The sequence below is a fragment of the Oncorhynchus clarkii genome, chromosome 4, assembly GCF_045791955.1.
Source record: "Oncorhynchus clarkii lewisi isolate Uvic-CL-2024 chromosome 4, UVic_Ocla_1.0, whole genome shotgun sequence".
Lineage (NCBI taxonomy): Eukaryota > Metazoa > Chordata > Actinopteri > Salmoniformes > Salmonidae > Oncorhynchus > Oncorhynchus clarkii.
In genome coordinates, this window is record NC_092150.1 from 43,607,980 (window position 1) to 43,887,925 (window position 279,946).

At 42.7% G+C, this 279,946-nt stretch overlaps 1 protein-coding gene and 1 pseudogene across 3 annotated transcripts; one reads left to right on the top strand and one right to left on the bottom strand.

Annotated features, from left to right (window-relative positions):
• The first annotated feature begins 17,685 nt into the window (after window positions 1–17,685).
• LOC139407510 (discs large homolog 1-like protein) lies at window positions 17,686–202,789 on the top strand (annotated as a pseudogene).
• A 44,762-nt stretch (window positions 202,790–247,551) lies between these two features.
• On the bottom strand, window positions 247,552–267,889 carry LOC139406835 (sentrin-specific protease 5-like). Of its 3 annotated transcripts, XM_071149908.1 has the most exons (11): window positions 267,784–267,870; window positions 262,034–262,158; window positions 259,821–261,040; window positions 259,634–259,739; window positions 259,346–259,493; window positions 259,137–259,184; window positions 258,914–258,991; window positions 252,300–252,437; window positions 250,224–250,307; window positions 250,087–250,137; window positions 247,552–249,995 (listed from the first exon to the last, which is right to left on the bottom strand). In XM_071149908.1, exons 3-11 carry the CDS (start codon window positions 260,725–260,727, stop codon window positions 249,885–249,887), a joined length of 1,671 nt encoding a protein of 556 aa, XP_071006009.1. In that variant the 5' UTR covers window positions 260,728–261,040; window positions 262,034–262,158; window positions 267,784–267,870; the 3' UTR covers window positions 247,552–249,884. The 3 variants fall into 3 exon arrangements, with proteins under 3 accessions (XP_071006009.1, XP_071006008.1, XP_071006010.1); XM_071149907.1 differs by lacking the exon at window positions 262,034–262,158 and having other exon boundaries at window positions 247,642–249,995; window positions 267,784–267,889; XM_071149909.1 differs by lacking the exon at window positions 262,034–262,158 and having other exon boundaries at window positions 247,655–249,995; window positions 267,779–267,889.
• Between the last annotated feature and the right edge of the window lie 12,057 nt (window positions 267,890–279,946).

Genomic DNA, 279,946 nt, shown 5'->3' on the forward strand with positions numbered 1-279,946 from the left:
ATGTGTTGTGGGCTGTTGGGTCAGTAAGCTTACAGTGCCTGCTGATCTTAGATTCCCCCAAAGCACACTTCACTGTAAGTAGCTCAGTGTCAAAGAGCACTGCCTGAGAGAGACCACTTTATCTGACATTCTATAGTGACACACGTGTGTGCGCACGCACACACAAACACACACTAAAGGCTTTGGATTAGATTACTTTATACAACTGTCTCATTGTAAATGCATGGGGAAGTTTGGAACTGTAGGATTATAGGTTAATCCTTTATTGTCTGTTCCCCAATCCCATCACCTTCTCTTCCTCTCTGCCATCTGATTACTCTAATAGCTCTATAATAAGCTCTAAATAAAGCTTTGTGATGGTGAATAATAGTGGTCTAATTCCCTTCACTATATGTATTTTCACTTCACCACATGGCTTTGTGTTTGTGCTTCTCTCAGAGGAAGCGGAGGTGTTGTAGTTGGCTGGTTCTCCTCTCTGCTCTGCTCTCTCAGTGGTTATAAGGCTGTGTTGTAAAGGCTGATATTGTTCTGACTAGAGGTCAACCGATTATGATTTTTCAAAGCCGATACCGATGCCGATTATTGGAGGGCCAAAAAAGCCGATACCGATTAATCGGACGATTTAATGTTTTTTTATTTGTAATTGTAATGATTGTCATTGGGAGAAGGAGAAGAGGACCAAAGGGCAGCGTTGTACGTATTCATGATGATTTTAATAAAGATGAATACTGGAACAAAAACAACAAACTGACAAACGAACAGTTCTGCAAGGTGCAACAAAAACACTAAACAGAAAATAACTACCCACAAATCATAGTGGGAAAACAGGCTGCCTAAGTATGGTTCTCAATCAGAGACAACGATAAACAGCTGCCTCTGATTGGGAACCATACCAGGCCAAACACAGAAATACAAAAACATAGAACAACACATAGAATGCCCACCCCAACTCACGCCCTGACCAAACTAAAATAGAGACATATAAAAGGAACTAAGGTCAGGACGTGACAGTAACCCCTCCCCAATTCGAGACCTCGAGTGCGCCTCCACGGCCTGGTCTATCCTGTGCCTCCTCCGAGGACCAGGCTGTCTCTCTGTCTCCTCCCTCCAGGTTCTCCCGCCTGTCCGGCGCTTCCAGAGTCTCCCTCCAGCTGCCGGAGCCGCCCGTCAGTCAGGAGCTGCCAGAGCCGCCCGTCAGTCAGGAGCTGCCGAAGCCGCCCTTCATTCCGGCGTTGCCGGAGTCGCCCTTCATTCCGGCGCTGCCGGAGTCTCCCGTCTATTCGGGGCCTGCTGCGAGGGTCCCCAGTTCGAGGTCGGCTTCGAGGGTCGCCGCTCCAAAGGAGCCACTTAAGTGGGCCAAGACTATGGTGAGGTGGGGTCCATGTCCCGCACCAGAGCTGCCACCGCGGACAGATGCCCACCCAGACCCTCCCCAGACCCTCCCCTATGGGTTTAGGTTTTGCGGCCCCTCGAGGACCCTCGAAACCTAAACCCATAGGGAAGGGTCTGGGTGGGCATCTGTCCGCGGTGGCAGCACTTTTTTAAAGTTAATATAATACATAAATAAAATCAATTTAGCCTCAAATAAATAATGAAACATGTTCAATTTGGTTTAAATAATGCAAAAACAAAGTGTTGGAGAAGAAAGTAAAAGTGCAATATGTGCCATGTAAGAAAGCTAACGTTTAAGTTCCTTGCTCAGAACATGAGAACATATGAAAGCTGGTGGTTCCTTTTAACATGAGTCTTCAATATTCCCAGGTAAGAAGTTTTAGGTTGTAGTTATTATAGGAATTATAGGACTATTTCTCTCTATACGATTTGTATATCATGTACCTTTGACTATTGGATGTTCTTATAGGCACTTTAGTATTGCCAGTGTAACAGTATAGCTTCCATCCCCCTCCTCGCACCTACTTGGGCTCAAACCAGGAACACATCGACAACAGCCACCCTCGAAGCAGCGGTACTCATACAGAGCAAGGGGAACAACTACTCCAGAGCGAGTGACGTTTGAAACGTTATTAGCGCACACCCCGCAAACTAGCTAGCCATTTCACATCGGTTACACCAGCCTAATCTCAGGAGTTGATACTGTAAGCTTGAAGTCATAAACAGCACAATGCTTGAAGCATTGTGAAGAGCTGCTGGCAAAACGCACGAAAGTGCTGTTTGAATGAATGCTTACTAGCCTGCTGCTGCCTACCATCGCTCAGTCAGACTGCTCTATCATATTGTAGACTTAATTATAACATAATAACACGCAGAAATACGAGCCTTTGGTTCATTAATATGGTCTATTCCAGGAAACTATCATCTCGAAAACAAAACTATTATCCTTTCAGTGAAATACGGAACTGTTCCGTAATTTATCTAACGGGTGGCATCCATAAGTCTAAATATTCCTGTTACATTGCACAGCCTTCAATGTTATGTCATAATTACGTAAAATTCCGGCAAATTAGTTCGCAATGAGCCAGGCTGCCCAAACTGTTGCATATACCCTGACTCTACGTGCAATGAACGCAAGAGAAGTTACACAATTTCACCTGGTTAACTTCTTGATGCACCCATCCCGTTAGCGGGATTATTTTCGTCAACATCTGCTGAATTGCAGAGCGCCAAATTCAAATTAAATTACAAAAAATATTTAATTTTCATGAAATCACAAGTGCAATATAGCAAAACACAGTTTAGCTTGTTGTTAATGCACCTGACGTGTCAGATTTCAAAAAAGCTTTTCGGTGAAAGAATACCAAGCGTTTATGTAAGAACATCTCTCTCAGCAGACAAAACATTACAAACAGCTAGCAGCCAAGTAGATTGGTCACGAAAGTCAGAAAAGCAATAAAATGAATCGCTTACCTTTGAAGATCTTCGGATGTTTGCACTCCCGAGACTCCCAGTTACACAATAAATGTTCTTTTTGGAACAAAATATTATTTTTATATCCAAAATACCTCCATTTGGTTGACGCGTTATGTTCAGAAATCCATAGCCTTGAGCGGTCACGACCGGGCAGACGAAAATTCCAAATAGTATCCGTAAAGTTCGTAGAAACACGTCAAATGTTTTTTTTTAAATCAATCCTCAGGTTGTTTTTACAATATATAATCGATAATATTTCAACGGGACGATAGCTTCTTCAATAGGAGAGAGAGAAAATGTCTGCTCCACTCTGTTGGCGCATGCAAAACGCTGATGGCACCCAGGTTTCCAATGACGCGATGTGATCTTTCTCGCTCATTTTTCGAAATAAAAGCCTGAAACTATGTCTAAAGACTGTTCACAACATATGGAAGCCATAGGAAAAGGAATCTGGTTGATATCCCTTTAAATAGAGCGAAGTCAGGCAATGGAACAGAGAGCTTTCAGGAAAAACAGCATTCTGGGCCTGAGAAATAGGCAGTTTAATTTGGGTAAGTTTTTCATCCAAACATCAAAATACTGCCCCCTACACTCAACAGGTTAATATTGCCCGCTAACCTGAATTTCTTTTAGCTAAATATGCAGGTTTAAAAATATATACTTAAAAAAAAAAATGTTTTATTTTTTAAGTTTACACCCTTTTTTCTCCCCAATTTCATGGTATCCAATTGTTAGTAGTTACAATCTTGTCTCATCGCTCAACTCCCATACCGGCTTGGGAGAGACGGAGGTCGAAAGCCATGCATCCTCTGAAACACAACCCAACAAAAACCGTAAGGTTGCAAGATTGAATCTCTGAGCTGACAAGGTAAAAATCTGTCGTTCTGCCCCTAAACAAGGCAGTTAACCCACCGTTCCTAGGCCGTCATTAAAAATAAGAATGTGTTCTTAACTGACTTGCCAAGTTAAAAACAAAAAATTTAATCGCCGTCCAAAAATACTGATTTCTGATTGTTTTGAAAACTTGAAATCGGCCCTAATAGGCCATTCCGATTAATTGGTCGACCTCTAGTTCTGACTGTCAAGTAGCACCCACCAGCAACACTACTGTGTGTTTTAGACCTTGACTACAGTGTTAGTGTGTGTGTGCACGTGCATGCATGTGTGTGTGTGTGTGCTTGGAAATGAGTGTGCTCTTTCCCACCCTCTTGTAAGCCCAGCACTGTGGCCATAGAGTCCTCGGAGGGATTGAGTGCTGCTGTGTCTGTTGATTGGAGCCTTCTAGACTGTGCATTAGGGTGGGATGGGAACAAAAGACACAAGCGCGGATCAGAACAAGGTGGAGCCATTCACCAGGCTATTACCACATCATAAATGATTCATTTACATCATCATGTAAGTCAGTGATTCTCAACTGGGGGGTCGTGACGCCCATGGGGGTCTCGGGAGGATTTTATTTGGTCGCTGGACTTATTTTGAAAGGATACAGCTGCACTGCTTATTGTTGCTGACTTTACATGTGCAGTGCGTCCGCATTGGTGAAATTTCAGACTCCAAGGCTTTTCGCGCTTCACTCACTCACTGACCAATACAATAACGTTCTCGCCCCCCGCCTCCCCCTCATGTAAGTTTTTAAAATGTGCAGCTCCCTCTTCATCTACTGCTGTTTCCAATGTCAACAACAAGGCAGACAACTCGGTCCCTGTCAAGTAGAAAAAATACGACCCTCACTTCATCAAATATGGTTTTACATAGGCTCGTTCGTAAATTGAAAAAGGATGAATTTATGAATTTGTGAACTAGTTTTGGCCATTTAATATTAAACATCCAGAATCTGTGTTAACTGGATGAAAACTAGAATCTGTGTGAACTAGTTAAAACCATTTATGATATAGTATAAGACAGTAAGGTGCACCTGTAATTGTTTTAAACCTGTACCCCATTTTATAAGTATTGAAATAAGTAAATGTATGAGTTGGATTATCCTAGGAACTAACCATGAGATAGAAATTAGAAAATATTCCTGCAGGTTAAAATATGATTGAAAAACAACTTTTAACATTGTGTGTCTGTGATATGAGAGTTGCGTGAATGTGAAATTGAGTCTTAATCTGAAGTTTGGATAGTAACATATAGAAATATGCTTAATCAGATGATTGAAATTTGGATAATAAGCTTTGATATAACGTTATCTTGGGGTTCCATTCCTTCACTGCCCATCATAGAATATCACAGGGTGGTAATGAGAGCAGGATGATATTTTAGAAAGCAGCGGAAGGAAGGTCTATAGTTCCTGAGAGGCTTGAATTTTGCCGTGGTCTCTGGGAGGTTAGAGAACCATTGAAGATCCCATGATCCAGCTGGGAGTATGTTTGGAGAGCTGCTTCGTAGCTGTGAAGTCCTTGAAAAAACAAATGGAATGGTTGTCGTTAGTACCTAAGGATTTCTTATGTTTTATGTGGATTCTGTGAAGATATGAAAATATGACGAATTGTATGTGTGTATAATCAATTACTAGAGATTTGATAAAGTAATATTGGGAATATAATTAGATACAATTTAAACCACCCATACGTAGCCGTACGTAGGTTTTGAGTTGGTATCTTTAATGGATAATTTTTTATAAAGGTGAGGTTTAAGCAACCCCTCACTCATGCTGCCAAACATACCCTCGTAAAACTGACTATCCTGACGATTCTTGACTTCGGCGATGTCATTTATAAAATAGCCTCCAACACTCGACTTAGCAAATTGGATGTAGTCTATCACAGTGCCATCCGTTTTGTCACCAGAGCCCCATATACTACCCACCATTGCGACCTGTATGCTCTCGTTGGCTGGCCTTCGCACATATTCGTCGCCAAACCCACTGGCTCCAGGTCATCTATAAGTATTTTCTAGGTAAAGCACCGCCTTATCTCAGCTCACTGATCCCCATAGCAACACCCACCCGTAGCACACACTCCAGCAGGTATATTTCACTGGTCATCCCCAAAGCCAACACCGCTTTGGCCGCCTTTCCTACCAGTTCTCAGCTGCCAATGACTGGAACGAATTGCAAAAATCGCTGAAGTTGGAGACATTCTGAACCTTGTTTGAAGTCAGCAGGTCACATGACCAAATGTGTGAGATGAAAATGGACAAACTAAAGGGTGTGCAATATAGATGGGTATTCAGTGGACATTCTGAACCTTGTTTGAAGTCAGTAGGTCACATGACCAATGAGCTATTGAAATGTTTAATTTTGAAAAATTAATGTAAAATTGAGTGAGATGAAAATGGACAAACTAAAGGATGTGCAATGTCTAGGCCCACTGAGTGGACATTCTGAAATGTGTTTGAAGTCAGTAGGTCATATGACCAAAGAGCTTTCAAATTCAAAAATGTAAATAAATAGTTTAAAATAGTGTGAGATGTAAATCGACAAAAAAAAATGTGTGCAATATGTGTCTATAACATCGGGTTAGCCTCAACCAGTTTTGAAAGTTTTAGGAGTAATTGTTAAAGAGCAGGACAAGCCGAGCAGGACAACTTCCTGTGAAACTGGAGAGCGCGCAATTCAAATAAACAATCATAAAAATTATGGATATTAAACATTTAGGTACATATACAGTATATCACAAAAGTGAGTACACCCCTCACATTTTTGTAAATATTTGAGTATATCTTTTCATGTGACAACACTGAAGAAAGGACACTTTGCTACAATATAAAGTAGTGAGTGTACAGCTTGTATAACAGCGTAAATTTGCTGTCCCCTCAAAATAACTCAACACACAGCCATTAATGTCTAAACCGCTGGCATTTACAGTAGCTATTACAATGAAAACATGCCATGCGATTGTTTGAGGACGGCACCCCACATAATAATATTTTTCCACCAGCACAGGTTTTTATAAATTCACAAATAGCGATTAAATATTAGATTATTTTTTGAAAATCTAAAACTGATATTTCTTAATCATTTTGTTAGTTGCATGCCTGAAACCTTGAAAATAGACTGCTGACACCCTGTGGACGCCATAGGAATTGCATCCTGGGAGTATGCCCTTATACTTGCCTTGCCTTGACCTTTGCATGGTCTCTCCCCAAAAATAATTCTGGTTGGTTTTTCTTTGGATTTTCTCCTACCATATCTATTGTGTTATATTCTCCTACATTTTAATTGTTTTCTTTCCAATGGCCAATGGTACCAATTACAGTGGGGCAAAAAAGTATTTAGTCAGCCACCAATTGTGCAAGTTCTCCTACTTAAAAAGATGAGAGAGGCCTGTAATTTTCATCATAGGTACACTTCAACTATGACAGACAAAATGAGAAAAAAAAACAGAAAATCACATTGTAGGATTTTTAATGAATTTATTAGCAAATTATGGTGGAAAATAAGTATTTGGTCACCTACAAACAAGCAAGATGTCTGGCTCTCACAGACCTGTAACTTCTTCTTTAAGAGGGTCCTCTGTCCTCCACCTGTATTAATGGCACCTGTTTGAACTTGCTATCAGTATAAAAGACACCTGTCCACAACCTTAAACAGTCACACTCCAAACTCCACTATGGCCAAGACCAAAGAGCTGTCAAAGGACACCAGAAACAAAATTGTAGACCTGCACCAGGCTGGGAAGACTGAATCTGCAATAGGTACGCAGCTTGGTTTGAAGAAATCAACTGTGGGAGCAATTATTAGGAAATGGAAGACATACAAGACCACTGATAATCTCCCTCGATCTGGGGCTCCACGCAAGATCTCACCACGTGGGGTCAAAATGATCACAAGAACGGTGAGCAAAAATCCCAGAACCACCTAGTGAATGACCTGCAGAGAGCAGGGACCACACTAACAAAGCCTACCATCAGTAACACACTATGCCGCCAGGGACTCAAATCTTGCAGTGCCAGACGTGTCCCCCTGCTTAAGCCAGTACATGTCCAGGCCCGTCTGAAGTTTGCTAGAGAGCATTTGGATTATCCAGAAGAAGATTGGGAGAATGTCATATGGTCAGATGAAACCAAAATATAACCTTTTGGTAAAAACTCAACTCGTCGTGTTTGGAGGACAAAGAATGCTGAGTTTCATCCAAAGAACACCATACCTACTGTGAAGCGTGGGGGTGGAAACATCATGCTTTGGGGCTGTTATTCTGCAAAGGGACCAGGACGACTGATCCGTGTAAAGGAAAGAATGAATGGGGCCATGTATCGTGAGATTTTGAGTGAAAACCTCCTTCCATCAGCAAGGGCATTGAAGATGAAACGTGGCTGGGTCTTTCAGCATGACAATGATCCCAAACACACCGCCCGGGCAACGAATGAGTGGCTTCGTAAGAAGCATTTCAAGGTCCTGGAGTGGCCTAGCCAGTCTCCAGATCTCAACCCCATAGAAAATCTTTGGAGGGAGTTGAAAGTCCGTGTTGCCCAGAAAAAGCCCCAAAACATCACTGCTCTAGAGGAGATCTGCATGGAGGAATGGGCCAAAATAGCAACAGTGTGTGAAAACCTTGTGAAGACTTACAGAAAACGTTTGACCTCTGTCATGGCCAACAAAGGGTATATAACAAAGTATTGAGATAAACTTTTGTTATTGACCAAATACTTATTTTCCACCATAATTTGCAAATAAATTCATTAAAAATCCTGGGAATGTGATGAAAGAAATAAAGAAATAAAAGCTGAAATAAATAATTCTCTCAACTATTATTCTGACATTTCACATTCTCAAAATAAAGTGGTGATCCTAACTGACCTAAGACAGGGAATTGTTACTTTGATTAAATGTCAGGAATTGTGAAAAACTGAGTTTAAATGTATTTGGCTGAGGTGTATGTAAACTTTCAACTTCAACTGAATAATCAACCTCCTCCATATCCTGTAGTTTGAAGAAACTAAATTGAATTAAATAATATCCTAAAAATGCTCACCCAGCTGTCACTATTCATGTCAATCTCAATCTATCCAACAATGTCACCAACTCACCAAGATTCTGAATCCCACATGCGTTGTATTAGGTTCATTCTCTGATCCTTTGATGTCAGTTCATATTGCAAAAGCTTTGATTGGTTGGAGAACGTCCTCTGGAAGTCACCACAATTACATTGTAGGTTTATGGAAGGGGGTGAGGAGCACGAGCCTCCTAAGCTTTGTATTGAAGTCAATGTAGTCAGAGGATGGGAAAATTGCTGTCCTCCCGCTATACCGTGGTGATACCCTAGAGGTGCTGTTGAGACTACTGTAGAACATTGCTAAACAGTGTGTTTTAATCAGGTTTTTGGTGATGTGAATATATTTTGCATAGTTTTATCTAAAAAGGATAACTTTTTAAATGTTTTTTATTATTTTTTTATTTTTCTGAAATTCATTGAGTAGGATGGTCCTCCACTTCCTTCTCTGAGGCTTCCACTGACCAACCACACACAGACACCACACTCACTCACAGCAGTAAATGGATAGGAGAGTGATCTAGAATGACTTCTCATTCACTCAGTCACTCACCCACTGAGGGAGGGGAGATAAGAGGGAAAGGAAGCGGCAGAGAGAAGAGAAGAAAATGATAGAAGAAAAGAGAGGGAATGAGAGGTCTTTGTTACACCCATTTCTCTTCCACTGGGTAATTCATAATTCAATGCTATGTAGGATAATACTGCATAATTTAAAATAATTATATATATTCAAGTCTTCACAATACAGCCATAGAAAGGCAATGATCAAAGTTCTGCTTGATGAACTTACACGCTAAATGTATGGAACTCTTGACTAATGTGTGGCTTTTTCACTAAACCATTTAGTACTCAACATTTTATAGATTTGTCAAAGTGAAGCATGTCCTTCGTTTATATGGAATTTTACAGCCAGGCTTTAAGCAACCTTGACAAACTTTCTGTCCATCCTTTGCTCTCCTTCTGCATGTGGAAATAGACAAACTTCACAAGGGACATTTCTGCTGAGTAAGAAGATTATAAACCCTGTGAGGTACAGGAGAGGAAGTTGTGCTGAGATGGACTGAACTAACTCCTTCCTATTTTTCTGAGATGGTGGAAGATTTCTCTGAGATGTATCTCTTTGATATGTTATTTCTCCTTCTCTCTCTCTAATTTTATATATATTTCTCTCTATTTCTCTCTCTCTCTCCCTGGCTGTGTATCTGTGGTGGCATCAATGTGGCTCAGCACTCTGTGATCTAGATAGAAGCTGATTGGTTGACAGGCCCAGAGCAGCGATTGGGATCTCCCCACACCTGCTTCCTATCTTCTAACACTGTCATCAGAAAGAGGAGGACTGTATACTGTGTATGCCTGTCATTTTTTTAAAGTGCTGAATACACAAACACACACACACACACACACACCCCTCTGAATATAGCTTTGCCTTGTAACTTTCATTTCCCCCTCACTCAATATCCAAACTTATACATACAAACAACAACTTGTGTGCCAGCACACAAGTTGTGTGCCAGCATTATTGTTTTCCACTTTTTGCCCATGGTATTTCAATAAGAAAGCATTAGATTGTTCCATTGTGTTAATGATGCCTGATTCATTGATTTCCACGTTTTTAGTTTATGCTTTGTCATGACGTGGCCCTTTTTGGGTATAGCTAGTGGCTTCCCCCTCCCCCCCTCTCTCCTACACCCAGGTTCTGTTATCTCAGGTCATCTCATACATTCCTGGAGGAGACTCTCTCCCCCTGGCCATGCAGAAAGAGACACATAGAGAGAACAAAGGATTTCTAATTTGAACTCCACTATCACCAAAATAATTATTTGATACTCTATGTCCACTCATGAGAAGGTGGGAATGGTCTGTGGACACTTAAGGGACAGGGTATGATAAGTGTGTTTCCTTTGTTGACCTCAGAGAGGACAGGAAACACACATGACTATATCGCTGAATATGAACATTTCTCAATTAGGGGTTTGCATCTACTTGTATAAAATGAATGAGTAAAGATAAAACTATTTGTGAAATGATGTTACATCATGGAAATGATCTAGCATCATGGAACAGCCCTTTTCTACTGTTACAAATAAAAAACCCTCCTGAAGAAATCCTCTTCAGAACATGCTTACTTCGGTCAGCTAAGGGGGCAAAGGTTTGAGTAGAGACCAAAAAAACCTCAGTGTCTGCTAAGGTTACCATGGTTGTTGAATTCCTAACCATACCATGTGGCGCATTGGCTACACAGGTGGAAATGGTTAAACTCTGAGACTATCATTCAGAGCAAATCTTAGATACTTATTACTAGTTTGCAGCTAGAAATTATGTCAACCTGGGATGCGAAGACCAACAACCGCCGAAACAACTATTTTATGAGAACATTTCTGAATGATACTCTGAAGGATACATTCTAACCACCTATGACTTCAGGGAAGCAGCGAGAGAGACGCTCTGATGAACGGACTCTCCGCAGACTGCCAATTCCAACAGAGATCACGACGACACACTGAGCATAAATATATATTGATTGCAGTTATTCCCGAATGAGTGAGCGTTCATGTGCAAAGGATTAGCATTTCAATAATAGAATTATCAACTGTGTAGTGACTCCTTTTGTCTTTCCCGCCCTTTTCAGTCCACACCCACTTCTCTTTTGTCCGCCAAGCCGTCATATCGGTTTAGCCCACTAGGGAACCTCCCCTATCATTTCCTTGTAATCATATCTACTGTGTTGTTTGTTTATGCATTTCTGTGATTATTTAGTTAGTTAGTAAATAAATGATTAAGACAAAGGGTGTATGGATGATTCATAGTAAAGGCTGGGTTCGTGCAGATAACCAAGATAATCAAGATGAGTGATGAGAAGAGAATCGTCCAGCCCATTCGATATCACCCCCATATGCCTTGAAATATGCATTGAGATGGATTAAAAGTAAGTTTACATTATAATACTTCTAACAGCCAACGCTCTAGCTCCGCCCACAACTTCTGGAGTTTATAGCATTCCCAGAAAGCGTGGATTATTGAGTCATTATTCGTTTTACAATAAAGACAAGACATACCGTTGTATTGTATGATTTGTGGATTTTTTCTCTTCTATACATTAGTTTATCCTGGACTAAACATACATTTTTTTTCACTGTAATTTCGTTAGTTATGCTCCAACTTTTCCTCCATCTTTTGCCAACCTCAGTCATTTTTAAGTCTTTGTTCTAATAGTTAATATTTTTTTCTAAGAGATTGTGAGTTGGATATGCTCTCAACAAGGTTTTGTACAGTTGAAGTCGGAAGTTTACATACACTTAGGTTGGAGTCATTAAAACTCGTTTTTCAACCACTCCACAAATTTCTTGTCAACAAACTATAGATTTGGCAAGTCGGTTAGGACATCTACTTTGTGCATGACACAAGTCATTTTTCCAACAATTGTTTACAGACAGATTATTTCACTTATAATTCACTGTATCACAATTCCAGTGGGTCAGAAGTTTACATACACTAAGTTGACTGTGCCTTTAAACAGCTTGGAAAATGATGATTAAATGTCAGGAATTGTGAAAAACTGAGTTTAAATGTATTTGGCTAAGGTGTATGTAAACTTCCGACTTCAACTGTATGTTCTCATTTAAAAAATGATGCAATTAGACAATGTACATGAAGCTAATCATTATACTAGATGTTGTACATGCTGACATTACATGTTTGGGTGCAAATCCCACCCTTGTAATCTAGGGGGTGAAATGTCTGAAAGCGGGAGATGGGATACTTAGCTTAAACGTCTTTGGGACTTGGGGGCAGTATTGAGTAGCTTGGATGAATAAGGTGCCCAGGGTAAACTGCCTGCTACTCAGGACCAGTTTCTATATATATGCATATTATTAGTAGATGTGGATAGAAAACACTCTGAAGTTTCTAAAACTGTTTGAATGATGTCTGTGAGTATAACATAACTCATATGGCAGGCAAAAACCTGAGAAAAAATCCAACCAGGAATTGGGAAATCTGAGGTTTTAGTTTTCAAATCATTGCCTATCGAATATACAGTGTCTATGGGGTCTGGCTTCCACCAGATGTCAACAGTCTTTAGAACGTTGTTTGAGGCTTCTACTGTGAAGTGGGGGCTAATGACAGCTGAATGAGTCAGAGGTCTGGCAGAGTGGCATGTGCTGATCATGCGCGCTCACGTGAGAGTTAGCTGCGTTCCATCGCATTTCTACAGACAAAGGAATTCTCCGGTTTAAACATTATTGAAGATTTATGATAAAAACATCCCAAAGATTGATTCTATACTCCATTTGACATGTTTCTATAAAATGTAATATTACTTTTTGTCTGAACTTTCGCCTGGATTGCCCGCGCGTCGTGAGTTTGGATTGTGTACTAAACACGCAAACAAAAAGGAGGTATTTGGACATAAATTATGGACTTTCTCGAACAAATCCAACATTTATTTTCGAACTGGGATTCCTTGGAGTGCATTCTGATGAAGATTATCAAAGGTAAGTGAATATTTACAATGCTATTTCTGACCTCTGTTGACTCCACAGCATGGCGGGTATCTGTATGGCTTGTTTTTGTGTCCGAGCGCTGTACTCGGATTATTGCATGGTGTGCTTTTTCCGTTAAAGTTTAAAAAAAATCTGACACAGCAGTTGCATTAAGGAAAAGTGGATCTAAAATTCCATGCATAACAGTTGTGTCTTTTATCAATGTTTTATTTTGAGTATTTCTGCAAAATCACCGGATGTTTTGGATCTACTGAACATAACGCGCCAATGTAAACTGAGATTTTTGGATATAAATATGAACTTTATCGAACAAAGCATACATGTATTGTGTAACATGAAGTCCTATGAGTGCCATCTGATGAAGATCATCAAAGGTTAGTGATTCATTTTATCTCTATTTCTGCTTTTTGTGACCCTTCTCTTTGGCTGGAAAAATGGCTGTGTTTTTCTGTGACTAGGTACTGACCTAACATAATCGTATGGTGTGCTTTCGTCGTAAAACCTTTTTGAAATCGGACACTGTGGCTGGAATAACAACAAATTGATCTTTAAAATGGTGTAAAATACTTGTATGTTTGAGGAATTTTAATTATGGGATTTCTGTTGTTTTGAATTTGGCGCCCTGCAATATCCCAGAGAGATTAAAACATACTATTGCCAAGTTCAATGCCAGATACTTTTCTCCAAGAGGGTCTGAGTGGCACTTGGAGGTGCCAATGTGAAAATGAAGATGGTTTGCCTAAGACTGCCACAACAATTACATTGCCTATGCTAAATGTGTTTAAAATAGTTGGGCTGTAAGAAATAAGTTTTATTTAATGGGGCTAGGGAAAGCAGAATGACAATATACTTCTCATTTCACCCATACAACAATATGGCTTATTTTTCAAGTACAGTATGTTTACAATATCGTAAACAATAGTCTTTACACGTTCCAAATGACATTTTATATATTCATACGGTTTAAGGGGACACTTTTGTCATGATGACAAGGTGAAGATGCTCTACACAAATGGCACAACAGAATCGTTCAGATTGACCGCTGCACAGCATATAGCAACCATCTCATATAATTGAGGGATGGTCTCCATTCACATCTGGAAAAGGACAAAGTAGTAAAGGAGAAACAGGTGCTGCTGCAGCATTGCTTCTCTTCATAGTGGGAATCCAGTTGACATGAGTGTCTTGATAAGAGGTCAGCTGGTGAACCTACAGTAGTTCATAAACAAATGAAAAGCAAACCTGATGTTAGAATATCACTTCTTCAGGTCACCTATACCATCAGGGCTCTTAATTATTTGGTTCTGTTTAGTTCATTCAGGTGTCATGTAAAGATTACATCTATTGCTGGGGTTGAACAACCAACACAGCAGGTTGTCATATCCCATCGAGACCTTTTTCCTATGCTGTAATGTCCATACATAACTTTACTCATAAGAGCAGGGAAAATGTATCATTTGGTTATCAATGATAATTAGGGTTTCCTGAAATGCACAAAACCTTATGAATATATGATAACCACTGGAGTTTTTGGGGAAAATAATGTCCTCCAGGCTACCTGGACATCACATTGTACCATTTGCGTCTCCCCTGTCATGGTCATGGCTAGAAGCGATCCAGCTTTTGTCAAGTTAACGTCATATTTGACATTTCGTAGCAGATTAGGAGAATTTAGGCAGCAGGTTAGGAGAATTAGGTTATGGTTAGGAAAAGGGTTAGGGTCAGCTAAAATGCACAAAAATTACTTTTAATAATTTGACAAACGCTGGATACCTTTTAGCCAGGAACCCTTTTTCAAGGTCATTTTTATTGATCTGTTGTCAGTGTCAGTAGAGTAGGCCTAGGCTACCATCTTATTAAAAAAGATTCTGCTAATTTCTCCGGTCATATAAAGTGTAGGTAGAATTGCATGAAATGTTTATCTCACGCCACATTTTTCCAGTGCAAAGGAGACGTCCCTGATATAGCCTATAAACCTATGCCACCAAGCACTTACTAATAGCCTAAATTATCACTATCCAATCTACTCATAACATTAGGAATAGTATGATTACATTTGTCTGCAATTGTGATAATAGAGGCGTGCAATCCTTTGCTATTAAGACTAATTTATATGGTGAAATCATAGCTTCCCCAAAACTTTAAACTCACGCGACACATGCTAATTGCTAGACTACAAGCTATGGGTCATTTTGGCTATCGTAGTGTTGTTATTAACACCTGGTTAACTTAAGAGCTAAACTAAACTCGAAATCGATCAGACTTAACTTACCAGTGATGAAATGATCGTAGCAGACCCGTTACTGACAGCTGTCAGGGTTCAGGACTTGACAGGCAAAAAGGTTTATTCGCTTTTCTGACAGTTCTTGAGTCTTATCTTGATGTCACCAATGATGTTTCATGATTGAGGGTAATCTGTACACATCTTGTTTTTCGGTTGTCTTTCCTGCATTGTTAAAGCAGCCAATTACTCTACAGAAAATGACTGTGGTGATGAACCAACTAGTTTTAGGCACTGTTGTCATGCAGTTTGGGGTAGCCACTTGGTTGCTGTTGTCAGAAGAATTAATGTGGTGGTCTTCCAACATGGCCACCAGGACGCGTTGTACGTCAACTGCATGCCCTCGATTCCGCTTTGATTTAGAAGATACTATTGCACAAACAACATGAAGATTTAAGTCTACACCATCACTGGTATTACCAGGCTGTTAGCCAGGTAACTAGCGATTAGCATTAGTGGCTAACCTAGATTTAGGCCAAACTTTCTAAGAAAAGAGAAACTAGCTGTTTGCAGGTGTAAGAGAAACACAAACGAATTATGTAATTATAGAACACTAGGGGATTTATATTAAGAAGCAAAGTGAAAACAGCATCATTGTTATCAACATTGTTGCATGTGCTGCATTGACCATGGAGACTGGACTCAAGTGTCTCGTGGTTGAGGAACAACAATACCAGTATATCGTCAATACCAGTATATCGTAAAATACGGTATATCGCCCAGCCCAATGTAGAAATAAAAATGTTCAGCCTCTTTGGCAGGCTCCTTAAGTCTTGTAACTTTCTGCAGGGTTTAACTCCAAGGTGCTCTGCTGGCATGTACTTGCACATTTCCGTAACTTGAGTTATTCTGGCTAAGGCTAGGTCTAGGTTTAGCTCCCTAGGGGTAGCTGAACATGTTTAACTACACCAAAGTGCACAATTTGTTTGGGTCTACTATATCTTTGCAGTCCTCTCCCTCTCCCTCTCCATCCTTCTCTTTCTCCTTTCTACTCTTCGGGCTTCCAGTGTGCGCTATAGGGAGAGGTTCATTTCACTATGAGTGTGCTGCTTTGATATGCTCTTGGGCAGCAGCGGGTTGTAGAGTGGATAGGTTTCTCTTGACTGCTGAGATCACATCTCCCTTTCCTGGGTAACTTTCTCCTCTCCTCTCTTGTTCAGTTTGTTTGTTTGGTCAGTCCTGTCCACTGGTCTGTGTAATGAGCCCCTTCCCCTCGTTTACCCTCTCTCCTCTCCTCTCCTCTCCTCTCTGTTCCTCTCCTCTGTTGTTCAGTGTGTTTGTTTGGTCAGTCCTGTCCACTGGGCTGTGTAATAAGCCCCTCGCCCTCATATACAGTCTCTCTCTCTATCTCTCTCTTTGCTTGCTGCCCATGTTTGTGTTTTTGTGTGTGTGTGTGTGTGTGTGTGTGTGTGTGTGTGTGTGTGTGTGTGTGTGTGTGTGTGTGTGTGTGTGTGTGTGTGTGTGTGTGTGTGTGAGTGCACAAGTCATGGCAGAGCCTCCACTGCAGCAGGTGGAGAGGTAGTGATGGAATGAGTGGAAACGCAGGATGAGCGAGAACACACACGGTCCCCCCCACCTCCTTCCACATCCATCCCCCCGGCCCAGGGCTCTCTTTCGCTCTCCCTCTCTCCGCCACCATGGTTCTTCCCTCTCTCTCTCTCTCTGAGCTCATTGATCTGACTGCCTCAACGCAAAGCGCGAGTCAGCCAAGCAGAGAGCGAGGGAACGAGAGAGAAGTAGAGTGAGAGGCACAGACACAGCCTTTGATAGCTGAGCTGTGAGCTGGGCTCACAGAGAGAGAACTGGGACTGCTGTGCTGTGTACTAAGTAAGGAGCGAGACGGGGGAGACGGAAGGACAGAGACTGACGGAGGGAGGGAGAGGACGAGAGACTGCCTCTACCTTTGACTGCCTACAAGGATTATGAGGATGGTGGTTGTGATGAAGAAGAGACAGGGGGAGCAGGCTGGAGGCAGGAAGAGCCAGGACTGACAGACCGAAAGAGTGACAGACTGACAGTTGTACAGAGGGTTCCTGGCTCGGGGGGTGGGGTGGGTGGGGGTGGGGGGTGGGGGTATGCAGAGAGAGAGAGAGAGAGAGAGAGAAACCATGATGGAGGTGCCCAGGCACTGACAACACTATGACACCCAGCATCAAGCACTCGGATTGTTTTACACCAATGTTGTGCCACTGTAAAGTAGCATGCACCAACAGCACCATCTCGCTTATGTTCGGATGCAAGGTAGGAGACAAGCACACACACACACACACACACACACACACACACACACACACACACACACACACACACTGTCTGAATACTCTCAGTGATGTAGGGAAGCATGAATGAATGGTGGTCAGTATTTGTTTACATGTGTGTGTGAGTAAGAGCGAGTCTCTGTGTAATGTACTGTAATAGTCAGCCAGATGGGATCTGTGTGTAATATTTGCCATGTGTGTAAAAGAGAAGAGAGAACGAGATAAAAGAAGCGAGAGAAAGGGAAAGAGAGAGAGGGAGAAAAAGATGGTGTGACAGAGGGAGAAAGAGAAATGGAGGAAGAGTTGACCCAAACAGAGCTGTGTTAACCCAAACAGAGCTGACGCACATGCTCCAACAGCTCTCGTTAGGCTGCTCAGTCTGTGAGCAGAAGGAATCACTGTGTGTGTGTGTGTGTGTCTGTGTGTGCATGTATGTGTGTGTGTGTGTGTGTTAAGACCCTCATAGCTTTTAAGATCACATCAAGCATAAATAATGTTTGTATTTCCTCTCTGTGCCTTCACACACGCACACACTAGTGATGTGCTCACTTTAAGAAGCTCAAATTGTTAATCTGGTTGGAGTTTAGTCATGTTTTTCTGGCCACGCTAGACTGAAGCTGAATCCTGACACACTGACATATGACAGCCTCTGTGTGTGTGTGTGTGTGTGTGTGTGTGTGTGTGTGTGTGTGTGTGTGTGTGTGTGTGTGTGTGTGTGTGTGTGTGTGTGTGTGTGTGTGTGTGTGTGTGTGTGTGTGTGATTAGCTGTTTTTGAGTCTGCTGCATCAAGTCAAGCAGACACAGAGAATGTATCACTCCCAATGTCCTCGCCAAACCAAGTACGCATGTACTGTAGGATGCTTGCTGCATCATAATTAACATGTCATAATATTGATGCACATAAAGCATGCTACCATGTCCTCAGTAGCGCCTCTTAAAATCATCCAAAACAATTATTCTCCATCTTATATGTTTTGCTGCCTTCCTATCGTTCTGTCTGTCTCCTATTTCTGTACATGTTTGTGCTTTTGTGTGTGTGTTCTCCCTGTGTTGTCATCCGCTTTAGAAAACTCACACAGTAAACCAAACAGCTACTTCAGCTGATTACGCAACAACCTCTCGCTCTGTTCCTCTCCTCTGGGGGGTTCCCTGCCTCCCCCATCCCTCCTCCTCACCCCTCTCACTGTCTTATGTCATAACACTCCAGCTAAAGCACTCTGGCTAAAGGCATCAGCATGGTTCAGTTCGGCTGGCGCCTAGCCGAACTTGGCTAGGCGACCCAAACGTGTGCTCACATACTCCCTTAAAAGACCTTTGCTTGAGAAATGAGAAAAAGCAGCAGTAGTACTGTTTGTCCATTTTGAGATGCTGTTGCCAGTATACACTTCCTTAAAAGAGTCAGAAATAATCAAAGATAACTCAAGAAATCGGTCATTAACCTGTTGAGTGTAGGGGGCAGTATTTTGATGTTTGGATGAAACACATACCCAAATGAAACTGCCTATTTCTCAGGCCCAGAATCTAGAATATGCATATAATTGTCAGATTAGGATAGAAAACACTCTAAAGTTTCCAAAACTGTCAAAATATTGTCTGTGAGTATAACAGAACTGATATTGCAGGCAAAAACATGAGGAAAATCCAACCAGGAAGTGCCTAAGAGAAACAAATCTCCCTGTTCCATTGCATGCCTTCCCTCTATTTAAAGGGATATCAACCAGATTCCTTTCCCTATGGCTTCCACATGGTGTGAACAGTCTTTAGACATAGTTTCAGGCTTTTATTCTGAAAAATGAGCGAGAACGATCACATCGCGTCAGTGGATGGTTGGGTGCCAGCAGAGTTTTGCATGCGCAACAGCTTGGAGCAGACATTTTCTCTCTCTCTCCTATTGAAAAAGCTACAGTCCGGTTGAAATATTATCAACCTGAGGTTTGATTATAAAAAACGTTTGACATGTTTCTACGAACTTTACGGATACTATTTGGAATTTTCGTCTGCCCCGTCGTGACCGCTCGAGCCTGTGGATTTCTGAACATAACGCGCCAACCAAATGGACGTATTTTGGATATAAAATAATCTTTATGGAACAAAAGGAACATTTATTGTGTAACTGAGAGTCTCGTGAGTGCAAACATCCGAAGATGATCATAGGTATTCAATTCATTCTTTTGCTTTTCTGACTTTCGTGACCAATCTACTTTGCTGCTAGCTGTTTGTAATGTTTTGTCTACATAAACGCTTGGTATGCTTTTGCCGAAAAGCTTTTTTGAAATCTGACACGCCAGGTGGATTAACAACAAGCTAAGCTGTGTTTTGCTATATTGCACTTGTGATTTCATGAAATTTCTTTTTTTTTGTAATTGAATTTGAATTTGGCGCTCTGCAATTCAGCAGATGTTGACTAAAATGATGGGTGTGCCAAGATGTTAATTTGGACTTTTTGCCAAGGAGATCTTAGTTGCGTAATTTTACATCCAACTAAGATTGTTGGTGCAGTATTTGTCATTGAAAAAAATTGCATGAAAACGAGTTGTCTCTCGTTGAACGACAACAAAGACTTTATTGACGAATCCCTACTATTGACCAATCACAGACGAAGGGGAACAGACCTTTGCTATTGACTTCAGCTTGTCTCAAATAAATGTGCCCGGACTATCGAAAAAACCCTTACTGAAGTCCAAAACAAACAAAAAACATCACAATGTGGTCATAATATATGCACAAACTCTTCTGAACTGTTTCTGCTGGGAAGCATGTGGATGCCTTAATTAACACACTCGCCTCGCTCTACACTGGAGAAAATTATCTCTCAGAAGTGTTAGTAGGAAGGCAGGCCAGTACAGTGGACTGGTGGTTTTATTTATGTGAGTCTAACTCTTTGTTTCCCAACTGTTTCAGTGAAGACAGGACCTCCCATAGCAGAGTGACTACCAGAGCTGTGTGGTTAGGATCAATTCAGTGTTAGTCTTGGTCTCTGAAATCTAACTGGTAGGGTAGAGCTGAGCAAGGCAGTGTAGTGCAGACCAGAGTACATGTTCATGTAATGCTCTGTACGTAATTGGCTGCTGGGTTGGCGTATGTATATGGGAAGGCTCAGGCTGGGTTGGTGTATAAGGGAAGGCTCAGGATGGGAGTTTGTCTTTTAGAGGAAAGTCAGCCATGGGAGAGGGAGAGACTGTTAGCGGCTGCAGTTCACCTGAATATGGAATTGCTGAAGACAAGTAACTTAATTAATAGATGACCCGAGAGACGAAACTCTTCTGTCTGGGTGTCCTCTGTCTGCTGCTGGAGGTTTCTAAATATGCAGGTTTACTCTTCCCTCTTCCTCCTCCTCCCGTCTCAGTGCTGTCAGTGTGTAGAGAGATTGGGAGGGGAGTTACTGCTCAGAGCGAACAGAGCTGGAGATGAAGAACAGCGCAGAGAGACGAGACAGTTCGATCCATTGCCCATTTCTTCCGTTCCTGGGGTGTATGCAGAAAAAAGCTGTGTGTGCCTGTGTCCGTGCGTATGTGTGTGCGTACACATGTATCTACAGAACGTGCATATGCATGTACAGTTGAAGTCGGAAGTCTACATACACCTTAGCCAAATGCACTTAAACTCAGTATTTCACAATTCCTGACATTTAATCCTAGTAAAAATCTTAGCGCTAGTTGGGATCACCACTTTATTTTAAGAATGTGAAATGTCAGAATAATAGTATAGAGAATTATTTATTTCAGCTTTTATTTCATCACGTTCCCAGTGGGTTAGAATTTGACATACACTCAATTAGTATGTGGTAGCATTGCCTTTAAATTGTTTCATTTGGGTGAAACGTTTATGTTAGCCTTCCACAAGCTTCCCACAATAAGTTGGTTGAATATTGGCCCATTCCTCCCGACAGAGCTGGTGTAACTGAGTCAGGTTTGTAGGCCTCCTTGCTCGCACACGCTTTTCCAGTTCTGCCCACACATTTTCTATAGGATTGAGGTCAGGGCCACTTAAGGATCGAACCCTTTTTTTCAATTTTCACCTAAAATGACATACCCACATCTAACTGCCTGTAGCTCAGGACCTGAAGCAAGGATATGCATATTCTTGATACCATTTGAAAGGAAACACTTTGAAGTTTGTGGAAATGTGAAATTAATGTAGGAGAATATTATACATGATATCTGGTAAGAGATAATACAAAGAAAAAAACAACTGTTGCTTTTTTTGTTCCATCATCTTTGAAATGCAAGAGAAAGGCAATTATCTGATTTAGGACTAGGCACAATTTAGATGTTGGCCACTAGGTGACAGCAGTGTATGTGCAAAGTTTTAGACTGATCCAATGAACCATTGTATTTCTGTTCAAGATGTTGTATCAAGTCTTTTTTTTTCTTCACCTTTATTTAACTAGGCAAGTCAGTTAAGAACAAATTCTTATTTTCAATGACAGCCTAGGAACAGTGGGTTAACTGCCTGTTCAGGGGCAGAACACTTTGTACCTTGTCAGCTCGGGGATATGAACTTGCAACCTTTCGGTTACTAGTCCAACGCTCTAACCACTAGGCTACCCTGCCACCCCAGTCTGCCCAAATATGCCTAATTAATGTTTCAAGTACATAAATGAGCACTCTCCTCAAACAATAGGATGGCATGTTTTCACTGTAATAGCTATTGTAAATTGGACAGTGCAGTTAGATTAACAAAAATGTAAGCTTTCTAGGAACATGTCCTAGGAATGTCCTAGGAAATGTTCTTCTTACTTACAACGTCATGCTAATCATATTAGCGCACATTAGCTCAATCGTCCTGAAGGTGGGACACCGATCTGTAGAGATCTTTAAGAGCTTGAGGCCATTCTACTGCCAATGTTTGTCTATGAAGATTGCATGGCTGTATGCTCGATTTTATACACCTGTCAGCAACGGGTGTGGCTGAAATAGCCGAATTTGAAGGAGTGTATAGTGTAGCTGCCATCTGATGGGCCTACCTACCGTACTGTACAGATCCCCCAGCATGCGTGTGCAATGGCAGAGTGGTACAACCTGCCATGTGGCATCCTGTCAAACAGCTAACCACCCACTCAGATGCTCTCAGGTTGTAGCTATAGCAAACCATGATACAAACTGAGCAGGCTACAAACAGACGTACACTTTCTATTCTGTCCTTTGTGAGTCTAGCTGGGCTTGTTATGCCAGGCTATGTGACTGTGTGTGAGAGGCGGGGGCAGAAATAGGCAGGGTTTGCACGTGTGTGTGTGTGTGTGTGTGTGTGTGTGTTTGTGTGTGTGTGTGTGTGTGTGTGTGTATGAGAGAGAGCTGAGGGGGGCATCCCATAGCCAGAAGGGTACTGAAGGCCTCTCTCTCCTCTCCCTCAATCTCCAGTCACGCAGCCCAAACAAGCCCTGGCACAATGACTCAAAACCTCACACATCATGTCTGCTCCAGTCCTTACACTCTACTGCATGACACTAATTTACATAAGAGCCTGAGCCTCCCACTCAAACATAGGTATATTTATGGCTTGTTTCCCCGGTCCTCGAGTGAGAGAAACCCGGAAAGAGGAGTGAAAGGAGAGGAGGAAAAGTGAAAATGGATAGAGAAGGAGAAGATAAGAGAATGAGATGATTAGCAGCATCTGATGTGAGGCTCATTAAGGAAGCCAAGAGACAAGGGGTTTTGCTCGCCTGAGATAGAGTATCTCATGATAAGCTGTAGATCACACTATTCACCAACAGTTTTCATCTTTATTTTTTGTAACTGTCGTCATATTACCACAAATGGATGCTGGCACTAAGACCGCACTCAATGAGCTTCATATGGCCATAAGCAAACAGGAAAATGCTCATCCAGAGGTTGGCGCTCCTAGTGGTCAGGGACTTTAATGCAGGGAAACTCAAATCTGTTTTACATAATTTCTACCAGCATGTTAAATGTGCAATCAGAAGGAAGAACAACTCTAGACCACTTTTACTCCACACACAGAGACATGTACAAAGCTCTCCCTCGCCCTCCATTTGGCATATCTGACCATACAGTAGTTCTATATTCCTGATTCCTGCTTACAAAGAAAACCGAAAGCATGAAGCACCAGTGACTTGGTCAATAAGAAAGTGGTCAGATGAAGCAGATGCTAAGCTACAGGACTCTTTTGCTAGCACAGACTGGAATATGTTCTGGGATTCATCCGATGACATTGAGGAGTACATCACATCACTCACTGGCTTCATCAATAAGTGCATTGATGATGTCATCCCCACAGTCACCGTACGTACCCCAACCAGAAGCCATGGATTACAGACAACATCTGTACTGAGCTAAAGGGTAGAGCTGCCACTTTCAAGGAGTGGGACTCTAACCAAGTAGCTTATAAGAAATCCTGCTATGCCCTCTGACGAACCATTAAACAGGAAAAGGGTCAATACAGGACTAAGATCGAATCGTACTACACCGACTCCGACGCTCATCGGATGTAGCAGGGCTTGCAAACTATTACAGACTACAAATGGAGGCACAGCCGCAAGCTGCTCAGTGACACGAGCCTACCAGACGAGATAAACTACTTCTATGCTCGCTTCGAGGCATTTAAAACTGAAGCATGCATGAGAGCATCAGCAGTTATGGACGACTGTGTGATCACGCTCTCCGTAGACGATGTGAGTAAGAACTTTAAACAGGTCAACATTCATAAGGTCGCAGGGCCAGACGGATTACCAGGACGTGTACTCTGAGCATGCGCTGACCAACCGGCACGTGTCTTCACTGATATTTTCAAACTGTCCCTGAGTCTGTAATACCAACATGTTTCAAACAGACCACCATAGTCACTGTTGCCGATGACACAACAGCCTGATCACCAACAATGATGAGACAGACTATAGCAGGGGTGTGCAACTCCAGTCCTCGGGGGACTGATTGGTGTCACACTTTTCTCCATCCATAGCAAACACAGCTGATTAATCAAATTGCATTTTAAACTGAAGATAATGATTAGGTGATTATTGGAGTCAGGTGTGTGTTAGCTGGGGTTGGGGTAAAACTGTGAAACCAATCGGGCCCCAGAGGACTGGAATTGCCCACCCCTGGCCTATAGGGAGGAGGTCAGAGACCTGGCTGTGAGGTGCCAGGACAACAACCTCTCCCTCAACATGATCCAGACAAAGGAGATGATTGTGGAAAAGGAGATGATACAGGAAAAGGAGGACCGAGCACGCCCCATTCTCATCGACGGGGCAGCAGTGAAGCAGGTTGAGAACTTCAAGTTCCTTGGTGTCCACATCACCAACAAACTATCATGTCGTGAAGAGTCGTGAAGAGGGCACGACAAAGCCTATTCCCCCTCAGGAGACTGAAAAGATTTGGCATGGGTCCTCAGATCCGCAAAAGGTTCTACAGCTGCACCATCGAGAGCATCCTGATGGGTTGTGTCAGTGCCTGGTATGGCAACTGCTCGGCCTCCAACCGCGAGGCACTACAGAGGGTAGTGCATATGGCCCAGTACATCACTGGGGACAAGCTTCCTGCCATCCAGGACCTCTATTCCAGGCGGTGTCAGAGGAAGGCCCTAAAAATTGTCAAAGACCCCAGCCGCCCTAGTCATAGACTGTTCTCTCTGCTATCGTACGGCAAGCGGTACCGGAGTGCCAAGTCTAGGCTTCTTAACAGCTTCTACCCCATACGACTCTTGAACTGCTAATCAAAAGGCTACCCAGACCACTCTTATATGCTGTTGCTACTCTCTGTTTATTATCTATGCATGGTCACTTTAACTCTACCTACATGTACATATTACCTCAATTACCTCGACTAACTGGTGCCCTCGCACATTGACTCTGTACTGGTACCCCCAATATATAGCCTCTTATTTTGTTTTTTTTAACTTATACATTTTTTACTTAACATGTTTTTCTTCTTAACTTCTTAGCATTGTTGGTTAAGGGCTTGTAAATAAGCATTTCACTGTATGGTGTTATATGTGACAAATAACATTTGATTTGATTTGACAAATTACATTCTAGACGATTCTGTGCTCCCAACTTTGTGGCAATAGTTTGGGGAAGGCCCTTTCCTGTTTCAGCATGACAATCGCCCCATGCAGAAAGCGAGGTCCATACAGAAATGGTTTGTCGAGATCGGTGACCTCACCCCATTGAACACCTTTGGGATGAATTGGAACGCCTACTGCGAGCCATGTCTAATAGCCCAACATACAAGTGGTCTGAGGTTTTGAAACTGAGTGTACTTCCCTAAATTCTCTAAAATGATGTTGGAGGAGACTTATGGAAGATAAATGAACATTCAATTGTCTGGCAACAGCTCTGGTCGACATTCCTGCAGTCAGCATGCCAATTGCATGCTCCCTCAACTTGAGACATCTGTGGCATTGTGTTGTGTGACAAAACTGCACAATTTTGAGTGTCCTTTTATTGTCCCCAGCACAAGGTGCACCTTTTTAATGATCATTATTGTTTAATCAGCTTCTTGATATGCAACACCTGTCAGTTGGATGGATTATCTTTGCAAATGATAAATGCTCATTTAACATCTTGACACACCCATCCCGTTAAGCGGGATCATTTTCATCAACATCCGCTGAATTGCAGGGCTCCAAATTCAAATTGAATTACTAAAAATATTTAATTGTCATGAAATCACAAGTGCAATATAGCAAAACACAGCTTAGCTTGTTGTTAATCCACCGGGCGTGTCAGATTTCAAAATAGCTTTTCGGCGAAAGCATACCAAGCGTTTATGTAAGGACATCTCTCTCAGCAGACAAAACATTACAAACAGCTAGCAGCAAAGTAGATTGGTCACGAAATTCAGAAAAGCAATAAAATTAATTGCTTACCTTTGATGATCTTCGGATGTTTGCACTCACGAGACTCCCAGTTACACAATAAATGTTCCTTTTGTTCCATAAAGATTATTTTATATCCAATTGGTCCATTTGGTTGGCGCGTTATGTTCAGAAATCCACAGCTCGAGCGGTCACGACGGGAAAGACAAAAATTCCAAATAGTATCCGTAAAATTCGTAGAAACATGTAAAATGTTTTTTTATAATCAATTCTCAGGTTGTTTTTACAATATATAATCAATAATATTTCAACCGGACTGTAGCTTCTTCAATAGGAGAGAGAGAGAAAATGTCTGCTCCACTCTGTTGGCGCATGCAAAACGCTGCTGGCACCCAGCCATCCAATGACGCGATGTGATCTTTCTCGCTCATTTTTCAGAATAAAAGCCTGAAACTATGTCTAAAGACTTCACACCATGAGGAAGCCATAGGAAAAGGAATCTGGTTGATATCCCTTTAAAGGAGGGAAAGCATGCAATGGAACAGAGAGCTTTCAGGAAAAATAGCACTTCCTGGTTGGATTTTCCTCAGGTTTTTGCCTGCAATATCAGTTCTGTTATACTCAGAGACAATATTTTGACAGTTTTGGAAACTTTAGAGTGTTTTCTATCCTAATCTGACAATTATATGCATATTCTAGATTATGGCCTGAGAAATAGGCAGTTTCATTTGGGTACGATTTTCATCAAAACATCAAAATACTGCCCCCTACACTCAACAAGTTAACAGGGATTCAAGCAAATTTGCGCACAACATTTGAGATAAATAAGCTTTTGATGCATATGGACCATTTCTAGGATCTTTTATTTCAGCTCATGAAACATGGGACCAACACTTTACTTGTTAAGTTTATATTTTGGTTCAGTATATATATTTCTGAACGACTCTTCAGGTTTGTTTGAGTGCCTTGTCAATGAAGTCTCTCTTTTCTCTCTTGTTCTTCGAGCACATATTCATTAGGCCTAGTTGATAAGTGAGCGTAGTTTGCGACCAATGTTTTATATTAATACACTAGATGACTAACAGGGGGTGCTGTTTTTAAACCCCCATGCTTCCATCTTGGGACTCTCCCACCATTGTAAATAACTATTTTGTAAGCTATAGAAATGTATTTATTAAAGGGATACTTTGGGATTTTGGCAATTAAGCCCTTTATCTAATTCCATAGAGTCAATGAACTCATGGATACCATTTTTATGTCTGCATCCAGTATGAAGGAAGTTATAGGTAGTTTCGCAAGCCAATGCTAATTAGCATTCGCGCAATGACTGGAAGTCTATGGTATCTACTAGCATGCTAGCAGTTACCATAGACTTCCAATCTTTGCACTAATGCTATATATGTATATAGAAAAACATTTTCTTTAAAGTATAGTTTTTTAAAAGTTCTAACATTACTGTCCCCACTACAACAACAAAATGTTTAAATACATGTAATTTTTATTTAATTGAAGTACTGTATAATTCCATTAATTCCTATGGAGGACTGCTCCTTCTGAGGAGTGCCAATACGTCCGACCAGTGGCTTCAAAGCCTCTCATTGGCAAATACATAGCATCAGCAAGCCAGGGTTCGTGTACATCATTGTTTGCAACTCATCAATTAATTAATTAATTCAGTCATGAGAATGCATGTTTAGGCCTATGTCAGGCAGTGTGATAGCTTAATAAATCAACTCCAGCACCCCTGATGAATAGAAGCGTGAGAACTTCCCATTCCATTCTCTCTCATCTAATCCTTAAGGCATCCGCATGCTTTCCATCTTCCCATCGGTCTTCGGCAGAGGGTTTTTTCGGCTGTTCGTGCACATTTTTCTTTCTTGAAGCAAGTCAAAGTTCGGTAGCTGGAGTCTTTGCCCATTTGTCGGTGATTGGTCAACTGTAGGAATTCTTCAATTAAGTGTTTATTGTCATTCAACGAGAGATCGTTTTCATGCATATTTTTCACTTGAGTAATACTGATGTAAAATTGCGCGACTAAGATCTCCTCTTCAAAAAAATCTAAAATTTACGACAGATTTCTTAAGTTATCTTTGACTAATTTGGACTATTTTGAGGAAGTGTATACCAGCTACGACGTCTGACGATGGACAAACAGCACTATTTTGTCTCGTTTTTCAAGTGAAGATATTTTAAGGAAGTATGTGAGCACACTCGATCGGTTCGGGCTAGGTGCCAGCCAAACTGAAGCATGCTGAAGGGTTTAGTCTGGCTAACACGTAATGCTCAGCTTCTGGCTCAGCTCCTGACTTCAGTCTGCAATGAGTCGGCACAATGCATCGATAATGAAGGGGGCTGTGCTTTTACTGTTTGGCTCTCCGCTGTCATTCTCACTCAAACACCCACAGCAACACACAGCCCCTGAGCCCCACCCCTTTACATTACAACGGTTGAATTTTCAAATCCAAAAATGACATTTTTTTTCAGCTAGGTTATGCACACACTCTTTCACACACAGATGTACAGTCTAACACAGTGGTATTTCCACTTTTTCAGCGTGGACACACCACCCCATATCTCTTCCACACAACCACACATTTTTACATCAACAAATAATCTTCAATTAATTACATTTTCATCTCTCTATTCAAAATGAAGAGAACCAATGAATACATTTACTCAATAGCATTTTATTTTTCAATGTTTTTTGATATATATATTTTTTTTATGTGCAGAACCCACTCCAACTTTGAATGCCGCTGCTCTAACAATGGAATCAACATTATCTCACAAAGCTACAGTATCAGGAGCACCAGTCTGCTTGTGATAATGATGAAGCAGAATGTAAACAGCTCAACTGAGCATACACATTCCCATTCGAACATCAAGTAATTTAGCAGTAGTACACATCCCAGACCTAATGTACTGTATCTTTGTGGGGTGTGTGAATATACCAGGGCATATTACTGCTGTTTGGGCCCTCTGCTCTAAACCGGATTAGTACTGTGAGCTCACTGAGTCTTATTTTTAGGTGATTGACAGGGCTGGGAGGAGGGGAGAAGAGGAAACTGGAATGGGTTGACCCAGGAAGCAAATACAATACTTCTACTTACATCTTCTACCATTTGTATATGCTTTTCCTTAATGGCATGCTACATAAGTGTATTTTTAAATGTTTTGGGATGGCCATGTTCCCGTTCATTTTGAATGTTCTCACAATCAAATGGGAGCTAGCCCAAATGGTTCTGATTGGGTTGTTTCTTATTAGCTGGCATAGCTAATCTGCATAGTAAATTGCATGTCTTTTCTCCATCTAAGCACAAATGGTGTAGTCTTTGGTTAGAGTGCCTTCTATTGACACCATGAAGCCAGAGTAGCCTTCTGAGTGGTCAGTTGGTTAAAGGTCAGACAGAGTGGATAAATTGCAGTATGGCTAGAGGAGAGGGATGGGATGGCACATACTTCCTGAGGCTGGCAGCTGAGTTGACACCGCAGCCGTAAACGGACTGCATTAAGAGTGTGTTTGAGTGTGTATGTTAGGGCATTTTAAATCATTTCCTAAGACGTTTTGGGATATTCGGATAGTCCATAGCGTGTTTTTTGTAACTGTGATTATACTTGGACACTTGTTTGATGCGCAGCCTGCGCAACTCGAGAGAGACGGTGTGCGCTCCAGAATGATGGGGGATGGGCAGGGGGCAGTGGTGTGTGTGACACTGGAGGGAGAGAGAGAAAAAGTAGCCACTGACTTCCGCTACAAACTTGTAAATGCAACAGGTTATCTCCACTACATGACCAACAGTATGTGTACACCTGCGTATCGAACATCCCATTCATTTTGCTATAACAGCCTCCACTCTTCTGGGAAGACTTTCCACTAGATGTTGGAACATTGCTGCGTGGGCTTGCTTTCATTCAGCCACCAGAGCACTGGTGAGGTCGGGAACTGATGTTGGGCGATTAGGCCTGGATTGCAGTCGGCATTCCAATTCATCCCAAAGGTGTTCAACGGGGTTGAGGTCAGGGCTCTGTTCAAGCCAGTCAAGTTATTCCACACTGATCTCGACAAACCATTTCTCTATGGACCTCACTTTGTGCACACTGGCATTGTCATGCTGAACGGGCCTTCCCCAAACTGTTACTACAAGTTGGAAGCAGAGAATCGTCTAGAATGTCATTGTAAAACCCTTGAATGAATGAGTAGGTGTCCAAACTGTTGACCGTTACTGTTGATAATTGTATTTAATTGAGACAAAGCCTTTTCATTGTAAAAAAAAACATTTCTCAAATGAATACTATCTCAAGTATTCGCATACTAACGTCCGTTCAGATATTCAAATATTAGAATAACCGTGCCCATCCCTAGCATGTGCGTGTGACTGTGTGTCAAGAATTGCTGATTTTGTTATTGTTCCTGGAATGTGCTTGCTAAAAACAAGCACCTTATAGTTGAAGGTTATTTTCTTGAGTCCTAAAAGTGCATTGAAAATATTTTGTAACTGTGCATACTTTGGAGAGATGTGTGAATCCCTGGAGACACCAGTTAGACCCCTTATTGACAAATGCTGCGAAAATAATGTTTGGATGATTTGGATGATGAACTGTTGCGTCCTCACCTTTTGTTCTGATAATTTCCCCATAATCTCAAAAGTGCTCCCTTTCAATTGCCACCATGGTTATGCATATGCTTCTCATATTTCTTCTGTTTGAAGCATTTCAATTTGACCCTGTTCACATATGCCAATTCTCAAGAGTGTAAAGGGTTAAAAAATCGCAATACTGCTGATTTCCATTTCTCCCTGGTCGTTAATTCATTGGCCAATCACTGGTCACTGATTGCCCAGAGAGTCCAAATAACTGGTGTTTTTTTTTCTACCTGTCTGGTAGCGGCCCAGATTGACAAAGTCCTGTAGCGGTGCTGTGTTGGTTGATTGGGTGGGTATGTGCTGTCCCAGTGAGAGGCAGTGGTCAAAGTGAAAGGGAAGGGTTTTAGATGTGATCATGCTGTGTATTTTCTCAGCAACATTATTTTATTATTATTTGTTATGGCTATATCATCATGGAACAATGGGAAACACTCCTAAAGCTATTAGCGCCACACTGGTCCTACACCTGGGCTGCCCTACAGATAAAAACATATACAAACGCGCGCACACACACACACACACACACACACACACACACACACACACACACACACACACACACACACACACACACACACACACACACACACACACACACACACACACACACACACACACACCTCACACAGCATGTATGCTCAGCGTGATGGAACAAAGTCTGTTTGATCTTCATACAGTTCTAGCTGAGTGACATTAAGCCCATTTAGAAGTGCTTAGTCCTCTTCCACTGTGACCTGAAAACTAACAGAAACCTGTCCCTCTCCCCTCTTTCCCCTTCACTTCTCTATTTTATCTATGCCTCTCACTCCCTTTTTATCTCTTCCTTTCCTCTCACTATCCCATCTCTTGCCCTCTTCTCTCTGTCTCCCCCCTCTCTCCCCCCCTCAACTACCACTCTGCAGAAGTACAGGATTCAGGATGAAGATAGTTCAACCCCCCAGCAGGACCAAGGTCAGTCCCAGGCCTGTCCTCAGCACCCCTACCCTGGCTTGGAGGGCAGAGAGAGGGAGCTGCCGGGTAGCCACCACGGGACCCTCCGCAGCCACCATGGAACCCTGGACAGGCACCACCACAACAGGGGGGAGAGAGAGGGCACGGAGGGCAGGGGAGAGGGACTGCCAGAGCTGGCCCAGGTAGCAGAGAAGAAACTGTCCCAAATAGAGAACGTTCACGGATACGTCTCCCATGCACACATCTCCCCTACGAAGGTAGGACACAGCTATGTACTGTACATGTGTGAATTGTTAACACAGAGAAACATGCAATACATTATAGCATGCAACATGAAAGTGAAACGTAGCCTTTGTTGATGTACTGTATGACCCTGCTCCCCCTTCGTCCTCTTCTTCTTTCTCTTTATCTGGTCTTCACTTTCCTATTTACACACACTGTACCTTATCCCACACTCTTAGCACACACTCATACACAATATCATAATGGAATCCCCCTGCAGTGCTTGCATCAACACACAAAGCATAAGAGGAATGAGAAATGTTTGCATAGACTCCCCCCAGCAAACTGGGAACATTCCCAGAACATTAGCTAAGATTATAGTTAAGGTTTTATCAGATAATGGTTTTGACAACAATATATTTTTTATGTTTTAATTTAAATATTCTCTTTTTTTGTTGTTGAATTTTACCCCTTTTTCTCCCCAATTTCGTGGTATCCAATTGTTTTAGTAGCTACTATCTTGTCTCATCGCTACAACTTCCGTACAGGCTCGGGAGAGACGAAGGTTGAAAGTCATGCGTCCTCTGATACACAACCCAACCAAGCCGCACTGCTTCTTAACACAGCGCGCATCCAACCAGCCGCACCAATGTGTCGGAGGAAACACCGTGCACCTGGCAACCTTGGTTAGCGCGCACTGTGCCCGGCCCACCACAGGAGTCGCTGGTGCGCGATGAGACAAGGACATCCCTACCGGCCAAGCCCTCCCTAACCTGGACGACGCTAGGCCAATTGTGCATCGCCCCACGGACCTCCCGGTCGCGGCCGGTTATGACAGAGCCTGGGCGCGAACCCAGAGTCTCTGATGGCACAGCTGGCGCTGCAGTACCCTTAACCCTTAACCACTGCGCCACCCGGGAGGCCCCCTAATTTAAATATTCTCTATAACAACCACCACAGAATATTCGAAAAAAAGTTAATTAGGTTTCCAGGTAATGTAATAGCACAATGTACCAGTAATGTTTTCCCAGCAAACCAAAATTGGTTCTGTGAAAGCTCCCACATTTTGTCATATCACAAAAACTGTCCAGTTGTGCTGATGATAATACAATGTTTGTATAACACATTTGCGTGATGTTTCAGAATGTTCCCAGACACGTTTAGCCTGTTCTGTAATGGTTCCCAGAATGTTTCATTGGGTTGTGGGAACAGTCTGGTGTGAACATTGTGGGGACATCACAAAAGATATGTCCCCAAAATACCAATTACTGTCCAGTTGTGCGGCTGATTTATACAATGTTTATTCTAGGGTGCTAAAAACATTCACCTGTGCTGGCATTCCGATAATGTTTGTATCAGAGTGCAAAAAAACATTCATTTTACAGTGCCTTGCGAAAGTATTCGGCCCCCTTGAACTTTGCGACCTTTTGCCACATTTCAGGCTTGAAACATAAAGATATAAAACTGTATTTTTTTTGTGAAGAATCAACAACAAGTGGGACACAATCATGAAGTGGAACGACATTTATTGGATATTTCAAACTTTTTTAACATATCAAAAACTGAAAGATTGGGCGTGCAAAATTATTCAGCCCCTTTACTTTCAGTGCAGCAAACTCTCTCCAGAAGTTAAGTGAGGATCTCTGAATGATCCAATGTTGACCTAAATGACTAATGATGATAAATACAATCCACCTGTGTGTAATCAAGTCTCCGTATAAATGCACCTGCACTGTGATAGTCTCAGAGGTCCGTTAAAAGCGCAGAGAGCATCATGAAGAACAAGGAACACACCAGGCAGGTCCGAGATACTGTTGTGAAGAAGTTTAAAGCCGGATTTGGATACAAAAAGATTTCCCAAGCTTTAAACATCCCAAGGAGCACTGTGCAAGCAATAATATTGAAATGGAAGGAGTATCAGACCACTGCAAATCTACCAAGCCCTGGCCGTCCCTCTAAACTTTCAGCTCATACAAGGAGAAAACTGATCAGAGATGCAGCCAAGAGGCCCATGATCACTCTGGATGAACTGCAGAGATCTACAGCTGAGGTGGGAGACTCTGTCCATAGGACAACAATCAGTCGTATATTGCACAAATCTGGCCTTTATGGAAGAGTGGCAAGAAGAAAGCCATTTCTTAAAGATATCCATAAAAAGTGTTGTTTAAAGTTTGCCACAAGCCACCTGGGAGACACACCAAACATGTGGAAGAAGGTGCTCTGGTCAGATGAAACCAAAATTGAACTTTTTGGCAACAATGCAAAACGTTATGTTTGGCGTAAAAGCAACACAGCTGAACACACCATCCCCACTGTCAAACATGGTGGTGGCAGCATCATGGTTTGGGGCTGCTTTTCTTCAGCAGGGACAGGGAAGATGGTTAAAATTGATGGGAAGATGGATGGAGCCAAATACAGGACCATTCTGGAAGAAAACCTGGAGTCTGCAAAAGACCTGAGACTGGGACGGAGATTTGTCTTCCAACAAGACAATGATCCAAAACATAAAGCAAAATCTACAATGGAATGGTTCAAAAATAAACATATCCAGGTGTTAGAATGGCCAAGTCAAAGTCCAGACCTGAATCCAATCGAGAATCTGTGGAAAGAACTGAAAACTGCTGTTCACAAATGCTCTCCATCCAAGCTCACTGAGCTCGAGCTGTTTTGCAAGGAGGAATGGGAAAAAATGTCAGTCTCTCGATGTGCAAAACTGATAGAGACATACCCCAAGCGACTTACAGCTGTAATCGCAGCAAAAGGTGGCGCTACAAAGTATTAACTTAAGGGGGCTGAATAATTTTGCACGCCCAATTTTTCAGTTTTTGATTTATTCAAAAAGTTTGAAATATCCAATAAATGTCGTTCCACTTCATGATTGTGTCCCACTTGTTGTTGATTCTTCACAAAAAATTACAGTTTTATATCTTTATGTTTGAAGCCTGAAATGTGGCAAAAGGTCGCAAAGTTCAAGGGGGCCGAATACTTTCGCAAGGCACTGTATGTTGCAAGAATGTTGACAGAACAGCCTTTCAGAGTTCTTTAAATGTTCCCAGAACAAGAATTAGATTGTGGGAATAGTATGAGAGATTGGTTCCGAAAACACAAAATATGCTCAGTTACATTCATACAATGTTTAAGTTAGCTTGCACAGGACATTCCCTTAATGTTGCAATAATATTAGTGGGATATTGAGACAGGTTGCACAAAACATTCCCACAATGTTGCATACTGTTCCACAATTTCCAAATAAGTACGTTTTTATGACATTCATATAATTTTTGTTTTAGGTTTAACATAATATTCCATTGATGTTCACGCTATATACATTTTACTTGTCTTGGAGGTCCTCCAAACATTTCTAGAACATTTAGAAAATGTTTTATCTAACATTCTCAGCATGCAAATTTGTAACTCCTTAAAGCAGATTGGAATACATCCCCATTGTGTTTCTCTCCAGATTGAATGGCAATTCACATTTGAGGACTGTATATTGAAGTCCCACTACAAGGTGTGAAAGATACACATGGCATTTTTATTTCATTCATATGATACTGAAAAGCATTTAATCACACAAACACAAGTTTTACCATTCATTTGTTGACAAACTGCACATTATTTCATGGTCCTTTGGGCCTCTGTACGCCTATTTAGGCATTCCAGAAAAAAATCGGACATTTCCAGGTACAGTAGTAATTTACAACATTAACAATGTCTACACTGTATTTCTGATCAATTTGATGTTATTTTAATGGACAAATAAAAAGCTTTTCTTTCAAAAACAAGGACATTTTTCTAAGTGACCCCAAACTTTTGATTGGTAGTGTACACGGCAAGGCTGCCTTTCACCTGGCCTCTTTGCAAATTTTTACCAGACCACCCAAAAATTGGGGAGTAGTAGTTCACAAATCGATTTTATCGTGCAGAAAAAACATGAAGATGACAAAATTTAAATTAAATAAAGTGCAGATTGTCAACATATGTGTAAAAAAATATGGTTGTGCTTGTGTGATTAAATGCTGTTCAAATGTCCTATGAATGCGAATTGCCATTAAATCTGGAGAGAAACATAATAGGGATGTATTCCAACCTGCCTTGCTATGCTTTAAGGATTTGCATGCTGAGAATGTTGTCGTAATATTTGGTAAAACGTATGTTCTTGCAATGTTCTGATGACCTCCAAGACAAAGTAAAATGTATTTGCGTGAACATCAATCAAATATGCTATGAACATCATAAAAACTGAGTTTTTTGGAAATTGTGCAACATTGTGGGAATGTTCTGTGCAACGATGTGAATGTCACAATAATATTCTTGCAACATCCCAGACAACTCCCATAACTTAATTAACCTTAACCTTTAAAGAACCTAGACCAGGTGTTATGTCAACATTCTTACAGCATTATAGGAATGTCCTGTGCAACATAACTTAAACATTTTATGAACGTCATCACAACTGAGCATATTTTGTTTCGTGAACCTATCTCTTGTAATATACCCACACTGTTCCCACAACCAAATTACATGATATGGGAACATTTAAAAAAAACTCAGTAAGGCTGTTCTGTCAACATTCTTGTTGGGTGAATGAAATACGGGGAACGGAGGTAGCTGGAAGGCCGCTAGTCACCCTTTTGGTTTCTATGTAGCTGGAACCAAAAAGGGTTCTTCAAAGGGTTCTCCTATGGGGACGGCCAGAGAACCTATTTAGGTTCTAGATAGCACCTTTCTTTCTAAGAGTGTAGTGTTGTGTGAGGTTCATTGTCAATAATGGATTCCTTCTCCCACCTAGTGGATCATTCCCATCACTGCAGCTGTGTGGACAATACTTCTATGCAAGTGAAATACTTCACTGAATCCCATATCGACCACTAGCACCTTGGCGCATGTAGTAGCTCGGTCAAGGTTGGATAGGTAAAATAAATATAATAATAGCTCCACCTGGCATTTTGAATTCTGGTTATATTTATTAAACTATTGACACAGACACTAAACATTGAAGTTCTGTACTAGATTTTAGCCATAAAGCTAATTTAGTAAACATACTGTCAGTGTTTTTATCAAGTAAACTATTCAATGATGCCTTTGACTCGTTTTAAAGATTCATTGTGACTAGTGTTTTGTTCAGTCTGTGGTCTGTGTGTCTCTCTGTGTGGTTATTTTGGTGGGGCCGCAGCTGGTGTGTTTGTGTTTGTGTGTCACAGTATCATCACAGTGGTCTGCTTGGCTCTGTAGGCTCTAACAGATGGAGCAGCCATCTTGTTTCTCTCCAGGACTCTGGTACTGCAGGGCTCTGGACCCAAATGTACCTCACGTACTGGCCAACACAACACACACACAGAGAAGCATAGGAACAACTCTGTCATTTGGGACACACATTTTGCTACGGGGGTCAGGGGACATACCCCCCAATTTTAAATGCTAATTTCTAGTGACTTTTAAGAAAAGGATACAGACAAAATATTAACTTACAAATGGGCAAATTTACAAGGCTAAGGGTGGCATTGCAGAGGGTCACTTACTCTGGTACAGCCCAATCAGTCTTAGGGCCATGGCCATTCATATTGTACTGAATATCAGTGTGACTGTGAATGTGGATATATTCAATTAACCTTTTCACATGTGAGTTCCAAATACACTACCATTCAAAAGTTTGGGGTCACTTAGAAATGTCCTTGCTTTTGAAAGAAAAAAAAAATTGTCCTTTAATATATCATTAATAACATGGAATTGTTTGGTTAGATTACTCGTTGGTTATGACTGCATTGTCGGAACTAGAAGCACAAGCATTTCACTACACTCGCATTAACATCTGCTACCCATGTGTATGTGACAAATAACATTTGATTTGATTTATATTTGAGGCATGCTATGCTAATGTAAGGCGAGGATTAGCTAGATGAGCCAGACAAATGTCTCTCTTCGATGAGAGCCCAAGGTCAAGTAAGCAGACATTTGCGCATCTCCAGTCAGAACAGAACCTGGCCAAAGATTTTCCCTCTGGCATATTTTCCAGGTGGTGCCCACATTGCCTTCATTGTTGTTTTCCTTACTAATAATTACTTTGGACTTGTGTGCGTTCCTATCAAAGTAAGCGCCTTATTACATAATAATATTTGTTTCTGTGTTGTCGTTTCTACTGTAGCACACGGTATGTATCTATTTTTGGAGCATAATGTATTGTACACTCCTTTACAGTTTTACTGAAGGAACAAACAGCAAGAAAAGACATGCCTATATGTGGTTGTCTATTTTATTGAATTAGTAATAGTGGTTGAGCAACAAAAACAAGTTTTACTAGAGAAAAGAAAACAGCAAAAAAAGTCTGACAACTTATAAATATGCATAACCCATATTTCAATATGTAATGATTAAACAACAAAAACTAAATTCCCACCCCTTAAGGCATTTGCATCATGGCAGGTCACCTGTCAAGTCTGTCAGTCAGTAATTGCTGCAGATGTGCTCAATAGTGCTTGAGCATATGGTACTCCCCAAAGCATGGCGAAACACACACGGGTGTGTCATAAGCTAAACACCTGTACTTTGGCAACCTCCTCTGCTTCCTTCTCCTGGTGCTGGATAGGCAGACTTTGCAGTGCCTCCGTGTGTGATTGCTTTGAGTAGCAGTTTGAGGGACTTCTGAGGGAAAATGCTGTGCATTGAGGTGTAGGGGATTGTCCGCAGCAGGACTGCCCCCAGTGGATGGACGCCGAGGGGTGTGGTGCTCCTCCAGCAGCTCTCTCATGAGCTTCTCTCTGTACATTTGGTAAGTAATCACCTCACCTATGGGGGAGAGGGGAGAATGAGGGAGTGGTAAGGATGATGAGGGAGTGGTTTAGGTGGGTAAGATATTGTCAATATAAATGCATAATGGAACTGTAAGTGATTTGTATGTGAACTGTATGTCCAATTTAAAAAAAACATTGTTCAGTAATCATCTCACCTATTAGCTGGCAGTGGTGAACTATGTGGCCATTGAGGACAGCAGTGTCGATCACATGGGGGAAAAAATCTTATACCAGTTGTGTGGGCGCATTCCACAAAACTGTTTATCATGTCCACCTTATTCACTGCCCCCATTTGGAGTTTATAGTCAAGCACAAAGTCCGGTTTGATCTTTCTCTCTCGTCAGGTGGTTCACCTTCCATGTGACCAACATGGTTGCTGTATGGACAGTGGAGAAGATATGGACATCTAGTTTGTTATGCCACCTACTGCCAGCTGTTGACCATTCTCCTTGAACTCTACCTCCCCGCTCTGTATCTTCTTGCTTCCAAATTCTAGCATCCCATTCCTTTTTCAGCTAGACTGTGCCACAGGCCCCTGTGCTCTTGGAGAGCAGATGCTGGAAAAGTGTGGGACTGCTGTACCAATTGTCCACGTACAAAGTGTGTCCCTTCGCAAGACGAGGAGCCAGTAAGCTCATCACCAAGCCCCTCATAATGTTGGATGTCAGTGGTGGACCCTGTGTAGACTAGACTATAATGACCTGGACAGATCCTGTTTTCACAAGACACATAACAAAGAACTAACAAACCTGTGCCTTTTGGAGGGAATGTATAGATGGAACTCCAGCAAACCCTTCCATAACATGAGGGACTTGTCAATGAATAGGTATAGCACAAAGGGGCGGAAGCGTAGTCTAGTGGTTAGAGTGTTGGACTAGTAACCGGAAGGTTGCAAGTTCAAACCCCTGAGCTGACAAGGTACAAATCTGTCGTTCTGCCCATGAACAGGCAGTTAACCCACTGTTCCTAGGCTGTCATTGAAAATAAGAATTAGTTCTTAACTGACTTGCCTAGTTTAATAAAGGTAAAAAAGACCCGACCAAATGCTCTCCATGAGAAGGACTGTTACCAGGAAGTTATACATTTTGCTGATTGTGGTTGTCACCCATTTAGCAAGCTTCCCCCTCATTCCAGACTCTCTCTTCTCCTGTAGCTACAAGGCATAGCGATTGGTCTCCTCCACTATGTCTCCCACCAGCTCCTCTGTCAAAAACAGTTTGAAGCACTCTGCCTCAACTGGCGATGGCAAGGGGTTTGCACTCCAGACTGGGACTCCTCAAAGCCAACAGCAGGGCCAGGAGGGGTGAAATGACTAGCGGCCTTCCAGCTACCTCCGTTCCCCGTATTTCACCCACTGTTGGTCTGCCTCCATCACCAGCATCTTCAGAGAGACCTGGGACTTTGTTGGTGGGCAAGGGGTCCTCCGATTCAGGGTTCTCAATGGCCACAAGGTTTTGGGGGTGGCAGTTCTTCATTGTCACTGTCAGAATCTGATTCCTGACTTTCATACCCAGAATTTCAGCATTTATGAGTTGTCTCCTTTTGAAAAACATTGCTAATGATACAGCTTAGCCCATTAGCTACATACATAAAACAACAACACTCGCGTAACCTCTGACACTCACTCGGAGCCATTCAGTGTTGTTGTTTTATGTATGTAGCTAATGGGCTAAGCTGTATCATTGACTTCCGGCTAACGTGCTAATTGTATCAATAAATGATCAGAAAATGGTTTGTGTGGTAATCATTTATTTATTTACTGTTTTATTCACATGTTTTCAAGTACTGGTGTTGACAAATAATGCATTCTGATTCTTGCACAGATTGTAATGGACACATACTGTATGATGTGTGTAAAACATTTTTTTTTAAGGTTGTACTGATTATGATGAGTTACTGCTAAGGTAATTGCCAACTATATGTGGAGCCATGTTTGTTGACATTATACAAAGATGTTATAGCAAAACGAGGTGAAGGGAAGGTTCACTCGTCTTTTGAGTAAGAAGTGAATGATTCCACAAGTGAATGATTGTACACGACACACCCCCTTCAACATGCATACTGCAAACAGACCCAACTCATTTTGTCGCCTCTTCTTTGGTTGAAGCGGAAAAAATAACAAGGCGGATCGCACAAACTCTGGGATTACTTTAGACTTTTAGAAAGTGTTTTACTCAATTATTTTGTTCACTGGTGAGCTCACCCGTAATGTGATGAATTGTAAATAGTCATTGCTATTAGCGAATTCATATTATGGTTTCTGTCAGTAGAGAGTTAGCTAACTATGACCGCTTGTGTTATCGCACTCTTTCCTCAGTTAGCACTTGGGCTAATGTAGCCTGCATTTTCCGATTTGGATGAGAATTGTGTTAAGCTGGTCCAACTTCTGTGAATGTCTGAACATTGTATCCCAAAATAAACTGATCACATTGAGGACATATAGTTGTAAGGACTGTGTTTGTGCAAATTGTTTCTGTGAAAATAAAGTGTGGCCAGCTCGAACGCTGACCATTGCGTCAATCGTATTGAGTAAATTGTTCTAATCACACCGGTTTGAGCATATGGCGCAGCGACCACCGTAGAATGCTCAAACCCTGTGCTCATATCTGCCAAAGGGTTCAACAACCACTTTGTACTCTCTCTGCTACTGTTTGATTAATTTCCTAGTATTTTTATCACTTCCCCCATATCAGGTTGTTACTACTACTGCTGCTCTACATACCGTATGGTTTAAAACTTATACTATTTTCAACTTATAATACAGTTATTATACTGTAATAATAACTAGCAACATACACAGTGAAAAACAGTTGTGCGGGCCACAAAAAAAATCTGATCTCATCATGAGGGACCGCAGTGGCTCTCCGGTCTGGGTACAGTACCCACATCCATAGGGCGTAGAGAAAATGTTGCAGATATAAATCAAGTTTGCTGCAATTTCTACACATTTTGCCATGTGGTGGAGAGAAACGTGCAGTTTTACAGCTAATTTCCTGCAATTCTACACATTTTGACATGGGTTGGAGTAAAATGTTTAATATATCTGAGTGAGAGTGACTAACAAAATCAATGGACCCCACCTCCCTCCAAGAAATGTTATTTGAGAGTATTGAAGTCTCTCTGCTAATTTCATAGTTGATATGTCTCTTAAAATATATATAAAATAAAATTATAACATATTTGCAGGAAGTGGTTGTGTAAATTGTAAAGGCTGTGTGGATACTCTGAGTGCATTTCCATTGGGATGCATCGTGCACATACATATCACACTTCATATTCCTGGTGGCTCACACACATTTCTCATTCAACAAACGTTTCAGTTGGTTTAAAGCTCTCTCCATCTCAGGACTTGCACTCACTTTCATACCTGCTTGAGTGCCTACATGCTTTCGATTTCATACCTATGGCCTGGAAATGCTTTTTCCATTCACCATCACATTGTCTCTGTTCATCTTGCACACTCGATTCAATCTAAGTGTATTTTTGCATGGAGATCAGTCAGTGTGTGTGTGTGTGTGTGTGTGTGCGTGTGTGGTGTGTGTGGTGTGTGTGGAGTTCATATGGTATCTTTGAGCTTGGTGTTCTACACAAGGGAGAAAATCTGTCTTCTCTCAGTGCTGTGTTCATAGTATTGTCTTCAGCAGGCCTGGGCAAAGGACGGCCCGGGGGCCGTAAGCGTCCCGTGACCTGATTCGATACGGGCCCGCGGTCTCATGCTCAGATCACAAAGAATTTGCGATAGTAAAGTTTTGAAAAACATATCTGTTATTCAAATTAAAAGCCCAATGAATACCTGCCTTTGCGTAATGATTTAACACCCACCGCTTGTGGAACATTTATTTTGAAGTCACGTATAAATAACAACTGCACAAGGACAGACAGTGACTGACAGGCTGACACACACATCACAGGTACAAATAGTAGCTAGCTAGAAATGGGCAAAAATCAGTTTTTCAAAGATTTCAAAGAAAAGGAAAGTAGACAATTAATGTCGGGTGTTCCAGCAAGAGTGGACATTTCTTTATTGAGGTATCAGGGAAAGTTGGGTGCTTAGTGTGCAAAGAGAGCATCGCTGTCTTGAAAGACAACAATTTGTCCTGACACTTCTAGACGAAGCATGCAAAGAAACATAGGAATATGTCTTCTGAGCAGAGGGCAAGTGCATCGAAAGAGTTGCTTTCTCAGTTGCAAAAGCAGCAAGGACTTTTCACAAAACTTCATTCAGCAAACGACAGAATTGCAGCAGCTAGCTATGCACTGTCCCACAAAATTGCTAAACATAGCAAGTCATTCGCTGAGGGTGAATTCATTGAAGAATGTTTAATTGACTCTGTAGCAAAACTTTGCCCCGACAAGAAAGATCTGTTTGAAAACGTATCCCTGTCAAGACGAACAGTTACACAGGGTGTTGAGGACATCGCAAAGAATATGGAACAACAGAAAGACAAGGTGAAGGATTTCACCTATTTCTCCTTGGCACTGGATGAGAGCAGTGATGCACATGACACGGCGCAGTTGGTGATATTCTTACGAAGCATAACCCCAGACTTTGAAATTACAGAGGAGCTTGCACCAGCGTGAGAAGTATACATCACTGCTGCGTGCTTTGAACGGATTTCAAAGTGCTTTTTGAGGATTTCAAAGTGTTGGAAAATGACATGCTGTTGGTTTCCTCTCCTTTCACCTACAATGTGGATAACGCTCCCACTGACCTGCAACTTGAGCTTATCGATCTTCAGTCGGATGCAGTGTTTGGAGAACTATTCAAAACAATGTCACCTCTGAGGTTCTATGTATCTCTCGATGAACAAAACTGAGTCATGATCAGAAGATGTTTATACTGTTTGGGTCAACCTATGTAAACTCAGAAAAAAAAGAAACGTCCTCTCACTTAACATGTGTAAGTATTTGTATGAACATAACAAGATTCAACAACTGAGACATAACTGAACAGGTTCCACAGACATGTGACTAACATAAATTTTATAATATGTCCCTGAACAAAGGGGGAGGGTCAAAATCAAAAGTAACAGTCAATGCAGCTGGTGGCCACACCAGATACTAAGTACTGCAGTGCATCACCTCCTCATGGACTGCACCAGATTTGCCAGTTCTTGCTGTGAGCTGTTACTCCACTCTTCCACCAAGGCACAGGCAAGTTCCTGGACATTTCTGGGGGGAATGGCCCTGGCCCTCACGCTCCGGTACAACAGGTCCCAGACGTGCTCAATAGGATTGAGATCTGGCTCTTCGCTGGCCATGGCAGAACACTGGACATTCCTGCCTTGCAGGAAATCATGCACAGAATGAGCAGTATGGCTGGTGGCATTGTCATGCTGGAGGGTCATGTCAGGATGAGCCTGCAGGAAGGGTACCACATGAGGGAGGAGGACGTCTTCCCAGTAACGCACAGTGTTGAGATTGGCTGCAATGACAACAAGCTCAGTCCGATGATGCTGTGACACACCGCCCCAGACCATGATGGACTATTCCCGCTCCAGAGTACAGGCCTTGGTGTAATGCTCATTACTTCGACGACAAACACGAATCTGACCATCACCCTTTGTGAGACAAAACCGCTCGTCAGTGAAGGGCACTTTTTGCCAGTCCTGTCTGGTCCAGCGACGGTGGGTTTGTGCCCACAGGCGACATTGTGCCGGTGATGTCGGGTGAGAACCTGCTTTACATCAGGCCTACAACCCCTCAGTCCAGCCTCTCTCAGCCTATTGCGGACAGTCTGAGCACTGATGGAGGGATTGTGCATTCCTGGTGTAACTCAGGTAGTTGTTGTTGCCATCCTGTACCTGTCCACAGGTGTGATGTTCGGATGTACCGATGCTGTGCAGGCGTTGTTACATGTGGTCTGCCACTACGAGGACGATCAGCTGTCCATCCTGTCTCCCTGTAGTGTTGGCTTGGGCGTCTCACAGTACGGACATTGCAATTTATTGCCCTGGCCACATCTGCAGTCCTCATGCCTCCTTGCAGCATGCCTAAGGCACATTCATGTAGATGCGCAGGGACCCTGGGCATCTTTCTTTTGGTGTTTTTCAGAGTCAGTAGAAAGGCCTCTTTAGTGTCCTAAGTTTCCATAACTGTGACCTTAATTGCCTACCGTCTGTAAGCTGTTAGTGTCTTAATGAACGTGCACCTGTGGAACGGTTGTTAATTGTTTATGGTTCATTGAACAAGCATGGGAAACAGTGTTTAAACGCTTTACAATGAAGATCTGTGAAATTATTTGGATTTTTCTTTTTTTGCTGAGTTTATGTTAACAGACATGTTCAGTGATGAAATATAACATGTCAAGGCACAGATCAAATCTTACTGACTCTCACCTCTCAGCAATCCTGCGCATAGCAACGTCAGGAACTATACCTGACTTCTCTGCTCTAGTCAATGCCCATCAGAGACTTCACTCCTCACACTGATTGAGTAGTTTTAAATGTAATATTGAACTCTCTCTTTCTTGTGTTTTTGTGCATACCTGTTTAACAAGAGTTCTGTCCACGGTGCTGAATGCACAGTGTACTTTTCCCTCTGTGTAGTTCATTGCATGTTTAATAATGAAAATACCTACCAAAAGGAGAACATGGATGTGGTTTATTTCTGTGCATGTTAAAAAAAGTTAAATAAGTAGCATATATGGACATGATTTGCAGTAGATATATCTGTCAACATAGTCATACACATGATGTATAATCCTGTAATATGATTCTGGCCCGCAATGGCAAAAATATACTCTTTAGTGGCCCTCCATGGAAAATAATTGCCCAGGCATGGCCTACAGTATCCATCTGAGCAATGATCTCAAAGCAGAGCAGGCAGCATCCTGGCTGGTGTCGATTTCATCTCATCATACTGATCTTCATACTGGCTGGCTGCTCTATGCATGTGGCCCTCTTTCAGTTGTCTCCGTATGTATGTGTAGACTCATTGCAGTAACAGGTTGAGTCCCTGTCCTCTGTACTGTAGGTAGTGTCGTTGGAGTGTGTCTTCGACGCTGGGTCACCTGTAGGCTATGAGGTGGTCCCTTTTCCTGACTTCTCTACACTACCAACCACGCCCTTCTACAGGTAACACCCACCGACCAACCACACTGTTAGTTCGCCCCGGAATGATAGCATCACTGTCAATTCTGCTTCTCCATTTTGCTTTGTTTTTCTATTCAGTTTGTTCTTTCATTCGTTAATGGTGACATTTCTACTGTAGCTCTTCTATTCTCAGTATTCCTGCAAAATGTTGCTGTAACATTTTGAAAGCTCTAGGTGGCACGGTTGCCATAGAGAGTTTGCCAGCTTTCAGATAGATAGAGCAATGTTATTTCTGTTTACATGGATGTTCTGGCTTTGGATTGCTCATTTGTGTGGCTTTGTCATCATGTAGCTGGCTGTGCTGTCAGCTACATCCCGCCACAAGGAGTCACTAGAGCGCGATGAGCAGGTAAAGCCGCCCCCGGCCAAACCTTCCCCTAACCCAGACGACGCTGGGCCAATGGTGTGCCGCCCTATGGTACTCCCGGTCAAGGCCAGTTGTGACACAGCCTGGGATCAAAACTCGGGCCTGTATTGATGCAGTGCTTTAGACTGCTGCCCCACTTGGGAGGCCTTCAACGTCATTTTCATCCAGGAAGTAGCCTAAGCTTTGTGTCATGAAAAATGTCCTCCTTGGAAATAGACTGATGAGCTGTTTGGCTGATGGTGATGGTTTCAGCGAACCGGTCATTTTTTGTACAATTTGTATTGCATGTTCCCTTCCCCTACCCATCAGTAGCCATCTCCTGTCCAGTGAGCCTAGTATATGTAATAGTAGAGGAGTCAGAGCTGTGATAATAGGACTGATGGCTCGTTCAGGTCAATAAGTACATTAATTCTCTTCAACTGCTCCATGTAATGCAGACTGGTGGAGGACACATTTCAGCAGCGCACCACCCTGAATTCCAACGAATTGCCTCCTATTCAACAGCCCTCTCTCTCTCTCTCTCATTATATGTTGTATTGTGCTGTGCTCTGGGTCTGAGCCTATTAGGAGATGGTCCTGATGGGCTGGGTGCTATGCAGAGTACAGAGAGAGCACTTAGTGATCCCAGCACCTCTCTCTGTGTCATTAAGCTAAGCTATTAGGAACGCCAAAAAGATGGGCCGGTGCCTAATCAAGACCATAAGGAGAACCAAGGGACTGCAGTGGACCTTACTGGTAGGTAGGGAGGATGTATCTACTGTTTTATTGGTAGGTAAGGAGTGTGTCTGTGTCGTAGTGAGACTAACAGCTTGTCATTGACTGACACTCTTAGCTGATGAACTGTCCAGTGTTCACTGCCCACTTACTCTATATACATGCAGTGAACACGTGGTTTCCAGGCCCGACCTCTTTGGGTTTTTTTTTAACCACTGTGAATGAGCAAACCACAGTGGTGTTTGTAGCTGGGTTTGTTGACCGCTGTATGGAGGTTTGTTGAGTGTTTATGTGCTAGAACTGCTTTTAAAAGTCTGTTTTCTGCACTAAAAGACTACTTCTATGAAGCAGGCATGTTTAGTTTTGGAAACCACATTGTTATATTCTTATAGGAATGGTCATACCTTTGCTAAATGTAAAGCAGATTTGTTTTGGCGTCATGACGATGCATTGGTTTAGCTCCCTGTCCTGCTCTCACAACATGAGAACGCTCTCTCTGCTTTTCTAACAACACACACCCACACTATACGCCAGGAGTACCACACACACACACACACACACACATCCCAATCCTTCCACAGGAACACAATGTTCCCATAGCACAAAGACCTCAGCCCACTACCGTGGGTGTGATGCTGCTGCTGGACAGACAGACCGAGACAGATAGACAGAGCTGTGCTGCAATGCTACGTGAGCTGAGCTGCAGTAAGTAAGTAGCCCTCTGAATGAATTCTAGAGAGCTAAATAAAGCCAGTTTAGTGTGCCTATCTGTCTCTGAGGTATGCATGTTGATGGTGAAGAACCAGTAATAGCAGCAGGAAGTGAGGCTTGACTGGGTGATGGATACTGTTCCCGTGCTTCAGTGGCGATGACGTGATGCTTCAGCTAGTGATTGATTAGAAGTGAGAGAGAGAGAGAGATATAGATGTTATAGAGCCACTATTTTTTACATGCTCAATTTACACTGAGTGTACAAAACTTTAGGAATACCTGCTCTTTCCATGACGTAGCGCAGGGGAATCCAGGTGAAAGCTATGTTCCCTTATTAATGTCACTTGTTAAATCCACTTCAATCTGTGTAGATGAAAGAGAGGAGACAGGTTAAAGAATGATTTTTTTTTAGAAGGATCTTGAGATATGGAATGTGTATGTGTGCCATTCAGACGGTGAATGGGCAAGACAAAAGATGTGTGCCTTTGAACGGGGTATGGTAGTAGGTGCCATGTGCACAGGTTTGTGTGTTAAGAGATGCAACGCTGCTGGGTTTTTCACGCTCAATAGTTGTTTCCCGTGTGCATAAAGAATGGTCCACCACCCAGAGTATATTTACGGTATTATTGTTTTCACTCATAGAATTCCAACATTTTATTCACACTCCAAGTATTTGTATTCATTCAAATGTACTTGCTTCATTAAAATGAGAGCTTTGTCTTGAAGCGAAACCATTTCAGCACTCTGCTATCAGTGAATAAGTGCATGGTATTTCCATGAACCCATAAATCCTTCCATGAACCCATAAATCATTATTAATACGGTAATCCCACCACCATAGCATGGACCCAAGGCTTTTCCCAAGTCATCTAACTGAGCATCCACCTTTGATTTATATTAATGTTTGTGAGGTGAGAGACAAATGATTGGTGTGATCAAGAGCTCTGATGTTGACTGACATTAGCTAATAAGGTGACAACGATGTATGCTGGGTATAGCGGAGTAGCGGTTATGATAAGGTTAGGCTTGGAAAGGTTTTTTCACCTGGTCAGACAGCTGTCGTGTACTGAAGTCCACAAGTGAAGGGAAAAGATGACTGGAGGAGACTGCGTAGATGCGAGAAGGAATTATACAACTAAAGTGATGATGCTGTTTTTATGTGGCTGCTATGAAAGTGAACTGTGTGTGCGGGTGATCAGAGGTGTATTTATTCCGCTGATTCTGTTTCTTATACGTTTCTTAAATGAAAGCAAACAGGGCTAAACCTACCTGAATCTGTTTAATAGAAACTCTTGTTTGCAAATCTTTGGACTAATAATTACACGCTAGATGAGCTAGATGTAAGTAAGAGTGTTCAAGGCAGTGTTGAATGTGTCACTGTCTGCCACCTTGATTACTCCAATTTGTCTCTCGACCTGAGCACCTACTTCATAAACTAGAATTCAGAGGCTAGGTTGTAGCAACCTCATGATGAGTAAAGCGAAAATGTTAGTATCATGTAGTATCCTAAACCTATCAATGTTACATTGAGCTGGGTGAATGGAATATAAGAGACAGTCACCCAATATGCTGTAATAGAAACGAGGCCATGCTCATAAAAAACTAATTGTCCTCCCTAATCTTAAACAACCCCGACTGCCACTGCTCTCGAGGAAGGCTCATCTCCGGGGGTCGCGGTCGAGACGTAAGCAATGTGGACATTTACATTACAGTGATGTCACTCGTGAATATCTTGTGAATCTCCTTAACACTCGTCAATGTGAAAAGAGCCTAAGGCTGTAGACTGTTGAGCAGACAATTCACCAGGCAGGCTGTATTGCAGTGTTGGGCTGGGTTACATGGAACAGGAGATTGGAAGGTTCAACCTTACTGGTGTACTGTACCGGAGTACACGTTTCTCTGTTGGGATCACCTTGGAAATCTGACCAATTCGTATGCTAAAGCAATTGGTTACAGTCAAAACATGTTCATTTAATTATGTTGCACCTCCTTGGTTGCGCAGATACAATGTAGTTACACAGTTTACGTGGGGTACTTACACCGTGAACATAATTTGGCCAGCTTCCTTATTATTGTGCTGTATCTGCAACATGGATCAACTCAAAAAACGTTCTGGAAAATGTGCATGATGTAAGATCTTAATTTAAACCAGTTTGCTATGGTGGGAAAAAAAATCCTGCAGTAACAGGAAATATTAATTATTAGTGGATTATAATTAATGGATATTTTTGTAGCGGTTGATACATGTCAAGTATGACATGTCCAAAGTGGAAATTCCAAAAATCAGAAGCCTTTTTAACATGTACTAACACACAGGCGTGATCTTTCTACAGTAGCCCCTGCACCGTACGCTCAAACCGGTGTGAATAGAACGCTTATTTAGAATGTCCAGTTTCGATTGACGCAACAGTCCGCGTTTGAGCTGGCAACACAGAAACATTTTGCACAAACACAGTCCTTACAACATTGTGTCCTGAATGTGACCAGTTTATTTTTGGATGTTCAGACATTCACAGAAGTGGTGACAGCATAACACAATTCGAAATAATTCTGCCGATGGGTAGTTTGTGCAATGTTTATTTTTTGGGGTCAATCAAGGATAAGTAAATAAATAAAATTAAATAAAAATGTTATTGGTCACATACATATGTTTAGCCAATGTTAATAAACAAACTAGGCACATTTGGGCAGTCAAGATACAACATTTTGAACCCGAAATACAATGGTTCATTGGATCAGTCTAAACTATGAACATGCACTGATGTCATCTAGTGACCAAAATCTAAATTGCACCTGGGCTGGAATAATACATTACATCCTTTCTCTTGGATTTCAAACATGGTACAAAAAAAATACAAAAGAACGCTTTTTCTTTTTATATGATCTTTTACCAGTTCTAGTGTGTTATATTCTACTAGATTCCTTTCACATTTCCATAAAGTTCAAAGTGTTTCCTTTCAAATGGTACCAAGAATATGCATATCCTTGCTTCAGTGCCTGAGCTACTGGGAGTTCGATATGGATATGTCATTTTAGGCAAGAATTGAAAAAAAGGGCTAATCCTTAAGATGTTTTAATGTGAGCTTAGCTAAATGCCTGTGCTTCTAGTTCCTGACAGTGCAGTAATATCTAACAATTCCCCAACAACTACCTAATACACACAAATCTATAGGGATGGAATAAGAATATGTACATAAATATATGGATGAGCGGCATAGGCAAGTTGCAATAGATGGTATATTGATATGAGATGAGAAAATGTAAGAGATGTTAACATTATTAAAGTGGCATTATGTAAAGTGACTAGTGATCCATTTATTAAAAAGTGGCCAGTAATTTGAGTTTCTGTAGACAGAAGCTTCTCTGAGTTAGTGATTTGTGTTTAGCAGTCTGATGGCCTTGAGATAGCTGTTTTTCAGTCTCTCTGTCCCAGCTTTGATGCACCTCGCCTTCTGGATGGTGGAGGGGTGAAAAGGAAGTGGCTCAGGGGTTTGTTGCCCTTGATGATCTTACTCAAAAGATGAGTGAATCATCCCTCACCTCATTTTGCTATAACATCTTTGGTCTGACAGACGTTTTCAGTCAGAATGCATTGTAAAATGTCAACAAACATGGTGCCACACATAGCTGGCAAATAGTTTAGCATTAGCTCATCATAATCAGTACATACAACCTTCAAAAAAGTATTTTACACAGATAATGTGTGTCCATTCCAATCAGTGCAAGAATCAGAATGCATAATTTGTCACAAGCACTTGAAAACGTGAATGAAACAATTAAAAAATATATGCTGCATACGTACGGTATGCTACAGGAGAAACGACCACACGATATACAGAAATAAGGCACTTACTTTTGATTGGAACACACACATGTCCAAAGTTGCCAGGGGGAAAATGTTTGTGCTAGACTGCGCAAATATCTGCATACTTGATCTGGGAAAACACTGGGGAGGTGCTTAGGCTCTCATCGAAGAGAGAAGTTTGTATGGTTTAGTAAAGCCTCTAACATAAATTGTTTGCAACAGTGAAATGGGCTACTTCTATGTGAATTAATGAGGAGGTGCAACACACCTCAATTCAAACTGTTGTTAGAAAATAGAACTTGTTAGAAAATCATTTCAAAACGACAAGTTGAAATATAGCCTATAGATAATTAGCAGGGAGCGTTTTGGATTGAGGGCAGCATGGGTTAACTGTCCTGTTGAGTAACAATCACATTTTGGAACAATCACATTCTGCAACAGGGAGATACAATTTTACTTTGCATAGACACTGAGTATACCAAACAATAGGAACACCTTCCTGATATTGAGTTGTAAATACCTGCATTTTGCCACAAGAACAACCTCAATTTGTCGTGGCATGGAATCTACAAGGTGCCGAAAGCATTCGTCAGGGATGCTGGCCCATGTTGACTCCAATGCTTCCCACAGTTGTCAAGTTGGCTGGATGTCCTTTGGGTGATGGACCATTCTTGATACACACGGGAAACTGCTGAGCTTGAAAAACCCAGCAGCTTTGCAATTCTTGACAGAAACCGGTGCGCCTGGCACCTACTACCATACCCCGTTCAAAGGCACTTACATTTTGTTGTCTTGCCCATTCACACTCTGAATGGCACACATACACAATCCATGTCTCAAGGCTTAACAATCATTCTTTAACCCGTCTCCTCCCCTTCATCTACACCTGATTGAAGTGGATTTAACAAGTGACATCAATAAGGGATCATAGCTTTCACCTGGCCAGTCTATGTCTTAATGTTTTGTATACTCAGTGTATATCTCTGTCAGTGCTCACAGTGGAGAGCTGAGCTAAGATAAATACTTTTTACTAAGTCGGAAACACTCAGTGGTCTACAGCATCACTCTCATCAAATAAACATGCCCTGTGTACTTATTTAATTGGCAACGCATTATCTAACAGCTCCAATGTTTATAAGGTCAAGTAAGGAGGATGCAGAGACAGACTGTGTGTCAGAGTTTTGACAGCTGCGCTGTCTGCCTGAGTACAGTATGTAACTGATCATTTAGGTACAGGAAAGTGTAACGGCTTGTATGCCTGTGTGTCATTCACGTGTATTGTGTACTGGGCACAGATGGTCATGCATACTGTGTGTAAAAGGTCTCAAGAAAAGCCTCCTGTAATCATAGCGGGAAGGACTGGGAGGTAGACTCCAATGACACCACCTGTAGCTGTGGTTATCAATGTGCTAGTAACATTCTTCGAGGACACATTCATCTAGCAACATTTTACCTCATATCCATGTACTGTAGCAGTGTATGGACCCAATCAGTGGCGATTTTAGCATGTCAATAAACCCCCCCACTAAACAATGCATTGGTAAAAGAAATAAAAAAATAAAAATGGTACCCACAAACTGTTAGGGCCTACATAAACCTGTCCCAACACCTTACCACTGCTACACCTGGCCATCAGCTAAGCCTTGTCTGACAGCGAAACAGTTATTTCAGCCTCATTTGCTGCCTTTGAAAAAATCATAGCTGATATGGCTGACTTGCTTAAACAAATGTGGTTTAAACTGACAATTGAGATGTACAAACAATGGCATAAAGGGAAGACGAGCTTTAGATTAAGACATTAATGAGCGAATTAGGACGGACGTAGTCAATATCTCTATTTGATCAGCACATTTGAAATGTACAGCGACAGAATTCAGAACATGGGTCATTCTTATGGTATTCTCCCTGTACACCCAAGTCAGAACCATAGTATATATAAAGCGGACATATACAGTGCATTCGGAAACTATTCAAACCCCTGGATTTTTCCACATTTTGTTATGTTACAGTCTTATTCTATAATGGATTAAATTATTATTTTTCCTCATCAATCTACACACAATACCCCATAATGACAAAGTTAAAAAATCATTTTTACAAATCTATTAAAAAAATAAAAAATGTAATGGATATATTGGAATTAGTGGAACAAGCTTAAATATCCTGACCAAGTGAGATATATACAGTGGGGCAAAAATGTATTTAGTCAGCCACCAATTGTGCAAGTTCTCCCACTTAAAAAGATGAGAGAGGACTGTAATTTTCATCATAGGTACACTTCAACTATGACAGAAAAAAATTAGAGAAAAAAATCCAGAAAATCACATTGAAGGATTTTTTATGAATTTATTTGCAAATTATTAGTAGTTTTTTCTTTTTCTTCTAATCTCTTTTCAAAAATCGAATGGGGTTTTCAAGTAAACATTTTGTAATGGGTTTTTCGAACTTCTGAATCTGGTGGGTAAATGCTGCCAGTAGATGCCGATGTTTCAAATAGGCCTAGCTTGTGCATCACTATCACTATCTACCAGGGAAGAAATCTGAGGGCGAGCACAGAGCGGGACTGGGCCAAGCTAGAACAGCTTGTGAAGTTCCTAGTGCCATTTGCAATCCATACCGACCAACTTGCTGACCAGTGACTGGACCAAGCTAGAGCAGCTTGTGAAGTTGCTGGAGCCGTTCGCAATCCACACCGGACTTCAAACTGACAGCCAGTCACTGTCTGATGTGGTACCGTGCCTTCTCAACTTTGAGGCACACTTACAGTCAATTACCGTTGCAAAACAGTTGGCACAGGTCCTCCTGAAGTCACTGCGTGAGCACTTTGCATGTATACTGAATCCTCTGGCAGCCACTTTCAATCCAACCCCTGCATCAGCTTGCCTGATGGATCCAAGTGTGTCTCTGGCACTTCGCTGAACAGAGATGGAGCCACTGATGAGGGAAGCAAATCAGAGAGTACATACGTGAAACAGCAGGACCCCTGGAAGATGCCAACGCGATGAATCCAGCAAGCATCTCGATCACAGTGCTTCAGAAATATAGTTCTTGCATCGAAGATTGTGTCCCTCCGGTCAACCTGGCGGTGCCCTGTGTGAGCTACAGACATTTCTGGAAGAGGTAGAGGGGGGCATGGTTACAGCGTCACCTCTCCTGTTCTGGCAGGCAAAGATAGCTGTTTATTCAAAGCTGTGCCCTGTGTCACTGGATATGGTTTCTGCCCTTGTATCCCAAGTGTTTGTGGAGAGAATATTCTCTGTCGGTGGGCAACTCTCATCATGCTTGAGAAATTGAATGACCACCCCTCTGGAAGCAGAGTTTTCTTGCAGATCAAACAAGATGTTCTGGTTTGGTTATTAAACAGATTTCTTGTGTATTTATTAACCCTATTTGAAGGGGTTAGTCAGTGATACAAAATATTACATAACATGTCAAATGTGCCATGACTTCATTTGTTGTTTCCTCTTTTTCTGTCAGATAAAAGTAAATGTACTTGATTCTTCCTCCATCTACTACTAAAGTTAAAAAGCATTGGATTGGTGTAAACATGGGCAAGAGAGTTTCCTTCCACCATATTTGTTGCACCCGTTTAGGGACTTGTACTTTAAATCAAAGTCATATTTGGACTGATTTGTAATTTAAACCTAACCAAACTATGTCCTGGCCACCTTTAGTGGCCAAAAGCCTGTGTTAGCATAGGCAGTGCCATTGAGGACTTTTGCCATTTTGATTTAGCCAATGGGCAGGACTTCCAACTTCATGGCTGATCCTGGCCCGTCACCATATGTATTACTGGCCCCCAGTGGCAAGAAGTGACATCCCCCCCAAAATAACTATAGGCCTACAACCCAGGCTACTTTCTGTCCCTAACACTAAAACTAAAACTAAAACTAAATAATATAAAAACAAAATATACATGTTTTTATCAAACTGAAACTAAATAAAAACGAGTAAATCTAGTCTGAAAACTAACTTAAACTAAACTGATTTTCAAATAAAAATCTAAAAACGAATAGAAATAAAAACAAATATTGAATCATATTATCATCCTACCCACAATCCATAGGAATATAAAGAAATATGTAGGACATGACCTGCAGGACATTTTGCCATATTCAACATAAAAAACTCCACACACAGGCCAATTATGTGTCTAAAGGCAAGTCTGTTTGTGACACCCCTTTCACAGACTTTCTTTTACAACCAGACAACCTACACAGAACTGTATAAATTGAAATTGATCACCCCACAACCCCAATACCCCACCAGTCATACAGGAAGGATAATGACATTATCTCTGCAACTTGCCCAGAATGACCAGTTAGCTGTGCAAACTGGTCAGGCCCCAGAACTACAACCACCAGTCTCCTCACCCTGTTAAGATACACTAATTTCCCGGTCACCTCAAATACTTATAATCAACATTGCACACTTAGTTTTAGTGCGGAGAAGAGGGCTGTACATACAGTATACACTCCTAGAGAAGCAGACTGTTGTATTACGGTTGCTTTCCTATAACTTGGTTACGCTACTGTGTGATTGTGTTGTAAGAGGCATGTTATTATATTTTGTGGAATTGCCCGTTGTTGATAAGTGTGTGAATGAGATTAAAACATGAACACACATTGAAAAGCTAGTTGGCTTAGGCAATTCAAACACAACAGAGGCATGGCAGTGCAACGTCCTAGATATACCAAGAATCTTATGAAACCCTTTTAAATACAGAATAACACAATACAAAATGAACATGGGCTACTTATATGCAGGCAAAGGTGTTTGAGTGTAATCATGTTGGCCATATTGGATTCAGAATACAATTGATTTACGCTAAAAGTCTTTATAGGCATGAGTGTTTTACACAATTCATTTTTACAAGTGATTTAACCTCCATCAAATGTTATTATGGTAGCCGTATTGGATTTGAGACCGTATTGGATTTTAGGCTAAATATAAAGATAATTTGCCCCCTGACTTAATTGCAAGACTAGGGTCTAAATATACAAAATCATTTAAAGAACCTTGGACCACTAACATTTGTATTTCGATGCTGGAGCCCACTTGTTTTTCTTAGAGTGTATTACAATAGCCACAACATTAAAAAAAATTGTAACTGTATGCATTTTTGTCAGGCAAAATGCATCAACAGCACTGAATGAGAGTTGTCTATTGAACGGTAACCAAAAACAAAAGTTAACATTCATCATAGATATTCATAGTTGATATTTCAGTCAATTGTATGTGTTTACAAGTCTATATATTACAAAAAATGCAATATTAGATTTTAGCAATACCAGAGCTTGCAATATTGGCTTATATTAGTTTATGAAGGCTCTTACAATATTCAATGATTACATTTCTCTAACACAGGTTACATGCCTGCACCACCAAGTTAGAACAGTAGGTGAAATAAAGAGGTGAAAATAGACCAAATTATTAGGGTGAGGCAGATTAACGCCGTTTGGGTCTTTGCGTGTCAAAAAAGATACACGTCATATAACACTATTTGACGCGTTAAATAAGCTTTTCATTTGACACGTCAAAAACACAGATCTATTATAGAATGTTGTGTGTTGAATTTGCACGTGCAAGCCAAGCGCCAACGCTACTATCAGTAGCACTGTCTTGTGAAGGTGGCGCGGCGGTCCTTTGTGGGAACATTTTGTCATCAAAGTCTGGCATTCTCTGGATTTATGGTGGGGACAAAAAAACCACACAGCCACTCCATTGAATAGCAGGCTAACGTTAGTGGTTGCTTTGCAATGATTTCAGTTAGCCACTGATTCCTTCCAAACGACTCATTTTTGAATTTGTAGTGTAATATTTATGTCCAATGGCCGATGAGCACCGATAAGTTTTATCTATAATTTATCTTAATTATTTATCTTCATATGGCAAGGATTAAAAAGGATTTACCAGTAGATTGTCGACTTGATTCATGATGACAGCTAGCTAGGACTTTGAAGTAAAATGTTGACATGATCAGTCCAATCAAAGCTACTGTACATACAACGCGATTTGACATAATTTTATCTGTGGCCAATGACCTTGAGTCTTCTTGGAAGGGCTCTTGTAATATAACTCTATGGCATGACCCAAAGGGCCGACATTTTTTATGTCTACCCTTACTAAGGACTTAAACTTGGCGATGATGTACTGTCCCCATGAGTGACAAAACACTGAGTCGTTCACGGCTCAATGCTCCTATTTTCTACTGGCTCGTCCCACCACCACAGAAAGCACTGAGCTAGGCATAAACACCTGCATTTTGGAGCTGCCTTACTCAAGAAAACAAAAAAGAGACCATGTGTGTTTGCAGCTTTATTAGCTTAATGATATATATATATTTCTTTACATTGTTTGCAAACTGATATGTGAAACATATTAATGTCAAAATAACATGCAAATGTAATCAGGTAGTAACCAAAAAACTGTTAAACAAATCTTAATACAGTATATTTTATATTTGATATTCTTCAAATAGCCACCTTTTGCCTTGATGACAGCTTTGCACACTTTTGGCATTCTCTGAACTAGCTTCACCTGGAATGCTCTTCCAACAGTCTTGAAAGAGTTCCTACATATGCTGAGCACTTGTTGGCTGCTTTTCCATCCAAAACATCTCAATTTGGTTGAACTCGGAGGATTGTGGTGGCCAGGTCATCTGATACAGAACTCAATCACTTCCCTTCTTGGTAAAATAGCCCTTACACAGCCTGGAGGTGTGTTGGGTCATTGTCCTGTTGAAAATGATAGTCCCACTAAGCCCAAACCAGATGGGATGGCGTATCGCTGCAGAATGCTGTGGTTAAGTGTGCCTTAATGTAAATAAATCACAGACAGTGTCACCAGCAAAGCACCCCTACACCATGCTTAAGGTGGGAAATACACATGTCTCACAAAGACACGGCAGTTGGAACCAAAAATCTCAGATTTGGACTCCTGATTAAAGAAATAATTCCACCGTTCTAATGTCCATTGCTCGTGTTTCTTGGCCCAAGCAAGTCTCTTCTTCTTATTGGTGTCCTTTAGTAGTGGTTTCTTTGCAGCAATTTGACCACGAAGGCCTGATTCATGCAGTCTCTTCTGAACAGTTGATGTTGAGATGTGTCTGTTACTTGAACTGTGAAGCATTTATTTGGGCTGCAATTTCTGAGGCTTGTAACTCTAATGAACTTGTCCTCTGCAGCAGAGGTAACTCTGGGTCTACCATTCCTGTGGCAGTCCTCATGAGAGCCAGTTTCATTATAGCGCTTGATGGTTTTTGTGACTGCACTTGAAGAAACTTTCAAAGTTCTTGAAATGTTCCATATTGACTGACCTTCATGTCTTAAACTAATGAGGGACTGTCATTTCTATTTTCTTATTTAAGCTGTTCTTGCCATAAAATGGACTTGGCGTTTTACCAAATAGGGCTATCTTCTGTTTACCCCCCTACCTTTTCACAACACAACTGATTTGCTCAAACGCATTAAGAAGGAAAAAAGTTCCACAAATGAACTTTTAAGATGGCACACCTGTTAATTTAAATGCATTCCGGATGACTACCTCATGAAGCTGGTTGGAAAATGCCAAGAGTGTGCAAAGCTGTTATCAAGGCAAAGGGTGGCTATTTGAAGGATCTCAAATGTAAAATATATTTTGATTTGTTTAACACTTCTTTGGTTACTACCTGATTCCACATGTGTTATTTCACTATTTCACTACTCCATATGTGTTGTGTCTTCACTATTATTCTACAATGTAGAAAATCGTAAAAATAAACAAAAACCCTTGAATGAGTAGGTGTTCTAAAACTTTTGACCGGTAGTGTATATATTTCAGTGTTCTGTAACTCATGGGGACAGTACGTCCACGCCAAGTTTAAGTCCTTAGTAAGGGTAGAAATAAAAAATGTCAGCCCTTTGGCTTATGCCATAGAGTTATATTATAAGTGCCCTTTCAAGAAGGCTCAATGTCATTGGCCACAGATAAAATGACGTCAAATCACATTATACTGTAGCTTTGATTGGACTGATCATTATCCTTTTTTGGGGGGGGGGGGGCTAAAACTGTGGGTCTCAAAACAGGTGGGTCTCTGCCCCACCTGCCCTGAATGACGGGTAGCCACTGTGCTTTCTTCTGCCTCGGGTAGGGGTATCTCAAAAGTTTGGGAGACTTGCCACTATCATAAAGTAACTCCCATGCTGTCAAGATCTCCCCTGGAAACATGATATTTTAGCCTTACAAATAGATAAACATGTCTTAGTTAGCTAGCTACATTGATATGAAATTGCCCATTTTAGCCATTTGATCCCTGGTTAATTGAATGAGGGAATTATTTTAGAAAGACATAAGTATTTGGTTATTATTGTAATATTGCAGGGTGCCAACCTTCCTCTAGGAGAGCTACTTGGTGTACAGGCTTTTGCTCCATAGTATTTTACTTTGTGGGGGGTTAAGTGCCTTGCTCAATGCCACAATGGCAGGATATATAATACATGGGATCAGCAGCAGCTTTCCATTGTCAATACCAGTGATAATAATGCATTTTATTTTGAAGTGTTTCCTTGCATCATACAACACAATTTTCAGTAACTTTTTTGACTTATGGTGTTACAGACCATTGTTAATTTTTGGACAAGTGACTTGAGCTATGTCCTAAGAACAAGTGGCTAAAAAAGTTAATGTCAAACCCTGAGATGCATGTATTTCTCCTAGTTACAGTACAGCTACAGCGAGGCTGATCTGATAATCCAGACCTGACTGTAGGTGTCTGTACATGTGAATACAGACAGCACAGTGTTATGTGGAAGAGGAGTCCTATTTATACTCTCTCCCCCTCTTTGCTGTGCTCTGGCTAATACATTTAGAGCAGGAGGAGCAGGAAAGGAGGCAGGGAGGAGGCAGGAGCTTTGTTGGTGAGGTTGCGGCTCTATTTGATGTGAAAGCTGATTTGCCATGGAGCTGGTCCCCAGGGAGTAGGAGCACAAGCTGTGACAATAGCTCTTACCACATTTGACACCTGTGGCGCAGGCTCCGGCTCTGAATGGAGAAGCAGAAGGATGCTTCTACTAATTCAGTGTGAGAAGAGTAAGAGGAGAAGAAGATAGGGAATCAACAGGCTTTCGCACAGACGTGGATCGTGAGTGTGTCTCTCCTTTTTCTATCTCATATTGGCACAGACTGTTGTTTTTCCATTCTGGATCGACGGCAGCAGTGTGTGTGTGTGGGAGACCAGGGAGCCGCAGTGTCTGAAAACACCTAGACTCACCATCACGCAGGACCAAAAGTCAACGTTTACCACACTGGACTGGCTAACGGCTTATACTTCCTTCCTGAATGAAACACACTCACCTGGAAAGTGTCCGCGGCATCCTACTGACTCTCTTCTTCTTCTTCTCTTCTCCATCTGTGTCTCCCTTCTGGACCTGCTAGCATGTTTAGAAAGAGGTGTTGGGTTTCAGCGTTATGCAATTGGTCTGCTGGCAGGGGCGTCAACAGCTTCCGTAATCATGTCTGGTGAAGCGAGGCTTGGTTTCTACGCCTGGACAATGGACCTGGAGTGGGCCCAATCAATGACTGCTCTCTGTGAAAGCTTTCCTTTGGCCACAAAGGTTTCGGATGAGTTGTAATACAGTTAAACTCTTCTGGGACTAAGTTAGGGGAAGGAGGGTGGTGAGTAGAGGAGGAAGAGGAGAGGAGTAGAAAACCCAGCCTTCAGATCAGAGCTCGGGATGGATCTCTCTGTCTCTCTCTCTTCCCTCCCTCTATCTATATTTAATGTAAGTGTGTAGGTTTAGAGGGGGGAGTTTCAGAGATGTTCTTCTGCTCCTAAGGAGGTGCTGTGATTGAGTCCTGGTCATTTGACTGCACTTTACTGGAGGTCCACTTACAACCAGGAAGCAAGGGAGAGGGAAGGAAATAGAGCGAGAGGAAGAAATACAGAGAGAGCTCCCTACTCTGTCTCCAAGACTTGTGAGGTAATCAAGCCTATTTCCTGACTTTTCGACCGGCCCACTCTCTTGTGCTGTCATTCTTGAAAGGGAAGAAGACTCTATTTCTGGGGAGTTTTTGGGGGGTGCGATCTGTCTTTTTCGGTCCAAACTGCCTTCCCAGCTATTGACAATGTGGCGTCTGGTGTGTCCCCCTGTTTAGGGAAAGAAAGATGCCAACGGGGCTGTTTGTCTGTCTGTAGGTTGCAAACTAATGGATTACCCTTTGGACTTTTACTCTCTCTTATTGCTCAATAGGATGCAGTGAGTAATCTTATCCTTGCCTTCACAGCCCCCCACCTCCTCCTCCTCTTGTTCTTTCTCTCCTCTCCTCTGTGGCTGCCGGTTCAATCGCTCCATAGGCCAGCTGTTCTCTTGTTCCTGGCCCTGAGGGAAGAAAAGAAAAGAGGGGATTGTTATTCCTCTTCTTCCTTCCCTCCTCTGCTCGCTCACTCCAAAGATGAATTTCATCTTCGGTAACAACACTCAGTTCCCGCGGGGTGGGCGAAGCAGTGGGGGCGGGGGCCAGGAAGGTCCCAAGAAACAGAAGCAGGGGCCCAAGAGATGCTCCTCAGAAGAACTGCACTCAGAACACAATACGGGCTCACCTTCCTCCTCCTCCTTTTCCTCATCTCGCTGGCAGCAGCTCATCACCTTCATCTCAAAGAGAAACGCCTTCAGTGAATGCATCACGGCTGGAGGCACACAGGTAATACCAGCTCACATACCTGTACATGTACACCTGTAGTACCAACAGTGATACTGTAAATGTGATCGCAATGTGGAATCCCTGCTTTTGTTGACTGGTAATACTCAGTGTTAAGGCAAGGGACGATTCTGGTGTGTTCAATTGTTTGGGCTTGATATTTGCTGTGTAGACTGTGGTCTTTGCTACTTGTGTGGCAAACAATGTGTCTATTTCTAGTAGATGTAGTAGAGCTGTCAGTGCTGGGAGCAGTGGCGAGAGCCCCACCCTTGATTGTCCACAAGGGTTCCAACAAGTCTTCTACTGTTGTTCTCCTCTGCCATTGTTCGGTATCCGGTGACTTGTCATGCAGTCCTGAACAGAACTACAGAGTTGATTTTCCTTTCATTCGCTCTGGAAGATGCCTCTTTGAAGATAGGCTAGCCAGCCGTGTCCATGGTTCCCAGTTGTGTGATGAGAATAGCATAATACGATGGTTTGAGTAGAGTAGTAGAACGGCTAATCAGCCATACCAGTGATTGTCCGGGAGGTGAGTTTGTCTCTACCTCATGTTGAGAGTCAGAGGTCAGACCACTTTAAATGTATTTTCCGGTCTTATATGCTCATTGTTAACCCATCATTTTATACAGTTTGTTGAAAAGGGCGGTTCCGTCAGGCTAACACTCTCTCTTACCTCACTCAGGGGCGTGACTTGTCAGTGTGCAACGTTAATGTAAAACAATGATCTTTTATGGCTTTTAAAATCATGTCCCTCTATTAACAAAAACACTTTAATCATTTTTCATACTTCATGCACAACGCATAGGATGGACACTTCATACATGTCGTTATACTTTCCAAGTTACAGTTGTCATGTCTCCAGTATCATTAAATTAGATGGCATTCTATTTTATCAAATCGATTACCTAACGTTTAATTGATTACGCGGTTGAATTAAACCATGCAACAATTAAACCATTAATAACCTGATGCACCACAGAAGCATTAGTTTATATACAGTGCCTTGCGAAAGTATTCGGCCCCCTTGAACTTTGCGACCTTTTGCCACATTTCAGGCTTCAAACATAAAGATATAAAACTGTATTTTTTTTGTGAAGAATCAACAACAAGTGGGACACAATCATGAAGTGGAACGACATTTATTGGATATTTCAAACTTTTTTAACAAATCAAAAACAAAAAAATTGGGCGTGCAAAATTATTCAGCCCCCTTAAGTTAATACTTTGTAGCTCCACCTTTTGCTGCGATTACAGCTGTAAGTCGCTTGGGGTATGTCTCTATCAGTTTTGCACATCGAGAGACTGAAATTTTTTCCCATTCCTCCTTGCAAAACAGCTCGAGCTCAGTGAGGTTGGATGGAGAGCATTTGTGAACAGCAGTTTTCAGTTCTTTCCACAGATTCTCGATTGGATTCAGGTCTGGACTTTGACTTGGCCATTCTAACACCTGGATATGTTTATTTTTGAACCATTCCATTGTAGATTTTGCTTTATGTTTTGGATCATTGTCTTGTTGGAAGACAAATCTCTGTCCCAGTCTCAGGTCTTTTGCAGACTCCATCAGGTTTTCTTCCAGAATGGTCCTGTATTTGGCTCCATCCATCTTCCCATCAATTTTAACCATCTTCCCTGTCCCTGCTGAAGAAAAGCAGGCCCAAACCATGATGCTGCCACCACCATGTTTGACAGTGGGGATGGTGTGTTCAAGGTGTTGAGCTGTGTTGCTTTTACGCCAAAAATAACGTCTTGCATTGTTGCCAAAAAGTTCAATTTTGGTTTCATTTGACTAGAGCACCTTCTGTTGTGCAGGTGAGTGAGGACCCAAAAGTGGTTTAACAAAAATAGAGTCTTTTAATGTAAACACAGGGAAGACATAGATCCTCTTCAGATGTAGATAATGGAAAAATAGACAACCCGCAGAGAGGGCGACAAATGAAACAAAAAGTCCTTCTGATAATTACAAAAGAGCATCCTTCTTAGCAGCAGAGGAGAATAGCTGGGTTAGCGGCGACAGGCTGCAGGTCTCTCTGGGTAGGCGCGGGTCGTAGAGGAACAGTGGTACCTGATCTCACGTAGCATCAGATGAACTGGACACAGTACAAACGACAAGACAGTTAGCTGAGTACAGGATGCACTTGCCAGGCGGATTCCGACAGGACGGGACAGGACAAGGGTGAAGCAAACGAGACGATAGTTTGTTTCTGGCATGAGAAACTCAAACGAGAATCTGACGAAGAAAGAAGCAGGAACTGAGAGAGAAATAGAGACCTAATCAGAGGGAAAAAGGGAACAGGTGGGAAGAGGGTGAACGAGGTAGTTAGAGGAGATGAGGAACAGCTGGAGGAGGAGAGAAAGAGAAGGTAACCTAATACGACCAGCAGAGGGAGACAGAGTGAAGAGAAAGAACAGGAACAAGACATAACATGACAAGACATGACAGTAACTCCCCCTCAACGAGCGCCCCCTGGCGCACTCGAGGAGGAAACCTGGCGGCAACGGAGGAAATCATCGATCAGCGAACGGTCCAGCACGTCCCGAGAGGGAACCCAACTCCTTTCCTCAGGACCGTACCCCTCCCAATCCACTAGGAACTGATGACCACGGCCCCGAGGACGCATGTCCAAAATCTTACGGACCCTGTAGATAGGTGCGCCTTCGTCAAGGATGGGGGGGGGGGGGGGGGGGGGGCGAGCGGGGGCGCGAAGAACGGGCTTAACACAAGAGACATGGAAGACCGGGTGGACGCGACAAAGATATCGCGGGAGAAGAAGTCGCACCGCGACAGGATTAATGATCTGAGAAATACGGAACGGACCAATGAACCGCGGTGTCAACTTGCGAGAAGCTGTCTTAAGGGGAAGGTTTTGAGTGGAGAGCCATACTCTCTGACCGCGACAATATCTAGGACTCTTAGTTCTACGCTTATTAGCGGCTCTCACAGTCTGCGCCCTATAACGGCAAAGTGCAGACCTGACCCCCTTCCAGGTGCGCTCACAACGTTGGACAAAAGCCTGAGCGGAGGGGACGCAGGACTCGGCGAGCTGAGACGAGAACAGCGGAGGTTGGTACCCGAGGCTACTCTGAAAAGGAGATAGACCGGTCGCAGACGAAGGAAGCGAGTTGTGGGCGTATTCTGCCCAGGGGAGCTGTTCTGACCAAGACGCAGGGTTACGAAAAGAAAGGCTGCGTAAGATGCGACCAACAGTCTGATTGGCCCGTTCGGCTTGACCGTTAGACTGAGGGTGGAAGCCGGACGAGAGACTGACGGAAGCCCCAATCAAACGGCAAAACTCCCTCCAAAATTGAGACGTGAACTGCGGGCCCCTGTCCGAAACGACGACTGACGGAAGGCCATGAATTCTGAAAACATTCTCGATGATGATTTGTGCCGTTTCTTTAGCAGAAGGGAGCTTAGCGAGGGGAATAAAATGAGCCGCCTTAGAGAACCTATCGACAACCGTAAGAATAACTGTCTTCCCCGCTGACGAAGGCAGTCCGGTGATAAAGTCTAAGGCGATGTGAGACCACGGTCGAGAGGGAATGGGAAGCGGTCTGAGACAGCCAGCAGGAGGGGAGTTCCCGGACTTAGTCTGCGCGCAGACCGAACAAGCAGCCACGAAACGACGCGTGTCACGTTCCCGAGTGGGCCACCAAAAACGCTGACGAATGGAAGCAAGCGTACCCCGAACGCCGGGGTGGCCGGCTAACTTGGCAGAGTGAGCCCACTGAAGAACGGCCAGACGAGTAGGAACGGGAACGAAAAGAAGGTTCCTAGGGCAAGCGCGCGGCGACGGAGTGTGAGTGAGTGCTCGCTTTACCTGCCTCTCAATTCCCCAGACAGTCAACCCGACAACACGCCCCTCAGGGAGAATCCCCTCGGGGTCGGTGGAGACTACTGAAGAACTGAAGAGACGAGATAAAGCATCAGGCTTGGTGTTCTTAGAGCCCGGACGATAAGAAATTACGAACTCGAAACGAGCGAAAAACAGAGCCCAACGAGCCTGACGCGCATTAAGTCGTTTGGCAGAACGGATGTACTCAAGGTTCCTATGGTCAGTCCAAACGACAAAAGGAACGGTCGCCCCCTCCAACCACTGTCGCCATTCGCCTAGGGCTAAGCGGATGGCGAGCAGTTCGCGGTTTCCCACATCATAGTTACGTTCCGACGGCGACAGGCGATGAGAAAAATACGCGCAAGGGTGGACCTTGTTGTCAGAGAGGGAGCGCTGAGAAAGAATGGCTCCCACGCCCACCTCTGACGCGTCAACCTCGACAACGAACTGTCTAGAGATGTCAGGTGTAACAAGGATAGGTGCGGATGTAAAACGATTCTTGAGAAGATCAAAAGCTCCCTGGGCGGAAACGGACCACTTAAAGCACGTCTTGACAGAAGTAAGGGCTGTGAGGGGAGCTGCCACCTGACCGAAATTACGGATGAAACGACGATAGAAATTCGTGAAGCCGAGAAAGCGCTGCAGCTCGACGCGTGATTTAGGAACGGGCCAATTAATGACAGCTTGGACCTTAGCGGGATCCATCTTAATGCCTTCAGCGGAAATAACAGAACCGAGAAATGTGACGGAGGAGGCATGAAAAGTGCACTTCTCAGCCTTCACATAAAGACAATTCTCTAAAAGGCGCTGGAGGACACGTCGAACGTGCTGAACATGAATCTGGAGTGACGGTGAAAAAATCAGGATATCGTCAATGTAAACGAAAACAAAGATGTTCAGCATGTCTCTCAGGACGTCATTTACTAATGCCTGAAAGACAGCTGGAGCGTTTACGAGGCCGAAAGGAAGAACCCGGTATTCAAAGTGCCCTAACGGAGTGTTAAACGCCGTTTTCCACTCGTCCCCCTCCCTGATGCGCACGAGATGGTAAGCGTTACGAAGGTCCAACATAGTGAAAAACCTGGCTCCCTGCAGGATCTCGAAGGCTGAAGACATAAGAGGGAGCGGATAACGATTCTTAACTGTTATGTCATTCAGCCCTCGATAATCTATGCAGGGGCGCAGGGACCCGTCCTTCTTCTGAACAAAAAAAAACCCCGCTCCGGCGGGAGAGGAGGAGGGGACTATGGTACCGGCGTCGAGAGCTACAGACAAATAATCTTCGAGTGCCTTACGTTCGGGAGCCGACAGAGAGTATAGTCTACCCCGGGGGGGGGGAGTGGTTCCCGGAAGGAGATCAATACTACAATCATACGACCGGTGCGGAGGAAGAGAGGTGGCCCTGGACCGACTGAACACCGTGCGCAGATCGTGATATTCCTCCGGCACCCCCGTCAAATCACCAGGCTCCTCCTGTGAAGAGACAGAGGAAACAGGAGGGATATCAGACATTAAACATTTCACATGACAAGAGACGTTCCAGGAGAGGATAGAATTACTAGACCAATTAATAGAAGGATTATGACGAACTAGCCAGGGATGGCCCAAAACAACAGGTGTAAAAGGTGAACGAAAAATTTTAAAAGAAATGGTTTCGCTATGATTACCATATTAAACTTATGGGTGGGTTTCTAATCAGCTGCGGACTCTCCAGATTTTTCTGGTTTTAATATAACTGAAATAATAGTTTGATACATGGAACTAGGAAGTACTGAATTGAGTGACGTGTGTTGTCATGTATGTAAATAGGGGGGCTACTTTGCCATGAAATAAAAGATCCTAGAAATTTGTGACCCAATTAATGAAACTAGGCGTATGTCGCAGCAGAGCCGTTTGAACATGAAACATTTGTTTTTATCAAAATGTGTTTTTTTGGCAGAAATGCCTTCTCGAAAATGTGCACTTTCATGTGCTTTAATAACAAACTTGTATGCTATCTGTAAATGCAAATAAAGTTGTTAAGCCACAGAAAAAGCGAGCAACCTTCCCACTAGACATGATTGGCTGAGATAATGAGTGGGCTGGACATGCCGAGAGATGAGTTCGGATTGGTCTGCCATATAGAATTCAACTGATTCAACATTATACATGTCAGCATAGCTAGTTAAATGACTGCAGCCCTAAACAAAGAGCGGATGTCAGTTTTGGAATGGGTGGCTGGTGATAAACCGGTCTTGAACATATCTAAAACTAAAAGCATTGTATTTGGTACAAATCATTCTCTAAATTCTAGACCTCAGCTGAATCTGTTAAGGAATCATGTGGCTGTTGAGAAAGTTGAGGAGAATAAACTTCTTGGTGTCACCTTAGACTGTAAATTGACATGGTCAAGGCATATTGATTCAATTGTTGTAAAGATGGGGAGAGGTAAAAATATGCTCAGAGCATTTTAAACATCACATTAGACCAAACAAATCCTGCAGGCTGTAGTTTTATTTAAAACTTGACTATTGCCCGGTGACATGGTCAAGTGCTGCAAAGAAGGACCTAGAAAAGCTGCGGCAGGCCCAGAACAGAGCAGCACATCTTGCCCTACAATGCACATAGAGGGTTAGAGTAGAAATTGACTGCATCAATTCTTGTTTTTGTGAGAAATATTATTCTGTTAAATTCTAAAATTGTCTGTACAATCAGCTTACAAATAGGTCTGATGGACATATCCCACCAGACATGCCATCAGGGGTCTCTTTACAGTCCCAAAGTCTATAATGAATTCAAGGCAATATAAATAATTATATAGAACCATGATCACATGGAACTCCCTTCCATCTCAAATTAATCAAATGAACAGCAACATTTGTTTAAAAAAAACAAGAAAACAACACAATGCCTCGTCCCTATATGGCCTAGTCAACCTAGTTAAGGCATATGTATACATATGTATTAGGATCTTAATTTGAGCCAATTTGATACAGCAGGGAAATAATCCTGCAGCAACAGAAAATGTGATATGTGGATTATAATTAATGGCATTTTTTGTAGGGGTTGAATACATTTTTTATTAGGGAAAATCAAGTCTGACATTTAGAAGCCTTTTTGAACCTTGAATATTTTTGAACATTAATAGACAAGAACAACTCAAGGACAGAATTACATATACATTTTTTTAAAGGCACACGTAGCCTAAATGTCAATGCATACACACAAACTATCTAGGTCAAATAGGGGAGAAGCGTTGTGCCATGATGTGTTGCTTTATCTGTTTTTTTAAAACCAGGTTTACTGTTTGTTTGAGCAATATGAGATGGATGGAGTTCCATGCAATAATGGCTCTATGTAAAACTGTACATTTTCTTGAATTAGTTCTGGATTTGGGGACTGTGAAAATACCCCTGGTGTGGGGGGAAGCTTGCACTTCCCGCTGTGCAGGAAAATTCTCAGCAACAAAATAGTGATCAAATTAATATCCGACATCTGTATGTAGTAAGGTATGTATGTGTCTAAGTCTGTAATGTTTAGGGTAGTGTTTGTAAAATGTATGTAAAGTATTTTTGTCAGTAATGTATTTTTCATTATATGTTGGAGCCCAGAAGACTAGCTGTCGCCATTGCCGTCGCCTAACAGGGATCCCAATAAAATCTACATTTTCTTCCATTACACACTGATGGACAGAGATTCTCTTCATTACACACAGATAGCAGATGAATTGACTGAATGTTTGCGTTGACTTTTCACCTGGACAAGACAAGACCAGGAGTAACTACAAGCTTGATTTTTCTTTTAATGTTTCGGCAAACTCATTGTCATCAAGATCTGTTGAGCAAAATGTTGGTGTAAAGATGCTTGAGGATGTTCAAGAATAGGCCTACTAGTGAGCTGAAGGGGCTGCTGCCTGTGTGCTGATGTACTGATGCACAGGGCCTGCTGTCTGTATGCTGATTTCCTGATGCCACAGCCTGCTGTCTGTGCGTGTGGTAGTCAGTGCTAGCAGCACTCAGTGCTCTTTTATCCTCTGAGAAAAGCTGTAATCTTAATGGACTGGGCCTGGTGCTTCTTCCCAAGGTGTTATACAGGGCACTTAGCATAAACATAAATTCATCCTCACAGTCTTTTACTGAGGGAGGAAAGATGGAGAGGGATGGATAGAGACCTTTGAGAGAGGGAAGGATGGAGAAGGGTACAGGGAAGAAGAGTTTACTGTAGTGCTCACGTGTGTGTCTGTGTGTGTGTGTGCAGGTTGGTGCATGCAGTGTGTGAGTGTGTGTGTGTCTGCATGGAGCATGCTCTATACTTCTAGATCTCCTGTAAATCAATTATTTGTACAGGACTACATAATGTACAGAGCTGTATGGTCATGCAGTATTGAATGATATGTCCATTGTGTAGAAAACTTGAAACGATAGTACTTTTTAATGTAATATTTAGTGCATCTCTTCTAGTGTGGTCGGGTGTTCGAAAGCTTTCTCAGGTAACGTGGACTGTTGTGTTGGAGATTTATGTCTCTCTATAAATGGTGGACTGGAGTGGAGTAATGGTAAATAGCAGAGAGGTAAATGGCTCTCTGTATCATGGTTGGGCACTGTAATAATGCGTGAGGGCATGAACATCTCTGGGGAGGAAACTTGTACACAAACTACAGAGTGTTTCTTAACAGACTATCGTGTAAAATGGAGGGAAAACACAGGCAAATTGCTTTGGTGGATCCTTCCCCAAACATAGAAGGGTCTTGAATATTAGGGATATAGGGATCCTTTCATATGAACCTGGTGGAGAGAATGTAGTTTATTCTAGTGAAACTCTCCTCTCTCTCTATCCCAGAAGGAATCCCCTTTACACCCCTGTATCTGTCTCAGGCGATGGGTCTAGTGTGTAGCCTACCTGAGGGAATATATTACCTTCTGTGTGCACGTGTGCACACTTGGGTGTGTTGGAGTTTGTGTATAAGCATTAGCATCTCTAGCTACTGTTCATGACCATATCTCTCCACTGTCAGGGCTAGTGTATTTCCAGAGGCCCTGTGAATGGTGGCAGCTAATTTATAAGTCATTTGTAGTTTTAAAAGAGCAAAGCTTAGTCTTTGTGAGCTCCTTTCAGCAACACGTCCATTATACTCAAATGACAGCACCTCATGCTCTAGTTACAACAGCTCTTTATCACTCTATCACTCAGGTTCATATTCAAGGATCCAGTGGTTGGAACCGGTTCAGGGAACAGAAATGGAACCTGGAAAAAAAGCAATCCATACTGTTCCGGAACAGAACCATTATTTTAAAAGCATGGGAACTGCGTAATAACATTATTTTACGTTCCAGACATTTTTCTAGTCCCACAAAAAAATACAACAAAGCTCCTATGCAAAGCACTGACTCAGTCAAGTTAGCTAGAGAAAAATGGTTAAGCTTTTTCGCTATCTAGCTCAAAGGACATTAAATGTTCCTCCATAGAAGCCGCTACTCCGAGGTATAATTCTGTGGACCTAATTCAGATAATGCATGTCATAACAAGATGCCCAGTGCTTTAAGCTTCCTCAACCCTCTCTATCTCTCTCCCCACTCGCAAAATGTCAGTCGCATCTTGCGCCATAGGCTACACTTGTCTGTCCATCACGCATGTAAAAACTAGCTTGCCTGCTCTATCTGCACTAATTTGTGAAGTAATTGAATGAGCAAAATGTAACTGTTGATTTCACAGGTTACAAAAGGAACAGAAAGGAACCATATAAACCTGGAAATAATTGTGGTTCTGTTCAGAATTTTGGTTCCAACCCATGTCCCTCACAGACCTTCTTTCTCGCTCTTTCTTCCTCCTTTCTCAATTGGCCAATTTGTCTGTGTAATCAAATCAAATCAAAGAGAATCCCAGTGGAAAGAGGGGAACCGGCCAGGCAGTGACAGCAAGGGCAGTTCGTTGCTACAGAGCCTTTCCGTTCACCTTCACACTCCTGGGCCAGACTACAGTCAATCATATGACCCACTGAAGAGATGAGTCTTCAGTAAAGACTTAAAGGTTGAGACCGAGTTTGCGTCTCTCACATGAGTAGGCAGACCATTACATAAAAATAGAGCTCTATAGGAGAAAGCCCTGCCTCCAGCTGTTTGCTTAGAAATTCTAGGGACAATTAGGAGGCCTGCGTCTTGTGACCGTAGCGTACGTGCAGGTATGTACGGCAGGACCAAATCAGAGAGATAGGTAGGAGCAAGCCCATGTAATGATTTGTAGGCTAGCAGTAAAACCTTGAAATAAGACCCTTGCCTTGACAGGATGCCAGTGTAGGGAGGCTAGCACTGGAGTAATATGATCAAATGTTTTGGTTCTAGTCAGGATTCTAGTATTTAGCCGTAAGGCGATCGTTCTCCTGTATATTATGAGTACAGTGACTGCAATTAGAAGGCATCATGTTAATGTTACTACTTAGCTTCGGCTGTTGGAGGTCCTGACGAATCATGTCCAGATAAAGCGTCCGGAGTGAAAAAGTTGAATGAAAAAAAAAAGTTGAGGGAAAAACCAAAAATATAAACGGTAATTAAAAAGTAAAAAAAGTAAAGTTGTCAGGTAGCAAAGTAACACGTAAACAAGTCTGCAAGTTGTGACCGGAAATGGCCTCAAAATCAGCTCAAAATCAGAGAACATGCAGTACAGAGTACAGTAATCCTCTATGGTTTTAGTCTTTGACAGAGTAGCGCTAGCCCCCAGAGACCACACATAACCAACCGTACATTGTAATCATCATCAGACAAGAAGGTCTCTCTGGTCCTCTTCTCTCCTCCAATATGCCGGCTTTGTATATTGCCATCGTTGCGTTGCCATGGTGATCATCAAACGAAGCAAGGCAGATTTTTTTTACCGTCACGTGTTATTATTTGTTTATTTATTTTGACTCCACTAGCTGTGGGTGGTGCGTGTTGGGCACGCGTGTTTACACACACATACACATGGTGGTGCATTTTCGATGGCTACCAGAAGTACACCAGGCAGCTCACCTTAATCAAACAATAAACCTCCTCTGCTCTCCCTTCTCCCTATCAGCCATCTGCTCTGTATGATGCACACACACAAACACACACACACACACACACACACACACACACACACACACACACACACTTAGACGCATCACACACTTAGACAAACATGAATTCAGACAGATGCACACACACACACAGAAGTGCCACCTGTTGTATTATTTTGTGTTATTTTGTTACAGTCTTGGCTCCAATCAAATCAAGGTTTATTCGTCATATTCACAGTATAGAGCGGGGTGTAAACAGCACATTGTTTACTTGCGAGCTCTCCTCTTGACAGTGCAGTGAAAATATCAACAACAACTAAAAAGGGAGGAAGGGTCAGTGCAAAACGGACAGTTTGTGGTTGTATCACTGTGTCACTCTCACTGTGTGGGACGGAGACCCACTCTACCTCGCACATCAACTCTCCCACACGCACCACATACACATACTCTCTCTCTTTCCCACATAATCTCCTTTAATTCTCAGTACCAAGTTATTTCCACCAAGGCATTGCCATACTCTCAGAGAACTACCTCATGCCCTTACCTAGGCAGGCCTAGATACCGTTGCCTCCAGTTTACTGTACATTGGATATATTACATTTACTGTGCCAGCACAATCCTACTCTGTGCAAACCTAGAACCCTGAGCAGAATTGAGTTACAGTTGGCTCTCGATAAAGTTACAATATCACTTCTCCCAGTCAGTCGGGGCAATGGGACTGGAGTAAGTGATGTATATGAAAGCTCTTTAGATTATGTGGAGATTCTCCTGGATCTATCAAAGGCTGATAACGAAAGTCATCAGGTAGCAGAAGTGGCCTAGCCCTAATTGATCGTCTTGACTCAGATGGTAATGTACCTGTAATGTAATATTGTAGTAATCTCATTCATTTCCATATACACTGAAACAGGGAGGGGGGAGAAAGAGGGGGGCGGCAGGTAGCCTAGTGGTTAGAGCGTTAGGCTGGGAACCGAAAGGTTGCTAGATTGAATCCCCGAGCTGACAAGGTAAAGAATCTGTCGTTCTGCCCCTGAACAAGGCAGTTAACCCACTGTTCCTAGGCTGTCATTGTAAATAAGAATTTGCTCTTAACTGACCTTTTGGTTACTAGCCCACTGTTCAACCTTTTGGTTACTAGCCCAACGCTCTAACCACTAGGCTACCTGCCGCACACACTGGGTAGAAGTTGCCTATAGGCATAGATCTAGGATTAGTTTAGCCTTTCTGAATCTTGATCTTAACCATTCGGCAAGGGAAGCACAAAACTGATCTTAGATCAGTGTCTCTGAGAAGCTTCATCCTTATAGGCTAGTGTGAGTGCCGGTCCTTGTGGGCCTGAAGAGCCCCCTGGTGTTTAGTCTTGGTATGCTTTCTCCAGTGACTGCTAATGGGAAAGCCATTACTACAGTGGTTCGTTCCTAAAGAGAGAGTCCCAGCACATACAGCGTAATGCTACATTGTGGGCAGTAATATTGGGTTGGTCACAAGACAATCTGAAAGGCCTCAGATGGTTCACAGTGCATGGAAGTTTGAAACCCCTAAACCATACAACCCCCCTGTACATGACGTCACATAAAGTGCTACAGAAACCATCCAGCGGGGGTGGTTGTGTTGGGTTATCCCAATACTTTACAAGGTGCTTTGAGACCTTGGGTGAAAATGCTGTGTAAATGCAGTCCATTATTTGTTATTACCCATTCCTGTAGTAAGTGTATCTCTCCCTCGCATGCCGTGCCTTTGTGTTAGGTTAATAATTACACATTTTACACATTTTGTCAATTTCTTTCTCTTACCACCCCCCCCCCCCCCCCCCCCCCCCTTTCTTTTTAATGCAATTACTGGTCTTTCAGGGCTGTCCTTTGTCAGAGTGGTGTTTTTAGCGGTGAGATGCTAAGCTATTCTTCGTAGCCACTTTAACTGGCAGAATAAAATAGCCTATAGGGTTAGTGCTTCACATACAGTAGAGACCTCTTGCTCTTCCCCTTCTCTCTCTCTCTTACCCTGATTTGCAGTCCTCCCCTTTGTCTCTCTGTTTCACTCACTCTCATCTCTCTTTCTTACTCTGGGTTTACAGTCCTCATTTCTTTCTCCGTGCCCTCAGCACTAGTGTTAGCTCTTTATAAAGACTCATGTACTAGCCTGTCTATGTGTCTCTCTGTGCATTACAATGGAACAAGTGAACAGTTCAAATTGCTCTGGTGAGGGCTAGCCATGATACACATTAATGCCACCTGCCTTGGAGCCCTATAGTGGCTTGCGAAAGTATTCACCCCATTGGAATTTTGTTGCCTTTACAACCTGGAAATACACATTTTGCAGCAATTACAGCTGCATGTATCTTGGGGAATGTCTTCATAAGCTTGGCACATCTGGCCACTGGGATTTTTGCCCATTCTTCAAGGCAAAACTGCTCCAGCTCCTTCAAGTTTGATGGGTTCCGCTGGTATACAGCAATCTTTAAGTCATACCACAGATTCTCAATTGGATTGAGGTTTGGGCTTTGACTAGGCCATTCCAAGACATTTAAATGTTTCCCCTTAAACCACTCGAGTGTTGCTTTAGCAGTATGCTTAGGGTCATTGTCCTGCTGGAAGGTGAACCTCCATCCCAGTCTCAAATCTCTGGAAGACTGTGAAAAAGGTTTCCCTCAAGAATTTCCCTGTATTTAGCGCCATCCATCATTCCTTCAATTCTGACCAGTTTCCCAGTCCCTGACGATGAAAAACATCCCCACAGCATGATGCTGCCACCACCATGATGCTGCCACCACCATACTTTTGGGGATGGTGTTCTATGGTTTGTGCCAGACATAGCGTTTTCCTTGATGGCCAAAAAAGTCAATTTTAGTCTCATCTGACCAGAGTACCTTCTTCCATATGCTTGGGAACTCTCCCACATGCCTTTTGTCGAACACCAAACGTGTTTGCTTATTTTGTTCTTTAAGCAATGTCTTTTTTATGGCCAGTCTTCTGTAAATCACAGCTCTGTGGAGTGCACTGCTTAAAGTGGTCCTATGGACAGATACACAAATCTCCGCTGTGGAGCTTTGCAGCTCCTTCAGGGTCATCTTTGGTCTCTTTGATGCCTCTCTGATTAATGCCCTCCTTGCCTCGTCCGTGAGTTTTGGTGGGTGGCATTCTCTTGGCAGGTTTGTTGTGGTGCCATATTCTTTCCATTTTTTAATAATGGATTTAATGGTGCTAAGTGGTATGTTCAAAGTTTTGGATATTTTTTTATAACCCAGCCCTGATCTTTACTTCTCCACAACTTTGTCCCTGACCTGTTTGGAGAGCTCCTTGATCTTCATGGTGCCGCTTGCTTGGTGGTGTTGCAGACTATGGGGCCTTTCAGAAAAGGTGTATATGTACTGAGATCATGTAACACTTAAATAAAGTCCACCTGTGTGCAATCTAACTAATTATGTGACTTCTGATGGTAATTGGTTGCACCAGATCTTATGTAGGGGCTTCATAGCAAAGGGGTGAATATGCACGCATAACTTTTCAGTGTTTTATTTCTTTTGATTTTTTTTAAAACTTTTTTTTTTCATTTCACTTCAACAATTTGGAATATTTTGTGCATGTCCATTACATGAACTCCAAAGAAAGAAAGAAAGAAATTACAGGTTGTAATGCAACAAAAGAGGAAAAACACCAAGGGGGATGAATACTTTTGCAAGGCAATGTAGAGTTTTAGTATAAGACTGCTAGAAGGGCACAGTGCTATATATCATTTTAATAAACATGAATACCAAGTCTTTGCTTTGGTCATATGACCTGAGGTATTGTTTGTCCCATAGATGCTTGTGATTTACAAATATTAAACGCACATTGAGGAAATGTACCACCGTGTATCTAATGTTTCTCTATATCGAATGGTGTACCCTTTAGAGATATGTGACCCAATATATGCAGAATTAGTACAGAGTGTAGGTTAGGAATAACTTATAGAGTTTCATTCTCTGTACAGTATGTACAGTACCACATCCATGATGACACACTTCTGTGCTCTTAGCGCCCGCTGTAGCGTGTTGTCTCTGTGTCGTCATACAGGGTAGACCCACAGCTGGTCATGACTGGTCACCTGTTGCCTTCCCATCCTGTTAAACACTATGGTATCTAGCTAAATAAACCTCTCTCTTAAGGATGGACGTCAGGAGGACAGACACACTGGAGAAACTGTGGGCTCTTCTTCTTCACACACATCCAAAATGTGTGGCCAATAGTGCAGTCTCCACTGCTTCAAAATGAATATAGGGGAAACACTGCTAATGCTTTCATGAAAAGATAAACAAAAGCCTGTGAATGTAGATGTGAGCTTGACAGGTAACTATCACAGGGAGGGTCAGCCACTGTCCACCGACGAGTCCTGATCCCCATATCACAGTCCCGGCTCCACATTGATTATTCATGCCTGTGTGCTGTCATGTGCAGTGCCCACTGGATCTCATTAATTGGTGAGAGAGGGAGAGGGAAAGAGGGGTGAGAGGCAGGGAGATAGAGCAAAAGAGATGGAGAGGCAGAGATGCTGAGCGATCTGAGAGGGAAGCAGTGCAGAAGAGAGAGAGAGTGAGTGAGAGAGAGAGAGAGAGTGGAGAGAGGGGGCTGTAGCCAGAAGATAAGACTGTAGACTGGATATATCTGTGCTGTAGCCAGAGGATAAGACTGGAGACTGGATATCTCTGCTGTGCTGCTGTGCTGTGGTCTCTCTCACCGGTAGCACGCTATACACCGCTAGCTAGCCTGCTACGTGAGACCGAAGAGGAAGACCAGGCTTTCACCTGTACCTACTCCTCATCTCCATCTCCAACTCTACCATTGCTACATCTTTTCTTGGACCTACCTTGGACCTTCGTCTAAGCCCCAGCCATGACCACCTACTATCATAATCACGAGTACTGCTGCGGAAGCCCTGAGGGTTGCAGTCCCAGCCCAGGAAAGGTGGTCTCTGGGCGGGGCAGGTCGCCTGGGAACCAGGCCCTGGGGAACCAGAACCAGCCCCGGGTCCAACACACCCAACAGAGGCTCCAGCAGACCCAGAGCCAGCTGGGTCTAATCCACAGACAGCAACAACACCTCCAACAACAGCAGATCCTGCTCCAACAGCAGCTCCAACAACCACAGATGCAGATTCAACACCTCCAACAGCTTCAGCACCAACAACAGCCACAGATTCATCACCACCAGCAGCTCCAACAGCAGGCACTACAACACGACCAACAACAACAACAACAGATACACCACCATCAACTACAACAACAACAGCAGCAGCTACAGCGTCAGCAGCATCATTATCAACACTACCACCATCATCGTCACCAGATGGAGCAGACGCCCAAACGCCCTCCGTTGAACCTCCACCCACTGCTCTTGCAACCGCTCCCCCTACAGAGCCCCCAGAGAAACTATAGCTCCTGCACGCTGCCCGCCTCCATGTCTAAGAGCCGGGGCAAGTTCACCAACCTGAGGGACAGCGTAAGGAAGAGTCCTACCAAGAGCACGGCCAAGGTCCGGGCCACACACAGGCAGAGTGGCTGGTGGTCCGATGACACCCCATGGGCCACACTGTCACTAGAGAAACCACCCCAGGTATGTGTGTGTGCACAGGGGACCAACGTGGGAGAAGCCCTGTAGGTACACTACCGTTCAGAAGTTTGGGGTTACTTAGAAATGTCCTTGTTTTTAAAAGAAAAGCTAATTTTTTTGTCCATTAAAATAACATCAAATTGATCAGAAATACAGTGCAAACATTGTTAATGTTGAAAATGACTATCGTAGCTGGAAATGGCTGATTTTTTAATGGAATATCTACATAGGCGTACAGAGGCCATTATCAGCAACCATCACTCCTGTATTCCAATGAAACGCTGTGTTAGCTAATCCAAGTTTATCACTTTAAAAGGCTAATTGATCATTGGAAAACCCTTTTGTCCCTCTTTAGACTAGTTGAGTATCTGGAGCATCAGCATTTGTGGGTTCGATTACAGGCTCAAAATGGCCAGAAACAAATAACTTTCTTCTGAAACTCGGCAGTCTATTCTTGTTCAGAGAAATTAAGACTATTCTATGCGAGAAATTGCCAAGAAATGGAAGATCTCGCACAACGCTGTGTACTACTCCCTTCACAGAACAGCGCAAACTGGCTCTAACCAGAATAGGAAGAGGAGAGGGAGGGCCCGGTGCACAACTGAGCAAGAGGACAAGTACATTAGTTGAGAAACAGAAGCCTCACAACTGGCAGCTTCATTAAATAGTACCTGCAAAACACCAGTCTCAACGTCAACAGTGAAGAGGCGACTCCGGGATGCTGGCCTTCTAGGCAGAGTTGCAAAGAAATAGCCATATCTCAGACTGGCCAATAAAAATATAATATTAAGATGGGCAAAATAACACAGACACTGGGCAGAGGAACGCTCCTCAGATCAGCCTCCATTTGCCGGGGCAAGGACTACACAGGGATGATGGCCCACGTTGACTCCAATGCTTTCCACAATTGTGTTAAGTTCGTTGGGTGTCCTTTTGGTGGTGAACACAAACCGGTGCGCATGGCACCTACTACTATACCCCGTTCATAGGCACTTACATTTTATGTCTTGCCCATTCACCCTCTGAATGGCACACATACACAATCCATGTCTCAATTGTCTCAAGGCTTAAAAACATTCTTTAACCTGTCTCCTCCCCTTCATCTACATCTGATGGAAATGGATTTACCAAGTGACATCAATAAGGGATCATAGCTTTCACCTAGAGTCACCTGGTTAGTCTATGTCAAATGTTTCGTATACTCAGCATTTGTGCTAGAAGTTTCCTTCAATTACAGATCTAGGGTGGGTGGAGGGTGGGGGGATATCCTACTGTGTCAGTATCAGGGGCAACCTCTGTCTATCCCAGTTTAAGCGTTACTGAAGGCCTTCCAGTCTGTAAACCAGATCTTGAATGGAAGTTAATAATGGAGATTAATGGAACATCAGCTAGGTTTGTGTTCTCGTCCAAGGCACTTAAATGTGAAGTTCAGTTCAACTTGTTTGGGATATTGAGACAGTAGTAAGAGCTGCAGGCTCTATTTCTGGACTGGGCTCCCTGATCAAAGATAACGATCCATGCTCATTTTTGTGCTGTCCTGCCGGCTAGGCAATGTTGTAACAATACAGCTCCATAACTAAAGTGTTATGTAGCGACCTCACCGTGAGGCGTGTGTCAGGGGGCGTGTCAGGGGGGATCAGAGGGCTTTCATCTAGGAGGGCTGACACAGTGGCCTCCAGCCACAGGAAGTTAAGTGTGGCCTCAACCTGGCTCAGCCCAGTCCAGCTCAACTTAGCTCAGCACAGCGTGTGTGTTTAAAGTGCCTCCACCCTTTTCTCTCAGGGGGCCCTGGGCTCTCAGCATTAGGAATCTGCTGAGCAATAGTAAAAGAGTAATGCTGAGTGTGTGCGCATGTGACGTGTGTGTGTGTACTGTACTGTATGTGTTTGTGTGTGTGTCTGTCTACAAATCAAATCAAATTTCATTTGTCACAACCACATGGTTAGCAGATGTTAATGCGAGTGTAGCGAAATGCTTGTGCTTCTAGTCCCGACCTTGCAGTAATATCTAACAAGTAATCTAACCATTTCACAACATCTACCTTATACACACAAGTGTAAAGGAATGAATAAGAATATGTACATAAAAATAGATGGCTGAGCGATGGCCAAACGGCATAGGCAAGATGCAGTAGATGGTATAGAGTACAGTATATACATATGAGAGGAGTAATGTAGGGTATGTAAACATTATATAAAGTGGCATTGTTTAAAGTGGCTAGTGTTACATATATTACAGCCAATTTTGTATTATTAAAGTGGCTAGAGATTTGAGTCAGTATGTTGGCAGCAGTCACTCAATGTTAGTGATGGCCGTTTAATTCTCCCGGATCCACTAATTAGCATAGCGCAACAGTCAAAAAATATTACTAGAAAATATTCATATTCATGAAATCACCCTGTCATCTCAGATTTTGAAATTATGCTTTACAGCCAAAGCAAGACAAGCGTTTGTGCAAGTTTATCGATAGCCTAGCATAGCATTATGTCCAGCTAGCAGCAGGATGCTTGGTCACGAAAATCAGAAAAGCAATCAAATGAATAGTTTACCTTTGATGATCTTCGGATGTTTTCACTCACGAGACTCCCAGTTAGACAGCAAATGTTCCTTTTGTTCAATAAAGATTATTTTTATACTCAAAATACCTAGGTTTGTTGGTCACATTATATTGAGAAATCCACCGGAAATTGCAGTCACAACAACGCCGAAAAAAAATCCAAATTATATACATAATATCGACAGAAACATGGCAAATGTTTATTATAATCAATCCTCAAGGTGTTTTTCAAATATCTATTCGATAATATATCAACCGAGACAATTGACTTTTCAGTAGGAGCGAGAGGAAAAATGACTACCTCTGTCTTTTACGCAAGAATCACTCTGAGAGCCCTCAGCTGGCCACTTACGCAATGTAGTCGTTTACGCTCATTCTTCAACATAAAGACGTGAAACTATGTCAAAATGCTGTAGACACCTTAGGGAATACGTAGAAAAGAATCTGGTTGATATCCCTTTCAATGGCCAATAGAGGTGCATAGGAACACAACGGTTTCAAAATAAGAGGCACTTCCTGATTGGATTTTCCTCAGGGTTTCGCCTGCAATATCAGTTCTGTTATACTCACAGACAATATTTTGACAGTTTTGGAAACTTTAAAGTGTTTTCTATCCTAAGCTGTCAATTATATGTATATTCTAGCATCTGGTCCTGAGAAATAGGCGGTTTACTTTGGGAACGTTATTTTTCCAAAAATAAAAATAGTGCCCCCTAGTTTCAAGAGGTTAACAGTCTGAGGGCCTTGAGATATAAGCTGTTTTTCAGTATCTCAGTCCCAGCTTTGATGCACCTGTACTGACCTCACCTTCTGGATGATAGCGAGGTGAACAGGCAGTGGCTAGGGGTGGTTGATGTCCTTGATGATCTTTTTGGCTTTCCTGTGACATCGGGGGTATATGTATCCTGGAGGGCATGTAGTTGGCCCCGGTGATGCGTTGTGCAGACCTCACTACCCTCTGGAGAGCCTTACGGTTGTGGGCGGAGCAGTTGCCATACCAGGCGGTGATACAGCCCGACAGGATGCTCTCGATTGTGCATCTGTAAAAGTCTGTGTGTTTTTGGTGACCAGCCAAATTTCTTCAGCCTCCTGAGGTTGAAGAGGCGCTGCTGCGCCTTCTTCACCACTCCATCTGCGTGGGTTGACCATTTCAGTTTGTTCGTGATGTGTACGCCGAGGAACTTAAAACTTTCCACCTTCCCCACTACTGTTCCGTCGATGTGGATAGGGGGATGCTCCCTCTACTGTTTCCTGAAGTCCACGATCATCTCCTTTGTTTTGTTGACATTGAGTGTGAGTGTGAAGTTATTTTCCTGACACCACACTCCGAGGGCCCTCACCTCCTCCCTGTAGGCCGTCTCGTAGTTGTAGGTAATCAAGCCTACCACTGTTGTGTCGTCTGCAAACTTGATGATTGAGTTGGAGGCGTGCATGGCCACGCAGTCATGGGTGAACAGGGCTGTACAGGAGAGGGCTGAGAACACACCCTTGTGGGGCCCCAGTGTTGAGGATCAGCGGGGTGGAGATGATGTTTCCTACCCTCACCACCTGGGGGCGGCCTGTCACGAAGTCCAAGACCCAGTTGCACAGGGAGGGGTCGAGACCCAGGGCTTAATGACAAGTTTGGAGGGTACTTTGGTGTTAAATGCTGAGCTGTAGTTGATGAACAGCATTCTTACATAGGTATTGTCCAGATGGGTTAGGGCAGTGTGCAGTGTGATTGTGATTGCCCTATTGGGGCGGTGAGCAAATTGGAATGGGTCTAGGGTGTCAAGTAGGGTGGAGGTGATATGGTCTCCCAAAGGACTTCATGAAGACGGAAGTGTGTGTGTGTGTGTGTGTGGGACACTACTAAGCTCCACTCATCATCATCATCATCATTATATACCGCAGTCATGCTGGGTTACAGCTAGAGCATGGTCACTTTTGTCAATGGAGCCAACTGGCAGATCAAATGAACTTGTTATGGCTGCAATCCCCTTATCGGGATAAGTGTCATCAACTACCGCTGAATAGCATAGCGCTACATTCAATAAATATTACTACAAATATTTATATTCATGAAATCACAAGTGCAATATAGGAAAACACAGCTTAGCCTTTTGTTAATCCACCTGTCATGTCAGATTTTGAAATTATGTTTTACAGCAAAAGCAATCCAAGCGTTTGTGTAAATTTATCGATCGTACGACAAAACATTAAGTACACTTAGCATCAGGAAGCTTGGTCACGAAAATCAGAAAAGCAATCAAATTAATAATTTACCTTTGGATGTTTTCACTCACGAGACTCCCAGTTACACAACAAATGTTCCTTTTGTTCCATAAAGATTATTTTTATATCCAAAATACCTCCGTTTGTTTGTCGCGTTATGTTCAGAAATCCACAGGAAAGATGGGTCACGACAACGCAGACAAAAATTCCAAATAGTTTCCATAATGTCCACAGAAACATGTCAAACGTTTTTTATAATCAATCCTCGGGTTTTTAAAATATATAATCGATAATATATCAACCGCAAATGTCTTTCACAGTAGGAGAGGGAAAAGCAATACCTATCCAAACTCTGTTACGCGAGCAAAACTCATGTGACCACTTGACGCGATGTTATCGTTCTGGCTCATTTTTCAAAATAAAAGCCTGAAACTATGTCTGAAGACTGTTGACACATTGAGGAAGCGATAGGAAAAGGAATTTGGTTCATATCCCTTTAAATCCAGCAAAGGGAGGCTATGGAACATGGAGTTTTCAAAATAGAAGCCACTGCCTGTTTTGATTTTCCTCAGGCCTGCAAAATCAGTTCTGTTATACTCACAGACAATATTTTTGACAGTTTTGGAAACTTTAGAGTGTTTTCTATCCAATACTAATAATAATATGCATATATTAGCAACTGAGACTGAGGAGCTGGCTGTTTACAATGGGTACCTTTTCATCCAAGCTACTCAATACTGCCCCTGCAGCCATAAAAAGTTAACATTTGGTCCACTGGGTCCACTGGAAAACTGTCAATGAGTTTGATTACATTTAGAGGTTGGAGAGGAGCACGTGTTAGCTCTGAGGATGGAACGGCCATGTGTCTCGTATAGAGGTGTTGCAGTTGTGCCAGAAATCACCTAGCAACCACACAAGGGGCCATGTTGGGATACCAGAGTCTTACTGGTGGAAGAATAGCACCACCTGTTTGGAATGATGGAAAACATATGTTTCAAATCTCTCTGATCCAGAAAAAAGAGCGATATTCGATTAAAAAAAATTGTACGTACAGATCCATACAGCATAGCTAAAACGGAATGGTCCCAAAATGTGGATTTGTATCCATTTATTAGCTATTTCATTTTTTCAAATGGGATCCATTGTGCTTCAACAAAGTGCTGAGGAAAGGGTTTATCGATGCACTTATTAATGAAGCCAGTGTCTGATGTGGTAAACTCCTCAATGTTCCAGTCTGTGCTAGCGAAACAGTCCTTTAGCTTAGCATCTGCTTCATCGGACCACTTCTGTATTGATCTAGTACTTCCTGTTTGAGTTTTTGCTTGTGAGCAGGAGGATAGAGTTATGGTCAGATTTGCCAAATGGAGGCCGAGGGAGAGCTTTGTATGCATCTCTGTGTGTGGAGTAAAGGTGATCTAGAGTTTTTTTTTACCTCTAGTTGCACAGGTGACATGCTGGTAGACATTAGGTTAAACGGATTTCCGTTTTCCTGCATTAAAATCCCCGGCCATTAGGAGTGCCGCCTCTGGCTGAGCATTTTCTTGTTTGCTGATGGCCCTATACAGCTTGTTGAGTGCGGTCTTAGTGCCAGCATCGATTTTTGGTGGTAAATAGACAGCTACGAGAAATATAGATGAAAACTCTCTTGGTAAATAGTATGATCCACAGCTTATCACAAGGTATTCTAACTAAGGTGAGCAGAACCTTGAGGCTTCCTTAATATGACATATCGCGCATCAGTTGTTCTTGACAGAGGCACACACCCCCCTCCCCGGAGCTTTTACAATGCCACCGTTCTGCCCTGCCGATATAGAGAAAATCCCGCTAGATTTATATTTACCATGTCCTTGTTCAGACACGACACCAATGCACATCTGAGAAAGAAAGGATATTACAGTTCTTCAGATCGATAGGATAGTCTCAAACGGAGGTCATCCAGTGGTTGCACGTTCGCCAATTTAACGGAGGGTAGAGGCAATTTATCCACTCTCCAACGTAGTCTCCTCAGGTATCTCGCACGCTGTCCTCTATAGCACCGTCTCCTCCTTCTTCAAGTGTCGGGAAGGGTGCTAGAGGGAATTTCTATTGTGTTATTGACTGTATGTTTGTTTATGTAACTCTGTGTTGTTTTTGTCGCACTGCTTTGCTTTATCTTGGCCAGGTCGTAGTGGTAAATGAGAACTTGTTTTCAACTGGCCTACCTGGTTAAATAAAGGTTAAATATATATTTTTAAAGGCTATAAGCACAAATGTTCCATTAGCAGGAAAACACCATTATCAAAAGTGACCGCAAATGTGATTATGCATATAATGCTTTATTATAAAGGTGCATTTTTATGGTGAAAATTAGTGGTGTAGAGCCTAACTGTGGATTAATGTGCATAATTTTAAGAAGTTATTTTGCCACTTTAGTTGTGATACAAACCTTATCAAAACATATAGGCCTATCAGCTAGGCTACATGAGGTGTGCGACTATGATTTAAAAAAATTGCAAAAAGAAGGCATTGTTTCTTGCCTAACGCTGGGCATCATTCACAAGTGATAATATATAATTCAAGTGATAGGCTAATATCATCACCCATCAGACTATTCTTGATTTAATTTTGTCTTTATAAATACTAAATATTATTTGTGTGACATTTATTTTGATTTAGAATGGAAAACTATCATGAACCTGTCTTAAAACAGGGGCATCGGGAAAAAATATATGTCATCTATGCACTTAAATAGCGAATGGGTGAGTGCTGAGTACCAGGCAGTTAGCAAGTTTGGTAGGCTACCAATTACCATCAGCTGCATCAGAGCTTGCAGAAGCCTAATTACCTTGACTAAATGGTCACGTAGAATTGGACTGCCTTCCTGACTTGTGACCGCCGGTGTGGAGGTTTATATGGTCTATGCAACAGCTCTAGTCACGCCAATGTTTTTTGCACTCTGGAAAAGGGGACACTGTGGAGTTTTCAACCGTTATGGAGAGGTCTTGGAGTGGTCAGGCCTTCCCAGGGACGAAAAGCAGCTCCGTTTTGCGGGAGTTGAGCTTGAGGTGGTGGGCCGACATCAAAGCTGAGATGTCTGACAGGCATGCAGAGATGAGTGTCGCCACCTGACTTTCAGAAGGGAGGAAGGTGAAGAGTAGTTAAGTGACATCCACATAGCAATGATAGAAGAGACCATGTGAGTATATGACGGAGCCGAGTGACTAGGTGTATAGAGAGAAGAGGAGAGAGACTGGTACTGAGCCCTGAGGGACACCAGTAGTGAGAGCATTTGGTGCAAACACAGATCCTCCCAGATAGGATGCAATCCAAGAGTGTGCAGAGCCTCAGACACCTAGCTCTGAGAGGGTGGGGGAAGGAACGGATGGTTCACGATGTCAAAGGCAGTGGATAGAACTAGGAATATGAGAACAGAGGAGAGAGAGTCAGCTTTGGCAGTGTGGAGAGCCTCCATGACACAGAGAAGAGCAGTCTCGGTTGAGTGACCCATCTTGAAGCCTGACTGGTTAGGGTCAAGAAGATCGTTCTGAGAGAGATAACGAGAGAGTTTGTCAGAGACAGCATGATTGAGTGTTTCGGAAATACAATAAAGAAGGGATGCTGGTCTGTAGTTTTTGACATTAGAGTGGTCAAGTGTTCATCTGAAGAGAGGGGAGAAAGAGTTCAAGGCATAGGGTAGTTCTGTGTGAGTGGGACTAGTGGACTCAATAGGCATGAGGAGCGTCAATAGTGAATGAGGAGCGGATGTAGTTAGCCTTCTTCTCAAAGTGGTTGACAAAGTTGTCCGCAGAGAGGGAGGGGGAGGGGTGGAGGATTAAGGCGGGAGGATCTTACTAGGGAAATGGAAATTAGTTTCCTAGGGTTAGAGGCAGAAGCTTGAAATTTAGAGTGACACAAAGTGGCTGATGCACTGGATACAGAGGAAGAGAAGGTAAGCTGCCCGCAGCCCTGTTCTGTAAGCTCACAGAGTCATTCAGCCATGGAGCATGAGGGGAGGGTCGACCCGGCCGGGAGGAAAGGGGAGAGTGCGAGTCATGGGATACGGAAAGGGAGGAAAGTCATGTTGAAGACGCATAATCAGGAGACAGGAGGGGGAATTATTCAGCAGAAGGGAGAGATGATAGGATAGAAGAGGAGAGAGTAGTGGGGGAGAGAGAACAAAGATTGTGACAGCGCACATAACCATCTGGGTAGGCGCTGATTGGCTAGGGTTGGAGGAGAGGGAGACAGAAAAGGAAACAAAGTAGTGATCAGAGACCTGGAAGGGTGTTGTAGTGAGATTAGTAGGAGAACAGCCTCCAGCAAAGATGAGGTCAATTGTATTGCCTGCCTTGTGAGTGGGAGGAGACTGGGAAACGGTGAGGTCAGAAGAGGCAAGGATGTTCACATCGTTCTTAGTACTCGGTCAGTAACACAGTAGTAAATACTGACTGCATCCTCCGTTGCACAGAACAACATACCAAATCCCCAAACTCTTATCAATGGATGCCCTTTGACATCCTCTCTGATGCTAGGTGGTTCAGCCCATTCTTCTCTCTCCATTTTTTCCTCTCATCCCCTCTCCATAATCTACGCACACATTTGAGCCCTCAGCAGCTGCCACTAGACAATCCAGACAATCCTCCCTCACTACCACATTATCATCACTCAGAACATTATCATATTTTCTCTCTTTCAACTTCTCTCACCTGTTTTCTCTCTCTCTCTCTCTCACACAAACACCCTCTCTCTCTCTTCCTCCCTCCCTTCTTGCCCTTCATCATGTGATGTGTTGTGTGTAGTTGTGTATTGTGTGTATTCTGCCTGTGTGTCTATGTGTTGTACCCTGACCCTCAACCTCCATTGCCATTGTTTAGCAGCCAGATGTGGTGGTCCCGCCCCCTGCCCCCCGTACCCATAATCCCTGTGATCCTTATACCAGCTGAGACCATTCCTGCCATCGCTCCACCCTTCTCTCCACCCGCACCCTGGTCACCCATGTCACAGGTCATACTCTCTTCTTTTTTTCTCTCCTCTTATCTGTTACTGTTTTTTTTTACACCCCTCCCATTTGGATTCTGTTTTGGTGGGGGTGGTGGAGTTTGAAGGATGAGTGTTTCTGGAGAGATATTCAGCTTCGGGTGGTTGTTTTTACCTCCAGACCTGTAGGAGAGATCAGCCCAGTGAAGCGCCAGAAGGAGTTGTCTGTTATTAAGGCTGTAGTTGGGGGTGTTTGGGTCGACGCCATAGCTGTAGGCTTCAAGCTTCAGGAGTTCGGCACAACAGAACACCATGTCATGTCGCATATGGACCCATTCTGCCGTGATAATCTCTAGCCGATGCTTTCAAAATGTTCTACCAAAACATGCAGAGAGTAAGTGATTATTTTGTCTCACAAGTTTTTTGGGGGGGCTTTGCCAAATGTATTTATTTTTTGTTGTTGTGTGAAGCTTTTGCAACATACTACCAGGGTAATCGCGAGGTGAAAAAAAAGAAGTATTTTCTCACTAAATATTTTGAAAACCAAAACTGAGTTAATTTTGTTTTTCTGTTGCAGGCAAACCCACGTCCAGTGGTGGTCAACACAGACAGTTTGGACACCCCCCCATATGTAAGTCTACATTTCTTTACACATGCACAGAAAAACACTGAACTGAAATTAGCCACAAATAAATGTATGTAGTTCTGTCCTTGAGCTGTTCTTGTCTATTGATGTTCTGTATTATGTCATTCTCTATTATGTTTTGTGTGGACCCCAGGAAGAGTAGCTGCTGCTTTTGCAACAGCTAATGGGGATCCTAATAAAATGCTAAACCAAATGGTTATTAGAGAACTCTTATTTAATTACCATGTAATGTTGACGATGTTGACGATGTAGGCTATGTAGGCTATGTACCAGGAAATAATGGACTACAAATAGAGTGTAACCATCCTGTCCTTTGTTTATGAAGCGGGTGGGTTGGATACAATACATTGCATGTCGAACTGATTATCTTCCCTCTGGTGTTACTCCTACCTGCTGGAGAATAGTTCTTTGCTCTGAGGGTCTTACTATAGTCCTGTGCCCAGAGATTCCATTCTGTCTCAGTGCTTGGGTGTATCCAGTGTTGAATGCTTGACTTCGTCTCAGCAGCCTAGAGAGTGACTGTTTGAGTTCAGTAGTGTTGCTTGCACTGACTGCCTTGTGCATCTGTTTCCCTAGGACTCTGATGACAGCATCAGAGGCCTCAATTAAAAACGTTGAGTACGTACAAAATATACCCCAAAACATACCAGTGTTCATGCAAAAGTTGGCATTTATAAAAACTGAACTTGAACAGAGAATTTGCTTAGCTTCCCACAAACTTCAGACCATGCATACGCACAGTTTCTAGTGGTTGAAGTATTGCATTGCAAGCAGGTAAGTAGCCTAGTGTTTTGTGCAAATAGACAGGAATGCATTTGGTATTTAAAAGCCTTAGAGTCCCATCAGGGAGCTTAAAGCCTGGGTTACAGGATCATACCCAAACAGCCCAAATCATGGACAGAGCCTTGTGTAACACTGGCATGCTGGGGTTGGTTGGGAGATTAATTGTTGGGTGTTTATTTATTTTCCTTTTGCAACTTTAATTTAGGAACTCTAAACCTCTAATCCCTCCCCAGCACTGTCTGTGTGTATTATTTTATCCCTAACATTGTTATTCAACCAAACTGATTGAAAGAAAAAGTGGAAAAGGAAGTTTCTACTACACCAAATGTCTTTAATTGGTCCTAATTTGGAGCCTATATGGCTACCCTGGCAGAGAGAGAGGGAGCAAGAGAGTGAGAGAGAAAAACAGAGCGATGTTTCTGAGATTTACCCTAATTTGGGGCCTGTATGGCTACCCTGGGAGAGAGTGAGCGAGAGATGAAGGCCTTAGAGAGAAGGGGGGATTGTAAAAGGGGAAGGGGGTACCTAATCAGTTGTCCAACTGAATGTATTCAACTGAGATGTGTCTTCTGTATTTAACCCAACCCATCTGAATCAGAGAGGTGCGGGGGGCTGCCTTAATCGACATGCACATCTTCAGTGCCCCGGTGACAGTGGGTTAACTGCCTTGCTCAGGGGAAGAACGACAGATTTGTACCTTGTCAGCTTGGGAGTTCGATCCAGCAACCTTCCGGTTAGTGGCCCAAAGCTCGAAGACACTAAACATAAAGGTGCATCTGGGTCTATATGGGCACAGGGCGAGACCAAGATGCAGACACGGGAGGCAGATGGTTTGAGTCTCTGATATTTATTATAATCCAAGGGGCAGGCAAGAGAATGGTCGTGGACAGGCGAAAGATCATAACAAGGTCAGAGTCCAGGAGGTACAGAGTGGCAGGCAGGCTCGAGGTCGGGGCAGGCAGTATGGTCAGGCAGGCGGGTTCAGAGTCAAGGCAGGCAAGGGTCAAAACCGGGAGGACTATCAAAAGAGAGATAAGAAAAAGCAGGCGCATGGAAAACCACACTGGTTGACAAGACAAGACGAACTGGCAACAAACAAACAGGGTTTCACCGGAATAAATACCCAGGTACTAATGGGGAAAACAGGTTACACCTGGAGGTGGGTGGAGACAATCACAAAGACAGGTGAAACAGATCAGGGCGTGACAGGGTCATTCTCACAAATTCTCAAGTGTAGTTTTTAATACATTTCCTTTTGGATCACTGAGATTAGGATCTGTACTTATCTATTTCTTAATTATTTATGTTTTTTGATGAGATATTATGCATGTTAACACAATTTCTTCAACTACCCACTCAAAAATGATCGTTGCCGCATCACTTTTCAACAACATAATGAACAAATACATGGTTGACATTGCGCCCCTAATGAAGAGGCCTGAGTTAAAAAAAAAAAAAAAAATGTAATTATTAATATTTATTTAATAATTTATCTCATTACCACCTTTAAAAAAAAATTGGGTCACATTCACTTGTGTATGTGCCTATTTGATTTAGCTATTCATAAAGAACAAAGGTCACACTACCAGATTAAGCCCAAATGCGTTTTCTTTTAATATTTCTTAAATATTGGTGCATTACGGTAATGATAAACAGGTTTCGGAGATGAGACTGCATGTTTCGGTAATGAGTGTTGCATAGTTTGCCATTGAAAAACTGTACTGATCTCAGAGATTCAGTATCCCAACAAATCATCAAAGTGTGCAATTAATTAATCCCAAATGATTTGTGGCTTGAAGTAAGTTAAATGGGGTTTATAGACCCCATATTTCACTGTTTTACAAAAAATCTATACAATAGGTTTAAGAAATGTTCTTAGTAATTAAATAAAGTTACCAGCACAGCACACCCATTGACTATATATTAGAATTATCGTATTATCATTGCCAAAATGAACGCTCTCATTACCGAAATTGACCTAAAAAGAACATAGTAATGAGAAATGTGTGTTTCGGTAATGAGAGGCCATTAGCTCAATCTGCAGACAGCCGTTATACTCTAGGTGACCGTTTTAATACTCATCATTGCATCCTGTATCAAAAGGTTGGCTGGTCCTCATTAAAGTGGGGCTGCAGGGTAGCCTAGTGGTTAGAGCGTTGGACTAGTAACCGGAAGGTTGCAAGTTCTAAACCCCTGAGCTGACAAGGTATCTGTCGTTCTCCCCCTGAACAGGCAGTTAACCCATTGTTCCTAGGCCGTCATTGAAAATAAGAATTTGTTCTTAACTGACTTGCCTAGTTAAAAAAAAAAAATCCTGTCGATCACTTCACTATTCCCTTTTTGTTTACAAAGCTTCCGACTTCATTGTTGAAGACTAAAAACATAACTTACCAAACCCGTTCGCAGGGTTGGTTATCTCTTGAGGTTCCTCGGGTCTCCATGGTCTTAATGGGGTTTCCCCTGAAAAAAGAAATAATAATATGAGTCAGCAAACAATTGACCACATCACTAAAGCCCATTCATGCCTCCATGTTATTGTTCTCTGACTTTTTTCCAAATTGAGCTTTTTAGCCATTTTGGCTATTTAGCCATTTTAGCCCTCAACACAAGGGGGTGTTGAGAATAAGAACCTCATTCTGAAGGCATATAAGCGAATACATTAACTTGTGGTCATCTAAGAACTACTACTCTAGATGATGCATGATGGGTGAATAAAACTCAATTTAATTACTGATTTTTATGTAATACATGTAATACTTTAATGTAAACTTCAACTAGAATTTTAAAAAATATATGATTTACGGACAAACTGCAACAACATATTTTGTTTTTTTCAAATAGGTTTTTCTAACTTAAAGTAAAATTAAAGTAATCCGGACGCATTTCGGTAATGAGAATATGGGGTAAAAAATGTACAAGAATACTATTTCGCACATCAGATGGGAGCCCCCACCTCCGAGAGGTCTAAGGTTTCCACGGTTATTTCTCTGCTGACTGGGTGGGCATTGGAATGGGAGAGAGGAGAGGAGGAGCTCGAGTCTTATGAGGGGTCCATGGATCTGTTTAAATGTATTTTCAATAATCCCGCGAAGGGTAGAGAGGGAGGTGAGCATCTGCTTCAGCTCTAGCACAGGAATCAGACACCTGCTGAGTATGTGCATACCTTCCGGACAGTAGCAGCTTCCAGTGGATGGAATGAGCTGGCGCTAAGCACGTTATTTAGAAGAGGTCTGGACAAGGAGGGCCATCCATCTGGAAAACCTCCTCCGGGAGCGTCGGCATCTTCATCGCTTTTCTCCCTCCTTCGGCAAGTGTTCGGGATCAGAGGCTGAACCCATGGAATTTAGGGGTGACATAACTTCCCGCGGCGGAATGGCGCAGACGGATACAGCTGGGGCTCTGTTTGTACTGTGGCCAGGGAGGGCACAAGCGCCAGCGGTGTCCGTTACTTCAGAATCCGGGATCCACTAGAGCAGAGGGACGGTCACGTGATGTTACATTCCCTGGACCAGGAGTGAGTATTCCATCTGCTGCTCTTCCTGTTAGACTCTTTGTAATACCCATCACTTTGGCTGACTGTCCCTCATGCCCTGTGTCTACAGTTCTAGTGGATTCAAGATCTCTACTGTCGGCCTTTAGGATCTGGACCCATCACACACATCACCCAAATACTCACCCTCACCATGGGGCCCAATCACCAGGAAAACATCCCCTTCTTCATCACCAGTGCACCAGTTCACAAGATCATCGTCAGAGTACCTTAGTTTCAGCGCCATAACCCTACCATCTCATGGTCGAGGATGAGAATCACCGACTGGTCACCTGAATACCGGAGGATCTGCCTCCCTGTGGTTCCACGTCAGTTGAAAGTCCTGTGGTTGCCCTCCAGCCCAACAATCCCAGAGGAATGGCAGAATCTAAGGGTGGTATTCTCAAGACCTGTGCTACCTGTTTCCCTCTTCATCGCCCCTGTGACTGTGCATTGACCTGTTTTCCGGTGCTACACCTCCATGCAGACGTATCTACCCTCTGTCGGTGGCTGAGACCCAGACCATGGAGAAGTACAGTTTAAGTCTGAAGTTTACATACACCTTAGCCAAATACATTTAAACTCAGTTTTTCACAATTCCTGACTTTTAATCCTAGTAAAAATTCCCTGTCTTAGGTCAGTTAGGATCACCACTTTATTTTAAGAATGTGAAATGTCAGAAAAATAGTAGAGAGAATGATTTATTTCAGCTTTTATTTCTTTCATCACATTCCCAGTGGATCAGTTTACATACACTCAATTAGCATTTGGTAGCATTGCCTTTAAATTGTTTAACTTGGGTCAAACGTTTAGGGTAGCCTTCCACAAACTTCCCACAATAAGTTGGGTGAATTTTGGCCCATTCCTCCTGACAGAGCTGGTGTAACTGAGTCAGGTTTGTAGGCCTCCTTGCTTGTACACACTTTTTCAGTTCTGCCCACAAATGTTCTATAGGATTGAGGTCGGGGCTTTGTGATGGCCACCCCAACACCTTGACTTTGTTGTCCTTAAGCCATTTTGCCACAACTTTGGAAGTATGCTTGGGGTCCATTTGGAAGACCCATGTGCGACCAAGCTTTAACCTCTCTGATCTACCCATCCCGGATCCGGTATCAGGAATACAGACTCAAGCTCATTACCATAACGCAACGTTAACTATTCATGAAAATCGCAAATGAAATTAAATAAATATGCCATCTCTCAAGCTTAGCCTTTTGTAAACAACACTGTCATCTCAGATTTTCAAAATATGCTTCTCATCCATAGGAAAACAATCATTTGTGTAAAAGTAGCTAGCTAGCGTAGCATTTAGCGTTAGCATTAGCGTTAGCATCCAGCACGCAACATTTCAACAAAAACAATGAGGATACTCTCAGTTAGATAGCAGATGCTCAGTTTTTCCAAAAAGATTCTTTGTGTATTAGAAATAGCTCCGTTTTATACATCACATTTGGCTACCAAAAAAACCCGAAAATTCAGTCCTCAAAACGCGAACTTTTTTCCAAATTAACTCCATAATATCGACTGAAAACATGGCAAACGTTGTTTAAAATCAATCCTCAAGGTGTTTTTCACATATCTCTTCAATGATATATCGTTCGTGGAAGCATGGTTTCTCCCCTCAATCAAATGGAAAAATACTTGCACATGGCTTTGCGCACCAGTTTCGACGCAGGACACCAGGCGGACACTTGGAAAATGTAGTCTCTTATGGTCAATCTTCCAATGATATGCCTACAAATATGTCACAATGCTGCCGACATCTTGGGGAAACGGCAGAAGGTCTAAGCTTATTCCTGTCGCATTCACAGCCATATAAGGAGACATTAGAAAACAGAGCTTCAGAAATTCTGCTCATTTCCTGGTTGACGTATCATCTTGGTTTTGCCTGTAGAATGAGTTCTGGGGCACTTACAGACAAAATCTTTGCAGATTCTGAAACTTCAGAGTGTTTTCTTTCCAAAACTGTCAAGAATATGCATAGTCGAGCATCTTTTTGTGACAAAATATCGCGCTTAAAACGGGAACGTTTTTTATCCAAAAATGAAATAGCGCCCCTAGAGATGCAACTGGTTTTAACTGATGTCTTGAGATGTTGCTTCAATATATCCACCTAATTTTTGTTCCTCATGATGTCATCTATTTTGTGAAGTGCACCAGTCCCTCCTGCAGCAAAGTACCCCCCCACAACATGATGCTGCCAACCCCATGCTTCACGGTTGGGATGGTGTTCTTCGGCTTGCAAGCCTCCCCCTTTTTCCTCCAAACATAACGATGGTCATTATGGCCAAACAGTTCTAATTTTGTTTCTTCTGACCATTTTAGACATTTCTCCAAAAAGTACGATCTTTGTTCCCATGTGCAGTTGTAAACCGTAGTCTGGCTTTTTTATGGGAGTTATGGAGCAGTGGCTTCTTCCTTGCTGAGCGGCCTTTCAGGTTATGTCAATATAGGACCTGTTTTACTGTGGATATAGATACTTTTACTTGTGTCATGCACAAAGTAGATGTCTTTACCGACTTGCCGAAACTATAATTTGTTGACAAGAAATTTGTGGAGTGGTTGAAAAACAAGTTTTAATGACTACAACCTTAGTGTATGTAAACTTCCGACAACTTCAACAGGGTTTCATCCGCTGGTCCACGTCCTCTGCGTTGGCTAGTTTCTTCTTTGTTGCCAAGGATTACGCCCTTGTATCGATTACCGTGGACTCAATGACATCACCACAAAGTATCGGTACCCTCTCCCGCTGGTGCCGTCAGCCATTGAGCAGCTCCGCGGGGCCTGGTTCTTCACCAAACTGGACCTGTGGAGTGCCTACAATCTCATTCACTTCCAGGATGGGGATGAGTGGAAGACGCCTTTTGGCCTAGCCAATGTTCCGTCAGTGTTCCAGGCATTCGTCAACGATGTGTTCAGGGACATGCTCGGACGTCAGGTGATTGTGTACATCGATGACATCCTGTTCTTCCCGACCAACCTGGAAGATCACATCACTCACGTTTGAGCAGTCCACGAACGCCTCTTGGCTAACCACCTGATCGTCAAGGTGGAGAAGTGCCAATTCCACCAGAGGGCTGTCTCCTTCTTGGGGTTTGCCAACTTTTACCGCCGCTTCATCAGGAACTTCAGTGCCCTTGCTGCCCCTCTCACCTCCCTCCTCAATAGTGGGCCTCATAGGTTGGTTTGGTCTCCAGCAGCCAATGAGGCCTTTTGTGAGAATTGTCCTCTCACGTGCATCTACATCCCCTCAGGGATAAGGGATTGGCTGCTGACCCGGGCACACACAGCTGTCGTCGCTGGACATCGAGGTATTTCTCGCACCATCCATTCCCTCACTGAGAAATACTGGTGGCCCACCTTGGTGCAGGAAGTTACGCGGTATGTCAACTCTTGTTCCGTGTGTGCTCAAACTTAAGTCCCCCTGGAATGCTCAGCAGGGAAGCTCCTGCCGCTTCCCGTGCCTCAGCGACCTTGGTCCCATCTATCCATTGACTTTGTTACTGATCTTCCTCCTTCTGATGGTTTCACCACCATTCTGGTGGTAGTGATAGATTTTCCAAGTCATGTCGATTCATCCATTGATCTTCCCATTGATCTCCAGGTCGCTGAGGCACTCTTCCAGCAGGTCATCCGGCATTATGGCCTTCCGGAGGACATTGTCTCGGACCATGGCCACCAATTCACATATGGCGGGCCTTCTTGGAGAAGCTTGGGGTCATGGTTAGTCTCACACCCAGGTATTGGCCTCAGTCTAACGGGCAGGAGGAGAGGATGAATCAGGAGCTAGGGAGGTACCTGAGGAGTCACTGTCAGGACCTGCAGGGTGAGTGGGCACGTTTCCTTCCTTGGGCCGAGTACATCCAGAATTCTCTACGTAACTCCTCCACTGGGTTGAACCCCTTCCAGTGTGTTTTGGGTTTACAGACGGCCCTGGCCCCATGGACACCAGGCCAGACCATGGCTCCTGTGGTAGATGAGTGGTGCCGGCTCCGCCTGCCCTGCAAGAAACTGAGCCCCTGGTTTGTGGGGCCATTCAAGGTTTTCCGGAGGGTCAATGAGGTGACATACATACCCTCTTTTCATGTTTATTTTTATTTTACCTTATTTAACCAGGCAGGCCAGTTGAGAGCAAGTTCTCATTTACAACTGCGACCTGTCCAAGATAGAGCAAAGCAGTGCGACACAAACAACACAGTTACACATGGGATAAACAAACGTATAGTCAATAAAACAATAGAAAAGTCTATATACACAGTGTGGAAATGTAGTAAGATTAGGGAGGTATGGCAATAAATAGGCCATAGTTGTGAAATAATTATAATTTAGCATTAACACTGGAAGTGATAGATGTGCAGAAGATGAATGTGCAAGTAGAGACACAGGGGTGCACAGGAGCAAAAAAAACTAATAACAATATGGGGATGAGGTAGTTGGGTGGATTATTTACAGATGAGCTATGTACAGGTGCAATGATCTGTAAGCTGCTCTGACAGCTGATGCTTAAAGTTGGTGAGGGTGGTATACATTTCCAGCTTCAGTTATTTTTGCAATTCGTTCCAGTCATTGGCAGCAGAGAACTGGAAGGTAAGGCGGCCAAAGTAGGAGTTGGCTTTGGGGGTGACTAGTGCAATATATCTGCTCGAGCACGTGCTACGTGTGAGTGCTGCTATGGTGACCAGTGAGCTGAGATAATGCGGGGCTTTACCTAGCGAGGACTTATAGATGACCTGGAGCCAGTGGATTTGGCAACAAATATGAAGCGAGGGCCAGCCAACGAGAGCATACAGGTCATAGTGGTGGGTAGTATATGGGGCTTTGGTGACAAAACGGATGTGACTGTGATAGACTACATCCAATTTGCTGAGTAGAGTGTTGGAAGTTATTTTGTAAATGACATCGCCGAAGTCAAGGATCGGTAGGATAGTCAGCTTTACGAGGGTATGTTTGGCAGCATGAGTGAAGGATGCTTTGTTGCGAAATAGGAAGCCGATTCTAGATTTCATTTTGGATTGCAGATGTGTAATGTGAGCTTTGAAGAAGAGTTTACAGTCCAACCAGACACCTAGGTATTTGTAGTTGTCCACATATTCTAAGTCAGAACTGTCCAGAGTAGTGATGCTAGATGGGTGAGCAGGTGCGGGCAGCAATCGGTTGAAGAGCATGCATTTAGTTTGCTTGCATTTAAGAGCAGTTGGAGGCCACGAAAGGAGTGTTGTATGGCATTGAAGCTCATCTGGAGGGTTGTGTCCAGAGAAGGGCCAGAAGTGTACCGAATGGTGTCGTCTGCAAAGAGGTGGATCAGAGAATCACCAATACGGAGAATCACTAATACGGCTGCACAGTATTGTCTTTTATCAATGACGGTTATGATATCGTGTAGGACATTGAGCGTGGCTGAGGTGCACCCATGACCAGCTCGGGAAACCAGATTGCATAGCGGAGAAGGTACGGTGGGATTCTGTTTCTGTTTTTTAAAACCTCTTGTAACTACCCATCCCGGATTCAGGAGAATTGTCATCAACTGACACTAAGTAGCATAACGCAAAGTACAAAATTTTTTACTAGAAAATATTAATATTCATGAAATCACAAGTGAAATATATTCAAACACAGCTTAGCCTTTTGTTAACTTGGCTTTCGAAGACTTTAGAAAGGCAGGGTAGGATAGATATAGGTCTGTAACAGTTTGGGTCTAGAATATCACCCCTTTTGAAGAGGGGGATGACCCCGGCAGCTTTCCAATCTTTAGAGATCTCAGACGATACGAAAGAGAGGTTGAACAGGCTAGAAAAAGGGGTTGCAACAATTATGGCAGATAACTTTAGAAAGAGAGGGTCCAGATTGTCACAGCTAAATTGTAGGGGTCCAAATTGTGCAGCTCTTTCAGAACATCAGCTATCTGGATTTTGGGGAAAGAGAAATGGGGGAGGCTTGGGCAAGTTGCAGTGGGGGGTGCAGAGCTGTTTACCACGTAGGGGTAGCCAGGTGGAAATCATGGACAGCTGTAGAAAAATGCTTATTGAAATTCTTGATTATCATAGATTTATTGTTGGTGACAGTGTTTCCTATCCTCAGTGCAGTGGGCAGCTGGGAGGAGGTGCTCTTATTCTCCATGGACATTACAGTGTCCAAGACATTTTTGGAGTTTGTGCTATACAGGATGCAAATTTCTGTTTGAAAATGCTAGCCTTTGCTTTCCTAACTGCATGTGTATATTTGTTCCTTTCTTCCCTGAAGTTTTGCATATCGCGGGGACTATTCGATGCTAATGCCGTACGCCACAGGATGTTTTTGTGCTGGTCAAGGGCAGTCAGATCTGGAGTGAACCAAAGGCTATATCTGTTCTTAGTTCATTTCTTTTTTGAATGGGGCATGCTTATTCAATATGGTGAGGAAAGCACTTTGAAAGAATAACAAGGCATCCTCTACTGATGGAATGAGGTCAATATCCTTCCAGGATACCCGGGCCAGATTGATTAGAAAGGCCTGATCGCTGAAGTGTTTTAGGGAATGTTTGACAGTGATGAGGGGTGGTCATTTGACGGCGGACCCATTACGGATGCAGGCAATGAGGCAGTGATGGCTGAGATGCTGGTTGAAGACAGTAGAGGTGTATTTAGAGGGCAGGTTGGTCAGGATGATATCTCCAGGGGGGCCGGGCGTATGCTGTCAGATCCCTATTGGATTCCCAACGTCGTGGGGTCAGTATCTGGTGGATTGGGAGGGGTATGGCCCAGAGGAGCGGTGTTGGGTTATGGTGGAGTACATTCTGGACCCCAACATCATCTGTGATATACACCATCGCCACCCGGACCGACTGGCTCCTCATCCTCAGGGTCGTCCCCCTGGTCGGCGTTGTCCTACGGCTGGAGCCGCACGTCAGAGGGGGGGTACTGTCAGGTCTGCTCCTGCTCCTCCTCTCCGGCGTATGACGTCGCCAGAGTACTAACCACCGGTCATGGGATTCATCATTACGCACACCTGTTAATCACGATTCACACCTAGACTCCATTACCTAAATAATCTCCTCCCCTTTATTTGTCACTCTCCCATGTTCACTCACCAGTTGGTATTGTTCTTGTATATCGGTGTCCTGCCTTATGTTAGTGGCGTGTTTTATTAAAACATTGCACCTGCTTCCGACTCAACGCCCCATCATTACACATAAGGACAAATCCGACTCCGACTCCTCCTTGCAGGGGCGGTTCCTCCTGCAGGCAGAAGAGGGTCGTTAGTGATTGGAGTCACCTGGGATCAGAGTATTTAAACTGTCACTAATCACCTCTCTCTCTCTCTCTCTCTCCGCTCTCTCTGCTCTCCGTTTTGCATAGTTTTCACTCAGTCATTCACACAAACAGATTCACGCATCCATGCACTTTACATACACCTTACATTATGATACTTCCACACCTCATTCATTTTTCTTAGTTTAAAGTTAATAGTTTTGCTTACAATAAATAACAATTTTTAATTGGCCTCTACCTGTTGTTCGCGTCCCCGGCTATGAGCCGGCCTGTGACAGTATGCTATTCTTTTTTCTGAAATAGACCACATTTTTTTCCTATCATGCTTCTTTAGACCTGTCTAAAATAAATAATGGATTTATTGTGAAGCTGTAGGCTGTATTACATGGATTTATTTTACGTTTTTGTGTTGAAGCCAGATGATAAATGTTTTATGTTAATTAACGTTCAATTATCGTGAGACCTACAGTTGGTTGTTTGACAATCCCCGGCTGAAATGTGACCGCAACAGCCCTAGGGGTGTATAGTTGGGTTAGGGCAAGGACAGAGGCAGAGCAGTCGTAGTGATGATGGTACTGTAGTTAGGCAGGGACAAAGCAGCCCTTCTGTGATCCTCTCTTTCCCAAACATGGCTATCACCTCTAATCCCATGGAGATTATCCCCCCCGTGCCACACAGGAAGACAGCATTAGTGCTGTGCACTGCTCAGAAAGCCCTGCCGCCTCCCTGCCTAACTGCTACAGAACGCTGCAGTATTCCCCACAGAGCAGAGGGGATTTCACATGGATAGCCAGCCTGCGCTGCCCTTTATTAAACTGCTGCTGAGGGGTCAGCTCTGCTCTGCTCTGCTCTCACCCACCCGTTGTTTGTTATAGCTAAAGTACTGCTACATACAGTACCAGTCAAAAGTTTGGACACACTTACTCATTCGTGTTTTTTTTCCAATTTTTTTTATTTGATTTTTTACTATTTTTTACATTGTAGAATAATAGTGAAGACATCAAAACTATGAAATAACACATATGGAATAATGTAGTAATCAAAATACATTTTAGATTCTTCAAAGTAGCCACCCTTTGCCTTGATGACAACTTTGCACACTCTTGTCAATCTCTCAACCAGCTTCATGAGGTAGTCACCTGGAGTGCATTTCAATTAACAGGTGTGCCTTGTCAAAAGTTCATTTGTGGTATTTATTGCCATCCTAATGAGATTCAGCAAATTAGTTGTGTTGTGACAAGGTAGGGTTGGTATAGAGAAGATGGTCTTTTACCAAATAAGGCTAAATCCATATTATGGCTAGAACAGCTCAAATAAGCAAAGCGAAATGACAGTCCATCAACACTTTAACACATTTTGGGTTACTACATGATTCCGTATGTGTTATTTCATTGTGTTGATGTCTTCACTATTATTATACAATGTAGAAAATATTGAAAATTATAGGTAGGTAGTTGTGTCCAAACTTTTGACTGGTACTGTATATACAGCTGAAGTTGGAAGTTTACATACACGTAGGTTGCAGTTATTAAAACTTGTTTTTCAACCACTCCACAAATGTCTTGTTAAAAACTACAGTTTTGGCAAGTCGGCTAGGACATCTACTTTGTGCATGACACAAGTAATTTTCACAACAATTGTTTACAGACTGATTATTTAACTTATATTTCAATGTATCTCAAATCCAGTAGGTCAGAAGTTTACATACACTAAGTTGACTTTGCCTTTAACAAACAGCTTGGAAAATTCCAGAAAATGATGTCATGGCTTTAGAAGCCTCTGATAGGCTAATTTTTTTTTTATTTTTATTTTACCTTTATTTAACCAGGCAAGTCAGTTAAGAACAAATTCTTATTTTCAATGACGGCCTGGGAACAGTGGGTTAACTGCCTGTTCAGGGGCAGAACGACAGATTTGTACCTTGTCAGCTCGGGGGTTTGAACTCGCAACCTTCCGGTTACTAGTCCAACGCTCTAACCACTAGGCTACCCTAATTTGAGTCAATTGGAGGTGTACCTGTGGATGTATTTCAAGGCCTACCTTCAAACTCATTGCCTCTTTGCTCGACATCATGGGAAAATCAAAAGAAATCAGCCAAGACCCCAGAAATAAAATTGTAGACCTCCACAAGTCTGGTTCATCCTTGGGAGCAATTTTAAAATGCTTGAAGGTACCACGTTCATCTGTACAAACAATAGTACGCAAGTATAAATACCATGGGACCACGAAGCCGTCATACCGCTCAGGAAGGAGACGCGTTCTGTCTCCTAGAGATGAATGTAGTTTGGTGCAAAAAGTGCCAATCAATCCCAGAACAACAGCAAAGGACCTTGTGAAGATGCTGGAGGAAACAGGTACAAAATATTCTATATCCACAGTAAAACGAGTCCTATATCGACGTAACCTAAAAAGTCGCTCAGCAAGGAAGAAGCCACTGCTCCAAAACCTCCATAAAAAAAAGCCAGACTACGGTTTGCAACTGCACATGGGGACAAAGATCGTACTTGTTGGAGAAATGTCGTCTGGTCTGATGAAACAAAAATATAACTGTTTGGCCATAAAGGTCATCATTATGTTTGGAGGAAAAAGGGAGAGGCTTGCAAGCCGAAGAACACCATCCCAACCGTGAAGCACGGGGGTGGCAGCATCATGTTGTGGGTGTGCTTTGCTGCAGGAGAGACTGGTTCTCTTCACAAAATACATGGCATCATGAGGAACGGAAATTATGTGGATATATTAAAGCAACATCTCAAGACATCAGTCAGGAAGTTAAACTTGGTCGCAAATTTCTTCCAAATGGACAATGACCCTAAGCATACTTCCAAAGTTGTGGCAAAATGGCTTAAGGACAACAAAGTCAAGGTATTGGAGTGGCCATCACAAATCCCTGACCTCAATCCCATAGAAAATTGGTGGGCAGAACTGAAAAAGCATGTGCGAGCAAGGAGACCTACAAACCTGACTCAGTTACACCAGCTCTGTCATGAGGAATGGGCCAAAATTCACTCAACTTATTGTGGGAAGCTTGTGAAAGGCTACCCAAAACGTTTGACCCAAGTTAAACAATTTAAAGGCAATGCTACCAAATACTAATTGAGTGTATGTAAACTTCTGACCCACTGGGAATGTGATGAAATAAATAAAAACTGAAATAAATCATTCTCTCTACTATTATTCTGACATTTCACATTCTTAAAATAAAGTAGTGATCGTAACTGACCAAAGACAGGGAATTGTTACTTGGATTAAATGTCAGGAATTGTGAAACTGAGTTTAAATGTATTTGACTAAGGTAAGTAACTTCTACTGTACCTAGTCCCTCACACCTCTTTCTTTAACACCTCCAGTTTGGGTTTTGAGGAATAGTGTGCCATCAAAATGAGACGTGCAGTGGGAAAGACGTTTGATATTTCCATAGGCACCCTCTCCTGGGCCAATGGAGACAGCTCTCTTATGATCCCCACGATACTGATTGGCTGATGTCTTGTCTTTCAGGTGAATGGAACAGAAGCAGATTATGAGTATGAGGAGATCACCCTGGAACGGGTAAGTAGGAGGAACATCACATCGTAGTTGTTACTTTAAACCCATCATCCATGGCTAACGTTTTCATAAAATAGATGTATCTTAAATTAAAGAGCCAATCACCAGTTGAAATAATAACAAAGTTAATTCCCTGCCACTGTTTTAGTAAAAAGCTGAGGGATGTGGCTGGAGAAATTCAGTCACTCTCAAATTCAAAGACAGAGCTAGGGATGACCATTCATGATATCACAATTATAGGTTTAACCATGTTTTAAGGCTATACATTGTATGTTTACATTTAATTTGTTTCCAAAAAAATTGGCGTAAAACAAGCTTATATTTTGGGATATGACAAAGCTCATGAGGCATTTGTAAGTTATATTCTTTAAGAATCAATGGGTACATATCATTAATTTGTAAGTCCAAAAATTGATGTAGCAACTGCTGATTGTCCCTTTAAGGTTTTAATGTAAATTAAAGGTTTAAAATAAATTGAGGGTCTATATTTAAATGTAAAGGTTTAAATTTGAATGGAAATTAATTTAAAAGGTTAACCATGCAAGATATGTCATTTATATTTTCATAGTTTCCAGGGCTCTCAGTCTAACTATATAATGAAAACGCTGTGTGTCAGGGAGCAGGGAGAGGAGAGAGGGAGAAGGGAGAGGGGGGAGAGGAGCAGGGAGCTGTTTCTGTGTCTGCCTGTAAGGCTGCAGGGCTCTCTTTTCTTTCTGCTATGACCTGATTCAGCCACGATCTGCGCTTGCATCATTAACTCTACATCAACTTCACTGTTAAAGATGGTGAGACACACATCAGAGACGCGCACACCACTCCTAACCACAACCACACACTAAGCCTTAGTGTAGGCAATAGAGTCAGGCCCTATACTACTGCCCTTAAATGTCACCGACCTCCTTGATTCAGTCTTATGTAGAAACATTTGAAATTGTGTTTTTTTACATTGGCTAAAAGCAGAGACACAGAGCTACAAAATGGTATATCATATACTGCATTTGAGGAACAATTGGAAAGTAATTCTGCTTTGAAAGTTGATAAACTTGTAATTTCACATTTGAGAAAATGGCCTTTGAATGTTTTGGTACCACCTGGAGAGCTCTTCTTCGTCTACACCCATTCAACATTGTTCACACCCGCTTAAGCTTTAGCCCCACCCATCTCTTTAAGGGTTGATCTGAGCCTTCTGTACAAACAATAGCAGTCAAGCTCATAAGCTAACTGGCCAACTTGCTAGCTACTTCCAGACACATGAGAGAACAGCTCACTGAACATTACTCACCCTAGCAGAGCTGGTTAGGCTGTTTATGTTATACAGAGTGTTTGCTACTGCAACTGTGCTGTCAGATTGTCTGTCGTAAATTCAGAGCGTTTCGCTTTCGGAACGTTCAGAGCATACACTGGACGCTCTGGAAGAGGAGTAGGGTTGATCCGCGCATTCTGACCTCACAATGGCAGTCAAGCACCCAAGCAAACTGAGTAATATTGGCTAGCTCGCTAGCTATTTCTAGACACAAATGAGAGAACACCCCCCTCTGACCATTTTACTCACCCTAGCAGAGCTGGTTAGGCTTTTTTCATATTATCCAGAGCGTTGGTGACTGTAACTGGGCTGCTGGCAACAATTTAATTATACTTTTCTGACAACGTTTACTGACACCGGCCATATTCAACGGGGGTTGAGCGTTCGTAAATTCATCAGTTATTCTCTGGCACACTCAAACGAGAGTGCTCTGAAATCGAAGTAGAGGGCAAGACTGAATTTACAATCACAATCAAAAAGGTTACTTGCATAGTGGAGTCTTTTGTTAAAACATGTAGCTAGCTAGGTAAACAATGAACTATAATCCCAACTCATGACATTACTACCCTGCATGAATCTGCAGGTAGCTAACCAAACAGGATCAATGTTAGCTAGCTAACATTAGGCTATAACTAGCCAAGCAAATGGCTCTGAGATATGAATAATAAGATCAACCATGTAACGTTAGCTAGAGAGCCAGCCAGCTAATGTTAGCTAGCTAGCTAAAATTACACTAACTTGGAATGAAAACAATTTTCTGTCAACATTAGAAATGTGTAATATCTGAAAATGTAGCTAGCTAGACTATCTTACCCTTATACATCATGGTTGGACGCTTCTCCCTGTCACGGATGCCATGCATGGTTGCCCTTAGTTTGAAGATGTAATCCGGAGACAGGTGTTTTCGCCATCTCCTTAGCTATCATACTCTAATTCCACTGATTTAAAAACTCTGTCCTCCAGAAAGTGGGAAGCAAGACTTATGGCGTTCCACTAAGCAATGAAAAAAAATGTAAAGCCACTTTAGACAGGATTACCTATACATACTGACCAGCTCTAATAGACAGAAGCGTGCTATAGACCAATCCAAACTCATCTCTCGGCATGTCCAGCCCACTCATTATCTCAGCCAATCATGGCTAGCGGAAAGGTTGCCTGGCTTTTTCTGTGGCTAAACCAACTAGGCTCGGAATTTAACAATTTTATTCGTATTATAATGAAACAGCAGAGACCAGGTCTCGAACCCTCGACCTTCGAGCCCGAGGTCCGGCATGCTATCGGCTGTGCCGCAAAAGCATGCTCATGCGACAGAGTCGATTTCCGCGCTTATAAACCCTACTCCGTCCTTTCAAAGAGCGCTTCCTCGCGACTCTACGTCTTACAGGAACACGGTCACCAGCCAAGCACACGCACTGTCGTGGATGCAAGGTCCGATCACTTCTGACACCAATGTAATGAAACAGGCAGGGAGCAGGTCTCGAACCCTCGACCTTCTAGCCCGAGGTCTGGCGCGCTATCGACTGTGCTGCAAAAGCATGCTCGTGCGGCAGTGTCGATTTCCACGCTTATAAACCCATGGTCGTTACAGTATTTACAGATGGCATACAAGTTTGTTATAAAAGCACATGAAAGTTCAAATGTTCCAGAAGGCATTTCTGCCAAAAAAATGCATTTTGATAAAAACAAAAAAGATTACATTCAAATTGCTCTTGTGTGAAGTAGTGACCTTCGACATAGGCCTAGTTTCCTGAAACGTTCACAAATACACACTATACTACACTGCCACTTTGAAATCCACCCCACCATGCCCAAGTATTTATTGTTGAGGAGGGTCCATCACATGTACTAATTGGCAAAAAGATCTTTCTTTAATTTAAGCGATATAATAAATGATCCGACTGATGGTTTCACCAACAAAATGTTTTTTTGCCACTACATAAGTCAGGATGATATTTTTGTGTATTGATGACAATAAATCAAATTAATTTGATAAATCAATTATATTAATAGTTTCAATATCATGTTAAGATAATGAAATGCATTCTGGGATTCATTGTTGTTGTTTCTGTCATGTTTTAAGCGACAGTTGAGCTAGCTGTCAAGAGACAATGGCCGAGAAAAACAAATAAAGAGAGAAAGTCGAGAATAGAAAATCACGGATTTAAAAAGCAACAATGTATCAACACAAAAGTGGAGGCCAAAAGAGGAAGGCCAAAAATTAGAAAGCTAAGGAGGTGTCAAAATGTGTTAAATTAGATTCATTTTTCAAACGCAGTTCAAGTGCAGCCATTGCTAGCACAAGCAATGTAGCGGGACCAGAATAGGATGTAGGTTTATCATCGCCAGCATCAGCTTTTAGCGGGTCAAGAGAGCCAAGGCCAAGCTGGTCCATCATGCCAGAAGGCTAATTGATCATTAGAAAACCCCTTTGCAATTGTTAGCACAGCTGAAAACTGTTGTCCTGATTAAAGAAGCAATAAAACTGGCCTTCTTTAGAATAGTTGAGTATCTGGAGTATCAGCATTTGTGGGTTCGATTACAGGCTCAAAATGTCCAGAATTACAGGCTCAAAATGGCCAGAAACAAAGACTCTTCTTCTGAAACTCGCCAGTCTATTCTTGTTCTGAGAAATGAAGTCTATTCCATGCAAGAAAATGTTAAGAAACTGAAGATCTCGTACAACGTGTACTACTCCCTTCAGAGAACAGCGCAAACTGTCTCTAACCAGAATAGAAAGAGGAGTGGGAGGCCCCGGTGCACAACTGAGCAAGAGGACAAGTACATTAGAGTGTCTAGTTTGAGAAACAGATGCCTCACAAATCCTCAACTGGCAGCCTCATTAAATAGTACCTGCAAAACACCAGTCTCAACGTCAACAGTGAAGAGGCGACTGCGGGATGCTGGCCTTCTGGGCAGAGTTGCAAAGAAAAAGCCATATGTCAGACTGGCCAATTAAAAGAAAATATAAAAACGGCAAAAGAACACAGACACTGGACAGAGGAACTCTGCCTATGACATCTAACAGTTGATTTGAACCAAACCCATTTCTCTCTTCTGCCCCTCTATGTAGGGTAACTCGGGGTTGGGCTTCAGTATTGCGGGGGGGACAGATAACCCCCACATTGGAGAAGACCCCAGTATCTTCATCACCAAGATCATCCCTGGAGGAGCTGCAGCTCAGGACGGATGCCTCAGGTTGGTAACACCACAGTATATGGTTACATGATCCCAATCGCATTTCAGCCTATGAACTGAATCACATTGCAGCTTATGGGTCCATGGTGTGAATCACATTAACTGACTCCTGATGATTCTCCCTGTGGAGTAAATGACTAATATATTTGATTCTCCTGGGTAAAGAATGAATGACTGATGTATTTGAGTCTCCTGGCTGTAGAGTGAAAGATTTATGTATTTGACCAAGGGTGTGTGCGTGCGGATGCACCTAAAAAATGTACTGGCATAACAGGCCCTGCCCTGGATGTTCTGCCGTCCATGCGAGACAAAACATTGCCACCCCCCTCCTTATCCACTCTGAACTAGAAAGGTGTACAGAGGCAATTTTTTTTAAACATTTTCGAATAGTCGGAAGAATAGAACATAATAGCAGCCCAATTCATATTCCTATGCTACAAATTAAAACATTTTTAACACATCTGGTTAGTCAGCTATATAATCAGTTCAATGTCCGTAACATATTTTCACTGATTAAATCACAAATGTCTCTATTAAATTCGTTTTTTATATTTCTTTGTGCGCTGAATGGGGAAAAACTGCTTGCAATCAAGAGAAAAAGTCTCTCAGAAAAGTCTCACTAGAAAGGTGGATAATGAAAATAGAATTTTCAGGGAAGAATGGACTGAGAAATAGGCATACCAGAGTGTGTTGTTTGCAACAAAACGGTTGTTGTTTGCAAATAATTAAATATTATGAATTTAAACATGGCAACTTCAAAGGTTACCTTTTCACCCAATTGTAAGTTTCAACGGTTGGCTAGTCGTCCGTTGCTTAACCCAACAACAGAAGTGCCCATTAACCTGCCCATTAACATTGACGGGGCTGCGGTGTAGTGAGTCGAGAGTTTCAAGTTCCTTGGTGTCCACATCACCAACAAACTATCATGGTCTAAAACACACAAAGATAGTCGTGAAGAGGGCACGGCAACCCCTTTTCCCTCTCAGGAGACTAAAACGATTACGGCCCAGTAAATAACTGGGGCCAAGCTTCCTGCCTTCCCGGACTTATATACTAGGCGGTGTCAGAGAAAGGCCCAAAAAATTGTCAAAGACTCCAGTTACCCAAGTCATAGACTGTTCTCTCTTCTACCGCACCACTGCGACATGTATACTCTCGTTGGCTGGTCCTCACTACATATTTGTTGCCAAACACACTGGCTCCAGGTCATCTAAGTATTTGCTAGGTATAGCTCCACCTTATCTCAGCTCACTGATCACCATAGCAACACCCACCCGAGCACACGCTCCAGCAGGTATATTTCACTGGTCATCCCCAAAGCCAACACCTACTTTGGCCGCCTTTCCTTCCAGTTCTCTGCTGCCAATGACTGGAACAAATTGCAAAAATCTCTGAAGTTGGAGACTTACAGTATATCTCCCTCACTAACTTTAAGAGTCAGCTGTCAGAGCAACTTACCAATCGCTGCAGCTGTACATAGCCCATCTGTAAATAGCCCATCCAAACAACTACCTACCTCATCCCCATATTTGTTTTAGTTTTTCTGTTCTTTTGCACACCAGTATTTCTACTTGCACATCCTCATCTGCACATATATCACTCCAGTGTAAACTGCTAAATTGTAATTACTTTGGCACTATTGGCCTATTTATTGCCTTACCTCCTTACTTCATTTTGCACACAGTTTATACAGATTTTTCTATTGTGTTATTGATGTATGTTTATCCCATCTGTAACTCTGTGTTGTTTTTGCCGCACTGCTTTGCTTTATCTTGGCCAGGTCGCAGTTGTAAATGAGAACTTGTTCTCAACTGGCCTACCTGGTAAAATTGAGGTGAAAAAAATGTAAAAATAAATAATAGTAAAGTATTTTCTTAACTCTATTTGAACTGCATTGTTGGTTAAGGGCTTGTAAGTAAGCATTTCACGGTAAGGTCTACACACCTGTTGTAGTTGGCGCATGTGACAAATACAATTTGATTTGATTTTGAATTGAATGCTTTATCTGGATACTTTTTATGTATTTCTAAATATAAAGCTAGCAATAAGTATCCTTTTTGCCCTTTTCTTTAACAAAAGGTATGGCATACCTTCACTCAATTTGAGCCCTGTTTTTAAACGAACACACCAAGCCCTTCCCAGACATCGAGGTATTTAAGGAGTGCATGGCGAAAGTATTGGAGGATTTGGCTATACCAACAAAATCTATGCATTGCATAATTGCGTCCATCAAACAGGTAAACCAACCTCTTATTTTTGTAGGAAAGAGTAGGCTTCAACAAAGGCATCTTGTTGCTGGTGAAGTCTAATTAAAATAAAGACAGTTGTTGAAATTAATTACTTTCAGCACCATTTGCTGTCCACGTCTGTTTGATTATGCCTCAGCCACTCAAAAGCTGATGTCTTCTCCTGCACACTCTCTCCTCAATAATAAGTTAATGATTGAAAAAGTGTCCCATGAAATTGTAATACATTTGGTCTCCAGTCTATGGGCTTCAGAAAAACCACATAGGCTACTACTCTTTCTACCGTAGGCTACATCATTTTGTTAAATTAATTTGATGGAGCTTGGTGGAGCGCCTCAGCGCTGAGTCTCTCCAAAGGCACGCTGGGCATGGATAAGCTAAATATTTTGCACCCCTGCCTTTGTTAAAGTGGGCTCTGCTTATAATGGGGCGGCATCAACACTCACCTACTGTAAATAGTCCTCATGCCACTATGTGAGAGAAGTTATCATTGTTTTTGGGCAGAATTGTCATGTATTGTCATATTATGTCTTGTTCCTGTTCTTTCTCTTCACTTCGTCTCCCTCTGCTGGTCGTATTAGGTTACCTTCTCTTCCTCTCCTTCTCCCAGCTGTTCCTCATCTTCTCTAAACTACCTCGTTCACCCTTTTCCCATCTGTTCCTTTTTCCCCTCTGATTAGGTCTCTATTTCTCTCTCTGTTCCTGCTTCTGTCTTTGTCAGATTCTCGTTTGAGTTTCTCATGCCAGAACCAAACTATCATCTCGTTTGCTTCACCCTTGTCCCGTCCTGTCGGAATCTGTCTGTTCATCTGATGCTACGTGTGATCAGGTACCTCTGTCCTCTACGACCCGCGCCTACCCAGAGAGACCAGCAGTCTGTCGCCGCTAACCCAGCTATTCTCCTCTGCTGCTAAGAAGGGGACTCTAACCCAGCTATTCTCCTCTGCTGCTAGAAGGGGGACTCTTCTGTAAATATCAGAAGGACTTTATGATTCATTTATCGCCCTCTCTGCGGGTTGTCTATTTTGCCATTATATACATCTGAAGAGGATCTATGTCTTCCCTGTGTTTTGACATTAAAGGACTCTGTTTTTGTTAAACCGCTTTTGGGTCCTCACTCACGTGCATAACAAGAATAATATGCGGTGTTATGTGTTGTTGGAGGTCTTGGTCAGTTTAGCTCGGAAAATGCCTCCTTGGACTGCCTAATCCTGCCCAATGGGCAGGCAGCCCGTGGGGCCTAATCATGTAATTATATTTAGAATCCATATTAATTCAATAGCATTTCTGTGGGACTATTCATAAAGATGTGTCAACTTGTATAGTGGCATAAACACAATCAGTCATGACTGTCAAACAATCACTTCAAATGGCTCCTTTACTAGGCTACCCACATACATTCATCCACTCGCAACATATTTCCAGCCTCCAAATAGTTGTTAATGGAAAGAGACATCTGTTACCCAAAACACCAAAAAGTGAAATGACATTTGGTGATTGTCAATAGGCCAGAATCAATGCCTCCACTGCTGTCCGCATGCATTTCTGCCTTGGCAAATTTCAGTGTTCTCGTCTAACCACATCGCATTTTGGAGCATAGGATATACTCTAGGCCGACCACCTGTTTTCAAGTCCATTCACTCATATTAATGCTTCTGCCATATGGTAATAATAAATAATGTTATAATAGCCTACAGTTTTCTTAACATTTTGTTTTCATTGTTGTGATATGCTTTACCGGTACAGCATAACCCCACAATTTATTTTACCGTGATGCTGTACAGGACCATACCGCCTTACTTTCACCCCTGTATCTGACTCTTCTGGCTGCAGAGTTAATGATTGGTGTGTTTGACACTTCCTGCAGAGTGAATGACTGCATCTTGAGAGTAAACGAGGCAGACGTGAGGGATGTGACCCACAGTAAGGCCGTGGAGGCCCTAAAAGTGGCCGGCTGCATCGTCAGGCTCTACGTCCGCAGGAGAAAAGCACTCTCAGAGAAGATCATGGAGCTCAAACTAGTCAAAGGTCCTAAAGGTAAGAAAACCATGGAGCTCGAACTTGCCAAAGGTCCTAAAGGTAAGAAAACCACGGAGCTCAAACTTGTCAAAGGTCATGAAGGTAAGAAAACCATGGATCTCAAACTTGCCAAAGATCCTAAAGGTAAGAAAACCATGGATCTCAAACTTGCCAAAGGTCCTAAAGGTAAGAAAACCACGGAGCTCAAACTTGTCAAAGGTCCTGCAGGTAAGAAAACCATGGTGCTCAAACTAGTCAAAGGTCCTAAAGGTTAGATAACCATTGAACTCAAACTAGTCAAAGGTCCTAAAATTTAGAATACCATAGAGCTCAAAGTAATTAAAAGGACCAAAAGTTTAGAAAACCATAGACCTCAAAGTAATTAAAAGGTAAGGGAGATTAAAGCTAGACACAGTGATATGATATCATCATACATCGCAGGGTGACTTCCTATACATAAGTCTACCTTAAAATGTGTTGAACTGATGGATACCTTTATGATGCTTGTTGTTGACTCTCTGACTCTCTGTGCTCCTAGTGATACCCTCTGAATGACACCCTGAGAGGATTAATATAGTTCCAATACGGTTTTATTGTTGTAATACACTCCCCTCACTCCCCTTCTCTCTCTCCCTCTCTCTACCCTTCTCTTTTCCCTTTCTCTCTCTTACTCTTTTCCTCCCTACTTCTGTTTCCAGGGCTAGGGTTCAGTATTGCGGGGGGAGTATGGAACCAGCACATCACAGGCGACAACAGCATCTATGTCACCAAGATCATTGAGGGAGGGGCTGCACACAAAGACGGGAGGTTGCAAATAGGAGACAAACTATTGGCTGTAAGGCCCTGTAACTTCATCTTCTCCTTACTGAAAGACAGTACCCACTGGGCACAGACGTCAGTTCAATGTCTAGTTTTGATTTATATTTAATTGAGTTGTCAACTAACGTGAATTCAACATGAAATCAACAACAAAAAATGAACCATGTCATTGGATTTAGATTTAAAGTTGTGGTCCACTGTAGCTCAGTTGCAACGACAGGATAGTGGGTTTGATTCCACCAATACGTAAAACTAATACGTCAAATGCACACATGACTAAGTCGCTTTGGATAAAAGTGTCTGCTAAATGACATATGATATTATTATTTTTCATAAAGTTGAGTGAAAAACAGACATTTTCAAAATTCCTTTAGTGAACTCCTTCCAGTGAACTCACTATATGATATTCTCACGATACTTAGGTGCCGATACGATATGTATAGCGATTCTCATTATGCTATATACAGTACCAGTCAAAAGTTTGGAGACACCTACTCATTACATGGTTTTTCTTTGTTTGTACTATTTTCTACATTGTAGAATAATAGTGAAGACATCAAACTATGAAATAACACATGTGGAATCATGTAAACAAAAAAGGGTTAAACAAATCAAAATATTTTTTTATATTTGAGATTCTTCAAAGTAGCTACCCTTTGCCTTGATGACAACTTTGCACACTCTTAGCATTCTCTCAACCAGCTTCATGAGGAATGCTTTTCTAACAGTCTTGAAGGAGTTCCCACATATGCTGAGAACTTGTTGGCTGCTTTTCCTTCACTGTGGTTTCATCTGTGGATTATCGATTCGATAACCCGTCCTGGCTAGAACCACAGTTTAAACCACAGTTTAATTGTTCTCTGTATTTTCCTAGGCACACACATATACACACATTTATCTCCCTCCCAGTCCAACCTAGTTGGAGTTATGTTTAATACTTTAATTATCCCTTATACATGCTACATAAACTATAATCCCTAATGGTTAAGTTTCAGGGTAGAATTATTTAATCATTATCTTTAAACATATAGATTATTTTATCAATCCACCCTTAATGACTAAATAATACACACTGATATATCAAACACTATATGTCATAAACCAAACCAATACCTGTATTTACGTTCAATACTCATCAATGACTGTTCTATATCCAATTATAACTCTTCCTGTTAGGATTTTCATCATAATCTTCATGAAAAGAACAGTTTGATCTAAATATTGAAGATAGTCTCATCTAACATTGGCTCCTCGTGGTTAAAAGAAACGGAGCCATCTCCTAGGCCTGGAGATCTGTATTCGTCCTCCCACTAGTCGGAGCTCGGAATCGGTCCGTATCTCACCATCTGTTGCGTCATTGACTTCCCCAAAACCAACATACCATAACCCAAGATCCTCTTTCTTTACATTTTTAATGGTATTTTGTACCTTTATGGAAGACAGCCCTTGCTCCGGATTACAGTCAAAAACCCTCACCTTTACTATACTCCATCTGTTTCCATATTGGGTGTGTGGATTTACATAGCCTTCTCTCTCTGTGTGAGCTATGACCTGATTCCATGAATTACACGGGTACCTGCACAGATTTCTTCCATAAAGGCCCATAGTTCTAGACTGCCAAGGGGTCAGAGACCCCATTTGGTCTACATAGAACTCAACTGAGACATCCTTCCCTAGCTCTACTCTCACTTCCTTTCTACCCAGATTAAGTGACCTTTTGTACTTTGGTAATACAAAATCCTCATCTTCTACACTATAGGTCAAGTTACCACCTTCTGCCTTCTCAGGTGGGTCATGGTGTATTAGGAATATGGCTCCCACAATCAGACATTTCAGACCGACCAGCACTCCTGTAAAGCCCCACCCCTTTCCGGAGAACATATCACTGGCTAGAGGCCAACCCATACTTTCACTTCTATTGAACGCACACAGTGAGGATCGGGCGGGTTAGGGAATCTTCGTTAGAGAGGTGACCTCCGAACCCTATTGGTATTCGGTTCTTCTCCTAACTCTGTGTTTGTTCGACAGTGTCAGTGTGTCTTACCCTCCCGCAGTGTGTAATATGGACACAGGTGTCTCTTTCCGCTATTTGTACTGCACCAGTAGCTGTCACCAGTAGCACCTGGTATGGTCCTTTCCACCGTGGCTGTTTCCAGTCTTTTTTCTTGAGGGATTGGACCCAGACCCAGTCTCCTGGTTGGATTGAGTGAATCACCTTCTCCTGTAATTTACATGTTGGACACAAAATTTTGGACATACGGGTTTGGTTAACAAACAGTCTTCTCATGTGTTCTGATAGTATATCTTAAACTTCTATGTCTACCTGTTCTGGTCTCTCTAACTCTGGCATTTCTTTATGGTCTACCTTATTAGCTGAAATGTAATCCATTGTTTAAAGAAATAGATCCTAGTAAACCAACTCTAGGGATAATATCTTGACCTAATTTGTTAGCTACCATAATTGTGTCCGCCAAGGAAGTTGGGAACGCTTCTACCCATTTACTATATTTATCTATTACAAAAAAAAAATGTTTTAAGTAGTTCGTTATCTCATAGGCCACAACGTCTTTCCTAACCTGCAGTGTTTCCTAACCTGCTCTAGCATCCTTGCTCCCTGTTGACACTTGGCTCCGCCCATTTGTCAATATTGCCGCATATCTAAACAGTGACTTAGGTAGGCTGATACTGATCAATAGTAGCCAATTTGAAGTGCATATCTCTTCACCTCTCCTAGCTCTGCTAGCCCCCACCCTACCAGGTTCCGTTTGATGGTACGGCTTATCCTGGGATGCAACACAGGGGCCCCTCAGGTGTGTGTGTTTAGACCCTTCCTGTACTTCCTGTTCACCCACGACTGCATGGCCATGCACAACTCCAACACAGTGGCGGTAGGCTTGATCACCAATGGCGATGAGACAGCATAAAGGGAGGAGGTCAGATGTCAGTAAGACCAAGGGCTGTAGTGGAGCGGGTCAATAGCTTCAAGTTCCTTGGGGTCCACATCACTAAGGACTTACTTAATATGGTCCACACACAACTGCACAGTTGTGAAGAGGTCACAATAGGTCCTCTTCCACCCCAGGAGGCTGAAGAGACTTGGCATGGGCCCTCGGATCCACAAAAAGTTCTACAACTGCACCATCGAGAACATGTTGACCTTCTGCACCACCGCTTGATATGGCAAATGCACTGCCCTCGATCGAAAACCGCTACAGAGGGTAGTCTGGACAGCCCAGTACATCACCTCTATATCAGCAGAAAGGCCCAAATAAGTCACCCTTCTGCTACCGTCCGGCAAACGGTATCGGAGCATCGGCTACCCCCAAGCCATAAGACTGATAAATAGTTAATTAAATGGTTACACAGACTATCTGCATTGACCCTATCTCAAATCAAATCAAATTTTATTTGTCACATACAGATGGTTAGCAGATGTTAATGTGAGTGTAGCGAAATGCTTGTGCTTCTAGTTCCGACAATGCAGTAATAACCAACGAGTAATCTAACCTAACAATTTCACAACAGCTACCTTACACACACAAGTGTAAAGGGATGAAGAATATGTACATAAAATATATGAATTAGTGATGGTACAGAACGGCATAGGCAAGATGCAGTAGGTGGTATAGAGTACAGTATATACATATGACGTGAGTAATGTAGGGTATGTGAAACATTATATTAAGTGGCATTGTTTAAAGTGGCTAGTGATAATTTTTTTACATGTATGGCAGCAGCCACTCAGTGTTAGTGGTGGCTGTTTAACAGTCTGATGGCCTTGAGGTAGAAGCTGTTTTTCAGTCTCTCGGTCCCTGCTTTGAAACACCTGTACTGACCTCACCTTCTGGATGATAGCGGGGTGAACAGGCAATGGTTGTTGTCCTTGATGATCTTTATGACCTTCCTGTGACATCGGGTGGTGTAGGTGTCCTGTGTGTGTGTGCCATTCAAAGGGTGAATAGGCAAGACAAGAGATTTAAGTGCCTTTGAAATGGATATGTTTCAGGTGCACCAGTTTGAGTCTGTGAAGCACTGCAACACTGCTTGGTTTTTCATGTTCAACAGTTTACTGTGTATGAAGAATGGTCCACCACCCAACGGACATCCATCCAACTTGACAGAACTATGAGTAGCTTTGGAGTCAACATGGGCCAGCATCCCTGTGGAACGATTTTGACATCTTAGAGTCCATGGCCCAATGAATTGAGGCTGATCTGAGGGGAAAAAAGGGATGCAACTCAATATTTGAAGGTGTTCCTAATGTTTTCTACACTCAGTGTATATACAGTTGCACATTTTTGAAAATGAAATACAGAAATATCTAATGTATCACACCCCTGAGTAAATACAGTTGAAGTCAGAAGTTTACATACACCTTAGCCAACTACATTTCATCTCAGTTTTTCACAATTCCTGACATTTAATCCAAGTAAAAATTCCTTGTTTTAGGTCAGTTAGGATCACTACTTTATTTTAAGAATGTGAAATGTCAGAATAATAGTAGAGAGAATGATTTATTTCAGTTTTTATTTATTTCATCACATTCCCAGTGGGTCAGAAGTTTACATACACTCAATTAGTATTTGGTAGCATTGCCATTAAATTGTTTAACTTGTGTCAAACGTTTCGGGTAGCCTCCCACAAGCTTCTCACAATTGAGTGAATTTGAGTGAATTTGAGTGAATTTTGTCCCATTCTTCCTGACAGAGCTGGTCAGGTTTGTAGGCCTCCTTGCTTGCACACACTTTTTCAGTTCTGCACACACATTTTCTATAGGATTGAGGTCAGGGCTTTGTGATGGCCACTCCAACACCTTGACTTTGTTGTCCTTAAGCCATTTTGACACAACTTTGGAAGTATGCTTGGGGTGTCCATTTGGAAGACCCATTTGTGACCAAGCTTTAACTGATGTCTTGAGATGTTGCTTCAATATTTCCACATACTTTTCCTTCCTCATGACGCTGTCTATTTTGTGTAGTGCACCAGTCCCTCCTGCAGCAAAGCACCCCCACAACATGATGCTACCACCCCCGTGCTTCTCGGTTGGGATGGTGTTCTTTGACTTGCAAGCCTCCCCCTTTTTCCTCCAAATATAACGATGGTCATTATGACCAAACAGTTATATTTTTGTTTCCGCAGACCAGAGAACATTTCTCCAAAAAGTATGATCTTTGTCCCCATGTGCAGTTGCAAACCGTAGTCTGGCTCTCTTATGGCTGAGCTGAGCTGCCTTTCAGGTTATGTCGATATAGGACTCGTTTTACTGTGGATAAAGATACTTTTGTACCGGTTTCCTACAGCTTCTTCACAAGGTCCTTTGCTGTTTTTTCTGGGATTGATTTGCACTTTTCACACCAAAGTACGTTCATCTCCAGGAGACAGAACGTGTCTCCTTCCTGAGCGGTATGATGGCTGCATGGTCCCATGGTATTTATACTTGCGTACTATTGTTTGTACAGATGAACGTGGTACCTTCAAGCATTTTAAAATTGCTCCCAAGGATGAGCCAGACTTGTGGAGGTCTACCATTTTCTTGGTTGATTTCTTTTGATTTTCCCATGATGTCAAGAAGTTAGGCACTTAGTTTGAAGGTAGGCCTTGAAATACATCCACAGGTACACCTCCAATTGACTCAAATGATGTCAATTAGCCCATCAGAAGCTTCTAAAGCCATGACATCATTTTTTGGAATTTTCCAAGCTGTTTAAAGGCACAGTCAACTTAGTGTATGTACACTTCTGAATTGTGATAAAGTGAATTAAAAGTGAAATAGTCTGTATGTTAACAATTGTTGGAAAAATTACTTGTGTCATGCACAAGGTAGATGTCCTAACCGACTTGCCAAAACTATAGTTTGTTAACAAGACATTTGTGGAGTGGAAAAACGAGTTTTAATGACTCCAACCTAAGTGTATCTAAACTTCCGACTTCAACTGTATAAACTACATACACACTACACACACTAAACTGACACTCACACAAAACCCACACACATTCACGTACACTACATACGCACACACATAACAGACACGCATACCTACACAACACATCCGCATGCACACACACACACTTTAACACTCATCATATGCTGCTGCTACTCTGTTCTTTACTCTTATTACCTATTTTGATGCCTAGTCACTTTACCCTGGCTTTATGTACATGTCTGTCTCATACCTCGTACCCCTGCACATTTATCTGGTACTCCCTGTATATAGTTTCATTCTTTGTTATTTTTTAGCTCTTGTGTTACAATTGTTTTTTTTTGGGGGGGGGGGGGGGCTCATAAGCAAATCAAATGTATTTATATAGCCCTTCTTACATCAGCTGATATCTCAAAGTGCTGTACAGAAACCCAGCCTAAAACCCCAAACAGCAAGCAATGCAGGTGTAGAAGCACGGTGGCTAGTAAAAACTCCCTAGAAAGGCCAAAACCTAGGAAGAAACCTAGAGAGGAACCAGGCTATGAGGGGTGGTCAGTCCTCTTCTGGCTGTGCCGGGTGGAGATTATAACAGAACATGGCCAAGATGTTCAAATGTTCATAAATTACCAGCATGGTCAAATAATAATAATCACAGTAGTTGTCGAGGGTGCAGCAAGTCAGCACCTCAGGAGTAAATGTCAGTTGGCTTTTCATAGCCGATCATTAAGAGTATCTCAACCGCTCCTGCTGTCTCTAGAGAGTTGAAAACAGCAGGTCTGGGACAGGTAGCACGTCCGGTGAACAGGTCAGGGTTCCATAGCCGCAGGCAGAACAGTTGAAACTGGAGCAGCAGCACGGCCAGGTGGACTGGGGACAGTAAGGAGTCATCATGCCAGGTAGTCTTGAGGCATGGTCCTAGGGCTTAGGTCCTCCGAGAGAAAGAAAGAGAGAATTAGAGAGAGCATACTTAAATTCACACAGGACACCGGATAAGACAGGAGAAGTACTCCAGATATAACAAACTGACCCTTGCCCCCTGACACAAACTACTGCAGCATAAATACTGGAGGCTGAGACAGGAGGGATCAGGAGACACTGTGGCCCCTTCCGATGATACCCCACGGACAGGGCCAAACAGGAAGGATATAAGCAAGCAGTTCACTGTGAAGTCGATACCTGTTGTATTCGGTGCATGTGACAAATACAACTTGATTTGATTCTTTAAGGGACTTAGATTAAGTTTTGTTGTGGCTTGTTAAAAATGCCAGCCTGTTTGCCTGCTATGTCAGCTACTGTATGAAACTACCTGCTAAATCAACTGAAAAGCCAAATGACCACCTCTCTCTCCTTCCAGGTAAACAGCGCTTGTCTTGAGGAGGTGAGTCACGAGGATGCCGTGGAGGCCTTGAAAAACACCCCCGATGTGGTTTACTTGAAAGTGGCGAAACCCACCAGTGTCTTCATGAACGACAGCTTCACTCCGCCCGACATCACCAACTGTGAGTGCACACACATACATATATGCATACACACACACACGCACACATGGTGATCACAATCTTTCCACTCATCCCAGGGCAGCTGTGACAGACAGCAGGTTATTTGAAAGGAGCCATGTGGTGTGGACCAAACCACATGGATGGCTGCTGTTGCTGGCTGCTGTCCCCCATAGCTACAGTAGTAATCCAGTAGTCACAGTGAGGGAGTAGGCCTATATCTTGACCAATTACTGATCATCAGAATTGGGCTTACAGTATAATGTGAGCCAATTTAATTATCGCTGAATATACTCCCATGGATGTCCCCCGGTCTGCACTGCACACTAAGAACTGAAATCAATCAATGACCAGTTGTGGTTTGATAGTAGCCTACATAGCAATATCAACCAACAAGGATGGCAGAGCAGAGCGTTGGTATTATTCACTTAAAACAATGCCTCCTGTCTCACAGTACTGGACTGATGAGGTTGTAGTTTGACTTTGACCAAACATAATGGGAAATATGACATTGGTGGAAAACAATGGTTTAATCACTGTTCAGGTCACATTCAAATAGGCTCTTTAAAACCTGTCACCTATAAACACCTTTATCATAGATATTGGTCACTTTTCTCACTTCAAGAAACTACAAGCATTGCTTTTAGTTAATATACCTATGATTATATTATAAGATCCTTTATTTTTTAGTAGCTCATTTCAGTTTTGCACTGTTGCCTAAGGCAACTCCCATATTGTAACTCCCATATTTTACCTAGACAACATTATTGAGAGTTCTGTTCTGGTGCTTATGCCATTATTGAAGATTGTGTTCATTTAAGGAGATTACCTACCCCTGCCAGCCATGTGTTTTATAGTTTCCTGATCTACCTCTCTGTCTACACCAGGGAAGGCTCAAGTAGAGAGTGAGTTATTAGCCTAGTGTAGCCTAGCTCCCCCCTCACTAAGCAGCATTTTATTACAGTTTATCAAAGCATTAGCCGTTAATGCTAACTTGCTATCTACACACTGAGGCCTGTTGTGTGTGTATTTTTTCTTTAGCATATTCCCCTCACAAGGACAACCATATCAGCCCGTCCAACTACCATAGCCAGCCCCATACCCCCGACACACCCGGACGCTACTCACCCATCCCCAAGAGCATATTGGGAGACGACGAGATCACAAGGTAAGCTGTGTGATAATGAACACACGCCATTTGACCACTTTTACAAAGGGTTTCAAATCAAATGTTTTTTATAACATGTGCCGAATATAACAGGTGTAGGTAGACCTTACAGTGAGATGTTTACTTACGAGCCCCTAACCAACAATGCATGGACTATACATGGGGGTTTTGGTACAGAGTCAATGTGTGGGGGCACAGGTTAGTTGAGATAATACAGAATGTACATGAAGGTAGAGTTATTAAAGTGACTATGGATAGATGATAACAACAGAGAGTAGCAGCGGTGTAAAAGGGGGGTGGCAATAACCTTTTGATTAGGTGTTCAGGAGTCTTATGGCTTGGGGGGGTAGAAGCTGTTTAGAAGCCTCTTGCACCTAGACTTGGTGCTCCGGTACGAACAGTCTATGACTAGGGTGGCTGGAGTCTGACAATTTTAAGGGCCTTCCTCTGACACCGCTTGGTATACAGGTCCTGGATGGCAGAAAGCTTGGCCCCAGTGATGTACTGGGCCGTTCGCACTACCCTCTGTAGTGCCTGGCGGTTGGAGACCGAGCAGTTGCCATACCAGGCGGTGATGCAACCAGGTGCTCTTGATGGTGCAGCTGTAGAACCTTTTGAGGATCTGAGGACCCATGCCAAATCTTTTCAGTCTCACGGCTTAGTTTTTGCTCTGCAATGCACTGTCAACTGTGGGACCTTACATAGACAGGCGTGTGCCTTTCCAAATCATGTCCAATCAATTGAATTTACCACAGGTGGACTCCAAATAAGTTGTAAAAACATCTCAAGGATGATCATTGGAAACAAGATGCACCTGAGCTCAATTTCGAGTCTCATAGCAAAGGGTCTGAATACTTATGTAAATAAGGTACCTGTTTTTTATATTTAATACATTTGCAAAAATTTGCAAACATGTCGCTTTGATTATGGGGTATTGTGTGTAGAGTGATGAGGCGAAACAAATAATTTAACATTTTAGAAAAAGGGTGTAACATAACAAAATGGGGGAAAAGGAAGGGGTCTGAATACTTTCCAGATGCACTGTACATAGGGCAGCAGCCTCTAAGGTGCTGGGTTGAGTAACCGGGTGGTAGCCAGCTAATGACAGTGACTAAGTTCAGGTCAGGGTACTGGGTAGAGGCCGGCTAGTGATGGCTATTTAACAGTCTGATGGCCTTGAGATAGAAGTTGTTTTTCAGTCTTACGGTCCCAGCTTTGATGCAGCTGTACTGACCTCGCCTTCTGGATGATAGCGGGGTGAGCAGGCCGTGGCTCAGGTGGTTGATTAGTTTTTTGACCATTCTGTGACATTGGGTACTGTAGATGTCCTTGAGTGCAGTCAGGGTACCCTCTCGAGAGCTGTGTGGTTGCGGGCAGTGCAATGCCATACCAGGCGTTGATACAGCCCAACAGGATGCTCTCAATTTTGCATTTGTAAAAGTTTGAGGGTCTTAGGAGCCAAGCCAAATTTCTTCATCCCTCTGAGGTTGAGGAGGCGCTGTTGCGCCTTCTTCACCACACTGTCTGTGTGGAGTGGACCATTTCAGATTGTCAGTGATGTGAATGCGCTCTGGAATATTGTCGGGCCTCGCAGCCCGCAGGGTGTTGACCTGATTAAAGACCTTTTTCATGTCGGCCTCGGAGAGCAAGATCACCCAATCCTCTGGGTCGGTAACCGCCCTCTCAACCCGCACGATGTTGTTTAAGCTTGCATAAAATGAATTGAGTTCATCTGGTAGAGAGGCATTGTTGGGCAGATCACGGTTGGGTATGCTTGCTTGTGGGTAGAATAACAGTGGTCTAAGACTTTATCGCCCCTGGACTGGTGCACTTCACAAAGTAGATGGCATCATGAGGAACGCAAATTATGTGGATATATTGAAGCAACATCTCAAGACGTTAAAGCTTGGTTGCAAATGGGTCTTCCAAATGGACAATGACCTCAAGCATACTTCCAAAGTTGTGGCAAAATGGCTTAAGGACAACAAAGTCAAGGTATCGGAGTGGCCATCACAAAGCCCTGACCTCAATCCTATAGAACATTTGTGGGCTGAACTGAAAAAGCGTGTGCGAGCATGGAGGCCTACAAACCTGACTCAGTTACAACAGCTCTGTGAGGGGGGATGGCCCAACATTCACCCAACTTATTGTGGGGAGCTTGTGGAAGGCTACTCGAAACGTTTGACCCAAGTTAAACAATGCTACCAAATACTAATTGAGTGTATGTAAACGTCTGACCCACTGGGAATGTGATGAAAGAAATGAAAGCTGAAATAAATCATTCTCTCTACTATTATTCTGACATTTCACATTCTTAAAATAAAGTGGTGATCCTAACTGACCTAAGACAGGGATTTTTTACTAGGATTAAATGCCAGGAATTGTGAAAAACTCAGTAAATGTATTTGGCTAAGGTGTGTGTAAACTTCTGACTTCAACTGTATTTACTCAGGGGTGTGATAAATTAGATATTTCTGTATTTAATTTTCAGTAAATTAGCAAAAATGTTTCAAAACATGTTTCACATTGTCGCTATGGGGTTGTGTGTGTAGATGGGTGAAAAAAAAATATTTCATCCATTTTGAATTTGGGCTGTAACAACAAAATGTAACATCAATCAAGGGGTATGAATACTTTCTGAAGGCACTGTATCTCCTCCTCATCTTTCGACTACTCCTCCTACAGCCATCCCTTTCTCTGTCAGTCTCCAGCTATCTACCCCTTCTTTCCCTCACTCTCCCACTCTTGTTCTCTCTCTGTCTTTGCTAACTCTCTCCCTCTCTATGCCCCATCTCTCCCTGTCTCCATCTCTGCCCTCTCCCCCCTATCTCTCTTTATCTCTCTGTATCTCTCTGCCCTCTCTCTCTTGCTCTGTCTGCTGCTGGAATTGGCAGATACAGTTATGAAAGATGAATGGTGTTGAAGCTAGTGGGAGGCCAGCTGTGTAACTCCCAGGGAGATACGTCTGGGGGGCAGGGAGGTGAGCCAGACAAGCTCTGGTCACCTTGGGCGGCTTTCTCCTGCCACAGCAGATAGAGCAAGAGAGAGAGACATACAGTGCTGTCATAAGTAGGAACAGATTGCCAGGTCACAGCAGGGACCACAGCAGTTCATTTCTCAGTCTCTCAGCCTCAAACACACCCACTGGACCTTACAGACAGAGGCAGACACTAAATATGATTTATATGTAGTCTACACACACACACACACACACAGGATAGACACATACACAAACAGGCAGACAAACACACACACACTGAAGTGTGCTGCCAATTGTCTTGTCACTCTGCTTAGCTCCCTCTCCATGCTCGCTGTTGCCGTGAGCAATGAAATGAGAAAGAAAACAGAAAGACTGAGAGTGAGAGAGGCAGAATGTTTGCCCAAGTGAGAAAGAAAACAGAGAAAGAGTGGCAGAGAGAGAGGGAGAGAGAGCGTTAAGATCATAATGGTAGAGGTCAGGTAAAAAACCTTGTTCAGTAAAATTGTACAAATTTCTCCTTGTGATAATGCCTGGTTTTGCCCTATGAGTCCTAACATCTCTAATACAAACAATAGGCCAGTGATCACTAATATCCAGGGAGAAAACACCACTAGCCACACATTTCTCTGGAGTATTTGTATAGTAATCAACTGAGTGAGGTTTAGGTTATTACAAAAAGCCTTTAAACAGTCTGTCTTGGGTTCCCCAGGACAGGTTAAAGTCACCTACGACCACCTCCCACCTATCCTAACCCATCTCAGAAGTAGAAAAGGAAGCTATTAAATCAGTTAACAAACATTTCTTAGTGGAGGAATGGCAGTAGACTTCCAGAACAGTTACTTTAGAATTATAACCTAGTTGAAGACTTAAAGCTATAAATTCAAATCGTTTAGGACTGGACAAAGCCTTTAAAAGAGACACAGAAAGGTTACTTTTTGTATAGATAGAATAGTGTGTTGTTGAAATCAGCCCTGAAAACTTTAAAACCACCAATAGTAAACTCAGAATCCACAATTTTCTAAGATAACCATGTTTCTGATCAAAATTAAAATATCTGGATCTGCCTGAGAAGCCCAGATCTTGGGTGAATTCCATCATCCCTGAAAAGTGTTTTCTGTTTCCAAATGGTATCAAAATTGTCGATAAAAGTAATGCCTGCAGATCGACAGACTTTCAGCCAGTCATGGAGCGCTAGCGGTCTACTGAATAAGCCACTTCTATGACCCAGTGGAAGAAGAAGGCCAGAGGTGAACGGACACTTCTTTAAGTCTTTCATCTTGTGAATAAGGTCTATCAAATATTTTTAAGCTGCTCCGATCTGGCCAACTTAATGTCATCCAACCCCACATTAACTATGACGCACAGTTTCGTGAAGCAACCTGGTGATATCCTGATCTTTGCCCCAGGTACAGTCTTTGCCCCAGGTACAGATGTGTGCCTCACCATCGAACTCAACACAATCGCCGGAATGATCCGGCCTCTGTCGTGGCTCCAATCAGATTGCTAGGCCAGAGCCACAGATCTCACCTGAGAAGAGGGCTGAGACACAGCCTGCATGCATGCCGCAACAGCCAACAGCTCTGATCCAGAGAGCACGGCCTAGGGGAGGGGAGGGGGGCTGCGGTGGTCCAGGCCTTGCCCAGGCAGTTGCTTGACTAGGACAGGGAGAGGTAGCTGGATGGGTATCCACAGCCATGGAGGGAACATCTAAGTCCCCGGCTGAAGAAAGCGAGGACGGGCTCAAAGAGATTTGAGAGTCTTAAATCCGGACACGGGGGAAGAAGGCAGGCACGCCTCGAACGATTCTTCTCCTTCTTTCTGGTTCCAATACGCATCCATTCACTCTCACCTGGAGTCGAACAATACGCAGCCATTTTCTGGTTCAAGCTAGTATAGGGGTGCAATGGTGGAAATGTATGATAGTCGAGGAAGGTCCCATTATGATTCTCTTGGTGGTTTTGATAGGAAGCATTTCAAGATGGCAATAGTCTCCAAGAATCTTTATTCCATTCAAGGTGCTCGGTCAAATGTTTTACTTCTTCATGAAGATTAATAATCCTTTCTTGAGCTGCATCAAGTTCAATACATTTATCACAAATCAAAAGTATCATTCAGTCCTTTCCCCGCGACATCTACGAGCATGTCGCAGATTAAATTTGTTTTCACTGCTGAATGCCGACAGTCCAAGGAAACAAACATGTCCTGTTTCCGCCATCGTGAATCAATGAATGGGATGACGCTATAGCACAAAATCATTTTGTTGAAATATGTGACTTCTATCTCATTACTTCAGTGATGTGAGAAACGTTGTTGTTTGACGAGCAGGTGTCCACATACAAAGGTATGCTTGTCAGCAAGGGAGTTTAAAAAAAAAATCAAATTTAACTGAATAGGCACAGGCAAAATCCTAGAGGAAATCCTGGTTCAGTCTGCTTTCCAATAGACACCGGGAGACAAATTCACCCTTCAGCAGGACAATAGCCTAAAACACAAGGCCAAATATACACTGGAGTTGCTTACCAAGACGACATTGAACGTTCGTAATGTAAAATGGACTCGGGATAGTGAAGTAATGATGGTGAATATAAAGACGCAGCATAGCAGGGTCCTCTGCTGTCTATGTCTATGCTGCCTTTCTGAGGAAATAATGGACCAGAGGTACTCATTTGAGAAGGTCCAGTCATACAACTTTCCTAGGTGGCAATGGACCGGATGTATATTGTCATGTATCGGTGTTGTTAGAAAATCCCCACCTCGCAACCCATGTGACCCCAGACTGTTGAAATTGTTCACACACCTCTTGTTGGTAGTTGTAAAGATAATTTCCTGCAATTGTACACATTATGCCATGGAACAAAAGGAACATTTTGCCAGTTTTAAAACTAATTTCCAGACATTTTCCATGTCTTGTGTGTGTTCATATGATACCAGGAGTCGAATGCCGACCGAGTTCCCCCCCAAAAAGTGCGACCCGTAGTCCGTATTGACCACGTTCTGGGTCCGGATATTGGTCCGCCTTTTGAGAATGGCTGTAACAGACCAGACAGACGTGTAATGTTCGTAATCACCACTAGAGGGAATGCTACATCCAAAAATAGGACTGGAGTAACTAAACTTCACCTTTTGGGTCTGGGCTTCGACTTTGTGTGTGTATCAGTTTGTACCATATGTGTGTACCACATGTAACATAGGTGTACCATATGTAACATAGGTGTGTGTGTTCTGATTTAATGGGTTGTACTTGTACTTCACTGTGGCTGTATAGTACCAACCTCTAACAATGTGTGTGTAATGCTATGTATACGGCAGGTAGCCTAGTGGTTAGAGCTTTGGGCCAGTAACTGAAAGGTTGCTTGATTAAATCCAAGAGCTGACAATGTAAAAATCTGTAATTCTGCCCCTGAGCAAGGCAGTTAACCCACTGTTCCCCGGGCGCCGTGGATGTTTATTATGGCAGCCCCCTGTGACCCTCTCTGCTTCAGAGGGGTTGGGTAAATGCAGAAGAAAAATTTCAGTTGAAGGCATTCAGTTGTACAACTGACTAGGTATCCCCCTTTCCCTTATATTTGTGTGTGTGTTTCAGGGAGCGCAGGAAGGTGGTGTTACACCGTGGCTCTACAGGCCTGGGTTTTAACATAGTAGGAGGAGAGGATGGAGAGGGAATCTTTATTTCCTTTATCCTGGCTGGTGGACCTGCTGACCTCTGTGGAGAGCTCCGGAAAGGAGACCGCATCATCTCAGTAAGAACACACACACACACGCGGAAATGGGATAGTCTCTTATTGATTTCTTGTGATTTATGAGTATTATTGACACGGTTAAATTGACTGTAGATCTCCATTGACATGCCTTGTTCATTTGCTGTTCATTGATCAAACTGTGTGTGTGCAGGTAAATGGGGTTGAGCTCCACAGTGCAACCCATGAGCAGGCAGCTGCTGCTCTGAAGAACGCTGGACAGACGGTCAACATCGTAGCCCAGTTCAGGCCAGAGGGTGAGAAATACTAATACTCCTACAGCACATGTTTTGCCTGAGATCAAACAAAGACAGAAATTGACCAGAGGAGATATTTGCAGACTGATTAAGAGAGAGATCGAATGACAAAATAGAAGCGAAAGAGTGAGAGCCCACTCATGGAGCCTGATGTGAGTGTGATCTGTGATGTGCGTTTGCTGTCCCCCGTGGTAACTACAGAGTAAAAAAGGTCACAGCTCTGGTAAACAGGTTACACACACTGATTGGGTTATCTACTCTGATGTCATGGCAACAGGACCCTCATGGCAACAGGACCCTGTTGGGGAAAGAGGTGAGAGTTGGCCTCCCTGGCAGGAGTGGAAGCCATAACACACACACTCACCTCACTCAGTGTCATGAGGGTGTGTAATTCCAGGGTTTTTCTTTATTTTTACTATTTTCTACATTGTAGAATAATAGTGAAGAAGTCAAAACTATGAAATAACACATGGAATCATGTAGTAGCTAAAATAGTATTAACTATTTAAAATATATTTTATATTTGAGATTGTTTAAAGGAGCCACCCTTTGCCTTAATGACAGCTTTGCACACTCTTGGCATTCTCTCAACCAGATTCATGGGGTAGTCACCTGGAATGCATTTAAATTAACCATGAATTCCAAGGCGTTAAAAGTTCATTTGTGGAATTTCTTTCCTTCTTAATGAGTTTGAGCAAATCAGTTGTGTTGTGACAAGGTAGGGGAGGTATACAGAAGATTGCCTTATTTGGTAAAAGACAAAGTCCAAGAACAGCTCAAATAAGCAAAGAGAAATGACAGTCCATCATTACTTTAAGACATGAAGATCAGTCAATATGGAAAATGTCAAGAATTTTGAACATTTCTTCAAGTGCAGTCGCAAAAAACATCAAGTGCTATAATGAAACTGGCTCTCATGAAGACCGCAACGAGAAAGGAAGACCCAGAGTTACCTCTGCTGCAGAGGATAAGTTTATTAGAGTTAATTAGATTCTCAGAAATTGCAGCCCATATAAATGCTTCAGAGTTCACGTAACAGACACATCTCAACATCAATTGTTCAGAGGAGACTGCGTGAATCAGACATTCATGGTCAAATTGCTGCAAAGAAACCATTACTAAAGGACACCAATAAGAAGAGACTTGCTTGGGCCAAGAAACACGAGCAATGGACATTAGTCCAAATGTGAGATTTTTGGTTCCAACCTCCATGTCTTTGTGACATGAAGAGTAGGTGAACGGATGATCTCTGTGTAGTTCCCTACGTGAAGAATGGAGGAGGGGGTGTGGGGGTGCTTTGCTGATGACACTGTATGATTTATTTAGAATTCAAGGCACACTTAACCAGCATAGCTACCACAGCATTCTGCAGCAATACGACATCCCATCTGGTTTGCGCTTAGTGGGACTACCATTTGTTTTTCAACAGGACAATGATCCAACACACCTCCAGGCTGTGTAAGGGCTATTTGACCAAGAAGGAGAGTGATGGAGTGCTGCATCAGATGACCTGGCCTCAATCCTATTGAGCTGGTTTGGGATGAGTAGGACCACAGAGTGAAGGGAATTTTTTTTTTAAAAATCAGCCAACAAGTGCTTAGCATCTGTTGGAAAAACATTCCAGGTGAAGCTGCTTGATATTTTCTTTTTTTAAACTAGGCAAGTCAGTTAAGAACACATTATTTACAATGATAGCCTAGGAACAGTGGGTTAACTTCCTTGTTCAGGGGCAGAATGACAGATTTGTCAGCTCGGGGATTCGATCTAGCAACCTTCCAGTTGCTAGCCCAATGCTCCAACCACTAGGCTACCTGCCACCCCATTGATACAATGCCAAGAGTGTGCTAAGGGTTGCTAATTTGTTTAAGACTTTTTGTTGCTACATGATTTCATGTGTGTTTTTTAAGTAGTTTTTTTTCTCCAAAAAAACCCTTGAATGAGTAGGTGTCTTCAAACTTTTGACTGATACTGTACCTGAAAGTAAAGGCGTTCATCTCAGTCCAACTACAGGACTATCACATTTCAGGAGAAGACCCAGATGCAGATGGTGTCGAAGTAACAAAACAAAACGGCAGGCCGTCTCGGGGTCAGGGCAGGCAGAGATCAATAATCCAGAGTGGTGTGACAAGGTACAGAACGGCTGGCCGTCTCGGGGTCAGGGCAGGCAGAGATCAATAACCCAGAGTGGTGTGACAAGGTACAGAACGGCAGGCCGTCTCGGGGTCAGGGCAGGCAGAGATCAATAACCCAGAGTGGTGTGACAAGGTACAGAACGGCAGGCCGTCTCGGGGTCAGGGCAGGCAGAGATCAATAATCCAGAGTGGTGTGACAAGGTACAGAACGGCAGGTAGGCTCAGGGCCGGCAGAATGGTCAAAACCAGGAAAACAGAAACTAGAAAGCGACAGGCGCAAAGGGAAAATCCACAGGTAGGCTTTACAAACAAAACAAACTGGCAACAGACAAACAGAGAACACAGGTATAAATACACTGGGGAAGATGGGCGACACCTGGAGGGGGGTGGAGACGAGCACAAAGACAGGTGAAACAGATCAGTGTGCGACAAGGACAACACTCCCCCTAACAAGGGCTTCTGTGCTACCTGCCACTGACATGAAAGTTCTTTCTCACTTCACTACGATTGGGTTTCAGATTGGACACTGCAAGGCATGCTGATATTCCACTTGTCTACGGTACCTCAGCTCAGGTCATGTCTCTCACCTCTGTGGGTGTTCTGTTTGCTCTACATATCATTACCCTTTACTGTTTTTGGTCTGTCCACACTTGTTTCGGGCCCTTCAAAGGTAGAGGGGTTTTAAAGGGGTTCAGTGATTGTCAGATCTGGCCCTGACCAGAGGTTCAACCTTGACCAGGCCTCATTAAATCAGTATTACCCTATATATTTCTCTCTCTCTCTCCCTCTCTCTCTCTCTCTCTCTCTCTCTCTCTCTCTCTCTCTCTCTCTCTCTCTCTTCCTTATCCTCATCGTGCACTGAGGGGCTGTAGAGTATCCTGCTGGCCGTGTGGCTGGCTGTAGCCCCCCTTGCTGTAGGTTAAGGGTACTGAGGTGTAGTTAGTTAGTTATTTGCACATAGAGGAGTTAGTAAGTAGATAAGAGGCTTTCAACTAAATACTTCAAACAGTAAAGAGTGGAGGGAGCTTGGCACCATAATGTGTCAAAGGATTCTGGGACTGAATGGGGAGTTGTAAGTACAGCTTGATCCCGATCCCGTCTCAGTTTCTAACGCCCATTTCTCGGCAGCTGAAAACCACAAAGGCAGAAAAGCCACACGGTGAGTGAGAAAACCAACCAGACAACAGAGCAGACAGGGAGTGTGTTAGCAGTGATGTGATCTATGATGAATGGTGGAGATTGTTTGTTTGATCATGGCAAACGAGACATAAATGTATGCATTTTGTGCATGGTGAGCTGCCATTTTGGAACTACACAGGAGTGAGGAGTTGGGGGATTGTGTGTGTGTGTGTGTGTGTGTGTGTGTGTGTGTGTGTGTGTGTGTGTGTGTGTGTGAGAGAGACTAGGGTAAGAGATTGAGATCAGTAGAGCTCAGTATTTTCCAAGTAATATTGATACGTGAATCAGTGAAGTTAGATCAGGCACTTAAGTAAAAAATACATTAAAGTACTACTACTTAAATAGTTTTTGGGGGTATCTACTTTACATTACTATTTATATTTTTGACAACTTTTACTTTTACTTCCCTACATTCTTAACAAAAATATTGTACTTTTACTGCCTCTGGCCTGGTGGACTCACTAAACACAAATGCATCTTATGTAAATAATGAGTGTGGGAGTGTGCCCCTGGCTGTTCATACATTTAAAAAAATAAGAACATGGTACTGTCTGCTTTGCTTAATATAAGGAATGTTCAATTACATTTACTTTTGATACTTAAGTATATTTAATACCAAATACTGTACTTTTAGACTTTTATTCAAGTAGTATTTTACTGGCTTACTTTCAGTAACTTTCTATTAAGTATGACTTTTGGGTACTTTTTCCACATCTGAGATCAGGACACGTGTGGGTTTATTTATGTTATATATTGTTTTATTTGGACCTCCAATAGATTTAGCAGAAGCAGCAGCTACTCTTCATGGGTCCACAAAAAAACACAAAACATGACAATGAATTAAACATTGATACACTGATAGACAAGGACAGTCTAAAAAAAAAAAATCTCATAAAAACTAGAAGGGAAGCAGTTGATCTCTCATCAACCCTCAACCAGGAAAGACCGGCTTGCTTGTTAGTTCTGTATGTGCAAAGGGCAAGGCGTGCTGCTCTTTTGTAAGGCATCTGCAGCTTTACTAGGTTTTTCATTAATGCACTTGAACATATTACCCAAGATGGGACAAGACCAGAGCCTGAACAACTAGTACAGTTGATTTCTGTATCAAAAACAAAGAACATATTTTTTATAACAGATGCAACATCTTCACAACAACTTTGTCAATATGACTTACCCATGAAAGTTTACCATCCAATATTATACCTGGGAGTTTAGCTTCCTGAACTTGCTCAATGGTCACACCCTTTATGCACAACTCCAGTTGAGGTTTAGGTCTTGAAGAATATTTTGAACCAAATACAATGCTTTTAGTTTTAGATGTATTTAAGACCCGTTTGTTATTAATCACCCATTCTGATTCTGATTGTAACTCCTTATTCAGAATTTCAGTGAGCTCACCGCACTGTACATATCTGATGTTAGAGAAGAAGCTTTCATTGAAAACACTCTCTTGGTTCCATGTGATGGCAGGTGATGTAAAGCCATAGCAAGTGAGTTATTTCAATAACAATTTATGATCAATAGCCAGGGTTGGGTAGGTTACTTTCTAAATGTAATCCGTTACAGTTACCAAAATTGTAATCAGTAACATAACTTTTGGATTACCCAAAACTCGGTAAAGTAATCTGATTACAAATGTATGTTACCAACTGAATTACATATATTGCAGGATAAATCAATGTTAAAGTTTACACAGCTGGCCATATATGGATGTTAAATTGTACTTTATGAGTTGGTTATGTAGACTTCTTCTAACCCATCGCTTTCTACTAAATATAATAATATGATTAAATTGTATATTTACCTTGAAAACCAAAGTCTAGCAGAATTCCAGTCATTCCAATAAATGTTACACCCCTTGATCATCAAGAATAGGACTTGGAAATATGAAAGTATTGTTTTACCTGAGCATGACCAAATTGTTTTACCTGAGCATGACCCCAAAACTAAGGACTTATTAGCCAGCCCTACTCTGTTGTTTATGGTTTTGTTGTCATGGAGGACTGATAACGCTCATTGGTTCGTGTTGAAAAATAAATGCCGCCCTCATGGAATGGCATGCTTTGCCAAGAGTTTGCAGAGCTTTCATCAAGGCAAAGGGTGGCTACTTTGAAGGATCTAAAATATGTTTTGATTTGTTTAAACTTTTTTGTTACTCCATGATTCCTTATGTGTTATTTAATAGTTTTAATGTCTTCACTAGTATTCTACAATGTGGAAAATAGTACACATAAAGTAGGTGTGTCCAAACTTTTCACTGGCACTGTATATATCATTTATAAATCCAAAAATAGATGTAGCAACTACAGATTACCCCTTTAAGTCTATCAAAAGTGTGCGAGTTTGAGCATGTGTCCATTAGGCCTATGGATTTATTTATTTGATCAGAATGAATTAGATTGAGCAATGAAAGCCCCACTTTTATTCCATAGGCTTGGATCCATTTGTAGCTGTTACAAGAGTGCATTTTTCACTGGCTGTCCACTGGTTTCAAAAACAATGATTGATAGGAAACTTAAAAAACTTATTGAATTCAACCATTATTGGGTTCAAATACACATTTAAATTTGTGAACAGCCATCCACAACAACCAAAATCCGTAAGGTACAAACAACTAAATGAGAGAGCAGCAGTGTGATTCACATCAATGTAGATGTCAATAATAAGTTATATCCGTAGTATTGCCGTAGACTACACCACTACTGTCATCCTTTCCTCCAAGCGTTTATTCAAGTTGGATAATCTTTGGATGCCGACAACAGTCACACCATTAGAAGACGTAGCTTGAACTGTAGTCTACAAAAGCCTATTCCTGCTCTTTTCCCGCGATCCGTCAAACACATTTGGTGTGTCATCATAGTGGTCTCTGACTTGTGGTCAGACTCGCTCAGGTGGAACAAACTTAAACTTGCGCCTTTTCCAATGCTGATTTGAATGTCATTGAGAAAACCGAGAAGTGTCAAAGATTTAAAGTGATCCTGGAAGTAATCATCTAGTTTTTCAAAAGTACCGGTAATGTCACGCCCTGGTCAAAGTATTTTGTGTTTATCTTCATGTATTGGGTCAGGCCAGGGTGTGGCATGGGGTTTTTGAATTGTGGTGTGTTTTGTCTTGGGGTTTTGGTGTGTATGTATTGGGATTGTAGCTAGTGGGGTGATCTAGCAAAGTCTATGGCTGTCTGGAGTGGTTCTCAATCAGAGGCAGGTGTTTATCGTTGTCTCTGATTGGGAACCATATTTAGGCAGCCATATTCTTTGAGTTTGTCGTGGGTGATTGTCCTTAGTGTCCTTATGTTCGTGTTTATGAGCGCGAGAATTAGGCTGTTTCGGTTTTCGTTCCGTTTATTGTTTTGTAGTTTTTGTATTGATTCGTGTTACGTTGTGTTATTAAACATGGATCGAAATCTACACGCTGCATTTTGGTCCGACTCTCCTTCTACCGAAGAAAGCCGTTACCGAATCACCCACCACAAAAGGACCAAGCAGCGTGTCAACAGGCAGGAGCAGCCCAAAGAGGAGATGCGCAATAAGGATTTCTGGACATGGGAGGAAATCCTTGACGGGAGAGGACCCTGGGCTAAACCAGGGGAGTGTAGCCGCCCAAAGGTGCAGCAGGAGAAGAGGCAACAGGAGCAGCCCAAAGAGGAGTACAGTATGGACTATACTTCTTGGGAGGAGATAGACAGGTGGGCGGTCGACCCAGGGAGAGTGCCGGAGCCCGCCTGGGATTCGATGGAGCAGTGCGCGGAAGGATATAGGAGAATGGAGTTTGCGAAGCAAGCAAGGCGGTGCGGACGGAGGCCCGAGAGTCAGACCCAAAAATGTCTTGGGAGGGGGGGCTCAGGGAGAGTGTGGCAGAGTCAGGGTTCCGACCTGAGCCAACTCCCCCTGTTTATCGTGAGGAGCCAAGGAGACCAGAACCAGAGCCGGTGTTGGAGGTGAGCGAAGCAGAGACTGTGAAGGAGTTAATGGGGAAATTGGAGGAGAGAGAAATGAGGGAGTTGCTGTGTTGGTGCTTTTTGCATGGAATTCGCCCGACGGAACGTGTCGGATTTGATGGCACCTGGGTTAGCGCTCCATACTCGTCCTGAGGTGCGTGTTAGTCGGCTGGTGAAGTTGGTTCCAGCCTCACGCACCAGGCCTCCTGTGCACATCCCTAGCCTTGCACGTCCTGTGCCAGCACTGCTCTCAAGATCTCCAGTACGCCTTCACGGTCTAGCCCATCCTGTGCCACCTCCGCTCCCCGCACCAGGCTTCCTGTGTGTGTCCTCGGTTCAGTACCACCAGTACCAGCACCACGCATCAGGCCTACAGTGCGCCTCGCCTCTCCAGCGCTGCCGGAGCCTCCCGCTTGTTCAGCGCAGCCAGAGCTGTCAGTCTGCATGGAGCAGCCAGAGCTGTCAGTCTGCATGGAGCAGCCAGAGCTGTCAGTCTGCATGGAGCAGCCAGAGCTGTCAGTCTGCAAGGAGCTGCCAGTCTGCAAGGAGCTGCCAGTCTGCAAGGAGCTGCCAGTCTGCACGGAGCTGCCAGTCTGTAAGAAGCCGCCAGAGCTGTCAGCCTACATGGAGCAGCCAGAGCTGTCAGCCTACATGGAGCAGCCAGAGCTGTCAGCCTACATGGAGCAGCCAGAGCCGCCAGTCAGCGTGGAGCAGCCAGAGCCCCCAGTCAGCATGGAGCAGCCAGATCTTTCAGTCTGCCAGGATCCGCCAGTCAGCCAGACTCTTCCAGATCCGCCAGTCAGCCAGACTCTTCCAGATCCGCCAGTCAGCCAGACTCTTCCAGATCCGCCAGTCAGCCAGACTCTTCCAGATCCGCCAGTCAGCCAGACTCTTCCAGATCCGCCAGTCAGCCAGACTCTTCCAGATCCGCCAGTCACTCAGACTCTTCCAGATCCGCCAGTCACTCAGACTCTTCCAGATCCGCCAGTCAGCCAGACTCTTCCAGATCCGCCAGTCAGCCAGACTCTTCCAGATCCGCCAGTCAGCCAGACTCTTCCAGATCCGCCAGTCAGCCAGACTCTTCCAGATCCGCCAGTCAGCCAGACTCTTCCAGATCCGCCAGTCAGCCAGACTCTTCCAGATCCGCCAGTCAGCCAGACTCTTCCAGATCCGCCAGTCAACCAGACTCTTCCAGATCCGCCAGTCAACCGGGATCTGCCAGTCAGCCAGTCAACCGGGATCTGCCAGTCAGCCAGGATCTGCTGAAACCACCAGCCAGCCAGGATCTGGTAGATCTATCTACCTGCCTGAGCTTCCTCTCACTCCTGAGCTTCCTCTCACTCCTGAGCTTCCTCTCACTCCTGAGCTTCCTCTCACTCCTGAGCTTCCTCTCACTCCTGAGCTTCCTCTCACTCCTGAGCTTCCTCTCACTCCTGAGCTTCCTCTCACTCTCGAGCTTCCTCTCACTCTCGAGCTTCCTCTCACTCCCGAGCTTCCTCTCACTCCCGAGCTTCCTCTCACTCCCGAGCTTCCTCTCACTCCCGAGCTTCCTCTCACTCCCGAGCTTCCTCTCACTCTCGAGCTTCCTCTCACTCTCGAGCTTCCTCTCACTCTCGAGCTTCCTCTCACTCTCGAGCTTCCTCTCACTCCCGAGCTTTCTCTCACTCCCGAGCTTTCTCTCACTCCCGAGCTTTCTCTCACTCCCGAGCTGTCCTTCAGTCCCGATCTGCTCCTCAGTCCAGTGGGGTTCTGGGTGAGGACTACTAGGCCATAGTCTGCGGCGAGGGTGGACTATCCAGGGACGCGAGGAGAGGGACCTAAGACATTGACTTTTGTATTGATTCGTGTTACGTTGTGTTATTAAACATGGATCGAAATCTACACGCTGCATTTTGGTCCGACTCTCCTTCTACCGAAGAAAGCCGTTACTGGTAATCTGATTACAATATTTTTGCTGGTAGCGTAACCAATTACAGTTACCGTTTTTAAAAAAATAATCCCTTACATGTAACGGATTACATGTAATCAATTTGTTACTCCCCAACTCTGTCAATAACATCAAAGGCTGCACTGAAATCTAACAATACAGCTCCAGCTATCATCTTATTATCCATTTATTTTAACCAATCGTCAGTCACCTGAGTCAGTGCAGTACAAGATGAGTAAACATCAATCGATCATGTAATTTCAGATATGTGAGTTTAGCCCATCCATTTGGCATATAGTTAGATAGCTAGCTTGCTTCATCAGGGATTAGGCTTTTGGAAAGAGCTTAACATCACGTTTCAAGGTAAGACCCAGATGCAGACAACGTCAAAATAACAACAGTTTATTAATCCAACAGGCGCAGGCAAAGACAGATCAAGGGCAGGCAGGGGTCAATAATCCAGATAGGTGGGGCAAAGGTACAGGACGACAGGCAGGGTCAGGGTAGGCAGAGGTCAGTACCAGATAGGTGGGGCAAAGGTACAGGACGACAGGCAGGCTCAGGGTCTGGGTAGGCAGAGGTCAGTAATCCAGATAGGTGGGGCAAAGGTACAGGACGACAGGCAGGATCAGGGTAGGTAGAGGTCAGTATTCCAGATAGGTGGGGCAAAGGTACAGGATGACAGGCAGGCTCAGGGTCAGGGCAGGCAGAAAAGGTCAAAACCAGGAAACCTAGAAACCAGGAACAATCGAGAGACAGGAACAGAGGGAAAAACACTGGTAGGCTTAACCAAACAAAACAAACTGGAAACAGGAGATAAAGGACTGTGAGACATGGGTTTAACTCTGGACACATGAAAGGTGGGGTGTATACGAAGGGTACGGGGCAACAGAAGACGAACAGCAGAGGCCCATTTTAGAAATGGGCCGATAAACCTGGGGGGGAGTTTGCGAGATTCCACCCGGAGGGGCAGATCCTGGGTGGATAGCCATACCTTCTGCCCGAGACGATACCGGGGAGCCGGGGTCCGATGGCGATCCGCTTGTCCAGAGCATTCAGGACCTCAGACTGGGGTGAAGGTTCACCTTCCAACAGGAAAGCAACCCTAAGCACACTCCAAGAAGACTAGATGCTGTAATCACTGCCTAAGGTGCTTTAACAAAGTACTGAATAAAGGGTCTGAATACTTATGTAAATGTGATATTTCCGTTTTTTTATACATTTTGCAAAAATGTTTGTTTTGCTTTGTTATTATGGGGTATTATGTGTAGATTGAGATAATTTAAAAAATATATGTATTTTAGAATAAGGCTGTAATATATAGGTTATTCTTAACATTTTCCTTGGTAGTTTATAAGAAATATAATATGGAATATGATGCTTTAATTATACAACCACTTTCCTCACTTTCTCAGTCTACTTCTAGCATGTTTTCATCTGTCTGTTTTTCATCTTGCACTCCTCTTTTCGTTTATTCTGCATGCACAAGCAGGCCCACGTCATGTGGGACTGGAGATGCATCCCCAAGGCCTCATTTGGTTCAATTTTCACTCTGACACAAAATGTCACAGACACAAACCGTAGCTGGTAGTACAGATCTCCCACACAGCACACAGGCAGCTCATTAGGGTAGTGTTTCTCCAGTCCTCGAGAAGCCCCAACAGCACACATTTTTGTTGTAGCCCCGAAAAGAATACCTGATTCAACTTGTCTACTAATCATCAAGCCCTAAATGAGTTGAATCACCTGTGTGAGTCTGTCTTTTTTGCTCATTTTTATCAAGTGTGCCAATAATTGTTGACCTGACTGTACGTATACCATAGTAGCACTATATAAGGGGACTAAGAGAGAGAGAGAGAACTGTGTTTTTAAACTGGGCCCCAGTCCCCAGGCCTCTGGGTGTTACTCACTGGTCTAACTGACATGGATGCTAATTGCACCGTCCTCAATGAAAATGCAAATTAAAGATTTCATTCATTAACGAGCTGCAGACTGTTTTCCTGGGCATTAAATGCAATTAAAGGACATGCCGTCGGTGCAGCAGTGCCATCACAGCCGATATAGAGCCATTTAACTGTAGTGAGTTATATATGAACAGTTGTATGTGTATGATTTGTCTGCTGTTTGTCCTTATCATTAATGTGGCAATCAGCAGTTGAAACAATAACAACACCTCTCCCTGCCCCTGTTCAGTAAAAAGCGGAGGGAAGGAGCTGGCAAAATGTTCAAATTCATAGACAGAGCTATGGCTGCAAGGACTGACCACCCATGGTATCAAAATTATAGTTTAAACTATGTTTTGAGGCTATATGGCATTTGTTTACATTTGCATTATTTACAAACATTTAAATAAAACAAGCTTATATCCGGGGTTCTGATGGGGTAAGACAGTTCAACTAAGCTCAAGAGGCATATAAATTATATTCTTCAAGAATCAATGGGTGCATATCATTAATACAAATACAAAAAATGGATGCCTTAACTGCATAGTGCCCCTTTAACTACAGTGCATTCGGAAAGTATTCAGACCCCTTCCCTTTTTCTACATTTTGTAACATTAGTCTTATTCCTAAATGGATTCAATTAATTTTACACACAATACTCCATAACGACAAAGCGAAAACCGGTGTAGGGATATTTTAGCAAATGTATAAAATAAAAAAAATAGAACAGAAATACCTTATTTACCAAGAACCCAATGGTCACTCTGACAGAGCTCCAAAGTTCCTCTGTGGGGACAGGAGAACCTTCGTGAAGGAAAACCATCTCTGCAGCACTCCACCAATCAGGCCTTTACGGTAGAGTGGCCAGACGGAAGACACTCTTCAGTAAAAGGCACATAACAGCCCACTTGGAGTTTGCCAAAAGGCACCTAAAGGACAAGATTCTCTGGTCTGATAAAACCACGATTGAACTCTTTGGCCTGAATGCCAAGTGCCACGTCTGGAGAAAACCTGGCACCATCCCTACGGTGAAGCATGGTTGTGGCAGCATCATGCTGTGGGGATGTTTGTCAGTGGCAGGGCATGGGAGACTAGTCAGGATCGAGGGAAAGATGAACTGAGCAAAGTACAGAGAGAACCTTGATGAAAACCTGCTCCAGAGTGCTCAGACTGGGGGCGAAGGTTCACCTTCCAACAGGACAACGACCCTAAGCACCCAGCCAAGACAACACAGGAGTGGCTTCGGGACAAGTCTCTGAATGTCCTTGAGTGGCCCAGCCAGAGCCCAGACTTGAACCCGATCTAACATCTCTGGAGAGTCCTGAAAATAGCTGTGCAGTGACGCTCCCCATGCAACCTGACAGAGCTTGAGAGGATCTGCAGAGAAGAATGGGAGAAACTCCCCAAATACAGGTGTGCCAAACTTGTAGCGTCATACCCAAGAAGGCTTGAGGCTGTAATCTCTGCCAAAGGTGCTTCAACAAAGATCTGAGTAAAGAGTCTGAAAACTTATGTAAATGACATATTTCAGTTTTTTTGTTTTAATACATTTTTGGGTAGTGTGTGTAGCTTTGATGAGGGAAAAACATATTGAATCCATTTTAGAATAAGGCTGTAACCTAACAAAATGTTGAAAAATTCGGAATACTTTCCGAATGAACTGTATGTCTGCTGTTTACTTTTTTCCTCTCACCTCGACACCATCACTTTGAAAGTACAAGGACGTGTCCAAATCCATATCAAGAACCGACATAGATACAGCCTCTTCCACAGTGTAAAGTCATGGCCACTTCGGCTCCGTCACTTTAAGTGGTTTAGTGACAGCATTCCCTGTTTCCGGTTTCTGGTTGATGACAACAGCTACACAAATACAACAACAGGTTGAGTTAATTTTACGATGTTGACGTAGATATTATTTTGAGAAAAACAAGGCCGTTTGAGGCCGCTGTAGTAATTTGAAAAAAGGCCATTGACGGCCGCTATGGGTTCTAAAGGGTTAAACCAGAATACACCATTTCCACATCCCCTATTATGTTTCAAGGCTGTGCCAGCCCAAATGATACAGGCTGGGGTGGCTGGGGTATGGTAATGCATTAGCAGAGTAGAGAGTTCTCCAGCCCCACACCCGTCACTAGTCATACCCAGCCAAGTGATTTGGAAGTAAAATACCAGGCAGCCTGTGCATATGTTGTGGCTGTAATGCCTAATTCCCTGCATGCATTAGCAGTCAGATGTGAGGGAATAATGGGGACTTAATGCTGGGCTGTGTTTGGCTGAGGCGGTTGTACTCACTCTCTCCTTCCCTGGCACTTAGCTAAAGGGCCCTACCTTTAGTCTGGGAGGGCTGTTGTGTGTGTTAAAGTGTGCGTGCTTGCGTACATGTGTTGAGGGTGTTCATAGATCATGCTGGTGTTTGGTCAGAGAGAGGGTCTCTTCATCTAGTTGACCAGAGGACCAGTGGGTTCCCAGACCTGGTACAGTCTTGCTATAGTTACTTATTCTGGTACACAGAGAACAGCACCGCACATGCCATGCCTGATGATCCACAGAGACTTGATCTGTGGCCCAGCTGAAACAGCAGATGTGCTTAATGACTGTGTATGCAGGGGTGGGCAATTCCAGTGCTGAAGGGCCTGATTGGTGTCACAGTTTTGCCCCAGCGCCAGCTAACACACCTGACTCCAATAATCACCTAATCATGATCTTCAGTTTAGAATGAAATGTGATTAAATCAGCTGTGTTTGCTAGGGACGGAGAAAAAATGTGACACCAATCAGCCCCTCGAGGACTGGAGTTGCCCACCCCTGGGTAATGGGTTACTGGGTTCGCTGCAATGTGTGTGTCTGACTGAGCCTGCCGTGCTCAGTCAGGGGAACCAGGTATAGACTTCCTACACAGAGGCTGTGTCCCGATCCAAAGGCATCGGCCTTGTCGATTACCTCTCATTCTACCTTCCCTTCAGCCAAATTGAAATGAGATGAATCGACACAATGTTGGATAGTACTGTTTTCCTAAGTGCTCTTTCTAATAAAAGGACAACGATTTGACCTACAACTGGATCGTATTGTTGGAAGTTGGTTGTGTCAGTCAGACAGACAGTTAAATCACTGTGCCACTTACAGTTCCTGTTGATCCACTCCAAAACAGCACACTTTGATCAGCACGACTTAAGTGAGCTCAGGGATCTGTGCCTAATGGTTGGAGGTGTGTGTGTGTGTGTGTGTGTGTGTGTGTGTGTGTGTGTGTGTGTGTGTGTGTGTGTGTGTGTGTGTGTGTGTGTGTGTGTGTGTGTTAACACCCTAATGGGATGGCTGCGGTATTAGTCAGTGTTATGTACACTGCACTGGAAGAGCTTAAAAGCAGACAGACATACACAAAGACAGGCTGAGTGTTAGTCTTTCAGGAGCTGGGCTTAGGTGTTGCTGTAAGAGATTAAACATGAGATCTGCCTGCCTGCTCATGGTACAATAATGGTACAATAATCGCTAAACTCTTAGTTGATTTTGTCACAAATCTGAGAGTGTTGATGCTATACTCTCCTATATGGGGTTGCTTTCTCTCTCTCCTATGCCGTTTGATCACTGTAGAAATGCTGCCTTTATTCTCTACTGTCCGATTTCCTTTCTCCCTAGAACATTACATGAAATGTAATTTCATTCGATTGTTATACTATACATCATTAAGCGGCAGCACTAATGGAGTCAATGGTCTGAATGTGAAACTGAATGATGATTGATGGTAAAAGAGGAAACTGGAGTCCTGAGAAACAATCAATGTTTCACAGATCCTTTTGCCCTCTATTGATGTGCACAGAAGGAGCACAGACAGTACTTAAAAGGATACAGCAAGGCTAGTATAAGCATTGATAACCCTAAAGCAATGCCGTCCAATGTCACTCACTTCAAGCTGTCTAAATTGTAGGCCAAAATCATCAACTCATAATAACTTTGCCCATCGCTTTCGCTAAATATAAGACAGTGTTGTAAAAATACTTGAAAGTACTACTTCAGTACTTTACTATTTATATTTTTGGACAACTTTTACTTTTACTTCACTACATTCCTAAAGACAATAATTAACTTTTTACTCCATACATTTTCCCTGAAAAGTACTCGTTACATTTTGAATGCTTAGCAGGACAGAAAAATTGTTTAATTCACACACTTATCAAGTGAACATCCCTGGTCATCCCTACTGCCTCTGATCTGGCGGACTTACTTAACAGGGTGAGTGTTGGAGCGTGCTCCTGCCTATCCATAAATAAAGTAAAATAGTGCCTTCTGGTTTGGAAGGAATTTGAAATTATTTATACTTTTACTATTACTTTTGATTATTAAGTATATTTTAGCAATTTTACTGGGAATCAGAAACCCATACTAAGCAGCAGGGGGAGAAATGCAGTGAAGACACTCTGAGATAGAACGTTTCAGCCATGTTAGGAACCATGCCGTCTACCCATCAGAAGGCTTCAGCCGCAGCTGGCCCAGAATAGCTCAGGAGAGAATGGGTGTAAGACAACCAGAAGTGTTTTTTAGCAATTACAATTGATATCATCATTGTACCATGCTTGAGTTGGCATCAGTGTCGCTGCTGAGACATTGTAAGACAACCAGTTTGTGGCGTAAAAGCTTTCCCCCAGAGAGTAATATTGTTACTGCCCGATCTTGTTTAAGACTGAGCTGGCCATTTATCCAAATGGGTGACACTTCCTTCACAAAAACAACAACATTGAACTGTGCAAACAATACCATAAAACTCGGTATGCACTGCAGCATGATTTCTGCAGTAGATTTTCTGTAACAATGTCCACGAGAGGGAGATTTTAGATTGTCTGTCAGTTTGTGGTGTTTGTAGACAAGGAGGGATTGGAACCAGATCATAGTATGAATAAAACCATTGATCCAAACTATTGTCAGCCTAACCTGGAAGACATTAAGTATGAGTTGTTTTGTCAGGATAGCCTTCTGGACTTTAAACACATACTAGAGTACTATTCATTAGCTTTCACCTTCTATTCCTTCTCTCCTCTTCTCTCTTTCTCTCACTCGCTCTGAATGTAATCTGAGTAAGATTAGATCTTCCCATCCCAACGCACTACAGAACAAACACACACACACACACACACACATTCAAGGTTGTCATTTAAAAAATCTCGAAGTATCACTTTAATAAACAAAAGAAAATATATATTTTCATTATACTACTGTCATCAACATTTTTATTAATTTTAACACTTTAAAATTGACATCAATAATTGCAAAACTCAACCAATCGCAAAACTCAAAGTTCTTAGAATGGAAATTCTTCATACACCCATGACTTGTATTACTATTCTGAACCATGTTATGTGATAGTGATGACTGTAAATTGCAGCCTTGGCATGTCAGTGTCAGATTGGTGAGAGAGAGAGCACCATCTGTGTGTGTGAGATGGAGGCTGCCAGTGTGGGGCCAGTGTGCCAGGGCAGGGACCCAGACCCACACTGGGGCAGGAGCACAGGGGGGCAGAGCTGGGCTCCGGAACAACCAATACCCTTCTACATAATTAACGGTGTGTGTGTGTCAAATCAAATTGTATTGGTCACATCCATGTGTTTAGCAGATGTTATCGCGGTTGTAGCGAAATGCTTGTGCTTCTAGCTCTGACAGTGCAGTAATGTCTAACAAGTAATATTTAACAGTGTCACAACATATACCCAAAATACACATAAATCTAAGTAAGAAATGGATTAAGAATATATATACATATATGTCAGACCGGCATTGGACTAAGATACCGTAGAATAGTATAGAGTACAGTTTACACACATGAGATGAGTAATGCAAGATACAGAGACATTATTAAAGTGGCTTGTGCTTCATTTCATTAAAGTGGCCAGTGATTCCTAATCTATAGGCAGCAGCCTCTGATGTGCTGGAGATGGCTGTTTAACAGTCAGTGGTGTAGTATAGAATACAATACAGTATATAGTACATATGAAATGGGTGATGCAATATGTAAACACAATTTAAAAGTGACTAAGATACCTTAGAATTGTGTGGAGTGCAGTTTATACATATGAGATGAGTAATGCAAGATACGGAGACATTATTCAAATGGCTAGTGGTCCATTTCTAAAAATGGCCAGTGATTCCTAATCCAGGTCTATAGGCAGGCGCCTCTGATGTGTTAGTGATGGCTGTTCAGTAGTCTGATGGACTTGAGATAGAAGCTGTTTTTCAGTCTTTCGATTCCAGCTTTGATGCACCTGTACTGACCTCGCCTTCTGGATGATAGCGAGGTGAACAGGCAGTGGCTCGGGTGGTTGATGTCCTTGATGATCTTTTTGGCCTTCCTATGGCATCGGGTGCTGTAGGTGTCCAGGAGGGCGGGATGTTTGCCACCGGTAATGCGTTGGGCAGACCGCTCCACTCTCTGGAGAGCTTTGCGGTTGTGGGTGGTGCATTTGCCATACCAGGTCTTGAGAAGGCCTGACAGGATGCTCTCAATTGTTCATCTGTAAAAGTTTGTGAGGGTTTTAGGTGTTAAGCCAAATTTCTTTAGCCTCCGGAGGTTGAAGAATCGCTGTTGCCCCTTCTTCACCACACTGTCTGTGTGGGTGGACCATTTTAGTTTGTCTGTGATGTGTATGCCGAGGAACTTGAAGCTTTCCACCTTCTCCACTGCGGTCCAATCGATGAAGATTAGGGGGGTGGTCCCTCTGCTGTTTCCTGAAGTCCACAATCATATCCTTAGTTTTGTTGACGTTGAGTGAGAGGTTATTTTCCTGGCACAATACTCCCAGAGCCCTCGCCTCCTCCCTGTAGGCTGTCTCGTCGTTGTTGGTAATCAAACCTACTACTGTTGTGTCGTCTGCAGACTTGATGATTGAGTTGGAGGTGTGCTTGGCACAGTCATGGGTGAACAGGGAGTACAGGAGGGGGCTGAGCACGCACCCTTGTGGGGACCCAGTGTTGAGGATCAGCGGAGGGGAGGTGTTGTTTCCTACCTTCACCACCTGTGGGCGACCCGTCAGGAAGTCCAGGACCCAGTTGCACAGGGCGGGATTCAGACCCAGGGCCTCAAGCTTGATGATGAGCTTGGAGGGTACTATGGTGTTGAATGCTGAGCTATAGTCAGCATTCTTCCATATACAGTGCCTTGCGAAAGTATTCGGCCCCCTTGAACTTTGCGACCTTTTGCCACATTTCAGGCTTCAAACATAAAGATATAAAACTGTATTTTTTTGTGAAGAATCAACAACAAGTGGGACACAATCATGAAGTGGAACGACATTTATTGGATATTTCAAACTTTTTTAACAAATCAAAAACTGAAAAATTGGGCGTGCAAAATTATTCAGCCCCTTTACTTTCAGTGCAGCAAACTCTCTCCAGAAGTTCAGTGAGGATCTCTGAATGATCCAATGTTGACCTAAAAGACTAATGATGATAAATACAATCCACCTGTGTGTAATCAAGTCTCCGTATAAATGCACCTGCACTGTGATAGTCTCAGAGGTCCGTTAAAAGCACAGAGAGCATCATGAAGAACAAGGAACACACCAGGCATGTCCGAGATACTGTTGTGAAGAAGTTTAAAGCCGGATTTGGATACAAAAAGATTTCCCAAGCTTTAAACATCCCAAGGAGCACTGTGCAAGCGATAATATTGAAATGGAAGGAGTATCAGACCACTGCAAATCTACCAAGACCTGGCCGTCCCTCTAAACTTTCAGCTCATACAAGGAGAAGACTGATCAGAGATGCAGCCAAGAGGCCCATGATCACTCTGGATGAACTGCAGAGATCTACAGCTGAGGTGGGAGACTCTGTCCATAGGACAACAATCAGTCGTATATTGCACAAATCTGGCCATTATGGAAGAGTGGCAAGAAGAAAGCCATTTCTTAAAGATATCCATAAAAAGTGTTGTTTAAAGTTTGCCACAAGCCACCTGGGAGACACACCAAACATGTGGAAGAAGGTGCTCTGGTCAGATGAAACCAAAATTGAACTTTTTGGCAACAATGCAAAACGTTATGTTTGGCGTAAAAGCAACACAGCTGAACACACCATCCCCACTGTCAAACATGGTGGTGGCAGCATCATGGTTTGGGCCTGCTTTTCTTCAGCAGGGACAGGGAAGATGGTTAAAATTGATGGGAAGCTGGATGGAGCCAAATACAGGACCATTCTGGAAGAAAACCTGATGGAGTCTGCAAAAGACTGGGATGGAGATTTGTCTTCCAACAAGACAATGAATCAAAACATAAAGCAAAATCTACAATGGAACAAAAATACACATATCCAGGTGTTAGAATGGCCAAGTCAAAGTCCAGACCTGAATCCAATCGAGAATCTGTGGAAAGAACTGAAAACTGCTGTTCACAAATGCTCTCCATCCAACCTCACTGAGCTCGAGCTGTTTTGCAAGGAGGAATGGGAAAAAATGTCAGTCTCTCGATGTGCAAAACTGATAGAGACATACCCCAAGCGACTTACAGCTGTAATCGCGGCGCTACAAAGTATTAACTTAAGGGGGCTGAATAATTTTGCACGGCCAATTTTTCAGTTTTTGATTTGTTAAAAAAGTTTGAAATATCCAATAAATGTCGTTCCACTTCATGATTGTGTCCTACTTGTTGTTGATTCTTCACAAAAAAATACAGTTTTATATCTTTATGTTTGAAGCCTGAAATGTGGCAAAAGGTCGCAAAGTTCAAGGGGGCCGAATACTTTCGCAAGGCACTGTAGGTAAGCCACTTGTCCAGATGGGACAGGGCAGTGTGCAGTGTGGTGGCGATTGCATCGTCTGTGGATCTATTGGGGTGGTAAGCAAATTGAAATGGGTCTAGGGTGGCAGGTAAGGTGGAAGTGATATGATCCATTTCTCTAGATGTGTGTGCGCACGCAAGCGTGTGTGTGTGCGCCAGTGTTTAATTTGGTCAACAATAACTATGACAAAAAATGAATGATGATATCGAGACGAGATGCACCCCCCAAAAAATAAATAAATAAATATACGTAGTATATTATATATATATAAATATATATACGCAGTACCAGTCAAAACTTTGGACACGCCTACTCATTCAAGGGGTTTTCTTTATTTTATTTTTCTACATTGTAGATCAATAGTGAAGACATCAAAACTATGAAATAACACATATGGAGTCATGTAGTAAGCAAAAAAGTGTTAAAACAAATCAAAATATATTTTAGATTCTTCAAAGTACCCACCCTGTACCTTGACGACAGCTTTGCACACTCTTGACATTCTCTCAACCAGCTTCACCTGGATTGCTTTTCCAACAGTCTTGAATGAGTTCCCACATATGCTGAGCACTTGTTGACTGCTTTTCCTTCACTCTGTGGTCCAACTCATCCCAAACCATCTCAATTGGGTTGAGGTTGGATGATTGTGGAGGCCAGGTCATCTGATGCAGCACTCCATCACCCTCCTTCTTAGCCCTTAAACAGCCTGGAGGTGTGTTGGATCATTGTCCTGTTGAAAAAAAAATGGTAGTCCCACTGAGCGCAAACCAGATGGGATGGCGTCTTGCTGCAGAAAGCTTTGGCAGCCAAGCTGGTTAAGTGTGCCTTGAATTCTTAATAATTCAGACAGTGTCACCAGCAAAGCACCATCACACCTCCTCCTCCATGCTTCACGGTGGGAACCACACATGCAGAGATCATCCGTTCACCTACTCTGCATCTCAGAAAGACACGGAGGTTGGAACCAAAAAGCTCAAATTTGGACTCATCAGACCAAACAACAGATTTCCAGCGGTCTAATATCCATTGCTCATGTTTCTTGGCCCAAGCAAGTCATTTCTTCTTATTGGTAGTGGTTTCTTTGCAGCAGATCGACCATGAAGTCCTGATTCACGCAGTCTCCTCTGAACAGTTGATGTTGAGATGTGTCTGTTACTTGAACTCTGAAGCTTTTATTTGGGATGAAATTTCTGAGGCTGCTAACTCTAATGAACTTATCCTCTGCAGCAGAGGTAACTCTGGGTCTTCCTTTCCTGTGACGGTCCTCATGAGAGCCAGTTTCATCATAGCGCTTAATGGTTTATGCGACTGCACTTGAAGAAACTTTCAAAATTCTTAAAATTGTCTGCATTGCCTGACCTTCATGTCTTAAAGTACTGATGGACTTTTGTTTTGCTTTGCTTATTTGGGCTGTTCTTGCCATAATATGGACTTGGTCATTTAACAAATAGGGCTATCTTCTGTATACCACCCCTACCTTGTCACAACACAACTGATTGACTCAAACACATTAGGAAGGAAAGAAGTTCCACAAATTAACTTTTAACAAGGCACACCTGTTAATTGAAATGCATTCCCTATGGCTAACTCATGAATGTGGTTGAGAGTATGCCAAGAGTGTGCAAAGCTGTCATCAAGGTAAAGTGTGGCTACTTTGAGGATTTTAAAATATGACACATTTAGATTTTTTTAACACTTTTTTGGTTACTACATGATTTGATATGTGTTATTTCATAGTTTTGATGTCTTCACTATTATTCTTCAGTGTAGAAAATGTTAAAAATAAAGAAACATTTGTAGATGTGTCCAAACGTTTGACTGCTATTGTAATTCTAACACATTACGAGAATTCTACGTGAGACTAATGGACATTCAAGTTGACATGAAGCTTCTTTTCATCTGTTTTGTCCAATCATAAGCATGCATTTCTTTGCAGAATACTTTCTGCAATCCTCTCATTGGCCGATAACGTCTTTCAGTTGCGCATGCTTCGTGAGCTCAATGAGCTGAACTGACTTTCTCACACACGAGTGGTCACTTGAATCACTCCTCTCTTTTGAACTGATGCACAGCCAGGACACTTCAATTGTAACTTACCTCTATTAGAAACAATAATTTATTTGATCATTTTTGCTTTCATATAGGCCATTTCTGCTCTGATCACATCAGAAGTTCTATTTTGCCATGTGCACTGGGCAAATGCAAGTTGTGATATATTTTTTTCTGATTATTATTATTTATTATTTAACCCCCTCCGACCAATTATAGTGGGGTGAAAATTAGAGTTGTAAATTGTTTAACCTATAGCCAAGGCCTTATAGCCTAAATGATTCATTATGGCTGACATTGGTCACTATCTGCCACTATAGCAATGTTGCCAGCTAAGTTATAAGAGGGGACAATAGGCCTAGTTGGACAAGGCTAAGAGGTACATACAGTATTATGTGATTATAATGACTGTGACTAAAACTAGACTAAAATTGTCCAGAGTTTTAGTTGACTGATAACAACTAAAACTAATGAAGGATGAAATTACTAAAACACGGCTAAAAGACTAAAAGGCATTTTAAGACAAATGGTGTGTGCATGCGTGTGCATGTGTGGGTGCATATGTCTTGGGTAGGGGAAGTCATACTCAATTAAGTGTGGGGGGATCTTCTTTGCATACTTTATGGTTTGGGTGAAAAGATTATGCCCATCTGTGCAAAATAGTATTGTCTAATAACAGTATAGAGGCCTTTGGAAAGGTGTGTGTACTAGGCAGCATACAAGTCGAAAAGCCTGCGTAAATGTGTGTGTAAGCTACGTTACACAGAGCAGAAAATGTGTGTGTGTGTACAGTGCATTCGGAAAGTATTCAGACCCCTTGACTTTTTCCATATTTTGTAAAGTTACAGCCTTATTCTAAAATTGATTAAAAAAAATATTTTCCTCATCAAATCGACACCCCCCCCCCATAATGACAAAGCAAAAACAGGTTTTTAGGAATGTTAGCAAATGTATAATTTAAAAACCCAGGAAATATTGCATTTACATAAGTATTCAGAACCTTTACTCAGTGCCGTTGAAGCACTTTAGGCACTTGAGTCTTCTTGTGTCTGACACTACAAGCTTGGCACACCTGTATTTGGGGAGTTTCTCCCATTCTTCTCTGCAGATCCTCTCACGCTCTGTCAGGTTGGATGGTGAACTATTTTCAGGTCTCTCCAGAGATTCAAGTCCGGGCTCTGGCTGGGCCACCCAAGGACACTCAGAGACTTGTCCCAAAGCCACTCCTGTGTTGTGTTGGCTGTGTGTTTAGGGTTGTTGTCCTGTTGGAAGGTGAACCGTCACCTCAGTCTGAGGTTCTGAGCTCTCTCGACCAGGTTTTCATCAAGGATTTCTCTGTACTTTGCGCCGTTCTCTTTCCCTCGGTCCTGACTAGTCACTCAGTCTGTTCAGCTAAAAAACCTCTGTAGGGATGCTTCACCATAGGGATGGTGCCAGGTTTCCTCCAGACGTGATTCTTGGCATTCAGGCCAAAGAGTTCAATCTTGGTTTCATCAGACCATCATGGTCTGAGAGGCCTTTTGGCAAACTCCAAGCGGGCTGTCATGTGCCGTTTACTGAGGAGTGGCTTACATCTGGCCACTCTACCATAAAGGCCTGATTGGTGGAGTGCTGCAGAGATGGTTGTCCTTCTGGACGGTTCTCCCATCTCCATAGAGGAACTCTGGAGCTCTGTCAGAGTTACTATCCGGTTCTTGGTCACCTCCTGACCAAGGGCCTTCTCCCGTGATTGCTCAGTTTGGCCAGGTAGCCAGCTCTAGGAAGAGTCTTAGTGGTTCCAAACTTCTTCCATTTAAGAGCGGAGGTCACTGGGGACCTTCAATGCTGCAGAAATGTTTTGGTACACTTCTGTGCCTCGACACAGATCTGTGCCTCGACACAATCCTGTCTTGGAATTTGGCTTGGTTTTTGCTCTGACATGCATTATCAACTGTGGGATCTCTTGTAATGGTGCCGGAGGGGATGGCTGCTGTTGTATGGGCTCTTAACCAACCGTGCTGCTTTGCTTGTTTTTTCACATTGTTTGTAACTTCTTTTGTACATAATGTTGCTGCTACCATCTCTTATGACCGAAAAGAGCTTCTGGACATCAGAACAGCCATTACTCACCTTGAACTGGACAAATAATATTTCTTTAATGAGTCGGATGAAAGGGATTTACTCCAGACACCCGAACAGGCCCTCATCCCCGTCAATCGCAGGAGAAAAAAACAGATTTCACAGAAGGAGATCAGCGACAAGTGGCTAATCTGCCTTTTCGATCGGTACTATTGGCCAATGTACCATCTCTGGACAGTAAAGTGGATGAACTACAAGCACGTATATCCTACCAACGGGACATTAAAAACTAAAATCTTATTTTCACCGAGTTGTGGCTGAATGACGTACATCTGGTGGGTTACACACTGTATCGCCAGGATGGAACAGCAGCCTCATAGACAAGGGCTAGTTGTCTATGTATATTTGTAAACAACAGCTGGTGCACAATACCTAAGGAAGTCTCAAGGTTTTGCATGCCTGAGGTAGAGTATCTCATGATAAGCTGTTTCTACCAAGAGAGTTTATCTATATTCTTCGTAGCTGTCTATTTACCACCACAAACTGATGCTGGCACTAGGACAACACTGTATACAGCCATAAGCAAACAGGAAAATTTTTACCCAGAAGTGGCTGGGGACTTTAATGCAGGGAAACTTAAATCTGTTTCATCTAATTTCTACCAGCATGTTAAATGTGCAATCAGAGGGGGGAAAAAATAACTCTAGTCCACCTTTACTCCACACACAGAGAAGCGTACAAAGCTCTCCCTCGTCCTCCATTTGGTCATTCCGACCATAATTCTATCCTCCTGATTCCTGCTTACAAGCAAAAACTAAAGCAGGAAGCACTAGTGACTTGGTCAATAACAAAGTGGTCAGATGAAGCACATTTTTTAAATGTATTTTATTTCACCTTTATTTAACCAGGTAAGCTAATTGAGAACAAGTTCTCATTTGCAACTGCGAGCTGGCCAAGATAAAGCATAGCAGTTGGACACATACAACACAGAGTTACACATGGAATGACCAAAACATACAGTCAATAATACAGTAGAAAAACAAGTATATATACAGTGAGTGCAAATAAGGTCAAATTAGGAAGTTAAGGCAATAAATAGGCTATGGTGGCGAAGTAATTACAATATGGCAATTAAACACTGGAATGGTAGATGTGCAAAAGATGGATGTGCAAGTAGAGATACTGTGGTGCAAAAGGTGCTAAATAAATAAATACAGTATGGGGATGAGGTAGATAGATGGGCTGTATACAGATGGGCTATGAACAGGTGCAGTGATCTGTGAGCTGCTCTGACAGCTGGTTCTTAAAGCTAGTGATGGGAGATGGGAATCTCCAGCTTCAGTGATTTTTGCAGTTCGTTCCAGTCAGTGACAGCAGAGAACTGGAAGGAAAGGCAACCAAAGGAGGAATTGGCTTTGGGGGTGACCAGTGAGATATACCTGCTGGAGCGTGTGCTACGAGTAGGTGCTGCTATGGTGACCAGCGAGCTGAGATAGGGCGGAGCTTTACCTAGCAGAGACTTGTAGATAACCTGTAGCCAGTGGGTTTGGCGACGAGTATGACGCGAGGGCCAGCCAACGAGAGCGTACAGGTCGCAGTGGTGGGTAGTATATGGGGCTTTGGTGACAAAACGGATGGCACTGTGATAGACTACATCCAGTTTGCTGAGTAGAGTGTTGGAGGCTATTTTATAGATAACATCGCCAAAGTCAAGGATCGGTAGGATGGTCAATTTTACGAGGGTATGTTTGGCAGCATGACTGAAGGATGCTTTGTTGCAATATAGGAAGCCGATTCTAGATTTAATTTTGGATTGGAGATGCTTAATGTTAGTCTGGAAGGATAGTTTACAGTCTAACCATTTAGACGTATTTGTAGTTATCCACGTATTCTAAGTCAGAGCCGTCCAGAGTAGTGATGCTGGATGGGCGGGCAGGTGCGGGCAATGATCGGTTGAATAGCATGCATTTAGTTTTATTTGCGTTTAAGAGCAGTTGGAGGCCACGGAAGGAGAGTTGTATGGCATTGAAGCTCGTCTTGAGGTTAGTTAACACAGTGTCCAAAGAAGGGCGCGAAGTATACAGAATGGTGTCGTCTGTGTAGAGGTGGATTAGAGAATCACCAGCAGCAAGAGCGACCCGAGAATTTAACACTGTGGCACCCCCATAGAGACTGCCAGAGGTACGGACAACAGGCTCTCCGATATGACACACTGAGCTCTATCAGAGAAGTAGTTGGTGAACCAGACGAGGCAATCATTTGAGAAACCAAGGCTGTTGTGTCTGCCAATAAGAATGTGGTGATTGACAGAGTCGAAAGCCTTGGCCACGTCGATGAATACAGATGCACAGTAATGTCTCTTAACGATGGCGGTTATGATATCGTAAAGGACCTTGAGCGTGGCTGAGGTGCACCCATGACGAGCTCAGAAACCAGATTGCAAAGCGGAGAAGGTACGATGTGATTCAAAATGGTCAGTAATCTGTTTGTTAACTTGGCTTTCGAAGACCTTAGAGATAGATGCAGGGTAGGATAGATATAGGTCTGTAGCAGTTTGGGTCTAGAGTGTCTCCCCATTTGAAGAGGGGGATGACCGCGGCAGCGTTCCAATCTCTGGGAAACTCAGACGATACGAAAGAGAGGTCGAACAGGCTAGTAATAGGGGTTGCAACAATTTCTGCAGATAATTTAAGAAAGAGAGGGTCCAGATTGTCTAGCCCGGCTGATTTGTAGGGGTCCAGATTTTGCAGCTCTTTCAGAACATCAGCTATCTGGATATGGGTGAAGGAGAAATGGTGGGTGCGCGGGCAGGTTGATGTGGAGGGTGCCGGGCAGTTGACCGGGGTAGGGGTAGCAAAGTGGAAAGCATGGCCAGCCGTAGAGAAATGCTTATTGAAATTCTCAATTAAAGTGGATTTGTCGGTTGTAACAGTGTTTCCTAGCCTCAGAGCAGTGGGTAACTGGGATGAGGTGCTCTTATTCTCCATGGACTTCACAGTGTCCCAGAACTTTTTTTGAGTTTGTACTGCAGGATGCAAATTTCTGTTTAAAAAAGCTATCCTTAGCTTTCCTAAATGCCTGTGTATATTGGTTCCTAACTTCCCTGAAAAGGTACATATCACAGGGGCTATTCGATGCTAATGCAGAACGCCACAGGATGTTTTTGTGCTGGTCAAGGGCAGACAGGTCTGGAGTGAACCAAGGGCTATATCTGTTCTTAGTTCTACATTTTTTGAATGGGGCTTGCCTATTTAATATGGTGAGGAAGGCACTTTTAAAGAATAACCAGGCATCCTCTACTGTCGGGATGAGTTCAATGTCGTTCCAGGATACCCCGGCCAGGTCGATTAACGTTTGACAGTGATGAGGGGTGGTTGTTTGTTCGCAGACCCATTACTGATGCAGGCAATGAGGCAGTGATCGCTGAGATCTTGGTTGAAAACAGCAAAGGTGTATTTGGAGGGTGAGTTAGTTAGGATGATATCTATGAGGGTGCCCATGGTTACGGATTTAGGGTTGTACCTGGTAGGTTCCTTGATCGTTTGTGTGAGATTGAGGGCATCTAGCTTAGATTGTAGGATCGCCGGGGTGTTAAGCATGTCCCAGTTTAGGTCACCTAGCAGCATGAGCTCAGAAGATAGATGGGGGGCAATCAAATCACATATGGTGTCGAGGGCACAGCTGGGGGCAGAGGGTGGTCTATAGCAAGCGGCAACGGTGAGAGACTTGTTACTGGAAAGGTACATTTTTAGAAGTAGAAGATCAAATTGTTTGGGTACAGACCTGGATTGTAAGACAGAACTCTGCAGGTTATCTTTACAGTAAATTGCAACACCGCCCCCTTTGGCATTTCTATCTTGTCGGAAAATGTTATAGTTAGGAATGGAAATTTCAAGGTTTTTGGTGGTCTTCCTAAGCCAGGATTCAAACACGGCTAGGACATCCAGATTGGTGGAGTGTGCTAGGGCAGTGAATAAAACAAACTTAGGGAGGAGGCTTCTAATGTTAACATGCATGAAACCAAGGCTTTTGCGGTTGCAGAAGTCAACAAATGAGAGAGCCTGGGGGATGGGAGTGGAGGTAGTCACTGCAGGGCCTGGATTAACCTCTACATCACCAGAGGAACAGAGGAGGAGTAGGATAAGGGTACGGCTAAAGGCTAATAGAACTGGACGCCTAGTACGTTCAGAACAGAGAGTAAAAGGAGCAGATTTCTGGGCACGGTAGAATATATTCAAGGCATAATGTACAGACAACGGTATAGTAGGATGTGAATACAGTGGGGGTAAACCTGTGCATATAGTGATAATGAAAGAGATATTGTCTCTAGAAATAGCATTTAAACCAGGTGATGTCACTGCGTGTGTGGGGGTGGAACTAAATTGTTTGCCGAGGCGTGTTGAGCAGTGCTAGAGGCTCTACAGTGAAATAAAACAATAGTTACAAACCAGAACAGCAATCGACACGGCATGGTGACGTTAGCGAAAGGCATGCATAGCCGGGTGATCATACAAGTCCAGTGCGTGGCTTCAGGCAGCTAGCGACATGGGGCTAGCAGGCTAACAGAAAGGGCTTAGAAGGATGACGCTACGGAGGGAAATCTGTTGTGCCTCCTCGTGCAGTTACATCAGTGGACGGATCAGCAGGGCTCCGTGTGGTAAACCAGGCCAATTGGCAAAATATGTATAGTGGCCGAAGAAATATGTCCGAATGGCCTCTTAAGCCAGCAGTCTAATGTGCTTTAGATAGCTAGCAGGCCGCAGATTAGTGGCTGTGCGTTCAGGGGTCGTTAGCTGCTATAATTCCAGGTGGAAAAAAATATTTAAAAAATATCATAATAAAATAGGTTCAGAGCTTGCGGTAGGAATCCGGAGATATCGAGAAGAATAAGTCCGACTAGCTCTGGTTTGAGTCACGCTGCACAGACTGGCGAGAGTTGTCCGGGATAAATGACCTCTAGCAAAGGATAGCTGACTGCTAGCTAGTGGCTTCGGAATGTATTCGATGGGCCTCGTAAACCAACAGTCCGTTGTGCTCTAGACAGCTAGCATTCAGGGGACGTTAGCTGCGAAGGTCGGAAGGTAGGAATAGGGGATATGGATAGGAATCCGGGGATATGGAGCGAAAAATAGGTCCGGTATGCTTTGGTTGAATCGTGTAGTACAAACTAGCGAGAGCTTTCCGAGCTAGAGGTTAGCTGGCTAGTTTATGTTGGAGAGATTCCAGTAAGAAGCAAAGAAAAATACGTTAGAGAAAAAGCAGGTCCACACCACATTGGGTGAGGCGGGTTGCAGGAGAGTATTTTGAAGTAAGGGTTTAGAAAAATATAAAAACATATGCAAATAAAAATATATATACATGGGACACGACAAGACAAAGGACAAATACGTCTGACTGCTACGCCATCTTGGATAGTGAAGAAGATGCTAAGCTCCAGGACTGTTTTGCTAGCACAGACTGGAATATGTTTCAGAATTCTTCTGCTGTCATTGAGGAGTACAACACATCAGTCACTGATTACATCAATAAGTGCATTGATGACTTCGTCCCCACTGTGACTGTACGTACATACCCCAACCAGAAGCCATGAATTACAGGCAACATCCGCACTGCGCTAAAGGGAAAAGCTGCTGTTTTCAAGGAGCGGGACTATAACCCCCAAGTTTACAAGAAATCCCGCTATGCCCTCCGACGTACTTTCAAACAGGCTAAGCATCAATACAGGACTAATGTCGAATCGTGCCACAGTGGCTCCAACACTTCGGATGTGGCAGGGCTTGCAAAATATTACAGACTACAAAGGGAAGTACAGCCGAGAGCTGCCAAGTGACACGAGCCTACCAGACGAGCTAAATTACTTCTATGCTCGCTTCGAGGCAAGAAACACTGAAACATGCATGAGAGCATCAGCTGTTCTGGACGACTGAGTGATCACACTCTCCGTAGCCGATGTGAGTAAGAACTTTAAATGGGTCAACATTCACAAGGCTGCAGGACCAGATGGATTACCAGAACGTGTACTCCGAGCATGCACTGACCAACTGGCAAGTGTCTTCACTGACATTTTCAACCTCTCCCTGTCTGAGTCTGTAATACCAACATGTTTCAAGAACACTAACATAACCTGCCTAAATGACTACTGACCCGTAGCACTCAAGTCTGTAGCCATCAAGTGCTTTGAAAGGCTGGTCATGGCTCACATCAATAACATTATCACAGAAACCCTAGACTCACTCCAATTTGCATATCACCCCAACAGATCCACAGATGATGTAATCTCTATTGCACTCCACACTGCCCATTCTCACCTGGACAAAAGGAACACCTAAAGTTGAAGTCAGAAGTTTACATACACTTAGGTTGGGGTCCTTTAAACTTGTTTTTCAACCACTCCATACATTTCTTGTTAACAAACTATAGTTTTGGCATGTCCGTTACGACATCTACTTTGTAGATGACACAAGTCGTTTTTTCCAACAATTGGACAGATTATATCACTTATAATTCACTGTATCACAATTCCAGTGGGTCAGAAGTTTACATACACTAAGTTGACTTTGCCTTTAAACAGCTTGGAAACTTACAGAAAATGATGTCATGGCTTTACAAGCTTCTGATAGGCCAATTGACATCATTTGAATCAATTGGAGGTGTACCTGTGGATATATTTCAAGGCCTACCTTCAAACTCAGTGCCTCTTTGCTTGACATCATGGGAAAATCAAAAGAAATCAGCCAAGAACTCAGAAAAAATTGTAGACCTCCACAAGTCTGGTTCATGTTTGGGAGCAATTTCCAAATGCCTGAAGGTAACACATTCATCTGTACTAATAATAGTACGCAAGTATAAACACCATTGGCCAACGCAGCCGTCATACCACTCAGGAAGGAGACGCGTTCTGTCTCCAAGAGATGAACATACTTTGGTGCGAAAAGTGCATATAAATCCCAGAACAACAGCCTTGTGAAAATGCTGGAGGAAACAGACACAAACGCATCTATATCCACAGTAAAACGAGTCCAATATTGACGTAACCTGAAAGGCCGCTCAGCAAGGTAGAAGCCACTGCTCCAAAACCACCATAAAAAAGTCACACTACGGGTTGCAACTGCACATGGGGACAAAGATCGTACTTTTTGGAGAAATGTCCTCTGGTCTGATGAAACAAAAATAGAACTGTTGGGCCATAATGACCATCGTTATGTTTGGAGGAAAAAGGGGGATGCTTGCAAGCCGAAGAACACCATCCCAACTGTGAAGCACGGGGGTGGCAGCATCATGTTGTGAGGGTGCTTTGCTGCAGGAGGGACTGGTGCACTTCACAAAATAGATGGCATCATGAGGAACGAAAAGTATGTGGATATATTGAAGCAACATCTCAAGACATCAGTCAGGAAGTTAAAGCTTGGTCTCAAATGGGTCTACAAACCAGGAGGCCTACAAACCTGACCAGCTCTGTGAGGAGGAATGGGCCAAAATTCACCCAATTTATTGTGGGAAGCTTGTGGAAGCCTACCCAAACATTTAACCCAAGTTTAAATTGTTTAAGGCAATGCTACCAAATACTAATTGAGCGTGTAAACTTCTGACCCACTGGGAATGTGATGAAAGAAATAAAATATGAAATAAATAATTCTCTCTACTATTATTCAGACATTTCACATTCTTAAAATAAAGTGGTGATTCTAACTGACCTAAGACAGGGAGTTTTTATGAGGATTAAATGTCAGGAATTGTGAACAACTGAGTTTAAATGTATTTGGCTAAGGTGTATGTAATCTTCCGACTTCAACTGTATGTGAGAATGCTATTCACTGACTACAGCTCTGTGTTCAACACCATAGTGCCGTCAAAGCTCAACACTAAGCTAAAACCCTATGACTAAACACCTCCCTCTGCAACTGGATCCTGGACTTCCTGACAGGCTGCCCCCAGGTGGTAAGGGTAAGTAACAACACATCCACCATGCTGATCTTAAACACGGGGACCCCTTATGCGTGCATGCTCAGTCCTCTCCTGAACTCCCTGGACAGGCATGACTCCATCACTGTCATTAAGTTTGCAGATGACACAACAGTGTCAATGGCCTGATTACCGACAAGACATCCTGTAGGGAGGAGGTCAGAGACCTGGCCGTGTGGTGCCAGGAAAACAACCTCTCCCTCAACGTGATAAGGATAAAGGAGATGATTGTGGACTAGAGGAAAAGGAGGACCGAGCACGCCCCCATTCTCATCGACAGGTTGAGAGTTTCAAGTTCCTTGGTGTCCACATCACCAACAAACTAACATGGTCCAATCACGCCAAGACAGTTGTGAAGATGGCACGACAAAACCTATTCCCCCTCAGGAGACTGAAAAGATTTGGCATGGGTCCTCAGATCCTCAAAAGGTTCTACAGCTGCACCATCGAGAGCACTGGTTGCGTCACTGCCTGGTATGGCAACTTCTCGTCTTCCGTCCGCAAGGCACTGCAAAGGGTAGTGCGTACGTTCCAGTACATCACTGGGGCCAAGCTTCCTGCCATCCAGGACCTCTATACCAGGCGGTGTCAGAGGAAGGAAAAATTGTCAAAGACTCCAGCCACCCTAGGCATAGACTGTTCTCTCTGCTAACGCATGGCAAGCGGTACCGGAGCACCAAGTCTAGGTCCAAGAGGCTTCGAAACAGCTTCTACCCCCAAGCCATAAGACTCCTGAACATCTAATCAAATGGCTACCCAGACTATTTGCTTTCCCCCCCCTTTTACACTGCTGCTACTCTACTAACCGGTGTCCCCGCACATTGACTCTGTAACGGTACCCCCTGTACATAGCCTTTGCTATTGTTATTTTACTGCTGCTCTTTAATTATTTTTCTTAAATCTGCATTGTTGGTTAAGGGCTTGTAAGTAAGCATTTCACTGTAAGGTCTACCTGTTGTATTCGGCGCATGTGACAAATACATTTTGATTTGGTTTGATATATAGACAGGTGTGTGCTTTTCCAAATCAAGTTTTTTATACATTTGCAAAACATTTCTAAAACCCTGTTTTCGCTTTGTCATTATGGGTTATTGTGTGTAGATTGATGAGGAAAATAGACAATTGAATACATTTTAGAATAAGGCTGGAACGTAACAAAATGTGGAAACAGGGAAGGGGTCTGAATACTTTCCGAATGCACTGTATATGAGGGCTGCTATGACTATGTCAGCCCTGAAGCAAGTTGCCTTGAACAAGGGGGAGGGGTGAGCGCAGGAGTGATAGGAGGATGGAGAGAGGGAGAAATGCAGTGGGAGAAAAAGAGGAGGTGGAAGAGTGTGTTAGCATCTGTTGGTTTTTAGTTCTGGCTGACAAAAGCTGGAAGACAGACAGAGCGTAGTATCTCTACACAGACACACACATGCACGGGAGCCAACGTGGAGCAGACGCTAGAGAGAGCTCGTCTTCACTACCACACACTCACACGCCGGCACTGGGACACACACTCAGAGAGTAGCGACCAGGCGCTAATCCAGAGAGAAAAACAGTATTTTCACTCTTTTGCTCTCACCAGTGAGAAGCTATTCCTCAGCAGAGCAGCATGTAAGTACAGCCTTGTCTTTCAGAGATAAAACAATAGACATAGTACATTGGGCAGCTTGATTCCTTCCGTGTGTGTGTGTGTGTGTGTGTGTGTGTGTGTGTGTGTGTGTGTGTGTGTGTGTGTGTGTGTGTGTGTGTGTGTGTGTGTGTGTGTGTGTGTGTGTGTGTGCGTGCGCGGAGCCCCAGTACGATTGGATTACTCAGCCTTAATTAGATTCTGTGTACAGTAATGGCTTGGGGATGGGTAGTACGATACGGTACACGGCTACGCACAGACAGCAAAGTGCTCTGCTCAGCTCCTTTCTGCTGCCTGCCGCTATGTCTGAGATGAAAGAGGAGACAAACACACATGCTTTAGCACGCAACACAGCAGTTTTCTGTTTCGAAAAAGGCATTTTTAAGACTTGTTAGGAATTCAGCAGAATTCTCCCTCTTCTGGTGTTTCTATGTGACTGTTGTTTCAAACTGGATTTGCCCCATAGGGTTTTAAGGGGGGGGTGGGGGGTTGTGCTCGCCTTAGGTTCACCTTTTAATACAACTGCCTGCCTGTGTGTGTGTGTGTGTGTGTGTGTGTGTGTGTGTGTGTGTGTGTGTGTGTGTGTGTGTGTGTGTGTGTGTGTGTGTGTGTGTGTGTGTGTGTGTGTGTGTGTGTGTGTGTGTGTGTGTATGAACCTTTTATATAATCTAGGAAGGATTTTTAGAGTAAGTGTTTTTCTGCCTCCTATGTTTTATTGTTTGTTGCTGTAATAATCCAGGGCGTTTCTCTTGACAGTTGTTTAAAATATTACTGCACTGAAGACGGCTAGGAAACAAGACACGGTAATAGATTTGTAACCTTGGAAATTACGTCTGTGGGATTTCTAGGTCAGTGAGATGTGTTTCACACATGTGGCCACAAAGAGGGCCGGACTGGGCAGAGCGATGCACCCTATGACAACTTCGTGTTTTTTTTGTTTTTTTTGGGGGGGGGGGTTAAAATAAATGGATATGTTCCTGTTTTGTGGCATTTCGCAAAGCCTCTATGTTATACCGAACACACTATACATTTTTGTTGTGTGTAGACGTGGTTGTCCTTGTTTGATAGAGCATTTACAGCATTGAGTCTTCTTGGGTATTGGCACACAAGCTTGGCACACCTGTATTTGTGCTTGGGGTCATTGTCCTTTTGGAAGGTGAACCTTCACCCCAGTCTGAGGATCTGAGCGCTCTGGAGTAGATTTTCATCAAGGATCTCTTTGTACTTTGTTCCGTTCATCTTTGTCTGGATCATGACTAGTCTTCCAGTCCTTGCAGCTGAAAAACATCCCCACAGCATGATGCTGCCACCACCATGCTTTGCTGTAGTGATGGTGCAAAGTTTCCTCCAGACGTGACTCTTGGAATTCAGGTCAAAGGGTTCAATTTCAATTTCATCAGACCAGAGAATCTTGTTTCTCATGGTCTGAGAGTCTTGAAGTGCCTTTTGGCAAACTCCAACCGGGCTGTCATGTGCCTTTTACAGAGGAGTGGCCCGATTGGTGAAGTGCTGCAGAGATAGTTTTCCTTCTGGAAGTTTCCCCCATCTCCACAGAGGAACTCTGGAACTCTGTCAGAGTGACCATCGGATTCTTGGTCACCTCCCTGACCAAGCACTTCTTCCCCGATTGCTCAGTTTGGCTGGGTGACCAACTCTTGGAAGAGCCTTGGTGTTTCCAAATTTCTTCCATTTAAGAATGATGGAGGCCACTGTGTTCTTAGGGACCTTCAGTGCTGCAAAAATGTTTTGGTACCCTTCCCCAGATCTGTGTCTCGACCCAATCCTATCTCGGAGCTCTACAGACAATTCCTTCAACCTCATGGCTTGGGTTTTGCTCTGACATGCACTGTCAACTGTGGGACCTTGACAAGTGTGTGCCTTTCCAAATTTTGTATTTATTTATTTCACCTTTATTTAACCAGGTAGGCAAGTTGAGAACAAGTTCTCATTTACAATTGCGACCTGGCCAAGATAAAGCAAAGCAGTTCGACACATACAACGACACAGAGTTACACATGGAGTAAAACAAACATACAGTCAATAATACAGTATAAACAAGTTTATATACGATGTGAGCATATGAGGTCAATTGCATTTACCAGAGGTTAACTCCAATCAAATTGTAGAAACTTCTCAAGGATGATCAATGGAAACAGGACACACCTGAGCTCAATTTCTAGTCTCATAGAAAAGGATCCTAATATTTACGTAAATAAAGAATTTCGGTTTTTAATATTTATATATTTATAAAATGTAAAACAAACTGTTTTTGCCTTGTCATTATGGGGTATTGTGTGTAGATTGCTGAGGAAAATAAACAATTTAATACATTTTAGAATAAGACTGTAAAGTAACAAAATGTGGAAAAAGTCAAGGGGTCTGAATACTTTTCTAAGGCACTGTATACCGAACTTGTGTTGATGAGAGGAATCTTTTGAAGCCATTGTGGTCTGGTCAGTTCTTTCAGTTTTGACCAGAGGAATGTGTGTTTTGTCTTTTTGTTGATACATTTTAGAATAAGGGTGTTATGGAACAAAATGTAGTAAAAGTCAAGGGGTCTGAATACTTTCCTTAGGCACTGTAAAGCGAAGAGGATTCAAATCAGCGTTGGATTTAAATAGAAGCTCATCTACAGCAAATGCCAGCATGAAGATGCAGGCAAATACAGTAGCTTGGTGAGTTATTTTTCATGCAAGCCACCTAGCTGGCTAGCTTTTAGTTTATCTACTGAAACCGATATTGTGGGGGGAAATATATAAATTTTTATGTTTGCTAACTCAGGTAGCTATCTAAAATGATTGGGGTCCTATCTTGCATGATGCCTAACAGTTGTGAATAACAATTATTGGCAATTCAGAAAACTAGCTTGCTAAGTTTACTAACAGTGAGGACAAACAATACAACAATTTACAGTTTTTACATTTCTAAAACTGATAAACTGGCTTTACTATAAACATTTCTGGCTGTAGCTAGGTACTATCTGCCTACCTAGGTATATTTGTGGGGTTTGGTCACTGCAACGGTTGAGGGTTATGCCCTATTTTGTTCTATTAGGCTATATGTTGTCCCAAATGTAATCTCTGCCTGTGCACATGTAGTCACATTGTATAGTGATTGGAGACAGGCGCAGGAATACGTAATAGTTTAAAAAAATGTTCTACACCCAAACAAAAGAGCAACGTGTAAACCTCTAAATAATACACGGGACGAAACCCGTAAAACGAGTGCACAATAACACGTAGCATGGAAGCCGATACAATAGCACAGGTACTCACACGACCAACGGACATGATAACAATAACAATAACCGACAAGGAGAATGGGGAACAGAGGGCACATACATATATTCATACTAATCAGGCGGAATGGGAAGCGTGCGTAATGAGACAAGACAGTCTGGGGTTGGTGGTAATGAATCCAGTTCAGTGATGCCTAGAAGGCCGATGATGTAGACCTCCGGAGCTGGTTAACGGAATAGGAAGCAATACCTTGGGGATCCGTGACAGTACCCCTTCCCCCCGACGCACTGCACCACCAGCGGGACACCTCGGGGACGACCACAGGGACGCGGTGCGGGCCAGTCAGGGCACACAAGGTGAAAATCCGTGGTCAGCGAAGCTGTGCGTAAGATGTGCGTAAAAAGAGCCTCCACGGTTTGCATGGCAGACGGGAGCCCAGGTAGAGGAAGGAGGCGACAAGCTTTGAAAAACTGGTCCACAACTACGAGAACGGTGGTGTTACCCTTGGAGGGAGGAAGGTCAGTGACAAAGTCCACCAAGTTGTGAGACCAGGGTCATTGTGGAACCGGCAGGGGAAGGAGCTTTCCATAAGGGAGGTGTATGGGTGTCTTAGACTGGGCAAAGATAGAGCAGGAAGAGATGGATGTCCCTCGCCAAGTTTGGTCCCCAGTACTTCTGTCAGGCAAGCGATGGTACGGCCTATCCCAAGATGACTCGACACAGGCGCCCAGGTAAGGAGGCGGTCCCGCACACCCATGGGCATGTAGGCGTGGTTCTCCGGACACTGTGCGGTGCGGGTTCCATATGCAGAGCTTGCAGGATGTCGGGGTCAACTTCCCACACCACTGGCGCGATGATACAGGACGTCTTAGAGGTGAGACAGGGTGTCCGCCCTTGGCGAACCCCAGGAATCGCTGGACTGCTTTCACAGAGTTGGGGATGGGCCATGACCTGACTGCACTGAAGCGTTGCTCCTCCATCTCCACTCCCTCCGTGGATATGAGGTAGCCCAAAAAGGACACGGACCGCTGGAAAAACAAACACTTCTCTTGTTTGACATACAAATCATGCTCCAACAGTCTTCCCAGCACAGACCTGACAAAGGAGACATGCTGGGCACAGTCAGCAGAATAGAGCAAAATGTTGTCTATATAAAACACAACGCCCCGTCCCAGCATGTCCCGAAACACTTCGTTAAAGGCCTGGAAGACTGATGGCGCATTAGACAGGCCAAAAGGCATTACAAGTTACCCGTAATGGCCCGTGGTTTGGAAAAGGCCTTTTTCCATTTGTCACCTGCACAAATGCGAACCAGATTGTAGGCGCTCCTCAAGTCCAGTTTCGTGAAGTACTGCGCCCGTGAATTTATTTGATAACTGTTGGGATGAGAGGTGAAGGATAGCTGAACTTAACGGTGGCTTTATTCAGAGTTCAACAATCAATAACAAAAAAGAAGCTTGAGAAGGCTGGTGACAAAAAGGGGAAGATAAAACCCTGTGGAAGGCTCTCCTGTGCGTAAGTCTCCATGGCCTCGGTCTCCACATAGGAAAGGGGATAGACGTGTCCTCTTGGGAGGGCTGCGTCAGACCGCAGGTCAATGGCACAGACCCAGGGGCGATGAGGAGTCAGGCGTTGTAGCCTGGGTCTTAGAGAAAACCCAGTGCAGATCCTGGTATTTCTCCGGTAACTCCACTTGAGGGTGTGGTCCGGATTTTCCACCATAGTGGTGTTGACAGACACCACGAGACACCACCCCTGACACTCCTTCGACAACCCAGCAGTCTCCCCTCTGACCAGGAAATAACAGGGTTATGCCAACTCAACCAGGGGAGACCTAAAACAACAGGGTGCGTGGGGGTGTCTATAATCAAAAGGTGATATATTCTAAATGAGTGTCATGGGTCAGCAGAGAAACAGGAACAGTGATGTGATGTACGAGCTCTGTCCCTATTGGATGATTATCCAGGACTCGAACCGGAATGGGTGACTGTAGGGGAACCAAAGGAATGCGTAATGCAGTGAACTATCTAAACGATTCCCAGCAACTCCGGAATCAGAGCTAACGGAAGTGAGGGGCTAGGGTATTTAAATGGGAAAACACACTGGTTGAGTTGACAGAAAAAGGAGGGGAGATCTTGCATCCTACCTGGGTTGGAGCAGGATAATTCCCTGGCCTGTCACCTCCTCGCCTATTAGTGGATAGAGGGCAGGTCAGGGAGAAATGACCCCTTTCTCCACAATAGGAGCAGAGGCCCAGATTCCTCCTTTTCCTATGCTCTGCCTCAGGCAAACGTGCAGAGCCCACCTCCATCAGCTCTGGCCATGGAGCAGGTGTAGCCATGGGCTCCGGATTCCGCACAGGTCTTCATCGGGACCACATGAGGTTGTCCAAACGAATCGACATGCTGATGAGCTGGTCAAGTGACAGGTTGTCATCACTGCAGGCTAACTCCAGCTGTGCTGGAAGTGGGAAGTCGAATTTCAAAACACTGCCTATTCAAATCCCTGATAGTTATGGATTTGCATGCACTTCCCGGGGCTTCCACTAGATGTCACCGTCTTTAGATCCTAGTTTTAAGATTATACTGTAAAGGAGGGGCTCATGAGACCTCTTTTAGTGAGTGGTCTAACAGAGCGCCTCGGTCTCATGAAGCACGCTCCCGAGAGAGTTAGCTCCCGTTCCAAAGCTTTTATTCAGACAATGAAGTTCTCCAGGTGGACCCTTATTGATGATATATGCAGACATGTTTTGACTTGTTTCTACGACCTGTAACTGAACTTTTTGAGTTTTTGTCATGGAGGAAATGGTCGCTCCTCCATGAAGATGGATTACTGGGCTGAACACGCTAACAACAAATGGGTAAATGATGGGCTTTATGGAACAAATCAGTAATTTATGGTCGAACTGGGATTCCTGGGACTGCCTTCTGATGAAGATCATCAAAGGTAAGTGAATATCTATAGTGTTTTTTCTAACTAATGTTGACTCCAAGATAGCAGAATTGTCTAATTGTTTATAAGCAGGTACTGAGCGTCGTTCTCAGATTATGCTTTTTCCGTAAAGTTTTTTTAAAAATCTGGCACAGCGGTTGCATAGAGGATAAGTCCATCTTTAATTCTGTGAATAACACTTGCATCTTTTATAAATGTTTATTATTGTCACGCCCTGGTCTTAGTATTTTGTGTTTTCTTTATTATTTTGGTCAGGCCAGGGTGTGACATGGGTTATTTATGTGGTGTGTTTTGTCTAGGGTGGTTTTATAGGTTATGGGATTGTGGTTAGTGGGGTTGTCTAGAAAAGTCTATGGTTGCCTGGAGTGGTTCTCAATTAGAGGCAGGTGTTTATCGTTGTCTCTGATTGGGAATCATATTTAGGCAGCCATATTCTTTGAGTGTTTCGTGGGTGATTGTTCCTGTCTCTGTGTTAGTTTGCACCAGATAAGGCTGTTTAGGTTTTACACGGTTATTGTTTTTTGTATTCAGTTGTTCATGTGTACTATTTCGTATTAAAAGAACCATGGACACTTACCACGCCGTATATTGGTCATCCGATCCTTTTCGCTCACCTCTTCGGAAGAAATCCCTAACAATTATGAGTATTTCTGGGAAATTCACTGGATGTTTTGGAATCAAAACATAACTGCACGTAACGCGCCAATGTAAACTGAGATTTTTGGATATAAATATGCACATTATCGAACAAAACATACATATATTGTGTAACATGATGTCCTATGAGTGTCATCTGATGAAGATCATCAAAGGCTAGTGATTAATTTTATCTATATTTCTGCTTTTTGTGACTGATATCTTTTACTGGGAAAATGGCTGTATGTTGTGCTTTCGCTGTAAATAATTTTTGAAATCGGACACCAGGGGTAAATTAACAAGATGTTTATCTTTCATTTGCTGTATTGGACTTGTTAATTGTGTGAAAGTTACATATTTTAAAAATATATTTCGCGGCTGCCTTTTCAGCGGAATGTTGAGGTGGAACGCCCGTCCTAGACAGGTTTTAACCAGAGTAAAAGCTACTGGTAGTCCTCTCCTATTCTCCTCTCCTGGTAGTCCTCTCCTATTATCAGAATTCCTCTTATCTTCTCAGAAAAGATGAGAGAGAGAGAGAGAGATTTGGTCAGACGTTGCAGCCAGAGAGACATAACCCGTGGCCTCTCTCTCTCTCTCTCTCTCTCTCGCTCTCTCGCTCTCTCGCTCTCAGCCACAGAACAGCAACTAAACTAAAACCCTTTATTTCTACTCTGCACAGCAGGCATGTTGACGCAAGGACGCTCACTTCTGCATTCTCTCATATTTACAGTGGCAAAGCAAGTGGAATAGATCAACTAATGTGAAATTAACAAATCAGAAATGAACAGTAAACATTATACGCACAAAAGTAATTACTCTCTTCATCCCACTGTCTCTCTCTCTCCCTTTAACTCAGAGTACAGTAGTTGCATCTCTCTGCCGTAATGCATTCATTACGAGAAAATAATAAGATCTGCTGTATACCCAAAACAGTCATATATATATATATATATATATATATATATACTGTATATACACACACACACACACACACACACACAAAAGTATGTGAACACCCCTTTCAAATTAGTGGATTCGACTATTTCAGCCACACCCGTTGCTGACAGGTGTATAAAATTGATCTCACAGCCATGCAATCTTCTTAGACAAACATTGGCAGTAAAATGGCCTTACTGAAGAGCTCAGTGACTTTCAACATGGCACCATCATAGGATACCTCCTTTCTAACCAGTCAGTTCATTACATTTCTGCCCTGCTAGAACTGCTTGGTTAACTGTAAGTGCTGTTATAAGTGGAAACGTCTAGGAGCAACAACGGCTGAGCCGTGAGGTGATAGGCCACATAAGCTCACAGAACCGAGTGTTGAAGCGCATAGAGCGTAAAAATCGTCTGTCTGCGGACTACCGGGTTCCAAACTACCTCTGGAAGCTACGGCAGCACAAGAACCGTTCGTCGGGAGCTTCATGAAATGGGTTTCCATGGCCGAAAAGCCGCACAAAAGTCTAAGATAACCATGTGCAATGCCAAGCGTCGACTGGAGTGAGTAGTGTAAAGTTCGTCGCCATTGGACTCTGGAGCAGTGGAAACACGTTTTCTGGAGTGACGAATGACTCTTCACCATCTGGCAATCCGACGGACGAATCTGGGTTTTGGCGGATACCAGGAGAACGCTACCTGCCCCAATGCATAGTGCCAACTGTAAAGTTTAGTGGAGGAGGATTAATGGGCTGTGACTATTTTTCATGGCTCAGGCTAGGCTCCTTAGTTCCAGTGAAGGGAAATCTTAATGCTACCCCATACAATGACATTCTAGACGATTCTGTGTTACCAGCTTTGTGGCAAAAGTTTGGGGAAGGCCCTTCCGTGTTTCAGCGGGCAAAGTCCATGTATAAATGGTTTGTCAAGATTTGTATGGGAGAACTTGACTGGCCTGAACAGAGCCATGACCTCAACCCCACCAAACACCTTTGGGATGAATTGGAGCGTCGAATGCGAGTCAGGCCAAATCGCCCAACATCAGTGTCCGACCTCACTAATGCTCTTGTAGCTGAATGGAAGCAAGTCCCCGCAGCAATGTTCCAATATCTAGTGGAAAGCCTTCCCAGAGGAGAGGAGGCTGTTATAGCAGCAAAGGAGGGACCAACTCCATATTCATGCCCATGATTTTGGAATGAGATGTTTGATGAGCAGGTGTCCAAATACCATTGGTCATTCATTGTAACTTTCCTCTGCAGAACAGAGTGGAATCAGTCTTCTTTCCGTACAACAGATTTTCTCCGTCACTTATTTTCCAGACTATTGGCAGTTTTCAAATTTTCATGTTATTAATTTCCTCTTTTTCCCTGTTTTACAGAATACAGTCAGTTTGAAGCCAAAATCCATGAACTTCGGGAGCAGATGATGAACAGTAGAATCAGCTCAGGCTCTGGCTCTCTACGGCCCAGCCAGAAAAGAACGCTCTACGTCAGGTAATTACTACTCTATAAAACCTTTATAATTTCTTTGTCAGGTACAACTACTTGATAAACCGTTATGAACACGTCTATGACTTCATCTGTTAATGTCCTTCTCTTCATCTGCACTGATCCAACAAGATGACGCTGCAGTGGAGAGCAGCGGTTTTACGGGCTCCTGACCAATTCTTATTTTTTGCGTGTTTTTTTTAATGCTGATCTTAACTTTTTTTGTACAAAATGTCTCCGCTATCATTTCCTATGACCGAAAGCAGCTTCTGGAAATCAGAACAGCCTCGATCACTAACCTCAATTTGGATGACAAGTTCTCCTTCAACGAGTCCGCAGCTCTGGACGTTCTGCATACTCCAGACCAGGCCCTAATCCCTAGGATTCGAAAGAGGAAGCGACGGCACAAAAGAGGCAGACGAGCCGGCATCCTGACGAGACTACGTTGGCGAGCAAATAAACTGCCTCTACCCTCCATTCTGTTAGTGAAAAAACAAACTGGACGAGTTCCGTTCAACACTATCCTATCAGCAGGACCAGAGAACTGTAATATTCTCTGTTTAACGGCTGAACAAGGACATCGATAATATACATCTCACTGGCTTTTCGGCAGCTTGAGGGGGGAGGGGTGCGTCTCTTTGTTAACAACAGCTGGTGTGCGATTTCTAATGTTAAGTAAGTCTCAAGTTTTTGCTTGCCTAAGTTAGAATACCTCATGATAAGTTAAGGATCATACTATTTACAAAGAGTTTTTGTCCATTTTTTTTCATAGCTGTCTATTTACCACCTCAAACCGATGGTGGTACTAAGACTGCACAGGGCCAATTGTAAAATGACACCCTCAGAAGCGGCACTTTCGTGGCTGGTGATTTTAATGCAGTGAAACTGAAATCCGTTTTACAAAAATTTTACCAGCATGTTACCTGCACAACTAGAGGCGACAAAATTGTAGATGACCTTTACTCCACACACAGAAACGCATGCAAGGCTCTCCCTTGCCCTCCCTTTGGAAAATCTGACCATAACTATATCCTCCTGATTCCTGCTTACAAGCAAAAACGAAGTAAGGAAGTGGTCCAACACAAGTTTGTTCATTTGCACAATTTCTCTCGTTCACTTTTGCTGGGGAAATGTCCACACTCACTGAAAATGACATTCGGTAGCTACTAGCTATGCTTGGATAACTTTATGAGCTGAATTTGCCTGTATTTGCAATTTGTTTGTTTTCGCTCATTAGCATTTAGCTAATAGTGACTATGGGATAACCCTATTAGGTTGTGCTAATTATGTTAGCATTCTGGTTATAGAGGCCTAAGGGGGATTTCTTGCATTTTTGGTGCCACCTTGTGTGCTGCCCAAGCCTAATTAGAAGGCAATATCCTCACTGAGCTAAAGGCTTGAGCTGCTGCTTTCAAGGACCAGGACACTATTCTGGACACTTTAAAAATCCCTCTACGACCTCCGCCAGCCATAAAACAGGCAAAGCGGCAATACAGGACTAAAATCGAATCCTACTGCGCCGGCTCTGACACTCATCGCATGTGGCAAGGTTTGCAAACTATCACAGATTACAAAGGGAAACTCAACCGTGAACTGCCCGAGCCTACCAGACAAGCTAAATTACTTCTATGCTCGCTTCAAGGCAAGCAACACTGAACCATGCAAGAGAGCACCAGCTGTTCCATATGACTGTGTGATCTCATTCTCCGTAGGCGATGTGAGTAAGACCTTAAAACAGGTTAACATTCACAAGGCTGCGGTGCCAGAGGAATTACCAGACACGTACCCAGAGCATGCGCTGACCAGCTAGCAAATGTCTTCACTGACATTTTAACCTCTCCCTGATCCAGTCTGTAATGTGTTTCAAGCAGACTGCCATAGTCCCTGTGCCCAAGAACGCCAAGGTAACCTGTCTAAATGACTATCACCCTGTAGCACTTACATCTGTAGTCATGAAATGCTTTGAAAGGCTGGTCATGACTCAACACCATCATCCCACCACACTGGACCCACTCCAATTTGCATACCACCCCAACAGATCCACAGAAGACATAGTGCCCTCCAAGTTCATCACTAAGTAGGACCCTGGGACTAAACACCTCCCTCTGCAACTGGATCCTGGACTTCCAGACAAGCCGCCCCCAGGTGGTAGGCAACAACATATCCGCCATGCTGACACAACACAGGGGCTCGTCAGGGCTGCGTGCTTAGTCCCCTCCTGTATTCTCTGTTCACCCATGACTGCGCACAACTCCAAAACCATCATTAAGTTTGCTGATGACACGACAGTGGTAGGCCTGATCACCGACATAGATGAGACAGCCTATAAGGAGGAGGTAAGTAACGTGCCAAGACAACAACCTCTCCATCAACGTCAGTAAGACAAAGGACCTGATCATGGACTACAGGAAATTGAGGGCAGAGCACGCCTCCATCCACATTGACAGGGCAGTAGTGGAGCGGGTCGAGAGGTTCAAGTTCCTTGTTGTCTGCATCACTAAGGAATTAACATGGTCCACACACACACACAGTCGTGAAGAAGGCAGGACAATGCTTCTTCCCCCTCATGAGGCTGAAAAGATTTTGCATGGGCCCTCAGATCTTCAAAAAGTTATACAGCTGCACCATTGAGAGCATCTTGACTGGCTGCATCACCTCTTAATATGGCAACTGCTTGGCATCCGACCGCAAGGCGCTACAGAGTGTAGTGTGAATGGCCCAGTAAATCACTGGGGCCTAGCTCCCTGCCATCTAGGATCTATGTACCAGGCGGTGTCATAGGAAGTCCCAAAGGATTATCAAAGACTCCCGTCACCCAAATCATGGACTGTTCTTTCTGCTACCGCACAGCAAACAATACCGATGCACCAAGCCTGGAACCAACAGGACCCTGAACAGCTTTTACCCCCAAGCCAAAAGACTGCTAAATGGCTAATAACTAAATAGCTGCCGGACTATCTGCATTGCCCCTTTTTGCACGCTTGAGTCATCACATACGCTGCTGCTTATGTTTGTTATCTATCCTGTTGCCTAGTCACTTTACCCCTACCTGTATGTACATACTGTATCTACCTAAATGACATTGTACCCCTACACATCGACTTGGTACTGGTACCTTCATGTTGTTTATGGTGCAGTGCAATGTTTTAGTTGATGTTGGTGATGTGGACACCAAGGAACTTGAAACTCTCGACCCGCTCCACTACAGCCTACCACTGTTGTGTCGACAGCAAACTTAATGGTGTTAGAGTCGTGTTTGGCCACACAGTCGTAGGTGAACAGGGAGTACAGGAGGGGACTAAGTATACACCCGAGGGTCCCCAGTGTTGAGGATCAGCGTGCCAGACGTGTTGTTGCCTACCCTTACTACCTGGGGGTGGCCCGTCAGGACTCCAGGATTCAGTTGCAGAGGGAGGTGTTTAGTCGCAGGGTCCTTAGCTTAGTGATGAGCTTCGTGGGCACTATGGTGTTGAACGCTGAGCTGTAGTCAATGAACAGCATTCTCACATAGGTATTCCTTTTGTCCAGGTGGAAAAGGGCAGTGTGGAGTGCGATTGAGATTGCATCATCTGTGGATCAGCACTACAGCACCACACCTCTGCCCATGTATAAAGCTAAGTTATCGTTAGTCATTGTGTATTTATTTCTCTTGTTATAATTGTTTCTATTATTTTTCTGTTTTTCTCTCTGCATTGTTGGGAAGGGCCCGTAAAGTAAGCATTTCACTGTTAGACTACACCTGTTGTTTACGAAGCATGTGACAAATAGCATTTGTTTTGATATGAAGGAACTTGACAGGTGAAAAAGCAGACCCCTCATAGACCTGCACCATACTGCTTCCATCTGTCTCATCAGATCAGCAAAGATGAAGTTACAGAGATGAGCAACTTTAGATTATACGTGCTATATATAATATATCAAATTGTCTGGAGGCTGTCGTCTATACTCTTTGGGTACTTCGACCACCTCATGTACCTGCATGATGCTATCAATGCACTTTACCACCACTGTGGCTTTCAGTCCGAGGAGGATAGAAAAAGGAAACATTTATTGTCCACAAAATTACATAGTCAATATTCAACCCATATGGATGGAGCACAGGAGCACTGACCCTGAGATTGATTGAGTCTTCTCTGCATCTCTGTCTGTGTTGACGCAGGCACATGGACAACAATACACACGCACACACTCAGGCCTTTTCACCACCATCTGAAATTATCTGATCTGCTGCACTGTTGATTAATGGCAGAGAACCCATTGTCCTTTTAAGTTGACTGGAGCCCCGATATGGCTGGCCTTCCTCCATTATTATGCAGATAGCATGATAATACAGACTAGGTGTATCAGGGCTAGTTTGACTGGGCCATTCAGGCCTTATCTGCATCTGCCCAGCCTGCCTCCTGTACACAGCAGGCCCAGGAGAAGGTATAATGTCACTGTTACATGCCCTACCCTGGTCCACAGGGAGAACAGTGGTGTATAAGGACCAGAGATAGAGAATGACACCCAGATATTTAACCTCGTGTCACAATAAGACATTAAATCAGCTGTCACAAGACCTTTATCACACAGACTCAGGCAAAGCCGTGTGTCTCCAAACACTAATTTTATATGAGTAGTAATTTTGGACATGGAGTTAAAATATCATTGTGGAGTAAGCAGATCCAATCTGTTGTAACATTGTGTATTTCCGGTGTTATACAGTATATAACGCACAAAATTGTTTACTGCAAGAAGCCACACTGAATTTCTTCAACAGTATGTACACAGCATACCACATTTTGTACCCTACCCTGTCTTTGCCAGTGGGCTCTGATGCAGTCTTAAGTTATCTCTTGTGTGTTCAACAGTGCACACTTGAACAGTTTCATCCTCCCCTGGGTGCTAGCCAGAGCACACTGATGCACTCCTCCCGCACTCTTGACCTCTCTGGAGCACATGTGCAGTCTTATTATTGGCCCTGAGAGGGCTGGAGGTTGACTCATTGACCCAGACCTTACTGTAGTGAAGACTTCACAGTTTTCTCCCAATCTGAGGAGCTCCTGTCAATCAGACCCACATGACCTGCTCTACTGGAGGAGAGTTTAGGGGTTAGAGGTCAGGGACAATGAAGCGTCCTGGGACTATAGTATATACTGGTTAAAACAAACTGGCTCCAGACTAGATAAACTCTGATGTGACAGCAGTCGTTATACCTGCAGTACAAACATACACTCTGGAAATGCATTTGATTTGATTATATACAGTTAAATTCACCAGATACAGTAATCATTATTCTTATTTGCCAAAGCGAATGCACATCTATGAATCAGAATGTTGACTGTGTATTGTCGAGAATCTTGGTTTGGCCGAGGTTTGTTAGAAAACAGAGCAGTGGTACCAGACAGGAGATCAGCAGACTGGGTGTGACATATTGGGGCTTAGTGAGGCCCCTGGGCAGTAGGCAGCAGGCTGAGAAGAACTGTGGAGAGGACAGATGAAGAGACTGGCCATGACATCAGGGCTGTGTTAGGCCGCTATAACCTTTACAAAGAGGAAATGTCTTGTGCTTGCTGGAGCAGGGCATTGGAAGGGAACCCAAAGGCCCAAGAGAGAGTGGGCAGTGTGTTGAGTGTTCAGTGTGTGTGAGTGTTGGGCTGCCCTTTGGGTTCAGAGCTGGCAGCACTTGATTTGAAGGTCTGCTTATAAAGCCGATTGTGACATGGCTTTTCAGTGGTGTCGGTTTCACTCAATGCGATGGTTTTGGTACGCATGCACTCCATAAAAGGCCTCGCTCACAGTATGCCGGAGAAGGATATATAGAGGAATACGCGGAGAAGGATGTAGTCCCAGTGGTTTTGATTCCCAGTTTCCCGAACAGGATTAGTCTCTCTGCTGGTGGATCTTTAGGAGATTGAAACCGGAACCAGTCCCTAAAACCCTCCTCCTTACTTTTGCATTGACACATACTTCCAGAAACAGAATATCTATTGCATTATGGAAATCCAAGCTTTGCAGAATTATCTCCTTTACAGCCGTCTAGAACTGCATGCAGGAAGTCATAAAACAGACGGACAACAGATGACATGCAGAGAATGGCTGGCATTCCACTGCTCAAACATCTACCCTGAGTTCTAAGTTATTGTGGGTTTTATTAACAACACCTCCCGCTCCACATTAGAATAGCTCAATCAGTGATCCGTTTAGCTAGAACTATAGCTCAGGGGCTGTGGTACACTATAGTATCCCCTAGGGGGCAGCCCTAAATTATACTCAAGGGGCTGTGGTTCCCACAGGGCTCTACAAAGGCCAGGATTAGCAAAAAATGACAGCAGGATAATTTTGGCCAATTTGCCGTTAGGCAGCCCTGTGGATCTGGTGTATTGTAGCTTTTAGCATCCTCTCTAATTTGTGCTGCCTTCCATCTCATTACAGCAGAGGGGAATCATTCTCTCTACTATTATTCAGACATTTCACATTCTTAAAATAAAGTGGTGATCCTAACTGACCTAAGACAGGGAATTCTTACTAGGATTAGATGTCAGGAATTGTGAAAAGCTGAGTTTAAATGTATTTGGCTAAGGTGTATGTAAACTTCCGACTACAACTTTACCTGTCTCAAGACATTTATTTCACACAGAGTGCAAGTGTTTGTGCTCAGTACAAAGGTGTGACAAACTTGAGAAATTCTTATTATCAGACTAAAACTTCTTCAGGCTAGGGTCTATTTTTCTCCACTTCCTGTCTGACTGACTTGCCCAAAGTAAACTGCCTGTTACTCAGGCCCAGAAGCCAGGATATGCATATAATTGGTACCATTGGATGGAAAACACTTATTTGTAGAAAGTTTGTAGAAATGTTAAAATAATGTATGAGACTATAACACAATAAATATGTTAGGAGAAAACCAGATTTTTTTGAGAGAGAGAGAGAGCCCATGCTCTTACAATGGAAAGTATAGGGGCATTCTAGCTCTCAGGATGCAATTCCTATGGCTTCCACTAGATGTCAACCATCTTTGTTCAACATTTCAGGCTTGTTTCTTCCCAAACGAGGAAGAATTTTGAGTTTTAGTACTGGGATACAGACTTGGAAATCCGTCTGTGCGCGCACAACGAAGAGGATGCGCATCTGCTAATATTGTTTTCCTATTGAACATACTTCTTTCCGTATGAAATATTATAGTTTAATTACATTTTTGGGTACCTGAGGATTAGATAGAAACATTTTGACTTGCTTTAACAAAGTTTAGCGGTAGCTTTTTGGATTCCTTTCTCTGTATGTTGAATGAGTGAATTACTCAAATCGATGGCATCAACTAAAATGACTTTTTGGGATATAAAGTAGGATGTTATCTAACATAACGGCACGACATATTTTAGCTGGGACCCTTTGGATTGCAAATCAGAGAGATTTTCAAAAAGTGAATATTTAAATCTCTATTTGTGATTTTATGAAGCCTGTGCCGGTGGAAAAATGTTGTCCTGAAACAATCGCATGGCATGCTTTCGCTGTAAAGCCTATTATAAATCAGACAATGCAGTTAGATGAAGAAGAATTTAAGCTTTAAACCGATATAAGACACTTTTATGTAAATAAATGTTTAATATCCATAATTTTTATGTTTATTTATTTGAATTGCGCACCCTCCAATTTCACCGGAAGTTGTCGTCTAGCCCTAAGAAGTACATTAAAATTATGTAACATTGGCAGGCACATTACTGGTTATTGCTGCTCGTTGTTCTCAGTGCTCAAATATTTCATTTGTTTTTAACCTGCCATGCATATCTTTAATAAATACAAATATTATACCATTTAATTACGGCTGTTACTATAGGATTATTACACTAGAAAGACACTGTACAGTAAGTGTGATCGCTTCTGTTTTTCCTACAGTACCTAGACTATGTGTACCTGTAGTAGACACTATCTAATGTTTTTCCTCTTTTAGTATCCTAGTATTCCCATTTCTCAGTGCTGGAGTACAGCCCTGTTTTATTGATGAAGGAAAGGCATGGGGATGATGCAGCCTGGACACTAGGGGATGGCTGTTACTTCAGCTCCAGTTCCTAAGCAGGCAGACACACACACACACACACACAGACACACACACACGTTCGTGCCCTACTCAACATCCTGGATCTCTGTGGGCTGATTTGTCTCAGGAAAGCCACGGTTGCTTAGTCAGAACACACACACACACAATGTAAAGGTTATGCGGTTGGAAAATCTCTCCTGAGCTGTCTATAGTGTGCTGCATATGTTTATTATTGCATCTATTCAGATATGGATCACATATTCCATGCACACCTGCTCAGTGCTCAGTCATTGTGATCTGTATCTTTTTCCATCCATATTTATCATACTTCTTCCATCTCTCGTAGACAAAAATAGTAGCTACAGACTCTCTGACCAGGGCTTTTTGGACCTGTAAAACAATCAAATTTTTGCTAACTTTAACAGCCGACTAATTAGTTTGCTGCCAGTTCTTAGCAAACTTATGGAAGTTATTGTGTTTGACAAGATACAATGCTATTTCTTTGTGAATAATTTAAGAACTGACTTTCATCATGCTTATAGGGAAGGACACTCAACATGTACTGCACTGACATGATTGAATTACGTGATTGGCTGAAAGAAATTGACAAGATTGTGGAAGCTGTATTGTTAAATTTAATTTAGTTACATTTAATTTAGTTACATTTCAGTGCAGCCTTTGATATTATTGACCATATTTGTTATTGAAAAAAAAGTGTTGTGGCTTTATGTGGGAACTCCTTCAAGACTGTTGGTAAAGCTGGTTGAGAAAATGCCAAGAGTGTGCAAAGCTGTCAAGGCAATTGGTGACTACTTTGACTACTTTGAAGAATCTCAAATATAACATATATTTTGATTTGTTTAGCACTTTTTTGGTTACTACATGATTCCATATGTGTTATTTCATAGTTTGGATGTCTTTGCTATTATTCTGCTATGTAGAAAATAGCAAAAAATAAAGAAAACCCTGGAATGAGTAGGTGTGTCTAAACGTTTGACTGGTACTGTATATATACATGTATTTTAAATTGAAGTTCAATAGAAATTCAAATGAAATTGTATTTCATCTTTTCAATAATTTGAATGATCTTCTGTTTTTATTTCTTCAGTTTTTGTACTGAAGAGAAAAAATATCCAATCATGATTTTTCTTTGGCGGTCTCTGGGTCTAAAAAAAAATGTAGTTAGCTCAGTCAACCATTGGCTAGGCCTTCAGAAGGTAGACAGGAGGCCTCTGCCATTCAACTGTATTAAAGTAGAATTGGAGTGACCAATTACATTTTTACTTGGAATAGGTGGGACCTAGCCTGGGTACCAGTCACTTTAGCTAATTTGTACTCCATGTCATATTCAAATATGAACATTATATCATTAATGAGCAAAGAGAACAGAGGATTTTACCCTGATTCGATCACCCTCACAGCTATCACAACGATTATGCAAATATTGGACTATCACTTTTTTTCCTCCATAGAAGAGGTGTTTTATGTTTGTCCAGATGAAACCAGTCTTTCAAAAGTTGCGAGCTCGTGTCTAAATTCTCAAACTAAATATATACTGCAATTCCAACCATAAAACGTCTAAGTCTCAAAATGTCTTAGCCTAAAAATACAACAACTTGCCTAGCATATTGAACGTTGAGATTGCCGAAAGTCCAGTCTCTCTGGCAATGACAAGGAGTGGCAAGGAGTAGAATATTAGCTAAAGAGACTGGTACTCAGAATAAGGCAGGGACCATAGCTTAGTGTGTGGCACCGTTCTTCTGGAAGGTCTAGACATGCTTTTGTTGTAGTGCAGGGTTCCCCAACAATATTACCCACCCCCCCCCCCCCCTCCCCAAGCCCCTCAAATGAATTAGGAATAATATTTGTTTCATTAAACAAAAAAATCAAGGACCCGAGATGCAAAAACTCACAAATGCAATGTCTCAAGGAGGATGTTACCCTACCTAAATAACTTCATGAGGAGAGAGAATGCAGGAGACAGTCAACTAATAAAGCAGGCAGCGGACCATTTTGTGGTGCTGAAATGTAAAGCTGTAACTGCATTGCAATCAATAGGAGGGGAACAGCGCCTGGTGCTGAAAATATAGCTAACTTGTTATGCAAGTCTTCCACAGCAACAGATGGAGAAAACCTACAGCAGTCGAGTAATTCATTTTAACAATAATCTTCATTTTAATTTGACTTTACAAAACAACAAGAGGGCTTAATTGGAGTCTATTTCTTCTGATCCTAGGCCTATATAAAATAACTTAACTGGCTGAGGTAAGCTGAGGCTTTACAACATATTTCACAATAACAAAAAGATATGGCCTAATAGAAGTCAGATTTTTTTTATTAGGCCTACTTACAGTTGCAACTGGCCAAAAATGTAGCATCCTACATAAAACAATCATTTAAAGAAAAAAAAGGTGCTGTCTGTATCGGGATCGCCTGCTTCTTTAACGACAGAACAGAACAGCTTGAGACCTAAATATCCATAGATAAGCACTCACAATGTTAGTATTTACTAAATACAGTCATATAGGCCACTAAGTGACTTACTCAATGGGAAAAGTTGATTTTCTCCGCGGACACGATCTTGTGGATGTCGCATGAGATGGGTGTGATTTTGATGCGCAGGCTGTCCTCGATTGAAAGCCGGTTCCTGTCGTGAGTCTATTGCGTTTATAGAGGAAAATGAGTACTTGCAGGTGTAAGTCGATCCTAACATTGTTAGCACATACTGTATAATGCAAGTTCCTTTATTGTGCTGTAGTCCTCTGAGAATTACACCCAAAACGCACACAAGGATTCGGCACTCCTGAGCTCATCCTTGATTTGGCTCGATGTCTGGAATTCAATCAGCTGAGATTGAATTGCAGTCTCATCCAGCGAGGGTATCATTTTCTTAGCAAGGGAGGAGAATTCTCCACCTGGGTGGACTGTGAGAGGTTCACCTACAAACGCAATGATATCCTTGGGCATGTCGTAGTCTTCAGATCTGGTGGAGAAGTTGTGCCTCAGCTGCTTGATGAAATCTTCCATCAGCTCTGTGACAATGCTGCGGCCTGGTCTCTCTGCCTGTCATTTCTTCAGTTTGCTGAAGTGCAGTAGCCTTCCAGATGGCAAGTCCAAATCTAACAACTCAGGCTTCCTTGTAATGGCCTCCAATTTTTCCACCATGTACACGACTGTTTTCACTCTTCCTTGTAACTGGAGATTTAACCCGTTTAAGTGACAGAATGTCAGCCAAAAAAAGCAGTGTTTGTAGCTTGCAGTTAACTCTTCAATGATTTCTGCGTCGAGCCTGTCTGGGGCGGGAAGGCCACTTTGAAAGTTCCATGGTTAGATTTATTATTACGTCTGAGATTGAATCCCGCAAACGGCAACATTTTCATTGCAAATAAGACACACTGTCTTGGCATTGGGAATTGATGGTAAGATGAACGCATATTTCTCTGTACATTCTTTCCTGAAACATTAGAGTGTCTAGTTTGTGAAACAGATGCCTCACAAGTCTTCAACTGGCAGCATCATTAAATAGTATGCGCAAAACGCCAGTCTCAACGTCAACAGTGAAGAGGGGACTTCGGGATGCTGGCCTCCCAGCATACCCCAGTGTCCCGAGAACCCCGCAGGGAGACAAGGAAAACATGCTGGTAAGACAAGACAAAATGGCAACAGACAGAGTACACAGGTTTAAATACACTGGGGATAATGAGGAAGATGGGTGACACCTGGAGGGGGTGGAGACAAGCACAAAGACATGTGGAACAGATCAGGGTGTGACACTTTTTTTAACATCACATGCAACCAAACAAGTCCTGCAAGCTCTGTTTTTGCCACATCTTGAGTATTGCCTAGTTGTATGGTCAGGCATGGAAAAAAAGACAGAGAAAAGCTGCAGCTGGCCCAGAACAGAGCAGCATGTCTGGGCCTCAAATGTACACAGAGGGACAATGTCAATAACATGCATGTCAGTCTCTACTGGTTCGGAATGGAGGAGAGATTGACAGCATCACTGCTGGTTTTTGTAAGAAGTATTGATGTGCTGAATTGTCTGTTCAACCAGTTAACCTTTTACTGCAGTGGGCTAAATTAGGGTCACACAGTGTGTGTTTCTTGGTAGTCTTAAACAAATCTACTTTGAAACAAAAGTGTACACCTCACTCACTGTTATGGGCTTAAAAAAGAAGACACATGTACCATGTCAGATATAGAGTTGAAATGTATTCAATGGAGTTTGCATTCCAATATTATATATACCCATCACAGAGACTGAAATCTAGCAAAACCGTTTGACATAGAAAAACCGGATTTTCAGCAGTTTTTTCGTAATGTTTATTTATTATTCAATTATGGAAAATATAACATTCCACCCATGAGACCACTAGAAGGTGATTTGGTCATTTGACTGTAGGAAAGGGGTATCACGCAGCTGAAAAGCCCATACATACCCCACAAGACAAACGATCAGGGGTCTTTTCACAGTCCCAAGTCCAGAAAAGAGGCTGGGAGACGCACAGAACTGTATAGAGCAATGACTACATGGAATTCTCTTCTACCTCAGATAATTCAGGTAAGCAATACATCAGTTTTAAAAACAGATAAAACACCACCTCAAAGAGCAACACGGACTGTGAAGACACACACACACATTACTCTGAGTATTTTTCATTTGTTATTTTTCTTTATTTTAAATAGTCGTATTGTTCTTTAGTCGTAGTGTTCTTAGTTTACATTTGTGTTGCTGTTTCCTGTCCATTAGTGTTCTGTATTTCGTCATGTTCAATGTTTTGTTTGGATCCCAGGAAGAATAGCTGCTACTTCTTCAACAGCTAATGGGGACCCGAATAAAAATCATAAAATCATCACTCAATGTCGGGTGTAAAATCATGCTCACTCACTTTGACTTCCCTTCCCTGTGTGTTGTATATATATATATATATATATATATATATATATAAAAAAAATACCTACACTCACCTGATGCAGACAGTTTCTTATGAAGCTTCATGCAATCCTTGTCTTTCACACAAGGCTCCTCCTTGACTAATACAGTGCCTTGCAAAAGTATTCACCCCCTTGGTGTTTTTCGTATTTTGTTGTATTACAATCTGTAATTTAAACTTTTTTTTATTTGGATTTTATGTAATGGACATACACAAAATAGTCCAAATTGGTGAAGTGAAATGAAAATGAAAAGTGCAAAGAAAATGTTTACTGAAAAGTGGTGCATGCATATGTATACACCCCCTATGCTATGAAGCCCCTAAATAAGATCTGGTGCAACCAATTACTTTCAGAATTCACATAATTGGTTAAATAAAGTCCACCTGTCTGCAATCTAATTGTCACATGATCTGTCACATGATCTCATCATATATACACCTGTTCTGAAAGGCCCTAGAGTCTGTAACATCACTAAGCAAGGGGCACCACCAAGCAAGCGACACTATGAAGACCAAGGAGCTCGCCAAACAGGTCAGGGACAAAGTTATGGATAAGTACAGATCAGGGTTGGGTTATAAAAATATCCAAAACTTTGAACATCCCAAGGAGCACCATTACATCCATTATTAAAAAAATTTAAGAATATGCCACCACAACAAACCTGCCAAGAGTGGGCCGCCCACCAAAACTCACAGACCAGGCAAGGAGGGCATTAGTCAGAGCGACCAAAGATAACCCTGAAGGAACTGCAAAGCTCCACAGCAGAGAGGGAAGTATCTGTCCATAAAACCACTTTAAGCCGTACACTCCACAGACCACAGAAGAGTGGTCAGAAAAAAGCCATTGCTTAAAGAAAAAAATAAGCAAACACGTTTGTCATTCGCCAAAAGGCATGTGGTTGACTTCCAAAACATATGGAAGAAGGTATTCTGGTCAGGTGAGACTAAAATTGAGCTTTTTAGCCATCAAGGAAAATGTTATGTCTGGCGCAAACCCAACTCCTCTCATCACCCCGAGAACCCCATCCCCAAAGTGAAGCATGGTGGTGGCAGCATCATTCTGTGGGGATGTTTTTCATTGGCAGGGAGTGGGAAACTGGTCAGAATTGAAGGAATGATGGATGGTGCTAAATACAGGGAAGTTCTTGAGGGAAACCTGTTTCAGTCTTCCAGAGATTTGAGAGGGGTTCACCTCCCAGCAGGACAATGACCCTAAGCATACTGCTAAAGCAACACTTGAGTGGTTTAAGGGGACACGTTTAAATGTCTTGGAATGGCCTAGTCAAAGCCCAGATCTTAATCCAATTGAGAATCTGTGGTATGACTTAAAGATTGCTGTTCACCAGCGGAACCCATCCAACTTGAAGGAGCTGGAGCAGTTTTGCCTTGAAGAATGAGAAAAAATCCCGGTGGCCAGATGTGCCAAGCTTATGGAGAGATACCCCAAGAGACTTGCAGTTGTAATTGCTGCAAAATGTGGCATTGGCATTGGGGGGATGAATAGTTATGCACGCTCAAGTTCAGATTTTTTTTTTGTCTTATTTCTTGTTTGTTTCACACAAAATATTTTGCATCTACAAAGTTTTAGGCATGTTGTGTAAATGAAATGATACAAACCCCCCAAAAAATATATTTTTATTCCAGCTTGTAAGGCAACAAAATAGGACAAATGCCAAAGGGGGTGAATACTTTCGCAAGCCACTGTAGCTCCCTAATAATGTGAAAAATGTATTTTATACAGTACTGTGATTTTTCTCTCTCTGCAGGGTCGATTTGACTATGCCAAGACAAACGAGACAGTTCCACCCTCATCTATTGTAGTTGTTTGTCTGCAGGGCGTTGTTTGATGTAATGTTGGTTCTCCTCCAGGGCCCTGTTTGACTATAACAGGACAAAGGACTCTGGGCTGCCCAGCCAGGGGCTTAACTTCCACTTTGGAGACATCCTTCACGTGGTGAACGCCTCCGATGATGAGTGGTGGCAGGCAAGGCACATGACCCACGAAGAAGAGGTAGATGAGGTCGGAGTCATCCCCAGCAGGAGGAGGTGAGAGGTCAGGGTTGCTCAGGTTAGAAGCTGCCGACAGGCACAGATCTAGGGATGGGCAACATGCCGGTCCTTGATCAACACTAGACTTCTCAAACTTAAATCTTATTTTAGTTTGAATTAGTAGGCATCTTGTCAGTTAGCATGGCATTACTTTAAATAAGCCCTCTTACTCACCAGACTCAGCCGTTTGGGGAATTCAGTTTTAAAACCCTATTGCATGTCCTGTGCTTGCTCAGAGTGCTCAGTGTATGCGTGTGCGTGTCAGCACAGCCCAGTGCTAGTCTTATCCCTGGACACAGCATGGTGCCACTGCAACTGGCAATGCACCGTATGGCCATTATGGGGGCAGAGAGTATGTTAACATACAACAACTATTTTTTTTGTTTAGCCAAGAATTGTACTGGGGGGGGGGGGGGGGGTTATAAGTCTTTCAATGAAAAAAAATGAAAAAAGTCCAGTTGAAACAAACACACCTATTAGCCTTACACTTCCTATGTTAAAACAGATGTTTCATTATAGACTTGAGTCTCTCTCTGTATTTCTCTCTTACTCTGTCACGCTTCACCTCTCTTTCCTCCCTCCGTCGCTCTCACCTGGAAGTGAGGAGTGATGGACAGATAATTGACTTCTCACCTGACTCTGTTTCATCTGTCTCCTTGGAAGCTGGATATGATGAGATGGCAGCAGTTGCAGGGTGTTTGGTAGAAAGTTGAATATCACGAGAGTGGGAGTCTATGTCAAAGCATGAGTCATTGTGAGGATAGGCCAACAGGATTGTAGATTCATACGATAGGGTTGCAGTGTGAGCCTATTGCCATGCTCAAGGTAAATGTAAAACTGTTTCCGATACTTGCTATTGTAAAGGAAATTAAGATGAATATAACCTGTAAAAAAACATATATATGTATATATATATATATAAAAGAAAAGAGAGCCCGTAGCAGACATTGAACATCCGTGCTTTGGAGAGTAGCTTGTGGCAGCTGTTAACCCACGTGAAGGCTGAAAGGAAAGCTGTGCTACACTAGCTGTTGAGGGCAGAGCAGAAGACAGTTAGCTTTTCTTATCTGGAGCTCTGAGTTCTTTTACTCTTCTCCCTCCTGCTCTCCAAGGCGTTGACACATTCTCCCGTGATGTCCTCGTTTAACAAAGGGAACTAGGAAGTAGGAGGGAAATGATTTACATTCTAAACTAAAGCTTTATAGAGCTCTGTAGAATTGCCTTGTAGGATGAAATTTAAAAAAAAAGAAAAGGCCATGCAAAGAGTCTCGTTGTTTTCTAAACGTCTTTAAGAACGATTTTGGATTTTGGAAATATTTCCTTCGGGTGTCTCATTTAAGTGAAATGAAAATGTAGCAGGGACTTAATTACTGGTAGATAAAGTATCTTCGGGTGCTGTGTTGTAATGTTGCATCCAAGGCTCACTTAGCAGGAAATAAAAATGGTTGCCCTCAAGGCAACTGTTTTTATTCTTCTGATTACTGAATCACCCCTTTCCTCTCTACTCATCAATCCCAGCAGGGTACTGTGAAAGTTACTATAGAGATGGAACCGGGATTTGAGTCTTCACACACAAGCAATATCCCGTTTCAAGGCACGATTATGTTAAATGTTTCATCAGTGACCCCATGGGTGTAGCCCTCACTCCCTCGCTTTTCAGCCCCTCTCTCTCTCTTCTCTCTTGCAGGGTAGACAGAGCGCGGTTAAAGACTGTCAAATTCAATGCAAGGTCTCAAGACAAAGGGGTGAGTTGATCTCTGTTACATTATCAGTGTTGTTATTGAAATATTGTTTACAATGTAGCAGACGGGGGGCCGGGCTGGCCCACAAGTGACGAAAGTGTGAAGTAGCACAAGCTTAGACCAAGATGGACCTTTCTCCAAGGAAACAACCCAGGACTTTTATTCAGGAAATGAAACAGAATGCTCCACAGAGCTGGGTAACAATAAAACCAAACCAAAAACCTAGCTCCTCTTTGAGCCAGGTTAAACAGCCACCACCCAACCTCCAAGCTAATGATATTCAGGTGTGTGTAATTAAGCTCTTACCCTTCAGGGCCATCCTCTATTCTGGCAAGCAGATGTAGCCAACGAGCAGGAATATACCGGCCATCACACACCCGCACTCTCACTCCATCACAACAATAACATACTCTTCAAAATAAAATAAAAAACTGAACATGCAAGTATTCTTCTGACTTAATTTTGTATGTTTTTAATATGGGCAGAGTACTAAACTTGAGATACACACAGATTTCAAGTCAGCGTTCTATCCATAATTTTTTTAATAATTTTTTACATTTTATTTCACCAGGTAGGCCATAGATAGGCCATAGGAGTGAATAATTACAATTTAGCAGATTAACACTGGAGTGATAAATGATCAGATGAACATGTGCAGGTAGAGATACTGGTGTGCAAAAGAGCAGAAAAGTAAATAAAATAAAAACAGTATGGGGATGAGGTAGGTAAATTGGGTGGGCTATATACCGATGGGTTAGCTGCTCATATAGCAGATGTTTAAAGTTGGTGAGGGAGATAAAAGTCTCAATTTTCAGTGATTTTTGCCATTCATTCCAGTCGCAGGCACCAGAGAACTGGAAGGAAAGGCGGCCAAATTAGGTTTTGGCTTTAGGGATGATCAGTGAGATACACCTGCTGGAGCGCATGCTACGGGTGGGTGTTGCCATCGTGACCAGTGAACTGAGATAAGGCAGAGCTTTACCTAGCATAGACTTGTAGATGATCTGGAGCCAGTGGGTCTGGCGACGAACATGACTAGAGCATACAGGTCGCAGTGGTGGGTGGTATAAGGTGCTTTAGTAACAAAACGAATGGCACTGTGATAAACTGCATCCAGTTTGCTGAGTAGAGTATTGGAAGCTATTTTGTAGATGACATCGCCGAAGTCGGGGATCGGTAGGATAGTCAGTTTTACTAGGGTAAGTTTTGCGGCGTGAGTGAAGGAGGCTTTGTTGAGAAATAGAAAGCCGACACTAGATTTGATTTTGGATTGGATATGTTTGAAATGAGTCTGGAAGGAGAGTTTGCAGTCTAGCCAGACACCTAGGTACTTATAGACGTCCACATATTCTAGGTCGGAACCATCCAGGGTGGTGATGCTATTCGGGCGTGCGGGTGCAGGCAGCGAACTGTTGAAAAGCATGCATTTGGTTTTACTAGCGTTTAAGAGCAGTTGGAGGCCACGGAAGGAGTGTTGTATGGCATTGAAGCTCGTTTTGGAGGTTAGATAGCACAGTGTCCAAGGAAGGGCCAGAAGTATACAGAATGGTGTCGTCTGCGTAGAGGTGGATCAGGAAATCGCCCGCAGCAAGAGCAACATAATTGATATATACAGAGAAAAGAGTCGGCCCGAGAATTGAACCCTGTGGTACCCCCATAGAGACTGCCAGAGTAAGCTATTATTTTCTATCCATATAACCTAAATTAATGTACTAATATCTGACTGTCTGAGGCTGTCTGTGTAAGAGTCTGAGGCTGCATGTCTACCGTGATCACTGTTCAGTTCTCCTAGCCACAACACTTTTGTTATATTTCCCACCTGACTCAGTGAATCTCCCAGAGGAAAACTGTGCTGCGTTGAAACAGCGGTGGGTTCCAGCACAAATTCTGTACAGCTCTAATCAGTGCCCAAATTCACAAAGCGTCTCAGAGTAGAATTGCTCATGAAGGATAAGATGTTTTTTCCTATTCATCGTGATCTAAAAAGCAAAACTGATCATAGATCAGCACTCCTACTCTGATTGCTCTAAATTCAGGTGGTGCAAGTGTCAATCGCAGGTAAATTGCACTTTCGCCATATAAAAACTTGGGCACTGGCATTTTCCACCCATTAGGCCAGGTTCGGCAATTTGCCTGTCTAATATCAGTTTGCTTGCGCTGAGGTGGGAGGGTAGGAAATGTTTGCCCATACATAACCTCACCTCCACCATGGGGCTCTCTGTTCACAACATTGACATCAGCAACTGCTCGCCCACACGACGCCATTCATCTGCTATCTGCCCGGTACAGTTGAAAATGGGATTCATCCGTGACAAGCACACTTCTCCAGCATGCCGGTGGTCATCGAAGGTGAGCATTTGCCCACTGAAGTCGGTTCCGATGTCGAACTGCAGTCAGGTCAAGACCCTGGTGAGGACAACGAGCATGCAGATTTGCTTACCTGAGACGGTTTCTGACAGTTTGTGCAGAAATTCTTCGGTTGTGCAAACTCAGTTTCATCAGTTGTCCGGTGGCTGGTCTCAGACGATTCTGCAGGTGAAGAAGCCGTATGTCCTGGGCTGGCATGGTTATACTTGGTCTGCGGTTGTGAGGTCAGTTGGATGTACTGCCAAATTCTCTAAAATGACGTTGGAGGCAGCTTATGGTAGAGAAATGAACATTCAGTTCTCTGGCAACAGCTCTGGTTGACATTCCTGCAGTCAGCATGCCAATTGTATGCTCCCTCAACTTGAGACATTTGTGGCATTGTGTTGTGTGACAAAACTGCACATTTTACTGGCCTTTTATTGTCCCCATCACAAGGTGCACCTGTGTAATGATCATGTCGTTTAATTGGCTTCTTGATATGCCACACCTGTTAGGTGGATGGATTATCTTGGAAAAGTAGAAATGATCACTAACAGGGATACTAAATTTGTTCTCCAAATTTGAGAGAAATACGCTTTGTGTGCATGGAACATTTCTGGGATCTTTTATTTCAGTAATGAAACTTTACTTTTACATGTTGCGTTTTATATCTTTGTTCAGTGTACATCACCAATGTTTTATTAAAATATCACCAGCACCATATTAGACATTATTTTTGTCCAACTTCTGTGACCGGTTTGGACACATTATGTGCAATGCCCATTGCATGAAAGGTGTAATTGACTGTAGGAAGTCTGTTTAGCAACACTAACTTTGTCTAGCAACATCCTTTTGTCAGATACATATTCCACTTCACTCTGTTGGACCCAACTGTCAAAATCGTGAGAATTCCGATCACTGTCTGTGGTGCTGAACAATGTTACTTCTAAACTGATGGTGCCGCAGTAAGCCCTGAGACTGTCCCGGGACAGCAGCACAGAACAAATATTAGCCAATTTCCCTTTTAACACTACGTTTCCCTTTACTGTAGCAATTGTGATTGAATCAACGTAATATTAGCCGCTTTAAATGCAACATACCGAAACAAAACCAACTATGCAAGACTCAGTATGCCAAACTATGCAATAGTTTCTGCAACAGAATCGGAGTAGGATTCTGTTGCATTGACACACAGGACTCAGCCCGTACTCTACACAGACCTGTGCAGCACAACTAATCAGAGCTGCAGTAGGCCTATGTGCAACTAGACCATTGCTATATATGGATCTGTGCCCTTTTACTTTGAACTGGACTGTTAACAGCATGAGCGGTTGTGAGTAGATGTGCGTTATTCAGAGGGGTTGGGTTAAATGCAGAGTACACATTTCAGCCCTTCTGTTTTGAGATCTAAGGGAGAGCTTCATGTAGCCACGTGCAAATGTTCTTCTTATCCTTTGCTAGTTAGTGAGTTATTAGCCCAGTTATAGATTATTTGTAGTCAGCAATAGGGGAGTGATTGCTTCCTACAAGAGCACAATACGCCTACATTTCTAGGCAGCTTTGAAAAGCAAGTCAGGTAAAGAGCTTTTCTTTCGTCTTAAAGGGGCAGATTAGTGTTTTGAGACAGGCTTGAATGAGCTAAGTAGACAGAGGGTAGCATCATTTGTCTGATTCTCTGTAATAATGGTATGGGAATAAAAATGCAGTTTATTTTGTAAAGTGGGGTTTCAAACACAACATTTTCAGTCACTTCCTTGTCTAAAGGACATGTCAAGCATGTTTTTTTTAAAGTACTATGGAATGTAGGCCTACATTGAACACCACATTGACTGCTACTGTAGGCTGAAAGATAAAACAGCTATTTCCATGTTAAAATGTTATGATGCATTTTCTCTTTTTTGTTGTTGATGGTAGGCCTACATTATGATCAAATAGCCACAGTAGCCTATTTGGACTTAGTTAGCATGCCTTGGGGGTATGATCTTTGATCTTTGTAGCTAGCTAAGTAAACAATGAATCCCAACACATGATGTAACGTTAGTTAGCGAGCAAGCCAGCTAGCATTAACTAGCTAACAGTACACTTGAACTTGAAATGAAAATACTTTGTCAAAATTAGACGAGTCTTCTGTAAGACATGTAGCCAGCTAAACAATGGACCATAATCACATGACGTTACTACCCTGCATGAATCTGCAGGTAGCTAACCAACCAGGTTCTATGGCTATAACTAGTCAAGTAAATGTGTGATACGAAGAATAAGATCATACACATAACATTAGCTAGCGACCCAGCCAGCTAATGTTAGCTAGCTAACAGTAAACTTGAAATGAAACCACTTTCTGTCAAACTGAAAGTAGCTAGCTAGACCATCTTACCAGTATACATCATAGTTGGATGCGTCTCCTGTCTGATGCCATGCATGGTTGCCCTTAGTTTGACGATGTACTTCAGACTGGTGTTTTCTCCATCTCCTTAGCTATTGTTAGGTTCTTATTTTTCAATTGACTCACATACACTAGAGAAGCTTTAACCAAGTTTAATCATCCCCAAAGGTTCTGTACAGCTGTGATCAGACAACAAAAGATTTCAGACTTCACAGTTTATACGCATCCCACTTAAGACACTCCCCTTTCTCGTCAATCCTTACATTTTATGATTCTACAGGAAGCTAATAAAGAGGGTAACAGGATTCCAAACATTTATTACTCTTAAAAGAATCCGGTTCTCACCTCCTGACCTCAACCCCTCTTTCATCTAATACACAGATGTCCATCGGTCTCCCCTGTATCAACACATCGCTCTCCTCTCCTCCATCAAACACATTCCAAAGCCTTCTTCTTTCTTCTGAGAACCATTCACTTCTAACATAACCCAGTCTCTTTCATTTCATATCATTCATTTAATATCTCAATGTTCAAAGTTTAGCCGATTCCAGCACTATCATACTCGAATTCCACAGATTTTTCAAAACTCGGTCCTCCAGAAATCGGAGGGCATACACAAAAGCTAGCTAACAGTACACTTTAACTTGACATTAGGTTTAAGCAGTTTTACTACGCACTACATGTTCTTAAAAGCCGCATTCAACACGATTACCTAGACATACTGACCAGCTCAATAGACAGACCAATCCAAACTCATCTATTGGCATGTCCAGCCCAATCATTATCTCAGTCCATCGTGGCTAGCGGGAAGGTTGTTCACTTTTTCTGTGGCTTAACCAACAAGGCTCGTAATTTAACAATTGTATTTGTATTTACAGATGGCATACAAGTTTGATATAAAGGCACATGACATGTTCAAGAAGGCATTTATTTTTTAAATTTACGTTCAAACGGCTCTCCTGTGAAGTGTCATACGCCTAGTTTCCTGAATCGGGATACAAATGCATCCAACAAGTTTGTAGAGTCACAAGCTTGTTGCAGTCATTGCATGCTAGAAATATGGGACCAAATATTAAACTTTTGACTACTTTATTTATAAAAATCTTTAGGGGTGTCAAATCACCCCACTCCTCTGCACACTCCACTGGCTTCCAGTCGAGGCTCGTATCAAGACCCTGGTGCTTGCCTACGGAGCAGCAAGGGAAACTACACCTTCTTACCTACATCCCAACCCGAGCACTCCGTTCTGCCACCTCTGGTCTCTTGGCCCTACCACCCTTACGGGAGGTCTGTGGACTGAGCCTGCGTCTCCAGTAGCTTTGCTCATTGGTTTATCAGTTAGTCAGTTTGACTTCAGTGCAGCACTGCGGTTGTGCATGATGGTTGAACAGCATGATGTGTTCCAGTAATGAATATCTCTCTTGTGGTTGTGTCTCCTGTTGCTTTGCTCTCTGACGACTACTTCACAGGTCCCTGACAACAAAGCACTGAGTAAGTCTGTCACACAACCATCTGAAGCTTGTAATAAATTGTATAAATTGTCATTTAAGCCTTAGCCATGACATCCAATGCATTGTCATCAAAATCTCTCTCTGGCACCCAGCCTCTATTTTGACAATCGGCTTAGTTTGATTACATAAAAACATTTATACAAAACAGTGTGCTTTATTTCTATTCCATTCAAAGCCCAAACAGTACCTCTAAACATACATTGCATCCATGTAACACGACCCAACACTCATATTTCTAACAGATCATCTTGACATCGGCCTCTGTACACTGATCAGCATTTACACTGTGGTTAGCGTTACATTATGACCAGCACACTGAGTCAGTGTGATGTCACTAAATCAATGGTGACTCGTCGGTGGGTATTGTACTGCAGATCATGTATGCTGCTTTAGCATTGTTATAGCAGGCTCCTCAACATTATTGGTATTTGTTTCCCCTTACTCAGCATAGATAGGCCAGTTTAGAGACACATAGTCTGTCGAATAATGTACTGTAGGGGACATAATCGACAGTCCTGACTCCTGTGTAGTCCAGAAGACTTAACTCTGATGATCCAAAGTTTTAATCTTAAAAATTAATATAAAAAATGTTTTAAAGAATATAAAATCACAAAACTACAATAATGTGTGTTTGTTACAGAGGTGTCAGAATCACCTTTTTGTTGGGGATCTTTTCTGTTGAAAATATCCCTATTCTACCCCCTTGGCATTGTTAAGACCCTTCAGTATGGTTTTAACCGTAACTTAAAACACATATTTTTAGTTCACCTTTATTTCTTCACGGTATAATCTTTTACAAGAGACCTGTTCCGAGATGGCCACAGTGTTGGAAGGAAAAACACACATTAGCATGGTGTATAAAGCTCTATGACCTTGACTTGGCCATGACATGCACCTTGACGTGATTTGATAGGATGACCTGCTCTGATCAAATTTTAGGATGAAAGAGGAAGGTCTCACAGATTATACCGTCACGCTGCCCTTCACAAAACCTAACTTGAGAGGGTATCGTTTTTAGAAAGTACAATATTCACACCTCCATCTTCAAAACGTTCCTAGCACTGCCCTCTCCTGGTGATCCTGTGTGTCTTCATGTTGTGACCTTGTATTACATGTACTCAATAGACATCAGTGGGAGCGGGCATCTGTATCTACATGTTTCTGTGATGCTGACATTCCCTTTGTTATACTTTCAGAGCATGCAACCTCTAATGCCAGCGATAGTGAAAGTAATTACCATATGTCCTGGTGTCCCCCTCCTTCCCTCCCTCAATCCCTACCTCCGCCGACGGGCTGCCTGTATTCTTTCATTTGTTTTGCATGTCTCCATCATCTGTTTTATGATCTCTTCTGTTTGTTTGGTCTGAGCAGCATACTCCGAGGATCACACATGTTAGAGTCCACATGCTACTTCAGGGATGCATGTTGAAATAGCAGTCGTATTAGGACAGTGGTTCTCAATAAGACTCATGAGACCATAGGCTTACTGGTAAAATTCCCATGCAGGGTTCTTCAGGGGTACTCTGGACAGAGCTACTGTAAATGTATTTGGTGGTACAGTAGCCAAAAAAGGTTGAGAACCACTGTATTAGAACAGTTACTGGATTGATATGAAAACAATGTGGAGCTTTACCAGTGTATTTGTGTGAGAGGAACAGAGTCTGCTGTTGTGACTATACAGCTTGTGTTCTGCTTTCTCTACTGCAATTAAATAGTTTTTAAGAAATCTGCTCATGCATATTCACAAGCTTCGTGGCATGCACATTAGCTACTCTTTTAATGTTCTGTACAGATGGAGCGAAGGGTCATTATGTTAACTCCATTTTGATACGCACACTTATAACAGGGACAAGGAGATTACTGACCCACACACACACACACACAGCTTGCCAACAGCTGGTCTGACTCCTAACCATAATCACAGTATCTACTGCATCGCCACTATTTGTCTAAACATGGCCGCCTGTTCTGTCCATCCTATCAGGTGGCCAGGAGGAGTACGTCCTGTCCTACGAGCCGGTCACACAGCAGGAAGGTAAGACGCAGCTTACATTATCATCTCTGTCACACATCTGACAGCAGCAGTATCACAGGATAGCTCAGCTCTCACTGCCCCATTAGAGTTAGTTATCTCACTTGGTTACGGTATCTTAGTTGGTTTGTAAATCATAGTTAGTTAGCTTAGAATTAGTTACAGTGGCAGGCGAAAGTATTCACCCCCTTGGCATTTGTCCTATTTTGTTGCCTTACAACCTGGAATTAAAATAGATTTTTGGGGGGTTTGTGTCATTTCATTTACACAACATGCCTACCACATTGAAGATGCAAAATATTTTGGGGGTGAAATAAACAACAAATAAGACAAAAAATCAGAACTTGAGCGTGCATAACTATTCATCCCCCACAATGCCAATACTTTGTGGAGCCACTTTTTGCAGCAATTACTGCTGCAAGTCTCTTGGGGTATGTCTCGCTTGGCACATCTAGCCACTGGGATTTTTGGCCATTCTACAAGGCAAAACTGCTCCAGCTCCTTCAAGTTGGATGGGTTCCGCTGGTGTACAGCAATCTTTAAGTCATACCACAGATTCTCAGTTGGATTGAGGTCGGAGCTTTGACTAGGCCTTTCCAAGATATTTAAATGTTTCCCCTTAAACCAGTAGTATGCTTAGGGTCATTGTCCTGCTGGAAGGTGAACCTCCAGAGATTTGAGACTGGGATGGAGGACTGAAACAGGTTTCCCTCAAGAATTTCCCTGTATTTAGCACCATCCATCATTCCTTCAATTCTGACCAGTTTCCATCTCCCTGTCGACGGGAAAAACATGAATGGTGTTCTCAGGTTTGTGCCAGACATAGTGTTTTCCTTGATGGCCAAAAAGAAACATTTTTGTCATCTGACCAGAGTACCTTCCATATGTTTGGGGACTCTACTACACGCCTTTTGGCGAACACCAAACGTTTGCTTATTTTTTTTCTTTAAGCAATGGCTTTTTTCTGACCACTCTTCCGCAAAGCACAGCTGTGGAGTGTAAAGTTTAATGTGGTCCTATGGACAGATACTCCAATCTCCGCTGTGGAGCTTTGCAGCTACTTCAGGGTTATCTTTGGTTGCTTTTTTGCCTTTGACTAATGCCCTCCTTGTCTGGTACGTGAGTTTTGATGGGTGGCCCTCTCTTGGCAGGTTTGTTGTGGTGCCATATTATTTAAAACATTTTAATAATGGATTTAATGGTGCTCTGTGGGATGTTCAAAGTTTTGGATATTTTGTTTTATAACCCACCCCTGATCTGTACTTCTCCACAACTTTGTCCCTGACCTGTTTGGCGAGCTCCTTGGTTTTCATAGTGTCGCTTGCTTGCTGGTGTTGCAGACTCTGGGGCCTTTCAGAATATGTGTGTACAGTTGAAGTCTGAAGTTTACATACACTTAGGTTGGAGTCATTAAAAATTGTTTTTCAACCACTCCATAAAATTCTTATTAACAAACTATTGTTTTGGCAAGTTGGTTAGGACATGTACTTTGTGCATAACACAAGTAATTTTTCGAACAATTGTTTACAGACAGATTATTTCAGTGTATCACAATTCCAGTGGGTCAGAGGTTTATATACACTAAGTTGACTGTGCCTTTAAACAGCATGGACAATTCCAGAAAATGATGTCATGCCTTTAGAAGCTTCTGATAGGCTAATTGACTCAAACGGTATCAATTGGAGGTGCACCTGTGGATGTATTTCAAGGCATACCTTGAAACTCAGTGCCTCTTTGCTTGACATCATTGGAAAATCAAAAGAAATCAGCCAATACCTCAGAAAAAATATTGTAGACCTCCAAGTCTGGTTCATCCTTTGGAGCAATTTCCAAACACCTGAAGGTACCACGTTCATCTGTACAAACAATCGTACGCAACTATAAACACCATGGGACCACGCAGCCGTCACACCGTTCAGGAAGGAGACTCGTTCTGTCTCTTAGAGATGAACGTAATTTAGTGCGAAAAGTGCAAATCAATCCCAGAACAACAGCAAAGGACCATGTGAAGATGCTGGAGGAAACGGGTACAAAAGTATCTATATCCACAATAAAACAAGTCGTATATTGACCTAACCTGAAAGGCAGCTCAGCAAGGAAGAAGCCACTGCTCCAAAACTGCCATAAAAAAAGCCAGACTACGGTTTGCAACTGCACATGGAAACAAATATCGTATTTTTTTTAGAAATGTCCTCTGGTCTGATGAAACAAAAATATAACTGTTTGGCCATAATGACCATTGTTATGTTTGGAAGGAAAAGGGGAAGGCTTGCACGCCAAAGAACACCATCCCAACCGTAAAGCACGGGGGTGCCAGCATCATGTTGTGGGGGTGCTTTGCTGCAGGAGGGACTGGTGCACTTCACAAAATAGATGGCATCATGAGGAAGGACAATTATGTGGATATATTGAAGCAACATCTCAAGACATCAGTCAGGAAGTTAAAGCTTGGTCGCAAATGGGTCTTCCAAATGGACAATGACCCCAAGCATACTTCCAAAGTTGTTGCAAAATGGCTTAAGGACAACAAAGTCAAGGTATTGGAGTGGCCATCACAAAGCCCTGACCTCAGTCCTGTTGTGGGCAGATCTGAAAAAGCATGTGCGAGCATGGAGGCCTACAAACCTGACTCAGTTACACCAGCTCTGTCAGGAGGAATGGGCCAAAATTCACCTAACTTATTGTGGGAAGCTTGTGGAAGGTTCCCCAAAACGTTTGACCCAAGTTAAACAATTTAAAGGCAATACACTCGATTAGTATTTGGTATCATGTAAACTTCTGACCCACTTGGAATGTGATGAAAGAAATAATATCTGAAATAAATTATTCTCTACTATTATTCTGACATTTCACATTCTTAAATAAAGTGGTGATCCTAACTGACCTAAGACAGGGAATTTTTACTAGGGTTAAATGTCAGGAATTGTGAAACTGAATTTAAATATATTTGACTAAGGTGTATGTAAACTTCCGACTTAGATTGCACACAGATGTGGACTTTATGTGACTTCTGAAGGTAACTGGTTGCACCAGATCTTATTTAGGGGATTCATAGGAAAAGGGGTGAATGCATATGCACCTACTTCTTTTCAGTTACATTTTTTTGCACTTTTGAAACAAGTTATTTTTTTCACTTAACCAATTTGGACTATTTTGTATATGCCCGTTACATGAAATCCAAATAAATATCTAATTAAATTACAGATTGTAATGCAAGGGGGTGAATAATTTTGCTTATACAAGGGCAGTATTGATACAGTAAATCCTTCTTGTCTATCCAGTGAACTACACACGACCCGTCATCATCCTGGGGCCAATGAAGGACCGTATCAACGATGACCTCATCTCAGAGTTCCCTGACAAATTTGGATCCTGTGTCCCACGTGAGAACCAACATTTTTGTTACATACACAATTTTATGTTTTTATTTACATTTTAGTCATTTATCAGACGCCCGTATCCAGAGCAGGTTACAGGAGCAATTAAGGTTAAGCACCTTGCTCAAGGGCATATTGACAGATGTTTCACCTCGTCGGCTCAGCGTTATGAACCAGCAACCTTTTGATTACTGGCCCAACGTTCTTAACCGCTAGGCTACCTGCCATCCTATGTTGACCCTTGTCTTGTACCTAGAGGTGTGATAACGAGTTTGCAAGAGTTGTCGATAATTAAATGTATCAAACAAAGATAACTACATTTCCATGAAACAATCTGTTTGGTTTTCCAGACACGACCAGACTAAAACGGGATTACGAGGTGGATGCCAGAGACTACCATTTTGTGGTGTCCAGGGAGCAGATGGAGAAAGACATCCAGGATCACAAGTTCATCGAGGCAGGCCAGTACAACAACCACCTGTATGGAACCAGCATCCAGTCTGTACGGGAGGTCGCTGAGAAGGTGAGTAGAGGAGGATGTGTCAGCATATGGCTGTTGTGATGTGATGAGTTGTCTTATCTATTGCTCTTTATCTCCAGGGGAAGCATTGCATCCTGGATGTTTCAGGCAACGCCATCAAACGACTACAGTCGACCATGCTCTACCCCATTGCTATTTTCGTCAAGCCCAAGTCTGTGGAGAATATCCTGTAAGTTGTTTTGATTCAACATGTCATTTTCATATTAAGAGGCCAAAGCAATGGCAATTAAGAGTTCAGACTCACTGTGTTTTTATTCAGTCACCTATTAGCTGTACATAGGGCAATGTCTTAGTCATCCTTTCTCGCGCTCTCTCTCCTCCCTATAGAGAGATAAATAAGAGGCTAACAGAGGACCAGGGGAGGAAGACGTTTGACAGAGCCATAAAACTGGAGCAGGAGTTCACTGAGCACTTCACTGGTGAGTCCAGCCCCCCACACCAGTCCATTCTCAACCTGCTTCACACACTACATCTATTTCCGCACTTAGCATGATGACAAGTGTCTGTAGCAGATCCCTGAATTAAATAATGGGCAAAATACGGGAAAGCCTGTCCTTCCTATAATATATACTGAGTATACAAAACATTAAGATCACCTCTTTCCATGACAGACTGATTAGATGAAGCTGTGATCCCTTATTGATGTCACTTGTTAAATCCACTTCAATCAGTGTAAATGAAGGCAGGTTAAAGGCAGGTTAAAGAAGGATTTTTAAGCATTGAGACATGGATTGTGTATTTGTGCCATTCAGATGGTGAATGGACACAACAAAAGATTTAAGTGCCTTTGAGCGGGATATGGTAGTAGGTGCCAGGCGCACCGGTTTGTGTCAAGAACTGCAACACTGCTGGGTTTTTTTTACGCTCAGCTGTTTCCTGTGTGTATCAAAGGTCTGTCACCCAAAGGGCATCCAGACAACTTGACACAACTGTGGGAAGCATTGGAGTCAACAACGGACAGCATTCATGTGGAACGCTATCAACACTGTGTAGAGTCCATGCCCCGTGAATTGAATTTGTTCTTAGGGCATAATGGGGTGGTGCAACTCAATGTTAGGAAGTTGTTCCTAATGTTTTGTGTACTCAGTGTATGCATTTAGTATCTTTGAGATGTAGTAAGTAGCCTTGCTCGAGCCTTGGTTTGTGCGAGACGGAACGGCTCATACGATCAGGAACCTATATCCTGTTTCTGTAGCATGAGGCAGCTTAATCCTAAATTCCTAGACCGAACGCTAGTCTATCACTGCTATGTAGTGATGTGTTTAATGTATATCCCCTCTGTGTCGCTGCAGCTATAGTCCAGGGGGACTCTCTGGAGGAGATCTACAACACGGTGAAAATCATCATCGAGGAGCAGTCAGGACCCTTCATCTGGGTGCCTGCCAAGGAGAAGTTGTGAAAAGAGTGAAAGGAGGACAGAAGAGAGTACCCTTATTTTCTTTAAGTGGTCTTCATGTCTTCTCTGATTTTACGTATTTTTATCAACCTGGCCTGCTGTGATCGCTGGCCCTCTAACCCCCCCCCCCCCACACACACACACACACATACATGCATGCATACATATATACAGTACACACACGTCTCCATCTTTCTCTCACACACAAACACCACCCTGCTCCCCTCTGTCACACTGGCTAGAGAGCTGATCACGCGTTGGAGTTGATGATCTATCTTTCTCTCTCTCACACACACACACGCACAAAATTATTTAATGCTGTCTCTTTCTCTCACACACAAACATACACTCTCTGGGGTTTTCTTGGGCTGTCTCTGACTGGTGTCTGGACCTTGTCTCTGGATGTTTTTCATGCTTATGGGGGGATTTGTTTTTGGTACAATTCCTTAATGTTTAAGGAACATGATTTTAGATGCAATATTAATTATATATTTTTCCCTTTTTTTTCATGTATAGGTTCGTCAAAGGAAATGACATGAGGCAAAACTTAGCACGTTATAGCTTTAAAGAGCATGTTTCGGACATGTTTTCTTGTCACGTTTTTGTTCTTTATTTCTCATTTGGACTTGTATCTGAACTGCATTACTCATCGCCATTATTTTTCACATGTTGCATATCCATGCACACCAACGTACGTCTCTGCTCATCTGAAGCAGCCATGCATACCTGTTTTAGTCTTTTCGAACTGCGCAGAGGTAACTAGGTGAGTAGTTTTCTATCATTAGCCGCCTTCGTTCACTACGATCCATGATGGTTTTAATCTATTCATGTCACTAAGCTTTTTTGGGGGGGGGGGGGGGTCTACTTCCCGACCAGAAATAGAGTGAATGAACGAATGGCTGTTTTTGAACTGACTCCAGGTGTCCATGTATTAATATTAGGAGCAAAACACTGATGCAAAATAATGAATTGTACACTGAGATTTTAACTGATATTTAACCTTCAGTCTACTGCCTATTTTGTAATAATAAAATGTCTATATTGAGCTTTACTTAAACTCTTACAGATATGGGGAATTATTTTCTTTGTGTTTGAAGGTACAGTTTATTAATATATAACAGAACCAGTCAAAAGTTTGGACACCTACTCAATCCATGGTTTGTTTTATTTTTTAATATTTTCTACATTGTAGAATAATAGTGAAGGCATCAACACTATAAAATAACACATTGAATCATGCAGTAACATAAAGTGTTAAACAAATCTACAGTGCCTTGCGAAAGTATTCGGCCCCCTTGAACTTTGCGACCTTTTGCCACATTTCAGGCTTCAAACATAAAGATATAAAACTGTATTTTTTTGTGAAGAATCAACAACAAGTGGGACACAATCATGAAGTGGAACGACATTTATTGGATATTTCAAACTTTTTTAACAAGTCAAAAACTGAAAAATTGGGCGTGCAAAATTATTCAGCCCCTTTACTTTCAGTGCAGCAAACTCTCTCCAGAAGTTCAGTGAGGATCTCTGAATGATCCAATGTTGACCTAAATGACTAATGATGATAAATACAATCCACCTGTGTGTAATCAAGTCTCCGTATAAATGCACCAGCACTGTGATAGTCTCAGAGGTCCGTTAAAAGCGCAGAGAGCATCATGAAGAACAAGGAACACACCAGGCAGGTCCGAGATACTGTTGTGAAGAAGTTTAAAGCCGGATTTGGATACAAAAAGATTTCCCAAGCTTTAAACATCCCAAGGAGCACTGTGCAAGCGATAATATTGAAATGGAAGGAGTATCAGACCACTGCAAATCTACCAAGACCTGGCCGTCCCTCTAAACTTTCAGCTCATACAAGGAGAAGACTGATCAGAGATGCAGCCAAGAGGCCCATGATCACTCTGGATGAACTGCAGAGATCTACAGCTGAGGTGGGAGACTCTGTCCATAGGACAACAATCAGTCATATATTGCACAAATCTGGCCTTTATGGAAGAGTGGCAAGAAGAAAGCCATTTCTTAAAGATATCCATAAAAAGTGTTGTTTAAAGTTTGCCACACGCCACCTGGGAGACACACCAAACATGTGGAAGAAGGTGCTCTGGTCAGATGAAACCAAAATTGAACTTTTTGACAACAATGCAAAACGTTATGTTTGGCTTAAAAGCAACACAGCTGAACACCCCATCCCCACTGTCAACCATGGTGGTGGCAGCATCATGGTTTGGGCCTGCTTTTCTTCAGCAGGGACAGGGAAGATGGTTAAAATTGATGGGAAGATGGACGGAGCCAAATACAGGACCATTCTGGAAGAAAACTGGGACGGAGATTGTCTTCCAACAAGACAATGATCCAAAACATAAAGCAAAATCTACAATGGAATGGTTCAAAAATAAACATATCCAGGTGTTAGAATGGCCAAGTCAAAGTCCAGACCTGAATCCAATCGAGAATCTGTGGAAAGAACTGAAAACTGCTGTTCACAAATGCTCTCCATCCAACCTCACTGAGCTCGAGCTGTTTTGCAAGGAGGAATGGGAAAACATTTCAGTCTCTCGATGTGCAAAACTGATAGAGACATACCCCAAGCGACTTACAGCTGTAATCGCAGCAAAAGGTGGCGCTACAAAGTATTAACTTAAGGGGGCTGAATAATTTTGCACGCCCAATTTTTCAGTTTTTGATTTGTTAAAAAGGTTTGAAATATCCAATAAATGTTGTTCCACTTCATGATTGTGTCCCACTTGTTGTTGATTCTTCACAAAAAAATACAGTTTTATATCTTTATGTTTGAAGCCTGAAATGTGGCAAAAAGTTGCAAAGTTCAAGGGGGCCGAATACTTTCGCAAGGCACTGTATATATATTTGAGATTCTTCAAAGTAGCCACCCTTTGCCGTGATGACAGCTTTGCACACTCTTGACATTCTCTCAACCAGCTTCATTTCAATTAACAGGTGTGCCCAGTTAAAAGTTAATTTGTGGAATTTCTTTCCTCAATGCGTTTAAGTCAATCAGTTGTGTTGTGACAAGGTAGGGGTGGTATACGGAGAATAGTCTTTTACCAAATAAGGCTAAGTCCATATTATGGCAAGACCAGCTCAAATAAGCAAAGAGAAACAACAGTCCATTACTTTAAGGCATGAAGGTCAGTCAATCTGGAAATTTCAAGAACTTTAAACATTTTTTCAAGCGCAGTCACAAAAACCATCATGTGCTATGATGAAATTGGCTCTCATGAGGACCGTCACAGGAATGGAAGACCCAGAGTTACCTCTGCTGCAGAGGATAAGTTCATTAGAGTTACCAGCCTCAGATTACAGCCCAAATAAATGCTTCAGAGTTCAAGTAACCGACACATCTCAACATCAACTGTTCAGATACGATTGTGTGAATCAGGCCTTCATGTTCAAATTGCTGCAAAGAAACCACTACTAAAGGACACCAATAATAAGAAGAGATTTGCTTGGGCCAAGAAACACAAGCAATGGACATTAGACCGGTGGAAATCTGTCCTTTGGTTCCAACCGCTGTGTCTGTGAGACGCAGAGTAGGTGAACGGATGATCTCTGCATGTGTGGTTCCCACCGTGAAGCATGGAGGAGGTGTGATGGTGTGGGGGTGCTTTGCTGGTGACACTGCCAATGATTTATTTAGAATTCAATGCACACCTAACCAGCATGGCTACCACAGCATTCTGCAGCAATACACCATCCCATCTGGATTCTGCTTAGTCCCACTATCATTTGTTTTTCAAAAGGACAATGACCCAACACACCTCCAGGCTGTGTAAGTCCCATCTGACCAAGAAGTAGAGTGATGGAGTGCTATGTCAGATGACCTTGCCTCCACAATCACCCGACCTCAACCCAATTGAGATGGTTTGGGATGAATTGGACCGCAGCGTGAAGGAAAAGCAGCCAACACAAGTCCTCAGCATATGTGGGAACTCCTTCAAGACTGTTGGGAAAGCATTCCAGGTGAAGCGGGTTGAGAGAATGCCAAGCGTGTGCAAAGTTGTCATCAAGGCAAAGGGTGGCTACTTTGAAGAATCTCACTTTGAAGAATCTCAAATATAAAATATAGGATAGGAATATGGATTAAGTTTGGTAACCAGACACATGTAAACCCTGACTCTGAATTCCAGTGACTGGCTGAGGTGTAAACGGTGTGTTGGTGAAGCAGTGTAAACTAACCAATGTTGTGGCAGCTGGTTCTTTCCCCCTGTCCATTCCACTTCCCCGTTAGTTTTCCTTTTCATGTGATGTGCATGGTTTTTAAAAGCAATGGTCTTTATTAAATAAAAAGACAAGGGGGAAAAAAAAAGGAGCCTGTTCACCAAGGATTGTGTCATGGTCATATCTTCAAGCTCTGCGTGGGGATCATCCAGACAAACACAGCAGAATTGTGTACACACACAGCAGTAGACAGTCCTCAAGTGTGTTCGTATCTGAATGGAAAAGAGCTGACAGCGCTCTCCAAAGCGCAATGCCTTTACATGTCCTCCGGATGGCGCCGTGCTGGAATCTTCCCTCCTGCTTCCACAAAGATGATTGTTTTCTATACAACTTCTTCTTCATCAGCTCACCACAGCTTTCTATCTCACTTTTGGATTCGAGTCTGTAAATAATCCCCTTCCTGATTCATTCCATTTGTTATGAAAAGAACTGCCAATAAACCCTTTCTCCTAATTTGCAGTGTTGTGTGACTACATTGCGGTGTGATGTGTCTCTCTCTGCCTCTGCTGATACTCTTAAGCTAATGGTGTCCTGTTTTTTAATTGAGTTAACTCTACTCAGACAGAAACAATATTGTAATTCAGAGGTTCCAGGATACACAAAAGCATTAGCATAAACCAAAAGTGACAAATTAAAAGCGATAATACTTTATTTCCATGTCTACTTTGGGTCCTTTGTGGAGATAAAAACACTTGCTATATTATGTGCTTAATATATTCTTGGAATTCATTCATCGCAGGCATTTTATCCACTGTTTCATAATCTCCTTGGGAAAATGTATAACGTGTAATCTATTATTTTGTGCGTGTGTGACATGAACATGCCTGGTGTGTGTCTGCTGTTTTAAGAAATGTCTCAGTCTGCTAGTGTGATTGGCTACAAAATATAATCAATGAGAACTTGGCACACAGACTCTCTCAGGATGTTAACGGGTTCATGTCCTAACTGTAGGGTAAGCAACATTTATTTCCTGTTATGAACTGAAGTTTGATGGGGCAATAAAGTACAGGAATCTGTAAGAGGTCAAAGCTTGTGCAAGGCTACTTACTTATCTGTAAGGGGATGCAGATGGATGGAAATAAGTCAGGTAGTTGATATGTAGTACCACCGGACAGGAGACATCTGATTGTTTCATGATGTAGTCTGTTGTTGTCACGTTCTAACCTTTATTTCCTTTGTTTTGTCTTTATGGTCAGGGCGTGAGTTGGGGTGGGCAGTCTGTTTGTGTTTCTATGTTTTTTCTATTTCTGTGTTTGGCCTGATATGGTTCTCAATCAGAGGCAGCTGTTTATCGTTGTCCCTGATTGAGAAGCATATTTAGGTAGCCTGGGTTTCACTGTTGGTTTGTGGGTGTTTGTTTCCTGTGTCAGTGTTTGTGCCATACGGGACTGTTTCGGTTCGTTTATATTCACTTTATTGTTTTTGTATTTCATAGTGATCTGTCTTTTCTATTAAAACACGGACACTTACCACACTGCGTATTGGTCCGATCCTTGCTACACCTCTTCAGACGAAGAGGAGGAAATCTGCCGTTACAGTTGAGTATAACATGTTCAGTCCCAACATTCAGACCAAGAGGATTATTGAACAAGACAAATAATAACAAATAAAGTGTCATTTTAAAAAGGTTCAGTAACTTTTTGTTCAGCTCACTGCAGAACATCTAGGGTTTCTCTTTGTACCCTGAAGGGACTACCGATCCCACTTTTGGAACACCAGTTCTGAACTGATCTCTCTGTCCCCAAAATACAGTGCCTTGCAAAAGTATTCAGACCCCTTGGATTTCTTCACATTTTATTGTGTTACAAGGTGGGATTAACATTTATTTAATTGTCAGTTTTTGTCAACAATTTACACAATACTCAAAGTGGAAAATTATTTTTTTATATATATTTTTTAGATTAATACAAATAAAATAGTCATTGCAAAATGATTCAGCTCCCTGAGTCCATATATATTACAAACACCTTTGGCAGTAATAATAAGCTGTGAGTCTTCTTGGGTATGTCTCTAAGGATTGTGCAAGATTTTCCTATTATTATTTTCAAAACTCTTCAAGCTCTGTCAAGATGTTAAGAATCATGGCTACTGTATTTTCAAGTCTTGCCATAGTATTTCAAAGCTGAAACTTGTTATCTTGGTAAGCAACTCCAGTGTAGAATTGGCCTTGTGGTACAGTTGAAGTCCGAAGTTTACATACACTTAGGTTGGAGTCATTAAAACTAATTTTTCAACCGCTCCTCAAATTTCTTGTTAACAAACTATAGTTTTGGCAAGTCGGTTAGGACATCTACTTTGTACATGACACATGTAATTTTTCCAACAATTGTTTACAGACAGATTATTTCACTTCGTTCACTGTATCACAATTCTAGTGGGTCAGAAGTTTACAATACACTAAGTTTACTGTGCCTTTAAACAGCTTGGAAAATTCAAGAAAATGATGTCATGGCTTTAGAAGCTTCTGATAGGCTAATTGACATCATTTGAGTCAATTGGAGGTGCACCTGTGGATGTATTTCAAGGCCGACCTTCAAACTCAGTGTCTCTGCTTGACATCATGGGAAAATCCTAAAGAAATCAGAAATAAAATTGTAGACCTCCACAAGTCTGGTTCATCTTTGGGAGCAATTCCCAAACACCTGAAGGTACCACGTTCATCTGTACAAACAATCATACGCAAGAATAAACACCATGGGACCACGCAGCCGTCATACCGCTCAGGAAGGAGACGCGTTCTATCTCCTAGAGATTAACGTAATTTAGTGCGAAAAGTGCAAATCAATCCCAGAACAACAGCAAAGGACCTTGTGAAGATGCTTGAGGAAACAGGTACAAAAGTATCTATATCCACAATAAAAACGAGTCATATATCGACATAACCTGAAAGGCAGCTCAGCAAGGAAGAAGCCACTGCTCCAAAACTGTCATAAAAAAAGCCAGACTACGGTTTGCAATTGCACATGGGGACAAAGATCGTATTTTTTGGAGAAGTGTCCTCTGGTCTGATGAAACACAAATAGAACTGTTTGGCCATAATGACCATTGTTATGTTTGGAGGAAAAAGGGGGAGGCTTGCAAGCCGAAGAACACCATTCCAACCGTGAAGCACGGGGGTGGCAGCATCATGGTGTGCGGGTGCTTTGCTGCAGCAGAGACTGGTGTACTTTACAAAATAGATGGCATCATGAGGGAGAGAAATTATGTGGATATATTGAAGCAACATCTCAAGACATCAGTCAGCAAGTTAAAGCTTGGTTGCAAATGGATCTTCCAAATGGACAATGACCCCAAGCATACTTCCAAAATTGTGGCAAAATGGCTTAAGGACAACAAAGTCAAGGTATTGGAGTGGCCATCACAAAGTCCTGACCTCAATCCTATAGAAAATGTGTGGGCAGGACTGAAAAAGTGTGTGCGAGCAAGGAGGCCTACAAACCTGACTCAGTTAGGAGGAATGGTCCAAAATTCACCCAACTTATTGTGGGAAGCTTGTGGAAGGCTACCTAAAACGTTTGACCCAAGTTAAACAATTTAAAGGCAATGCTACCAAATACTAATTGAGTGTATGTAAACTTCTGACACTCTGGGAATGTGATGAGAGAAATAAAAGCTGAAATAAATAATTCTCTCTACTATTATTCTGACATTTCACATTCTTAAAATGAAGTGGTGATCATAACTGACCTAAAACCGGGATTTTTACTAGGATTCAATTAAAAGAATTGTGAAAAACTGAGTTTAAATGTATTTGGCTAAGGTGTATGTAAACGTCCAACTTCAACTGTAGGTTACAGTCCTGTTGAAAGATGAATTCCTCTCCCAGTGTCCGGTCTAAAGCAGACTGAAGCAGGTTTTGCTCTAGGATTTGCCTGTGTTTAGCTCTATACATTAATTTGTATCCTAAAAAACTCCACAGTATTTTCTGATGCCAAGCATACCCATAACATGTTGCAGCCACCACCATGCAAAAATAATGAGACAGTCACTCAGTGTGTGTTGCGTTGGATTTCCCCCAACATGGAGCTTTGCATTTAGGCCAAATGGTGTATTCCTTTGTCATGTTTTTTTGCAGTTTTACTTTTGTGCCTTGCTGCATATAAGATGCATGTATTTCGTTAATTTGTGTTACCTTTTCACTTTGCCATTTAGGTCATTATTGTGGAGTCACTTCAATATTATTGATCCATCCTCAGTTCTCTCCCATCACAGCCATTACTCTGTGTAGCTGTTAATAAATCCTCCAACAGTTTGATTCCTGTCCTGCAGCTCATTCAGAAGGACGACTGTACCATTCAGGTGTCTGGGTGGTTTAATACATAATGATGTCTTCACTATGATTCTACAATGTAGAAAATAGTAATAAAAACAAAATGAGTAGGTGTATTAAAACTTTTGACTGGTACTGTGAAAATCTCTCTCTTCTCTAGGTTACTCAGGTGAGTTGTGGGAAATTGACCTACAGTCTAAAGACTTCCAGCTCATATGCCCCCAGAGCGCCAGGGTGGAGGTGACCCAGTATGGCCACTGTAACCTGGCCCGGGTCCCCTCCCACGTCGTCATGGTACGGCCGACACCAACATCTACACACTCTAGGCCCTGCTGGACAAAGCACATGTAAGACGGACTGGGCCATTGTTTGGTTGACTGACTGTACACATGTAGCATAACATATAGAATCAAATAAATACCCCAACGCAGCTTTCCCTGTTTCTAGTGAATAAAATAATCAACTAAATCAGTGCTAAGAGGCTAGCAAGCGCCTCATACAACACTGTTGCATGGGGCATTCGCACCGGCATGTCATTATTTTTTATTTGTTTTTTTATTTAACCTTTATTTAACGGTGACTGCCTAGGAACAGTGGGTTGTCATGTTCAGGGGCAGAACGACAGATTTTTACCTTGTCAGCTCGTGGATTATGTTAGCTAATTGCCATGTCAGGGTGACATCCAGATGGTAACCAATACTACAAGTTACTTATCCTCGCCCATTGGAATAAACATTGTCGTGGGAATATTGGTTCAATAATATCTCTCAGGTACCGGAGCCTGTGAATTCAAATATATATTTATTACAAAGTAACAAGCCAAGTTGGTCCATGGAGCAACTCGGCTTGTTACTTTGTAATAAAGTCCATTTGAATTCACAGGCTCCGGAGCCAAATCAGAGCAAAATCAGAATATCACTGCACAATGCAGTATGACCCCAACCAAGACCAGCTATTATAACAACTTTGGATAATAAATGGCAATGGAAAATCAGTACCAATTGTCTCAGTACATAATTATAGGGAAACAGGGGGCCCCAATGGGTGTAATGGACAGGGATGGTTCAGACTTTGGTGGACAGATTTTATAATATTTCTGATTCCGTTCCACACATTACATTGCTAGTAAATAAGAGAGCTATAATCAAAGGATTTACGTCCCATGATGAAACAAGCAAAAAATAAGCAAGTGGAACAAAACAGACAATCTGTTATCACTCTAAAGATAAGGCTTTTATTCAAATACTGGCCACAACAGTAATGAATGGGGACCCAAATGAGGTAGAAGTTACAGCTAACCAGCAAGTACAATTAGGAGAAGGGATAGCACCAGATAGGCAGGAAATGGAAGAAAGTGTACCGAATGAGGCATGGTCACAACATGATACTGATGTTGAATTGGTAAAATCAGCAAGTCATGTCTGCATTAAAGTAAAACCAGACGCTAAACCCCCCTGGAAAGCCCAATTCTATATGAAACCAGAAGAAGGTATAAGCATGACTAATAGAAGGGCTAATAGAAGCAAGGGTATTAATAGAAACACAGAGCTGCTGTGATACACCTCTATTGCCAGTCCTTAAAGCAGATGGAAAGAAATGGTACATGACTGGTACATGACTTTAGAGCTTTAAATGGCATAGCACAGGACTGGCTTGCGGAAGTACCAACCCTCACACGCTGCTGACCAATGTTCCCCCAGGTGCCAAGTACCTTACAGTAATTGATTTATGTGGAAAAAATGTTAGTGTGCCCCTGGCGGAGGAGTGCATACCTCTGTTTGCATTTACGTACTAAGGAACAGTAAACATATATACTGTCTCAGAAAAGTGATGGAACACACTAATTGTAAAAATTAATGATGGCATTGATATATCCTAAAAGGTTAGTGATTATAAAATGCCAAGCACATAAATTGAATGACTTCATTGTTAAAGGAGATAACGCAGCAGATGAGGCAGCAAAAGCCCCAATGGTTATCATTGAATCTATACCTCAGCCAAATGACATAATTAGAATACAGGAACAAGCTGGGCTCTGTGAGCAATCCATGTGGCACCAAAGGGGGACAATCAAAGATGGCAAGGGACTATGGAGATCCCATGAAGGAATCAAAATCGCACCCACTATTTTGCTTAATTTGCTTATTACTGATGCGCATGGTTTTGACCATTGCGCAAGGGGGGAAGTGATAGAAGAGATAAGAAAAATAAAAAAACAAGGTTACTGGTCACCATATCTACAGGCAATGGTAGATGATGCACTAATGAGATGTGAAGTATGTGCGCAAAACAATGCACAAAAAGGGATAACCACACCCCTAGACACATACCGGGACCCAGAAGGACCATTCCGACATAGTCTATTACTCTATGTGGATATGATAAAGAAGGTAAATGGTAAAAGATACACGTTGGTTATAATAGATAGATTTAGAAGATGGGTAGAAGCAGTACCATCAGCAGATCAGGAACAGTGATACAATTTTTTACCAGATAAGTAATACCCAGAATAAAAGGAACCCTCAAGGCTAAACTGAATAAAAATCTGTGCTAGCGCAAAGCTTAATTGTGGATGCACTCACACTTGATCTAATGAGTTACCGCAAGCAAACTAACAGAAATACGCATCTAACCCAGCATGAAATGCTTACGGGTCGACCCATACCAGTGCCAGTTCTAAGAGGGCCCTATAAAGGTCCCTCATTAGAATGATTAGAAATGGAGTTTAAAGCATATGTGAGACAACTTCTATACATGAAGTTATTTATCTCCATGAAAAAGAGCAAGAACCTACACCAGGACCAGAGGTTCCTGGTCCGATGATCTCAGGAGATCGGGTCTACAGCCGAGTGTTCCGGAGGAAGTGTAACGAGCCAAGGCGAGAGGGTCCCTACAAGGTGGTCCTAGCGACACCAACAGCCATCTAGTTGGAAGGAAACACTACGTGGTACCATCTAAACCGCTGCACCAGAAATCTGGAGGGAATCGGCACACCAGTGAGCCATGAGGAAGCTGAGGATATTGATACACCAGGCAGAAGCCAGGAAGAATCAGAGGGAGAAGAGGACCGAGAGTCAACAGGCACACTTTCCTGAACACCCAGAGAATCAGAGGAAGGGGGAGAGTGACATGTGCACTGTTCTTGATGGGATATCTACTCTGGCAGACTCCCCAAACACAGGCGATGATGCAGGAGAAGGAAAAACAACAGGAAATGGGTGGGATTTCCCCACCATCGACTTCTCTGCCCTCTCACGGTCCTCCTAACAGGGATCTGGTAAAATAACAAATATGGAGGGAAGTAGAAGAAAACAACTGGTATGAATGGGCTCAATATACAGCATCTAAATTAAGACAGACAAATTGCTTACTGTGTGCGCCTTCTCCACTGAAAGAATAAGCGGTCGTACCTAATCCTTATGATTATAGGGACTGTGCTGACTTTAATCAAAACCTTTGCTGTTTGAGAAGATCATAAAGGCGTCATTGTCCAGTTGAATGTGTGTCATATTTGGGTAATCCACACTATCAGCGATACGACAACCAAACAGGCTAGGGAAAATGGTGTCTAGAATTGGATGTACAGGTGGAAGCACAGAAGTTAGAGACCCCACATGAATATTGAATAGATTATAAACAACCTTATGAATGTTTTAACAGCACAGAAGGACAGCATGAGATGGGGAAGTTTAGAGGCACGTGGCACTTGACTAAATAACACCAATTGGAATGCAAACACAACAATAACACCAATTGGAATGCAAACACAACAACGTATCAAGCAGCCAGAAGTTGGGTGGGAAGAGTAATTACTCACAATAATTGTCAAAATCATACTCTAGCACGACCATTAATTGCACCATATGAAGAACAGACTGGTAGTGGCAGATTTCTTCTGGATATGCGGAGGGAAAAGATGAAGGGCAACATTACCGAAGGGATGAACAGGCCTTTGTGCAAGGGTTAGGTTGATTCAACAGATAACTGTCACTGAATGGAATTCTAGTGATACTAAGCAACAAACTACAAAACATAGAGTAAGGAGAGAATATAAGTCTGACCACAAGGTCTATTTAGATGCAATAGGACAACTTAGAGGAATCCCCAAGGAATACAAAGCAAGAAATTATGTTAAGTCAGGATTTGAATCAATATTTCTCTGGATAGCATCAAAGAAAATCTAGAATGGAATAATTATATTTACTATAACCAACAAAGATTCATTAATTATACCGACTCTGCATTGACAGCTTTGGGAGAACAAGTATAGGCCACAAGCAGAATGACATGGCAGAACAGGCAGGCAGGCCTTGAAATGGCTTTTAGCAGAAAAAGGTGGAGTTTGTGTTATGTTTGGAGATGAATGCTGAAACTTCACCCCCAATAACACTGCCCCAGATGGTTCATTTACTAAGGCAATGACCAAGCTGAAAGGACTACGACAGGAAGTAAAGGACAATGATGGACATGATTCCCATGCCTGCGACTGGTTGGACTCAATCCTGGGAAAATGGGGAGCAATGTTTGCAAAAATGTCAATCATGATTGCCATAGTGGTGATGGAGAGTGGTATTCTGTTGTGTTTGACCTTTTCTGAAATCTCTCCTGATCCGAACCCCAGTAAAACAGATGACTGTACATTACCAACCCACCTGTGAAGGTGTGCCCTGTCCCTGGAGCTCCAGGACAATACACCAACAAAAAGGGAAAACCGTGTAATGCTAAAGGAGGACCATTGGACTGTCCATTTGGAAGTCCTGAATGCATATGGTGAGTAGCTCCAGGTGGAGGATGGGCTTGTCGTGTCTATCCGGAACAACAACAGTTGCTGGAAACTGACAGAGATGGTGATCTTCTGGACACATACCTAGTACCCGAACTATATCAAAGATGATGAGGACCCAAACCCTGATCACAGGTTCTGACCAAATGTAGGAGTACATCTAGAGCGTAAACCATGGCCAAAAAGAGGGTATTGTAAGTGGTGCTCAAAGGGATGCAAAGAAAGAGATTGACATCATCATCCTCTTGAACCATTGGATTGTGCAATGTGTCAAAGGGGTGATTTCCCCATTGTGTTGTGATGAAGAGTGTGTTTAGTGAATATACATCTATTCACTATATCAATTGTTGAATGATACTATAAATGATGTTAGACCTTCTGAGTATTTGCTTTGTCTAAACATGTATGTAACATAGGCTTTTTCCGGCTACAAGAGTCCACAGACCATGCCCTTAATCCTCCGACAGGTTTAACACTTATGCTAAAATGGTTGTTGGAGAGGTGTTCGTGAGGGAGGGCCACATGTTTAGGTGTTATATTGAGAATGATATTATAAGGATTTGCGAGGTTGAGATTATTGTTTTTATTGTATTCTACATAAATGAGAAAACCTCTGGCAAAGCAGTGCATGCACATGCTCATACACAGTATGATAAAGGACAATTGTCTGGAGGATGGATCTTTTACTTCTTTCTAGCTATATGTGAAAGGAGAGGTTTGGTCCCGATTCCCCAGTATGGGTGAAGATGAGGAGCAATGGTTGATAAGGAGAAAGGGAGGCAGATTGTCTCCATAGCAATACATACAGAAGGTGCTTCTCCTTCTCACTTGTACTGGATCAACTTTAAAGGTTTTACTTAGTACGTCCCAAAGGGGAGGAACATATAGGTGTTTTCTGTTAAGAGAATGTGTTTCTTGTTAAAAGGTTGAACAGCAAAAAAGGGAGTAATCAAAGGCACTATGTGTAATCTGGGATTAAGTGTTTTATTGGTATAATTCTATAGTTAGCCTTTAGTTATCTGTACTTAATCCTATAATGGCCCGAAGTAATATTATAGTCCGATAATGGCATGTTGCAATCTTAGAATTGCCTATAGTAATCTGTACTTATTATTTGTTGGAAATAATGTATAGGCGCACCACCAATATAATTGATCCAAGGAACTGGAGGGGAGGGGAAACCCCGCCAAGAGAAACTTAGATTTGGAAACAATGGTGGAGTAAAGCCGATGGGAAATGGTTATTAGCATAAAGTGGAGGGACTATGAAACTTGAATAAAGCATGAATCTGTATAAAAGGAGTGGACTAAGACTGAGTCCAGCAGTTGCTCCATGGACCAACTCGACTTGTTACTTCGTAATAAAGTCGATTTGATTTCACAGGCTCCAGTATCTGAGAGATATTATTGAACCAATATTTCCACAACAACATCACTTTCTTTTACAAGGTAACTAGTGCCATGCTTATGATGTTGTTGCCAGCTAGTCACCATAAACTAGAGTGCCTTGCAAAAGCATTCATCCCCCTTGGCAATGCATTACAACCTGTAATTTAAATGGTTTAGTTCAGTTCATTTCTAAACATGTCAAAGAGAGTAACAAAACATTAGGTAGATATATTTTTTTAATTGGCTCAAACTCCCCATCACACTGTCAACTTCATCACAGCGTCAAGGGATCAGGAAGTTAGACTTCTAACCAACCCATCGGGAGAAATCCCAGTAATCCAGCAGACCCAATCTGGTGAGATTTGTAACGAAACAGAACAAAACAAGCAACACAACAGTACACTCCTACATGTATCACTCGATACACTCCTTCATATCACTATTCCCCCATTTTTGACACAAAACTCACAATGTGAGTAATGTGTTAAAATAACAAAACACCACTACTGGTTAAAAATAAAACAAAACACTTTCAATTAACAAAATCGAATTAGAATCACTACCCATAATAACTCCTTAAAGAAAAGAAATGTGTACCCATACAGTCATAGGAAAATAGACTTAAGACAGCCTACCCTTATTCAAAGGCAATGCCCTCTCCTTCTTCCCGTTGATCTGAATCACAGATAGGGCTATGAACCATAAACTTCATCATAATTATTAGTATTACTAATGACCTTCAAATCAGTATTAAAATTACCTTAAAATTCATCGTCCTAATGGCTTTCCAGACAAACATTTCATACATTTTGTTATCCATGTTCACATTTATTTCTTATAAAAATGTAGATGTGTTCAATTAAAACTCTGAAAATAAAAATAATCAGAAAATTCCATGTATGTGCCCCTTTAAGATACCTCGGCACTAACCCGTGAAAACCCACAAAGGAAATAGTCCACTCAATAAGTCAAACACATATTAACACCACTAACAAATATTCATAGCAATTGTGTTGTGAGTGGGTATTTTCAAACCATATAGCAAAAACAACTAAAATAACCAGGCCAGTTCTCTTTACTGCGTCCCTTACAGCCTGATATAGCCCAGCGAGCACGACTCACTTTCACCAGCAGACTAAAAACATGGCATTAGTAGTCTATCCAAAAACCACCAATAACTAATAACATATGTCCATTCAAATTATTAAAAGCCAATGTCTTCATGTCAGTCTACCCAAACACTAATACTCTATATTATTAATAACAATCTCTTTCACACTTATTAAACATCCATGACTTTGAAATTAACATGTAATGCCCAAATAAAATCCATCCGTCAATTCATAAAGGCAATAATTAATACCCATACTTATTTATCAACTATGATCATTGTCACAGATCCATAGCAATTTTCCATCTGCTATTATTAAAATTAATTAGATTTAGTAACTGTCCCTTCTGATTTGGCTACAGGTAATAAAACAAACACTTGCAATTTGTTAACAAACATATATTCAATGCGTATCTATATCATTATTATTTGATTCAGTGATTTAAATTACGACATCATTCCTCGGAGCCTATTATATCAGGCGATTAAAGAGTCATTCAAAATCGAACTAAGCAAGCTGTAAAATTGTCCAGTTTATATCTTAAAACAAAACACTGGCTGCTATAACTTTCTAAAGAAAAAACACATCCATTAACTCAAAACCAGATCTTGCGCCTTGTAATAAAAGCAAATTATATTTTCTCATGCAACATATTTAAATTAAATTTACTGCGTCACATTAGCTCTGCAAAGATAATTAGCTTAATGGAAACCCTAATTTGGCGTTGTATGACCTATAAGTTACGTCAAGATTCCATCTTAATTCACTAATTGTAAGGGAAAAGCATTTATTCAATAAATATAGCAACTCATCTCTTACTGCAAAAAATACATTTTCAGGCCTTAAGGGCAGTTTTCTCTAGTTGTATTATCCGGACGGAGAAAATCCCATAAGCATTTAAAAACAGTCATATAATGCTTTCATAACCTTATCTCTTATCAAACAATCCATAAAGGGGACCAACCCAGAAAAAACGTGTATTTACTATTTTCGCACCCGATGTACGTCTACATCTGGGGGAGCAAGTTAGTATATTATTCATAATTTTGTTCCATCATTCTTCATCAAATCTCTAGTAATCGATTATACACAAATATTTGTTTCAATATTTTTTTCTCGTATCTCCAAAGAATCAATATATAACATAGAAATCTTAGGTACTCACATTAATGAACCACTCCATGTGCATTTCCAATGACTCTCCATCCATACTACTCCCAGCAGAACCCAAAATGTTAGTTTCCCGGGACGCTGCCTGGCGGATCATAGGAATAATGCTCCACCCGTATCCTCAACGGTTCCCTAGACTTCCAGAAATTACAGACTTGCCGCTACTGTCTAAAATAACATGGCACGCTCAATACCACCCTGTGATATTCTATGATGGGCAGTAATGGACAGAACCACAAGATAACGGCATAAATCAAAACGTATTATTCACATTTAAATCAGTTTATTATACAAATTCCAATTTCTTATAACGCAATTTTATATATGTTATTATCCAAACTTCAGCTCAACATTTATTTCTACACTCACACAACTCTCATATCACATTCACAACTCTCATATCACAAATCTGACGTGTTTCCACTAGTCACAAGGGATCCCACAGCCACAAATATTGTAAAAATGTATGAAAACAAAAATGTGCTTTTTGGTGTTAATTTAAGGTTATGGTTAGGCAGTGGTGGAAAAAGTAATCAATTGTCATACTTGAGTAAAAGTAAACATACCTCAAGTAAAAGTGAAAGTTACCCAGTAAAATATTACTTGAGTAAAAATAATTTGGTTTTAAATATACTTAAGTATCAAAAGTAAATGGAATTGCTTAAATGTACTTAATTAATCTTGATACTACCCATCCCGGGTCCGGGAGCGTAATCATCAACTGACACTAATTAGCATAACGCGATGGACATAAATATTACTAGAAAATATTCCTATTCATGAAATAACAAATGAAATATATGGAAATATATGGAAACACAGCCTTTTGTTAATCACCCTGTCATCTCAGATTTTGAAAATATGCTTTACAGCCAAAGCAAGACAAGCATTTGTGTAAGTTAATCGATAGCCTAGCATAGCATTATGACTAGCTAGCAGCAGGCAACCTGGTCACGAAAATCAGAAAAGCAATCAAATTAAATCGTTTACCTTTGATGAACTTCGGATGTTTTCAATCACGAGACTCCCAGTTAGTTAGCAAATGTTCCTTTTTTCCAAAAATATTATTTTGTAGGCGAAATAGCTCCGTTTGTTCTTCACGTTTGGCTGAGAAATCGACCGGAAATTGCGGTCACTACAACGCCGGTAAATATTCCAAATTAGCTCCATAATATCGACAGAAACATGGCAAACGTTGTTTATAATCAATCCTCAAAACAGGCTTTCCTCTGACACTGCCTATTATATAGGTCCTGAATGGCAGGAAGTTTGGCTCCAGTGATATACTGGGCCGTACTCACTACCCTCTGCAGCGCCTTACTGTCAGATGTCGAGCAGTGTCCATACCAGGCGGTGATGCAACCGGTCAGGATGCTCTCGATGGTGCAGCTGTAGAACCTTTTGAGGATCTGGGGACCCATGCTAAATCTTTTCAGTCTCCTGAGGGGGGAAATGTTTTGTTGTGCCCTATTCACGACTGTCTTGGTATGTTTGGACTAAAGGTTGACCGATTAATCGGAATGGCTGATTAATTAGGGCCGATTTCAAGTTTTCATAACAATCTGAAATTAATTTAACTAGGCAAGTCAGTTAAGAACACATTCTTATTTTCAATGACCCGCTAGGAACGGTGGGTTAACTGCCTTGTTCAGGGGCAGAACGACAGATTTTCATCTTGTCAGCTCGTGGGATCCAATCTTGCAACCTTACAGTTAACTAGTCCAACGCAATAACGACCTGCCTCTCTCTCGTTGCACTCCACAAGGAGACTGCCTGTTACACGAATGCAGTAAGCCAAGGTAAGTTGCTAGCTAGCATTAAACTTATCTTATAAAAAACAATCAATCATAATCACTAGTTAACTACTCATGGTTGATGATATTACTAGATATGATCTAGCATGTCCTGTATTGCATATAATCTGACTGAGCATACAAGCATAAAAGTATCTAAGTATCTGACTGAGCGGTGGTAGGCAGAAGCAGGCGTGTAAACATTCATTCAAACAGCACTTTCGGGCGTTTTGCCAGCAGCTCATCGTTGTGCGTCAAGCATTGCGGTGTTTATGATTTCAAACTATCAACTCCTGAGATGAGGCTGGTGTAACCGAAGTGAAATGGCTAGCTAGTTAGCACCCGCTAATAGCGTTTCAAACGTCACTCGCTCTGAGCCTTCTAGTAGTTGTTCCCCTTGCTCTGCATGGGTAACGCTGCTTCGATGGTGGCTGTTGTTGTTGTGTTGCTGGTTCGAGCCCAGGGAGGAGCGAGGAGAGGGACGGAAGCTATATTGTTACACTGGCAATACTAAAGTGCCTATAAGAACATCCAATAGTCAAAGGTTAATGAAATACAAATGGTATAGAGGGAAATAGTCCTATAATTCCTATAATAACTACAACCTAAAACTTCTTACCTGGGAATATTGAAGACTCATGTTAAAAGGAACCACCAGCTTTCATATGTTCTCATGTTCTGAGCAAGGAACTGAAACGTTAGCACTTTAATTTTCTTCTCCAACACTTTGTTTTTGCATTATTTAAACCGAATTGAACATGTTTCATTATTTATTTGAGGCTAAATTGATTTTATTGATGTATTATATTAAGTTAAAATAAGTGTTCTTTCAGTATTGTTGTAATTGTCATTATTACAAATAAATACATTTTTAAAAATCGCCCGATTAATCGGTATCGGCTTTTTTGGTCCTCCTATAAATCGGTATCGGTATCGGCATTGAAAAATCATAATCGGTCGACCTCTAGTTTGGACCATGATAGTTCGCTGGTGATATGTACACCAAGGAACTTGAAACTCTCGACCCGCTCCACTACAGCCCCGTCGATGTTAAATGGGGGCCTGTTCGGCCCGCCTTGTCCTGTTGTCCACAATCAGCTCCTTTGTATTGCTCACATTGAGGAAGAGGTTTTTGTGCTGGCACCACACTGACAGTTTTCTGACCTCCTCCCTATAGGCTGTCTCATCGTTGTCGGTGATCAGGCCTACCACTGTTGTGTAGTCAGCAAACTTAATGATGGTGTTGGCCATGCAGTCGTGGGTGAACAGAGAGTACAGGAGGGGACTAAGTGCCCACCCCTGAGGGGCCCCAATGTTAAGGATCAGCATGGCAGACGTGTTGTTGCCTACTCTTACCACCTGGGGAGGCCTGTCAGGAAGTCCAGGATCCAGTTGCAGAGGGAGATGTTTAGTCCCAGAGTCCTTAGCTTAGTGATGAGCTTTGAAGGCACTATGGTGTTGAACGCTGAGCTGTAGTCAATGAACAGCATTCTCACATACTAAAGTGCCTTTTTTCCAGGTGATAAAGGGCAGTGTGGAGTGTGATTGAGATTGCGTCATCTATGGATCTGTTGGGGCGGAATGTGAATTTGAGTGGGTCTAGGGATTCCGGGAGGATGCTGTTGATGTGAGCCATGATTAGCCTTTCAAAGCACTTCATGGCTACCGATGTGAGTGCTACGGGGCGGTAATTATTTAGTCAGGTTACCTTCACTTCCTTGGCCACAGGGACTATGGTGGTCTGCTTGAAACATGTAGGTATTACAGACTCTGTCAGGGAGAGGTTGAAAATACCAGTGAAGACACTTGACAGTTGGTCCGCGCATGCTTTGAGTACACGTCCTGATAATCCGTCTGGCCCAGCGGCTTTGTGAATGTTGACCTGTTTAAAGGTTTTGTTCACATCGGCTACCGAGAGCGTTATCACACAGTCATCCAATACAGCTGGTGCTCTCGTGCATGCTTCAGTGTTGCTTGCCTCGAAGCGAGCATAGAAGGCATTTAGCTCATCTGGTATGCTTGCGTCACTGGGAAGCTCGCGTCTGGGTTTCCCTTTGTAGTCCGTAATAGTATTCAAGCCCTGCCTCATCCGATGAGCGTCAGAGCCGGTGTAGTAGGATTCAGTCTTAATCCTGTATTGACGCTTTGCTTGTTTGATGGTTCGTCTGAGGGCATAGCAGGATTTCTTATAAGCGTCTGGATTAGTCTCCCACTCCTTGAATGCGGCAGTTCTAGCCTTTAGCTCCATGCGGATGTTGCCTGTAATCCGTGGCTTCTGGTTGGGATATGTACGTACGGTCACTGTGGGAATGACGTCGTTGATGCACTTATTGATGAAGCTGATGACTGAGGTGGTGTACTCCTCAACGCCATTTGATGAATCCCGGAACATATTCCAGTCTGTGCTAGCAAAACAGTTAAGTAGTCTAGCATCCGCGTCATCTGACCACTTCCATATTCACTGGTACTTCCTGCTTTAGTTTTTGCTTGTAAGCAGTAATCAGGAGGATATAATTATGGTCAAATTTGTCAAATGGAGGGCGGTGGAGAGCTTTGTATGCATCTCTGTGTGTGGAGTAAAGGTGGTCTAGGATTTTTTCTTCCACTGGTTGTACATGTGACATGCTGGTAGAAATTAGGTAAAACTGATTTAAATTTTCCTGCATTAAAGTCCCCAGCCACTAAATAGTGCCGCTTATGGCCTTATATAGTTGGTTGAGAGCGAGTGCAAGCTTCGTTCTGTGGTGGTAAATAAACGGCTACAAATAATATAGATGAGAAGTCTCCTGGTAGATAGTGTGGTCTACAGCTTATCATAAGGTACTCTACATCAGGTGAGCAATACCTCGAGGCTTCTTTAATATTAGACATTGCGCAACATGCTAGAAACATGATGTCATGTTGCTAGCTAAATGGTTAGCATAACAGGCTAATTAATTCCTACCTTGCTTGCCATGGCTTTAGCTAACCAAGCAAAACACACGCCAGGTCTGGTATGATGTAGCTAGCTAGCTAGCTTTCAATACGACCTGACCAGCTAAAATTCCTGCTAGCTATCTAGTTTAAACTTGGATTAGCATTCGAGGGCTGACTGTTCTCATACAGGTTTGTGTAGTGCAAAAATGAATGAAGGATCCAACTATGGTGGTATGTAATTAATGTCATGTCTGACTACTGCAGTACTGCTTGTCCATGTGCTAGCTAATAGCAACAAACCCAGACGGGCTGTCTAAATGTTGTGTCAACATCCAACAGAGATCAGCTTGGTGGTTGCATAGTAACGGCATCTCCAGCCATAATTCTAATCGAGCTGGCACCAGTTGTGAAACTGGTCTGCTCTGTCCCGGGTTTCCCTTGACCTAGCTCAAATTTGAGAATTCCATTTGAGCCAGCTTTAATTTGGCTCTAATTTTATTAAGTGCCAGTGGAAACTGAGCTTTACTGTCCCCAGCAGAACGTACACCTGTGAAATGATCATGCTGTTTAATCAGCTTCTTGATATACCACACCTGTCAGGTGGATTATCTTGGCAAAAGAGAAATGCTCACCAACAGGGATGTAAACAGATGTGAACAAAATCTGATATATGCTTTTTGTGCATATGGAACATTTCTGGGATCTTTTATTTCAGTTCCTGAAACATGGGACCAACCAACACTTTACATGTTGTGTTTATTTTTGTTCAGTGTAATTAGCATAGGTAGTCCATTGTCTTCTGTAAACCAGTGATGTAACATGTAGGCTGTTCACCCATAAAAGTATTGATTCATTCAAGGTTTATACCAATAGAAAATTGTCAGAAAAACAGTAACCCAAAGCACGTCTTCACCAAATGGTTAAAGTTAGATGATTTACTGAGAATTTAGCATGTTTAGAGTGAATGGAATGTCATCACAGGCATGATCAAAAAGTGGTGAACTGTGGCGCAGCTCTGCGGCAGAACGTCAACTGACAAGCAAATCCCGTTTTTCTCTACATTCTACAGCAGTGAGTGAACACCCTAACATGGGAATATGGCTGCACGAGAACCCTATAAAAAGTGTATCAATTTTTTTATGATTATTATTTCTCTGTTATGAAAGATAACTTCCTAAACCTTATACTTCCTAAACCGTACCGCAAGCGATACATAGTCATGTTCAGACCAATCTTCAGAGATCAAGGGCTTGTACGTAAGCATTTCACAGTAAGGTCTACCTACACACGTTGTATTCGGCGCATGTGACAAAAAAGTTTGACTTGATTTGGAATTTCTGGAGGCAGTAGAAATGCAATTTGAGCTAGCCCATCAAGACCAGCCCAACCTGGGTTGACTTCAAAGTGACAATGGAAACAGGGCTTAAAAGGCCACTCCAAAACATAAAGTTTTGTCACACAACACAGTGACACAGCTGTCTCAAGTTTTGAGAGACCGTGCAATTGGCATGCTGACTGCAGGAATGTCCACCAGAGCTGTTGCCAGAGTATTGTATGTTCATTTCTCTACCATAAGCCACCTCCAAAGTTGTTTTAGAGAATTTGGCAGTACGTCCAACTGGCCTTATAACCACAGACCATATGTAACCACGCCAGCCAAGGACCTTCACATCCAGCTTCTTCACCTGTGTGATTGTTTGAGACCGGCCACCCGATGAAACTGTTTTTTTTTTTTAAATGAAGAATGGTGTTGTGTGGGTGAGAGGTTTGCTGATGCCAACATTGTGAACAGAGTACCCCATGGTGGCGGTGGGTTATGGTATGGGCAAGCCTAAGCTACGGACATAAACACAAATGCATTTTATCGATGGCAATTTAAATGCACAGAGATACCGTGGCGAGATCCTGAGGCCCATTGTCGTGCCATTCATCCGCCGTCATCAAATCAAATCTAATTTTGTTTGTCACATACACATGGTTAGCAGATGTTAATGCGAGTGTAGCGAAATGCTTGTGCTTCTAGTTCCGACAATGCAGTAATAACCAACAAGTAATCTAACTAACAATTCCAAAACTACTGTCTTATACACAGTGTAAGGGGATAAAGAATATGTACATAAGGATATATGAATGAGTGATGGTACAGAGCAGCATAGGCAAGATACAGTAGATGATATCGAGTACAGTATATACATATGAGATGAGTATGTAAACAAAGTGGCATAGTTAAAGTGGCTAGTGATACATGTATTACATAAGGATGCAGTAGATGATATAGAGTACAGTATATACGTATGCATATGAGATGAATAATGTTGGGTAAGTAACATTATATAAGGTAGCGTTGTTTAAAGTGGCTAGTGATATATTTACATCATTTCCCATCAATTCCCATTATTAAAGTGTCTGGAGTGAGTCAGTGTCATTGTCAGTGTGTTGGCAGCAGCCACTCAATGTTAGTGGTGGCTGTTTAACAGTCTGATGGCCTTGAGATAGAAGCTGTTTTTCAGTCTCTCGGTCCCAGCTTTGATGCACCTGTACTGACCTCGCCTTCTGGATGATAGCGGGGTGAACAGGCAGTGGCGCGGGTGGTTGATGTCCTTGATGATCTTTATGGCCTTCCTGTAACATCGGGTGGTGTAGGTGTCCTGGAGGGCAGGTAGTTTGCCCCCGGTGATGCGTTGTGCAGACCTCACTACCCTCTGGAGAGCCTTACGGTTGAGGGCGGAGCAGTTGCCGTACCAGGCGGTGATACAGCCCGACAGGATGCTCTCGATTGTGCATCTGTAGAAGTTTGTGAGTGCTTTTGGTGACAAGCCGAATTTCTTCAGCCTCCTGAGGTTGAAGAGGCGCTGCTGCGCCTTCTTCACGATGCTGTCTGTGTGAGTGGACCAATTCAGTTTGTCTGTGATGTGTATGCCGAGGAACTTAAAACTTGCTACCCTCTCCACTACTGTTCCATCGATGTGGATCGGGGGGTGTTCCCTCTGCTGTTTCCTGAAGTCCACAATCATCTCCTTAGTTTTGTTGACGTTGAGTGTGAAGTTATTTTCCTGACACCACACTCCGATGGCCCTCACCTCCTCCCTGTAGGCCGTCTCGTCGTTGTTGGTAATCAAGCCTACCACTGTTGTGTCGTCCGCAAACTTGATGATTGAGTTGGAGGCGTGCGTGGCCACGCAGTCGTGGGTGAACAGGGAGTACAGGAGAGGGCTCAGAACGCACCCTTGTGGGGCCCCAGTGTTGAGGATCAGCGGGGAGGAGATGTTGTTGCCTACCCTCACCACCTGGGGGCGGCCCGTCAGGAAGTCCAGTACCCAGTTGCACAGGGCGGGGTCGAGACCCAGGGTCTCGAGCTTGATGACGAGCTTGGAGGGTACTATGGTGTTGAATGCCGAGCTGTAGTCGATGAACAGCATTCTCACATAGGTATCACATATTCCTCTTGTCCAGATGGGTTAGGGCAGTGTGCAGTGTGGTTGAGATTGCATCGTCTGTGGACCTATTTGGGCGGTAAGCAAATTGGAGTGGGTCTAGGGTGTCAGGTAGGGTGGAGGTGATATGGTCCTTGACTAGTCTCTCAAAGCACTTCATGATGACGGATGTGAGTGCTACGGGGCGGTAGTCGTTTAGCTCAGTTACCTTAGCTTTCTTGGGAACAGGAACAATGGTGGCCCTCTTGAAGCATGTGGGAACAGCAGACTGGTATAGGGATTGATTGAATATGTCCATAAACACACCGGCCAGCTGGTCTGCGCATGCTCTGAGGGCGCGGCTGGGGATGCCGTCTGGGCCTGCAGCCTTGCGAGGGTTAACACGTTTAAATGTTTTACTCACCTCGGCTGCAGTGAAGGAGAGACCGCATGTTTTCGTTGCAGGCCGTGTCAGTGGCACTGTATTGTCCTCAAAGCGGGCAAAAAAGTTATTTAGTCTGCCTGGGAGCAAGACATCCTGGTCCGTGACCGGGCTGGATTTCTTCCTGTAGTCCGTGATTGACTGTAGACCCTGCCACATGCCTCTTGTGTCTGAGCCGTTGAATTGAGATTCTACTTTGTCTCTGTACTGACGCTTAGCTTGTTTGATAGCCTTGCGGAGGGAATAGCTGCACTGTTTGTATTCGGTCATGTTACCAGACACCTTGCCCTGATTAAAAGCAGTGGTTCACGCTTTCAGTTCCACACGAATGCTGCCATCAATCCACGGTTTCTAGTTAGGGAATGTTTTAATCGTTGCTATGGGAACGACATCTTCAACGCACGTTCTAATGAACTCGCACACCGAATCAGCGTATTCGTCAATATTGTTATCTGACGCAATACGAAACATCTCCCAGTCCACGTGATGGAAGCAGTCTTGGAGTGTGGAGTCAGCTTGGTCGGACCAGCGTTGGACAGACCTCAGCGTGGGAGCCTCTTGTTTTAGTTTCTGTCTGTAGGCAGGGATCAACAAAATGGAGTCGTGGTCAGCTTTTCCGAAAGGGGGGCGGGGCAGGTCATTACATGCGTCGCGGAAGTTAGAGTAACAATGATCCAAGGTCTTTCCACCCCTGGTTGCGCAATCGATATGCTGATAAAATTTAGGGAGTCTTGTTTTCAGATTAGCCTTGTTGAAATCCCCAGCTACAATGAATGCAGCCTCCGGATAAATCGTTTCCAGTTTGCAGAGAGTTAAATAAAGTTTGTTCAGAGCCATCGATGTGTCTGCTTGGGGGGGATATATACGGCTGTGATTATAATCGAAGAGAATTCTCTTGGTAGATAATGCGGTCTACATTTGATTGTGAGGAATTCTAAAATTAGGTGAACAGAAGGATTTGAGTTCCTGTATGTTTCTTTCATCACACCATGTCACGTTAGCCATAAGGCATACGCCCCCGCCCCTCTTCTTACCAGAAAGATGTTTGTTTCTGTCTGCGCGATGCGTGGAGAAACCCGTTGGCTGCACCGCCTCGGATAGCGTCTCTCCAGTGAGCCATGTTTCCGTGAAGCAAAGAACGTTGCAGTCTCTGATGTCCCTCTGGAATGCTACCCTTGCTCGGATTTCATCAACCTTGTTGTCAAGAGACAGGACATTGGCAAGAAGTATGCTAGGGAGTGGTGCACGGTGTGCCCGTCTCCGGAGTCTGACCAGAAGACCGCCTCGTTTCCCTCTTTTTCGGAGTCGTTTTTTTGGGTCGCTGCATGGAATCCACTCCGTTGTCCTGTTTGTAAGGCAGAACACAGGATCCGCGTCGCGAAAAACATATTCTTGGTCGTACTGATGGTGAGTTGACGCTGATCTTATATTTCAGTAGTTCTTCTCGACTGTATGTAATGAAACCTAAGATGACCTGGGGTACTAATGTAAGAAATAACACGTAAAAAAACAAAAAACTGCATAGTTTCCTAGGAACGCGAAGCGAGGCGGCCATCTCTGTCGGCGCCGGAAGTGCGCCGGAAGTGCGCCGACACATGTTTCAGCATGATAATGCACGGCCCCATGTCGCAAGGATCTGTACACAATTTCTGGAAGCTGAAAATTTCTGCTTACTCACCAGACATCACCCATTGAGCATGGATGGGATGCTCTGTATCGATGTGTGCGACAGTGTGTTCCAGTTCCCACCATCATCCAGCAACTTCGCACAGCCATTAAAGAGGAGTGGGGCACATTCCACAGGCCACAATCAACAGCCTGATCAACTCTATGCGAAGTAGATTTGTCACGCTGGATGCCAGGAGAACGCTACCTGCCCGCCCCAATGCATAGTGACAACAGTAAAGTTTGGTGGAGGAGGAATACTGGTCTGGGGCTGTTGTTCATGGTTCGGGCTAGGCCCCTTAGTTCCAGTGAAGGGAAATCTTAATCCTACAGCATACAATCACATTCTAGAGAATTCTGTGCTTACAACTTTGTAGTAACAGTTTGGGGGAAGGCCCTTTCCTCTTTCAGCATAACAATGTATCTGTTAGCAATTTATGTTATTCTTTAATAACACAAAGCCCAAAGCAAATCAGGGGGTGGAAAATAGGTATATTCAAAGAGGATAAATCATAGATGTTATGCTGAGAGGTAGATGGTCTTTCCTTCCCTGTCCTCAGTGATTCTCTCCACAGAACAAAGAACAGGATGTCCTTTATAACCCAGCCCTAGCCTGTGGTTGACCAATTACAATTCCTTGCAATAAAACTGGGCCAATGGCCTAAATAACAAGTATCCTATTTCAGGCTCACTGTATAGACAAATTCCTCCCATACCTCTAACCCATTGCTCAATAATCCCCTATTACAGAAAAAACTATATTTACATTGATCAATAGTACTCTTGACTTTGTCCTCTTGACCTCTCATTTTTTTATTTCCCCTTTATTTAACCAGGTAAGCTAGTTGAGAACAAGTTCTTATTTGCAACTGCGACCTGGCCAAGATAAAGCATAGCAGTTCGAAACATACAACAACACAGAGTTACACATGGAATGAACAAAACATACAGTCAATAATACAGTAGAAAAAAGAAAACAAAGTCTATATACAGTGAGTGCAAATTAGGTCAAATAAGGGAGTTAAGGCAATAATTAGGCCATGGTGGCAAAGTAATTACAATTTGGCAATTAAACACTGGAATGGTAGATGTGCAAAAGATGGATGTGCAAGTAGAGATACTGTGGTGCAAAAGGAGAAAAATAAATAAATACAGTATGGGGATGAGGTAGATAGATGGGCTGTATACAGATGGGCTATGAACAGGTGCAGTGATCTGTGAGCTGCTCTGACAGCTGGTTCTTAAAGCTAGTGAGGGAGATGGGAATCTCCAGCTTCAGTGATTTTTGCAGTTCGTTCCAGTCAGTGGCAGCAGAGAACTGGAAGGAAAGGCAACCAAAGGAGGAATTGGCTTTGGGGGTGACCAGTGAGATATACCTGCTGAAGCACGTGCTACGAGTGGGTGCTGCTATGGTGACCAGCAAGCTGAGATAGGGCGGGGCTTTACCTAGCAGAGACTTGTAGATAACCTGTAACCAGTGGGTTTGGCGACGAGTATGAAGCGAGGGCCATCCAACGAGAGCGTATAGGTCGCAGTGGTGAGTAGTGTATGGGGCTTTGGTGTCAAAACGGATGGCATTGTGATAGACTACATCCAGTTTGCTGAGTAGAGTGTTGGAGGCTATTTTATAGATGACATCGTCGAAGTCAAGGATCGGTAGGATGGTCAGTTTTACGAGGGTATGTTTGGCAGCATGAGTGAAGGAAGCTTTGTTGTGAAATAGGAAGCCAATTCTAGATTTAATTGTTTGGAGATGCTTAATGTGAGTCTGGAAGGAGAGTTTACAGTCTAGCCAGACACCTAGGTATTTGTAGTTATCCACGTATTCTAAGTCAGAGCCGTCCAGAGTAGTGATGCTGGATGGGCGGGCAGGTGCGGGCAATGATCGGTTGAATAGCATGCATTTAGTTTTATTTGCGTTTAAGAGCAGTTGGAGGCCACAGAAGGAGAGTTGTATGGCATTGAAGCTCGTCTGGAGGTTAGTTAACACAGTGTTCAAAGAAGGGCCAGAAGTATACAGAATGGTGTCGTCTGCGTAGAGGTGGATTAGAGAATCACAAGCAGCAAGAGCGACATCATTGATGTATACAGAGAAGAGAGTCGGCCCGAGAATTTAACCCTGTGGCACCCCCATAGAGACTGCCAGAGGTCCGGACAACAGGCCCTCCAATTTGACACACTGAGCTCTATCAGAGAAGTAGCTGGTGAACCAGGCTAGGCAATCATTTGAGAAACCAAGGCTGTTGAGTCTGCCAATAAGAATGTGGTGATTGACAGAGTCGAAAGCCTTGGCCAGGTCGATGAATACAGCTGCACACTAATGTCTCTTATCGATGGCGGTTATGATATCGTTAAGGACATTGAGCATGGCTGAGGTGCACCCATGACCAGCTCGGAAACCAGATTGCGTAGTGGAGAAGGTACGATGTGATTCAAAATGGTCAGTAATCTGTTTTTTAACTTGGCTTTCGAAGACCTTAGAGATGCAGTGTAGGATAGATATAGGTCTGTAGCAGTTTGGGTCTAGAGTGTCTCCCCCTTTGAAGAGGGGGATGACCGCGGCAGCATTCCAATCTTTGGGAATCTCAGACGACACGAAAGAGAGGTTGAACAGGCTACTAATAGGGGTTGCAACAATTTTGGCAGATCATTTTAGAAAGAGAGGGTCCAGATTGTCTAGCCGGCTGATTTGTAGGGGTCCAGATTTTGCAGCTCTTTCAGAACATCAGCTATCTGGATATGGGTGAAGGAGAAATGGTGGGTGCGCGGGCGGTTTGCTGTGAGTGTGCTGGGCAGTTGACCGGGGAAGGGGTAGCCAGGTGGAAAGCATGGCCAGCCGTAGAGAAATGCTTATTGAAATTGATTTGTCGGTTGTAACAGTGTTTCCAAGCCTCAGAGCAGTGGGTAGCTGGGAGGAGGTGCTCTTATTCTCCATGGATTTTACAGTGTCCCAGAACTTTGAGTTTGTACTGCAGGATGCACATTTGTTTAAAAAAGCTAGCCTTAGCTTTCCTAACTGCCTCATACTCTGCGTTGAGTATTAATCTTCAAAATATTGTTACTCCCCCCAAGACCAGATTAAAAATAAATATATTAAGTACATTTTTAGAAAACAATTTAGAAAACACGAAAAAATAGACAGTATAAAAAACATTAGCAGTAAGCATAAAATCATTCACATTAAACACCTTGCATTTCTATAAAACACAAAGGGCATATTGTACTTCCTGTTACAATAAGAAATAGATTTCAAAAAACGTTAGAGAAAATAAATATTAACAGGTGTGATAATGAGGGCCCTTACAATTCCTACCAAATCCTATATTAGGAGGAAACTCACAAAAAAATGTTTGTCTACTAGACAATAATATTCAATCATCCTATTGGCAAGGTCTTCATTCACCAAGTCCTTTAAAAGTGACCAGCTCTTCCACACTGGTATCAGTCCCACATAGATACAGTGCCTTGCGAAAGTATTCGGCCCCCTTGAACTTTGCGACCTTTTGCCACATTTCAGGCTTCAAACATAAAGATATAAAACTGTATTTTTTTGTGAAGAATCAACAACAAGTGGGACACAATCATGAAGTGGAACGAAATTTATTGGATATTTCAAACTTTTTTAACAAATCAAAAACTGAAAAATTGGGCGTGCAAAATTATTCAGCCCCCTTAAGTTAATACTTTGTAGCGCCACCTTTTGCTGCGATTACAGCTGTAAGTCGCTTGGGGTATGTCTCTATCAGTTTTGCACATCGAGAGACTGACATTTTTTTCCATTCCTCCTTGCAAAACAGCTCGAGCTCAGTGAGGTTGGATGGAGAGCATTTGTGAACAGCAGTTTTCAGTTCTTTCCACAGATTCTCGATTGGATTCAGGTCTGGACTTTGACTTGGCCATTCTAACACCTGGATATGTTTATTTTTGAACCATTCCATTGTAGATTTTGCTTTATGTTTTGGATCATTGTCTTGTTGGAAGGTCTCAGGTCTTTTGCAGACTCCATCAGGTTTTCATCCAGAATGGTCCTGTATTTGGCTCCATCCATCTTCCCATCAATTTTAACCATCTTCCCTGTCCCTGCTGAAGAAAAGCAGGCCCAAACCATGATGCTGCCACCACCATGTTTGACAGTGGGGATGGTGTGTTCAGCTGTGTTGCTTTTACGCCAAACATAACGTTTTGCATTGTTGCCAAAAAGTTCAATTTTGGTTTCATCTGACCAGAGCACCTTCTTCCACATGTTTGGTGTGTCTCCCAGGTGGCTTGTGGCAAACTTTAAACAACACTTTTTATAGATATCTTTAAGAAATGGCTTTCTTCTTGCCACTCTTCCATAAAGGCCAGATTTGAGCAATATACAACTGATTGTTGTCCTATGGACAGAGTCTCCCACCTCAGCTGTAGATCTCTGCAGTTCATCCAGAGTGATCATGGGCCTCTTGGCTGCATCTCTGATCAGTCTTCTCCTTGTATGAGCTGAAAGTTTAGAGGGACGGCCAGGTCTTGGTAGATTTGCAGTGGTCTGATACTCCTTCCATTTCAATATTATCGCTTGCACAGTGCTCCTTGGGATGTTTAAAGCTTGGGAAATCTTTTTGTATCCAAATCCGGCTTTAAACTTCTTCACAGCAGTATCTCGGACCTGCCTGGTGTGTTCCTTGTTCTTCATGATGCTCTCTGCGCTTTTAACGGACCTCTGAGACTATCACAGTGCAGGTGCATTTATATGGAGACTTGATTACACACAGGTGGATTGTATTTATCATCATTAGTCATTTAGGTCAACATTGGATCATTCAGAGATCCTCACTGAACTTCTGGAGAGAGTTTGCTGCAAAGTAAAGGGGCTGAATAATTTTGCACGCCCAATTTTTTGCAGTTTTTGATTTGTTAAAACAGTTTGAAATATCCAATAAATGTCGTTCCACTTCATGATTGTGTCCCACTTGTTGTTGATTCTTCACAAAAAAATACAGTTTTATATCTTTATGTTTGAAGCCTGAAATGTGGCAAAAGGTCGCAAAGTTCAAGGGGGCCGAATACTTTCGCAAGGCACTGTAACTATTAGAAATTATGTTCTGACAGTCTGCCAATAGTGAGGAATTTTTCTTCCGTTCTTGGGTCAAGGGAAACAAAAAAGTGAAAGTAACATGTCCTGATTTCAAGAGAAATTGATATTTCACAAATATTTCCCTAAGTAAGCATGTCCAGATTTTCAGGAAAACTGACATTTCACCTAGATATCCCTAATATGATGACTGTGGTGTACAACATAGAAGCTTATCAGGTTCTGACCATCTTACTATGCTTCTTCACCCGAGACTGGCCCCCGATTCCTAATCAATCAGTTCTTTATTCTCCAGGCTCCGCTTTGTCATCAAAATGGACAACCTTGCAATGAGTGACATGTATCCATTATGACTTTCCCTGGACCTTTATTGCCGACCTCATTATGAGCATAACTTTATAAGGACCTTCCCATTTTGGCCCTAATGTCTCTGTTAAAATATTTTTACCATCACCCACTGTCCTGGTACTACATCATGTCCCCCCTCGGGACTTATTCCCCACGCCTCTTTTACTGGCCTTTCTGCTTCCCCTACTGCATTAGAGAGTTGTATGCAATAGTTAAGCATTATGTCACTCATAAAGTGAATGTCTGCTTTTCTCAAATGTAACGTGTCTGTCACTATCACATTGTCCATTGCAGTAACTGCCCATTGCAGTAACTGCCCAGCCTGCTTTCCTCACACCCCCCCTCCACAATGCTTGAACCGTTTGTGAATAAGATAAACTCAGGGTTTTCCAACGGATGACGCTTAATAAACCAATCAGAGAGCTGATCCAAAACCAACTCACACCAGTCATGTTCAAGTAATGTGGAATCTGGAGGAAGCATCAGAGTAGCTGGATTACATGATGTGCCACATTGTATGATGTTAGGAGCCTCCACTACTTTAGTAGCGGCCATAGCTTTCTTGCTAATGGGATGTTGTTTTGTGCAAGGTGGAGCAACACCTGTCAAACACACTGGTTCCATATCCAAAGTTGCACACTCATTTTTTGTCGTAGTCCAAAAAGGATGGTTCTGAACTGTAGATCCCTGCAGTTGGGTAATTTGCCACATCACCTTTCCTTCAGAAATGTTCAACGTAGAGTCAAGTTGCATAATAACATCAAGGCCTAAAATAGGTTGTTCAAATGAGCCTATCCACACTCCTGCATCAATCTTCATTGGACCAATAGAAATTGATAATGGTTTGGTCTGTTTCACATATACCCCCCCCACTCCTGTTGCTCTCATCTTCTTGCCTGTGTACTGAGGACAGATATGTTTTGCATAAGATATGGGCAATACAGTGACTTCAGCACCCATATTTCCAAAATAATAGTTGTTAACCATCATGTTCACATATATTCCATCCAATTTCATATGTACACCAGCTGAGATGGGACGTAAAGAGGAGTTATATTACTTTCCCTCCACAGCATCCAGCAAACTCTGCTGCTGAGCCGGAGAAAACATTCTGCATCAGCATTGTATCGTTGGGTCTGGTCTCCCGTTTAAATTTTCCCTTAGACAGACCCTGCTTCTCCTGGCCATTCCTCATACGAACACGTTTTCTTATCCAACATTCGCATTGCCATTGACCAGAAATCCAGCAATAATGACATTCACCAGGTTTCTCTTGTTCTGAACGAACAATGTTGTGTTTCACTCGGAACCTGCACAACTCTGATAACAGCCGGTTAATTATGTTGATTGATGTCTCTGTCCGGTCGTGACAACCTGTTGATGATGTCGCCGTAGTTTTGTCTCTCCCAGTCATTAATGGTGGAAACAAACGTTTTTCGCAAATGTAATGGATTGCATCAGCTGATGAGTGATTGCCACATTTTTGGAGGAATTGAGTGCACCTTCATCTTCCGTGTCAGGTAACCCACCTCTGCTCTAAACCTTTCTTCAAATTCAACAAACAGTTATTTCGGTTTTTGAACACATTTGGTTCTCTCTCCCAGTTGGTGGTTGCATTGGTCAAACCCTTAAGGAAAACATGTATGGCTATCCATCACCCACAAAGCTCTATAAACCTTTTCTTCAAGTACACCATGTTCACAGTTGTTCAAAACAAAGGCTATTAACTTTAACCCATCATAAGGATGAAGATTGTAGAGTTTCTTATAATGCTTCAAATGGTCCCATGTTATCATACTCACTTCTCGCGGATGTTTCACTGTTTTTGACTATTCATCCAACCGTTTTGGAGATGCCAATTTGTGCGTGATTACTGTCAGAAGAGGTTTGTCTTTACTACCTTTTACAGCCTGTGTTCTGGTTGGCCTAAGACATTGTTCGTCACCGCATTCAGTATCTGTTGACTCAAAGTCAGGCAATGCTGACCAGATGCTTGAAACCTGATCTGCCTTGCGCAAATCATTGTGAGGATAGATTGTTCCCTCAAAGTGTCTACTTGTTGGAGCCAAGTCTGTTTTTATGACCCTTGCCTGTAATTGTTGAATTTCTTCTTTCAAGGTTTTAATCTGTTCACCAAGAGCTTTCAAACTATCATTACCTCTCTGCAATGTCCTGTCATGATTCTTCAGAAATAATTTCTCATCCCGTTTTCTTACTTCAGCTAAAACAGTTAAAGATCATTGTGTCTTTGTCTAGGAATTAGACATTCTGTATTTTTCTCCAAGCTTTTTGTACAGTAAAGGAATAACGTATTTGATCCCCTGCTGATTTTGTACGTTTTCCCACTGACAAAGAAATTATCAGTCTTTAATTTTAATGGTAGGTTTATTTGAACAGTGAGCGACAGAATAACAACAAAAATATCCAGAAAAACACGTCAAAAATGTTATAAATTGATTTGCATTTTAAAGAGGGAAATAAGTATTTGACCCCCTGTCAATCAGAAAGATTTCTGGCTCCAAGGTGTCTTTTATAGAAACACAAAAGAACTGTCAATCTCCCTCGGCCTGGGGCTCCATGCAAGATCTCACCTCGTGGAGTTGCAATGATCATGAGAACGGTGAGGAATCAGCCCAGAACTACACGGTAGGATCTTGTCAATGATCTCAAGGCAGCTGGGACCATAGTCACCAAGAAAACAATTTGTAACACACTACGCCGTAAAGGTCTGAAATCCTGCAGCACCCGCAAGGTCCCCCTGCTCAAGAACGCACATATACATGCCCGTCTGAAGTTTGCCAATGAACATATGAATGATTCAGAGGACAACTGGGTGAAAGGAGGAGGAATGCTGCCTATGACCTCAAGAACACCATCCCCACCGTCAAACATGGAGGTGGAAACATTATGCTTTGGGCGTGTTTCTCTGCTAAGGGGACAGGACAACTTCACCACATCAAAGGGACGATGGACGGGGTCATGTACCGTCAAATCTTGGGTGAGAACCTCCTTCCCTCAGACAGGGCATTGAAAATGGGTCGTGGATGGGTATTCCAGCATGACAATGACCCAAAACACAAGGCCAAGGCAACAAATGAGTGGCTCAAGAAGGAGCACATTAAGGTCCTGGAGTGGCCTAGCCAGTCTCCAGACCTTAATCCCATAGAAAATCTGTGGAGGGACCTGAAGGTTCGAGTTGCCAAACATCACCCTCGAAACCTTAATGACTTGGAGAAGATCTGCAAAGAGGAGTGGGACAAAATTCCTCCTGAGATGTGTGCAAATCTGGTGGCCAACTACAAGAAACGTCTGACCTCTGTGATTGCCAACAAGGGTTTTGCCACCAAGTACTAAGTCATGTTTTGCAGAGGGGTCAAATACTTACTTCCCTCATTAAAATGCCAATTAATTTAACATTTTTGGACATATGTTTTTCTGGATTTTTTTGTTGTTATTCTGTCTCTCACTGTTCGAATAAACCTACCATTAACATTATAGACGGATCATTGCTTTGTCAGTGGGCAAACGTACAAAATCAGCAGGGGATCAAATACTTTTTCCCCCTCACTGTATATCAGACAGATTCCGTCTTTGTCAACAATGATGGAATATTTCTTCATCTCTTGCCTACACTCTACTTAGAAATGGTTCCTCATATCACTAGACAATGAATTTAAAACCACCCTTTTCCAGAGTGGTTTTCTCACTTAAAAGTTGTATAATAGCTCTGTTTATATACTTATTTAACCACAAAATATATCCCCCTTTGAGGACTCAAACCTCTTCTAGAACACAAATAATTTCTGTAGAGCCTGGCTACCCATAAAACATGTTGAAGGCTTACATTAACCACACGTGTAAAAATTGCTACTCACTTAGCATCTCACTTCTTTGCAACAAGATGGTTTCACAAAAAGAAAAAGAGGCCTTAAACCTTTTAATAGAGGTCTTGAACCCCTATAATAGAGATTTAACAAACCTGTAACAGAGGACTCAAACCTCTAACCGAGCAAACAAAGGACGAAACTCGGTAACAGAACAAAGGACTTGAACCCTTATACATAGCAGATACGTATCACTCATTGCATGCACTAATCTTAACCTGATCTGGTCTTTTAAAATGATATTGGTCTAGACTCACCCAGCAATTATGCCATCAGTCAGGAGATTAAGAGTTGACTCTCCCAAAGTGGGTTGCTCTCAGCCTTTTCTCTTTCTTCTGGATCAGCACACAGTTGAGAAGTTTTTCTTGTTGTTCAGACCAATTCATCCGGGCCACAGCACCACATTTTAGCAGTTGATGTTATTCTTTAATAACGCAGACCCCAAAACAAATCAAGGGGAGAAAAATAGGTTAATTCAAAGAGGATAAACCGTGCGAGGAGGTAGATGGTAATCTATACAAAAATGGTTTGTGGAGATCGGTGTGGAAGAACTTGACTGGCCTGCACAGAGCCTTGACCTCAACCCCATCAAACACCTGTGGGAAGAATTGGATAGCCGACTGCGAGCCAGGCCTAATTGCCCAACATCAGTGCCCGACCTCACTAACGCTCATGGCTGAATGGAAGCAAGACCTCACAGCAATGTTCCAACATCTAGCGAAAAGCCTTCCCAGAAGAGTGTTGGCTGTTATAGCAGCAAAGAGGGGACCAACTCCATATTAATGCCCATGATTTTGGAATGAGATGTTCGACTAGGTGTCCACATACAGCCTGGATGACCAAAAGTATCACATCCGGCCGTGATTGGGAGTCCCATTGGGCAGCGCACAATTGGCCCAGCGTCGTCCGGATTTGGCCAGGGTAGGCCGTCATCGTAAATAAGAATTTTTCTTAACCGACTTGCCTAGTTAAAAAAAGGTTTAATATGAAATGTAGTGTATGTGACCAACAGATGCATATTGGCATTCCCAGTCATGTGAAATCATTAGATTAGGGCCTAATGAATGTATTTCAATTGACTGAAATTGTTGCATGTTGCATTTATATATTTTTTGTTCAGTGTAGCTATCTCAGTCTCCGAACACCTTCGTGTAACGGAAGAAGGCCGCCACAAACGTGTTGTCACTGAAAAATACTGTCGGCTGCAACGGTTAAACCGTTTTCAACAGCGTATAGTAAGTGTGTATTTTGCATTTGCAAAATTATTTTGATGTGACATGAAAAAAGGGATTTGTTTCTAGAACTGTAACGCAATTGAGAGTCGATTCGTGTTTAGATGGAGTATTTGGCTTCCAGAGTCAATTCGACTTTTAAACATAACATGTTTGGTCATTGGACGATAGGTTCCTTAAGTCCAATATTGGGCTAGGTCTTTCTCCACACACTCTTTCACCTTGTCCAACCAAGATGGTGGTATTAAAGTTATAACTCCTACATCGGAATTATACCACCATCTTTCACCCATTCCTAGGAGGTAAAAATCCTTGAAATGCAATATTCTTGATTTGCAAGAAACAGGTTTACGTTTGACTGGACAAAAGACAGCTTTTGCAACATGCTAACATTTGCTTAGGCCAAGATGTACTCTTAAAAGGAGCCTACCGTTACTCTTTATTTGTATAAACAGACCGTTAACATGGTTACAACATGATAGCAGTCTGAAAGAAGTCGCTGTAAAAAAGACAAATAGTCTCTAGAAGCCAAAATGTTGAATACAGTGATATTTAAACATACTTTATTGGTTATCCATGCTGTTGGTCCTTTTGGCGGTAGGAAGTGGAGATAGGTAAACAGCACATTCCCGCAGTGAACCTGACTTTTTGCAGAGCCTGTAGGTTCTGTTGCTTGTATTTTCCATCTCCTGACGCATTTCACTTGATGCACAAACAAAAGCCAAATATAAAATAACGTTGTCAACCAAAGCACGTTCCCTCGCGATCAGCTGGAAGTACTTGTAAAATATGCCAGCTGATTGTGTGGGACAGCGTTTGGTCTGTGCTTAGCTTAAACTCAGACATTGTTGGCATATTTTGCATAAGTCTTGAATTCTGTCAGTGTTGAAAATACAAACCAACATACAGACCAGCGTACTGAAATTCGGGTTAATTGCACTACTCTGTGGATAGTTTGTCACAGATGACCTCCTACATAAGGACAACATCAGCAGACAGCAGGTAAAGTATGTACAAGTTAAGTTTATTCAACAATCTTACTTGTGATGGGACTGTTCACAAAAAGTGACCCTACATGTTAGAGACGAGGAGTCATCCACACTCGTAGTGGCTAGGTTTGTAGAGGCTAGGATCTTGTTATTTTCAGAGGTAGAATGGCTCTGGCAGCCAACAGCCAAATACTCCTTCAAGACGTGAATTAATTCTCAATTTGCGATACAGTTCTAGAAATATAAGCCCTTTACTTTCATGCCACATACATTTGTGAATTATTTTTAAAACAACACACAGTACATTTGTTTTAAAACTGCTTTACCACAGTTTCAGCCAACAGTATTTTTCAGTGACAACACATTTGACAGCCTTCTTCCTTTTCAAATGACAAATCAACACTGCAGAGTTCTCCCTGTCCTCTGCCGTGCCTTGATTGTATTACTGTCGCTGATGAATGGAAATGTGCATGTACACCCTGGCCCATCTACTTGTTGCTAGCCCCAATTCTGACTTGTGCTCCGATATCCGTTTCACTGATTTCTGCTCTCGTAAAAGCCTGAGTTTTCTGCACATTAACACTAGAAGCTTATTACCGAAATTGGATCAATTGAAAAAGTGTGGGTTCACAGCTCCAATGCAGATGTGTTGGTCATTACTGAGACGTGGTTAAGAAAGAGTATTTTGAATACTGTTTTGAATACCTTTCTGGTTATAACCTTTTTCTTTAGGGAAAGACAGATCTTCCAAAAGCGGGGGAGTGGCAATCTTTACCAAGGATCACCTTCAGTGCTCGGTTGTCTCCGAGTCTGTCCCCCCAAAATTTGATTTGCTGGTTTTAAAAACTTTCAAATTGCTCTTCGTTGGGGGTACAGCACTAGCATGTACCCTACCTGCCCTAAGCTCTCTCCTGGCCCCTTACACTAAGTCTGAATTCATCCTACAAGGTGACCTAAAAACTGGGACATGCTTAAATCACCTGACCAAGTCCTAAAGCAATGGGACTCCCTAAATCTTTCTCAGATGATTACCAATCCCACAAGATGACTCCAAACACATAGAAAAGGCTACTCTCCTTGACATTTCTCACAAATAATCCTGATAGGTATCAGTCGTGTTTTCTGTAATGACCTCGACCCGCGCATACTCAGGCTGACTGGCTCTCGTTCAGGCAAATGAGAAATAAGTGCACTCTGGCTATCCGGAAGGCCAAAGTTAGTTACTTTAAGGAGCAGTTGTTAAAGTTGTGGTTATTACTGACAAGAAGCACATGGCTGAGCTTTTCAATTAAGTCAGGATTTGTATTTCACTCAGTCAATCCTCCTTGCCTGTCCAACATACCCTCATCTCCCACTCCTAATGCGACTAGCACCAATGCTCCTCCCTCTTTTTTTCTCTGCCCCGCCCTGCAGGCGGTCACTGAGTCCGAAGTGCTAAAGGAGTTCCTTAAACTTGACCCTCAAAAAACATCTGGGTCAGATGGTTTAGACACTTTCTTCTTTAATGTTGCTGTCCCTATAAAGTCACCAAGCCTCTCTCTGACCTTTTTAACCGGTCTCTCCTCTCTGGGGAGGTTCCCATTGCTTGGAAAGCAGCCACGGTTCTTTGTTTATTTAAAAGGGGGAGCTCAAACTTATCCTAACTGTTATAGGCTCATTTCTATTTTGCACTGTTTATCAAAAGTGTTGGAAAAACTTCAATAATCAACTGACTGGCTTTCTTGACTATAGTATTCTCTCTGGTATGCAATCTGGTTTCCGCTCAGGTTATGGATGTGTCCCTTTCAACCTCAAAGGGCCTCAATGATGTCACCATTGCCCTTGATTGTAAGCAATGTTGTGCTGCTATTTTTATTGACTTGTCCAAAGCTTTTGATACAGTAGCCCATTCCATTCTTGTGGGCCGGCTAAGGACTATTGGTGTCTGAAGGGTCTTTGGCCTGGTTTGCTAACTACCTCTCTCAAAGAGTGCAGTGTATAAAGTCAGAACATCTGCTGTCTCAGCCACTGCCTGTCACCAAGGGTGTACCCCAAGGCTTGATCCTAGGCCCCACACTCTTCTCAGCTTCCCATTACAGTGCAGGCTTTATCTGTACTACGACGGTGGATATTGCTTATCAGCCTGCCGCTAACTCTAAGCAGACTTGTAACTGCGTGTGCAGGTCGCACATGGCTAGTCGAACACCGAACTCTTCATTGAGACAATTCTGAAACATCAATCCATGGGCAAGTCAGTGAGTCAAGTGATCCTTGACTAGTCTCTCAAAGCACTTCATGATGACAAAAGTGAGTGCTAAGGGGCGGGGCGATAGTCATTCCGTTCAGTTACCTTTGCCTTCTTGGGAACAGGAACAATGGTGGCCATCTTGAAGCATGTGGGGATAGGGAGAGATTGAATATGTCTGGAAACACACCAGTCAGCTGATCTACGCATGCTCTGAGGACGTGGCTAGGGATGCCGTCTGGGCCGGCAACACATTTAAATGTATTATTCATGTTGACCACGGAGAAGGAGAGGGAGGGCCCGCTGCATTGGTGGCACCGTTTAATCCTCTAAGCGGGCAAAGGTGTAATTTAGTTTGTCTGGAAGCAAGATGTCGGTGTCCGTGACGTGACCGATTTTTGTCTGCAGAGCCTGTCACAATACAGTGGCTTGCAAAAGTATTCACCCCCTTGGCATTTGTCCTATTTTTTTGCCTTACAACCTGGAATTTAAATAGATTTTTGGGGGGTTTGTATCATTTGACTTACACAACATGCCTCCCACTTTGAAGATGCAAAATATTGTGAAACAAAGAAATGAGAAAAAAAATACAGAAAACTTGAGCTTGCGGGTCAGACCCGCAATGAACGGTCTGGTCCTTGTCATGGGTACATCCAGTTTGAGTTTCTGCCTATAGGAAAGGAGAAGAAAAATGAAGTCGTGGTCAGATTTGCAGATCAAAGGGCGGGGGAGGGCCTTGTATGCGTCGCAGAAGTTAGAGTAGCAGTGATCCAGTGTTTTGCCAGCCCGGTTGCTATAATCAATATGCTTGTAGAAATTAGGATAGCTCAAATTGTTCTCAAATTTCCTTTGTTAAAATCCCCAGCTACAATAAATGCAGCCTCAGGATGTATGGTTTCCAGTTTGCATATAGTCCAGTGAAGTTCCTTGATGGCCATCTCGGTGGCTGCTTGAGGGGGAATGTACACAGCTGTGATTATAACTGGTGAGAATTCTCTTGGTAGGTAAAATGGCCAGCATTTGATTGTAAGGAATTAAGTCGGGTGAGCAGGATGACTTGAGTTCCTGTATGTTATGATTACACCCTGAGTCGTTAATCATGATGCATAACCCCGCCCTTCCTCTTCCCAGATAGGTGTTTCTCTCCGTCGGCGCGATGCATGGAGAAGCCCAATGGCTGAACTGATTCCAACAACATATCCCGAGAGAGCCATGTTTCCGTGAAACAGAGAATGTTACAATCTCCGATGTTTCTCGAAGGCAACCCTTGCTCAAATTTAATCTACCATGTCAAGAGACTGAACATTGGCTAGTAGAATACTCGGAAGCGGTGGGCAATGTGCAGGTCAGTGTTACCCCCCTATTGCTGGGGTAACACTAAGAAATAATACATAAAACAACTAAATACTGCATAGTTTCCTAAGAACTCGAAGCGAGGCGATCATCTCTGTCAGCGCCATCTTAAGGTGGGGACACTGGGGAGCAAGGCCTATGCCCGTGCCAAGATCCAGTGGCCCATTGTCGTAAAATGTATCCGCCTCCATCACCTCATATATCAGCATGTTAATGCACGGCCCCATATTGCAAGGATCGGTACACAATTCCTGGAAGCTGGAAATGTCCCAGTTCTTCCATGGCCTGCATACTCAGACATGTCACCCATTGGGCCTGTTTGTGATGCTCTGGCTTGACATGTACGGCAGCGTGTTCCAGTTCCCAACAATATCCAGCAACTTCGCACAGCCATTGAAGAGGAGTGGGGCAACATTCCACAACCCACAATCAACTATACAAAAGGAGATGTGTCATACTGCATGAGGCAAATGGGGGGGGGGGGGGGGGGGGGTCACACCATATACTGACTGGTTCTGATCCACGCCCTCTTTTTTTTAAGGTATCTGTGACTAACAGCAGCACCATTAAGGGCTTCCACCATTTTAAAGTAGTCAACTGGGTAGGAATTCCTATGGGTTGTAGCCTTAATGTTGCTGCCCATACTGTCACAGAAGCTATAATGGCACAGAGAGATAGGACTCATCTTTATATGGCCACACCCCCTCTTGAAATGCCATGCCAATTGGCCACATGGTGGCGCTACATAAAGCGATTGAAGATGCACATTTTGAAAAGGTCACATCCCCGTGTGACCAAGTCATGAAATTTGGTACATAGGTCCTTTTCATATGGAACACATTTGCCTCAAGGAGCCATAAGGTCCGCGATGATGGATATTCTGCCATTTAGAATTTTGTGAAACACTTAAAATGCTAGTCCTCTGGCACCAAATGACCAATCTGCACAAACCTGATATATGGCATCTATGGACCAAGGTCTGTAAACACACTATATTCCAGGCTAGTACGGCAAACAATACAATGACCAATAAGCATTCATGTGGGCGTGGTCTGTCACAAATGCATATAAAAAAAAAAAAAATCAGTCAAGGATATTCGTATTGTAACCAAATTTGGTACTCATGTTGCAAACAGTCACCACTCAACATATGCAAGCAGTTTCATGTCGACCACACGGTGGCGCTATAAAGCGCACTATTATATCTTGAGCTATTTGTCTCAGTTATTCAATTTGGCACACAGCTAACATATAAAGTATGGTTGAGTTTGGCCACATTGTGCAAGCTCAGATGCCATATTGTTTCAGCTCGTCTTGGAAAATATTGCATTTAAAGATGTGTGTGTATATAGATGCTATATATCAAATTTGGTGCTGATCGGTCCAGCAGTTCTGGGGAAGACGTTTTAAAGTATTCAAGATCAGTGAAATTGATCCAATATACATCAAAAGCATATTTTATAGCACAATCAGTTTGATTTCAGTTCTGATATTTCGAAAGCATGGTAAACAGTACAGAAGTAATTTTTCCAGATGCTGGCACAGTGGGCCCATAGCTGAACCACAGCATTGCGGCTTGCAGCTATATTTGTATATGAATGTCTACAATTTATAGATGGTTTGAGGTTAAGTCATTGAAATTTAGAGCTATTGGAATTTTTACATATTGCCCCATTTACATTTTGTAATTTGCCAATGGTCCCTATAGCACCATAGGGATATCCAAAGTGAACCCAAATTTACCTCAGGCATTACGATTGGGTCACGTGCAGCGGCACTCCAAATTAATGATTACTTGTGTGCGGCCAGCAGTGGGCAGGATTGAAACAAGCCCAACCTTCATTTAGGTGGTGACACAGTCACGACCACAAGTATCACAAACTCAAGTTTTGAACAAGACTGACTTAGACCAAAATTATCCTATATAGCCTACTGTAGTCAATGTTGACAGTAGCATCAAATGTTTGACTCGTATCAATGCCACACAGGCTGTTCTCTAAATGATAAGTCATTTTTTGGGGGATAATTGCTTTTAAAAAAGACCATGCCTAACATGCTATCAGATTGAATAACAGCCTGAGTATCATGGAATCACCACCCATAGGCTTATGGGTCAGAGAAACAGTCGTTACACTTCAAGTAACTTTACAAACCACCCCATCACAATAAGTTGATCATTAAACATCCTCACATGGGACACTGTTTGCTAAAGCAGTTAACATTAACAGAGATATTCATCCAGTCACCGATATGCTGAGTTGACAAAGTTCACAGTGCCAAGGTCCCAATAGTAGTACTACTTTCTTTACAGAATAAAACACAAAATAATAAGGCCTTCGCTCCAGACGGCTAACCTACAAATCAGGTTTGAGGAGTTAGCGGGGTAACTTGTCAACTCCTGATAACTAGTTAGAAGAATGTGGCTCACCTTTCAGTCAGGTACATTTCTATGGCAACAAATCATTCAAAACTAACTTGCTCCAGGGCAGGCAAACTCCATTTATTCTGAATGAAGTGTGAGCAGCGAGTTGAGGACCAGTGAAATCAAATTCCCTCCCACGCGCAAAGATTGCATCATCCCGTTTATTTGCGAAAGACTGATTAAATATTTTATTCATCCATTTTTTTTGTTAAAAATAGTAACATGTTAAAATACCCATCAAATTATTTTGTATTTACAGAATGCATTTGAAACTACACACAGTAAAAGTTTAGTATGATAAATAAAATTTATACAATTATTTTAGCAATAGGAGTGGGAAGGAAAAAGGTGCTTATGCATTGATAAGCACACCAAAGACAGCATTAACAATACAATTAAGCCAGCACTTCTAAAAGCCTTTTTCACACCATTGGGATTGAGGCTATAGCTTGCTGAATATGCAAGAATACATTTTGGCACAAATGAAAATGTGGCACGGACTGAACCATGAATTGATGTTTCAGTGTCTCAATGAAGAGTTCGGCATTCGACTAGCCCGCAGTTAGAAGCCTGCTAGAGTTAGTGGCAGGCGGACAAGCAATATCCACCGTCCTAATACAGAAAAAGCCAGACCTGGAATGTGAAGCTAACACAAGCTGGTTAGCTTTAGAAAACCCTGAGTAGATCTAGCTTGTGTCACAGGATACCCCTCTGTTCGGTGTGGCTGGGCCTCTGGGTTGTTGCATCCTCCTGATGCAACAACTCAGAGTAATCTCTCAAACATGAATTAAAACCAATGTAGAGAAAATGAATGCCTGAGTCATACAAGCTACATCATGGTGTTTGTATGAATGTATTCAGGAGTCAACTTAGAAAGGAAACTGTGCCACCGTTTATGATGAGACGCATACATTGGGAACTTCCATTAACATGAAATTGAGGACAGTTTTCACATCTAGAGAATCCCAATTTAACCCCTCTGGGTATCTATTTGTAAGTATAACCCTGTATTACATCAATAAATTGCAATACAATATTTCAGGTTCTACCACAGCAGCTTAAATCAAGAACAATATCAAATAAAAACCAGAAAGTCTCTCTCAACAAAGATTAAACAGATTTAACCCTAGTACAGAGAATGCTGTGAACATGATCTCTAATGGTACCTAGTGTTCTGGAATGAAATGGATGACAGTATAGATGGATTCATTCAGCATGTTCGACAGCAGCGTTTCCCCAACTACACCCAGTCTGTGGACCAGCTCCCTCAGATGGGTAACTGACACCAACTGAGTCAGCTCAAGTGCTTGGTGGTCCTCCAAGGAGAACCATAGCTCGCCAGCCCCTCATACAAAAAAAAGGCATTACTTCTTCCTCAGTACACTATGTCAAGATATGCTGTTCAAAAACAATAAGGTGTACAGTATTTGACAGAAGTAGAAAGAGCAGTGTTTATGAAGCCATTTTCAGTGGAGTAGCATGGCCAATTGTAACTAAATATCTCCCACTTAACTCCTGAAAGATCAATGTAATGGCGCAATGTAAATGTGATTTCTGATTGAGCCGACACGTGTAATATTTACCAAATGCGGAAACATTGAAATGTAAAAAAGGCAGTCTCCCTATAGTTCGGATCTTCCACATTGAATCTAAGCTCAACTGTCTCAACTGCTGTTTGATGCGAAGGAGTTTCACAAGAACTACGAGCTGAATTCAATCCCTAGCGGGAAAGATCCACGTTATAGCTCGATTTACATTTCAAGACAATGTTCCCGCGTTCGCAGAGACTGCATTCACGTAAATGCTGCATGTCAGCGCAATTGGAAATGACCTTTAAATTTACATTCAATTAAAAGCTAGCCTTTGATGAGTCTTCTTGTTCTTTACCGCACTAGTCAGGCAGAGATTACATGATATAAAACAAGAATCTTCAAATTTCACCCAATGTCCAAAAAATCTGCCATTTACAATTTCAAGAACTGAAGTTAGGAAACGGTATCAGCACATATAGGTCCGTCACTGGCATCTGAAACCTTATAGCAGCAGCTTTAGCTCCAGACCCAGGTCAGTCAGTCAACAATGGAAACTTTGTGGACGTCAACGCCCAAAGGAATTCAAAGTCTCAGGTCCCTCCCTCCCGTTAAAGATTTTTTTTTTTTAAACGGGGCATTTAAAAATAAAAAAAAATACAATTATTGCAGAATATGCACCCACTGGCCCTCCTCTGGAGAGAAAAGACTGTCACCAGTCAAATGTCGTGTCTCTACGGCAATTCCTTCAGTTTCTCCTTGGCTCCAGTAGTTTTTTTTTAAAAAGTGTTAAATGGCCCTTGTGCAATAACAGTTGTTAACCCACGGTTCACTGGAAAGGCAGGTGTACTTTCTCAGCTGTCAGTCACTCAGTTTACAGTCACAGAGCTCTTTGTAAATCCTCTTGCGGACTTTGGGCATGTCATCCTGTGTGAACTGCAGTGGTTCTTTTAAAGCCAGGCACTTGCAGTACTGTGAGAAGCAGAGAAAAAAATATATTTTTTTAAAAAATCAATAAAAAGGCTCACCATAGCAGTGTGCGTGTGGGGAATTCCTCACTCACCTCCAATACAAAGACTCCACAGTCACTGTCGTTCTTCTGTTGAGGAATACCCTGAGGGTGAGAACCAGAGACAGTAGTCAAAAGAGCCAATTGGAAATTGTGAGAGAACAGTCACATGGTGCCATCTGAAACAATACCTTGTTTATAATCATCTTCCAGCCATTCTGATAGGTAGCTTGTTTCTTCTCCTTCGCCTCGGCCAGGATGTATCTCATGATGTTCTGTCGGGCCGATAACAAGAGGAAAACAAGGGTTTAGTTCACAAAAAAAGGTTGAGTTACACACGGACTCCTTCGAGGTTCCCAAAATGTGGATTAGGTAGACCAGGAATGAGCAACTGATGGGGGCCACAAAAAAAAGGGAACTCATGAGGCCGCAGTGGCTGATGGGTCTGTACCCACAGCAATACAGCCCCCCACCACCACCTTCTGAGCAAAACATTTTTAGCAGCCAAGATAAATAAATGTTTTGTTAATTTCCTACAATTTTAAACATGTTACCATGGGGCAGAGAGAAAATGTGTAGTTTTACAGCAAATATTATGCAATTCTACACAAATGCAATTTTTTATGAACTCAGCAAAAAAAAAAAAATCCTCACTCTCAACTGCATTTATTTTCAGCAAACTTAACGTGTAAATATTTGTATGAACAAAAGATTCAACAACAGACAAACTGAACAAGTTCCACAGATATGTGACTAACAAAATCAAACATAAGTCAGTATCTAGTGTGGCCACCAGCTGCATAAGGTACTGCAGTGCATCTCCTCATGGACTGCACCAGATTTGTCAGTTCTTGCTGTGAGACGTTACCCCACTCTTCCACTGAGGTACCTGCAAGTTCCTGGACATTTCTGGGGGAGAATGCCCTAGCAATCGGATCCAACAGGTCCCAGGCGTGCTCAATGGGATTGAGATCCGGGCTCTTCGCTGGCCATGGCAGAACACTGACATTCCTGTCTTGCAGGGAATCATGCACAGAACGAGCAGTATGGCTGGTGGGTCATGTCAGGATGAGCCTGCAGGAAGGGTACCACATGAGGGAGGAGGATGTCTTCCCTGTAACGCACAGCGTTGAGATTGTCTGCAATGACAACAAGCTCAGTCCTATGATGCTGTGACACACCGCCCCACACCATGACGGACCCTCCACCTCCAAATAAACGCAAATCCGACCATCAACCCTGGTGAGACAAAACTGCGACTCCTCAGTGAAGAGCACTTTTAGCCAGTCCTGTCTGGTCCAGCGATGGCGGGTTAGTGCCCATAGACAATGTTGTTGCCAGTGGTGTCTGGTGAGGACCTGCCTTACAACAGGCCTACAAGCCCTCAGTCCAGCCGCTCTCAGGCTATTGCGGACAGTCTGAGCACTGGAGGGAGGGATTGTGCGTTCCTGGTGTAACTCGGGCAGTGGTTGTTGTCATCCTGTACCTGTCCCGCAGATGTGATGTTTGGATGTCTGCCACTGCGAGGACAATCAGCTGTCCATCCTGTCTTAGGCGTCTCACGGTATGGACATTGCAATTTATTGTCCTGGCCACATCTGCACTCCTCACGCCTCATTGCAGCATGCCTAAGGCACAATCACGCAGATGAGCAGGGACCTTGGGCGTCTTTCTTTTGGTGTCAGTAGAAAGGCCTCTTTAGTGTCCTAAGTTTCCATAACTGTGACCTTAATTGCCTACTGTCTGTAAGTGGTTAGTGTCTTAACGACCATTCCACAGGTCATTACATGTTTGTTTCATTGAACAAGCATGAGAAACAGTGTTTAAACCCTTTACAAAGAAGATCTGAAGTTAATTGGATTTTTACAAATTTTCTTTGAAAGACAGGGTCCTGAAAAATGGACTCTTTGTTTTGCTGAGTTTGTGTTAACTGATGATCAATTGGCCCCACCCTGGTTGTAATTCAACCATGCTTACCACAAGTTTATATCGCTGGCCACTAGACTAATTTACCAATCCCCCCAAACAAATTGGCTGTCATGGGCTAATTGATTGACATTGATGCACAACCAAATGTCTAAATTGTATTCAACAGTAAGTTGAGACCCCGACTGAGCCCCCCCCCCCAAAAAAAGCAATCAGCGTCCTATGTAGACCAATGTTAATATTTTCCATGCTTATCAAATCAATGTTCCTCAAGTCTAGGATGAAACTCAGAAGCAAGTTTCATTGAGCAGCAGAGGACTGTAAATTGTGTGTGATCGTACCTCTATGGTGTATTTGAAGACAATGCCCTGTGAGTCATAGTAGTGGATGTGGTGGTTGGCCATGTCTACGGTGATCAGGGACCAGTGGATCTCCAGGTGGATAGGAATCAGCAGCAGACTCTTGGAAAACAGATCCACCTGCCAAACGGAGAGAGAGACCCGAGTGGTATACTACGAAGCAAGCAAGATCTACGCAGGTTTTCTAAAAGCTAGCCAGTTTCAGTCAGCATCACATTCTAGTTCAGGCTTTGTCCATACTGGATGGATATCATGGATATTGCTCCTCTGCCTGCCGCCAATTCTAGCAGGCTTGTAACTGTGCATGCATGTCGCGTGTGGCTAGTCAAACTCTTCATTGCAACAATGCTGAAACAAATTAAAATGGGCAGTCAGTGCCACATTTTCATTTGTGATGAAAACAAAATTATAAGAAAAGTTATTGCTAATTCAGCATACTCATGTGAAATAGGCTTTTAGAAGTGCCATCTTAATTTTATTTATCGGCATTTCAGTCTTTGGTGTGCTTATCTGATTCAGATGGGTTGGGTTAAATGCAGAAGACACATTTCAGTTGTACTGCTGACAACGCACAAGCATTGTGGTGCTTGGTGGTGCTTGTGCGTTGTCAGCAGTACAACTGAAATGTGTCTTCTGCATTTAACCCAACCCAACCTAACTTTTCTTTCATTTTGTTTTCATCACAAATGAAAATGTGTCACTGACTATTTTACCTATCGATAAAATAAGTGTACAGTTTATTTTTATTTTTTTTACCCCCTTTTCTCCCCAATTTCATGGTATCCAATTGTTAGGAATTACTATCTTGTCTCATCGCTACAACTCCCGTACGGGAGAGACGAAGGTCGAAAGCCATGCGTCCTCCGAAACACAACCCAATTAAACCGCACTGGTTCTTAACACAGCGCGCATCCAACCCGGAAGCCAGCTACACCAATGTGTCGGAGGAAACACCGAGACCTTGGTTAGCGTGCACTGCGCCCGGCCCGCCACAGGAGTCACTAGTCCGATGAGACAAGGATATCCCTACCGGCCAAACCCTCCCTAACCCGGACGACGCTAGGCCAATTGTGCGTAGCCCCACGGACCTCCCGGTTGCGGCAGAGCCTGGGCCCGAACCCAGAGTCTCTGGTGGCACAGCTAGCGCTGCGATGCAGTGTCCAAGACCACTGCGCCACCAGGGAGGCCCTATGACCCTGGTTTAAACTACAGGGCTCAGATCAAAACACAATCACTTGTCTAACTTTATTCAGAGCTTTAATGCTTTTTGAAGTCAGTTCAGCTTCAGATAGATGTATTTTTTTTAATCACGGTTTTCAGTTTCGATAATTATTTAAAAATTAAATGCATTATGAAATAATTACATAAAAATAATGAGCTTTTTAATGGAAATTCCAAAGCCAAAAATAGTAAACATTCAATTGCCAAAACATTGAAAATATTCTATAGTCGCCGTTAGGTATCAATAAAAATATGGGAAATTACTTAAGCAATAATACGAGAGGCCATGCATTTTGACATTTTTATCATGGCTTTTGACAGCCATTCCAGAAAGCACTTCAATACAAACCAACTGGGCAGTGATGTAGCTAGGGTTCTTCATTTCACTGCTTTTCTTTGTCCTCTATAGCAGCGCTAACATTACTGATTTCTGCATGTCTAACGTTAATGCTAGGCTCAGGTTGCTGGTCCACTTGCTCTTCTTGTTGGCACCACTCATTAAAAACTTTAGTGGATAAAACAAATCAAAAAGTAACTTTAAAAAGTCATCCATGACGAGTTACAGGTGTTAAGACTAGTGGTTGTAAAAGTAGTAGTGCGTTGCTAGGTAAAAACAAACAATGCCACTTTATATGAACGTGGCCATGTGTGTTGTCTCTATCATGGGCAGGAGAGGCTCTAACAATGGGAATTCCAAACCACCCGTTGTATAATATGAAATACAACATTTCAGTTGTGTATATCCGTTTTTATTTGAGTAAATTATTTCTCATTCCGTAAAGTCATCATCTCTGCCCAGGCAGTAGCAGCCAGCCAATCCAACATTCTGTGCTCCCCATACTGTACTCACTTTAGTCATTCTATTCAGCTAGTCTAGCCTGCCTAAGTATGCTGCAGAGCAGTCTTCTTCAAATGCATACATTCCTCACACAGTCTGTATCTAACCTAACGCAGCAATGGAAAAAAAAAATGCATCTCTCCAGAGAGGAAGCGAAAAGTTTTACTCGTGGCAAAATCTGTCCAAAATAAGCCCAATGCGTTTCTATGGGCTTATTTTGGACCTAAGCTTGTCGCCTGCCTTCCCACCTTGGGGGCAATGGCTCCCATTGTTAGGGTGGAGACATGAGCATCGCTTCATTGCATAGGCGGGTTGGTTGTTTAGCAACAAAACTGGAGCGTGTGCAACTATGGGGCAAAACAGACTGGGTTGGCTTAGATGGTTGACAACATGTAAACTAGATTTAGTCACCAATTTGATTGAAAGCAAACATTTGCACACTTGTCTCAAATAATCCGTAACAGATATTGGTTAGCAAGCGAGCAAAGTGTCGCCATAGAAAACACCTCAAAACAAGACATGGTATCAAGAACAAGATAAAACTAGCTGAAACGAGCCAACTATGAATCCTCACATGGCAGCTTCTTGTCATTGTTGCTAGACATCTGGCCATCCAGAATCACAACACAGAAGCGTGTGCACCGTTTGTGACATTGTCAGTTAATTACTCTACAGTATACCGATCTCTGTCCGAGCTAAAAACAGGCACCACGGATTATGGTCATCGTACAGTTGTGGCCAAAATCTTGAGAATGACACAAATATAACATTTTCAAAGTTTGCTGCCTCAGTTTGTATGATGGCAATTTGCATATACTCCAGAATGTTATGAAGAGTGATCAGATGAATTGAAATTAACTGCAGAGTCCCTCTTTGCCATGCAAATGAATTGAAACCCCAAAAAACATTTCCACTGCATTTCAGTCCTGCCACAAAAGGACCAGCTGACATCATGTCAGTGATTCTCTCGTTAACGAGGCTGGAGATCACTCTGTCATGCTGATTGAGTTTGAATAACATACTGGAAGCTTCAAAAGGATGGTGGTGCTTGGAATCATTGTTCTTCCTCTGTCAACCATGGTTACCTACAAGGAAACACGTGCCGTCATCATTGTTTTGCACAAAAAGGCAAGGATATTGCAGGCAAGGATATTGCTGCCAGTAAGCTTGCACCTGAATAAACCATTTATCGGATCATCAAGAACTTCAAGGAGAGTGGTTCAATTGTTGTGAAGGCTTCAGGGCATCCAAGAAAGTCCAGCAAGCGCCAGGACTGTCTCCTAAAGTTGATTCAGCTGCAGGATCAGGGCACCACCAGTACAGAGCTTGCTCAGGAATGGCAGCAGGCAGGTGTGAGTGCATCTGTACGCACAGCGAGGCAAAGACTTTGAGGATGGCCTGGTGTCAAGAAGGGCAGCAAAGAAGCCACTTCTCTCCAGGAAAAACATCAGGGACAGACTGATATTCTGCAATAGGTACAGGGATTGGACTGCTGAGGACTGGGGTAAAGTAATTTTCTCTGATGAGTCCCCTTTCCGATTGCTTGGAGCATCCGGAAATAAGCTTGTCTGGAGAAGACAAGGTGAGCAGTACCATCATTCCTGTGTCAAGCCAACAATAAAGCATCCGGAGACCATTCATGTGTGGGGTTGCTTCTCAGCCAAGGGAGTGGGCTCACAATTTTGCCCAAGAACACAGCCATGAATAAAGAATGGTACCAACACATCCTCAGAGAGCAACTTCTCCCAACCAGTCAGGAACAGTGTGGTGATGAACAATGCCTTTTCTGGCATGATGGATCACCTTGCCATAAGGCAAAAGTGATAACTAAGTGGCTCGGGGAACAAAATATTGATATTTTGGGTCCATAGCCAGGAACCTCCCCAGACGTTAATCCCATTGAGAACTTGGTCAATCCTCAAGAGGCGGGTGGACAAACAAAAACACACAAATTCTGACAAACTCCAAGCATTGATTATGCAAGAATGGGCTGCCATCAGTCAGGATGTGGCCCAGAAGTTAATTGACAGCATGCCAGGGTGGATTGCAGAGGTCTTGAAAAGAAGGGTCAACACTGCAAATATTGACTCTGCATCAACTTCATGTGATTGTCAATAAAAGCCTTTGACACTTAAGAAATGCTTGTAATTATACTTCAGTATTCCTTAGTAACATCTGACAAAAATATCTAAAGACACTGAAGCAGCAAACTTTGTGGAAATTAATATTTGTCACTCAAAACTTTTGGCCACGACAGTACACTGAACAAAAATGAACACAACATGCAAAGTGTTTGTCCCATGTTTCATGAGCTGAAATAAAAGATGCTCCAAACGCACAAAAAGCGTATTTCTCTCCAAGTATGCACAAATTTGTTTACATCCATGTTAGTGAACATTTCTCCTTTGTCAAGATAATCCATCCACCTGACAGGTGTGGCACATAAATAAGCCGATTAAACAGCATGATCATTACACAGGTGCCCTTTGTGCTGGCCAAAAGGCCACTAACATGTGGAGTTGTCACAATGCCACATATGTCATAAGTTTTGTAGGGAGCATAGTGAACGGAGTGCCCCATGGTGGCGTTGGGGTTATGGTATGGGCAGGCATAAGCTACAAACAACGAACACAATTGCATTTTATCAATGGCAATTTGAATGCACAAAAATACTGTGACAAGATCCTGAGGCCCATGTATTATTATTTTTTTTAAGGCATCCGTAACCAACAGATACATACAGTGCCTTGCGAAAGTATTCTGTATTTTTTTGTGAAGAATCAACAACAAGTGGGACACAATCATGAAGTGGAACGACATTTATTGGATATTTCAAACTTTTTTAGCAAGTCAAAAACTGAAAAATTGGGCGTGCAAAATTATTCAGCCCCTTTCAGTGCAGCAAACTCTCTCCAGAAGTTCAGTGAGGATCTCTGAATGATCCAATGTTGACCTAAATGACTAATGATGATAAATACAATCCACCTGTGTGTAATCAAGTCTCCGTATAAATGCACCTGCACTGTGATAGTCTCAGGGGTCCGTTAAAAGTGCAGAGAGCATCATGAAGTACAAGGAACACACCAGGCAGGTCCGAGATACTGTTGTGAAGAAGTTTAAAGCCGGATTTGGATACAAAAAGATTTCCCAAGCTTTAAACATCCCAAGGAGCACTGTGCAAGCGATAATATTGAAATGGAAGGAGTATCAGACCACTGCAAATCTACCAAGACCTGGCCGTCCCTCTAAACTTTCAGCTCATACAAGGAGAAGACTGATCAGAGATGCAGCCAAGAGGCCCATGATCACTCTGGATGAACTGCAGAGATCTACAGCTGAGGTGGGAGACTCTGTCCATAGGACAACAATCAGTCGTATATTGCACAAATCTGGCCTTTATGGAAGAGTGGCAAGAAGAAAGCCATTTCTTAAAGATATCCATAAAAAGTGTTGTTTAAAGTTTGCCACAAGCCACCTGGGAGACACACCAAACATGTGGAAGAAGGTGCTCTGGTCAGATGAAACCAAAATTGAACTTTTTGGCAACAATGCAAAACGTTATGTTTGGTGTAAAAGCAACACAGATTGGATGGATGGAGCCAAATACAGGACCATTCTGAAAGAAAACCTGATGGAGTCTGCAAAAGACCTGAGACTGGGACGGAGATTTGTCTTCCAACAAGACAATGATCCAAAACATAAAGCAAAATCTACAATGGAATGGTTCAAAAATAAACATATCCAGGTGTTAAAATGGCCAAGTCAAAGTCCAGACCTGAATCCAATCGAGAATCTGTGGAAAGAACTGAAAACTGCTGTTCACGAATGCTCTCCATCCAACCTCACTGAGCTCGAGCTGTTTTGCAAGGAGGAATGGGAAAAAATTTCAGTCTCTCGATGTGCAAAACTGATAGAGACATACCTCAAGCGACTTACAGCTGTAATCGCAGCAAAAGGTGGCGCTACAAAGTATTAACTTAAGGGGGCTGAATAATTTTGCACACCCAATTTTTCAGTTTTTGATTTGTTAAAAAAGTTTGAAATATCCAATAAATGTCGTTCCACTTCATGATTGTGTCCCACTTGTTGTTGATTCTTCACAAAAAAATACAGCCTGAAATGTGGCAAAAGGTCGCAAAGTTCAAGGGGGCCGAATACTTTCGCAAGGCACTGTATCTGTATTCCCAGTCACGTGAAATCCATAGATTAGAGTTTTTCAATTGACTGATTTTCTGTAACGCAGTAAAATATTTATATTTTTGTTAATTGCCACCTTTCTGCAATGAACTAGGTTGAAAATTTGCTTAATAAAACTAAAAAACTTGCTTCAGCCCAGAGTCCATCAGTTCTTGACTTCTCTCGTTAATAATTTAATTTCTAGAGAAATGGAGTATTGGGCTCACAATTATAAACTAAATGAAAGTCAAGTAATTGATCTGACATCAGTCAATTAGTTGTTTAATAACCACAAAAATAAAACATTTTGGTTAATCACTCAGCACTACAGAGCTTATGATCTGATCTCCCATCAGCTTACCTTTTTGGTCCATCTCTTAACCCCTTCATAGCCTTTGGCCACCAGCTGCCTGTGAAAGAAGCTGTTAAAGAAATGAACCTGCAGGAGAAAACAGAAGAAAATTCAGTAACCTTGGAAACGCAACATAAGACCGCCATCTTAACAACTCCCTTTTACCAATAACCGTTTGTTGAACATTCTGATCAAGGATCCAAAATGAATGCACTTAGGAATGTACTCCCACCTTGTGCTCTGTAGCCTCCATGATCAATTCGCCATACATGTTTATCACCTAGACACACAAGACAAAGAAATAGGAAAACGTTTACTTAATCCTCTTCATTCTTGGTGGAACATAGGGCCTCTGCACTAAAGTTTTTGAATTTCAGGTTAGATAAAACAGTGAATCAGGTTTATAAGCAGCAAGCACCATTTTCTATGGGCCATAGCTACCTGGTCGTTGACCCAGTTTTGATTGTCCAGTGTGGACAGGTCCTCCAGGGTCAGAGTGTGCTTGTTGTAGTCCACTTTAAAGCAGTTCATAGGGATGGAGGCTAGACCCGCTTTGTACTTCAAAACTTCTAAATGGATGTTTAGCTTCCTGGTACAGAGGGATGAGACAGGTCAAACCAAGGGTCAAATGGAATAACAAGTAGACAAACGAACAGATGCAATCAGCATAACAATGGAAATCAGTGGTGAAAGTTAAACTGGTTTGTGGGGGTGTCTCATGATTCATACTTGTCAATGAAGTCTGTGTTACACTTGTTCTTCAGGTGCTCCAAGACATCAGTCTCACTGAGGGGGATGAAACTCCCGTATGTCACATAGAAGAGCTCCAGAAACTCTGAGGGAGAGACAGACACCTTAACTAAAAAGATCATATCCAGTCAAATTTGAAATCATAGTTACAATAAAAGTCTAGTACCATGGATGAGGTCTCTGATTCCTTCATGGATGCCATCTTCTGGTTTGGGTTGTAGCGGTGATGGCTGGGACTGCTGTGCTAGGTCTGTGGCACTTCCCTGCTCAGGTCTTTGAGCCCACACTCCTATCTTGCAGTAATCTCGGTGGTCCCACAGAGCAAATGTGTGTAGGGTGCTGCACAGAATAATGCCTGGGGAAACACAGGCTATGGCTGATGGTTCCACCTCCATAGGGGCGCTACAGTCTGTTGGTTCCTCTTTGGGGACAGCTGATGTACCGTTGGAAAGAAAGACAGCTGGGTCACCAGCTTGGGGCGGGGGCTGCTTTATGACCTCCACCTTAGGGTCTATAACTGGCTGTTTGACTGAACCAGGGGCCTTTTCCCCCTCACACACAGCCCCTTCACAGGCTCTCTTCTGCTCTATTATTGAATCAGCAAAATGCTCAACCACTGATGTCGTTACCGGTTGAACCACAGACTTATTCACCAGTTTAACCATAGTGTACGTTAACTTCTGACCCATAGAGTTCAATAAGGGTTGACCAACAGAGTTGGTTACAGGTGAAGCCAAAGGGTTTGTTACCTGCTCCACGGCAGAGTCTTTCTCCAGCTCCTCTCGGATGGCTGTTACCTGCTCCTCTGTCATCAGGGTCTTCTTATAAGATGGGCGACCACCCTTTCTCTTAGGGGTCTCCCCCAGTGCCTGGCCCTTGCCCTTCCCAGGCTGGGCCCTGCGTTGTCGGGACTTGCCACCCGGATTCTTCCCATGTGGGGCCTTCCCATCATGGAGCTTAGAGTTGGGCCCACAGCAGTCACACGCCTTCGGTGTCCTCTTCCTCTCAGAAGAGCGGCCATTGGTGCCCACCTGTGCTGGCGGCGTGTGGGGGGCTGAGCCGTCATGAACCATGGCTCTGTCCTCAGCCCCTACCCCATCTCGCCACGGCTGCCTCTGGCCCTCAGTGCTGGTCCCAGCCCTTCAGGGGCCCTGTACCATGGAGCTCCCCAGTGGATGGACTCTCTAGATGAGTCACACCAGTCTCTCAGATGGTGGAGAATGTAGATTCTCAGGGATGAGGCCTTGCTGCTCCTCCTATGCTTCCCTAAGCAGTACTCCGGATTGGCGGGTTTGTGAACATACACCGTACCAACATGCGTTCAGTTCCGTGGGTGGTCTTCTCACAACCTGCTCCAACAACTCTTCTTAGGAGCCAAGGAAGAAGCTGCATTCAAGTAAAGAGCCGTGTTAGGCTAAATGTGTAAAATTAACACACTACTCTGTGCAATTTGATGACAACAGTACTGTGTAGATAGATAGCTAGGCATATTAGAAGAAAGCGGTATGACCCGTGTTGTCAAATGTTGCTCCATCACATCACAGATATCTAATAATTTCCTAGCTCAAGAATGTACTCTTAAGGAGTGTAGGAGAGCCTACAGTTACTTCTTAAGGTCCAAGGATATAGGTTATTTTCAGAGGTAGACTGGCTCTGGCAGCCAAAAACTGCATCTAAACATGAATCGATTCTCAATTGAAAAACAGTTAGAAGCATAAAGCCCTTTACTTTCATATCACGTCAAAATATTTTCACAAATGGAAAATACACTTTCTGTACACGGTTTTAACCGGCTTTATCACAGCTGCGCTGCATCCGATAATGTGTTTTGTGTAACGGCCTTCTTCCGCTACACAAGTGTTGAGCATACTACGTAGCTAGTTAGCACAGGTGCCGCCTCAGTCTTCCGTAAACACCCGCTGTAACGTGGAGATATGGCCGTGTGGGAACAGTAACACTAAAAAGGTGTGTAGTAATTTAAAAAGATGCACTATGGAGAAAATCGCTCCACCATTTCTTGGTTGCTAAAAATCTAATAGATTGGTCACAAACTAAAATTACACAAACAAGCAAGTTTAGTGTTCAATTATTCTCTACCATGTGAAATCTTTTCCATAACCAAAAATATTGTATTTTCAGCTGGTGTTCAACACCTAAAGTAAGATGCAAAAAAATAAACTTAATGGGAAGCATAGAAATAGCACACATAGAACAGATCTACCGCTTCTTAGGACTTGCTTTCAATGACAGATCTATACACACACACACTTAGTTCAATTTGGGTCGGGTCGCCCAAAAGTCACATATTACAGCTTTAACATTATGTTCTGAAAATGATTTATTGCTAATATGAAAAGGAACTTGTTTCCAAAACCATACCGCAAGTGATGCGTGTTCACGTTCAGAATGAGCATCGGGGAAATTCTAAACAAAAGTCCCCCAGGAAAAAATATTCTTCAATAGGCACTAGTTACATGCTGACCACACCGGACACATTGCATGCGCTGCAAAATAAATGTACACATACATGTTATTCAATCATTTCAAGCAAGCGTCTATATCCAGCCACTAAAATATATCTTGGGCTGTATTTTGTTCTATTTTAGACACTTGACGCACTGCAAGTCCTGCCTCTCTCATTATTGGTTTTTAGGAGAATATACCCATGTGGGTAATTGAAAGGTGAGAGGTTCAGACTCCAGTCAGTTGCAGTAATGCACCTTAAAGTTGGTTGCCAACCAGTAGTGGAGGCTGGTGGGAAGAGCTATAGGAGGACGGGCTCATTGTAACGGCTGGAATGGAATATCTAACTAGGCAAGTCAGTTAAGAACTAAATCTTATTTACAATGACAGCCTACCAAAAGGCCTCCACATCACAACAAGAGACAACATAAAGAGAGACCTAAGACAACATAGCATGGTAGCAGCACAACACATGGTACAAACAGCACAAGTGGCAAGCTGCAGAGAAGTGAAAAGATGAGTGACCCAGGGATGTCTGTGCTTTGGGGACATTTAACAGAATGTGACTGGCAGAACAGGTGTTGCATGGGGAGGATAAGGGCTTCAGTAGATATGAGGCCTAAGACGGTTTTATAAATAATCATCAACCAGTGGCTCTTGCGACAGGTGTACAGAGATGACCAGAAGAGTATGGGAGTGCAGTGATGTGTCCTAGAAGGAGCATTGGTGCAAAATATGATGGCCGAATGGTAAAGAACATCTAGCCGCTAGAGAGCACCCTTACCTGCCGATCTATAAATTACGTCCCCGTAATCTAGCATGGATAAGATGGTCATCTGAATCAGAGTTAGTTTGGCAGGTGGGGTGAAAGAGGAACAATTACGATAGAAGAAACCAAGTCTAGATTTAACTTTAGCCTGCAGCTTTGGAATGTGCTGAGAGAAGGACAGTGTACAGCCTAGCCATACTCCCAAGTACTTGTATGAGGTGACTCAAGAGGTAGTAATCACACCTGTGGGGAGAGGGGTATTCTTCTTAACAAACCACATGACCTTTGTTTTGGAGGTGTTGAGAACAAGATTAAGGGGAGAGAAATCTTGTTGGACACTAAGAAAGAAATGTTGTAGAGCATTTAACACAAAATCCAGGGAGGGGCCAGCTGAGTATAAGACTATAATCTGCAAATAAATGGATGAGAGAGCTTCCTACTGCCGGAGCTATGTTGTTGATGTAAATTGAGAAGAGCGTGGGGCCTAGGATCAACCCTTGGAGTACACCCTTGGTGACAGGCAGTGGCTGAGACAGCAGATGTTCTCTCTTTATACACTGCACTCAGAGAGGTAGTTAGAAAAACAGAGCAAAGACCCCTCAGAGACACCAATACTCCTTAGCTGGCCCACAAGAATGGAATGGTCTACCGTATCAAAAGCTTTGGCCAAGTCAATAAAAATAGCAGCACGACATTGCTTAGAATCAAGGGAAATGGTGACATCATTGAGGCCCTTTAAAGGTTCAAGAAAGCCAGTCGATTATTGACAAGTTTTCCAACACTTTTGATAAACAGGGCAAAATAGAAATAGGCCTATAACAGTTAGAATCCATTTTGGAGTTAGACCCACAACGTGAACTGCTCCTTAAAGTAACTTTGGCCTTCCGGATAGCCTAAGTGCACTTATTTCTCATTTGCCTGAACAAGAACCAATCAGCTTGAGTATGCGTGTGCAGAGCCTTTTGCCAAATGCAATTGAGGTGGAGTAACTCTGCAAGATAATGGTCGAACCAAGGGCTTAAACTGTTTTAAATGCTAATTTATCTTTATGGGGCCGTGTTTGTTAACAATATCACTAAAATTATCAAAAAATAAAAGGACTAAGCATCTTCAGAGGGGATCAAGCTAATTCTATACCAATTTTAAAAAAGGCCAGGTCATGAAGGTTTGCTCATTAACATTTTTTTAGCAAGTGTCTGACAAATCAGGACACGTCGTTTCACTGAGCAGCCATTAGGAACACAGGCTGTAAAACAGTGATCACTAAGGTCATTACAGAAAACACCAGACTGATACCTATTGGGATTATTTGTGAGGATAACGTCAAGGAGAGTAGCCTTTTCTGGGTGTTTGGAGTCATACCTTGTGGGATTGGTAATAATCTGAGAAAGATTTAGGGAGTCCCATTGATTTAGGACTTGGTCAGGTGGTTTAAGCATGTCCCAGTTTAGGTCACCTGGCAGGACAAATTCAGACTTAGGGCAGGTAGGGTACAGGCCAGTGCTGATGGAGGATAACACCCAGCAACAGTCAGAGCTATTTGAAAGTTTAATGCTTAAAATAAGCAAATCAAATTGTTTGGGGACAGACATGGTAGAAACTGAGCACTGAAGGTGATTCTTGGTAAAGATTGCCACTCCAACTTTGGAAGATCGGTCTTGCCAAAAAAGGTTATAACCAGAAAGGGTTAACATCAGTATTCAAAACACTCTTTCTTAAACATGTCTCAGTAATGATCAACACCTGGATTGGAGCTGTGAACCCACACTTTCAATTGATCGATTTTTAGGTAATAAACTTCTAGTGTTAATGTGCAGAATACCCAGGCTTTTACAAGAGTAGAAATCAGTGAAACAGATATCAGAGCACAATAATTGGGGCTAGCAACAGTAGATAGGGTGTACATGCACATTTCCAGATATCATCAACAGTAATAAAATCAAGGCACGGTAGAGGACAGGGAGAGCTCTGCAGTGTTGATTTATTACATTTGAATATGCATCAGATGGCAACAAGATCATATTACACAGCAATTTCATCCGGTAACATGAATACAAAGCCGGCGAGAGGTGGTTAGAATAGGATGGGAGGAGTCCGTGTAACCAATAGAGAGTCAGAGTCCCGAGTGTGGGAACAAACAGTCTGTCCCACGGTTGGGTATACAAGAAAGTTCAGTGAACAAAGCATGCAGGAATCATGAGACAAATAGCAAAAATGCACAAGAAAAAAATAACGACTTGGGACTAGCCATAAGGTCAGAGTCACTCGCCCCAACAGTGCCTGTGAGCTGGAGGCGAGCGAAAGCTCGGGGGGGTGGTACCTGTACCAGGGGGAGACAACCAGGACAGACGGTAAACAGATCGCCAGGTGGAATCCAAGCAGCAGTGCAGCAGGCAATGGAAGTAGGTGTCACACCCACTTGGAAGAAGCTTTTTTCTGGAGGCAGATCTATTGTAGAAAATGCCAGTAGATGGTCTCTGAACAGCAGGAGGGGGCTTCAAGGCCTCTGGATTTGGGTGGGGTAGCCTGCCATTTGTTGGGCTCAAAGGCTTTGACACCTCACACATCAGTGCTAATTGAAGTTTTATCTGGTCTGTCTCAGTTCCAGATTGGATAGTAGCATTAATCCTTCCAGGTCCTTTAGTCCAAAATTAGGTTGTAGGTTTGGATTTTTGATCTGGAGTGAAGGTTATGCTGTGGAGGGTAGCATCCTGTATATGTCTCGAATTTCCTGTCTGCATGGGGCAAAAAAATATATACAAAACCGAAGCATGGAGGACGAGAAAAATGTAAATTGACTCCATGTTTCTCATTCTTGATCCATGACACACGGTAGTTAACAATCTATGGTTTTGTTTTATGAAAGGAGAGACGGAATCAGGGAGAGAGATGGAGGTTGGAAGGTAGGGTGAGGATGCAGGGCGAGTCAGGCAGCTACATTGTTCTCAGCTCCAGCAGTGAAATACATGGAACAGAATAAAAAAAATGTTGTTTCCATGTGTGTGATATCGTTCCATTAATTCCATTCCAACGAGCCTGTCCTGTAGCCCCCCCACAAGACTGAACTAGGAGAGATTACTAGAAACTATATAGGTTTCCCCTTTATCTGTGGACTCCTTGTCAGTAGAGAGAACACAATTTTATGTGACAAAAAAGTGTCAATATTCTACAAAGATCCATCAAAAGAGACCTTGTACATTTCAAGTAAAATAACAAACCAATGTTTATATCCCAGGACAAGTTGCTAGCAACAGCAAGCTGGCTAGATAAATGTTTCAAGCTGTCCTCAAATGAATATAGTTGGTTCAGAGTTCGTTTTGATATTTCAACCTTCAACCTACATGCACACGCGCGGAGCCATTTTGGTCGTCATGTTAGGTCTGAGGTAATATTTTCTTTGCTTCCACCACAACTAGGATACTGATGTGACATTTATATTTATGATTCTGACATTTACTGTCTATCATTACATAAATAAAGACAATATCCAAATGTAAATTATTAATATTATTGGCATACTATTTATAGGGCTAATGTGTTTCTAAAATAACATGTATTACAGCTAATAATGGTTATGTCTAACAAATAAAACATCTCCCTGACAAGTTCAGTTGCTGTTGGACTAGTTACCAACCATGTGAAATTAGCCACAATAAGGATTAGCCACAACTGAAATTTGCTGGTGGCTTTCAAAATATAAAGCCCCACCATTTAAAAGTGATGTAAACAGCTACAAATAGTGGAATCATGCCATATTTGGACAAAGTAATGCTAAACAAAGTTGGAGAGTTGTATATAAATTCAAAAGACAACAGTTAATTTGACAAAAAAAACACAAAAAAATGAAATCGCACTGTGGATGTACTACACTTCAGACTTGGATTGGGGGCATACTTATATGCACTGTCCAGCCTTACCTTGGGTCCGGGACATGGGGTATATAGAGAGCAATAATAATGGCGTCTTTTTGTAGGCACTAACTCCGTCATGGTTCGTTGGACAAAGCTTTTCATGGACAATATCGTATAAATTTTGATCTAAGAGATCATCAATCAGCTAACGTCACTTTGAATTGTTAAGCATTTATGTAATAAAAAAGTACATAAAGCACATATGGCTTAATAATTCACGATTATGTTAACTGACTTCTCATAGAACAAAACGTATACGTTCTCCTAAACCTGTGTTAACTTAAACCTCAGACCTTATTTTCGGCGTTCATCACAAAACCGTATTATTTCCCCATATGAATGACAACCAGAGGTACCTCGTTTCCGGTTTTAGGACGACAAACTATTTTGTTTCTAGTTTCACATAAGTCTTTTTTTTGCAGGCGGTCTTATCCAGAGCGACTACATGAGCAACTGGGGTTAAGTGACTTGCTTAAGGAAAGATTAGGCACATAGTCGGCTTGGGAATTCAAACTGGCGACCTTTCGGTTACCCAACGCTCTTAACCGCTAGGCTACCTGCTGCCCCAGTTACCTAGCTAATATGTGAAGGGAAAGAGGGGGGGATATCTAGTCAGCTGTACAACTGGATGCATTCAACTGAAATGTGTATTTCGTATTTAACCGAGGTGCCATAATCGACATCCACGTCTTCGGCGCTCAGCCATGTATACAATATAACTTGGAACCACTTAGTTGGTTGGATAAGGCAAGGCTATTTCTCTGTTTGCTGTCATGTGTGTGAATGTTATATCAAAACACAGAAGAGCCACGATAACGTAGAAGGGGTGAACAAGCTTGCTAGCATAGCAAGCTGACTAGCTACCAACACAAATGGTTATTCCTGTTATTTCCATGTCTGGAAAAAAAGAGATCGGTCTGCACATAAACTAGTTTTTCCAGTAACGATAACTCGCCAATAGAAATACATAAAAGCACATACATTACCACATTTCTGCAATAGTGAAACAAGTTGCACCGCTACTACAATGATATCAAACAAATCACTTGTCAAACAATCGGTCTCATTAGTGTGCTGTCGCTTACTGATTGCGTCACATTTAAGCGCAAACACTATACCATAGAGAAATATAGAGGACTGGAGTGGCCAAAAGGTCGTCTTGGCGTGGGAAGCACAATTGAGAGCGTCCACCATTCTATTGTAGTCAACTGGGTGGACTTCCAACTTCATTGGCTGATCCCTCCTGGTGACCCGGTTGGAGTAATGTACAACTGGGTCATCAGGAGGGATCAACCAATCGTGAAAAATAAATATGACCTCTTAAATATGGAGATAGCCTCAATTGCGCTGCCTACACTGTCACAGTTGTTATAGTGGCACAGATAGAAAGTTGTTGCCTGGCTACCCAAACTCCTTGCTCTGGCCAAACGCTACACTACGCCCACAGACATTATTTTCTTCTCCACAATGAGTATGGATCTGAGGACTTCCCAACAATTTCTAGAATGGAAATCCATTCTATCAATATGAGTCTGGCATCAATATGAGTCTGAAACATTTACTCTAGTGTCAAAAGTGACTACAAAGTGTAAATTGAATCATTTTTGTCTGTCTCGTTTAAAACAGTTTGGGAACTTCAGTGCTTCACAACAAGTGAAGGTTTGGTTTGGATTACAATTTAATTCTACAGACGAAGAACCATATATGTGACAATTTTTCCATTTTAAGATAATCAGTTATTTTTATATTATTAATTGTGTGTACCACATTAGGTGTTTTATGGTTGACAAATAATTCACCATACCCATATCCTCCAACAACTATTGATGTTTTTTTTGTTATTTCAAAAAATACTTTTTTTATTGCTGTTTTAATTTTTAGAATGTGGAAGAACAGTATATCTCCAGTGATGATTTCAGTTTGTGGAATAACAGTATATGTGACATTTTGCATGACTCTTGTAAGATGTCCTTTTTTAACACCTGATATGTTTTAAGTACTTTCAAGTACAGATGCCCTTCGTGTAAATAACTTGAACGCAATATGTAGTTAATTCATTTGTATGGAGGTTCATTTAAAGATGGTCTATCAACTTTAGCACTGATGACTTTTCTTCAAAGTTGAGTCATGAAATCTTAGTCTCATTTAAAATTAAGCCCTCAATGTGAACATACCATAGAATAATTACAAAAATAGAATACAATTAAATGATTTCAATCAAAACCAGCACAACTTGTAAATATCAAATATGGATCAATGTGATGTGCCAATATACAGGTCCCTAAGGTCAATATTACAAAACTTTCAGAAAACCATTCTCTTTGCGTTTAACACTATGATCAGCAATTCAGTTTTGAATTGCGTTATACCCACGCTAAAGGCAATAAATGTCCTTCTGTACTGAGGTGACAGCAGTAAATAAGTCAAAAAAATAAAATCAAATTTTATTTGTCACATACACATGGTTAGCAGATGTTAATGCGAGTGTAGTGAAATGTTTGTGCTTCAAGATCCGACAATGCAGTAATAACCAACAAGTAATCTAACTAACAATTCCAAAACGACTGTATTATACACAGTGTAAGGGGATAAAGAATATGTACATAAAGATATATGGATGAGTGATGGTACAGAGCAGCATAGGCAAGATACAGTAGATGGTATCGAGTACAGTATATACATATGAGATGAGTATGTAAACAAAGTGGCATAGTTAAAGTGGCTAGTGATACTGTATTACATAAGGATGCAGTAGATGATATAGAGTACAGTATATACGTATACATATGAGATTAATAATGTAGGGTATGTAAACATTATATTAGGTAGCATTGTTTAAAGTGGCTAGTGATATATTTCCCATCATTTCCCATCAATTCCCATTATTAAAGTGGCTGGAGTTGAGTCAGTGTGTTGGCAGCAGCCACTCAATGTTAGTGGTGGCTGTTTAACAGTCTGATGGCCTTGAGATAGAAGCTGTTTTTCAGTCTCTCGGACCCAGCTTTGATGCACCTGTACTGACCTCACCTTCTGGATGATAGCGGGGTGAACAGGCAGTGGCTCGGGTGGTTGTTGTCCTTGATGATCTTTATGGCCTTCCTGTAACATCGGGTGGTGTAGGTGTCCTGGAGGGCAGGTAGTTTGCCCCCGGTGACGCGTTGTGCAGAACTCACTACCCTCTGGAGAGCCTTACGGTTGTGGGCGGAGCAGTTGCCGTACCAGGCGGTGATACAGCCTGCCAGGATGCTCTCGATTGTGCATCTGTAGAAGTTTGTGAGTGCTTTTGGTGACAAGTCGAATTTCTTCAGCCTCCTGAGGTTGAAGAGGCGCTGCTGCGCCTTCTTCACGATGCTGTCTGTGTGAGTGGACCAATTCAGTTTGTCTGTGATGTGTATGCCGAGGAACTTAAAACTTACTACCCTCTCCACTACTGTTCCATCGATGTGGATAGGGGGGTGTTCCCTCTGCTGTTTCCTGAAGTCCACAATCATCTCCTTAGTTTTGTTGACGTTGAGTGTGAGGTTATTTTCCTGACACGACACTCCGAGGGCCCTCACCTCCTCCCTGTAGGCCGTCTCGTCGTTGTTGGTAATCAAGCCTACCACTGTTGTGTCGTCTGCATACTTGATGATTGAGTTGGAGGCGTGCGTGGCCACGCAGTCGTGGGTGAACAGGGAGTACAGGAGAGGGCTCAGAATGCACCCTTGTGGGTCCCCAGTGTTGAGGATCAGCGGGGTGGAGATGTTGTTGCCTACCCTCACCACCTGGGGGCGGCCCGTCAGGAAGTCCAGTACCCAGTTGCACAGGGCGGGGTCGAGACCCAGGGTCTCGAGCTTGATGACGAGCTTGGAGGGTACTATGGTGTTGAATGCCGAGCTGTAGTCGATGAACAGCATTCTCACATAGGTATTCCTCTTGTCCAGATGGGTTAGGGCAGTGTGCAGTGTGGTTGAGATTGCATCGTCTGTGGACCTATTTGGGCGGTAAGCAAATTGGAGTGGGTCTAGGGTGTCAGGTAGGGTGGAGGTGAGATGGTCCTTGACTAGTCTCTCAAAGCACTTCATGATGACGGAAGTGAGTGCTACAGGGCGGTAGTCGTTTAGCTCAGTTACCTTAGCTTTCTTGGGAACAGGAACAATGGTGGCCCTCTTGAAGCATGTGGGAACAGCAGACTGGTATAGGGATTGATTGAATATGTCCGTAAACACACCGGCCAGCTGGTCTGCGCATGCTCTGAGGGCGCGGCTGGGGATGCCGTCTGGGCCTGCAGCCTTGCGAGGGTTAACACGTTTAAATGTTTTACTCACCTCGGCTGCAGTGAAGGAGAGTCCGCATGTTTTCGTTGCAGGCCGTGTCAGTGGCACTGTATTGTCCTCAAAGCGGGCAAAAAAGTTATTTAGTCTGCCTGGGAGCAAGACATCCTGGTCCGTGCCTGGGCTGGTTTTCTTCTTGTAGTCCGTGATTGACTGTAGACCCTGCCACATACCTCTTGTGTCTGAGCCGTTGAATTGAGATTCTACTTTGTCTCTATACTGACGCTTAGCTTGTTTGATAGCCTTGCGGAGGGAATAGTTACACTGTTTGTATTCGGTCATGTTACCAGTCACCTTGCCCTGATTAAAAGCAGTGGTGTGCGCTTTCAGTTTCACGCGAATGCTGCCATCAATCCACGGTTTCTGGTTAGGGAATGTTTTAATCGTTGCTATGGGAACGACATCTTCAACACACATTCTAATGAACTCGCACATCGAATCAGCGTATTCGTCAATGTTGTTATCTGACGCAATACGAAACATATCCCAGTCCACGTGATGGAAGCAGTCTTGGAGTGTGGAATCAGCTTTGTCAGACCAGCGTTGGACAGACCTCAGCGTGGGAGCTTCTTGTTTTAGTTTCTGTCTGTAGGCAGGGATCAGCAAAATGGAGTCGTGGTCAGCTTTTCCGAAAGGAAGGCGGGACAGGGCCTTATATGCGTCGCGGAAGTTAGAATAACAATGATCCAAGATTTTTCCAGCCCTGGTTGCGCAATCGATATGTTGATACAATTTAGGGAGTCTTGTTTTCAGATTAGCCTTGTTAAAATCCCCAGCTACAATGAATGCAGCCTCAGGATGTATGGATTCCAGTTTGCAAAGAGTCAAATAAAGTTCGTTCAGAGCCATCGATGTGTCTGCTTGGGGGGGAATATATACGGCTGTGATTATAATCGAAGAGAATTCTCTTGGTAGATAATGCGGTCGACATTTGATTGTGAGGAATTCTAAATCAGGTGAACAGAAGGATTTGAGTTCCTGTATGCTTCTGTGATCACACCACGTCTCATTAGCCATAAGGCATACACCCCCGCCCCTCTTCTTACCAGAAAGATGTTAGTTTCTGTCGGCGCGATGCGTGGAGAAATAAGTATTAACTGCTTAGAGTTCATGCTAAATGTGGTGACAGAGAGACGTACTGTATATTGTAATTAATTTTTAAAAAAAAGGGAATCAAGATCAAATGAATACTCACATACTGTATGTGATGACTTATTTGTTTTTAATTAATTCAGATTAAAAAAGGTTCAAATGATCACACAAAATAATTCTCAACAGAACACATTGTACATAACATTTTCTACACTAGGAACATCTTAAAATTAAATATATTGTGCTGGTTCAAATCATACACAAATTGATTCACATAGAAAACACCTACTATACATTTAATTTCCTAATAGGGGTGACATGTCTTCTGAAATGTATTCAGATTCAACATACTATACAGGTTCAGGGGATCATAAACTCACAGAAAAAAAAGTTAATTTTGTAGATTGGTTTAACAACAAATTATTCACTCTGCAGTGATTTATAAAAAGAGCGTGCAGCAGCTGGCAAGTAGTTGAGCATGGTCATCAGATCTTGGTACTTGTTTTTTTGATGGGCAGGGGACTCTCATATGTTCTAGGGTAGTGGCTTGCAAAATAGGGAGGTTGAGGTGTAGCTCCTTGTTGTGGTTTGGAGATCAGCCACGATTTTCATCCCTCAAATAGACTGTGGCTATGTCTGGCGTACAGATTCCAAGGATCCTCAACTGAATTTAGAACGGTAACATTTTAAGTTCCTGACATCAATAACCAACTTTCACAGTCAAGCATTAGGATATTTTATTGTTGGAACCACATGTTGCATGTTGATGGGATATTAGTAAACTATTCTCTGTGCAATACCTGTGACTTTTAACCACAGGTGATCTGTAGTCCAGCTGGTCGCTTGAGGACAGAATCTGGGAGGTGCCTGAAGTCTTCACATTGCATCCTCATCACCTTGAATGGTTTTGCTGGTTGTGCTTCAAGTATCATCTTTGAAACATCATCAGGTGTATGAAGGACTGACACCTTGCGTCTCTTCTCGATGGTGGCAAAAGATCAATCACAAGGAAGAAAATAATGACCAGAGAAAATGAACTTCTGCTCAACTTGGGTAAAGTAACCCATAGAGACGAGAATCGACATCAGATTGAGCATCCGCCAGTTGTTATTCTGCCCACAGCATCTGTCACTGAATATGATCAACTTGCGCACCTCTGGTTTGGTGAGTGGCGTGAATTTTGTCTTCACCCACTTCAATATGCAGCTTGCCACCTCAATGGGCCCTCGGTGTGCAATCCCTGCAGGATACAGTGTAACGTTACATATAACTAGCTAGCTACTGTAGCCATGTCGAATCATCCGGTGGATGGAGAAAAAGTAGCTAGCTATGTTTCTTCTCTAATCTAGCAATAACATTTGTAACGAGAATGTACAAGTTAGTAGCCAACGAACTTTAGCTAATAAGTTCTCTCTATAGTTACAAATTAGACAACCCAGAACATACATGTTAGTTACTGTACTCTATAGCTAGCCAGCTTGATTGTTTGATATACGGTTCCTCCACATACCTATTTTGGACAGCTTTTCCCAGTTTTTTCTTGACCCTTACGATTTGTATAGGGTTTTCCCGCATCCCGTAAGATCTTCCTTCGCCTGTCTTTCTATTCTATTAGTTTTGTTTTACGTTTCTTTCCCACATTTCGGCGATTTTCATCAGCAACAGAAAGGTTGTGCGCTTGTCCGTCCATTCTGAGTGGTGCACATAAACGGTTATTCCACGAGAGCCTATCTTTAAATTTAAAATGATTGTTAAATAGCGCGTGGAAAGCTTGTGAAACCGGTTCACTATAGAAAAAGGGTGTCCAATAATGATTTGTCATGTATATCTCTTTTTTATTTTTTAATTATGTCACATATATGGTTCTTCATCTGTAGGATTCAATTATGTAAACAAATCAAATTTTGCCTAGCTCCACGTGAAAATCGACCAACCTCCTACTTCGCTTCCCTTCATAGAGGGGACTCGATTAATCTGACATTCGTTTTGGAACCCCTCCTGCCTCCCGAGTGTAAACCAGGTGCCCTGTTCATAGTCAATGGCGAAATCGGAAGAGAAAAAAAAGCGACCTAATTAGCACTTGGAGTAATGAGCAGGATTCTGTGTTACCTATGGAACACCGTTTGGGTCCAAAAGCACTGGTCAAAACGCAATATTTAAGCAGGTGCAAGCGCTAAATTAACGCCTACACGCATCAAATAAGCGCGTGCAAATGTGCTAAATAAACGGCTGCAAGCGGTCCTGCACACGTCAAATTAACGCCTAATAGCTGCCTAATAAACACCTACACACGCGTGTTCTTTAATATGCTAATTTTACCAGCCAATTTCCCTAGCTCCTCCTTCATTAAATCAGTTTGATGCAACAACACCACAATTGAAGATGGGGAGAAGGAACTTCCATATCCGCTGCAAACAGATCCTAAATGGCTGCACTCGGCTTCTGCTCTCCGATAATCCTGGACCATGTTAACAAGGTTGATTATTTTTAAATACTATCATTACTTAATCATAAAGTTGATTTGCTAGCTAACACAGAGGACGGATCTGTGTATAGCTATGCAGTTATGTTGGAGGCTAAGAGACTGAGACAGCAGTGCAAGTAATTTAGGCCTATGTGTCACTAATATTGTAAGTCTGATTAGGCCAAGGGGGTATTTTATATTTAGCTAGTATATGTAAAATATATATACACTGTTCAAAAAAATAAAGGGAACACTTACACAACACAATGTAACTCCAAGTCAATCACACTTCTGTGAAATCAAACTGTCCACTTAGGAAGCAACACTGATTGACAAATTTCACATGCTGTTGTGCAAATGGAATAGACAACAGGTGGAAATGATAGGCAATTAGCAAGACACCCCCAATAAAGGAGTGGTTCTGCAGGTGATAACCACAGACCACTTCTCAGTTCCTATGCTTTCTGGCTGATGTTTTGGTTACTTTTGAATGCTGGTGGTGCTTTCACTCTAGTGGTAGCATGAGACGGAGTCTACAACCCACACAAGTGGCTCAGGTAGTGCAGCTCATCCAGGATGGCACATCAATGTGAGCTGTGGCAAGAATGTTTGCTGTGTCTGTCAGCGTAGTGTCCAGAGCATGGAGGCGCTATCAGGAGACAGGCCAGTACATCAGGAGACGTGGAGGAGGCCGTAGGAGGGCAACAACCCAGCAGCAGGACCGCTACCTCCGCCTTTGTGCAAGGAGGAGCAGGAGGAGCACTGCAAGAGCCCTGCAAAATGACCTCCAGCAGGCCACAAATGTGCATGTGTCTGCTCAAACGGTCAGAAACAGACTCCATGAGGGTGGTATGAGGGCCCGACATCCACAGGTGGGGGTTGTGCTTACAGCCCAACACCGTGCAGAACGTTTGGCATTTGCCAGAGAACACCAAGATTGGCAAATTCGCCACTGGCGCCCTGTGCACTTCACAGATAAAAGCAGGTTCACACTGAGCACATGTGACAGATGTGACAATCTGGAGACGCCGTGGAGAACGTTCTGCTGCCTGCAACATCCTCCAGCATGACCGGTTCGGCGGTGGGTCAGTGATGGTGTGGGGTGGCATTTCTCCTCCATGTGCTCGCCAGAGGTAGCCTGACTGCCATTAGGTACCGAGATGAGATCCTCAGACCCCTTGTGAGACCATATGCTGGTGCGGTTGGCCCTGGGTTCCTCCTAATGCAAGACAATGCTAGACCTCATGTGGCTGGAGTGTGTCAGCAGTTCCTGCAAGAGGAAGGCATTGATGCTATGGACTGGCCCGCCCGTTCCCCAGACCTGAATCCAATTGAGCACATCTGGGACATCATGTCTCGCTCCATCCACCAACGCCACGTTGCACCACAGACTGTCCAGGAGTTTGCGAATGCTTTAGTCCAGGTCTGGGAGGAGATCCCTCAGGAGACCATCCGGAGCGTGCCCAGGCTTTGTAGGGAGGTCATACAGGCACGTGGAGGCCACACACACGACTGAGCCTTATTTTGACTTGTTTTAAGGACATTACATCAAAGTTGGATCAGCCTGTAGTGGGGTTTTCCACTTTAATTTTGAGTGTGACTCCAAATCCAGACCTCCATGGGTTGATAAATTTGATTTCCATTGATACATTTTGTGTGATTTTGGATGGAGATGGAGAGTTGGATGGAGAGCATTTGTGAACAGCAGTTTTCAGTTCTTTCCACAGATTCTAGATTGGATTCAGGTCTGGACTTTGACTTGGCCATTCTAACACCTGGATATGTTTATTTTTGAACCATTCCATTGTAGATTTTGCTTTATGTTTTGGATCATTGTCTTGTTGGAAGACAAATCTCCGTCCCAGTCTCAGGTCTTTTGCAGAGTCAAGCAGGTTTTCTTCCAGAATGGTCCTGTATTTGGCTCCATCCATCTTCCCATCAATTTTAACCATCTTCCCTGTCCCTGCTGAAGAAAAGCAGGCCCAAACCATGATGCTGCCACCACCATGTTTGACAGTGGGGATGGTGTGTTCAGAGGGATGAGCTGTGTTGCTTTCACGCCAAACATAACGTTTTGCATTGTTGCCAAAAAGTTCAATTCTGGTTTCATCTGACAAGAGCACCTTCTTCCACATGTTTGGTGTGTCTCCCAGGTGGCTTGTGGCAAACTTTAAACAACACTTTTTATGGATATCTTTAAGAAATGGCTTTCTTCTTGCCACTCTTCCATAAAGGCCAGATTTGTGCAATATACGACTGATTGTTGTCCTATGGACAGAGTCTCCCACCTCAGCTGTAGATCTCTGCAGTTCATCCAGAGTGATCATGGGCCTCTTGGCTGCATCTCTGATCAGTCTTCTCCTTGTATGAGCTGAAAGTTTAGAGGGACGGCCAGGTCTTGGTAGATTTGCAGTGGTCTGATACTCCTTCCATTTCAATATTATCGCTTGCACAGTGCTCCTTGGGATGTTTAAAGCTTGGGAAATCTTTTTGTATCCAAATCCGGCTTTAAACTTCTTCACAACAGTATCTCGGACCTGCCTGGTGTGTTCCTTGTTCTTCATGATGCTCTCTGCGCTTTTAACGCACCTCTGAGACTATCACAGTGCAGGTGCATTTATACGGAGACTTGATTACACACAGGTGGATTGTATTTATCATCATTAGTCATTTAGGTCAACATTGGATCATTCAGAGATCCTCACTGAACTTCTGGAGAGAGTTTGCTGCACTGAAAGTAAAGGGGCTGAATAATTTTGCACGCCCAATTTTTCAGTTTTTGATTTGTTAAAAAAGTTTGAAATATCCAATAAATGTCGTTCCACTTCATGATTGTGTCCCACTTGTTGTTGATTCTTCACAAAAAAATACAGTTTTATATCTTTATGTTTGAAGCCTGAAATGTGGCAAAAGGTCGCAAAGTTCAAGGGGGCCGAATACTTTCGCAAGGCACTGTACAAAATAAGTTACAAACAACGTGAAAAAACACACAAAATAGCACAATTGGTTAGGAGCGTGTAAAACGGCAGCCATCTCCTCCGACCTATATGTTATGTTTGGTATGGTTAGACAGAGGTTACTTAAGGCTAAAACAAAAGGAGCGTGGTTGATCGGGCAAACATCTAGCAACACAAAGGTTGCATGTTGGAGTCTCATCACGGACAACTTTAGCAACTACTTACTACTTTTTAGCTACTTAGCATGTTAGCTAACCCTTCCCCTAACCCTTGAACCTAACCTTGACTGTAACCTTGACCGTAACCTTAAGCCGAACCCTTAGCCTAGCTAACTTTAGACACCTAGCTAACGTTAGGCACCTAGCTAAAGCTAGCCACAGCAAATGTAATTCGTAACCTATCATACAAAATGGATGATGGACATTCGCAAATTAAGAAATACCATACCAAATGTAACATATTTGAGTGTCCCGGATTTTATTTACTATGTTACGTCTACCCCAGAGTCCAGGTTGGCTTACAGGGTGTGGGGAGTATGATTTTTTGAATGAAACTCTCTTACCACTAAACAGGTGTATGGGCAGTGTATGGCATCTATCTACTGTACGTTGGGAAAAGTGTGGAACTCTGCAGCAATAAAATGTACCATCCAACAAGGTAGAGTCTGGCTAGTAGGGTTTCGTTCTTCCTGGTCAGGTCAATAGGTCAGGAAAAATATACCGTATGTACTGTAACCACAAAACCCCTTCAGCTGAATGACCTACTGGTGTATTGTTGCTTTAGTTTGATTAACCTGTAGTAATGACCTATAGTAGTGAGCCCATACCTTGTGTCCAGTGCCTGCCACGGTCATCGTCGACACATGTCCAGACTGTCCAACAGTAGGGTGCCTGGATGACCCCATCATAGCGGAGACGGCCAATCTGTCCCTCCAGACATACAACAGAAAGAGTCGCCTTACCAACTACTACACTCTCCTCAACCTAACAGGAGCTAGCATGCAGGTTGGTGAGTTCATTCTATGTTGTATGGCAAATATGACAATTTTGCTATTGAAATAAAATGTTACTTTGCTATTGTCTTGGAGAGGAGTAGGAGGCACTTAACCAGCATGAGATGAGGTGCAACCAAAAATCATAAAAGCATTTTAAGGAAATAGATGTGACTCTTGCTCACAAAACTTGATGTTGTGACAACTATTTCAAGTTAAAATCACTTTGCTGTCATCTTCACAGTGGGTTGAGTGTCCGTCCTACTTTGTGGAGTTCACCATTCAAGAGACGGTCTCTGCTAAGGACAATCCTGACGTTGATCTGACCCAAAGTAAAATGATGGACTGTGAATTTTCAATGGAGTACTACACTACAGCTACACACTGTCTATCACATTCTGAAATAGGTAAAAAGGGAAAACCAACTGATGATTTGTATGTGACAAGCTGGCAACTATTCCGTGGAGGAAGGTAGCCTACTGTAGACCCACATCAGCATCACACCATTCTCAGTGATTTCACTATGTCATCATATCCTGTTTTTCTGTTTGACCAATAATATGCTGTGTTCTGTTCCCTAGCACAAGGGCTTGGCACAGGCTCTCACACCACTCTGGGTGATGGCATGTTTGAGATCAAACTTCCCATCGAGTTCAAGTGTGAAATCTTTGAACCAGAGTTTGGGAATTTCCACAACAGTGCCATCACTGCCATACCATGATGGAACCTCAGTAACATAGAGACAGCACAGCAGTAACCTCAGAAATTGGGCAGATGAGACCCCCACAATGCAGGAGTTTGTTCCAGTCCAGATCTGACTAAATTGTGATGTAAATTCAGGACCAAGACTAGGTCTAGGGGTAGGGGAAAGGAAGGTGTTGATCTCGGAGTGGGCATAATGTTCTGATTGTCCCATTTCATAAGCACTTAAAGTTATTATCATTTTTATGTCCATCTCTCAGGCTAGAGAAGAAGTGATAATGAGAACCATAAACATGCACACACACACTGCTTGCTGTGGGGTCGTGGTGGTCCTATCCCCCACCTCAAAGAGCCTCACCAGGAGCAAGCAACTGTCCAGGCAAGAGAAAAACCAACTTGGGACTGGACAGGTTTCAAATCTGATTGATAAACATCTTACGTTACTGCAATAACAGCTTATTAACAATTTTTTATGAGATACAAAGCTATTTGGTAACGAGGGCACTATGACTCCAATACTTCCCCTATTTTGCCCTGGCTGGATGTTTCTTTTGCTATTTTGGATCACATATGTAAAGAATTCCACAACATTGTACTGTATGATAATATGAACTATGATGTGTGTGTATC

Excerpts from the sequence above, each read along its gene's own strand:
- LOC139406835 (XM_071149908.1), bottom strand. The coding sequence starts at position 260,727 with ATGGTTCATGACGGCTCAGCCCCCCACACGCCGCCAGCACAGGTGGGC. Across the intron at positions 259,740-259,820 it reads AATCAGAGACCTCATCCATG|AGTTTCTGGAGCTCTTCTAT; the intron begins GTACTAGACTTT and ends TCTCTCCCTCAG. Across the intron at positions 250,308-252,299 it reads TCTTCAAATACACCATAGAG|AACATCATGAGATACATCCT; the intron begins GTACGATCACAC and ends TCGGCCCGACAG.